Here is a 288,358-nt window from a genome sequence, read left to right as displayed (position 1 = left end):
AGTGTTGTTGTATGCATCTTTTTACTGAATGAGGTAGATCAGAATAGATGATGTAATGATAAAGGCAATGTAGAAGAGATGTGTCATTGTAAGAATAGGATAATATGAGAAAACTATAAAAAATAATGTTGGGTTCTTGATATTTCTTAAATTGAAATCTCAAAATCCCTCTGCCCTAATGGCCAAACACTATTAGCAGTACCTACACAGTGCATTCTCACTCCTTGTCAAATATCAAAGCTTTGTCAGTGGCTCTACAAGCCAACTATGATTCTCTAGGCACCCCGCCAGTGAAGTTTTGAATGCTCGGGGATGGCCTGTCAATTTACGCTTGTTACATGCATTGGGTCTTTTCAAAATAAATTTCCGCTGTTACAGGAAATGTGCATCTTCCTCTCTTTAAGTGCATGCAGTCTCTTTTCAAAATAAAATAAGAACATAGGTTAAAAAAAACTTATTGTTTTTAAGTTTACGTCCTTAGCTTTATGCAACAAAAGTACATGGTTAGGTTTAGAAAAAAACCTCATGGTTTGACTTAACCAGAGCAAATTGGCTTGGTTTCTTTGTAAACATGTGAAGAAGACATGTCCCAAAAAATATGCAAGAAATTGACAAAAAGAGAAAATAAAAACATGAAAATGAGTTAAAAAAACAAAAACAAAGGAAAAAAGAAAAGAAAGTTAGGAACAAACAAACGAACAAGGAAATGATGTGGCGAAAGAGCTTAAAAATGATGATAATTCTGTAATATAATTTTAAATATATAATATTGATAATTAGGAATATAGTTTTCCCATAACTTTTTTTTGAATAATTCTTTAAATAAATAAAAATATTAAGTTTTTTTGCAATTTGTGGAACATTTCTTACCAAGTCGGTCATAGCCATTTTCCCCCATGTTTTTGAAAGAAATTGCACCAATTTGCAAAAGGTGTCTGAAAGCAACACAAGAAAAGTAATGTCGCTCCAGCTTTCAAAGGGTTTAAACAAGTAGGTTTGTTACTAACGTAATTTAGCATCACCGGACATACGGAACATATGTCACTAGCATAGTATGCTACTCATACTAGCATAACACATTGTTATGAAAATACTTCGATTGAATTTTGGTTTTTATACAAGACCTGAACAGTGGTCTTCTGGGTGAAAGTCTGGAGTTTGTTTGACTCACCTACCTTCCCTTCCACCTGCCCTGTGTGGACCTTTTCAGTCTTTATACTACAGTAGTTTTTCAAAAGGTCAAAAAATGCTGCTGCCTGGTGCGTTGTATATTGTCGCTAAAGAGTGCCTTGTTGCGTCTGTGTCTGATGCTGAAGGCCACTGACCAAGCATCAGTATCTGATGAGATAGGAGTAAGACGAGGTTTACCTACAATATGTTCACATTCTAGCATGCATTCCAACAAATACAACTGACACAGTTTGTGGGAAAGAAAACAGATTATGTTTTTGCCACTGGTTGGTCATAGCAACTGCAGAGCTTCTGTGCAACTTCCAATGAGAAGCTGTGTATTAGAGGAAGGACATGGCTGTTCAAACCTTCTTAAGGGCAGAGAGAGGAGTTAGCAGTGACAGGGAATTTGGCATACCAAAGTGAGGACTAAAAATGGAGGGAAATTGCAGTAAAAAATTAATAAATAAAAGCATGCTAAAAGATTAAGTAAATAAAATGTAATGAGTATAACCTTTGATAAATAGTTAAGAGGTAACAAAGACAAAAGTCTCTGATATCAATTGACCGTGGATAGGAGGTTGGCAGACCTCTAACACAGTATTGTGGAAGAGGATGGTGGAAGAATGGAAAGCGACAGAGGTGTAATGTAGAAAGAATAAGAGAGTAACCAAGATCTAGGAAAAGGGAGGAGTGTAGCAGGAGAGACAGAGCAGGCAAGAAAAGGTTAGGACAATTGCCTTGCCTGAACGCTGAGGCTTTTAATCCCGGAACAAAGTCATTAAGGTTCACAGCTACAGAAGAGGCCAATTAAAAGAAGAGGGTAGGCATAAGTCTGGAGAAAGGCATCATTTGCCGCAGGAACCCTGGCCTTTTATCGGACCAGTGGGAGCCCTCCCTTATGAACCAGGGAATCAGAACGCCTGTCAGACATCTCTTGGAGATGTTTTTACTTCAGATAATTCACTTTCACTCAGAAAAAGGCCAGTAGTGAATAGCAGAGGGATGGCTTACATTGGCCCAAACCCAGTGAAAATTCTTAGATTTTTTTTTCACCTCTGACAGAGTTTATGTCCAAAACAAGTCTGTATATTGAAAAATTATTAAAAACTTCACAACTGCTGAAAACGGAATATCAAAAACTGTGTATTTATTAAGTACAATGAAAGAACACTAATGGACTGAACTAAAATACGTATGTTTTTGAATTTCCAAGGTCTGTTTGTTAGTTTAAAACAGTATTACATCACTATTAAACGTATTATTGTCCATGTGACTTCATGAGCAGTCATCTCCCATTATTAGCTGCTACACCCACACCCCATTCCTCTTGTAAATATACTGTGTACTTTTCCTTACGGGCACAGTTACACACTGTATAGAAATCCTCAATTATCCCTCACAAAGCTCCATTTTACTCCAATTAGCTGCTAAATCTGTCTATGTGGTGATTTAATGCAGGGATTGAGTGAGGGGCAAGGGCTTGATCTAGACTTCCTTGTTTACCAAAATAATTGATATTATCACATTCTTGGTGATTAATGGGATTACTAAAGAATATCAGGGATCAGCAGCTTTGCCTGAATGCAAAGTGCAAGAATCATGTTACGTCTTTCCCTGGAGTCGACTAATTACTGTGTTGAGTTAGGCTTGCTGTGCTGCAAAGACTGAAGAGAGGGAGATGGGAAAGCATAAAAGGTGTTAATCTACCAGCAAAGTAAAAATGTCACTCCTGCGCTTCCTTAAAATTTACAGTTTTCAGTGGTATATAAACTTTGGTCATCATGAGAGTTTGCATTTTAGTCACAGCACCAGCGCCTTATGTCAGGCCAAGTAGTGGTCCGTGTAGAGCAAACTTGGCTCATTATAATTTAGGGCAAACTGAGAAACTTGGGTAATTAAAATGTTTAAAGACGTTGGCTGTTGCATGTTCAAGTTGAAAGGCAAAAAAGGGAGGAGTGAAAAGATGGACAGAAAGATGCCGTACTAGCAGAGCTTTGGGAGAAGTGGCATATTCCAGTACTGAATAGCACATTAGCAGGAGGGCTGTGTATTGGCAAGAATCAGGCCATTATGATACATATCATGATACAGGGGTCACAAACTTTTATATATTGCGATACTGTAAGCAAAGCAATATATTGCAGTTCTTTAAAATCTTATTTAAGAGCTAGCTGTGTGGCCTTTATGACTATTTCACAAGCCTGTGTTCTTTGCGTTTACACTCGTCATATGTTCCTTCAGAATGGAGGTTTCAGTGATGTTCGATTACAACACTGAAGGATCTAACAGTCTGGTGCGTAAACACAACACAAAACCCAAAATGCCACCTATCTTTGCATGTAAATTATTAAGTAAAATCCATACAGTGTAGGGCTGCCCCTTGAAAGTCTGAGATTTGAATCGTCATTTGGGGGCCCCCTCAGTCGACTGAAGTTGCTTCAAGTCGAGCAGTTGTTTTTTGTTTGCCAGTCAGTGCGCTGGGCAGTATACTTCTGGGGAAACTTTGGTCCCAGATTTTGCTGTGGAGTGTCATTCTTGAATTTCACACTACTCTTTGGTACAGACAGCCACGAATGTGATGCAGCGGCATGGAGGAGGAGAGGCTTTCGACCATGGGGCTCTGAGATAAGATTATCTTCCTCACAGATACTTGATTTTGTTTCTTTTGTGGGCAGAAAATGCTGTTTCACATTTCCAATTTGTTGTCAGCGCAGTTAGCTTATTTACTATATTACATGAATGTGGCTGTCACACTGAATGTCCCAATGAACCCATTCAAACCTTAAAATTTTGTATGAAAAAAACAAAACAAAAACTGCTGAATCTGATTTGCTTGACATAATCCTAAATTGGTTACAGCCCTAATACAGTATCTTTGAGTTGATACAGCATAATAAAACATAATAGTGTGAAGTCTTGAGCCTGTACTTAATTTTTGAATGAATAAAAACAGCAGATATTAGGGCTGCCCCCTAAATGTAAATGATTCAGATCATCGGTCAAGAAATCTTTGCATTGAATCTCATTTTGTCGGTGCACTTTTTTTGTATTTAGCTGCATCATTGTACACAGAGCAACACAGGACAGCAGCGAAGTGGGCTATATACTTTTACAAACCGAGCCATGTCTTAGGGCCTGTTTATACGGTTCCATATATTTCTGAAAACAGGTATTTATCTTTGCGTTTACACCTATCATTTACACGTAAGTGGCGTTTTTTTCGAATGAAAACTAAGATTTTCAAAAACGGCTTCCAAAGTGAAAGTTTTTAAAAATACCCGTTTCTATGGAGACGTGTAAACAGGATAGACAGAGATTTTGGAAAACAATGACGTTGCAACCCAGTTCGCGCATGCCCATATATGGCGAGCATGCGCATGACATGGGCATGACATATGGCGTATCGCCACCTACTGGCCTGGCATGCTAATTGCAGCAAAAAGCTACCGTTTTGCGTTTTTGTGTAAACAGGGATATCGTTTTCACAACTGATCGTGTAAACCCAGATTTTTTTTATACATGGGATAAACAAAAATCCGTTTTTATTTGTATCAGTATCCGTGTAAACAAGGCCTTAGAATTACCTACCTACAAAATGGAAATAGAGAAGGGTTATGGAAACAGAGAGCAATGCAAAAAAACCAAATAACAGAAGCCACAAGAACACGATAAAGACAATCCTGTTTGCTCATTCTGATTGAATGATTGATAAAAATTGTCAGCTACTCTATTTTTTATACTAATAAACCAATACTTTTTAAAGAGACCTGGATCATTACACATCTCTGCATCTACTGTTAAAAAATCTGATCCAGTTACTTTAGTAATTGTTTGAATGATTGATGAATAATAAAGCAGTCAGCTTCTCCAGTTTTCAGACTGCACACATCCATATCCACATAAACTGTACAATACATACATGCACACACTGTCTTTGAATGAAAGACTGACGGGAGAACAGGTTATAGGAGTTGAATAAATAGATAAAAACTGTGTAAATTGCACCGGGGTTCAGTGGACCACCATGGGAGATGCCGTATGCAGGTGGATGAGATAAGCCAGCTGTCTTTCTCAACTAGCAGAGCCTCCTGAGAAATATTAATAATGAAACAACATGCTGGTTTGTACAGATTCACATATCATGAAAATGGCTTTTTACGTGCGGTTACAGATCTTTTACCTGTCTGCTCGGCTTACAGTAGTGCAGGAGTTTGTGAAAGGCACAGTGGGAGCACTATTTGCCCTTGTGGAGAGCTTTTTAGTTACTGGTGGAAACTGGTGTTTGGTGTATAGAGTGAAGGATGTGTGGGGCTGCACAGATGATCCGTTAGAAGTTCTACCACAGTCAGAGTGGCACTCCAGTGCCCAGCTTGCTGACTTGCAGCACTGAGCCGGCTGGATATTTTCTCTGTGATGAACTGTTTTAGAATCTTTACATTGTTTAGGGTTTGGCGTGGCACCTGTCTGGTCCTTTTCTTGTCACATTGTCAGAATATATTTTTCTTTACCGTATTGCAAGTAAGAGAAAGAGGAAAGGCTGAAATGGCTAAATAATTTATCAGGGGATTTAGAAAGGTAGAGGTGAGAATGTTTTTACTTTACTTCAGAATAAAACAGGTACCACTGTGTCCGTATCATACCAGCCTTCGGAGGGACCTGAGCCATCATCCTGTGCCTGGTTGCCTGTCTGCCATTATTTGCAATGCTGATTGATAGCTCTTTCTCTAACCCCCTCCATCCCACACTGCAACTGTGGTATGCTGCCTTTTTATTTCTGTCCTCTTTTGGTTCCTTTTCCTCTTTTGCTCAGCTTCTATCACTTTCTTTGTGTCCCTCTGTAGACTGTGAGCTGATATCATCCTTTGAAAAGGTAATGATCCCACTGTGTTGAGATTATGTATGTGTGCTGCACAGTGTAATGGCCTGGCTTTTTATTGCCTGCCGCATACTAATCCCACAACTGAAGGAATGAGATGACACCTGCAGGGAGCTGTATGCGAGCTGCAGCCTCACATGAAAGAATGGCCATTAAAAATGATCAAAGAAATTACTGCACTCGGCTGCACAACACTGCTCTCACGCCTGGCTAGGTGTACATCCCTCTGCCCTAACACGCACATGTGCAGGCATGCACACAAATACACATACATATGCGCACATGGACTCGCACTAATTAGTATCTCCTTCTGATGGATATTTTCCAAGTGATCCTCTGTGGAAATGTCCTGTGCATAGTTGCCTTAGGCTCTCTGCAGATGATGCACCCACGCTTGCAGATAGGAAATGGAGGACATGCATGAGCTCAAAATGATAGTCTGTTCTCCATACCCCTACCACAAATTATTCATGGACATATTACCAAAAGTGTTTTCCTACTGAATTTTTATCAGACCTTTTCTTCAGGGGTCTTTTGTTATATTAAGAAATGATTTCAAAGTGTATTCATTGCATTTCATTTTGCATGTTTGCTGTGTTAATGACAAAGGGAGTTTGCTCTTGAGGAATGCAATCATTGGAGGAAAAAATGAAAACACGTTTTTAACAGTTAGCACAGTGGTGAACATTTGCAGCATAATCATGGTTGAGTCAGTTTTCTCTTATCAGGGTTTTTCATATATCTACTATTACACTACAACACTGCATCCAGCAATACTGCACTGCCTGTGAGTCTTCTACTCCCTCCTCCTTTTTAACATCGCTGTTCACTTGCCCCCTGTCCCTGTTTGTGTATGTTCTTTCTCCAATAGTGCATCTGTCTGTCTGTGCCCTCTTCACCAGGTGCAGCACCTTGGCTGCATGTCCTTTCTGGGAGGTGACACAGTGTGAACCAGGCGGCTGTTCTTATCAGTGGGCCCTGTGTGCTGGCTCGTAGATGACATTTTTCTGTAGTCAGTCCACTGCCCCTCATAACAAATTCACTCTTTGTGCTGAGACACACTGATAAATGCAATTTATTTCCCATACAGTCTGGAATAATAACCCTTTCACTTTGTTAAATGTCTGGTCTGAAATGGCATCCACTGCTTAATGTGCTATTAGAATCAACACTTGCAGAAACGATAGGAGGGGCCTCATTTATGGCAAAGGGAGCACAGGAATTGAGAAATAGCCCCTGGAGACATGCAAAAAGAACCAAATTCTCATCGCAACTGTAAATGGTTATTGCAGTATATGTTATATTTTCCCTGCATTGAACACAGGCTTGCCAACATGGAGAGAATGTGGTTATCACAGGGATCCATTTTACTAAGAGATTCCTTTTTTCACTTCTCCTCCTCTCTCCCCCTTAGCCCCTCCCTCCCTCTCCCTCAGCGGTCCATTTTAGAACCATGCGGCTGCATGGTTTGGTGGGTAATTTCACTGCCTTTTCATGTGTCGGAGGGCTAGGAATCCTCCTCCATTAGGTAGTGTCATCTTGTGATGTATGATGTATGCACAGAAAGGCAATCTGATGTTTATTCATGACTTTCAAGGCAATGCCTCAGCTAAGCCCTCTGATTTCCTTTTAAGGAACAAAACTACGTGAGATTGAGACTTCAGTTTAAAGGCACACAGACCATCCTGCAGCAGTTCTTCTACGTTTCTCTTCCTCTCTCTCTCTCTCCCTCTCACACACACACACACTCTTTCCCTCACCCACAGCTCTTTTTTTTATCTCTTTTAAATTCTCCCTCGATATTTTTTCTGTCAGATTTAATTTATTTGACCCTTAGAAAAAAGATCACATGCAGTTATTTCCTTCTGATTTTGCCAGGCCGTCTCCCCATCTTGCCTCTGTACTTAACTAAGGACTTTGATGAAGAGATGAATTTAGATCGTTTTTATAGTAGGCTGGCACGTTAATGAGACACCACCACTGCGAGACTAAAAGGCCCTCTGGTCGCACGTGACACACACACACACACACACACACACACACACACGCACACACACTCAATATCCATAAATATATTGTGTATATGAAACAGAGCTACGGACGTATTGACTTCTGCCTACAGTACTTATGTCCATCACACTTGTTCAGTTCACTTGCTCTATTGATTATGCAAACAATCACATGTTGAAGGAAATCTGCACCTGAAGTCGTCACAACTGCAAACTAACAGCTTGTTTGTAATTTTGACTCTAGATCCACTCTGTTATAAAGTAACCATAATTCAAAAAGCTTGGCCCTATTTGTCTTGTAAATGACTTTTTAATGGTAATAAAGCCACATCTATCCATCATACTAGCACAAGTCCATGCAGGCCTTTGATGGGACTCCTCCTATGAACAAATGGTATCTATTAATATTCTCAATGACCAACCTTCCAACAGCACATGCATCATAGGGTAAGAGGGACCTACTGCTGGAGAAGCCTTTAACATGTACATTTATTGGGGTGGAAATCTCACGGCACCTCATGAGTCGGTTCGATTTGGATTCACAGAGTTACAATAGGATTATGAAACGATTACTGATGCATCTTAATGCATCACATTCTTTTTATTTATATTTTTTTTCTCACTGTGACTACTTGGTGTTTTTAAAACATAGCATATTGTTATGATTCATACTTAAAATGAACGGATTTTTTTACTTCCATCATCTTTTATTAACAGTAGTGCAAGGCAAAGAACCAACAATAGGAGAAAGAAAAGTGTGCCTATATTATCTATAAACAGTTTCTGCAAATGTATGCAGAATCTGTAGGTAACGGGACAAGATTTTGGTATCGGAAATGTTGTGGTTGCTGTTTGTAGTCTGAGTAGTATTGACCAATCGTGTTTGAACAGCAGCTAAAAGGTCCATGTGGAGAGAGAGAATGCTTTAGCCAAAATGCAATCTCAGAGTTAGCTTTATATTTGCTTTTTTTTAAAAAAAAGTTTTCTGCTTTGCTTTCATTTGCAGAAAACTTTTATAGTGATTAGGGATCAGCCCAAAATAGCTCCTCACCCCCACCCCCCAAGAGGCTTTATTGTCGTCAGACCAATAGCCGATGGGGTTTCTGAGATTGGTGTACCTGTAGCAGCGTCCTTGTTGGCCTGGGCTTTTGCCCAGCATGTAAAATTTGGAGCAGATTTGACAAATTTATGCTCAAATTGCAACAACTTTCTGTTTTATGGCGAAACACAATATTCTGCCACCACGCCATGACATCAGTGTGAAATGAAAATGCAAACGCTTGATAACTTAACGTTGCACAGGTTCTTAGATTATACTGGCCGAAGCTGAAGGTGATCAGATAAAATCGCCTCAAAGAACCAACCATACGCCAGCTTTTAAGCCACGGCATGCCGGTTGCATTGTATCCGTCTACAGTTGCTCAAGCTTTCACCATTGATTTAGCCATAAGGAATATAAACACAACACAGTGATGGACATTTTTACGTCTTTTATTTTGGACCATCCAATTAGTTCAACCGTAAGCAACGTAGAGCCTGGTCTAACAAAATTGTTATGTGCAACCATAATGTCGAGCATTGGGTTTTAAATCTCAGATTATTGACTATTTTGCATCGAGAGATAATCTTCAGAGAGAGAATTGCTTTGCATCCAAGAATCAATTTGCGTGTTGTTAGGCTAAAATGCATTTAAGGCTCTAGACCAGGGGAAGGTAACCTGTGGCTCCAGAGCTGCATGCAGCTCTTTGGCCTTTCTCCAGTGGCTCACTGTGGCTTTGACAGAAAATTTTATGGAAATGAATAACCGTTATTTATTAATTTTCATTTATTGTTGTAGGCCTAAAGTGATTCTTACATTATTCAACTGTAAAAATGCGTAGCCTATACACCTATTTTAAAAAAAAAAGTTTTAACATTTCATCAACTAAAATGTGCATTGTATGTATGGCCTGGTGCCTTTTCCTCTAAAAACATCACTAGTGATGGCTGCAGTAGTCTTGAATCCTCCTAGCTAGGCTAGCTGTGGATTCCAAATCCAAATAAGGAAAAGTCTTAGGGAACAATTTAATAGTGTGTGGACACATTTGTTTGGTTTTATCAGCAGCGCTGCAAAGTTGAAGTACTAAATAATCAAAAATAGCCCACTGCACAATAGCCAACATAATAATGAATGCTCATTTAGATCTAATAGTAATGTTGATCGACTAAATTTGACTTAAAAGGCTGTGGTATCTTTTAATAAGAGGCTCAAATATGTTTTGTGGCTTTAGACAGATTTTTTTCTTTTCTTTTTTGAACAAAAATGGCTCTTTTGATAGCAAAGGTAGCCGACCTCTGTTCTAGACTGTAGTGCCACCTGTCAGGGGTGGTGTAGCTGCTGCCTGCATGTTTTTAGTAATTTGATACCAGGTATCGGGACTCTACACACAGAAAAGAAGGGTGTGAAATACAGTACCAGTCAAAAGTTTGGACACACTTTTTCATTCAAGTAAATGGGAAAGTGTGTCCAAACTTTTGACTGGTACTGTATGTAAACCACGGAAACTTTAGTATTTTAACCTTTTTATTTAGCTCTTACGAGCCATGGACAGGTTCTCCTACATCATCCCATGTTTGATGTGAACTGCTAAAGTGCAGTATGATCCCACTATATTTTAGGAGATGCATTGGGGAGCATGGGTGAGGCAAATCACTGCATTTTGTATTTAACATTTGTAATACTGTGCTAATAACCATATGCTCTTGCCTTGAGTGGTGCATATTCTAACCTTATATGATAAATAATGCAAATGTAGCAACCTCTGCAAATGCCAGAGAAAATGAGGTAGAAGGGAGGGAGAGGGCAAGGGAGCCAAGGAGTGGAGAGGGGAGAATGAGAGAGCAGCAGCTAGCATAACTAACTGATTGTTGTGCTGTCAAATTGATTTGCATGAAAAAGGCCGGCCTAATTGCAACACTTAGCTGCAACACACTGATAATACAGAGCAGGATTACAAAAGGACATGGAGGAGCTTTTATTAAGAAGGATTTCCTGGGTGTCTGAGAGATGCACCACCACCTTCTGTTTCTGTAGGGGCCATTCAAAGCAGTTTATCCCTCACCTTGTCCTGTCTGACATGACATATCCATCATGCAGACGCATACACATTGCTGTCTCAGCATCTATTATCATATAAATCATTCCTGTTTTTTTATACTAACTTATCATTTCAACCTAATAAGTTTGGACAAAAAATAAAATGAATCTTTCAAAAGAGGCATTTTCCTGAAAGAAAGGTACACAGACTCTCATTGAAAGGATGAAATGCTTCTTACAAATAGATGCTGGCTTTTGGCATTGAGATATATAAGGTAGTGGAATAAAGAGTACAATCAGTCCACAGGCTGTTTTTCTTAAGGTCTCATTTTACTGCAGATATTCATGTGGAATTAAATCAAAACATGTTAAAATTATTTTCAGATAACACATCAGACCTAGAAGAGTGAATTGAACATTAGATCCTGTTAGCTCAATATGTAAATATTGAGCTAACAGGATGCACAAAAATGACATCAGTTTAGCAATAGGATTTTAATTTCAACAAAAGATTACGATGGCAGCATTGTATTGTATTGTTTTTATTCCAGTGAATAATTTTTTCCTTCCTTTCTTTCCTTATTAACCAAAATGAAAATTTGATTTTGGGGGACATGACATCAACACTGATTTTAAACATAATGCAGAATACAGAGTGCACTTACAATCAGAACAAAGGAAAGCAGGCTTGCCATCACATTGACCTGTTCTGGGGAATATCAAAGTTACCTGGTTTTGAAAGGGTGAGGGTGTGGGAAAGCACAAAGTTGTGGGTGGTGGTTTAGCACAGGGCTTCCTGATGCTGCCAAAGGCATGTTCTTCCCTTACTTCCCTTTATTTCCTTTCTTTAATAATAAATGATGGATGTTTCAAATTACGAAACAGTGCTGGGAAAATCCAATTTAGTCCTGGGCCTTGTAGGGAGGGTACACAGAGAGTTCTGTATCAAAGGCCCTTGTTTTGCTTTAATATTTGCAGTGGGGCCACTATTGAATGATGTAATGCACCATGTGATAATGGGTCTTATGTGTTTTTAAGGAATCATCTAGTTCCTACCAGTAAATGCATCTTGCAAGGAGTTGTTGGTGGTCTTCCTCACCAGACATTGATTTAGACCCTGTTCATAATCAAGTATGTTTTTTGTATCAGATTGTTTATCTTTGTATTTTTACACGTGGATAAAGGCAGGAGCAGTAACTGTATTTGAGTTGCCCATTAAGGCCCTCCTATTACTATAATTTGAACATTGCATTGGGTCTCATGAAAGATCATTTTTGTATCCTTCAAAATATCTCCTTTTTTCTGTGAGGTTTGGCTTCACCCTCTTAATAGCACAAACTCGTCGGAAATTGCTTGTTCTAACTTAGTGAATGTCACTCGTTAATAGGTATTCATGGGAATATTATGAACCATTAAATTAACATTATGATCTATACTTGAGCATGGTTTGGTTACTAGAAAACTCTGTTGGAACTAGGACCTTAAAGTGACATAATACTGTACGTCTGCAGCTCTTGAGAGCAACATATGAGAACAACTTAATGACCATTATTGCAACAGTATTAAAAAGACATATATATATATATATATATATATATATATATATATATATACACAACAGTAGGGTATATGTACTGTGCATACTGCATTTACATGAAACTTTCAAGCATAAAACAGTATGGCTGCTCTTCAGGTACTTTAAGTCATGAGAACACTGTTGGAAGCTGACTGACAACAAGAAAGTACATTTCTACATTCCCTTTCACAGAAGGCACAAGTTTAGGTTTATTTACTTATTGATTTATTGATTCATTTTTACATTTCAGCACCAGGTTTAGGAACAACAAGTGAGCACACACACACAGACACACCGACACAGAAACACACACACACACACACACACACACACACACACACACACACACACACAAATATCAGCATATAACATAACTCACATAACACGTAGGTGGATGTTGTAAACACTGCAAAATGTGACCCAAAAAGACGCTTACAAGTGAGGACACTTGTGAAGTGTTATATAAATCTGTTGCTCTTGTAAATCACTTTTGGAACATCATATGGGATGCTTAGGAAGGCACTGAAAATGAAGTATTATGTTGTTTACAATGAAACAATTTTGTTTGGAACTTTTAGCTTCCACACTACAGTGTACATATTTGTACACATTTTGTTTGCCAGTTTGATAAAGTGCCTCATTGACTGACTAAGCTGTAGCTGCTTGGAAATATGTGGTGCAACTGAAAACCATCTGTTTTCTTTGTTATTTAACCTTAAATTAACCAAGATAGGCTGTTTAATGATTCTGGATTTTTTTTAATTGTGTGTTGAAATGTAGCCTAATTGTTTTGATTCAATGGTTGTGATGATTTTGAAGGTTTAAGATGATTTGATTGATGAGCTTGGTGGTTCCCAGCCCAGTTACCAAAAGAAAATGTTGTAGTTTTATCTTTCTTCAAACCACAGATATGTTAAATGTGTATGTTTAATACGCATCATGTCAGCATTTCTAAAGTGACGTAGTTCTGATTACATGTGTATCATCGGGAGGTGTAGGGTAGGGTGGATGGTGGATGGCGTGAAACCGAGGCAAGACAGCTGCCAAGTTGCAGAACGCTGCAGACCACAGTTCGAAACTAACAAACAACAAAACTGATTGGTTTCAAGATAGACATTAGCCACATTTCCAGCCGTGATTGTGCCACAGAAACTGTGTATTTAAGCCCAAATATGATCTTTGCCCAACCATAAACAAGTGGTTTTCCTGTCTAAACATAACCACACATTAATCACAGCGTTATCGAATCATGCAGTTTTAAATGTTCCCCACATAATAACATATGCGTGATTTGCAGAAACGTATAATGCAAGCATTTATTCTGGTGACTGGGTTGTGCTTCCAACACTATGAAGAATGATGTTCCAATTTTATGCCCTGCTAATTTTAAAGATATAGCTGTGACATATGTATCTCATATTTCTAAATCTAAAATTATGTGGTTGATATTATTCATGGTCAATAGAATGTCCCAGGAATGAGTCCCAAAACTCAGAAATGAGTTAGCATTTCACCACTCACGATTCTCTTGTCTCAAAGTCAATGGGTTTTTGGTTAGATGCCTGAAAGAAGGCCTGTGGTTAACACAAGGTCACGAGACTTTCACATTTCGTTCTACAACATAGAATTTGTGAGTAAATACCCCACTAGTGAATTTTGAAGCTTTTATGTGTCTTAAAAAAGGTGCTTGCTAACAAGCAGCTCGTTAAATCTGCAGAAGGTTATTGTGCCGACTAAGGCTTTACAGCTATTCTGCTGGGATGACGTTAAGACATGCAAGTAAGGTGTAGTTCTTTTTGAAGGGAACCAGGGCGATGCCAACTTCTGTGTCAGCCGACAGAAGAATGTCATCACTGGAGCACTCGTGTAGCAAAAGAGCAGATGTTAGAAATATTTAACGTCGAGTGTAGGTTTTAGTGGGATCTAGTGGTGAGACTGAAATGGCTCCTGTGTGTCAACTGTGTCAGAAAACTACGGTGGCTGACGTGAAAACATGAATGGCTCTATCTTAAGCCAGTGATTGGTTTTGGGCTACTGTAGAATAACATGGCGGACACCGTGGAAGAGAACCTGCTCAGTATGTAGATATAAACAGTTCATTATAAGGTAAAGGAAAAACAACAGTTGTTATTTTCAGGTGATTAAACTAATAAAAACATTATAAATATTATATACATACTCTGCCAATAGATGCACCTAAATCCTACACACTGGACCTTTAAGCTATTCATCTTACCCCTCCATTAGGCGAGACTTATTCTGTTTAATTCAATATATCATGTAAGCATGCATATATATATATCTATATATATATATATATATCTATATCTATATATATATATATATATATGTATATGTATATATGTATATGTATATATATATATATATATATATATATATATATATGTGTGTGTGTGTGTGTGTGTACAGTACAGGCCAAAAGTTTGGACACACCTTCTCATTCAATGCGTTTTCTTTATTTTCATGACTATTTACATTGTAGATTCTCACTGAAGGCATCAAAACTATGAATGAACACATGTGGAGTTATGTACTTAACAAAAAAAGGTGAAATAACTGAAAACATGTTTTATATTCTAATTTCTTCAAAACAGCCACCCTTTGCTCTGATTACTGCTTTGCACACTCTTGGCATTCTCTCCATGAGCTTCAAGAGGTAGTCACCTGAAATGGTTTCCACTTCACAGGTGTGCCTTATCAGGGTTAATTAGTGGAATTTCTTGCTTTATCAATGGGGTTGGGACCATCAGTTGTGTTGTGCAGAAGTCAGGTTAATACACAGCCGACAGCCCTATTGGACAACTGTTAAAATTCATATTATGGCAAGAACCAATCAGCTAACTAAAGAAAAACGAGTGGCCATCATTACTTTAAGAAATGAAGGTCAGTCAGTCCGGAAAATTGCAAAAACTTTAAATGTGTCCCCAAGTGGAGTCGCAAAAACCATCAAGCGCTACAACGAAACTGGCACACATGAGGACCGACCCAGGAAAGGAAGACCAAGAGTCACCTCTGCTTCTGAGGATAAGTTCATCCGAGTCACCAGCCTCAGAAATCGCAAGTTAACAGCAGCTCAGATCAGAGACCAGATGAATGCCACACAGAGTTCTAGCAGCAGACCCATCTCTAGAACAACTGTTAAGAGGAGACTGCGCCAATCAGGCCTTCATGGTCAAATAGCTGCTAGGAAACCACTGCTAAGGAGAGGCAACAAGCAGAAGAGATTTGTTTGGGCCAAGAAACACAAGGAATGGACATTAGACCAGTGGAAATCTGTGCTTTGGTCTGATGAGTCCAAATTTGAGATCTTTGGTTCCAACCGCTGTGTCTTTGTGAGACGCAGAAAAGGTGAACGGATGGATTCCACATGCCTGGTTCCCACTGTGAAGCATGGAGGAGGAGGTGTGATGGTGTGGGGGTGTTTTGCTGGTGACACTGTTGGGGATTTATTCAAAATTGAAGGCACACTGAACCAGCATGGCTACCACAGCATCCTGCAGCGACATGCCATCCCATCCGGTTTGCGTTTAGTTGGACGATCATTTATTTTTCAACAGGACAATGACCCCAAACACACCTCCAGGCTGTGTAAGGGCTATTTGACCAAGAAGGAGAGTGATGGAGTGACCTGGCCTCCACAGTCACCGGACCTGAACCCAATCGAGATGGTTTGGGGTGAGCTGGACTGCAGAGTGAAGGCAAAGGGGCCAACAAGTGCTAAACACCTCTGGGAACTCCTTCAAGACTGTTGGAAAACCATTTCAGGTGACTACCTCTTGAAGCTCATGGAGAGAATGCCAAGAGTGTGCAAAGCAGTAATCAGAGCAAAGGGTGGCTATTTTGAAGAAACTAGAATATAAAACATGTTTTCAGTTATTTCACCTTTTTTTGTTAAGTACATAACTCCACATGTGTTCATTCATAGTTTTGATGCCTTCAGTGAGAATCTACAATGTAAATATTCATGAAAATAAAGAAAACGCATTGAATGAGAAGGTGTGTCCAAACTTTTGGCCTGTACTGTATATGTGTATATGTATATATGAGTGTCACAGTTATATATTCTTCCACAAATGCTTGTTCAAAGTAACCACAATTTTTGGCCTCCAGGGACATCAGTGTTTCCTGTCACTGCTAGACATCAGAGAGCCATTTCTCCCCAACTAGAAGACAGCTAGCTTATTTCAAGAGTGTTTAGATGTATCTGTTTACCCCGTCTTATCTCAGTTCCTTGTCTTTGTCTTCTGGGTGTTTGTCTTGTTAATTTCCCTCATTCTCCCCTCACCACAACTTCAATTACAGTACATCCTGGTACATATGTCTCTGTGGTGTCCCGGTCTACATCACTCTTATGTGCTACCAATTGTAATGCCCTTCTCTACTGCCCTTAACAAAGTGTTTGTGTTCTTCATCAAGTTCAAGTCCACCCTTGTCTTTGCCACGCCAACACTGTATTCTGCCAGTCAGTGACATCAGAGTGGGCGAATCATTGCACAATATGATTTCCATACTGGTGTTAATTTTTACAGCTATTTTATATTTATTCTTAGTTTTAGTCTTAGTCTTGAGATGAGTTGAGATCTTATTAATTGTAGTCACATTTTAGTTTTTTTTTTATCCTTCATAGTTTTAGCTGATGAAAATTCAAAAATGTTTTAGTCTACGAATATCTGTCATTGTAGTCAATTTTTAGTCAATATGTTTCTGTATGTTTTTTTTTTAATCTTTAAACTAATGTGGTTAGACCAATGCATGTATCAGTTTTTTCTACAACTACAAATAATTTCTACATACTTAAAAAGTTGCATTATTCCAGCAGTTTTTGACAGGTTTAAGGGGTGGTCTACGAGCATACGCTTACTGATTGTCAATTGAAAAGGTCACCATCTCTCCATTCATGGTCTAAAAAACTTTGACGAATAACTTATCTGAGACAACTAGGATTTGTACCCAGGTTCATTGTAAACTCTGACTTATCCATCTTAGTGTTAAGAAGCAGAGAAATAACTCATTTAAAGCCTGAATTCTTGTTAATATGCAAAATGTTAGTCTGGAGGTTTAAACTCATTTGTCACAGAGTTTGTGATGTAAGCTAAACTTTCAGCTATCAGAGAATTGAATTCAGACTGTTTACTTAAAGCACAGCTACACTCACAGATAACCGAGCCTCCTACCTGCCTGTCAGACAGCATCAAACCATAACCCCCCTCGAATCCAGACCTGAGTAAAGTCCTGCGGGGCTCAGCTTTCAAGTCAGGAGGCCGCTGGCTGCTTGCTCTGCTGCCGTTCAGTTGCTAGTGAAAGATCACAGTGCTGACTATTTGCTGGAATTTACCAGCCTGATGCTCATGTGGCATTTGAAGATAATTGCAAGCACGAACATTCTCGCCTTTCAGTGTCTGATAGTCCACCTAACATTTTCATAACATCATTTTTTGTCAGCGAAAATGAAATATAGACTAGGTTTTATTGTGAAGATCTACTTTTAGCGTGCCATCGTCTCATTTTCATCATGGTTGATCATGATTGTTCCATGGTTGTTCCAAAAACATTTTGTCATAGTTTTCATCAAAGAAACGAACACTGTTCCACGCCTCACCTTTGTGAATGTTTTAGGGCAACAATTACTTAAGTACATTAAAAACACCAGCCTTATCAATTTTACCCCTTCTTTGTTAGCATTTTTGTTTAACATTTTACTTTTCAATGTAGTTATAGTAAGTAAGTATTAAGTAGTAAGTAAGTATTAAGGGGATACTGTTCTTGTTTTCAACCAGATTTCTATCATTACAATGTGGTAGTATGTGCAAATGAACTATGTTAAACTCCCCTCTACCTTAACAGTGCTCAGATCTCCCTGGTCACTTCCGAGCTCTTGGGGTGTTGCTTGAACTACAGATTGTACTTTAGCATTTACGTATGTCTGCCACCATAGACACAAAGATTATAAAAGTTGATCCACAAAGAGAGTCATGTTTTTCTCTCAGACCAAACTTCAGTCGAATAGTAATGCAGTACTGTAACAAAATCTTGGTTTATATTTAATCAACACTACCTTGTGTATTTCTCACCCTTAAATGCCTTCAGAACCATATTTATTGCATTGTTTGGCTGTAAAATGAGAATTTGTGAACAGGAAGTGGCCACCACACTGTTTCCTGTATTGTAAAAACAGAGGCTGAAAAAACTGGAATCAAACAGTTAAACCAAGCAGTGTTGATAAAATGTGAACCAAGATTCTGTTACTGTGTTGCCTATTTCTCACCCTTAAATGTTTTCAGAAACTTATTTTAGCTTATTGTTGAACTGTAATTCGATATTGTTTGTCACCAGCCGGCGGCCATATTGTTTCCTGTGTTAATATGGGCAAGCTTGCATTACACCACCAGCTGCAGTGTTTATTGGTCTGGTGTAGTGCACTGCAGTCTATTACTTGTAGGGTTTTTACTGTTTTAAACAAAAGCAAATATTGCAGCCATTTTTTTTTTTGTTTTCTCTGGTCATGTAGAACCAATTTGAAAACTATTTGCGCCTTTCTACTGCATAGACAGCCTACTTTAATGAAAAGACCATCTTTACAGCAGTGAAATACCTCTTTAAATTTAGAATTAATGTTTTTTCTTGATACATTCAGCATGCATTAATTCTCCTTACAGTAATTCCCCCTGTCAGTCTTATATCCCTTAATATGTATTATCTAATCCTTAGGCATTGCTAAATGTAGAACTTTTGTTTCTCATTGTACGAGGTCTGTACGAGGTCTTTGCAAGCGGTATGGCTAAATGTTGTTTACATGATCATTGGTGTCATATTCAAAGTGGCATAAAGCTTAATTATACATTACTTGTGCTAAGTGTATTCATAGTCTGCTGCTCTGTAACCCAGTCTGACATAGTTTTATCTTTAACCCATTTTATGTCTTCCATGTGGCTTACCCTATAGTACCATCTCATCTTACCCTAACATTCCAGTTTTACTTCTTCTATCCTGCTCTTAACCTTGCAAATCTTCACTCTCCCTTTACTTCCTTGTTCATATTCCCCCACTTTTTTTTGCTGTTTGATTTTGCGCATCTTCCTGGTGACGAGTGTGATGGAAGGCAAGCAAGAGCATAGCGCTCTAACAGAACCAACATTACCAAAGAGCTTTGGCCATGGGAAGTCTGGCTTTTTTAGTGTCTGCAAAGATTGGCTAATATTCCTGTCCGCCACATTGAGAAATATAAGAAGAAATAGGCATTTCATCTTAATGAACCTTTTTCCTCAGAGTTGATACACAAGAGAAAGGCAAATCTATAAAAAGTTCTAAGAAGTAAAAAGCATAAAAGGCTGTTAGCTCTAAAAGGCACATTTCCTCCTTTTGTTCTGGCCATGATTGAGGTAATTCTCCACATTTGCACTGAAAACACTGCTTAATGTCTTTGGCTTGTGGGAATAAAAATGAAATTGGGCCTCAAGGTCCTTATTACAAGCCTCTCGTGTCAATCATTTTCAAACAAGGCCTTCATCTACAGTATTTCAGTTCCCTCCATCCTCCCTTTGGAACCTTATATAAGACTGGACATATGTAGAGAGAAGGCATTGAAGTTGAAGTCTAACTCTGCTAACCAGCCACAACAGGCAGGAGTCTTTTAAGCAGTCATTTTGTGAAGTTACAGGAGTAGGATGTTTCATTGAGCTGTCACAGCTAGATTAAACATAAGACGATTGTATTTTTCCCAATTTTGGTATTTGGCCTCCCTGCATTGATTTTTCTGTGCATTTCTTCCGTTTAAATGGTATGTTTTGAAAGATTTGGAGCAGACAGCTCCATGCAGTCACTGTTTGCTTTATTTATATCAAGATTCTGTATCAATGAGTTGACTAATGCCTGCAGTACTAAAACAGCTACAGATGCATGTCCTCTCGCCTCACAAATGCTTTTGTTTAAGTTGGCTCCTTCCTTTGAGCAGTTCTCATAACCTTAGCAGGAGGATTTGCCAAAAAGTCTTGAAGAAATGTCTTTTTCTGTCCAATTAAGTCTGTCATTGCCCTTTAGCAGTAAAGTGTGGAGGCAGCAGATTTTTTCCACAGCCAGCTGAGGTCATGTTCATGGTTGCTTGCCTAGCTCTATTCTTATGAGTGCTTCTTGCCTTTTCCTCATCACATTCACAGCCTCAGCTCCTTTTGAGTGGGTGGGACAAGGGAGATTTCAACCAGACAGGTTGTCTCCTGACAGTACTGTAAATTGTGAGTAACATGTAATTTCTAGAGGTTCTCAATGTCACAGGCTCATAGTGTTTCAGGAGGGCTTTAGTATTATTAGATCAGTATGGCATATGGGACAGGGAACATCCCGTTCTAGGTAGTACTGTACTGCTGTCTATCGAACATGCTGAGCCCTGGGAGATCATCTTGGCAGCCATAGTGCATCAGGACGATGCTATCAAAGTAGAGAGAGCCAGGGGAGTAATGGGAGTGAGCCAAGTAAAATCAGCATATTCTTTTACAGACAGATTAATGGAAAGAAGAAAACTGGGGTTTAAGAGGTAGGAACGGTGGAGGGAGGGAGAGGCCACTAATGACAAGGTGATGAAAACTACAGAAGTGGACTCCAAGGAGACGTTAATCCAAACTAAATAAACCTTACCATGTGCATTTAGAGAGACAGTTTTATGACAAAAACAAAGTGCAACATTTGGCTTTGATCATTGTATACACAGAGAGACACAATGTATACAGCGTGGTCAGCCAAACGTGTCAAAATGTTTCACACATGCAGCACATGCAGTCTCATTCATTGTACCTCCTGCTGCCCTTTTTTTAAATGTGTGATTTGAGCTATGTGAATTGTTTTTCCTGTTGTATCTCCAAGCTCTGCACATGCAAACTTGTCCCCTTGGCTTTTGCTTGTAGCAGTACAGTAATGGCAGGCAGACAGTGAACAATGTGAACCTGTTTCTGACCTGTTTTTGAGCTGCACGACTCATTTTAGAGTTGGACTGAATTTCAGATTGGTAGGGCGTCATTTGTCGGGTAGTTTACAGGGGGAGCAATGACCAGTTGTGGTCTGATCAGCTGCTCCCAACGGCCATCTGACATTCATGTGAATTTCTGACATATCAGATATTTGGTTCGGCCATCGTCAGGCTCTTGCTCAATACAAGCAGAGCCACGAGTCGATTCCCCAGGATCAGTGCTTTTTACTCACTCAGTCAATACAGTGTAGCCTATAACCAGCTAGTTTGTTGGTGCTGCTTACTTGCTAACTTCTTTGTGTGTGTGTCAGTGTCAGGGACAGTGTGGAGGAGAGAGGGTATACAAACTTGGACTGACCTGTTATTGCAGAAATAGACTTTGAAGCTCTTTTTCAGATGTGTCTCTACATTTTTGTGAACTGTACCTCTGCTAGCAATCATACTTTAACCCTCCCACTACTTTACATGTACAGTGTAAGCACTCAGGTCAAGGCTTGATGATCGTATTTTACAGTGCGAGCACATAAATCCTGTGCTTTGGCTTTATATCGCAAATGATTTACTCATACAGTGGGAGTTGGAATCAATCAATTTCTAAAACGGTCTCAAATCGTACAGTGTTTGCCCAGCTTAGGTACACACACCAAATTGGATTTATTTAAAGATGCAGGTCCTTCTGTAGATTTATACAGGTACCATTTTGTTTTGCAACAGTATACACTATACGTATATATCCAGATTGGGAATTTCAAAGCTGAGTAGTATTAGTTTTTGCTTTATATCAGATATATGTGTGATTGAAATATGGTAAGAAAAAAAGAGTCATTAATGTTGCAATATGCACACATTTTAATCGACAATGTGTCTTCACTTTAGAGTTTATTTTATAAAAATCATATTAAACATACCTTTTAAAATCTTGTGGGAGCCCTGAGTGGAGTTAACTTTGAGTTTCTCTATCAGAATGCGTCATTGCCTGACTTTACCAAGGCAACGACATCATCTGTGGTCCAGGCTTGAAGTGCCTTTACAGAGCTTAAATGTAGAGTAGCATGCTTTATAAGTTGCTCCTTCTAACGTGTCGTATATCAAAGCTCGCACTAAAACTATTAAAGTGTGTGTGGTGGGTGATGATATAGTCTGCATTACAAAGCTGGGGTGTGAGAGCGGTGGTGTTAACTGTCTCCTGGCGTAATGAGAGAGTGAGCTGTCAGAGACACGCATGTAATGGCTCCCTTGCCAGCCGCCCAGTTCAGGCCCTTTGGGACACAGCACAGACGCACCATTTCTTTCATACTGTCTCATCTCCTGCACTCTCCCTCTCTCTTCCTCTCCCTCTGTCTTGTCTCCCCGCCCTCACTTCCTTTCCCACTCTCCTTCGGTAAACTCTGACCCGGTCAGGGACCATGGCAGGCCTGTCATATGTTTTGTCTCTTTCTATTGCACAGATAGTAAATTGTACACATGCCAACAATCACATTCACACATACAGAATCTCACTGACCATGCAGGACTCAGGAGGGGCATTTAGTGACTGTATCCCATAGGATGGCCTACTCTATTCAGTATACAGTGGGTTTTTCATGGGCAGTCAAGTCTATCCACACTGAAATAGGCAAACAGGCAGCAGCTTCTCAATAGACCAGGCAAAATAGTCACACTCTGATGCTACATCTTTATCTCTCTGACAGCTGTAGTATGCTGTAAGAACTGCTCTGTTAGAGGAGTGAGTTCACACTCTGCTTCCTACTGGACATGTCCTTCACGTACAAGGTCATTTTACTCTCATAGTTTCACTGAAAAAAAAGAAGTATTTGAAGCTTTGACATTAATTTGTGATATTGCTTAAGACATAAAGAGTGTTTAATATTCCCCCAGCTAGTTTGTATGGTGTTCTTGGCTGAAAGGTGTTGCTAATGTGCAATGCCTCAGTCGCACCTTTAGTTTCAAAGACAGGATTTCATAAATTGCACATTCACGCAATGGCCGAGCTTCCTCCTTTTCTTCTTTCCCTCTGCTACCAGCCAGTCTATAAGCATTCATCCCCGGAGGCTCGCCGTTATGACAGTTCTTTCATCAGCCATTACTGCTGGTGTTAATGGCATCCTCATGCTGACTTTAAAGACTGATTATCATATTGTGTAGGTTGATTGACAGTTGACCTTCACACCAGTTTATGAGCAGCCGGCTAGATACAGTGGGTCACCTCGATTGCCTCAGTGACAGCGTATTAATACTAATCTGATAGAATTACCAGGAACCAATTAATCTGCAGACCCCCAGACAAGACAGTGGTTAAAGAGATAGTACTGCCTCACAGCTTGGCCCATATAGTCACTAAATGCCCCCGAGTCCTATGTGCTCAGTGAAATTCTGCATATGTGTATGTTTCAGGCAGAGGCACGAACATATGTGCATGGATTTCACTGCAGGGGTGGTTCATTCTCACCAACCTCATGTCTGTGTGATGAGCCACAGGTGAGGCACCATGGGTGTACTTAAGTGAGGTTGCACTGACCCAGCATGGTATAGAGCTGACTTATTAGTGCAACTGTCTGTCTTCTTGAACTGTCATGTAGCCTGAATGTGCTGTATATGGAGGAGACATATAGAGAATATTTTAAATAATATTTTACTGATTAGCCTGACATAGGCATTACAGTAAATAAGTTAAACGATTTCTCAGAAGATATTGTATGTCTGAAGTAAACTTGTTTTATGCACCTTACTGTATGAAACAAATTTAATATAACCGCTTTAACTCTGACAGACGCAGTAGTTATAGACTTATAGTTATTTGAATTCTAGTGAAGATCCTAAAGTTTCAGACTGTTCTGGGTACTGTAATTGAATATAAAACGATGTTTAAAAACATCTAGAATATTTCTATTTATTATTAAGGACAACCACAAAGATATATTGTGTCTTTGGTTTGTATTTCCCATGTCATTTATCTTTGGTTAAGTAATGGAGACAGAATGTTTATGAGATATTGTACTAACGAGCGGACGTTTCCACAAATAGAAAAAATGTCTGCTATCTGAATATATGCATTGATGATGCTTTGGGTAAAAGTAGCCATGAAATGACATTGATAACGTATGGACCATATCATCCTACTGACATATTTAGCGTTGTCAGTTTTTCTCCCTGTCAGTGGCAGAGCTCGTCGCTGGGGGATTCTGTGTTTCCTTTTTAAATTGACCTCTGTGGATATGATCGATAATTAAACATTTTGACAGGAGGGTGAGGAAATAAAGGCTGTGTTTGTTCAGGGAGAGATAACATTCCCAGACAGTAACCAAAGCGAGGCAGAGCAGCCTGGCAATATTACCTCACGCTGAGCTGCATAATAAAGAGGGCCCGCATGCATATTAATATCAGCACTCTGCATAATGTCTACATCTTATGACAGGCACAGAAATACACAGACACCTCAGCGGTGCTGCTTAACCTTTCCTATGCTTCACCATGGTTATTTGCATCCACATTCCCTCACGCAGGGAGGAATCTCCCCTAACCCTGGTCTCACCCACGTCAGCTCCCATGGCCCTGGCTGCCAGCCTCTTTCCCACACACTCCACCAGTCTTGCACACTAACATTCCTCCTTAGAAACGCATGGTGGAGGTGTGTGATGCCAAACGAGTTCCTCGTTACCTCCCTCCCACTTGGTTGGTAGAAGCTTTTGGAAGAACTACAGCGACATCTGCATGTGCCATGGTTACAAAGCGCCAGGCTCATACCCACCCACTTCACTGGGCTTCCCCTACCAGCCTGCGCCCCGTCTGCACCGCCCCCTCCTCCCTGCACCTGCGGCAGTCATTTCTCAAATTACTAAACATGGCTAATTGTGTGAGGCGTGAAGCTCACTTCATTTGAATATTCTGGCTTGGGGGGGATTTTGCTTTGCATATGGGAAGAATTAAGCAAAGATGTCTGGAAAAGGGAGGATCCGCAATTAGATACACGGGTCTCTGAGGAGTAAAATTTTACCTCGAAATTATTGTTTTCTGTGGTGTGTATGTTGTGCCTCGCCGGGGTATTGTTTTATACGAAAGCTGATTTCATTCAATTAGGAACCGAATATAAAATTTGGCTCCGTTATTTATGTTTGAAACTTTTTGGTTAAAAGTCACAGTAATCTAAATCATATTCAGGCTGTGATTCTTTTGGAAGATTTTTTGATAATGAGGCTTTTTGCAGTCTCCTTTAAAACAGTTTTAGCCATTAAATTAAGTGTATTTAAGAGAACGATCCATTGGAACTCTCAGAGTGCTTTAGTGGGTCACAATGTGTTTCTTCTCACTAACTACATCCTCCTCTATTCTACATGTTTTCTTTTACAACTTCATAATATGTGCAAAATGTTAAATCTTGCAGTATGTCCTGCGTGCGCGTGTGTGTGTGTGTGTGTGTGTGTGTGTGTGTGTGTGTGTGTGTGTGTGTAGGAGGGATTAATTCATTAATAATTAAAATATAATGGGCCTGGTTCTGAAGCGAGAAACAGGTTTGGGTTTCATTTTGGGGTTTATTGTGGGGCATGTTATTGCGATGAATAACTTGAAGCAGTTTGTGTCATCTTGTGTAGGGAGATAATGGGAAAGCGTTAATTGTTATCAGTTATGCCCATCAACTAATTTAGTTTTCAGCCCACTCAGCCTGTAACCAGCCTGACTCACACCTGCTGCCAACAGTCACCTGCATTGGTCTGCCCTCATTTGTATAACATTTTAAACCTCTCACAGAATTAACAGTGAATTCCACATTCAAACAAGTATTCTCGATTTAGCTGGTCACATGCAAATATTTCATGAAGTCCGTAATCGCAATAATAATCTATTTTCTGTTCCATTCACAAATCCACAAACATCCATTAGTTCTACGTGAACAGGCATTCACTGTATGTGAGATGGCTCCTCGCACAGATTGTAAGGTGCTCAATTAGTCCGTGTCGGAGAGGTTGAGCGCACTGACTTTTTTAATTAATGTTGAATTAAACGAATTGGCAGGTTGCCAGAACGCAGGCACACAGCTTTGAAGATTGTCATCGCATAATGAGTCGCTTTTTTTTTTTCTCTTTATATTTTATGCTTTTCTGTTTCCAGTCCCTCGCTCTCTGCTGCCATTTGCCCGTATGCCTTAGCGATTTAATGATATGCAAATGAAATATGCATAAAACCATTCTGCTGTAGGATGATTAAGCACAGAGGACATTAGCCAGTGCCCGCCACAGTGTCTGCTGTCTCCTCTGCATTCCGCTTCGAACAGGCGCCAACAACACCACTCTAATAAAGATCAATGCTGCTAATGCGCTAATCATTTGAATAACACAAATAATATCCAATTTGAGAGAAATTAGATTCCAGGAAGGTGTCTTCTCGCTCCAGTTTTGTAAGATCCAGAACCAGGAAAGGCAGATGTCTTCATATGTGAGAGATGGTGCTCTAGAGAGCAGGCAGAGAGCAAAGAGACCAGGTTTTCCAACAGGGAGCACTTGAACATCACTGGCAATGCAGGAGCTTTTCTCTGCTTGTTTGTGAGTACTGTGGCATTATTTGACTACTGGCATATAACGAAGGAAGAAAAATATCCCCGTTCCTGCTTTCCCTCTCTCTCTCTCACTCACACACACACACACACACACACACACACACACTCACACACACACACACTCTCCACCCCCCATTCCATTCTGCTCTCTCGTGCAAGCCCTTTTTTTTTGTAATCCATTTGTGTAATGAAGACGCTGCACAATTAACATCCCCCATGGAATTAAATGAAAGGGTGGTTATCCAAAGTTCATTAGCTCCGAAAGATTAGAATATCCATGTGTTTCCCCTTGATGAATATGGAAAAAAATTCGGCACCAATTACAAATTAGATTAATCGTTATTCGTATTTGTTGCGATCACGATGATCGCGTTTGAGATGCCCAAAAAGATGCCATCTTTCCAGCGGTCCGTTCTCAGTGGTGGTACAACCAGTTTCAGACATCTTGGCAGTGCCAAGGTTGGGTAGCAAGCGCAAAGATGTTATAATCCCTCCCTTTGGATGACTTCCTTAATTATTCATATTGCACAACCATGCCTCTTGTCCAAAGAAATCCAGGAGAAAAAAAAAAAACCAATAATTGTTGATGCCAGTGGATTAATATCCTCGCGTTGCTAATTACTGTTTTAATTCCGACTGTGCATATTAACAATGAAAACGAACTTAATGAAAGCCTCCGTTGTGTGTCTTTGCAGCGATGCCCATCCTTGGCTCCGTGCCCGATGCCAGCAGACCTCGCGGGAACCACAGAAATGTTCCTCCGGACCCAGAGAGTGCCCCGAACCGTAACTCAAACCAGTTGGTAGGTCTGCGTTGCATCTGTTTATGATAGTTTAGCGCAGGAGGGAAAAGCCTGAAAGGGTGGAGTTTGTTAATTTCTTTTGGATGCTTGGCAAGAAGAGGGCAAAAAAGTCGTGGAGATGTGGGGTGTGGGTGTGGAGGATGTAATGAGTTCCCACGGCCTCACTACCCCCAGTTTGGTTGCAGGCAGGCCAGCACCTCCCCCTCAGTGTCTCTTGAACTCAGGTTGCCTCCTTGTTCCTGTGCCTCCTGTACCCATTCCTCAGAGTTCCTGTTGTGTCCGTGCCACCTCTCTCACTTGGCTCGCATGCAGCTTGATACTACATTGAGCCTATAGGAATTTAAGTCCATATTGATTGCTGTGAATGTAGATGAAGCACACAAATGCCTGCATTACTCTCTGCCATTGCTTGGCTTGCTGCAGATATAGAAATTCGTGGTCTTTTTACGACTTTTCAAAAGTGTTGTGCTCCAAGAAGTTTACCCTGCCACGGAAGAAATCATCTAGAGGAAAACAGGATGTGTGATTAATTTTGATCAGCACAAGTTCAAATAGAGGAAAAAAAAGTTAATTAATTCCTGTCTGTCTGCTGATTATAATTTGTTTTGGCAGTTCATTAGTATGCATCCTCATGTTTGCATTTTTTGTCTCTCTTTTGTGTCTGTGACATTGTAAACAGCTGCTATTGAGCTTCAGGCACAGTCCCTCAGGTCCATTCTTCCCCCTCCTCCTCCAGGCACACAGGCGATTGGCAGATTGGCAGCGTCTGTTGCAGCAGTGCCTATGGTAGACACTCAATGTGGCTGCCATCCAGTGCAATAAGAAATGGCAGTTTACACTGGGGAAAATGTGGGGTAAAGGGGGAAGGGTGTTGGCACAAAAAGAGGCACTCGCTTCACACCCTCTGCTAATAGTTAAACACTTCGCCGCTTTTGTCTTCATCTTGTTTTTTGTTGTTTTATCTCCATTATGGAATCTTTTGTTGATAATTCAAGTCGTCCCTTTGATTGAGTGTGTCACCCTAATTAACAAAGCAAATTTTGCACTAATTAGTCATATCAGGTGCTGAAATGTCTCTGTTTGTTCTTTTCTCTCTTGTTTTTGGCAACTGAAACGTGAAGGGTATCCGATTGTGTCAGTTTGTCTTAATTGTGGTATATATTCCCCGTCCTTCGCCAGTTTTCATGCCAGATGCCATCACATTCCCGCTGGCACACCACTTGAGACCGGCAAGTGCCAAATTATTGCTCCTTGGGCATCCTCCAAACCAATGACTTTTACTCAAGTCCATAAATGGCAACTGTGAGATGGAAATGGCATTTGTCATCGCCCGTATCTTCCAAAGGTACGTCCTTTACTGTTAACGAATGAGTTGGCATGGCGTCTCCTGCCCAGATGGCTGCCTGGCTGCCTGGCACACAGAGCTGTGCCTCAGATGTTTAGAGAGAGAGCAAGAAGGAGCGAGTGGGAGGAGCTTCCTTTTGTGCCACCGCCACACCCCCCGAGTTATTACTAGAACAACAACAGCCCCAAGTTTCTGTTGTTTTTGTTTTACAATTTCAGCCTCCTTCATTAATCCCATGTGATGCCTTCTCCATTTCCCGCTCTTGTGCATGTTGCACCCATCACTGTAGGTTCACTTCCTGTCTCACAGCTTTGCTGTATTTTAGCCTGCTGGATATCCACCCTTGCACCTCCATGTTGGTGCCATGCAGCAACAGCTAATCCATCTGAATGGCAGCTGTCAGAATTCATTCAGGTGTAGGTCACTTCTTGAAGTCGTCGTCAGCAGATGTTTACTGGTCCTTCAAGACGATGCTGGAGTGAGCATGATTGTGCCCTTATCTTCACTGCAACTTCTAATATGAGACAGCTCCCCATCCGCATTAAAAAACAAACAAAAAAAATCAAGATAAAAGAAAAACTCGAAGCGCTGTAACGCTACCAAAATAACGGCAGGACCCTTCTGTCTCCCAGGCTTCATCTAACCACCTACCCTAGAGAGCGAGCAGAAGTCCGCCTTGGTGCTACCACTGAATGGATGGCACTGTGCCAACTTCTCTCTGCCATCAACCGCATTCGCTCCTTGTTTCCCTTATTTGCCCATCCCCTTTCTCTCTCAGTCCCTCTCTTACCCACCCTCCTCCTCTCCCTAGCTTTCCTTCCACATGCCCACTACACCCGCCTTCCATCTCCCTTTTTTTTTCTCTTCCATGGACTTGACATTAATTAACATTTGGGTTAATTGATTCTAAAAGCTGATGATTTTGTCTAACAGTTCTCGTAAGCCGAGCGGCTAACTGTTCTGCGCCCTGCCGTGTAACCTCGGTGCCTGGCATTAGCAGCTTTGCCCTTCCTCTTCATTGGTCCTAGATGGAAAAAGACAGAGCCTCGTCCCACAACCAGCAGCCCTGGTGTAGTGCAACAAAACCAGGGTGAGCTGTGCCTGTATGCACCACAGTACACAGTTAAGAATCTCAAGCTGCTTATCGGACTGTAGATTTAAGATGACGTTTTTGTGGCTGATCCCACCGCACAATGTTGTCCTGGCATTTTTTAAATAATCAAAGTCCTCCTTCAACCACCTTCTATTCTTTTTGTCTTGATATACTTCTCCCATTTTATTCACCCTACCCCTCTTTACGGTCCACACACTCCTCCTCTCCCTCCCTCACTGTCTCTGTTTGTAATTGTCTTTAATTGTACCACGATCACTTTTTAAGCTGCGTTTGTGACCGTCTGCTTTGCTGTTACTGTTTTGGGACATGGATAAAAAAGCAACATGAACGGGTTGTAAACAAATGACCGTCTATTCGACGTTTTTGATAAAGCTCTCTATATATGTGTGGTAATTATCTTTTCTCTTGTCATTAGCGGTTTCGTCATTAGCGGTTTCATCAGCGGCGCATATTTGATTGAATAATTATCTCGGCCACATCTGCTTTTGCTCTTTCGTAGGTTTTTATTCTGGTCGTTTGGTACGGAGCTGATGAGGTTAAAAGCGGGAGACAAAATAGTTTAATTATTTAATAAAATCCCCCTCCCTCTCAAGAGCGCATGCAGACTGCTGTTAATTAGCAATGCTGCGGCTTGCTTTAATAGTCGAGGTAGAATGGACTAATTAAGGAAGGAATTTACAAACGCTCGTAAATACCGTGCGACACACTTCATGCGATTGCTATAGAAATTCTTACATATCCCCTCTCTGTCTTATATCTGTGTATATACTGTACACATTTTATGTTTGACAGTTGCATGGCTGTGTAATTAAAGATGATCTGAACACAAATTCTCCTCTTCGAAGTCTTTCTCAGTCTGGTGTCTCAAGACAACTGTGGCAAAGAGCTTCATTGGGCTCAATCGTGCTGTTCTGTCTTGTTTCACACTCTTTTGTTTTGTTATTTTTTATTAAATAAAAAGCAGCAACTGGGCAATTGAGGCAACAAGAGGAATCCATTATGCAAATTGACCAGTATTTGCATAATGTCTTATGCCAGGAATATGCAAATGAACCGTATAATTTATGAGCGCCTGCGTCTGTCTCATAGTGTTCCCATAACTTACAAAGAGTTTTTTTTTTTTTTTTTTCCTCCTCCTCCTCTCTCCTCCTATCCAAGCTGGCACGACCACACTCACAGACCAGACCCACACCAAACAAGCACACCCACAAAAAAGGGTTGCTGGCTGGGTAGTGTGACTGGGTGGGAAAAACTTGTCTGGCAGACTGATGGGGGATAAGGAGGCAGGCAAGGGGCGGGGACGGTTGGTATGGTGGAAATGTGTAGGGGGGCACATAAATCCCTCTACAAAGGCTCAGTAGCAGATGCTAATTCTCTAAAACAACAGCGAAACTAAATAAAATGAGAGACAAAAAAACAAAGGCGGAAGATTTCGACTGGGTGGAGCGACAGCGATTTCTGACTTCTTTTTGTCTTGTCTTTGTGTGCGTTGGTTCTGCGCTCTTTTCCCATTTCTTTGATGCCCGCTTTTGAGATTTTTTTTTCCTGTCATAGAAGCTGGCAGCTTTTTCCTCTTGTGGAGGATTTCCTCATGAGTCAGTTGGATGAAGGCAGCTGAGTGCTGGGTGGGATGGAGAGGAGAGAGAAACACAGAAGGAGAGAGAGGCTGTATCTCAAGGCATGCATGTGTGGGCTCCAGTCAGTCTCCACCAGTACCCTGGGATGCCACCACTCAGCCCAGCAAAACCCAGCACAGAGCATCTAGGCTGTATCCAGGGAGACTAGGACCAGACACATCCTGATGTGTGCTGTGAATTGCACACCAGTTGTTTGGGCTTCTCATTCCCCAGCAGGATTCTGTTTGCTGCAATTATTCTATTACGATTCGTTTGTGATGATTGGCCTGCTTTGCATAGTTGATGTGAGGCTAATGGCTAAAGAGACAAATCTACATTGTTCCGGAGAAAAAGAGCCACAGGGGACTGCGTTGGAGAAAAGGCTTCCACCACTGCACTCCAATTCATTGAGGACATGAATGATAAAAAAAGAACTTGTTTGTTTTTTCTGAACTCCTCCTCAGGGCCTGTTCTCACAGAAATTCCAACGTCGTGTTGTCATATTTTTGCATCAGATGCCTCTGTGCTGGAAGTCGGAATGCACTATTTCTACGTTTTCTCACACTTGGACACTGCAGAGCTCCTGATGGTAGAAAGGTGTTTGTGCCAAGACCACCCCATTGCACACAAACACAGGGAGTGTGCCCGCCTCCCCCTCAGCCTGAAGGGGCATCTGTTCCCTCCATGTTGGACAGTGATTGTATAGCAGCAGACGTGTGCTGGAGTGTGTATGCGTGCGCAAGGGCATGTGTGCTCATGAGAAGCAGAATGAGACAAAGGAGATTGCATTATGTAAGTCAGCATGATGTGTCTCTGCTTCTTTCTTCAGCACATGCACACAGACACACACACACATGCTTAATTGAGAGGAGTGTGCCAGCTTCTCTGTTGCTGCATCAGGACTTTGGATCGCAGGAAGGAACGAGGACCGTCCCATGGAAATACCGACCATTCTCCAGTGTTGTGTTATTTCACCTTGTGGCTGTCGTTAATTCTCGCACTTGATTGTTGTTGTTGATGTTGCTAATTCCAACTCAGACCTTTCTCAATTGGGATGTCAAGATCATTATCCAATGCTGTGTTTTATGTCGTCAAGGTTCTCAGTTTGCATCTTTTATTAACACGTTTTTCTTTGTGTATAATGACGCAGTGAAATTGCCGAGATTAATTTTTAGTATGCCTGCTATTATGCGAGCAATTATTTTCTGGAATTAGCATTCCACTGGCAGCTTATTATACCGCCAGACCTTTCATTATCTCTAATGAATGACTCATTTAAATATGGAATATTTGGACTTGAATCTCGTATCTGAATATGCATCGTAAATTTCACATTTAGGCTGTGACGACTGCACAAACTGGTTGTCCTGATTTTAAAGTTACATATGTCATCTTATTTCCTTTGGTAAAAATTAGTTAAAACATCACTGTCACTTAAGCACATGTTTATTTTAACCACTAATTTGCATTAAGTGGTTTTATATTTTAGTTGCAATCCTAATAATGATAATGATAATAAATTTGATACATAAGCAATTCAATAAAATGTTAACAGATATAGAAATAAAATGCAACTGGCAAATTAAAAAATAAATCCATGGTTAATGAACATTGTAGGGATTGCTGTGATCCTAGCTAGCATATGGGCCTTAGTGAAGAGGTGAGACAAGGAGTAGGGATACTGACACTTGTAGAAAACAAGTAGGACAAAGAAAGATTACATTACGCTGCTGAACACGTTCACAAAACATCAAATCAAACAAAGAACACAAACTACAAAAGATTAATCAATTAAATACTGAAAACAATAAAGACACTCAACATACGCCTACTTTAAATGTCATGGTAGCTGAGTATTACATTGTATTTCACATGTGTTTGAAGGAAAACCTAAATAGGCCTACCTCTTAAATTCATTAACAGATTTTTTTAAACTCATATTTAATATCCAAGTTCTGTAGAATTTATCCAAGTCTCTCTGGAACAAAGCCTCACCAAAGACTGTAAAAAGAAATTGCCCACTGACAGAAACACACTGATACTGTGTGTCATTGGCCTTTCAAAAATATTAGTTTAAGTTGGCAGTGAAGGAGGAAATAAGCTTTAGATCGGTATATGAATGGTGTGTGTGTGTGTGTGTCCATATGTTTCCTTGCAGTTTGTGTTCTGCATATGTTTTGCTTTTGTTCTATGATCTCATGTACTGTATGCTTGATCAAAGTAGTGGTGACACAGATTTGGCATAAGAGTTGCCCAGGACAGCAAGTTTCCAAAGAAGAAGTAGATGTGACTTCAAATTTATGAAGTTTAAATATCAATATTTTATTTTCCTAACTCAGAAATATGTATTTGGTGTGCCTTTAAAACAGCACTCACAATTTCATCCTTTACTTAAACATAAAACTCATAATATTAGTTATTTTAAATTTCTTATGACAGTGAAACAGGAAGAAGTCATAAAAATACATTTGAGGAATGAATAGTCAGTCAAAGCAGCGCTACACTTGAATGTCAAACAGGTAAATGAGCAATAATCAAACTATTCTCTTCATGTTGCTCTCTGTGACTTCTGTGCACAACACACTAGAAGATACTGAAGAAGCTAATGTTGGCTAATGCTATGGTAGAACTATGTAGGTATCACTGGAACTGTTTTCACACTGTACATTGACCGCTCAGGAGAAACAAACTGCCACAGAGATATCACCTGCATCAAGCTGAGGTACCTTAATGATGTCACATTTAATGATTTGAATGGCATCCATAGCAACCAGTGTCAATATGGCAGTAGAGTGCTTTTGACCCACCTGTACTATTTTATACAATACCTATGGTTTACTGTGGTTCAAAGTGTGTGTATATTTGAGTAATCGAGTATTTGTCAGGCTGTTTTTGATGTTTTATAGTGCTGTAGTTCCACTGCATGGTACGGTGCAGCTCTACTCGACTTGCTCTGTTTTTGTTTTCCAAAGCAGTTGTACCTGGTACCACATACTTTTTTGGTACCATCTCAGTTGAGGTTTCAAGCGACAGCCCAATTGTAAAAGGTGGAGTTAAAACACTGCAGACCACTGATTGGTCAGAGAATTGTCACTTAATCACTTAAGTCAGATTTCAAAAATGGCCTGTCGTGTAATTGGCACAGCGCAAATATTTCTATGTTTGGTTGCTGATCAGTGGTGTCGAAAGCGATATTCATGCTGAAGGATATCACTGCAGTGTCACGCAGAGTCACGTGGCGGTGAGAATCCCAGCTACAGTGCAAGGGTGCTAATGCGAAACCAGAAAAAGGATCTGGTACCAAGAGTGAGTTGAGTCAAGTGCTGAATCAGGCAGTGAAAATGCAGTGTAAGATTCCCATCCAGGCCAACCTGCAAAAATAATTTTGGCCTGATGGGCTGAGCCAAAGAGTAACACTGTACCATACAGCTTTCTGGAAGATGAGCAGGGCCACTGTACGTTTTTATTATCTAATTGGGAGTAGTTTATCTCTACAGCGGGTTTGTTCCTTTGTTTGTTCATCTTGAGGACATTGTAGCTGGGAGCAACAATAGCATCCTTCTTTTTGAGAGGTTTTGATCTTGTATGAAGTGAGAGTGTCCTTGGCTAAAGAAAATGGTTAATTGTGGAATGAATAAAATGAAAAAGATTGTTCCATCCATTCAATGTGTTTTATTATTTTTTTCTCCCCTTTAGATTTCTCTGTCAAAATTAACAATACACCTAATTTAGCAACTTGTGAATGTTTTATTGAGCAATAAAAACACTTTGCAAAGAAGAACAGGGTTATTTATCCAAGTATGAGGGGCTGAGTGTCCTTTTCTAAAACAAACAAAAAAAGGGTGAGAAAGTTCAAAACTTAGTTTGCAGCATCCTCACATTACTTTCCTTACTGAGAACTTGTGTCAGTAGTACTAGATTTAAACCTTAAATCTGTTTGTTTGTTTTTTTCCCCCAGAATGTTAAGAATAAGTAATTAAAATCGAGATGAGCTAAAAGGAAACAGCAGTTTCATCTATTTTTACACTCATTTGTTGTTTAATTATTTCTACCAAAGTTTGCTATTGTGGTCACGAATCACATTTGCTGTCAAATGTTAGTATTAGTATTTCTTTGTTGGGCTCCATTAGCAGGGATAAATACACATTTACAAATAAAAGGCCTTAATTAATAATTTTTGGTGTTATTGCTATAGGAAACATAATTTTAATAGGAGAGAAACACTGTTTGACTTGGTATCATACTTCGACACAACACCTGTATGTGCACAATGCCCTTATTTTTGCCCCCTCACACACTTAGATCACGCAATGAGTCTACATTGTTAAACTAGGATCTTGCAAGCTATGGAAAAATGAGAAAAAGCAAGTGTAAGGACAGATGGCTAAAAAGAATAACAACAATTAGGGAGCGATCACACTGAGATGAAACGCCAGAAATGCGACGCCAGTAAAACCATTGTTTTCCTATGATACGGCGCGTCTGACCGGTGTTTGAGCGTCTTTTTAGACGGGCGTTTTTCCAGCTTCTTTGTAGATGCTTCTTTTTAGACACATGTAGACGCTGAAAAGTTAAAATATTTTCAACTTTTGAGCGTCAGAAGCCAGTAGCTAGCGCACATTGAACAAGCGCTTTCAGCGTTTCAAGCATCTTTGAAGCGTCCGCGTCTCTAGCGTCTCATTTCTGTGTGATCACCCCTTTTCTTGTGGTAATTAAAGCCAGAGCCTGGAAAGGTTTACGAAGCAAACTGCGCTGTATGTGGAAGGTGTTTCAAATGTGGTAAAATGGGGATCAAGGCAGTGGAATCGCACAAGTCTTGAGCACGTCAGGGTCATTTTTATTGTTCATTTTAAACTGACGTCAATGTGTTTACTTTGAAAAAGTATATTTTCACTTTTGGTGTGTATTTCCATCACAAGTTTGGTCTTTCTTAAATTTAAAGTTGTATTATAAAGGTCTTACAACGTCTTAAATAGAACTTGTTTTTACCCTGATAAGGTTATACTGATCATAGGTCAATTTATATAAAACAAGATCAAATCCGTTGCCAAGTTTTTCTGGCTGCACAAGACCATTAGATTGTACATGGCTTCAAGTGGAGTCTGCAAATAGCACACATTAGATGGTAGCTACCTGGATGTAACTCTGATTCTATGAATGCGAAGGTAGCCTCCTAATAGGTTTTGCTATAGGTTTATGTGTGCCCTCTGAAACACTGGCGGATTCGTCACTCAGCTCGATTTTGAGCCCAACAGCTGATGACAGGAGCCATCTGGGCACGCGGTTTCTATTTCATAGGAGCTTCACAACTGGAAATCCCTGGAGTTGAAGGCCGTCAAAGATGTGATGTACTTCTTGTAGCTGGTGTAACTAGTGATACAGTGTGAGTGGCTCTAGCCTAGCAGTTAGCAGAAGTGTGTGGTATGTTGTGACGATGCAGAGGAAGCACAAGAACTCTTTCACAGATGTGTCAGTCATTTTCTTTGTGTTACTGGTGTAATGGCTAGTTCGCCACCGCTGCCTCCCATCAGAAAGCAGAAGGAGCGAGCAGACTGAGAACTTCAACATGACTTGCTCAGAGGGAGATCTAAGCAACACCTGAGGATCGCAAAGGTTTTGCTGAGCGCTGTGTCTGTAATCAAGGTTGCTGAGTTAAAAGGCAGCCAAGCGTTGGGTGTACCATTGTTTTGTAGGGCTACCACCCAACAGGGCCTTCGGGTGCCAAGGCAGAGTGTTGATGGGGAACACCAGTAGCAAAGCCTATTAGCCCATCTTTAATTTATTACTACACTGAATCTTTCAAATCATAAATAGCAGTATGACATTTGATGAACTTCACAACTGTGGGGGTTGTGTTGTTGATCAGACACCATGATAAGCCTAAATATTCATGAGCTAGGTGAAGTTTGGAGCATAGTAACAACATACGTGTGAAATACGATGGTACAAAGTGATTGTGTTTTAAAGGGAAGGCATAAATGTGAGGCAAGGCTGGATTGCTACTCTCACTGAAAGCTCCCTTCACATTCATTGCACCCCTTGACCCATCAGCACACATTAGTAGGTGAGGATTTATATCAGCACAAGGTGTTCCCATAAAAGTGGCAATCTTGTTCCACTAGCATGAAGGTTTTAGCATTCTGGCTAACAGCATCTGAAATCACAGAGACGCAAATGGGTCTGTCCATAAATACAGTCCAATAATGAATAATGGAGCCAGCCTATGTGGAAGCACACCATGTTAAAAAAAGGCTGTGTGCTCCCTATGTGATTTAATTTCTCTTTTCCAATTTGAATAAACACACCATTTTGGTTGCGGTAAGATTTTAGGATCTGATGGGAACTGAAAAGGTATCTGTTTGTATGATGATTGTTTCACAATGCTTTCTGAGTCTGGCCTTTACCAACTTGAACAAAACCTGTAGCAATTTTTCCCCCTAGAATAATTGTGATTAGCATTTTAGCTTTAATTGCACAACTCTAGGAGAAGTTTATACTCATGACCAAGGGACATACTTAAAATGAAAAACAAGGGACCAGAATGGATCTGCCAGATCATCCAGCACTTTTCCCTGGGAAAGGACACTGTTGGAGTGAGAGTACATTACACTGACAGAGCCTCTTTTAATTCCACTCCACAATCCTCTTTACTTTTCCTTCACTGTCAGCTTTGCTAAAGCTTTCAAGACTACATTGGACTGAAACTGAAACGGTGTATATATTAAGATTAGCATGCTGTGCTAAAAAAAGACACAAGGGCATCCCACAATAATAATTTAGACTGCTAAGTGTCTTTTCCTGCAACATGATAATAACTAAGAAAGTATAGGACAGGTTAAGTGATGCAAAGAAAAACTGAGCATGTAAAAGTCTTTATTCTTGCCTGTAGATGCCTCTGAACTCAACATTTTAAATGATATTTTGTTATTGTGTAATTTGTGAATGTATCTGCAGTGCTTGCATAATCATTTTCAGGGCACTTTTCCTTGGTAGGAGGACATCAAAATGTTTTCATAGATTATGGACTCAGCTCTTGCAAACTCCATAGTGTGCCTCCCATCTCAGGAGGCTATAGGTCATTTGTCTGTTCACTTGTTCTGTTGTGACCTCAAACTCAAAAGGGTCATTCCCCTCTCAGAGTCCATCTGTGGTAATGTTACAGAGGTGTACAAAACTTCTCAAACCTACAACAGAACTTTCCCAGGTGATAGACAGTGCTGTTAAATTGTTTAACGAGAAGCTACTGCTTACCATCAGCTAAACTGAGGACCTCCAGTGATTGGTCTGACAACACAGAGCTGCTGTACAAAAGAGAGCAAAGTCTTTGTTCGTCTGAAACAGACGACATGTTCTGTCAGCTGTGGCCAGTGGACTGTTCTTGTCAGTGGAGTGCTGGTAGAGATACCAAGAGACCAGATAAACATCAGGACAGTGGATCTGGACACTGGACAAGTAGCAGAGGGGAGGATGAGGACTATACTGTATTCCATCACAGTCCACATTTCCCATGTCATTGCTGTGAGCTGATGTAGAGACACCTCAGAGCTATATTAGTCTGACTCACTGGATGTAGACTTTGGCTAGACTGGCTATGAGCATGCCATCGGGCCGCTGATTTCAGCCAGCATTGCATGCTACTGTTTCCCACTCCCCTTTGCTTCAGGCTTCTGCTTCTTCTTCAACTGAAGGAGCCTCTTATGGGAAGTGAAACATCTTAAGATTTGCCACATCTTTTAACTCTGGCAGTGACATGTGCCAGTGACATTGACCTCACTAATGTACCAATCCATTCCATCTCACACGAGCTTCTGTGATATCGTCATAATAATGGTCTGCTAGAGCCACATACAGCCAGCAAAACATCTGGAGTTTTAATGGATCCAATGAGCTCCTCCAGAGCCTAAGTATAGTCAGGCTTCAGCTCCAGGGCAGCGATTATCAAATTAACTTGTCTTTTTATCACTAAAAGTCGAATCACACTGTGACATACGACTGTTAACGTTTTTGTGGTGCTTCTTTTTGCAGAGTGATTTTAATGACAATGCTCGCTCACCTCCCTACGTGGAAATGTTCCACCAAAGTCAAGTTGACTCCTGACATTATTTTACAAGAAAACCGTTGCTTCATCCTGGGCTCAGAACTGCCCGAGATGACTGTGATTTGTGTAAAGAAACAAAAACAAGCCAGAGCATTTTTTTTTTTTTTTTTTTGACTTTCACGGAAAGATAATGAGCAGTGTACGACTTATTTTGCAGCCAATCCTAAGCTTTAGGAGAAGTAAACTATGCAATATTTTCAGTATTCAGTGATTCCAGACCTTTCTCTACTGCTGAGACAGCGCTGTGGAGAAAGGTTTGGCTACATGAGCTTTGTGTGCCCTGCAGAATCCTCCTGCCCAGTTGTTATCTGTCAGCTATGAGAATGCTGTGGCAGGACGTATGCTCAGATACAAACTTGACATGAATGCATGGGTATTCACAAAGTGTTTGACAGATGAGTAGTGTAGCCAACCTCAGCTTTGAATCACTGCTTCTTAGCAAGCTGTACACCAAACAGTTCTTCATCTGCCTGAACATGAACCCGCACCTCAGCAAGACCTTGCAGTGTTAACATGAAGGCCAGGCTCTGTGTATCTTCCATTGTCTCATGTCTGTCATTGCACAGCAGATAGATTCACTGTCCTGGCAACATAATTATACTTTCACATTCTTAGTGGCAGTCCTTGCTGTGCAGGTATGCGCATGTTTCTATGTATTTGTGTAAGTCTTCTGCCTCACTGCACTCCACTCCTCTCCTAACAGCAGATGCTTCCAAAGCCCCTTGCCCTCTCATGCCTGATGAACCAGAGACAAGTGCCAGAGGGTAAACATGTCCACTGCCACATGTCTCTTTCCTGAATGGCTGCATTTAGCATGCGCCACATGCCATAGTCAATGGAGGCACACACATCTTTGTACTCATACATGCAGACACATCACTAATGAGTTTTAATCCTGAAATACACACCAGTCCTCTGGAGCCCAGGGCTGTGTTAAGCAGTTATGTTAAGTATTGCATGCAATAAGCACTAACATGGTTGTAAGCAGAATCGTGCATTATTCAGACTGGGTGGATGGGGTAATTAAGAGTCTTGTAGTCACTTCATAATTTATCTGCATTAAAGGCCCAGCAGTTTTGCTGGGATAAACAGAGCTGGCACATGATGTGATGTAAGATGAGACAACATGGCACTTGTGCATAGGATTGCTGTCTTCTCTCATTTACCCTGCAGCTAGTTAGGGTTGAGGTGGAGTAGTAGTAAATAAGAAAGCCATCTTTCTTCATATACTCTGCCAACGTGTCCTCCGCCTCTCACACTAACATCAGTTAATGGTTCAGATAAAACACACATAAAAATGCAAGACTGATCCTTAATCCTGTCTCTGTATTTTATGTAACATCTGCTGCTATATGAAGCTTTATTTACACAAGAACTCAATTATTTATTGTCTGTGCAATTACCACACACTAGACAACAATTATTACATTAATATTTCTTGCTTAATGTGAATTTAGTAGTTTATACAACACAGTGCTGAACTTTAGTTTGCTCTACTCTTTGCTTATTGTTACAGATAAGTGTCTGACAACTAGAAGTAGAATTTCATTTCATTCATTTCCATTATCTAGAATTACACTAGACTGAATTGTTGTATTTAAAGCTTTTTCAGTTTCACTCCCCGTTATTTCCTTGTAAATTTTGATATTAGTATTGAAGGATAAATTATGATTTCTTTTGGCTGTTGACTACTTGGTATGGCCAGTAGTTCACCAGAGCGATGAGATGTTTACTGCTATTTCGCAGTGATTCCAGATACTATGAATAAGCAAATGGACAGGCAAGCACTAGACAGTGGCTACATTTTTCCAAACATGATACTGTAGGTTCACAATGCTCTTCACCAAAAAGTGGTGTTTTTATTGAGTTAGATGAAAATAATCATTAGTGTGTAATTGAGTGACTTGTCCAAGAGTTTGAATCAGATGTCAACACATGATGGCTTGTCTTTTGACAGTGCTGCTCATACATGTTTAATAGTCTTACCACTGCAGCTGAAGGAAAATCTTACAGGCACACAGCTTATTAGTCACATGTCGATAACTGACACTAAGATGTTTTCCAGGACAGAGGCAGCTACAGCTCAAGACTGCTAAGAAGAGAAAAACATGGAGGATAGAGAAGGCACGTGTCCATGTAAGCAACAGAAGTGTAGAATTTTGATATATCCCTGTGATACTTGTGGATTTTTCAGGGCTAATGTTATTGGCTAATTAAGAGATTACTTTAAAGGAATACTTCACCCACAAAATAACCATCTGTTTATCAGTTACTTGCCCTGTGTTACCATGACTTCATGTAGAAAACTTTTTCATGTATCAACGGTGAACGAAGAATCCAAAAATTGCAAACACTCTTGAAGACTTTATGTAAAAGGTGGCTGCATTTAACAACAGCAAAACAAACTCACACAACTTGTGCAGTGTTATCCAAGTCTCATGTATCCAGTTGTATGATCAGTACTTCGTAAACCCAAGCATTTCTGCTAAAACTTTAATATTTAGCGTTTTAAATACTGATATTTTAAGCGAAAATACACGTCTTTGGGAAGGACTGAGCATAAGACTGGATTAAGCATTGTATTATACTGCATGAGTTTGGAAACAGACAGTCATACCAAAGACTATAAAAATGGGACCCATTGCCTCCCTGCTTGGCACTCAGCATCAGGGGTTGGAATTGGGGGGTTAGATCACCACATGATTCCCGAGCGCGACACCGCTGCTGCTCACCACTCCCTCAGGGGATGGGTCAAATGCGGAGAACAAATTTCACACACTCAGGTGTGTGACAATCAGTGGAACTTTACCTTTACCTTTACAGATGTTTTGATATATACTCCACTTTATCAACAATGTTTTGCCGTGTTTGGATTCTTTGTTTACCATTAAGGCATGCGAGAAAAACATTTTTTTTTTCTTCACAAATTCAACTTAACACGGGGTAAATAATTCATAGCAAATGGTCATTTTGTGGGTGGAGTATTCCTTTAATTCGGTCAGTTCTTAAGCATTATGTTTCCATTGTTAACTTGAGTTGTTTATGATCATTTTATATACAGTAGAGCTGAGCCATAAATTGTTTTATATTGTTTATCACAATTATTGTTTTGCAATTGGCATAGTAATAATATATCCCTACAATCAGGAAACACTTAATGTGAAGTACGTTTCCTGAAATCACTGAGACTATTCATTGTGAACAAATTGTGCAAAACACTTGACAATATCATTCCAGCCATTTTTATGTAGCCCCTAATATGTTTTTTAGGTCCTTGGTGTGTTAAATGATCAATAACAAAAACTCAGTTTGTTGCAGACAGGGACCCATGTATGACCCGTGACAAAACTGCAAGGCTTTGGCACGAGGTTGTGAGAAACAGCCTCAATGGTTTAGCTGCTAATTTAATAAACAACAGCACACAATCCAGAACATTAAGATGTGTGTGACCTTTTCTAGCATAATCTGGCAGTCCAAGCTATAGGAAGACTGTTCCTATACCTAACTCCTGCTCTGGCATATCTCAGCTCTCAGAAACACAGGAAGTGATCCCAGAGCTCTTTAAAAGGTCAGGACAGCTCTGCTTTTTCCAGCCGTGACATTTGATTTGCAAAGGTAGAAATGTGAGTGTAGTAGGGATGAGCCAAAGCTTCCTCTACATGCTCCAAAAAAGTAATCTGAATGGAAGAGGTGAAAGGTCGCTTTCCTCAGGCAGCCACCCACTTTGAGTCCTCCTCTTCTTTGCAGTGTGGCCTCCTTTTGTACTTTAGTGGCCTATCAACACAGTTTCAAAATCATTTGCCTCGGACAGCAGACTATTGTAATGAGCTTGACAGCCAGTTGAGGGTTTTCTTACATTGATGCAGATGTCGTACAAACAAATAAGGCATCGAGAGATTTTCATGGTATTTGATATTGAATGCATTTTACTACCGCTCTGGTAATAACTGCATTCTGATCTCACCGTGGACAGAAAGGTACTTTTTGTTGGGTCATTAGCGCCATACATCCAGATTGCCAGTCCTTCCTCCCTTAGCCCTAGGCCCACCTCTTCTGCCTGCAGTCTTGTGTGCAGCGTGCTCTGGTGGCTAAAGGCGCTCGTTAAAGTCCATAACTTATCTCACGTTTGAAGCTAATGGGAAGAATACTGGCTGCAGTGAAAAATAAATTACATTTTTCCCCCCTCTCTCTTCCTGCCCTCCTAACCTGCAGCGTAATATAGCAGAGGTGAGAGTATGCATTACAGATCTTAAGCATTAGAATTTATCTGTGCTGCACGACGCTGACTGATGCATTTGGAAATAATGTACTGGAGCTGGGCATTACAGGAACCCCGTAACTAATGGACAGCTCTCGCCTGTGGCCGGCGATGTATATCATTCAGCTGGACTACCTCATCAACTCCAGCAGTTCTTTGCAGGGCTTCCTAGCCAGACCAGCCACTCAGGGTTTACATTAAAGACTGCTGCAATAAAAGCCCCTCCCCTCCTACTCTGTCCATCTCCCTCTCTCTCAACCCATTTATTTTGTCAGTAAATCCTTCAATTAGACACTCACTCACTCCTTCACTCACCCACACTATTCTTAAAAGAACATTGAATCTCAAAGCAAAATTGATAACCAGTCAGGTGAATTTAGATTATTGTGCCAAGTAATGTTTTTTAATACCAACTTTCAAATTATTTGCTGCAATCTGAAAGGGCTGCCAGCGCTGCCAAACACACTTTATGCAGCTTTGAGCCACTTTAAGCCCATTGTTTTGGTTTTGTAGCTTCCTCATTCACTGTATGATTCTCACAGATCTCACCGGCCTTGCTCTATGAAACAGCAGAAAGCCATTTCCATCAGAGAAGCTCGAAAAGCTGAACAAGCCAAATTGGATGGGCAGCTAATGAGGCAATTAAGACTTTTTTCTTTTTTTTGGGAGGTGGCAGACCAAACCAGACGTTAAACGCCAGTATGTATTGGATATCAGGTGAACACAACTCTGTGTTCTGTGTGATGCTGACGTTTGTGTGTCTGCAAGATGTGTTAATTGGCAGTTGTTAGAGGAACATTATGTACGACAGTTGATAAGCCAACCATACTGTATATTTCAGTAAAAAATGTATTTGGTAAAAAAAACCATTTAATACAGGTTTAAGGCTATGGCTTATAGAAAGAGATGAAATTCATACCATGTATTTCAACTGAGATGATTTAGTTCCTTTCAGTTGAAGTTACTTCCTTGATGAAAATTGCATTATTGTAAAATCCCAACGGTGTTATACTACTGGGGCTGAAATGGACTCAGAATTATGTCACTAAAATCAGATTTGGCTGTTCAATACAATTATTCAACTATTCCCTCCTTATTTTTCTATATAGAGTTTGAGAGTTTCAGCGGGGTTCTGTGGGATGTGCAGGGTGACGGCGTAATATAGACAACAAGTCAAGTTAGCCCTCCGAGCTACTGCGTGGAAATGACGCTACTGACTGATCAAAATAGTGCAACAACGTTTTTTGCCCACACCAGATATCAATAAAAGCCAGAGACTGTATCTTATTAAGTTGCTGTGAGCTGTGAATTCACAACTTCTAAGCAGATGGCAAAAGATAGCCTCTCTTCCTCCGGGCAGCTGCCACAGACTCACCCTGGATCTGGGTCCGCAGCTACCTATACAGGAGAGCAGCACGAAAACGAGGAGCGCTCATTCTGCAGCTAACTCTGGGGACCAAGACTTCCCTAGAAGTATACTACACTCTCACTGACAAAAAAAATTAAAATAAATCATGACTGCTTGAATCTTTGACTTATGATACGATGCGATAACACCAGCACTCAACAGAACACCATGAGCAAAACACAACACAACTCCTAAAGCTTTAAGCAACATTATTTAAAATCTTAGCAACAGATTTTAGGGGGCAGCCTTGTATATTACATTACATTACATCCAATGTAATGAGTAATGCAGGGTGATCTTAACAGTGAGACTTAAGGGCCATACTCACCAACAACAATAACTATAATGATAACATTAAATAAACTGTTTTATACCAAACTGTTCAAATTCAAGTGGGTGGCAGAGTACACGCCACAACTATAATGACGACAACAATAGCAAAGGATATCATAAGGATCACTTTCACAGTGATTTGATGAACAAAAGAAACACTAACGGCCAATCAGAATCCATCCACATTAACAGGGTGTCACAGCTGGAGCATGCAGCATGCAGTTGGCGGCACTGTTAACAGAAATCGTTTATCAGTGTGGACCTCACATCGTTATTGTTATAGTTGTCATTCTTGGTGTGGACAGCCCTTTAGTAACTTTTTAAAAGTTATAAAACACTTAAATTCTTTTGTCTTGTAAGAGGCATTTGTTTCTTAAAATGTTGTTGAAGACTACAATAGTTGGCCAGTTATGCCAAACTCTCAAACACCAATCAGACACTAAAACTTTTGATACTCAGAGTGAACTCTAAATCAGTGCACATCTTGTTGTTCTTGATAGTCCAACTGAACGTGCACCTGTGAGGATACATCATTACCTTAAGGCTTAATGCTTTTTTGCTCCATCTTGTAAATCAGAACCATACTTTGCCAATGTGACCAGTGGGAGTAAAGTGTGTTTACAGGAGCTGTTGACTGCATTACAATAGATTACAGGTTCAGCTCCCTCTTATGACAACTCGTTCCCTGGTTGCAAAATTAGTATCTCTGGAAGTCGTGACAACACTGTTTCTTAACGCATTAGTTCCAAATATATTCAAACAATAGATATTAAAGAATTTAGCATAGTGCAATAGAAAGTATTTTTGTTCTCTGCCTGTCTCTTTCCACAGGCATTACTGCTGCACATTTTTATTTAATGGTGTTTATGTTTTAATAGCGGCACCAGACAGTTGCTGCTTGTCTCCAAAGTAATGTAAAGGAGAAGGGATAGGCCAGATGAATTCCATCCACACAGAGGTCAGAGAGACAGAAAATGAATAGCAATGTGGATCCCCCAGCAGGCAGCAGGGGAGACAGACTAATAAGAGCATAACAGAGGAGGAGAAGGGGGCCCTTGGGAACCAGCATAAAGGTTTTCAGTACATTTTTAAAAGAAAATGGTCTGAAAATATAATGATGCCTGCTTTGAAATGCATCAGTAATCAGGGAAGGAATTTGTTCTAGGATATGAAGTAGGATTGAAATTCCCCAGATGTGTCGAAGAATAGAGTTTGTAGGTAGAGGGTTGGGTTAGTAAGGATGAGAGGGGAGTATATGGAATAAGAAAGTGCGAGTGTGCAAGGAGGAGGCCTTTTCTTGCTTTGTTCTGCTCTTTTACAGGTACGCAGGGCAGGGGATAGAAGAAGAAGCTCTAGTTATTCTGGTTTTATTATGTCTTACAGATTTTTAGAATTTGGAAGTATTTTTTTCTCACTACCAAAACTTTTATAAAACTCCTCATGCAGGGCAAAACTCTGTCAGACCAGTTTATTTCACGACAACATATAATCAGACTCACAAATATTTTTAAATGAAATGAGTCAACCAAAACAGCAGATGCCATCCGCTGTTGTTGGACACAGTGTTTGGTTAGGTATTAAAATTTTGACCCAGAAAACATGAAGAATAGCTTTCAGTGATTCAATAAGCCTAGTGTGTGCCCAGAGTGTAAATGTCCTTGAATTACATGCATAGTGCAAGTGCCTCTCCGACCCCTAAAAGCTTCCCTGTTCATCAGAATTACATATTTAGAAGTTTTTTTTCCATGAAAAAAACCTTCATGCCTTTAGGTATCTTAGATGTAACTCTATGTATTTGCCTCTCTTAACATCATAACCTTTATTTGACTAGAAAGTTGCATTGAGATTTAAACCTCTTTTGCAAATGAGACCTAGCCGAGATAGGGTCAAATAGCAGTATCAAACACAAACAGGAAACAACTTCAAATCACAACAGTGACAATAGGTATGTGAAAATATATTACATAATACAGGGCATTGACAAGGCAGCACTATTTAGACCAGAATGTGTTAGTTAATTGAAGCAGCTGTAGTAAGGCGTGCCCAATTCCTTTATTCTAAGTCTAAAATCATTCAAAAAGATAAGGATCTTGTGTTGGCCTGTAGATCATTCCAGGACCAGGGGCCATAGTAGAACAGACTTGTTTTGCCACCTTCTGTACTGATAAATGTCATTTTTAATTGAAGCAATTTGGGTGACCTGAGATTATGATTGTTTTGTAAAGATAAAAATTCTGGCTTTGGTGGGTTGGAAATTTATCTGAGGCAATCTTCTAGACCAGAATGTACCAGTGTTGTAAATAAACAAAGTGAGGGATGACCATCCTACCATGCTGTACAAGGTACTAGATTTAGTAATATACCTCAGGGCTGAGTGATACAGGAGGTCAAGTGTGGACAAGGTGGACGGTGAGGCAAACCTGTAAATAGTACCACCAAAATCAATCTGAGTCAGAAATAGGCCAACAACCAAGTGTTTTCTTGATTTAGTGGAAAAGCAGGACTTGAGCCTGTACAGAAAGCTTAGTGTGTATTTAAATTTCTTTGCAAGACAGTCAATATAGTGTTTAAAATTGAGACATTTATCCAACCAAATTTGCAAGTATTTAGAATTATCAACAGATAGAATGGAGACACCATCAAGAGTATTGATGGAGAGGGTTGGAACCCTTGTTTGCCCAGGGGGGAAATTCATGATTTTAGCCTTGGTTGAGTTTAACAGTGATTTCAGATCCGTGAGTATGTATTGCAGGGTGTTAAAATTAGTCTGCAGATTTGAAAAGGCTGTCTCTGCAGTGCGGGAACCGAAGTACATAACATTGTCGTCTGCGTACAAATGGTACTTGGAGACCCAAATATTATGAATATTAAGTTAAAAAAAAAAAAAAAAAAGCAAGGTTCCCTAAACCAATCCTTGTGGAACACCATCCTTCACAATGACTGGGTCAGAGTATCGGAATAGTATGCACAGATCTATGAATATGCAATTAGTCCCGCCCCTCTATACCTGCTCACCTCATAGGTCTCTACAATGTTAGAAACGTAATGGTTATGCAGTAGATAACAGTCTTCAGCTTGTCTAAGTCATCAAACAGCTAATAATTCGTTGCTAATGTCCAATGGGACAAGGGATGGAAATTAGCCGCTTGGCTACAATCTCTTACATATTTACATTGTTAATGTTCATTAATATGTTCTGTCCCATTTTTAAAAATAAACAAATAAATAAATAAATAAATAAATAACCTTGTTCACAATGGCGACTTCTGATGAGGTGAAGTAAAAATGAAACTTACTTACTTAACTTGTGCTAATGATGTAGAAAGCCCCACCCTGCAAGTTGACGGCATTAGTTCTTTTGGTTTTTGACATATGAAATCCTGGCTATTTGTATCCATGTTTTTGAGACTGTCATTGGTACACAGCAGTTCCAGGGCAAAAATGCCCAGTCACAGCATTGAGTGGTTGTTTCAGTCATGAAATGCCTTGTAGCATATAAAAAAAAACATTATAAGGACATGTTGAAAAGGTTAAAAGCCTGATTTTCACTGGAGGGGGTCTTCAACAACAACAACAACAACAACAACGACAACAGCAACAACAACAACAACATTTGAAACCAGAAGAGTGACTAACAGAGGAAATAACAACAAGTAGACTGGGACTGGAAAAACTCAACTGCATTTGCAGTACGACTAGCTTTGATCTGGTATGACATGAGAGCAGTGGTTTCCAACTGGTGGGTCGCAGTTCCACTCTGAATGGACACAAGTAACTTGAAAACTTGTCAAGTTGGTAAAAAACACACTTTATTTTTAGGTATGGTGAATTCCCGGCAAAGAGCTTGCACTTTACACTGCCATTTCCAGCTGTACAGTGAGCAACTAACAGACAACTACTTGACAGAGACAGCAAACTAGCAGGAGCACATGGCTAAGGGTAAGTATGATATTGAATGTGTTTAAATGTGTGGACCTTGAACTTGTGACTGAGGAGAAATCTGGATACTGTGACTGGACCAGTTTGGAACCACTGCATTAGAGGGTACAGACTGTTGCTATGCAAACTGCACTAAAAATTAGTGAGAGAATTCAATGTTGATAGAGGCTTTAATCCTGTTCTTAAATTTAATAGTAGGCTCAACACAACAGTAGTGGTGATGTGTCTGAACCATAGCATCTTCCATGTTGTCTGGTGAGCCGAACCTCTTATTAGATGAAATTTAAAAAGTCATTGCCTAACTCTAAGAAGCACAGTGCTTCGTCTTTTCTCTTCTGTTTTTAATCAAAGGTTTATAGAAAACCCAATTAAATGAAACTTTAATAAAGTATGCATTTCTTTATTACCCATCAGAGCAAATTTGATGTTGTGCTGACTTAACAGTATAATGCTGTCAAATCCACGTGTGGATGAAATCTCACTTGTTAAAGTGTAATATAATTATATCACGCCATAATTGGAAAATGGATGGTTTTGTGTAATGAAAGGAGAGTGTGGTAGCCAAGTGCAGTCTTAAGCAAATTTTATGCCCCTGTGGATGCAAGAAAATCAGAAGTCAGCAGTCCTGGTGCTTAATCTTTTGGTGTACATCGTGTGAGCAATACCAGTGGGATTAAACAAAATAATGACTAGTAATGACTGTCTTGGAAAATAGTGCCCTACTCATCATCATCATCGTCACATTAACAAATAAATCTTTCATTTATTGTAACATGTTTTTAAGTTTGTAGATGTAGGCATATCCTGTTATTTGTGTAAGAGGTTTGTTTCTGTCCTAATCATTATGTTCTGGTTTTGAATCAAGTCGACTCATTAGTACCTTTTCAACTACTTAAAAAACACAAATAATTGTGTACATCACCGACAGGCTCTGCTAAATCGGCAGAAAAAAGGCCAACAAGGGTGGACTAGTGCCAACGTTGCAGGACACACTGCAAAAACTCAGAAGACAGACGCTCACCATAGTCCCACATTGACCAACAGCTGACTGTCGGGTTGGTGTGTTAGTGCCCTCAGTAGCAGGAGGTCCAGGATGAGGAGAGTTGCTGACACTCTGAAACAAGCTTTGTTGTACTGTTGTCTTACTGCATTGTTGCTGCAGTCTTGTGGTGTCAGTCCATGCTGGTAGCCAGGTGGTATTGGTCAATGAAGGTTGTCTAAACTATTTTTTGAGTCTCTAGCTTTGTGAGTTGTACTGTAAATTGGCCATATGCTGGACCGTCCTGTGCCTGGTTGTCAGATGGGCAAAGCTGGACAGAGGAGGAGGCTGGATAGAGGGAGGACAGGTCAGTGCCACTGACCTCTACCTACATGGTATGGACACTGTGAGCTCCATCAATCTCTGGACACAGTGTTGGGTTTGTCAGTCTCCCTGTAAAACAGGCCTCTCTCAGGTAACTGTGGACCAGCGCTGCCTCTCTGTAATAGGTCTGTGTGAAAAGGATTTGTTGGGAACTCAAACTGGAGGCCAACAGACAGATAGCTTTTACCTAACAGCCTCCCATTAAAAGGTTGACTGTGCCAGTGCCGGAATAGAAATGCTCCATAGCCAGCCCAATTTCATATAATTGACATTGGCTGATTGTTTACTGAAGTGCACATTTCCAGTGTACGTTCATCATGGCTCCACTAGATGTTTTATTTTATTATTTCCTTTATGTCATTTTACCGTGGGGCTATCATTTATAATTTACCAAACTACATCATCCCATCTGCACTGGCTTGCCTTCAACTGGGCTCATCAGCCCCCCAAAAGTGCCTTTTCCTTTTGGGAATGGTTACCAATAATACATTTCAATTTCAGAGCAGTGAATTATCCCAATTGTAGATTGAGAATTTCTGTCTGCCTGTATTTATTTTTGCAGCACATGTGTTACAGTCCTAGCTCCCTGATGGATGTCCCCACACCCTCGGCCTCTGCTTTGATGTGGATTATCACCGAGCCTCATCGTTGCCCCCCAGCCACCCTGTCAGCACCTTTTGATGTTTCCTGTGTGCACTTCCAGATAGAATTTCTAATAAGGAGTCATTATCATTTTGATTTCTTGCTGAATGAGAAGAGTGACCTCTGGCATTTAGCCTAGACGATCTGGTTGGAGGAACTAACTGAGGTGGTGATGATATGTGCAGCGTTGTAGGTTTGGTGAGTGTGAAGGCAGATTTGTCTGAAAAATCTCACCATGTATATTGTGGAAAAATTTGATCACCTTAAGCCGGTATTAAGTGAGAAGTAACACCCACCAATTCAGCTCAGGCTTATTTATTCTTTTAACATGAAATGATGCTCGAATATTATAGAAAATTTAGTGATTTTCCAGTATGTATGTGATGCTTCACAAGTTCTAGGTATAATCCACCGAGATTCAATACAGAAGCCGCTGTTCAAGCCTGTCTTATTTAATGAGATTTTCAATATAGATATGCCACATAAGTGCACACAGGAGAGATTGCAGAGATAGTTAATGGGGTGTTTCCATCCTTGGAACCGCAATGCTGTATACATTCTTTGAAATCAGCTACGTGTTTATTTGTTTAATCAGTAGAAATATCATTCAAAAGCAGTATTCCTCAGGACCTTTCAAAACAGTGCCTGTACTCCTTCAAACATTGTTGAAGTTGAAGAGGTTAAGTCATACAGTTTATCTGCTTTATTGCTTAGAGGGAGGAAAGAGAAAGGGAATTTTTCGCAGCGAAAGTGCTGGCTAACTTCAACTCCGTGTCTGTAATTGGAGGGCTTATTACAAGGTGCCTGTGTTGAATTATGGCATCACAAAACAGGCCTGTGGGCTTGTCTCTCCTGTGTGGGTTCAGGGGAGCACCTGCACTACTTCAAGATGCTTTTTGCGGGCCTTATTTGGAGAGGGTATTGTAATTTAGTTCAAAAAGCTTATTTTTTTTCTGAAAGAGAATGAGAGATCTTTTAGGACCCCGGGATGACACAGACTCTCCGTGTGCTTCTTCCTTCATTGTAGGTCTGGAAAATCATCTGTGATTAGCATGCTAATGACTGGCACTGAAACCTGTGAAGATCAAGACAATTGAAGTACTTTCTGGGTGCCTGGAGATAACAAATAACCTTTAACAGATGAAATGTTCTGCTTCTATTGAGTAAACTCCTAATTTTCAGAGCAATTTGTGGAAAATTCTGGCAGTAATCTTTTCTTTTATGTTCTGGAGTCACACATCTGCCTCCAGCTCATTGTAGTTAATTATACTGAGGACCCTGTATTCTCATCTCTTTCCTTTTTTTTTTTTTATTTATGGTGCGTTCCTAGTGGATCTGCATATTTTCTCCCCAGCTCTACTTGATGTTGTTGCCTGCTGCTTGAGTTCTGAGTGGTTCATTTAGGAGGCCTGGTGGTGCTGCTTTGTCACAGTGGTGAGAGATCAAAGAGGCTACTTAATGCTGAGGTTTAGGAAGAACTAGAACACCCGGTTCAAGCAGTGTGCTGGGCCTGCTGTGGCTAGCATCAGGTCGGACATAATGAGCATAGTATAATAGCCCCTTTAGAAACACAAAACTCCTCAAATTTGGACATTATACAGTGGAAGCAGGGCTTTACAGGAGCTCTCCTCGGGGAAGCTGGAATAAAGAGAAGCACAGGTATACATACGGCCAGGTCACAGTGCTGCACAAGTCAACAATGAACAAATAAAAAGGGTGGGTGGGAGGCCTTGGCAGAGGGCAGACAGAGACTGGCTTCATAGGGGAAAACAGTGCTATGTGTTCAAAGAGCCTGTTTGAAGATACTGGGAGGGCTGCCCTTAGCTGAAGACATCTGCCCCACAGTTCACAGTGAATGGATCTTAGGAACACACAGCATCGGCTAAGGTGTTTTAGCGAATGTTTCTTATGTGTATTTTATTCCTTCACATGTCCCTTTGTTTCACTTCTCTATCCACTGTCTTGCATTTCTCCACTATTTTTTGAAATGCATCATTTAAACACACACACATACACACCAGACACTAGTAGGTTGTGACCCACTGTGCTACAAACCTAGCCTCAGTAGTTGTTAGAGGAGCCCAGCCATTCTCAGACGATACCCTGCAGTGTGCACACCAGCTCATCTCTCTCCATGCACTGCCCCAGGCCACGGGCTCCAGACAACCCCTGCCTCGTTACACTCCCCTCATCCACCTCACTTTTGCACTCTGTTTCTATTTCTCTCTGTCTTTCTATATTTCCTTTTTTTGCCCCTCTCTACATTGATTCAAATCAATTCATTCTATGAGTGCTCATTCAGGATGTAGCCATTTGTCTTGGCAAGTGGTCTCTCAGAGTAAACATGTCTTTCAACATATGAGCACACAGTAAACAAGATTAAACCAATAAAACGTCATACTGTATAAACCACCTGAGCTAACAATGCATGGAGACATAAACAACACATATATCACAGTACATAATGGACATTTCTTATACCTATTTAGGATTTTATTAATATGCTACAGAGCCACGCTGCATGGTGTCTGTCTGTTTGTACGTAACAAACAATAGATGGCAATCCATGATAGAAACTTACATTGAATAGTTCCTTTAAAAAGAATTTCTTTTCAATGTCTGGGTCACTTGCAGTTTCTTCCTGCTATCCACAGATGTACTGAATGTGTTAAAAGTGTTTAATGTTCATTATTTATTTCTCAAGCTCTTGTCTACAGAAAAATACATTTTCAGTGTCATGGCATCTCTAAAGTTTTCACCGCTACACAGCAGCACAGTCATAAAGTCGGTGAGAAGTTGTGCAAATGTTAAGGATTTGAACCCTGTGTGTGTAGATACTTGTTTGGAAAGTAAAATTACTTTTGACTTGAATAATATTGGAGGAAGTTTAAAGGTTGTTGTGACATTTGAAACTTATTTTTACTCCAGTGTTCTTTAAGGCATTTTAATTATGTATTAATACCATCCATCTGACAAAGGAGAAGCACATTGTAACTTCTGTTCTCCAGAGTATCTGTGATGATCATAAAACCAGGTTTTCAAACCTTCTAAAACTCCAAAGATGTCTCTAAAAAGCATCTCCACCTTTTACCTACGACGGCTTTAGAAGAGGGGAATACTCACGATAGTAGATTAATAAGTGCCTCCTGCCTACTCATTGCAAGATAAGACCATACTTGACAGCCGTCCTTACTTTCCAGAGGGACTCCTGGTATCCGTCCTGCGTCACAATTCTCCCATATTTCTCCCGACTTATGACAAATTTTCCCACCTTCTCTTTGCCTTTTGTTATCACAACCTGTTTCTGACACTGTACAGCCTGTATGAGCCTTACAACTCTAAAAGTCAACAGTTTCCATCCAGATTACAGCTACACCAAATGTTTCCTAGCATGCACGTGACGCAGAAGAGAGCTGTTTGTAGCTCGTCCTCCTCATGGAGTGAGAGATGAGAGAGAAATGGAGAGCACTAAGAGAAAGAAATACTCAAACAAATTTCAGACATCCTGAAAAGAAGAATTTCCGTTCCTTACAGAGAGTTTTAATGGAGAGGGCGTGCATTTTGTAGCCTGTGCCTGTCGAGCACATGGGTCGCGAGGTGCAATGAAATGAATGAATGCAGGCTGATTAATATTAGTTAAGGCCAGAGATTCACGCAAGTTCTCGAAGAGGGGCGAATTATTTTGTTTTCTGTCCTGAAAGAATGTAAAGTAAGAAATACTGTTGCAGTCTACTTATTATTTTGTTATTTTCATTTTTGTAAAGTCATCAGAATGCAGAAAACAAAATCTCCCAAACTCCCAAACACTGGTTTTAAAATCCCCCCTACATCTTTCTACTCAGTCTGTCAATCTGAAGTATTGTCTTTGTTCATTTAATTTTATCTTTTAGTCTATATACTTATTTCAATCGTTGATGTTCTTTGAAAAGTGGTGTTTTATGCAACAAGACAAGTGATATATAGGCTTAACCTACATTAATATAAACAATGCCCTCCAGGCTGGGGGGGCATTGGGATTTTGTTAAATGGAATCGTTGATATGCAATACACCAGCTCTGCGTTTTGGATCAGTTGACTGGTTTACATCTTCCACTTCCTGTGGATTTCATAGTCCTCTTCCTGATCACCTTAAGCCTGATATGACAGCAGTGATATACAGCGGCGCCACTACAGTGAGGACTGCACAGTACTTTGATTGAGAAACTTTGGTGTAGGCAATTGTATTCTTTGGCATCTGCACACATGGTGGCACACATTACAAGGAGATACTTCTAAGAACACACTGCTTTGAGTTTAAAGTTTACTTTTTAAACTTACATCCAGTAACCAACATGCGTTATATAAAATGTAGGACGTCGCAAGTTCTGACTGTTAAATGTTTATTAAGCTACAGTTTCTATGACGTGTCAGAGATGCTTTGAAATCTTTGCGTTGTCTACTTGGACACACGACATTAAATAACTCTGAACATGTGCTTTCATTTTGTTTGTGGAAAACATTCTTGACCTCTGAAAACGATTGTTAGTGGAAAGGAAGATCCCTATTGTGTTTATATACCGCCAAGGTGATTACTGAAGGACATCCTTTAGGCAGCTGAAGTGCATCTGTGTTTGCGTACTGTTTTCAGAAACAAGGACATGTAATGTATTTTGAAATTTTAGTTTTGTTAATTTGGTTTCTACAGCAGTATTTCCTGAGATATGGGGAATAAATACTGTCACTATTTCCTGACTGAAAACTAATTAAAAAGACACATGGAAAATTAAAAAGTAAGCCAACCTGCATATTAAATAAACCACCTCAGTGCTGAAATGAACCAGTATGCATTGTGCACAAGTCCCTCAAATTGTTTACATGATCACTGCTTCCATAGTTGTAGGCGTAAGTCGCACAGTTATGTTATTACTGGCCAGAGATGTAATTGCTTTGGCTCAGTATTGGGGCTTTTTGTAATGGCGCCTGTTAAATGGGTTTCTAATGATGGCACAAGTTAGACTCAATGTGTAAGCCAAGGCCAAGCAGAATAGCAGTCTGTCCCTCTATGACAACCCCCAGCCCTAAGGCTTCACAGAGGACCCACTATCTTTTGACATCTCCACACAAATGGCAGTCGGCCTAAAGACCATGCCATTCAATTACCTCTAATGAACTATAACATTGTGCAGTTTGAATTATCTTCTAATTCTGCATAATTACAGTATAATTTCTGGATGGGCTTGATTGCAATTACATCTGTAACTGAAAGAAGGGCAAGAGTTCAACCCGAGAGGTATGCAGGTCTGCAAATAGAGCAGCTTTCTTTGCCTTTTTTGTTTTAATATGGAAATTGTGCAAAAAATGTGCAAAAATGATGAGACAACTTTTTACTCTCTGCTTATTAAATTTGCAAGGTCAGGCACAATGAACAAGGCTGTAATAGCTGCTGAGATAGTAGATTGCCCAATTAGATGAGGTCCTTCCAGTGATAAACTGCTCTCTCTCTGTGTACTCAAGCACTGTGACCTTGAAATCATTGTAAAGATTAGTTAGAGCTGTCCTGACTAACAGGACTAGCTTTTGCTTTTGCAGGATTTTCCTGGTAGGCCTACAGTCTGAGCAGCATCCTGTCTGGTTGGCAAGAGTTGGGCAACTGCACAAATGCGCTACGATTACAGAAACATCGCTGTCATGTCTTTGTTTATTTGGGAGTTAATGAAAGTGAATGCTTACTGTGAAGGATTCTGTCTCTCCCTGTGTAGACCCGTGCTTCCTCCCACATCCTTCACAGTTTAGCTGTCTTCTTGCCATCCCTTTCTTACTCACTATGGTGGTAATGCATTGAAAAGGAGAACCAAAGTCACACTACATTAGTTTGGTGGTGGCTGTTGCTGCAGAGAGCCATTACTCTTCCCTGACAGTATCAAAGAGAGCAGCAGAGTTGGGCTGCGCCGAGCCTCCCGCTCTCTCTCACCATGCACCACTCGCAGGAAATTGCCTCATACTTCAGCAGGCAGGAGGTGAAACGGCAGCGACACCCATGCATGTGTCACTTTCTGGGCTCATGGCTTGGGTGGGAGTGGGCTTTGGTGTCACACACTAATGCTGCCTGGGGAGCAGTAGAGGAGCACTGCCCAGGGGAGGAGAGGCCAGGCAGTGCTACAGAAGCTGAGCTCTAGTTGAATACAGCAATGACAATTCTTGAGCTGTGGAGGTTGTGTAGATTGGACTGCACTGCACCATTGTGGAGCCAGTGTCATTGTCATGTGGGTGGTAGTGACTGATCTATGCATAGGCTAATAGATTTTCTTACTTCCCTGCTATGTACATGGAATAAATCTTTTCACACAGCCTGCATAGTTTAGCTGTGACAAATGGAAACAAGTGAGATACTCAGCTTTATGAAAAAATATGGTCTATATCAGTGGTTCCCAACTGATGGATCATGGCCCAAAAGTGGGTCACAAGTCCACTCTGAATGGACTGCAAGTGACTTGCAAAGTGTCAAGTTTGTAAAAAAAACTCTTTAATATTTAAGTACAGTAAATTTCTGGGACAGAGCTTTTATTTTGAAGTGCCATTTCCTGCTGTAGAGTGAGTGACTTACGGACAGCTACCTAACACAGACAGCAAACTAGGTCGACGACACGACCAAAACAAAAGTATGATGTTGAATATATTTAACTGTGTGGACCTTGAACTAATGACTGAGGAGAAATCTGGAACCCGTGCTGGACCAGGTGGGAACCACTGGTCTAAAATTATATAATTGCAACTCATCAAATATTTTTAATGACTTTAGTAACAGTTAAGATGAGGAGAAAGATATAGATTGTAATACTGTCAAAAATGCTAATATCTGAAATAAGTATTGAAAAATAAACTGTGTAAGATACATACAGAAGAAGTAGGGGATGAAAGAGAAGTAGAACTGCACGAGTCCTGATGAAATGAGAATCTTGACTGGACTGATTGGCATGTGGAAATTTATGAAAATACCACGCGATGAACAACACATCTATCTGTCTATCCATCTACAGTCAGGTCCATAATTATTTGGACAATGATACAGTTGTCATCATTTTGGCTCTGTACACCACCACAATGGGTTTTTAATGAAACAATGAATACCTGCTTAAAGTGCAGACTCTCAGCTTTCATTTAAGACTTTTTTCAAAAATGTAGTATGAACCATGTAGGAATTACAACCATTTCTTCACACAACCCCCGACTTTAAGGGCTCATATATATTTGGACAAACTAACATAATCATCAATTAAACAGTCAGTTTTAATACTTGGTTGCAAATCCTTTACAGTCAAAGACTGCCTGAAGTGTTGGACACATAGACATCACCAGATGCTGGGTTTCTTCCCTGGTGATGCTCTGCCAGCCCTTTACTGCAGCCGTCTGCACTTCCTGCTTGTGTTTTGGGTGTTTTGCCCTCAGTTTTGGCTTCAGCAAGGGAAACGCATGCTCAATTGGATTCAGGTCAGATGATATGACTTGGCCATTGCAGAACATTCCACTTCTTTGCCTTAAAAATGTCTTTGGTTGCTTTTGCAGTATGCTTCAGGTCATTGTCCATCTGCACTGTGAAGCATCGTCCAATGAGTTTTGAAGCATTTGGTTGAATCTGAGCAGGTAATGGTGCCCCAAACACTTCAGCTTTCATCCTGCTGCTCTTCTCAGCAGTCACATCATCAATAAATACAAGAGAACCAGTTCCACTGGCAGCCATACATGGCCATGACATAACAGTACCTCCACCATGCTTCACTGATGAGGTGGTGTGCTTTGGATCATGAGCAGTTCCTTCCCTTCTTCCTTCTCTTGTCTTCCCATCATTCTGGTAGTTGATCTTTGTTTTATCTGGCCATAGTATGCTGTTCCACAACTGTACAGGCTTTTTAGATGGTTTTTGACAAACTCTAATCTGGCCTTCCATTTTTAAGGCTAACCAATGGTTTGCATCTTGTGATAAACCCTCTGTATTTATTCTAGTGAAGTCTTGTCTTGCTTACAAGAGCAGCAGGATGAAAGCTGAAGTGTTTGGGGCACCATTACCTGCTCAGATTCAACCAAATGCTTCAAAACTCATTGGACGATGCTTCACAGTGCAGATGGACATTGACCTGAAGCATACTGCAAAAGCAACCAAAGACATTTTTAAGGCAAAGAAGTGGAATGTTCTGCAATGGCCAAGTCATATCATCTGACCTGAATCCAACTGAGCATGCGTTTCTCTTGCTGAAGCCAAAACTGAGGGCAAAACACCCAAAACACAAGCAGGAAGTGCAGACGGCTGCAGTAAAGGGCTGGCAGAGCATCACCAGGGAAGAAACCCAGCATCTGATGATGCCTATGTGTCCAACACTTCAGGCAGTCTTTGACTGTAAAGGATTTGCAACCGAGTATTAAAACTGACTGTTTAATTGATGATTATGTTAGTTTGTCCAAATACTTATGAGCCCTTAAAGTTGGAGGACTGTGTGAAGAAATGGTTGTAATTCCTACACGGTTCATACTACATTTTTGAAAAAAGCCTTAAATGAAAGCTGAGAGTCTTCACTTTAAGCAGGTATTCATTGTTTCATTTAAAACCCATTGTGGTGGTGTACAGAGCCAAAATGACGACAACTGTATCATTGTCCAAATAATTATGGACCTGACTGTATATCCCCATCAACCCACAGTAGCACAAATGGTTTTTGGGAGTTGGAGTATATATAGGGTCAACAAAGAGAGCAGTAGAGTTGAGAAGATGGGTTGTTTCATACTAAATGGAAGTTGGCTAACACCTGGTATCAAGTTGAGACAATTTGAATAATTTGTACTGAAGATGGAGTAACAAATAGGATCTTGCCACTGACACGAAACGAAGCAGGACTGTACATATCCATTCAAGTGTGCTACTTGTGCTTATTGACTACACAATAAGAAATCTGATATTGTGTTTTACACCTTGACCTTGGTTGAATGTGAATGGATGTCATTGGTATGACCTGTGTATCTCTCCTCTCTCACTGTTTCCCCTTATGTTGCTTTTATGTGTTGTCTATGTAACATAGTTCATTTTTTAAATGAATCTGATTCTGCTGATTGTGTCACTGTCTCGACCAGGACATCCTGAAAGAAGAGATCTCATTGTGACCTTAAAGTAAAATAAAATAAATCCTACATTATGGGCAGTCAAGTTTAGCCATTGACTCCGGTTTCATCTCACTTTGTTAAAATGACAATCCCGAGTGCAGCCTAGGCTATTTAGTTTACTGAGGTTGTCCCCACAAACATAGCGTGACTGTGTGAGATGAGTACGGCCATAGTCATAAGAATAGAAATAATAATGTCATCATTTTATCAGTGCTTATACTTGTACATTAGTAAATGACCAGTTCCAAACCGACATCCTGGTGTAATGATTGGTAGATGACTCGCTCTAAAGCCTTCTACAGACTGTGAGATTAGCAATCTCATAAGTTTGGTGGAAGCGACACTGTGCAACATGGATCTAATAAACTTGGGTACGACATCAGCTTAGATGTATGCAGACCGTGGGATGCCAGCGCCTACTGAATCGCAGGCTACGACATACAATGCAATAGCTTCCCATACTGAGTCACAAGGATGCCGCATCCGTTATTATTTCTTGAATGGTAAAGCACAACATAGAGGGTTGAGTTGTTTTATGGGCACTATATACGGCAGTGTGTCTCTGTGTGTGTTTGCTAGCTGCTAGGTTTCTCACCTGGCAGCTGCTGTTCCGCCACCGTTTCCTTCCATACTTTGTCCTTTTTTACGCGATCGTGGTACGAGCTGGAGGACACATCATACATGCAAGGCTTCTGTTGCTGCAACACCACAAGGTTTTTCTCTTTGCTGGAATCCCTCACATTTCTTTTAGCACATTTTGCCTCCATGGCGAGCTGCTATCGATCTGTTTGTTTGGGTTTAGTGCCAGTACGAAATTTCATGCTGTATTTCTGCTGCTTGGTTAGTAGACCTAGGTCATAACAGCAGTCACACTAGCTAGCTCAATTGCTAACAGTACTTTCCTCTCCAGATGCTCTCCGCCTTGTATTTATGGCAGGGAAAACCCTGAAAACAGAGCTAACGTATATTTACAGTAACATCAGTGCTTGGTGCACATGCAAAAAAGCTACAGGCCAGGCTTGTGACTGCCTCCCATGTAACCAAGACAGCTTTGTGGCAATTTGATTGATTGAGTGTTAGCAAAGTGGTGGGTTCAGGAAGAGTCCATCAGCCTTGAAATGCATTTGTGCGTGCTGCAGCAGGGACAAATTATGAGCAGTCATTCTAAATATGCAACTCACAAAGCAAATATGGCAGAAGAGTGAGATTGCCCACATGTCTGAATCGAGATCCTGATATTTAATGATTAACTGTGGAGCCCTGAAAGGAGAGCGAATTGTTTTTGTCTGTTGCTACCTGAGAACTTATGGGTAAGACCAACAGTGAGATGAGACATAAAAGAGGTAGAGATGTGCCCTGTATCACTTAAATTTCCATGTCATAATGGTGTTAATTGACTTTACTCTCATACACATCAGTTGTTTTTTAAGAGATGTTGATGAGACATGAAGAGTGTTTTTTTTTTTGCCTTTGTTCCAGTCTGTAAAAGAGAACAAGCTAATGGCAGTTTGTGATAATCTTACCTGAATAGCATTTTCAGAGTTGGTGAAAGAGGATGTTATGAATTCAACAGAAGCACAGTCAGCACTTCCGCTTCTCTGAAGCATGGGTTAATTAGACGTATGCCCATAACGTTATGCTGTTCTTTTGAGCATCTTATGGGGAATATTAGACATTTTATCCAAACCCTGCAAGCTAAGCAACATGCTTCAGTGCGCAGCAGAGTAGTGGACAGGTTTTTGTTTGCAGATAAAATGCATGTACCATACTTGTAGAGATAGGAGGTGAACCTTTTTCAGGCTTGGGTGGGGGGTAAAAATGTGTTGATGCCATTCTGGCTTCTCTCGCATCTTGCCACACCGCACCCATCATTCTGTGCAGATGTCTCGAGAGGACAAATGTTTATTGCTATTATAAAGCAGCCTTTGTTGTGATCGCGTGTGCTCTCTGTCCCCTTCTCCTTGTTTCTGCTCTCCTTTCATTTTGTGCTGGGCTGGGGGGATTGGTGCAGCCCGCCGCCTCTGCGGCTCTGTGATTAGAAAGGGAGGGAGGGAGAGTGCTTCTCAGCAGGACTCTCTGTTTTATATTCATCAAAAGAGCTGCCTTTGATTTGCTCCCTCTTTGACGTGTGACAGCATGGACTGCAGCACCACACTGCTGCTAAGGAAATCGTGCACTTACCACCCCCTCTTCCACACCACCCTAAACCCCCCACCCTTTCTCCCTGCTCTCCTTCCTGCCATCCTCCAGCCATGCCCCCCCAACCCGACGATTACAGCCCGCCACTGTTCCCCCACCACCTCCACCTTCTGTAGTCCAACCCTCAGGCCAATGCACCAGCTTATTAATTTCTCCATTATTATTGATATTGCTGCTCGCCTCAAATCATCAGACTTTTGCCAAGGTCATCCTTGCTGAGAGTATGCCCCGCCTCCTCCTTGCGCCTCCCATCTTGAGAAACAGACAGATAGACAGGCTGAAAAAATGGCAAGCTCACAAGCAGACAGGCTGGCCGACTGTAACAAAGTAACAAAGGGAATAACGACAGATACAATACAAGAGAATGAAAAACCAGAATAGGGCAGGATGATGTGATGCTGATGATGTGACCCTCATAATTAGCACCAATTGCTTTTTTTTTAATGATGGTTGTTGATTGCACCGTAAATGTTAATTGTGTTTTCTTGCCCTGATTGCTGTATTGAAATTTTGTCTTTTGCTGATGAATTGGATGTTTTTGTGTGAATATTTTAAGTCTGGGGTTGTATATGTGTTTGTCACCACATCTGAACATATACAGGAGTTTTTATGATGTAGTGCAACACAACTGAGCTTTGACAATATGCCTCAGTGCCTCCTCTATCTTCTGTTTTCTAGGATAGGTCAGCGTGTGACCTTCAGCTTCTACACTGTTGGAAGAAATCTGTGGTTACCCCTGTGTTGACACAGCAGCCCACCCCATAACCACCCTCAACTATCACATCAGTCAATTTTGCCTAGTCTGTGATAACTCACGCTGCAATCACATACACATTCATACATACACCTTCACCTCACTGTTCAAACACTGTCCCATTTCCACTATGCTGTGCAGAGACACACACGGACATAGATGCAAAGCTATGTTTGAACAGGACTGCTCTGTACCTCAGAGACTGAGCTGGTTATTAACAGCATAAATTATTTAAGAAATTTTCAGCTCTGCAAACACTGGTAGGAAGACACGAGATGCAGGAAAGACAGAATGTGTGTATGTGTTTGATTCATGAGGGACAAACTGAGGCCATTTGCTGGCTGATTGTTTATCCCTGCACTGGTGCACTGGTGCTGCTAACAAGGTTACACATGACCAAGGTTAGCTTCCTGGTAAGGGAACATGTTTGTGCAATAATTTACCTCATTCACGTTTAATCCAGAAGCTCTAGACAAACACGAACACATACAGTTCACCTGACATTACAGTCAAACTCAGCACGTGTTGCACAGTGGCGGCAGATTGCAGAAGCAAATGAAGCAACTTTTTTGATGCCATTCACATTTGAACTGGAATTCAGTAGTGGGTGGAATTTCACTGTTATAAAAAAAATAATATTTGAACTAGCTGTTGCCACAACTGTAGTGAGCCGCCGCAGAGCTTCATTGCTGGCATCCCAGCTTTGATGGGCTTCTTCCACTTGTCTGAAGTTGAACCTACCAGCTCCACGGAGCTCTGTTGCTGGCCTCAGAGCTCCTTCGGAGGTGAGCTGGCAGGTTCAAATTCAGACCTGGCTTCCAGACTTCAGGGCCCTTTGCAGCACATCCGGCTCTTGTCTAAACCCCAGGTTTTCCCCAGATGCACACTCAGGTACAGACATTTGAAAAGATGGATTTTAACGTGGACACCAACCAAATTATGTTGGTAGTCAGTAGTAGTGTATAATTTGGTCACTGCCCTTTAAAGTATGGAGTTCAGTACCCAACCCTATGGCACAGTTTTTACTGTACTTTCTAATTCAAATAGTTCAAGCTTTGTCATCTCCAACAACCATAATAATAGTGTACATAATGATGTACAAAACATACGTACATGCATAGATATACCACTTAAATTTGATGATTTCATTGTTACACGTGTACAGTATATCATAAAAGAAAAGAAAATGTTTTTTTTTTTTCTTTTTCAATAATATAAAAATTCAAGTCACGGTGTCTCTGTCCTCCAGAACAAGACAGGTAACCATCCAGCTGTGAGCCTGAGCTGTGAAGCTGTGATGTTTACATTACCTCATTCGTATATGCCTCCTCTCATGCTTTGACTTTACCGAAAGTGTCTCCTTTGACAAGAAGCCTTCAGTTCATCAGTGTTACTGTAGCTCTTGAAAGCTTTTTGCTTAGTTGACCAATACAGGAATGCCAACCGAAGTGAGAAGGCATCAAAGTAATAGCTAGTCACTGTGCATGAATAATAACGGGGTGTGGAGGTCACAGCACCTTTCGGCGTGTGTGTAGGCATCGGTTTGATTTTGCTGTCAGCTGCGATGGAGTTTGATTGGAGTTTGATGCTGTGCTCTCACTGTGTGATAGCCCTCCTCAGCAGATGACACCAGACTGTTCAAGGTGAACACTCTGCAGCCCTGTCTACATGCATGCATCTTATCACCGTCTCCCTAATGGTCCTTCACTTAGCTCTGAGGCATCTTCTCCGGCACTCAAGCCAACGTCACCCTCTGTCATTTCAAATGTTCACTTGCCCCAGTAAGCAGACACAGACGTTCGGCTCTTTTCTCCTCTGTGCCACTTGACAGAAAGGGACTGCAAAGGAGACAAGAGCAGATGAGAGGAAAAGAAATGAAGAGTGAGAGGGGTGTTAAAGTCGGCAACACTGCACTTTGTGTCAGAAATGGCACATCTAGCCCCCTGTAATCTCTGAAGCCATAGTGTGGTGTGTCAGTGTTAAGTTGATACCAAGCTTTGGGCCTCTGTCTGTGGACTCGCACATCTGCAGCTCCACTGTAGCACCCCATAATCCCACTCAAAAGGACAGCTAAGTGTGTGTGCGCTAAAGATTCACTGTTCTTTTCTCTGAACAAAGTATTCTTGCTGCTTTCCTCTCATTCCCTTGTGTTGCCAGTCTGCTCCTTGGCCCCACAGGACCCCCTAAAGCCTATGGGTGATTCCAGCATTTATCCTTTCCTTCAGAGTGACTCTCGCCAGGAAGGAGCTCATTCTCTTACCTTGGCAGACTGCCTGTTCCCGGAGGCCCGATGTCACACTGAAGACCTGTTAGTAGAGTTGAGTAGAAACCTATACTTTTATTTGACCTTTCTGTGCCTGGCAGACACAATATTAATGAACAGACCAGTGCTTTATACAGTAGCTCTAACCCTGTTTTTAATGGCAAAGATTTGGTCAGTGAAACATTTCCAGTGTTATCTTATGTCTCATTTATATGTTATCCATCTGCAGTAGTGCCAGACTCCAAACACCCTACACAAACCTCCCACAAGATGTCTGTGTTTTTGTTACTGGGTTGACTTTTCTCCACTATCTGACAGATCCACTTATCAGTATAACTACAGCAATGTAAATCATGTCGAGAGGAAGAGGCAGAGGGTGCATTTGTTTGCTATTTTTTTTAAGGGTATACTGTATTCTGTTTTATTTATGATGTTTCTGTATTATAAAGTCAAGTTTGTTGTGCATCACTATCATGTCATCGGTTTATCTTTAGCGCGCTTCTCCATTGTCTGCTCTCCTGCTGCTGAAGTCAAGAGTATTTGATAGGGCTCTTGACACAGCCGAGCCATGGAAACTCACCTCCTTTGTTCTCACAGGAAAGGGTGCCAAATTCAATGGACGGTAGTAAATAGGAAAATGCTTCAAAGTCAGTACTTCTTACTCGATGAAGCAACAGACATATTTGTGCACTTGGCACACAGTAAGATTGTTTGGCTCCTGGATAAGATAGAAAAATAAACATTTAATATTCGTGTTAAAGCTGGAGCATTATCACAAATACTGCACCAACCATACCAGACCTAATCTTATCAGTGACATCTACTCAGAGGAATCTCTTAGTTTAGCAGAACTGAACAAATCACAAAGAGAAAAAATACTGTTTTTTTTTTACATTCAGACACCTGTTCCCACATTACAGTGGCTTTGGCAGAGCCAACCGCAAGCAGTTATTTGCTGGTGGTCAGCATTTTGGCCTATCTGTGTGGATTAACGGTGAGAATGCTGACCTGGGAGCTGGTCAGCCGTGATGCTGTCACACCTGAGTGAGTGGGCTTGACAAGAGCAGCAGATAGACTGTCCAGGGGGCCGGGGCATTAGGGAGGAAGGCTAAACTCAGTTGGAGAAGCATTTGGGCTGATCCCTATATGCAACCACAGTTCCTGTCTGTGTGTTCCATACCAATAACCTCCAACGGAGGTGAAGCTTTTGAAATGAACCGCTGCATAATGGAGATAAACTCAAGTCATGGGTCATAGCGAGAGATAAGAGCCTGTATTTAACCGGGCATTTTTATACATCATCTCTCCGCCTTGGAGCAGTGGATAGCTTGAAATAGGCCGAAGTGTGATTGCATGGGACAGAATATGTTTGCCCATGTGTGACTGCAAGTTAATGTTTTTCTGTGAGTGTGTGCATGATTATGTGTACATTTTGTTTAACAGTGTTTGTGTGAAAAAGAGAGGGAGTGACTAGGAGTTTGCTTGGATGTGAATGGGAGTGGAGAGAATGAGTGTATGGGTGTGGGCCTGTGTGCGTCTGTTCTGGCAGTGAACGTGATTGTGTTTTGATTAGGTCTCAGTGGTGCGCCAAGTTCAGGCCTTGTTGAGATTCTTGCCGCTCTCACATCCCCATCGCTTTCCCAATTTGACAGCTGATGGGATCTCAGATGGAATGTGTGTGTGTGAATTGCCAGCAATATACATAACAACCTAATTTCTCTCCTTCATCCCTCACCCCCTTCCCTCCCTCTCGCTTTCATTCCACTCCTCTACCTCCTCTCTATTTACCTGCAGTCATTGCTCTGTCTCCTTTCTCTCTGTCTCTCCATACACCTCTCATACAGGGTTCAGGAGCAGTGCCAACCTTTGCCTTTTAGGCCGTAGTTTTTCATCCTGATGGCTCCATGCTGTCACAAGTCCCTTGATCCAAAGTAATTCAGGGATAGTAGGTTAGCCAGTGAGCAATGCCAGTAGCACAACATTCTCTCAGTACTGAGTACCTTACTGCTGTAAATGGCAGCTGTGTGTAGTGCTTAACATCAACACAGACTGCTGATCTCCTAAGTACACATAATTGCGCTTTGTGATCGTCAAAACAAAACAAAACAAAACTTTTTTTGTGGCTAGACTCAATAATGGTTCCAAGAGTATTGTTATTTTAGAGGTGTGCTAATGGTACTTGCTTACTGTTAATGTGATTTTTAATATTACATATAGGCTTTGGTGATATCAAGGTATTCTGTATACCAGGGTATTTAGAAATCCTGAAGGTAGGATTCTAGGGCTGCCCCCAACTAAGAATTTTCCAACTCAACCAATAGTCATCATTTAGGGCCATTAGTCGACTAGTCACCTGCATGTTTACGATATTGATTTAATTATTAAATGATATATTTTGGGCGGGGCAACACAATGGTTTGAGTTGAAGGTGTGAGAAAGAATAGTATCAGTAACATTGTTAACACTGTGCTACATTACAGAGAAATACAAAACCGTCCTAATGAACCTTCATTAATATAGGCCTATATTTTATCTACAAGTGCACGTCACACACTGAGCGAGCCGCCTGTTAATGACGCTGTCAGCAAAGCAGTAATGATTGTGCTAAGTTCAGTAGAGCGCACGCGCCCGCGCGTGCAGCCTGTTGCAGTCGCTCCTGCTTGTTTTCTCGGTTTTCTTACTTTTTTGCTTTATTAAGTTTGGTATGTGCTGGCTTTTTGTGATTGTAATTTTGGAACTGCGCCCTCTCAAAACATGCTGATTGAGAGAGTTGTACTCGTTTTCCTCACTCTGGTATTACTTATTTCATTCGGACCCGGCACCATTGCGCAACAACTTCATGGCCGCATTGTTTACTCCAGAGATCAGCTGATCGCGCTGAGGCCGGCCGGCTTGGCGGCCGGAACATCGGAGATACCAGCTGAACTGTGGAGGAAAACACACAGAGGATGCAGGGGAGGAAGTAAACAGTGGCGGAAAAAAGCAGGGTTGAGACAACGGAGGCTTATGGAGAAGAGAAGATATAAGCCGTGTCTCCCCTCTCTCATCATGGGCAACGTGAGGTCACTGGCAAATAAGATGGACGAGCTGACAGCGGTCGCCAAAAGTCAGAAGGAGTACCGGGAATGTAGTCTTATGTGCCTGAGACATGGCTTCACCAGGACATTCCAGACACCAACGTCTCCATCAGCGGCTTTCAGACTGTTCGGGCCGACCGGGACTGCACCGAGAGCGGTAAGCGCAAAGGAGGGGGGCTTGCTGTTCTAGTAAATAACCGCTGGTGCAGTCCTGACCATATTTCCATTAAGGAACGTATCTGTTGCCCGGACATTGAACTGTTCGCTGTTGGACTCAGGCCGTATTACTTGCCCAGGGAGTTTTCACATGCCATTATTGTAACTGTTTACATCCCCCCCTCTGCCAACCCGACGTCGGCATGTGATGTCATTCACTCCGCCATAGCCCGCCTGCAGACTAAACACCCGAGTGCCTTCATAGCTATCTCGGGTGACTTCAACCATGTCACCATGGCAAAAACATTGCCCACATTCACACAGTATGTGAGCTGTCCTACCAGAGAGGAGAGGACACTGGACTTGCTGTATGCAAACGCCAAAGATGCATACAGCTGCTCCCCCCTCCCCCCTCTGGGTAGGTCAGACCACAGCCTGGTGCACCTCAACCCCTGCTATGTACCACTAGTCAAGAGCCAGCCTGCGACCATGAGGACAGTGAGGAGATGGTCGGAGGAGACTTATGAGACACTGCAGGGCTGTTTTGGGGTGACAGACTGGCAGGCACTCTGTGAGCCACATGGGGAGGACATCGATGGGCTCACAGAATGCATCACGGACTACATCAGTTTCTGTGTGGACTCCACTGTCCCAGCCAGGACTGGCCATTGTTATCCAAATAACAAACCGTGGGTAACAAAGGACATCAAAGCCATCCTCAATGCAAAGAAGAGGGCCTTCAGAGCTGGTAACAGGGAGGAGGTGAGAACAATACAGGGGGAGCTGAAGATGAAGATCAGGGAGGCTAAGGAGAGGTACAGGAGGAAGCTGGAGAGGAAACTCCAGCAGAACAACGTGAGAGAGGTCTGGAGTGGAATGAGGACCATCACTGGCTTCAGGACCAACAACCACAGAGGAGTTGAAGGCAGCATGGACAGGGCCAATGAACTGAATCTGTTTTTTAACAGATTTGACACTGCTGGCCCTGCCCATCCCCCCCCTGACTCTTCTGCTGTCTGTCTTGGTCAACCATCTCCCACTCTGCCCTCCTCCCCCACTCCTCCCTCTCACACCTCAACACCCTCCTGCTTGACCCCCCCCCCCCTCCTCCTCCTCCTCCTCACACCTCATCCCCCCGTGGTCAGACTGACTGCTCTCTCCATCATGAGGACTACACCCCTCCCCCACGTGTCATCACCTCCACAATGTGCTTCACTGCTGACCATGTGAGAAGACACCTGATGAGACTCCACTCAAATAAGGCTGCAGGCCCTGATGGTGTCAGCCCCAGGGTGCTCAAAGCCTGTGCCCCCCAGCTATGTGGAGTACTTCAGCATGTCTTCAACATGAGCCTGAGTCTCCAGAGGGTCCCCTTGCTGTGGAAGACATCCTGCCTTGTTCCTGTGCCAAAGACGTCATGTCCCAGTGGCTCCAAGGACTACAGACCCGTGGCATTGACCTCCCACATCATGAAGACCCTGGAGAGACTCGTCTTGGAGCAGCTCCGGCCCATGGTCAAGCCACTTTTGGACCCCCTCCAGTTCGCCTATCAGCCCCGACTTGGAGTTGAGGACGCCATCATCTACCTGCTCAACCGCGTCTACACCCATTTGGATAAGCCGGCGAGCACTGTGAGGGTCATGTTTTTTGACTTCTCTAGTGCATTCAACACCATCCGTCCAGCTCTACTGGGTGACAAGCTGACAGCAATGCAGGTGGATGCCCCCCTGGTGTCCTGGATTGTAGACTACTTGACTGGCAGACTACAGTATGTGCACTTGCAACGCTGTGTGTCAGACAGAGTGGTCAGCAATACCGGGGCCCCGCAGGGGACTGTCCTCTCTCCCTTCCTCTTCACCCTCTACACCACGGACTTCAGCTATTGCACTGAGACCTGCCATCTCCAGAAGTTTTCTGATGACTCTGCTATAGTTGGATGTATCACCAAGGGTGATGAGGATGAGTACAGGGCTGTTGTGGATAACTTTGTCACATGGTGTGAGCAGAACCATCTGCAGCTCAACGTGGCAAAGACAAAGGAACTGGCTGTGGATCTGAGGAGGACCAAGACATCGGTGACCCCTGTTTCCATCCAAGGGGTCAGTGTGGACATTGTAGAGGACTATAAGTACCTGGGGGTACACATTGACAGTAAACTGGACTGGGTTAAGAACACTAACGCTCTCTACAGGAAGGGCCAGAGCCGTCTCTATTTTCTGAGGCGACTGAGGTCCTTCAACATCTGCCGGACTATGCTGAGGATTTTCTATGAGTCTGTGGTGGCCAGTGCTATCCTCTATGCTGTTGTGTGCTGGGGCAGCAGGCTGAGGGTGGCGGACGCCAACAGACTCAACAAATTGATCCGCAAGGCCAGTGACGTTGTGGGAATGGAGTGTGACTCTCTGATGGTGGTGTCAGAGAGGAGGATGCTGTCTAAGCTACGAACTATCTTGGACAATGTCTCACACCCACTCCACCATGTGCTGGTCAGGCACAAGAGTACTTTCAGTGGGAGACTCATACCACCAAGATGTACCACTGAGTGCCACAGGAAATCATTCCTGCCTGTGGCCATCAAACTGTACAACTCCTCCCTCTGAGTGGCCCTGAGACTTTCACGCACTGCAATAACTTAATTTAACTTGTGCAATAACCCCATTCACCCTGACTGTATATATTCTGTTTGTGTAAATTTTGTTTACAATATATATATATATATATATATATATATATATATATATATATATATATATGTATATATATATATATAATTTACGTTTATGTTTGTTAATAATTCCTGTTTATTTAACTATATATTTGTTAATACTATTGTTTAAATTTCTTATATTTTCATGTATCTTTCCTGTCTTGCAAGGAGCACCTGTAACATAAATAATTTCCCCTCGGGGATCAATAAAGTATTTCTGATTCTGATTCTGATTCTGATTCTGAAGTGGCTAATAGGCATGTAGCTACTTACATGTCTCAGATGATATGTCATGTTTGTAGTCGATGAACGATGTTGTTCAAATGTTTGCTCTGATTTTGGTTTCAGCAGACAATCCAAAACTGTGAAATTAAGACTCTAAATTAATGGTTATACATATTCACAGATTGTGTGGAGGAGCATTTTGTGTTGATGGATCTTTCTAGAACTGTTGTGAAATCTTTAGGAAGGAAGATGCCCACTTTATTACACATAATATTTTCCCACAACAATGTCTGATTTAGATTACATGGTATGGGTATCATGCTGCCCACTTTTTGGTCTCATCTATTTATGATTGTTTAGCCATGTGCACTTGGTAACCATATTTGAACTGGCTCATCTTTCTTTGAACATCTGCAATGGGCCTTAATGTGCATGCACACTCCTTTCATGCCTGTTTGATACAAACAGATTTGCTTTGATTTGTCTAGGGGCTATTATTTATTTGTCCAGCAAAAGGACATTTTCTGGTCACTATTTGACTCAGGATGTGTGTTGAGTTTGTATGCAGCATACCAGGGTTTTAAAATTACATGTTCAACTGTGCATCAGTAATAGTTCAGTTTCCATTTGTACATTGTCATTTTTTTAGTACATGGCATTTGTCAAATTGGAAATCTGTGCATTATACGCACCACTAACATCATGAGGAAAGTGAATGCACCTGGAAGGCATATTGTTGTTTTAATGCATGTTTGCATGTCTGTATACCTATACTTATGCGTGAGACCCTGCGGATCCATTAACGTGAATTGCAGGTAATTTTCCCTTACCCTGTAAACATGCTGTGTCACTCACAGTTTTCCTCCATCGCTTTATGGCTTTCTGCAGGCAGCAGGGGTGCAATGGTACACAAAAGTCACGGTTTGATTCCTACTCCGGTTTAGGAGTTTGGTACAAAAAGAAAAAAACCCACATGCATAAGGATACGTTTCTTTTTATTTATTTTGAACAGACAGTAGTGCAAGTGTCAAAGACAGATAGAAATCCTCCTGCTGAGGACTAAGTTAGCATTTTGCCCACTGGCAACTTTGGTAAACTATTTTTATTATGAAAATAAAAAAGTATTCAAACACTTCTGTATTACAGTGGACACTGAACAAACACTTCCTCAAAAGGCAACAGGTCACAACAGGCCATAAAACTGAAAAACAACTTTTACACTATGAAACTGAAACTAACAAAATACAAATTATAAAATATAAAACTCGGGCTAGGAGGAGTGTTATTAGTTTTACCTTGGCAAAATTTAAACATTTAAAGCATTCAAACATTTATCATCTCAGTAATCAGCACATCTGGGTGATGCCATCAAATATCAGCCTGTTCTCATTGTGAACTTGTCAAATACTGCCACTTTGTCAGTATTTTTTGCATCAAACTTCAATGCCAAAAGCCACGTTTTGTGTTTCACTGCTGGGCAGTGTCAGTTTGTAATGTGGCTGGACAGAGCCTTTCCCAGGATACGCCATCGGCTGGCTGGAGGGCACCTGTTGCAGAGGTATGAAATGCATACCCTACAGCGGTAGAGCAACACCAACGCACCGTCCTCATCTTATATACAATTCTCTTGTGCTGTTGTAGCTGACTGGTAACCGGCAGGGGGTCTTCCAGCCCAGACGTTTCATTTGCACCCTCCATAATGTGACTCCCACATTAATCTGCTTGTTGTGCTAACCTCAACATATGTTGCTAACAATATATGGGCTCCAGTTTTACAGGTGAACTTGCAGTTGTGATTTTTGGCTACACATTACGGCCGTAAATATACCCTGTATTGTGCATGCACCAGACTGTGATCCCCATACAGTGATGGTTTTGGAATGGACATTTGGCTACTGTTTACCCACATGTCGCATTTCCATCGCTGCCAGTTGTCGCTGATCGGAGCTGGAGCCGATAATACCCATCATTTGTGCCAGAGGTGCTTGTTGCTTGTAGCCTTTCCCGTTAAACACAACAGCCAGATGATAGTGGGTGTTAGTGGGTTTTTTGTCCAGTGGCAAAGGGGGTTAAAAAAATAATACATTTGTTATTTATAAATTAAAAAACTAAACCTAATGCTCATATAGCAGATACACATGGCAGGCATATCATCTATGAAATATAGCTTCAGGGAAAGAGCTGGAGGACTTGCTGATCCAGTTTTTAGAGGGCTTGATATAAGTCAAGTGACATGTAATACATTTTTAAAGGGCTAGAATGTAGCCTACTGTGTGACTTCCTGTGTTAATGCATGTGCGGATTTGCCCACCATATATTGGGTAAGGCTGTCTGCATATGATAACATGGGATGGCAAGGTCCATCTGTATGAGTTTGTTGATGGGTGTATGAATGTTGTGATGCGTTAGGACAGGGCTGTGGTAATGAGCCTTGGCAGCATCTTGCTTTAGTATTAAATGCACATATCCCTCCCCTTAAAGGCAGTAAAGCATGTTGGCATGCAGTGAAATGTTTACAGTGCTGTGGTTGGCTCCTGCAGCATGTCCAGCCGTGGAGGATATTATAGCAGCTCACAGCTCTAATCGCTCATCCTTGGCCATCAATCAAGGCCTCGCCCCCTCTCCTCCTCCCACCCCCACAGAACTTATGAGGTCCGCATTACAAGGACACTTTTAATGGCCTCCCAGAATGCTTACAATCATCAACCCCAGTTAAATAGTTTTCTCATTATTCTTGTTGTGTGTTAGGTGGAATTCTTTAAACGTGTACGTTCTGGTGTTTTGTGGCTGTCTGTAACCTCAAGGTTGCTGAGAAGTGTGTAAGGTGAGAGATTTTACTGCAGGCTTTTGAGAGTCAAGCTCTTGCAATGGAAGTGCAGCAATAAACATCAGCTCAAAGAAAGATGAGGGATAACAGCAGAATGATTACAGTGTCAGAGAACCAACTGTGTTGGTTTTTTTTTTTTTTACTACCAAAGTTCATCAGTTACTGAGTGATTTCTTGTGTCATCCTGCTTGAAATTCAGGCTTTATATATATTTAAGTATATTTAATATTTAACTCCAGCTTTATGTACAAATAAGTATGTTTAATGTTGATTTGATTTTAAAATATTTCATTATTGGACAGCTGACAGTATAGAGTGATGGCAGCAAGGGTCATGTGGCAATTTGTAGGACATCACAATCTTGGAGTATATTCCTGAACCTACTTGGCCACCAGGATGCCCTCATGTGCTATCACTATTACCCTTTTAATCACCAAAATTAGTGCATATATGCAGGTTTTTGAAACACGGAAAAACCTGCTAAAAAATAGACCATAGCCATGTACACAGCTCTGCAGTGGGCCAGTATGCCTTCCGTTTTTGTTTTTTTTGTTGTTGTTGTTGTTTTTTAATTTACTGGTGTGTCACGTTCAGCATCACAACTGCGCTGGAAAACAGGGTTAGTAACTGTCGAAAACGGCCGGCAACAAAGCAACGCCTCTTGCATTTTTGAAAAGGACACACCTTCTCGGAAATGTGCGCTCCCCCTTTTCTCGTCCGCAAGGAAACAAACACACAGAGAGCTTGAAAATGGATGCCGAGAGATTTAACTCCGTTTTAACAAACGTGTGCTCATCTGTGAAGAAAATATTTTTTTCCAGCGGATGTCTTAGTTACAGCATGATTGAGCTAACTGGAGTAGTTTCATGTCGTATCCGAGAACGGGAGGCTTTTAACAGATGACGTCCTGATGTTAGCTTTGCTGCTAGTGTTAGCTGTCCCTGTCAGCTGCAGCCACTGATGCTTTCTAGACATCGTGATTTCCCAAAACTGAATAAATACCACACATAGCAACACAAAACTACTTTGCTAGCTCAGTCATGTTGTAACTAAGATATCCACTGGAATAGATATTTTTTTCACGGACCGTTTATTGAGTTATTACCTATTACAGACACCGCTAACGGCTAACAGGGCTAACAGCTAACGGTTAGCCCAGCTAAACGTGCACACAGAAATAGTAATGTTTGTTCAATCTTTGTGTTTATAGACTTTACAAACATCGGATTTGTCTAAACAGTGATACAGTGATGTGAAAAATGTGATATATAGGCTATATATATAGCTAAAAGCTCTGCTGGTTTTCTACCCGGAAGTATTTGTAAACAACAAGGCGATTCCCTCTATAGTCCAGCTGGACGGATGAGTCATGACCTTGTAAAAGATTATGTTTCTTTCTTTTAGTTGGTGAGAATGTGTCACCGCAAACGCGACAAACATCCACTAACTTTGACGGCGTTTTCTACGAGCGCGGCCCTGCAGATTTACTATTGCTTACTTTTTTTAATATCTGTTACTAATTCAGTCTCTTTTTCAAACTCTGTGTCGACTAATTTTGAACAATGTTTAAGGGCTGCTGGGACAGAGATGGATGGTATATTGTGATGTCATTGCAACGTGTCAGAAAAGAGGCGATCAAAACAGGCGCAGGTTAATGTTAAATGGGCTTGCACTTGTAAGTAGTGCCTTTCTAGTCCGACCGCTTAAAGCACCTTTATAGTACATGTCACATTCACCCATTCAAACACTGGTGGCAAAAGCTAGCATCAGCGAATTATCGAAGGATATTTTGATATCAAGTCTGGAGGAGCCTGGGATCGAATCGCCAACCTTCCAACCACCTGCTCTGCCTCCTAAACCTCAGTTTGTGACCACTTCAGAGTCATTTGTCCTGAGAATGAATGCTAGCTTTAGCTGCTGGCTAAATCTGACATACCTGATTTCTAATGAACTTCATAATCCAAATACTTGAGGCTCTGATTAAGAAACATTATGCTCATGAGTTAAATATTTATATAATTTGATTGAAAGTTAATGAGGGAGAAATTAGACCACTGAAATTGACATAATACCATCCACTAGAGAGAAGACATATTAATATCACTCTGTAAGGGTTGGAACTACAAAAACAGAGTTGCACATCTTCCCACGTGAGTGATCTTTGGCTTACTACAGACACTATTTACAGAGAGCAAAACAAACCTGCCATTTTTAACTTCAGCCTTAATCAAGTTACTCAACATTAATTAGCGACAGCTGATATGACCTGCTGCCAGCAATGTCATTCTACCTGTGAAAGCGATGATAGCACAAGTTAAAAATCAGAAGCTGCTAAATGAATGTTTTAGACACTGCTTCTTGCCAATAAGAGAGAGGAGAATTAACACATTCATTAGCGAGTCTGTGTATTTTTACAACCTCACAGTCACTCAACAAAACACAGTAGAGCACAGTAAAGAAGGGACTGAAATTTGATCGGGTTTATTTTAGATGATAGTGTTGGATTCTAATATTACATCTCTACTAGCTCCCCATACTGCACTTTTATGCTGTGGAGATCCAATATCTGGTGTGCTGTAGTCTCAACATCTCATCATACAAACCTCACTCCAGTTAATACATTTGATTAAAAAAAATTACACAACACATTAATGTGCAGTGTAGCTTCACATCCCTTCCTAATGTATGCAATGCTGTATACACCGATCAGCCAAAACATTCAAACCACTGCCTGATGAAGTGAATAATATTTGTCATTTTGTTACAATGCAATTTTCTGCTGGGAAACCTTGGGTCCTGGCACTCATGTAGATGCCACCTGATATAGCTGGTCAATACCTTGAGCTTTTTGTCAGTTTTTGTGGTGTGGCATGGTGCATTGTCCTGCTGAGGGGCCACTGTCATTGGGAAGTGCTGTTGCCATGAGGGGGTGTACTTGGCCTGTAATGGTGTTTGGCAGGGTGGAGCATGTCAGGTGGCATCCACATGAGTGCCAGGACCCAAGGTGTCCCAGCAGAACATTGCGTTCTAACGAAATGATCAATGTTAATCACTTAAGCTGTTTGTGGTTTTAATGTTTTGGCTGATCAGAGGGTTAACCCTAACCCCGATGCGACTATTGCACATGTGCACATTGCAATGACGATGCAGCAATGGTATATTGTTCAACCCTACTGTATATCAAAGAACATCAATAAAACGCTCTAAACACAACTACACAAGGTATATAAAATCTTTTTTGTCATGAGGAAGAACAGTATTGATACAGTCAGTGCAATAATCAGAATATTTGAATTGTCAAATGTCTAACAACAGAGGCATCCTTTTAAATTCACTACCTGGAAAGAGAACTACTATGTCACATCTTGGTGTTAACTCTATCTTCCTCAGATACTGGGCAGATTTTTTTTTTCTTGTCTTTCAGGCCAAGTCTTGAAATCTGTCACAGATTTAATTTCCGTTTCCCTACAACATTTCTTTTATCATGCCAGGCAAGACAAGATGCAGGAGATGAAACTAAGCAGAGAAAGAGTAGTTGTTCCTATCAGCACCAGCTATGTGTTTAAGCTCGTGATGAAAAGGAGTCTGGCTTTGTTTATTAGTAAGAAAGAAGTAGGTTGCTATGCTGTTGACTGAGCAACACTAATTAAAATCCCTGTAGAGCTAGGACTTTTCTAGCTGCTGCTAAACTTTGCTTTGCTTTTGAAATGCATTTCTATTTTTAGATGATCCAATTTGTGTCATCCCTGGTAAACCGTGAGTGTGTGTGTGTGTGTGTGTGTGTGTGTGTGTGTGTGTGTGTGTGTCTATACACAAATGTGCAGTGATTGTGCTGTAGATTTTAAGAACTGGTTGCTGCAAAGTGTGGTAAAACATTTGGAGAGTGTGATGTGATTTGTATGTGATTCGTTTGACAACATTATCATATTTGCTTTTTGGCATGCATGGGGATACAGTCATAGTCAACATCCATATAAATTGCTTATAATTATAATTTGTTGTTATATATCATGATGCTTGTGACTGTTTTATTCATTAGTTGTTTTTTTTTACCTCGGGGGCATTGAAGGGAAAAGGCCATGTTTCATGATGTATGCTGCAGTGCTGTCTCCGTGCAGGCAAACAACCACCACACACACATATAACACCTATACTACATGTGCAGATGGGGAAGGCAAGAAATAATCGGTGGTACTGCACAAGACAGGTGTCAGCGTGTCCTCTTCGCTGGCCATAAAAGTTAATTAAAGAAAAGGAATTTTTATTGTGCTCGGTTGCTCAAGCACAGGCACTGGGCTGCTGCTTAATAACAGCCTCTCCTGGAGCCCTCAGAGCAGCCTCTCCTGAAGCTGCTGTCAAGAGAGGTGTACAGCTGAATAATGGCTGACTGCAGATGTGTGTACAGCATGTAGGAGTGTACAGTACCTGGGCCTGGTAATTGTTTGCATGCTTTTTAGAATTCTGGTCTAGATATTCATCCGTATATTTTATCTCCTACAATGTTTGGGGCTAGAGCACCATTAATCCTCCATTAATGAGCCTTCCATATGTGTATATATATAGCATACCTTATTTGACAGTCATTCGTTTTTGTCAGAATTGTGACACAGATGTCGATCTGTCCAGAAAAACATGAATCTGCAATAGGAATCATTTGATGGCTTGCCTCTTACGTTTTAGGACGAGCTGATCTGGATCAGTGTGACCAATTTTGTTTCACAGCAGTGCTCATTTTTGCACATACTGTAAAAGCGTAAACCACCTGAGTAATTCACTCATACACAGATTAAACTATAAAATTCAAAACCAAAAGGAACATTTTCTACATTTAAAAACATTTACGTGGCTTTGTACTAAAACTACGAAAATACAAGTGCATGAATGATCTACATACGTATCCTTACATAACCGAAGACATTAAAACAAAACAAAAACAAATGAGAGAAAAACCTATGTATATAAATGCACTATAATTTTCATTGTTAGTGGTCTGCTGTCTGTCACAGTAATAAAATTGATGCCTGTAACCCAGCATTACTGTTTGTAATTCTATCTAACTGATGTCAGCCTCACTTCTGTGTAAGAGCTGTATAAAGTTACTGCTAATGCAAACAGAACATTTCCCACCACTCCCACCACTGCTAGTTTGCAGTCAAAGTAACCAGTAAGCTGGTGAAACACTTCTATTGCGAAGCAGTCACTGGAAACACAGTGCATTTGTCATTTAGGTTAGTGCTGACAGAAATTGTTCATAAAAAAATGCCTCAACAAAACAAGACAGTAGTCATTGTCTTTTTTTGACAGCAGATCATTTTTAAGATATTGCAGGAAGTAATGGAACAAGGAGGAGCAGCGACAGTGAGCTGTTAGATATAGAGCTACAGGAGACAGGCTGCACACCTCCAACTCCTCAGCAAGCTAACTGACTTAACTGTTACCAGCTGGTGTGTACTGTGCATGAACAGCATGAAATCAGTTTATGTTTGCTCAAGGCATAGTTGAAAAAAATCAAATTATTGACTGGCTTCTTTATTAAAATAATGTGCGTTTGTTTGGCTGCACTGTAAATAGCCACGTCAGTTTTCTTCTATTGTATGTCTGGCAAAGTAGCTGCTCAGGAAGTGATTGCGTCCTCCACAATTCTGCATCATTTAACTGCCCTTGCTGTCACCACCAGTAACCACCGGTGTCACCATCCAGCCAGTGCTGAAATCATAAGAAATATTACTCCAATAGCAATTCCTCTGAATTAGCAGAGGAACTTTTGCCTTGCCATCATAGTCAAGTTTGCTGATTTAAAAAAAAACAAGCACAGCTTGGCTCGCCTATTTTTAATATTCTCCTTCCTTCTTTTTTTTTTTTTAAAGGCTATGCAGGATTGTTGGTTACTTTTTGAAAGTAAAAGCCATCCCCAGATTCACTCGTTTGGCATTTTGCCTCGCTATATTTGCATTTCTTCAGCACTGTGTCTCTTGGGCGCCTGCAGTCAGCAAAGTTCCAGACCTAGCTTGAGTGCTGTGGCAGTATACGCCCTTAAAAGTCCTGGACACAGAAAAAAACAGACGTAGTAGTAGTTTGTTATGTTTCATTACGAGAGGTCTCTAATTGCATAAAAAGTGTCTTCTGCTTATGCAACAGTAATTTAATCCTGCTCTTTATTTATTTAATATTTGTTTACTGTGCTTCTGCCAGCTATTTTTTTTGTCAACTCATTTTGTGTTAGCTGTGTCAACAGGTTCTCTGGAATATTTATTTAACCTTTATTTAACCAGGAAATCCCAGTGAGATTGAAAAACTATCTTTCGCATTTGCGACTAAAAATAGTTTTGTGCGAGCAAAAGAAATCATTCAAGAGCACGCTGTGCGAGTACAGGTTTCAACCAGCAGCAGAAACGAAAGGCGAATCCTGCGGGTTGTGGGTTGAACGGGGGTCACAGACAGGAATACGGCGGAGCACTATGGCCACGCAAGATAACGCGGTTTACCAACGACTGATAAGCCCGGCTCCAGGTCCAATATTTTCCTCTTCCAAAAGAATCTGAACAGCCGAGCCGTGGCGGCACACAGGTATGTGACGTGTCAGAGGAGAAACGAGCCGTTAACATTTCTCTCTTTGTGGCAGGTAACGGCCCACAAACCTCACCGCACTTTAGGGACTGTTCTTTACTTGTCATGGGGGGAGGGTGGCTGGTTCATTTTTATTTTATTTCGATCCCCGCTATGTTAATCACTTATTGATGCTGTTTTTGAAGTATGAATAAGTCAGTAAGTAATTTATTCCATTGAAATATCATTGATGTATTATAGAAAATTGATTTATCTTTTTATAAATGACAAAAGGCACATCTGCCTCATTTTTTGCTGTGGTATCGTGATACTACTCAGAACCGTGATACTTTCACTGGTATCGTACCGTGGGTCCCAATTTTGGTACCGTGACAACACTAGTTGTAGGTGGTAACACCCTGGTCAAACTTCCACACTGTTGGCAGAATATCTACAACACACCCATATCAGGTATGCCACACCCACTGTGCTGGACTCTGTGTGGGACTCTAGTCTTACACAGGCACTAACGGGACATCTCGTTAGAGTTAGCTCCTCTGCAAAACTTAAAGAAAACACTATGCTGGGTAGTTATTGGCTGATTGTGTCAATTTGCCGCCCTCAGACTAGAGGCCTACATGTAGTTCAACTTTAATTACCAGGAAGAACTTGGTAGTAAATGAGGTGGCAGTGGAGGAGATGAGAAAAGGAGGAGGGGTAGGGAGGAATGATGAGATGGAAGGGGAAGACTGAGAGAAGGGGAGTGGTGCAGCAGTAAAGGATGCATTAAGCAATTAAAGTTGGGGAGCAGCAGAATGAAGTGATGCGATGATTTTTCCTGTAATTGTCATAGCTATCACCAATGATTACAAGGGAGCATAAGAGAGGGGAGCAAACAGCAACAGTATGCCGTACATCTGCTTGCTGCTTTGACAGTTTCTCATACATAATCACGGCCAACTGCATACACACAAATACTGTCGATATAACACATGACACGTTCAACGCTGTATTATGACAAGATAATTGTATGTATCCCCTAGGTAATAAGACTAATAAGATCCACCGGAATCAAATTTGCTTTCATAAAGCCAATACTAAGACTGAAATGTATCTACATATTCTCACCATCTGCACACTTATGCTAAAATAATTATGTATGCATCAATATTTGATGAACAACAAAGACGTTAGCGCCCTGCAGTATTTTTGAGCTTGAGCCATGGGATTATGTTAACAGTGTTCACACAACCTCATCTATGATTTATTTATTGCCAGAACCCAAGCCACCACTGTTTTACTCCTCAGAGCTTTGTGTAGCCTGTCTGTGGGAGATAGCCAGTGGAGAGACAGAGACAGAGGCTGGGCTGCAGAATGGAAAGATACGTAGAAAAAGGAAAGAGGGGAAGACGACAGAGAAATGTAACCTTTTGTGGGTGTTCAGTTTGAAGCTGTAACTGCAGTTCTCTCTCCCCCATTCTCTGTTTTTGCTCCTTTCAGTCCCTCCCTTCCTCCTTTACTGCAGGTCTCTCCAGCCCTCATTAATGCTAATTTATGCAGCCTGGCTGGCACAAAACCAGCAGGGAGGGGTCCTCTCCCTTGATTACCAGCAGTGAGAGCGGGGGGTGTGGGAGGCTGGGGCGAGGGTGACCTGGACAGACACCTCATTTAATTTAATACATTGGAGCATGCAGCAGCGGGGGAGTTGAGGCGAGGGAGGGAGATAATCAAGAGGCTGGGCCCTTATAAATGTGCTCTGAGATGACATGGAAGAGATTGGATTTGGAAACGAAGAGCAAAGAAGAGCAAAGCCAAGCGGAACACAATTGATTGATTCCATTCAAGTGATCGTACCCACTGATGAGGAATGAGTTATTTTAATGTTTTCTGAGGGAGGAGGATCTGATGAGGTTTTTTAAAATTCAACATGAGTGTTTTCATTCCCTATTCCTTATTCAGCAAACTCTCCCATTTACAGTCCCAGCTGCAGAAATAAATAGTCACCATAAATCCCAGTTATGCAGCAAAATACTCTGAAAACAGCAAACTCACCACAGTTACAAACATGGCTATCTAGTGTTGTGGATTTACTAAACAGTGTGATGGAGAAAACCACCAAACTTTAGTTACCCTACATAAATAATTAGTATTGGCTACACCCAAAATAATACAATTATGAATGGGAATTCCTCCTTGATAATTAAAAAAAAGCTATAAAGTTGTTTTATATGCAGTACTTTTGGCAGTACAGTCTATCAACAAACATCTTTCCACTTTAATACAGAATTAATCCCTGAAATGCACATGAATACTTTTCTGTGTAATTACTTTTAAACAACTAAATGTTTTGGATAATCAGAAAAAGAGAGACCCGTATACAATATACTGCAATCCAACAGAGGAGCCCTACAACAACTAGGGATGGGTATGAGTACATGAGTACTCATTTGGAAGTCAGTATTTGTTCAACGTATAGCGTTAATACCGCCCAACCTCCTACATGTGAACGTGACTTTCACATATTTTATTACTATTTAAAATTGGTAAAATCATATTCTATTGTAGATGAGTGTGCAGTTTGTTGCTTCACTTAACGCCACCTTGCTCAACTGTCCCTCTCTGTGAGTTTATCACGAGACTGCTGCTGCAGGAGTGTGAGCTCTGTACCTGGGGAGAATAAGTGAGAGTCTACCCACACGTATACACACACCGTGATAGGGCTAACTGTTAGCATCACACAACTAATGTTACCTAATGGTTATTATCAGGTTTAACGTCAGAGTCAAGCCGTTTCAGTGTCAGTGTGAGTTCATTAGGACCATTAAATGGCACAGGGTCAGGTGTTAGCCCCTGCTGCTGTGTTAGCTTGTGGTAATCAGGCAGACAGTGAACTTAAAGGTAGAGGAGCCGTTCTGGGGCTGTATTTACAAAGCTTCCTCCTAGTTGCTGATGAAATCTAAGACAATTTTTAGAATTGTGACAGTTTCTTAGAATTTCCCCTTAAAGTTAAGGCTAAGTCCTTGTAAAGATAGAAGTTATTCACAGAGCATCTTAGACCTTAAAAGAGCTCCTACAGTGAAAAACTGTTAGGAGCAGAGAGGAGGACTTTTAAGAGGCTTAAGAGTTTCTTAAGCACAGGAGAAAATGGTGGAAACACAAAGAGGTTGAACAAGTGTTCTCTATACACTGAATGACAGTAAGTAAATTCCTGCAGATTAGATCATGCAGGAATTATGTCTGTGTTCGATCTCATTAGGGATACGCACACATTTCCCACCCACTGAAATAACACTTCAACGTCAGACACAAAATTATCACAACATTAAGGTATTTGGAAAACTGCAACAGTGCAGCAGTGATGACTTCTATCTGTCTCAACCTTTCAACAGCAGGATGATCACACTGAAAATGACAACACTTTCACTCTCATATCCACTTGGTGTCCACATCTTGTAGGCTCACAACGGGGCATGTCTGTGACAACCAATCACATATGTTAAAAGAATGTGTCATACCTAGCAACGGGGTCGACCACACCTCAAGGTAAAAGTTTCTGTCCCTTCCTTGCTCAGAGTTGCTCTGAGAACTTTCCTAAATCACACTCAAGCTAGGGTTCCCTACTATTTTTTTAAGTCTATGTTAGGAGCAATCTGAGAGTACTCTCAGAATGTTTGTGAATATGGCCCCTGGACTCCAGAGATGGTCCTGCCGTGCTGCATTGAACCTATTAACAGTGTCAAAAAGTTTGCTGAGTTTTCTTATGTTAACTTTAGATTTATGGTTTAAGAGGCTAATTAAAGTCTGGTTCTTAGCTAAGTGAATTTAAAAATGCACTTTTTTCTCCTTGTTGGCCATTTTAAATTCCTATTTTTACATTAGACTTTTTTGCCAGTACTCCATGATAATTGAATGCGAGTACTTGAATATAAAGTTACTTAGAATGCCTATTCCTAACAACAACTACCATACCCAAAATCATGTTAAATTTTTGTTGATTGTGTCATTGAGGTGTTAACTCTGTCTCCTCAATACATGCCATTGTAGACACTGTTAGATAATGATATTCATTGCAGGCTTGTTCTGCTGAATAGCATTACTGAATATTGTTCCATTTTTTGGCCAATCGGTGTAGGATTTCACTGTCAGCGGAAGATTGGAAACTGACATGACAGAACTTAACACTATACAGATGTTCCCTGATCTCTGGCTCTGCCCCGAAACTCTAAGAAGATTATTCTCTTAGAATCCAGGCTCCCAAATTCAGAGCTAATAGCCATGTCAGCCAGTGGCCCCAGTTCAGTACTGCAACTCTTTAAGGTAAGATGATACCTGAACCCTCTCTTCCCTTCTCTTCTGAAGATGAGCAGTCCCATCCTGGGGCTAGTGCACCTCTCAAGACGTTAGCTGAGGGTTGACACACCACCCACCCATCCCTCCATCCATACTGTGACGAATGGCAGGAAATCAGATGGTGGCCCTGACAGGCAGATTATGAGATCCCTCTGTCTACATGACTTAGCCCCGTCTCTGCTTCTTAATCGTTAAATGTGATTAAAGCAAACAAACGAAGCATTATTAGATTAGTCAGAAGGACATGGAGTCTTTGTTGCTGATTATCTTTTCCTTTTTAATGAAATGCTGCTTGAAATTAACATTGCTTTCACTAATTTGATTTAGCATTGCCCCGAGAAATACCAGACAGCTCTCATTTGTCTGCAGACAGTTTGAGATCCTTGTCAGGGGCTTGAGATCAAATGTTGGAGCAAGGCAAACATTTCTGTTCTTCTGCAAAGTTCACAGGAGCTGATTGAGTTACTGGTGCTGCACTGTATGTGCATTACAGATGATTTTTGGTGAGACCAGAGAGAGATGAGTTACAGACAAAGTCTAAGACTCTGGGAATGGATTGGTGTATTGTAAAGGCGCAAAATACGTAGAAACGTAATGAATTCTAAAAGTATGGAGTTTAATTAGTCTCAAAACCTGTGCACATACAAACTACGGGTGTGCATGTAATTTGTGTGCACAGCACAGTATCCGCAAGTGTAAAAGCATCCTTGCATGGGAGCATTTCTGCTTCACGTGCATAGATGCGGTCCTGGGAGCACGGGGCTGTGACATGCGTGAGCTCGACCCTCCCTATGCTCTCTGAACTGCTCACCACTTGCTTGTTTATCAAGTTGACTTTTGAGACTTTGTAGGCAGGGATGAAATAGACAGTGGCTGATGTCTCCGCTCCCTGATTGGTGACTTTGAATATTGACCATGACCTTTGATTGGCTATTTGGTTTGATCACTGACACAGTCAAAACTCTGAGTGCAGAGTAATAGAAAAAATATAGAATAGATAGAATGTGCAGTGATCAATAATGGGTATGACTACACTAGATACACACTACACTAGATGGGGACGACACTAGCTCAGTCCATAGCGACTTGGTCTGGGAACCGGAGGGTCGCCTGTTCGAGTCCCCGTCCGGACCAAAGTATGAAGCGTGGACTGGTGGCTGGAGAGGTGCCAGTTCACCTCCTGGGCACTGCCAAGGTGCCCTTGAGCAAGGCACCGAATCCCCCAACCGCTCGGGGCGCCTCACCAAGGGCAGCCCCCTCACTCTGACATCTCTCCACTTTGTGCATGTATAGGTCCTGTTTGTGCATGTGTGTGTGTTTTGGACCTGTGTGTAATTGACAACATTGAATTTCCCCTCAGGGGGATTAATAAAGTAAATAAACTTAAACTTAAACTTAAAATATATACAGCATTAACAGTAGCTAGTGTAAGTAAGCTAAGATACATACTATGTAGCAGTGGTTCCCAACTGGTCCAGCCACAGCGTCAAGATTTCTCCTTAGTCATCAGTTCAGGGTCCACACAGTTAAATATATTCAGCGTCATAGTTTGCTGTCTCTGTAGCTGTCCGTTAGTCACTCACTCTACAGCAGGAAATGGCACTTTAAAATACAAGCTCTTTGCTTGCAGCTGGAAATTCACTGCACTTAAAAATAAAGTGTGCTTTTTACAAACATGACACGATTGCGAGTCACTTACAGTCCATTCAGAATGGAGCAGCGACCCACCAGTTGGGAACCTCTGCTATAGAACATAGTAAGCAGTGTTTGTTCAAAAAAAAATTACATACATTATGGAGGTCCGATATGAATGAGTATAGCTATGCCGAATCTATGACAGATTATTATAGTGCATGCAGTAAAAGAAATCAACACCTTCAAACAATATTACAATGAAATCTCTGAAAGATGTTAATTTAGTGCTCTCTCACATACCCAGACATTCACACTACAGCTCATCCTTTGCATACTGACCTACAGAGTATTTATATTTAAGGTCCATATTGTCTATATTGTATAACTGATCTATAGTTTACATACCTATTCATAGCTCCAGCTGTTATTCTGTATATAATTTTTACTATCAGCACAACTTGTACTTACACTTTCTGCACTATTTTTACACTAACTTGCACTGCTTACTCAGTTCTACTGTATGTATCATACCACCGTTGATACTGTTTATACTGTTCACAGTGTGTATATCTACCTTGGAAATCCAGAGTTCTCATGAGAGCACAATTTGAATTTGCTCAGGGAGTCACTCCGGCAATCAGTAATGATGCTCAGTAACCATGCTCTTGTAGCCGAGTTGCACCAATCGCATAGGTGTATCTGATACAGGCAGGCCAGAGGCGAGCTAAACGGATGACGACAGCGCTGCGACGACCAAGTCCGGAATCAGTCAGTAAACATTGCAAGATGGCTACGGATGAACACCAGTTGTTTGAAACGGCCTTGGCCGCTACAATGAACGAGTTAGGCTTGGCTTTTTCTCTAACAGAAGAACAGAAGACGGCGCTCAAATCTCTCCTTTGCAGGAAGGACGTTTTTGCTGTTTTGCCAAACGGATACGGCGAGAGTCTAAACTACCAGTTAGCTCCGCTGGTAGCGCTCTGGATACGTCACCCCGTGTATTGTTCTGATTGGTCGTAGTGTTATCCAATTGCATGCAGTGATATTTTCAAATGCATGCTTGGTGCCGCCCCTGGAGTTGGGCCATTTGCATCACTCATAGCCAGACCCTAAATCTTTCTAGATTTGGGTCTGGATTTCCAGCCTAGTATATATCCAGTGTATTCATAACAATTCACAACCACTCAAAGGTCATAATGAACATTCAAAGTGACCAAATCAGGGAGCAAAGACTTCAGCAACTGTCCAGTCCATCCTGCCTCTAAAGCCTCAGAAGTCAGCTTGATGAGCAAGTGAGTGTTGCACAGTGTAGGGAGGATCTTGCTAACGCTCGTCACAGCCCTGTGCTTGTGGGTTCGCGTTTGTGCACACCATGGACTGTATATAGAAGTCGACATCTTGTCTCCATGTACTCGGACTGCAGAAAAAGAAGCCAAAATATCCCAGATACGACCACAGCAGTAGGGACATCCACTGTCTTGAGTTCCCACCTGTTCACTCATCTGACCAGTTGTGAACAGTGCCATTAATTACGAACCCTCTTTATAGCATCAAATAACTAATTAAATCAAACTTATCAGTAAAAAAAAGACTAGAACATTCAGCAGTGATAACGACTACTCAAAGGGAGAAAAAAAAATCCATGTTGGAAAAAAATGTATTTGGCCTGGACTTTGATCTTATGGTCCATGTCCCTGCCATTAACATGAAGGGGGCGGGGTTTATCACCTTAACCTTGTGACCTCTAGATGTTTTGGCTTTACTTGTTGTGAGCTTTTCCATTCTTATTGTATAGTCTATGGTGCACACAGCAGAGATGCTCTCCCGCCAGGATGCTTTTCTGCTTGCTGATACTGCTCTGTGCGGCCATAACACGCACATGTGCCTTGTTTGTATGTGCGCAGGTTTTGGGACTAATTAAACAGCATATAAAAGTCACTGTAATGGTGAAATGAATATTGCATTGGTCACTTCAATGGACACTCAACTATGTTAGTGCTGATAGTGTTTGTTTGAAAGCTGTGCTTGAATTAAAGAGGGTTAGCGTTTGCATGAATAGCATGTGTGTGTGTCTCTGTAATTGGACGCGGGTGCTGCATTGTTGTTGAAAATAATCCTGTCAGCATAATCCTCCTTTGTGAGGTTCATTAATTGCATTTAAAATCGGATGCAATCTAGCTGATTCAGGCCCTGCTTTTGAGCCTTCCTCTGCTTTTTGCTGCACAAAGCCCCTGTCGCTTCAAAGGCTAAAGGGTCGGGTAAAGGAGGTTTTCAGATTTTCATTTAAATGTTCACTGCTTTTTCATCCCTTTAACCCATAATGCTGTGGCGGTGTTGTCTGTACAGTGGCAGAGTGAATTTAACAGCTAGCCATCTTCAGAGTGCACCTGCTACTAGCCACTGCTACTGCTACTGCTACTGGGCAATCTTATTAGTTTACATTAGACCTTAAATCAAAAAACACACTATTTTACATTATATATCAAACACTATTCTAACAGCATAGTCTACTGCAGAGGAACATTTCATGTTTGTTGCATATGTATGCTGCATTTTTACTGCTGCATGTAGTGCTGGGATATTTACAGCCTTACTGCACTGGAGTGACGGTGGTTCGCTCCTACTCATATGTTGATGCATTGTCTGCATGTTTACGATACAGATAATCAGAATCAGTGACACATTTATTTATTTTTTGTTGAATGGACAAGCATCTCTGGTAGAAATGTTTGATTTAGTGGATATCTGTGGTAGTTGTTGTTGAGGATGTAATGTGACACAGTAAGAGAGGTGATTTTTCAAGTTAGCCCTATGAATATCACATGGATACTCACATGCACCTGCACTTCCATGTACAAAATAAGTCACTCCAGCTCCTGCAAATGCACAGCAAAGCTGTAAAATATTTTTCACAATTGTGTTCCCTGTTTTTATTTTTATTTTTTCTGCCAAGGCTTGCTTTTGAACCATGGCCACCAATCAGGTCCTCCATAGAAAACGACCTGGAATTGGGAAGCACTCAAGCAGCCCAGTGTATGAGCGAAACACAGCTTTCTCTCCCAGCCTTGCCTCTGAATTACTTTCCATTTTTATTTTCCTGAATGAAACTTTAGGAAATCCATTTAGGATGGCCTTTGCAGCTTTGGCTGTCAGAGATACAGCCGCTTAAAACCAGAGGTCACCTCTACACTTGTTTAATAGCTACTCAGAGCACCTTAGTGAGTGTGTTTTTGCCCTGACTGGCAATAAATACTCATGGACGGGGCTGGGTTTATCTTTTCTCAGTGTTTTAAAGGGATACCTTCTTTTTAAAGGAATATAACGCACAGAAACACAATCAAACACTCTACCCCTGTGGGCTTGAATAGTGGCTGTAAGGATGACAGGTACTGTCACGGTAGTTTAAATTCACAGCAGTTACAACGGACTTTAACGGTGCAACGTCCATACAAATGTCTCAGACCTCTCCTGCAGCACGATTCGCTTCCCCACTGTCCACCTGTATCTACACGTTTCACACACTCACATTCTTACCAAAGTATAGTTAAATACATAGCTTCTGTTTGTTGTAGCACTGTTAGCTGTTAGCTTTGTCACGTGTAACTAGTTTTGTGTTCGTTGGAGGGACAAACATGAAGTCACTGTGTGGGTGAAACATGGAAGTAGTATTCTTAGGCCACATTTTGTCGTACTATGTTTGGACCATACAGTGTACACATAGATCTATCTGGATTATTAGACAACTGTCCCAGACAATCTCACAGTATTTATAAATGAGGATGGCAAAGTGGTGCAGTGGTTAGCATTGTTGCCTCACAGCGAATGGGTTCCTGGTTCGAACCCTGGGGTGGGGTGGAGGAGCCCCAACGCACAGAGTTTGCATTCTCTCAGCATGCAGCATGAGTTGCATGGATTTCCTCCAGGTACCTTGGCTTCCTCTCACAGTCCAAAGACATGCAGGTTAATTGGTGACTCTAAATCGGCTGTAGGTGAATGTGAGTGTGAATGGTTGTCTGTCTCTGTGTGTCAGCTCTGTGATAGTCTGGCGACCTGTCCAGGGTGTACCCCCCCTCCTGCCCACTGTCAGCTGGGATAGGCTCCAGCATACATGCGACCCCTAACAGGATAAGCAGTTATGGAAAATAAATGAATGAGGATGAATTTATAAATGATTTTTGTGAAATATTCCATTAGGGTACCATTAACATCAGGAGCAGAGACAGATGCTGCTGATTTAAGAAGGAAAGCATTTTTCTTTTTCTTTCTTTCTTTCTTTCTTTCTTTCTTTCTTTCTATCTCTATCTGTTTAGCCCCTTTTACATTGCATCCTCAAAGTGGGAATTTCATGCCGTTATGCCACCTCGCTGTTCTGTATAAAAGGCACAATCTTGGAATTGGGGGAACAAAGTTGTCTTGCCTTTCAGCCAGGATTGGCACTAGTAAAAGCACCAAACCATGTGGCACGGGTGTGACATTTTGACAAAGTGTTACACGTGCGACCTACTGCAAGAGATTTAAAATGTGGCTGATAACAGTTAGCAGCTATCTCAAAGAAGACGAATATCGGTCAAAATTGGGAAAATGGGAATTGAGAAAACAATGAGGTCCAGGAGTTCCCTACCCTACACACAGAGGAGGAGATCAGTAATTGATTGTTATTGCCATGTTAATGCCAATGTTTAGTTTATAAAGTGCTGCCGACATGTTACATGTCACACTAGAGGTCAACACTGTTGTGTCACATGTCATGCCCATCATGCCTCTTCTGCTTCTGTGATGCCGCCATGCTATCTAAAATCACCTATTGGAGGGGCATGATGCTGCTGTTCTGTGTAAAAATGCAAAACCAGCATAAAGAAGGGGCTTCGTAGCGCCTCTATCTAATGATCTCTGTGTAAAAATGAGCTTTTGTTTTTAGCTGTACATGAGAATAGTTGCAGGGAAAGCAATGCTTCAGCTTGGAAAATGTCACAGAAATGTATAAAGATGGGTGGGCAGAATTCCAGAGTTGAGACTTTTGCATAGTTTTGATAGGATAATATTGTGATGTGTTGCCAGGGACATTACAACGATAGGTGCATTAATGAATGCATAATCGTTGGTTTGATTGTGTTTACTGAGGTTTTGACAACAAATGATGCCATATAGTTATTTTTCATCCATGTCAAAGATGTTTTCATTCATTAAGCTATGTAGTGACTAATTGCCTATATGTTTGCACAAGCTCATATTTATTCATGTACTCCATCCTTACATTTTCATGTATTTTACCAGGTGAGATATGCTATGTCATCAAAAGAGGCTATTGTATGTATCTATGTCATATGTGAACAGGATACCAGGTTCTTTGCCTGCATTACACATATGTTGTGTCAGGTATATGTTTTATGGTTTGTCCTGTGATTCGTTTGGCATACGTCACACACACACAATCGTGTGTGATTACTGATATGAGTATTTCTGTGGTGTGTCGTTATATCTTCTCAGCTTCACTTAATTTTGGTCTTTCAAGCATATCTGTCTCTTTCTTGTGATTCTTTTTCTCTCTCCCCTTTTTGTTCTCTGGCTGGTGGCGGCAGGGAACTTGCCATGCATTTCACGTTGAGCTCAGAGTATGTTGCTATGGTGGTTGCTAGGGATTTAGCCTAGAGTGACGTGGAAAGTCCAAATATTAAAGGTGTCCTTCTGATGCAGAGGCAATGGAAGCTGTGAGGAATGAGCAATCGCCTCAGAGAGAGTTTTTTTATGTGCCCTTTCATTATCATGCCTCTTGCTTTTGAAATATCAGAATTGATTTTCAAAACACAAGAAAGGACTGCATATAAACGCACAGGCCACAGCAAAAGGGAAGAACATTGCCTCTGAACACAATGCTTGTTCATTAATTCTCTCATTTTGGCGTGTACGTATGGAGCATTCTCTGCATATTCTTCATAATAAACACTGTAGTTGTATCTGCTAAAATGACTGGTTAACAGAAACTAACCTTTAATGTGACCAAGAGCTGGAGATACTTAGAAACAGCAACTCTTTTTACTTTACCTCCTAGAACAGTCACTCTTTAAATGCAGTGTTTGATGATTTTGAATTAAAATAATGTCCTTGGCATGTGCAGCAGCTAGACAAAATAATGCGAACATCAGACAATATGTAATTATCAAATGCCTGAAAGGGAGATGGGTCCTGTTACATAAATCCTTTATCTCTGCTCTCAAGAAGAAAAACAGGGAGGAATTATTAAAAATATTTTTCACTTTGCTCTCAAACCTCCCTTAAAGGTTAAATGATGTTTTGTGTTTTTTCATTAGATGGATCTTGGAACACTTTTGACCAGCATGTCACATCCACATGCAGTATGCTGTGAAAGAACACATGCTATAGTACACTGTTGTGTATGCAAGTCACATGTGACTCATCTCTGTTTTTGCGCAGTTGGTAAACAGCTCTTTTCTACACATGCTACTGTGAAGGTGTTCTTTCTAAAGAATTTATGTTTTGATGCATTTGGTGACGAAGGTTCACATCAAGTTCATTCTCACACTACTTTATATATTGTATCTTAGACTTATTTTCAACAATACGAGGTACTGACCGTGTGCTGCTGCAGTATGCTTTTTGTTGTTTTGTATACCGGAATTTCATAAGAAAGAAGACAAACTCAACAGAGCAGGTAAACACCCAGATCAGCGTGGTTATGGTTGACTTGCATGTAGTGCATCAAATAGTTTATACAGAGAACAATACAGCAGGATGGGAGAGCCAGCCAATGGCATATTAAATCAAAAAAGAAAGAGCTCTTAGTGTTAAACCATACAGTATATTGATACTGGAGATGTATCCCAATGCCATGCTGTTAAATACAGTACTACGCCCCGTTTTATTAGTACCTGTACTTAAAGGCGCTGTATGTAAGAATGTGGCCAAAACGGTTACTGCACTCAAATTCAAAATACTGCCGCGAGCCGGATGTTGTTAGTAATACATCGTTGCCATAGTCCAGCCGTGACTGTGGCACCAAAACCAGAAGTCTAAACCAAAACATGATCTTTTTGAGACCATCACCATGTAGGTTTTGTGCCAAAACATAACAAAACATAATAACAACAGTTTTGTTGAAACATAAAGAAACATGAATTTTTAAAATATCTGCCACATTTTTATGTACAAATTTATATATATCTTTATTTCAGACTCAGGGTCCATAGTGAGACATACATGGACACAACAGCAAACATATAACATAGAATAAAAAGAATACAGCTAAAGATATAAAAATAGAGATTTACACATTTGGTATCAAAAATAGAGATTTCTATAAAGTTAAAAACAGACAGCTGTACCAGTGTTTCCAGAACAGAGATTGGTACCTGATGGAGCTACATTTGATGTGAGTCAAGCTGTTAATTATATGATTTTCTGAGACATCGAGCCGACGCATAAATCTATACATAAGGTTTCTGAGTACCGAGTTAAAGGTGTTGACATGTGCATTTACAAACAATTCGCTTGCACTCAGCCAGCGATGTCTTTTTAATATAATCCGTAATGCATCGTTATACGCAACCTGTAGTCTTTTCATGCTTGCTTTCTTGTACTTAACCCACAGGTGTGCGGTGTACAGAGGAGTACAGTACGCTTTGAACAGAGATATTTTAACGTCATCTGAACATGAATAAAACCTGCGAGCAAGAGTATTTGCCTGTACATATATTTTGCAGCACTGCCTATGAATATCATCATCATCTGTCATATCTTCTGTAAGGAAATGGCTGAGGTATTTGACCTTTTTACAGGGAGCAATATTATTATTTGACAGTTTAAATGCAGGAAAGGCCATTTTTTGGTCCTCTCTAGTGCGACAGATCATAACATGACTCTTGCTGGCATTATATTTTATGTCGTGTTCAGCACCATACACAGAGCAGACATAAATGTTACATATCTGTAGTTTATAGAAATATACAATGCCGACATGGTCCTGGTGATTGGGTTGCTTAAGAATTTCAGTATTTTAATGAGAGCCATATGCCCCATGAGTTGCAATGATGTGCAACAGCCAAGTGGCAACCTCCCATGATGAAAAATTAAGCTAACACTTAAGTGTCAAAAACTGCAGTTCATTGAATGGCCACTTGAGGCTGGCTCCTAAACAGAGTATGTCACCATAGACACTGATTTTAAAATTCCCAACTTTACAGCAGAAATAAACATGTTAACAGCCTGGCACAAAAAATGGTTTTGGTCTCATTAGCTTATTTCAACAACCATGACAGCTGTGCGGGGGGTACATTTTTATGTAACTCACCTGTTTACCTTTAATGGAAGCCTAAAGGTATGCATATTTAAGGGCGGGCTGCTTGAGTGTCAGGCTGTCCACAAGGTGTCGCTACAGCCTATGAGTCAGATCCACCCCTCGCTCTACCCCAGCTCAAACCCCTCATCAGAATATAGTCACTTCTTGCTCCTCAAAACCAAAATGGTGACACCCAAAATGCCGAACTCGAGGCTTCAAAACAGTCCACAAACCAATAGGTGAAGTCTTGGTAGCTAAAGCTATTATTCTATACAGTCTATGGCTCTGCAGTGCTCTACTCCCACTCCCTGCAGGCTAAGTGGGAGAGTCAAGATCCAAGACTTTTTTCTATGCACACAAAAGGCTTATGTCTTTAAAATTTTGTTCACAAATTTGTTAAAATCTGTTTTAGTAGGCACTTGCACCTTTACTAAGATAATCCATTGGCCTGACTGACAGGTGTGGCATATCAAGATGCCGATTAAACAGCAGCATTATTGCACAGGTGTGCCTGAGGATGGTCACAATAAAAGGCCACTCTAAAATGTGCAATCACACAACACAATGCCACAGATATTGCAAGTTTTAATGGAGCATGCCATTGGCTTGCTGACTGCAAGAATGTTCACCAGAGCTGTTGCCTGTGAACTACATGTTTATTTCACTACCATAAGCCGTCTCCAGTGTCACTTTGTGACTTTGGCAGTATAGCCAAGCGGCCTTACAACCACAGAGCACATTTAACCACACAAGCTCAGGACCTCCACATCCAGCATCTTAACCTGAAGTTCATCTGAAACCAGCCACCAAACTGATTTAACAATGGTGAGGATGCATGCTGGTCATCCTCACCAGGGTCTTGACCTAGCTACAGTTCGTCACAGTGGGCAACTATTCACCTTTGATGGCATCAGGCATTTTAGAGAAGTGTTCTCCTAACAGATTAATCCTGATTTACACTGTACCAGACAGATGGCAGACAGTTTGTATGGCATCCTATTGGCAGGTGGTCTAAGTTGTGAACAAGGTGCCCCACAATGGCAGTGCAGTTATGGTATGGGATGGCATAAGTTAAAGACAACGACCACAGGCATGTTTTTATGGCAGTTTGAATGTGAAGAGATACTTTGATAAGATCCTGAGACCCAGTACCATGCCATTTATCAATCGCCATGACCTCATGTTGTAGCATAAGAATGCATGGCCCCTTGCTGCAAGGACCTGTACTAAGTTCTTGGAGGCTGAAAACATCCCATCTTTTGCATGACCTGCATATTTACAAGACAAGTGACCCATTGACCATATTTTGGATGCTCTGGATCGGCATGAACGATAGCATGTTCCAGTTCCTGCCAATATTCAGCAACTTCACACAGCCATTAAGGAGGAGTGGGCCAACATTCCACAGGACGCAATCAACAACCTGATCAACTCTGCCAAGGAGACGTGATGTTGCACTGCATGCCTCACGTCATGTAAATGGATTATCAAGGCAAAGGTGCAGGTGCCCACTAAAACACAACGTGGCAAATTTGAGAACAAAATTTGAGAGAAATAAGCCTTGTGTGCATAGAGAAAGTCTTGGATCTTTTATTTCAAGTGTTGAGTTTATACTTCAGTGTTCAGTGTAATTACATCATGCCTATGCCCTCAGATGTAAGTTAAAGTGTAATTTATCAAATCATTTCCTGACGTTTAGGTGTTTGCCATGATATCATTTCAGTATCAGTACTGACATATTTAGTATTTAGTATTTAGTATCATAGCAAAGTCATAATTTTGGTATCATTGACATCACTAAAAGCTACGTGTTGGTATTAGCTATTAGCTAGCTAACCTAGCTCAGGTTGGCTTACACTTCCTCAGAAGTTAAACCTCGAATGCAAGACGAAGCCGAAGCAGGTGTATTGCTGCACTAAGCTACAATGTGTTCTTCTGTCCTGTCTTCTGGTATTGGCGCTGTTGGATAAATGCAGCTGAGCCAAATACAAAGATTGATGGAAAAAAAACATACTAACTAATAATAATATTGTCTGTGCACACTTCATATGTTTAGATTCGCTTAAGTCTTGGTAGTCTCGCCACCAGACAATCTGAGATCTCCGCCTTATGATAGTCTGGGGACATTCCTTTCTAAAGTGTGTTTAACACACTGGCGAAAACGGCCGGCAACAAAGCAACGCCTCTTGCATTTTTGAAAAGGACACGCCTTCTCGGAAATGTGCACTCCCCCTTTTCTCGTCCTCAAGGAAACAAACACACAGAGAGCTTGAAAATGGATGCTGAGAGATTTAACTCTGTTTTATCAAACGTGTGCTCATCTGTGAAAAAAATATTTTTTCCAGCGGATGTCTTAGTTACAACATTATTGAGTTAACTGGAGTAGTTTCATGTCATATCCGACAACGGGAGGCTTTTAACAGATGACGTCCTGATGTTAGCTTTGCTGCTAGTGTTAGCTGTCCCTGTCAGCTGCAGCCACTGATGCTTTCTAGACATCATGATTTCCCAAAACTGAATAAATACCACACATAGCAACACAAAACTGCTTTGCTAGCTCAGTCATGTTGTAACTAAGATATCCACTGGAAAAGATATTTTTTTCACGGATCGTTTAATGAGTTATTACCTATTACAGACACCGCTAACGGCTAACAGGGCTAACAGCTAATGGTTAGCCCAGCTAAATGTGCACACAGAAATAGTAAAGTTTGTTCAATCTTTGTGTTTATAGACTTTACAAACATCGGATTAGTCTAAATGGTGATACAGTGATGTGAAAAATGTGATATACAGACTATATATATAGCTAAAAGCTCTGCTGGTTTTCTACCCGGAAGTAGTAAACAACAAGGCGATTCCCTCTAACGTTATAGTCCGGCCAGACGGATGAGTCATGGCCTTGTCAAAGATTATGTTTGTTTCTTTTAGTTGGTGAGAATGTGTCGCCGCAAACGCGACAAACATCCACTAACTTTGATGGCGTTTTCTGCGAGCGCGGCTGAGCCATTTTGTACCACTACACGTGTTTCTAGTGGGACTATGTTTACAAGCACAAGAGTTCAGCGAGCCACTGAAGAACCGCCCTGCAGATTTACTATTGGTTCTGCAATGTAGGGAGTTTTTTAAACTCTGAAATTGTATCCGCCCATCTAAACACAAAATCTGGGAGAAAGTCATCAGTCTTTAGTTAAGCAAAGCGTCTAAAGACTGACTTGTGAGTCTAAAGTCTTGGAAGCAATGGGAAATGGTTAGGACTAGGCTAAATGGAGAAAATCAGATATCACAATACATTTGACCAAATACCTCAATATCGATATTGCAGTGATATTATAGGGTTGACTGTTGTTGCAACCACAAATAATTATACAATGAGATTTTTAATAGCAAGTGGTTAGAGGCAGCTGAAATAGTCTGATCTTCAGAAAATGACATCACTTTACTGCCGCCTTCAAAACCATGAAAAGACAACACTTACAGTATTATGATCCAAAATCTAAGAAGATATCTGTTCTAATTTCACAATATCAAAATAACATTGATATATTGCCCAGCTCTAGTTAGCACTGATGAAAACTGAAAGACCTGACCTTCTAGCAACTCTACAGCAAATTTGTAGGTCTTGCGAAAACATTTACGTTTGGTAGTGTCATCTAACAGTGGCCACATTGCAGCATTATAATATCTGTTGACAATGTGACACTAAATCTATAGCCTGTCTTGACCTTCACTATTTAAATTGCAAACTTAATTTAAACTTGTTGGCTCTTTATGTATGACGTAACTTTTGTCAAGCTCTTCCTTGACATTAATCTCTCTTATTATCCTGCAAATTGGAAACGAAAACCTCATAGTTACGGTCATCAATGCTTTGCCAAGACTGTTTGCTTTCCATAATATATTTGATTGGATGTTTGCATTCTCCAAAGTGCCTTTCTTTCTGTGAGTGACTGCTTGATATGAAGGCTTATTAAGCCTGTGGCAATCAATAGCAGCCTAAATGATAATGTCCAGTGCCCAACTCAAGAGCTCAAGGCCTGAGGAGAAACAGACCTGCCCTGCCCTTCCTCCCACTTTCTTTTGTACTGCCTTTCCATGTCTTGCAGTCCACAGCTGTAGCAGTCATCACACAACCTCAGGCAGGCTAGTTAGCCCTGAGAAAAGAGCCTGAACCCCCGATCAATAACTTTAGTCTTGTCTGCCTAATTGCTCATTGGTCGACATTGGCGCCAGACTATATGTAAGTGCATGTTCCCCCGAGTGATCGACTTCGGCTCTATTTCCACCACTTCCCGCCTAGTGTTGGGCTCACGGTCTGCCCCTCTCTCTTCTCTCTTTTCTCCTGTCCTCGCCTCTGTTCACCCATGTTCCGAGTGGAGAAAACCTGACCTGATCGGCTTCTTCTCAGTTATCTCAGTGGGATGAGACCATCCAGAGACTCCAAAGAGATGCGTTGCTCCCTCACCAGGCCCGTGACTCTCAAGCTGCTCAGGTAAATATCCGGGTTTAATGACGAACAGGAAGATTAGCCAGCTACTCCCGCTCGCAATTTCAATGAGCGCCAGGAAATTAGCCGGTGTCGTTTGGGGTTTTCTGAACGGCTTATTATATGATCTAATGCAGACGCACTTTATGAGCGTGGAGCAGAGTATGGAGAGGGCAGTATTGATTGTGCTCATTGTGAATTATGTGAATAGATAAAAGTGTGAGTGTGCATATATATTAGGCAATTATGCGCTCAGGTGCTAATGTAAAAATTCTGCTGAATAAATATGAAATATGCCTCTATCAGCATCCAACTTGTGTTCCCTCGACACTAGTCATTTGAGATGATAATTGGGATAGCATGTTTGCCTTTTTCTGATGAGACGAGATATTGTGATAGTTCTCCTCAGTCTGGATTTAAATGTGTATTGATCAGTGTGAGGCTCAGGAGCTCAAATCAAAACAGCAGTACAGCCCCCGCACACTTGCATATATTTCTGCCTTTGTTTTTCACATTATGTTTTGGAGAAATCTTACAGTCCTTGGACATTTAACATCAGTTACTGTGTAACATTAGAAGCTCATTTGTGTTTGTTCTCGCTCTCTTTTTCCAGTAGTAGTGTGCTAATGTCATGATTTAAATGAAGTATTGATCAGTTTAGGAGGGGAGAATAGAGAGAGAGGGAGCGATTGTGAGGGAAAGAAAGCAAGACCAGGGTTATCGGTGTGGATCGCATACAGAAAGAGAGTGCTAACGGATGAGACACGTTTTAAGCGATTCCGTGAAATGGATTTCTGCATAATCTGTATTTTTAATTCAGGAACAACCGCCAGCCTCTTTTGTTTGACTTATTCCGAGAAGCAAAAACGGACATGGAGATGACACAGTGCTTTGAAGAGGGCAGGAATGGAAATAACTGTCTTTTTTTTACTCTTGGTTTTTGTTGATTTCATGGAGTATTTGCCAGCCTGTGTACAGATAGTTTAGTAGTGGTTTGTCCTGGTTCCTGTCTGGGTCTCCATCTTGTCTGGTTTTAATTCCTTCGGCAACGACGACACCGCAGCAGCATCTGGCACACTGGGTTAAAGCCTCCATCCAAGTGAACCAGGAGATAGGTCTGTTTGTCTTCCTCTTACTGTCCTCCCTTCCTTTCTCCCAAGCTCCCTCCTCTTCCTCTCTCTCTCTCAGCATCTTTGGCTCTCTCTCTCCCCCTCCATCCCGTCCCCTCTTGTGATTTAGCACTTCGAGGTAGTATTAATTAGTGGCCTGCTTATTATTATTGGCGCACTTACTGTGCAGGCAACTGTTGCCAGTTTTGCAAGAGCGGTGTTTTCCACCATTTACTAAATATCAAAAGTATATCGCTGTGTATTCTGTAGCTGCACTGTTTCAGTATAACCTGTTTTTTCCCTCTATAAAACATTGATATTTAAATTTTATATGATTGGTTATCACATGATGTAACACTGTGTTGTCTTTGAATAGGAAATTTGTCATTTTTAGTTTTTAATTTGGATTCATCCTGTTCTTATAGTTAAAAGATTTTGTAAAGTGATTTATTTGTAAATTTTTTTAACAAGAATTATGAAATCCTGAATGTGCAAGTCTTGATTTTGAAGAAATATACATTTTATTTTGTTCCGTGTTGAATGTCATCATCTACATAGAGTTATTGATCAACTGATATATATTTATTTATTTGAATAAAGACATAATCCTAGCCATCACAATAAGTGTATTGTTTATGATTTCATTGTGCAAACATTTGTTTCAATTTAGTATTGAATTTGGTTTCAAGAAAATTAAGCGTTATCTTCAGCAGTCCTTCTGACACAGAATAAGCAGATGCAGGCAGATTTGAGGCCTGCCACTGACAGGACAGGACAGGACCTCTGGTTGGCTTTATTTCCGAGCTTCTGCTCAGGAGGATGGGGAACCATGGTGCATCTTAGCCTCAGCTACAGACTGAGCAGGTTTGCTGCGCAGAGAGGATAGGCTCTGTGTACTGGATTGATTTTTCTCCTCCTCTCGCTGCCCTGCCTCCTTTTGTGGTTCAATAGCTGGACATCCAGGAGCAAGGATCTCTCAGTCGCTGCGTGAACTGCGGGAGAGCCGTCTAGATCTCCGGAGGAACAGAGTCGCATGCAGCAACACCAAAAGCAGCTTCAGAGGCAGACTCAGCAGGCCCAGGAGCTCCAGAGTCAGGTACAGTGCTCACTGCTAGGCCTGGGGTTTTCCAGCAGGCCTCAGACTCATCATGCTTCATGCGCCCATCCCTATTAATGCATTTCAATCTGAGTAGTATTTTGAGAAGCACATTTAAAATATTTCCATCCCAGCATTGCTTCATATTGATTGAACATGGTTTTGCTGGTGCCATCTGATCTGGAATTATGCAGCTTGTGGCGTCACAGTAAAAATGTATATATGTACATTAAGGACTGAGAGACTGATGATCAAAAATGCAACATTATGGCATTTGTGATGCATGTAAGTGCACAAATGTTGCACAGAAAGAAAAATGTGTACTTCACACATGCATGCAGGGATGTATGTCCACTGAGTCAACAGACAAACATGTTCTGTATGACAAACGGGCACTTAGTCACATTGACAGGCAAGACAAACCCTTGATTCTGATGATTGATGACTCGGGTTTCAGACATATATTCAAGAAAAAATGCTGCTTGCCACCTTCCCAGAGGAAAAAACACTGACCAATCTGAACCACTGACTGTTGATTGATGGTGTCTGTGTCACCTGTTGCTAAGCCTCTGGGCAGACTCTGTTTGTGTTGTTCAATGAGAGCCTGAGGTGTCATCTCACTTGCACTCTCTCAGTATTGTTGACTGGAACATTCTCAATGCTGCCTTAGTCATTGTGTGAATTTATACTTATTTTCTCTGTCTCCTTGCTGCTCCTCCAGATGTCATTACCCGGAAATATCCCCCAACATTTTACTCACTTTTTACCCACTCTGATACTCATTCAAACTCTCCAGGACCTGCCGACTGTAAATTGTTCCTGAACCTAATTAAATCTGTTTCAAATTAAAAAATATCCTGTGGAGTTTTTGCCACTTGTGGCACTGTAGAGCAATATTTTGATTAAAGGCTCCCCCTTATTTTGTAACTTGTGTTTTTATAGGGATGCATGCACCAAATCAGAATGAGAACGATGTGATAAACATTATACAGACTGCAAATATCTGTAAGAGTTAGTAGGAGTAATGTGTTGAATATGTAGGAAATGCAGTCAACATATTTGTTAGGCCTAAAGAGGTGTTACTACGAAGCAGATTCAACACAGCCAAGCTGTCTTTGCCTTAGCTAGTCAGAGACAGGTACCACAAAGATGGTTATCGGCTTGCTCTGTTAACCCAGGCTTTCTTCTTCAGGCTTTGTGCACGTTCCCATTAAAAAAAATAGTCAAATGATGTGTTGAGTGTTTCATTTGACTCTTGAAATTGATCGATCCCATGCCGCCTACTTATACTTTTGAAGAATATTATAAATGGAAGCAAATCAGGACCAAGCATACCAATGTAATTCAGAGGCTTCTTTTAGAGCCAGTGTGGGCAAATGAACCAGAGAACACTATGAACGCATTCAGTAGTTCAGGGAGAGCAAGAACAACTTAGTGAATAAAATAAAGATAGATTCTTACTCAGATGCATCACTGATATACTGTAGGCTCCCCTTGCAAACAAACAATCAAACAAATTTAAAAAACAAACAAACCGCAAAGTGATGTGTAGGCGCTACTTTAATTGCACAGCTTAGTTCTGTGGCATTACTAATGTCATGTTATGGCTCAATAAGTTTGCATGTATAAAGTATTCTCTGAGCTGTTTACTATATAGTGACACTGTTTCCAAAGGAGATGATTGGTGAAAGGAGCTTTTTAGCTGATTTCAAGCCAAAAATCAGAAAATAAACAGATCCCAACGAGGTTAATTTTTGTAACCCTCGAATCGTGCTTTGTGGTACACCTATAATGATACTTTATATAATGTGGTTTGGTGCAAAATGACAAATACAAAAGGTTTGTTTATAATGACAACCAAACTCCAAAGGCTCACCTTTAACTCAGCATCTCCATCAACATCCAGCTCATGTGATTTAAAACTCATTGTTATGAGTGAGGACTGTCTGCTGTACTGCAGCATTAACACCCATGAGATCATTATCTCATGTGACCCTGCATTGGTTAAGTATCAACAGCACAAATGAATATTAAAAATACATCCTCAGAGGACTTGTTGGTTTTGTGCAGTGATTATAAAGTTAGATATCGCAGAGCTGGAACAAAGTTCTTCAGGATATAAATAACTGGTCTGTAATCATGCAAATCATGACCGTTTCTTGGCAAGTTGTGTATCTACTATAGATGCAAACTGTCTGCTCGGTGGCAGGTTGTCTGGAATTTTAGTACTGTAAATCACACAACTGTTGAAGTGCACTTGAAGCCTATGTTCAATCTAATGACATAGAATGACTATGGCTAATAATGTAGCTTCATAGTCCACAGTAGAGGTGCGCCATTTGGCTGGATATTTCCTTTTTTTCTACAATAACCTATTATTAAAATTAAAATGAATTATTGTTCTGAGACTGCCAAAAATTAGTCTTCTAAGAGGCTGTATTGATTTATAAAGAATGAAACTTTTATCCTTTTAGCTTCATTGGTCCTTCACATGCTATTACCGGGCCAAAACAATTTCTGGGTACTAGAAGCTCAGAAATACATGACTAGTATGTCATGATTGTTTTTTCTGATCATCAACTGTTAATACCACTTAATGAATTTCAGCCAACTGCGTCCATTTGATGGGAACATCCCAACCATGTAAAGGTTACTGTCAAAGCAGATGGCATTTCAAACAAATCAGAGAGTTAAGCTGAAACTAAATTGAAATCTGAGGAACAGAGGGACGGTATTAAAGTGTATTAGTAAGGCGAAGAATTGACAGTAAAATTGTTTTCAAACCAGACTGTATTCTATTAAAGACTTGAAACGCTTACTGCTTTCAGTCACTTACAGTGGACAACAGATATGTCAACTTTAAAGACTTGTACTCAAGTTTCGTAAATGTGTGATTTGGATTGTAATGTGCCATGGTGGAGTATAATCTCCATCTTTTTCTCTCTGTCATGTCCTCTTCAGCTGCAGTTAAAGGGCGCCTGGAGGAAGAGAATGAAGCACTAATGAAAAGGAGTATAAGCTGGAGTGGAGAGCTCAGGTCAGCGTGACTACGTTTTGACCAACACACATCCACACACATGTCCAATCTACATTCACAATGGCAGGGCTACACACACTGTATGTACATACTTGGGAAACAAGAAAGCAATCACGTCTAACAGGGGACTCTGATCCAACATAGTGCTTCCACTCTTACATGTCAAGGTCCATAAAAGTAATGTTTCTTCTGACTCTTAAACTTTGTAAATCCACGGGGGTCACTGTACTGATCTGCAGTGTACGTTCTTTTATAGTTATATAGCTCTCCCTTATTACCATACCGATATAGTAATAATCATGGGCTGTACTGTACTTCCATAATGGAAATACAGTATCTGCCCTATAATTAGGGCTGATTATCAGTACTTTATACCCTTAAGGCATTGCCCTTAATAGCCCAGTTCCAAGAAGTATCAAAACTTCTCCAGTCAAACAATCACCACAAGTGTTCAATTCAATGCAGTATGATTGTCCCACTGCCCCAGCAGCTATAATATACAGTCTGTGATATGGTGAAGTTTAATGCAGTGTATTTGTCAGAGCTGGCTATTCAGTGTGCCAAGATGCCACCAAAATGATACAAAATATGGCTATGCTTAACATCTGTGGTGTCTGGTGACATTTTACACAACTTCCATTCACATGATGGTGTCAAATGAAGCAGAAAAACAAGGTATCAAATGATAATCTGTTGGTATCGGTATCACTTCGAGGGCACTGGTATTTGAATTTTTAAAATGATACCCAGCTCTAACTTTAATGCTGTAAAATGTTGAATGCATAATGTACTATAAGCAACCACCTGCAGATCCATGTAGAGTAGCAGCTAGATGACCTGACCTTAGCTCAGGTTATGGTTAACTCACTAGCCACCCTTGCAGCAGTTAGTATGGTGGATCATGTTAGCTGGGGAAGTAATCTGGCAAGCCAGCCAACTGACATATGCACTCACATAGTATTTTGCTAGTGATAACATTGACGAGCAAGCAAGCTAAGTTAGCCGGCTATCTCTAACTAAGCTACGCTGCATTGATCTGGCATTGGTTGCTTCATAGTGTCAGCTGATAAAGTAATTGCAAACGGCATGCTGACTAATTTGCCAGCCAGATCAGCCTCTAGTCTGGAAGAACTAAATGACGTTAATGACTCAAGACAATATTTTGCTTTATTAGCTAGCTAGCAATTTGTCCACGTTAGCAAGCTTGTTAAAGTTAGCCAACGTAAGTTGATCCAAATTACAATGTCACAATATATCTCACGTCAGTGCTTCTGTAACGTTAGGACTTCTTTCCAGCACTGGGGGGCACTGAAATTGTCATACTGGGCAACAAATGAGACAATAATTAGCCAGCTAGCCAGCACATCCCACCAGAGCTCCGAGCTGCTAGGGCACTCTCCTGGCAACTGATCTTTCACTAAGTCCCGCCCCTCAAATACAGACTGGCCAATCATAGTGTAGCATTGGCCAGCTCCGACAAGGGTCGGACAACAGGCTGTGCTCCATGGACTCTCATACAATCCTTTCAGATTTCTGGCTGGTTTAGTGGATCAGGAGCTAAACGTTCTGCTTGGGGCACATCTATTAATGATACTCCTTACCTGGAGAGGTTGGAAGGAGATATATGTTTTTGCCTGTTCCAAAACCAAAATCAAACCCTGAAAAGTGTAGGGTTAGCTCGTAAGCTAGCTAGCTACTGAAGGGATAGCTCACTGAATGCACACACATGCTACTTTTGCTTTTTAATGATTATAACAGTGAATAAAAACCTACCCTGCTCTACAGGGATCAGTGAAGGGAAGCAGGGAAACTTTGCAGATATTCAACCAGCTGTGTGTCATTGCAATGTGTACAAATGAACAGTGTTTGGCTTCCCCCAGAGCTCCCTTCCCATCACCTGGTGGAGGTTCACCGGCTGTGGCAGTGGCCATGGGGGGAAGCCAAACAACTTTAATCTGCACACACTGTGATGACACACAGCTGGTTCAAAATCAGCAAAATGTCCCTTTATTTTCATTGTCTGCTGTCTTGATCGCCAGTGATGTGGTCATTTACTTCTAAACTGTGATCTGTAGCCTATAGTTAGGATTTAGCTTCTACCTTCATCTTTTTAATGTTTGCTGCTGAGTTAGTTTCACATCCTGGATACTTCCTTCAAATGTATTTTGTAGACCCCTCTGTCTGCCTTCTCTGAAATTAATTTTTTGTTTTTCCAAAAATTTCTTCAGGGAGTGCAGTTAGTTACAGTGTGCACTCATGCCAGCTCTGAGAGCTTGACAAACCATCGCAAAGGGGTGGGGCTTAGCGAAAGGTCAATTGATGGCAGCCTTAGACCTTAGCCACCGTAGCAACTCAAGTTCAGCCAGTGCAAGCCTCAGCCCTAGGGTTCCCAGTGGGCTGACGGCTAGCGCAGCGCAGGGCGTAATCTATGGAACTGCAGCAACAGAAGTTTGCTAATCTGGTGGGGACTTCTGGTGGTCAAGAAGGTAGTCCAGGATCAGACCCCTGGCACTCGGGCGCTTGGTCTTGCTCTGGCTGAATTTGAGTTGCTGCAAATGAAGGTCATTTTCCGCCAGGCCACTGCTGCAAAATGTGTATTACGAAAACACAGCATGTGTAGACAGTGTTGTGATGGGTGTTGGTCATTTGTTGACGGTACCAGACTCCATCTCTTAGCCAACTTTAGCTAACATTGCTAATGGAGCTGAAGAGAGGTGAGGCACAGGAATGCACATATTGTCACATCCTTTGGATTTTCTGGGAAGTCTTCTTCTGCGACTCCTTTACTTGGAAATCAGTCCACAGGCTGCTAGAGGCAACAGAAAAAGGCAGGGAAAGGTCACAGTTTTTGAGTTACATTATAACCTGTTCACTCAATGGCAATAAAAAAACAATTTATGCATTTTTAAAGATACATACAGTACCTCTAATAAAAACACTAACAATAATAAGTGTTGTAGATAACTAAAATAAAAGGAAATTTCAGCAAGAGTTACGAAACTAAAATTGAATTTAATTCTAGCTTTGCTTTACTTTTTTGTTATTTGATGCCAGTATACTCTGGACTGTCACACTCAATATTACTAAACCATAAATGGCCAAGGTTTTTTAAAAAGAAAAACTAATCTGTGAAGGCCCCTCAACAACACAGAGGTTCAGCAACCAGGTCTTTCAATCAAGGAAGCCTTTAATAAACAGGTCAGCCAAACAAGCCTGCCTTGGCCAAAAGTTTGCATTAAGACTCTGTGCACCTGCCAGCAATCAAGGTATGGTGAAATTCAGATCTTCACTAACAAAGTAAAATTTCTCTGTAGGTGGATTGCTAATAAAAAATGTTGGGACTGGCCATGGCCTCTGTGCCTGGATAGTTTATTGAAAATATCAGAGAGAATCATTGTGGATTTGAATTTAATTTGTAATTGTTGTGCCTTTCTGCCTGTGGTTCTGAATGTGATTGTAACCTCTGTGAACTTTTGATAGGCATCACTTTGACCCAGACTTTTCACACTTCCTCTAAATAGTTTCAAGTGGGAAAAAAGCAATTAGCAACACACACCCAATATGCACAAAATACGCCACGTGTATTTTGTGGATAGCTTTTGTGGGTTCAGCTGCCTCAGCTATTGCTAATACTTTAGGTGCAGAAAATCAAACATCCAACAGTCCAATCTCTATTGACAAGCAGTAGAATTCAATAAAATGGGCCACTCATAAGCACTCAGTGCTTTTCTTAGACTTCATTTTTTGAACACACTTTTATAGTAAGCCATGTTTACCATGAGTCAGTGTCTTGAGTTTCTGGCCTGCTAGATTTGTCTCAGTCACTTGCGCTTGCTGTCATTATAAAGGAAAGGACTTCGACAACTCTATATCAGTGCCTCTGGTTTTAGAATGAGAAGTTTAACAATCACATGAGTGTAATGTTTGTGCCACATAATGGTGAAGGTTCTCAGTCATCCAGGTCATGGTAATCTTAAATGCTACATCATAGGCAACTGGACTTGCTTGGGTTTCTTGAAGATGTTTCACCTCTCATCTTAGAGACTTCTAAAGTTCTTTGTGCCACATACTTTGGCCATTGACTGTTTGCTCCTGCATGTCTCATTTCTAGTTGTGAATTCCCTCTTGGAAGTTTCTTCCTTGATCTGCTAGCTGGCAAGTCTCAGGACAAAAAGTGATGGATAGTTAGTTAAACATAGGTATGGGTCTTACACAGGAATGTGTAATGCTAAGAATGAGGATGGATAGTTGAACTCATTTCCATGTGTTTCCAGAACTGGAGGTGAACCTTCACTCACTGCTGGTCTCACTCTCAGTATCAGAAGAAGATAAAACTCTAACACCTATCTTTCGGTTTGGAGATGACCATGAATCTGTTGTGTGTTTCATACTGTATTACAGTATGTATTTAAAGGAATAGTTAGCCATTTTGACAAAGGAACTTCCAGAAAGTGGCCACATCTGGCAAAGAAATAGTCCAGCACGTAACCTTTGGTAAAAACCAAATCTGTTGTTTTTACGCTTTGTTTTTTATAAGAATTAAAGAAACATTTTGAATGTTAATTTGTGAGCCTTATGGGTGCTGCTTGGCTGATTTTTTTTATTTTTTTTTTTAAGCTTTGGACAGAGCAAGGCTAGCTGCTTACCCCATTTACAGTATTTATGCTGGGCGAACCGAGCCATCTACAGCTTCATGTTTGACAGTCAGTTATAAGAGTGGTCTCAATAGTCTCATATAAATCTCACCAAAAAAAGCGAATAAGCATATTTCCCAAAATGTCAAATTATTTCTTGAAGCATGTTTGCTTGTCTGTGTTTATCCTTCAGGTGTAGCAGTAATGACAGAAAAACGCTCTTTGCAGAGTGCAGCACGGGGTTGATTGGCTGCAGAGATGCACCCAGGTGGGGCACAAATGTAAAGACCTGCAGGCTCGTCTGGGGCAGAGACCTACCTCGCTTATACAGTGCCAGAAACACACACAGGACACCAGGAGCAGGTGAGAGAACCACCACTTTCTTAAGCATTTAGATTTTTTACTTAAGCAAATTAAAACTCTTAAGCTGACATCCGAAATATTTCTGCACAATGTGCTGTAATTTAACAAGAAATATAGCTTAACTGATTTTTGCCAGTGAGACTTATTTTCGCTGCCATGAATAAGTTAATCAGAGTAATACATTCTATATAGATAACTCAAATGATTACCTGCCTGAAACGTACAATTGTTAGAGTATAGTTTCTGTTTACCAGCCAAATGTTGGCTGCGAAAGTAATGATATGGTTGTTGTAGTTCACAAAACAGAGCTACAATGGATTCATTGGTAAGTTACATAGGGAAAGAAGGGTAAGTCTTACCTTGCACAGCAGCTGGATTCAGGTGATATCACAAGATCAAATAAAAATCCATCCTGTCAGGCCTCCAGTAAGGGACTTGGCATTTCATCTGGGGGTGGTACCTTACGTCCTGTGTCATGCAGAGTGTTGTGTGCCTGATAAGCATTCATGTCAGCTTGCATTGGGTCATCTTGTAATTTTTTGAAGAAGCTAGCAAAACTGTAACCATAGAAGTTGTTTCTTAACCTAATCTTTGCCTTGAGATTAAACGTACAGGAGACCTCACGCCTAACTGTAACTTCAAACAGTGAGGATTTTAAATTCTTTTGTGAGTCTTGATTTACGAAGATACACTTCGATTTCTGCTCCTTGTACTACTAGCAAGGCTGCAAACACAATGAGTCTTCCCTGCAGATTTTCAAATGACTTACCTGACTGCTGATAGGTTCTCAAATTGACCATCATATTTTTACGCTTGAAAATATGTACAACTGAGTAGTGCTTAAATATATTAATATTTAGATGGACTAAATCATCGTCCATGTACATCAGTATGAGACCAAATATACAAATTACAAGAAAACATGAATAATATATTCTGTATGCTTTCATCTCATATTGTGTGTCTGTATTATTCAGTCTAGTTTGCCAAAATTCAAAGCTTTAGAAAACATCAAGCCCAAAATTTGTCCCATCAGTCCATCTTCTTATTTTCATCAAACCAAAATCATTCAGGATTTTTGTTATAATATAAAGCATTAAAGTGCACTCACTGGCAGAGATGGTCATGGAGCTCGCCGAAGTGAACGTGTTTGGAACAATTAGCATCCTGTTAGGAAGTACTGGCAGCTACGGTCACGGTATAGGTGTGCATGACGAGACAAGAAAAGGGGGACTGTTTATTCGAAACAACAATGGCATTTTTTTTTTTTTTTTTTGGAAGTTTAGGGTAGATGCTGCAAGATCATTAGTTATATCTCATCTGGAGAGGTTTTTTTTTCATGCAATGAAGGTTTTTCTCCATGTTTTCACTCTTCTTCTGGCTTTGGCGTCTGTGATAGACAAGACAGACAGATGGTTCAACCAATCACATGCCAAGTATTTCTTAAAAGTGCCTGCCCTTTTCCAAACAGTTAACAATGACAGCTGCTCAGATTTGTTCTGTGTAACAAACCAGCTGGAGCGTCAGGTGAGGGTAAATCTGCAGCATTGTAAACAAGCACCAGCACCGACTTTACTTTCCAAAGTATTGAGAGTTATTACTGCCTGTCTGTCTACATAGTGTATATGTATTGTCTTGCATTAGCACCTCAGGTTTAATGCATTGCCTTTCTCTCTCCGGCACCCATTACTGCAACACTACATTATTCTTATTCACTGGAGGTGTAGGAAATTGTATGCAAGAGAAAAGACGATTTTATGTGTGTGTGTGTTAGCACCGGCAGACGTGTGTATAAGTTTGCAGGCCTATTTATTTTATTCATGCACATGTGCACGTATGTGTGTGTTTGTGTGTGGGCACATGTGGGTTTCTGGTATTTGTCTCCTCAGTCTGTGTGTCACCTTTGTTGACTTTGTCTCTCTCCTTCTGCAACACTGTGCTCTCCGTTTTAATGACGCATATATCCTATCTCCAGTCGCTGCCTAATCCTTGCAGCGCTGGCTCAGGAACAGATTACTGCTTCCAGACACCAGAGGAGAGAAGAGCAGAGCGGGGTGGGGGTTGGAGGGTAGAAAGGTAGAAAGAGATGCCTCAGTGATACAATATACAGAGAGATCGAGGGGGGCCAGCACATGCATGTGAACGTGCACACATACACATGACATCCATTGAGATAATTTTGAATAGAAATACATCCACTGTCTGTTTATGCTTTGTTCTGTTACACCACATACTCATTTCATTTACCTTTTTTAAAATGAAAATGAGCTCTGACATTTTAGATTAGAAATAAATGTATCACACAAACAGTCAGTGCAATGCGCAGTGGAAAGCTTTGTCCCCAAATGCCTAGTGTAAGAAGATAAAAAGTAACACTGTGAAAGCAAGACACTGGACATCTTACTGATTGCTGTGCTTTCTTGCCATTACATGCAGAGTTGTCCAACATGGCTGCCTCAATCAGCAGGTACAGTGCTCCCGTCAGCTCAGACCTCAGCCAACAGAATCAAAATAGTGATTTTACGAGGTAGGGCGTTCTCCATAGCAGATCAATAAAGTCTTGTGTTATTATTGCATTTTGTTCACATTATTATTCCCTTTGTAGGATCACAATGTTTTTTATATTTGCTCAGCCAGTTCCAGGCACCCTCTGGCCTGCTGGGCTTTATTTCTACAAACTGGTAAACATGTTCTGTATTGTCAGCTGCTACTTAGCACTCAGTCATGTGTTTCCTTATACATCCAATTTTGAGGGTTATTCAAGATACAGTACATATTAAAGCTTGGGACATAGTGGAAGTAGAAGGTGTAGGTAAGCTTGCCCCCTTCTAAACATGGTTATCTTGTGGGTAATTAGAGCCTCCAGCAGACCCATAGCTCCAGGTGTAAATAATTGGGAGTGGTATGTGCTGAAGTGGTGTTGTCTGTCCAGCGGCTGCTGTCATCATGCCGGCTGCCTCCCAAGAACATGACTTTTAGGACCAAATGATTGCTAATAAAACATTTGATTGAGAGGAGAAGAGAGTGAGCGCCATAAACAGGCTGGATTCTGCCCTTTAATTTCGCCATCGTCAGAGAATTGGTTTTGCTGTGCTGCAGAGTAGGTCCCACACACAAGCAGTTTAGTTGTCTGCCCAAGGACTGAAATTTAATTTAGCCAGTGTGTTGTGAGTGTGGGTGTGCACGTGTGTGTGTGTGTGTGTGTGTGTGTGTGTGTGTATGCGCATGCGCCTGTCAGTCTGACTGTCTTTGTCTGTGCCTGTGTGTCTGTCTGCATGAGTCAGTTTGGAGTGCCTCTGTGTGCAAAAACTGGCTTTGCATGAACTGCATATGTAAGAGCTTGTGCTGCAGTGTTTGTGTGTTCGTGCTGTATTTTGTGCTTTTTTTTTTTTTTATTCTCCAGTGAATTAAGCATTTTACTCCGCCAGGTTGTTACAGTACCATTTTACACTGTCTGGTTGTACTGAGGCGGTTATTTGCTCCGTGCACTGCTCTGTTGTTTCTGGATTTGAATACTTCTTAGTGTAGTTTTTGCAATTGATGTGTTATCATTGTGCTAACCTGTAAACCTAAGAATGCCCCCAGTAGCTGTTGGCATCATCAGTTTGTTGTAGAAAACATTTTGGCAGTAATTTTTAGTTGAGTGTATGCTGATTGCATGTTTAGAAAGTACATCAGCCGAATTGTTTAACAGTGGATGCGTTGGGATTTCAGTGTGGCTAGTTTGTAGCACTTCTTTGTGTGTATGTACGTGTGTGTTTATGGTGCTGGTTCCTGATGAAAGCCTAGAGCAGACGCATATATCAGAGTTCCAGCACTAATAAAAGGCCAGCAAGCTGTGCTCCTCTCCTTCTGGGAACAGCACTGCTTTTTACTGCTTCTCTGACAGCAAGATAAAGTGCCCTTCCAATTAGAAAAATATTTGGCCACATACCTACCAACAGCAATCCTGGGTTTTTATTTTTCATGCCATTTGATCAGGAATCCTTGCTATTTTTACAGTGTGCTTTCTTATCATCGGGTCCTGGGTATGCACATGTTAATGTGCACCCCGCCACTGCACCATAATGCTGTATAATGAAATAACCGTGGTTTTATTTTGGTGTCTCTTCTCTCATTTTGGTCTTTCTTCCAGATGGGTAGGGCTGTGTTCACTTCTGCTTTGGTTTGGGAGTGAGGCAGTATGTGTTTTAGCATTTTGCATGAGAGGATTCATGCTGCTGTGTGTGTTTGTGTTGATGTCATTCTTGTTGCCCCTGTCATCCGTCTGTGCCTCATACAGAGATGTGTGCATATATACTTAACCGCTGATGCTAGTCCCCATCTCTGTTTAAGAATACTGTAGATGGTTTTTTCCCCCGTTTTTTGTTTTTTTTTTTGTTTTTTTTTTTTCCCAGAGAGTGCATTAAAATTAAATTCTCTCTTGTTGTTGTGAAAAGAGGCACACGTAAAAAATAATTGGCTGTAGGAGAGAACAAAGGGCTGGCTCCTCTCTCCTCCCTGCACACCCCAGCCAGGCATTAATATCAAGCCTGCTGCATTGTTCTGCTGTCTGCAGCCATCCCCCTAGCCAGACACTCAGCTCTGGAGAAGTCACTTTTAATGTCTGATAATCAAGGTGAATTTTCAAAAAGCTGCCATTTTCAAATGATGGTGTATATATTATGTGTAGATGGGAGTTCAGGAGCAGAGGAGCTCCACTTGGTGAGAGAGGGAGCGTCAGCCATGCGAAGTGAAAGAGAGACACCTAACGGCCACAGAGGGAACTGCAGGCTGATTTTTAGCTCTAATCAGAATTCTGTGAAGGACGGAAGCCAGCTGGTGTATCAGTGTCACTGCCGAAATTTGCCTGATAATTTCCTTTGGATTTAAGATATTTGTTTTTTGAGTGTGTCCGTGTAAAAAGCACCTCAGTGTCTGCTACAATGTACACAGTCCAATATTGCAGCATCTGTATGTGTCTCCTGTGGCAGTGGGGTGTCAGGGGAGTGTATTTCTAGAGTACAGACACTGCTTGCTGTTGCCCCTTGCTGAAGGGAGCTCTTGTGCAGCGTTATTGGGGAATCAGGCAGCCAGCAGCAGAGCAGTGGAGCTCCATTTCCCTGCTACAGGGCACAGACTCATCTTCCTCTTGCTCCTCCCATCTCCCCTCATCCCCCTCCACTAGGTATGATTATTTCTCCTCCGCTCCACCGCACCATTATATTCCAGGTCCGCAGTTACCCCTCCCTGCTGTCATTTTTCATGGCATGTTTTTGCCCGTGTGCAGTGCTGCACATTTGCACTGTGCCTGTGCAATATGTTAAGGAGGTGAATATATGCAGTGTGCAGAATGTAATAAGTATATATTTATTTTCTTTGCTGGTGATTTACTGGTTTTTCCGGTGCTTGAGAAAAAAGGCCGGCTCTAGCCATGTATCTTAACAAACATGACTGCTGCGTATGCACTCGCCTCCAAGGCTTTTTACTCACCGGGGAAACAAAATTATACATCTGAGGCAGGCTGGTTGTTTTTCGTGCTATGACTGTTAAAAACCTGCTCTGTATTTTGGGGTATAAGCCTTGCTAACGCCAGCTGGGTAAAGTTTTGGGTGTACGTGGCGTTTGTTACATTTCAGATACAATTTTAGATTCGGTTTTGCAGCAAACGCAATGTTGACAGCTGATCAGGAGATTGGACATGGTGGCTCATTGGGCTTTTGTTTGTACTTAAAATACCCCTGTAATAATTGACAGGAAGGCAGGCATACAGCCATCAACAGCAAAGGTTGTTCACCATCTTCTACCTGCCTCTCCATACTGCCCCCCAGTAGTCCTGCAAAAAACACAGGCATGATATGAGTCTCCAAACGCAAATACACCACACACACACACACACACACACACACAGATATGGCTGAAATTGACATTACAGTCAGAGGGGAAGTAGATCTAACCCTGTGAAACAGTAGGATTTAAATGGAGTCTGTGCTGGGAGCAGCACGGTGTACAAGTCTCCCTCTGTGAAGCTGTCACAGTAGGACACTTGCAGACTTGCATAACCGAAAATAGAAAGAAAAAAAAAACTTAATTCTTAAAGATACACTACCTGATTTTGTTATTGTGCCCACTGCTGCCCATAATTCAGAAGCATTTCTTCCCAGCTCACCAAGGATGAGTTTGAAAAAAAAAAAAAAAAAAAAATCAGCAGTGAGCAGGAAAAAGAAAACAGAAACAGGAAATGTGGAGGCGATATTGACAACTAAAGCAAACTCAGAGAGTCTGCTGCAGAGATGATGTAAAATATGATCCAGTGTGTGTACGAGTGTCATTGATTATTTGAGCTTTAAGTTTTCTTGCTAAAAAAAAGACTCAATGCACTAGTGCAGTACTCTGTGAAATGAAGACACTTGTTAATTTACACCCCACTGTGGATGTGTATTCTTTGAGATGACTGTCTATATTATATTTATGTATCAATATATACTGTCTACTGACAGCGTACAGATATCTTTTATATATTGACTCCCTAATCATGTTGACACTCTAATTTTAAAATATTTACTGTGGTGGTTTTGTTTGTATCCAATATTATAGTGCAGCGTCTATATATAGAGAATCTGTCCCCTGGCTGTGGGTTTCAATGCAGATCATATCATACCATATCTTCTATCAAGAACAACGTCGAGTGAACAGGCAGGCTTATATTGTATTGTCATATCTGTCAGTGTCACAACTGCCAACAAGGAGGCTCAAATTTCTCCTTTTTGTGTTGATTCATAAAAATGTACAAAATTGAATACATCTCAGGGCTTACAGTGCTTGTTCATGCTCCCGTACGATGCACCTGATACCTGGTACGTCGCCTTGATGTAACATTGTTTATAGATAACCCGGTTTTGCCTTCAGTGTGATTGCATAATAACCAAGCATTCAAATGTGTGAGTGCTTTATTTGTTCCCCGGCAGTAGTCGTGGTAGCATTATTTTTCTTCGGCTGGTTGGAGGGCATACTTTCAAAGTGTGGATCACAGCTGTGGTGCAGAATAAAGACGGAGAAAGGAGGAGGAGAGGGCCACAGGCATTCTGATGAAAGGATGTGCGGGGAATCTGGAGTGTGGAGAAAGAGAGGGAGCGTTTTGCCAGTCCAGTGTGGCAGAGCAAGTCTGGCCCCGTGCCAGCCTGGGCACTGTGCCCACGAGGAGGCAGTGTGTGGCCAGCACTGACTGTAGCGCAGAGAGAGAGAGCAGGAGAGACGCACAGACAGCAAGAGAGAGACAGAGAGATACAAATGTGTCTGTGGGGGGTGTCTGAGGCTGACTGGCAGAAGAGCTTTAGTCTGCATTTGCATGTGAAGTGGCCAGGTTGTGATACAGCAGGAGAGAGGAGGGCGGCAGGGGAGAATGAGGAGAGATTTCCTGGGCAGTGTTATGTCACCAGCTCTATTACTGATCACAGGCCTAGTGTATACAAGCAGCGCTGGTAAAACTTGCAGTTAAACTTGTATCCTGTTCTTACCGCAGAGGAGTCGACAGAACAATTGGCACAGTTCATTTAATCAGGCATTTGTTGTTTCTTTTAATCATGCACTTGATTGTTGCTGTTAATTGCTTCATCTATTGTTTCTTTATGCACTGCCTGAGTAAATACTTTCTCCATGGGACGCAAATGTTATCTCTCTGCTTTGTATGCATTTACATATTGTTTGCCTTTCTACATATTATCTCCCCCTCCCTCACCCTCTCTCTCTGTTCTCCTCTTTGTATCCTTAAAATATTCTGCACACCCCTCAGCAGTTCCGCATGGCAGACAGCCCTAATATAATCTGTGCGTCTGAATTCTAATTTATACCGTCAGGATAAAATAAATAGTCTGCAGTTAATTATGGGGAGCCAGCTCCTGGCTTTGCCCCGGTGATTTATGAAGTGCACGTAGGCATTCTGCAACGCATTTTTCTTAATTTATTTTTAATCTGTCTTTCAATTAATTTTACTGCAAACGTCTTAATGATGGCAGAGGGCTGCGTTAATGAGGCCGGTGAGGTGAAATGAACAGGCACTCACCCCTGTGGGGTGGAAGTGAGAGGCTTTGAGGATGGGGTCATGCAAAGGGTCTCATGCAGCCACAGAGGTTCCGTCCCTGCCATGTCTTTACGCTACCCCCAAGATGTTTTTAGCGTACCGCATGTGTCAAAGGAAATGGCTCTACTGAGGAAAATTATCATTTTCACTTCTTTTGGAGCAGTTTGTTTCGTGATGTGCAGCAGAGTTTTTTTGTGCCTTATTTGACTTCCCCCAGTGAAAACAATACAATACAATGTCAGTTGTTCTCAGTGATTGGCATCTTCACACCCACCATCACTTCTACTTAAGCTGGTTCATTCAACTGTTGTAGAGGAAGTGTCACTCTATTCTTGAACTACGCCCATTCATCCAGTGATTTTGACACTGCGTGATTGTCCAATTCGCACATCTTGTAGACTACTCACAAATTCAGCCCATGAATAAAAGTCGTATTCACAGTGGAATTGAATGAGCCGTGTTTTTTTTGTTCTTCTTTGTGACTAATGACTTCATGGTTAAGTAAAAATGTAGTGCAACTTTCATAGCCTGGCTGTTTGCTGACTGACCAACTTGAGGAAGTGGATTTCAGGTGTTGTTACTTGCTTGTCTTTTTGTCTTGAAGCTTGTGTGGATTCACAATCTGCTTGCTCATACAGTCATTGTCCCTGTGTGTCTTGACTCGGGGCTCTCCAGAGGAGGGAGAGAAAGCAGCAGTCTCTGCCTCACAGACAAGAAAATGCCTCATATGATTAGAAGCATTTTATCCATCGTTTCACCCCCTCTCAAATTAGACCAATGTCTCTTCTGTACTTGTTATGCACCATCGTTTTCTGCCAATTAGCATGGAGCGTCTCAACGTTAGAAGGGCCTGGTGTGGGGTAGGCAGGAAAGCGATGTAACCGTGGTGGTCAGCTACCAGACAGCTCACATCAGCCTACCCCATTAGGGACATCCGCACACAGCTCTCTGCATCAGGATGCTCTCATTTACCGCCTCCACATCCAGCCATTTATCTCTCTTTCCCCCGCTCTCACTCTCTTCTCTCTCTCTTTTTAATTTTCCTCTCAAAAACAGATCCCACATTAAGCAGCCAAGCATGGCTGGCTGCAGAGCCTCTCCTGAAAGAGCAAAGGAATGATTTAATTTCTTCTCCTCTCTGTCTCTGTGGCCTCCTCTCCCTGCTCATACACAGATCATTACACACAGAGGCCTCATTTTCATCTCCCTGTGAGGGCACATGCAGGGCTTTAACTAGTCAGCCACGCCATGGCCATTGCTGACGATCAATACCTGTGGTCAGGACGGAGCACGCAGCACTTCCTAAATAGGCCCTGCAGGTCCAACCATAAAACACCTTAGAGGCCATACATGCCACCCCATAAATCGCGCTTTTTTCTTTTTTGGCTTTCATTCCTATGGTGGAGTGAGAGGAGCCAAGCCTGTGTTGGATAGGTTACCCATTGAGTTGGGATAATGATGATTATGAGGTCATGACACTATCCAGAAAATACTGCTGAACTAAAGGTTCAGGGCAAGAGTTCACTCCAAATGAGTCTGGTTGGCATGGGGAAGGGATAGGGACAGGTTTAGAGCTGAGATTTTGTGTTTCTTAGTGTGTCCACTAATTTGTTCATGCAGGGTTCCTGTGGATCTTTAAAGAGTCTTAAAGGCATTGAATTTATTAATCTAAAAGTAAGGTCTTGATTGTTATGTTAATAAGTCAGTCCTAAAAAGTCTTAAAATGCTAAGACATGGGGAGAAGGATTTTACAAATGTTTTTATCTTATGTTGGGTTGTAAAATCTCAAAAATATTTTGAATAATTTACTCAATGTCTGTTGCATTAACATCAAACAGATCAGAATAGCAAAACCAACAACACTCATGTTTTGTTTCCAGCCAGGATGTTCAGAGCAGAGGATCCACCCTCTACTAGCTAGCTGTCGCTGTACCCTGGGCAACATTGGGAAGGTCAGCTTTTATGACAACTGGCTATTTAACCAAGATTTTGCAGCATGGCTGAAACCAATAGAAGGCAATTAATATTTTGCATTTTATGCAAAAGAATTTTTCAAACTTAGTATGATGGGGAATAAGGCCGAGGAATCCCACATGTAGAGTGAGAGACATAATCACCAAGAAAACTATTCAACAGCAGGTTTGAGCAACATTGTCCCTAACCCTAAGTAACTGATGTTGTTTCATCTTTTTGTTTTAAAATGAGCATAGTGTTAATTGAAGCAGGACACTATGTCAAGCTCAACTCACATCCCAGCTACATCAGCTGATCTCAAACAGTCCAATCAACTGATGGAGCAGCTGACTGATGGAAGGAAGTCAGCTGATAGATCACATGATTCCTGTCTATGCAACCAATTGGTGAATCTCATTCAGGGCGCCCTACTTAACCTGCTCTGGCCTGCCTACTGATGCTGCTTCCTCTGCAAGCCACTTTGCAACCCGCCGCCACCCCAGCTCCTCCTTTTCATGCTGTGTCTGACTTATCAATGTCATTTCTGTTTGTCATTGATGCTGCTCTCTCTCTCTCTCTCTGCCTTAAGGCTTTCCATGTAAGTGTGTGGAAGAGCAGGTGATGTGCTCTCTCCACCTTAGGCTTTCCACGTAAGCATGTGGAAGGGCAGAGAGGTGTGCTCTCTCCACCTTAGGCTTTCCACGTAAGCATGTGGAAGGGCAGAGAGGTGTGCTCTCTCCACCTTAGGCTTTCCATGTAAGCATGTGGAAGGGCAGAGAGGTGTGCTCTCTCCACCTTAGGCTTTCCACCTAGGTGTGTGGAAGAGGCTCCCTGTGTAGGCCTGAGGAAAAGCAGAGGGCCCCCAGAGCAGAGCCATATTGCCAAATATAATATTGCAAATAGAAAAAAAAATGTCTTTGATTAAAGTGTTCCTGGCTGAACTTCAATTTTGGTTATTGTATAGTTGTTCTTACATTTCATTTCAAGTGGCACTGGAAAAATCTTAAGTCTAATTTGCCTTAGGCAGTAAGAACCTCCTGTATAGGATCATATATGAGGCATACCCGTTTTTCTAAACTGGTAAAACAAAAAGTTAGGGAGGGAGTGACACACTTAGCGACGTGACAAATGTCTTAAGTGTATGCAGCATGCAGCATTTAAAGTACATGGTATGTATTCTGCTAAGACATCAGGGCCTGCAGAGATGGTTTAATTTAAACAGTAGGCTACTCACAACTGAGAACTGCTAATGAGATTTTACTCAGTTGGAACCTAAATGAAACTGAGATAAGCTCAGAGGAATAGTCAGTTCGAGTTTTTCTGTATGGATAGTTCCCTGTTTGGGTTTGTGGATTGCAGGATTGGAATAGGTGATATATGGACCAGATCAGAGTTTGCCTGGGGGCTGGTAGACACAGACAGAAAAATGGATGTGTTTCTCATCTTGCTTTCGCCTCCAAAGCTCTCAGCTGGCCTGATCCCTACATTAACCAAACAGATAGCCAACAACTTTAATTACCTTTGCATCCAGTCGCTCTCCCCATCCACCACTCCCCACTTCGCCTGTGCAAATGAAAGAAAGAGAGGGATAGAAGGAAGAGAAGCATAATTACTTATTTTACTGGAGTGCGGCAGAATGCCTTTTGCCAAATGACTCTAATTCCAAATGGTTAACAAGATTTTTCTTTTTAATAGAGCCGAATCCATGTGACAGCAAATTGCTTTCCTATTTGGGGCCTTAATGGCTTTTCATACTTTGCACTTCCAATAAGCAGTAAACTCGGAAATTAATATTGCACACTGTGTTATGATGCAAATGGGAGCGAGATAGCAGAGCTGTACCTTCACGCAGAAACCTCTGATTAGATCCATAATTGCTCTGGTGAGATGATTTTTCCCGTTTGTTTGAGCTTATTTATTTATTTGTATAATTTTTGTCCACACGCTTCACTCCAGCGTCATTATCAGTGGCACATCTGCATTTGCTGTATGTTGCGTTTCACTTTTGAATGACTTTTAATCAGTTTTAATGGAAGATAAACATATTCACGACTTCTCAACGTGATAATGGGGGGTGATTTTTGTAGCCCTGCCACTAAGCTTCACTCTTTTACTTTGTATTAAGTGATTCACCAAGAAAAAATAATTTTTTTAAGTACCTCCTCGAGTAGACTTTGTCTTCTCATCGAGACAAATACAAAGACTGAAAGAGTACTTTCTTGCTCATCTCTAGTTTCAGAGTACATTTGTTTGAGTCTGTCGTTGACTGGCTCAGTTGGACCGGCGTGAACCCTTCATGCTGTTGTGTGAGCAGGCACAATCTAAAAAGATATATTTGTGCAAGGTGTTTCTTAATTAACTTTTGATCCAAGTCATTTCATTTCCAATTCCATTTTACACATTCTCAATTATTAATCCTTGTCTGTGCATATGGTATTGTATTCGTAATAAGGGGGATCACAGAGTGGGACGCAGTTCACACAGCACATATAAGTACAGCAGTGCTCTGTTAACAACAGAACAGATCAGAACATGTGCATATTTTTAGAGCTGTCACTGACGAAATAAACTCTTTGTGCAGGTGAGCCGCCTAACTGTCACCTAACGGTTACATATACATGTTTTTTATGTAGTTTACATGAGTGTATTGTCCTGCTTTGTGTCCACTCCTTCTGGATGCCTGTAACGCTGTCAGAAACCTTCTTTTAATGCAGATTTTGTAAATATTCTGTGCGGGCCTCCCTCAGTGCTTTGCTCAGTTCTCCAGGGCTGTCATTAGGAAGAGAGGGGTTGAGAATGCCCTGGGTTTGGCTGTAGCTGCAGCACCAGACGCACAGCCAGCCTGACCCGCAGACAGAAATAGCAAATAAATTCAGCTGGATGGGCCCGCGATTGCTGCCAGCGATTGAGGTTAAGTGTCCTTTGGTGTACAGGGCCTGAGCGTAGCAGCAGTTCAGCCAGATATTGGTCACATGACCACACATACAGTCTGATTCTTTGGCTATATCACCATGGCAACCCTTCATTTCTTCTCAGCACGATCCCATTTCACCTGTCATTCTGGTAATTGGCTCTGAAATGTTCTGCATATCTAGAGAAAAAAGTCATGATGATCATAATAAGACAATATTTATGAACCGAACAGTGACAGGCAAGTGTAGGGAAATGGGGGGAAAAAAACTAAGCTTTCATTAGGCTAGAATATTAATGCAGCAACAGGGCTTTTTAGGGACTAATAAAGCTTGTTCTCCTTGTTTTCACAGGTTCCCGCTCATTGTGTGCATGAGCCACACTGTAGAGTGAGTCTGAGTTTCGATTTGGTTTTAATTGGGTCACCCTCTCCTCTCCTCTCTCCTCTCATGCAGCCTTTCTGTTGAACTCAGCTTAATTAGACCTACAAGATTGTGACACTACCAGAAACATATTATATCTGCTCTGCCTCTATTCCCATTGATGTTCTGTTTTTAGAAGTATTGATAAGACAAGCTATGTAATGACATTTGCTATACTGCTGTAGTCATTAATGGCCCCTTGGCCGGTGTTAGACTGTATGGCAGCACAGAGGAGAAATGGATAAAAGGTTTTATGGAAATAAAAGATGGTTCCTGAAGGTGGAGATAGCCAGGCCTAATGACTGTTGTGCCAGCTGCTCCTCATTACCAAGGTCACTGGCATGAGGACCAGCTGAGATCTGCTAAGTGGTCTATAGCTTTTAAAACGGCCATGAGGCCTTTCCATCAGCACTGCATCCACTGACACCATAACCTCTGTGAAACGCATAACAAACTCATATTTTCTTTTATTATCCTCATTTAAACTGGTTTTCTACCAGGACACAGTGAAGACATGTGTGCAGTCATGCCATATGATGCATGTTTATATTACACAGAATGCATTTTCCTGCTTGGACATGGTTGCCTGAGATACGTCAGAGATCTCCTATTAATTTTATCACAAGTATTTATTTTCTCATGCGCCAGCAGATATGCAACTTTATTTTTCTAATTTATGAGCTCCCTCCAAACCTCATTAGATTTTCAAATATCAACATCACAGTTATTTTACAGTGTTTCGCAGCAATAACAAATCTTCCCAACATTGTGGAGTTTCTGTTTAGAATAAGGACATAAAAACCAAACTATTCAGTCCTGTTTTAGAGAGCAAAAACAAGAAAGCCAAGCACAATGTTGGATTTATATATGTGCTGTGAGGAGGGGTGGGTGGTGTCAGTGGAATTAATTGATTTGCCCATATTTATCAGAAGAGAGTAAGCGCCTAATCCCAGCTTGCATTATTAAAGATAATACCACAGTGGTTTCTGCAAGACCACCACACTGAATCAAAGTCTGACATGGACTCATGATGTATGGATATATTATTCAGAGCATTGCATGGGCCTCCAAACAGTGCAGCTCCTTTATCTGCCCTCCCAGCTTACTGCCTCCTCATACATACACACGCATGCACACAACCACCACTCATCAACCCCTGGAGGGCACCTGTGTTTTCAAAGTAAAGACCACTTAGAGAATAGCCCCAGGCGTCTGAATACTGAAGTGCCCTGTGTTACACATTAGAAGCCTCTGTACAAGCCAGGAACATAAACACTCTCAATAGCCCTTGTCTCCTCCCAAGAATACCCCAAATACCTCGAAACAGGGGGAAAACCGCTTACACAGGCCAGAATATGGAACAGATAGTCCGTGGGGAGTTGACCACATTAAGGACCACTCACTGAGATGTGCAGCTCATCGGACAGTAACCTGGCCAAGAGTAGAAGAAGAAAAGCTGACAATCAGATTAGTCTTTTTAACATTTTGTCTTTGGCAACTGACAATGAAAGTAAATCACTTTCAAGGACACCACATATACCTTGTGTGTTTTACAGGTTAGCGAATGTCTTAGTTTTTTAATATCCAAGCTTCTGATGGGGTGACACAGATGTTCTCAACACTGAGCTGCTTAAATTGAGGTGCACCAAAAGATAAAATGTGTAGGAGGTAAACAGCCACTCCTCCTCCAGAGGCAGACACGGGGTTAATGATCAGACATTTCATTCAATCCCCCAGTCGAGCAAATGAGGTTTGATCAGATGCCAAGAACGGGAGAACAAGCAGCATTCAGAGTCGGCTTCACAATCTGTCATAATGAACACTTTAATATTAAAAGAAAAACAATCCTATTAACAAGCGGAGAAAAGACAAGAGTTTTTCGGGGGAAAGCACGGAAGCTGTAATCTAAATTTTTAATGACCGTTCCTGCATGATGACTTTGTCTATGTATTTTGTCTGTTTGGAAGGGGAAGCGAGTCAGCGCTGTCACACTTAATTCAGGCTACCCTTTTGTGCTCGAGCAGTGGGTAAATAGCTCTGGGAGTCATTTGAATGTCTTAATAGACGTTGTAACTGCTCCATCTCTAAATGTGTTGAAATGGAGGCGTGAGGAATGGCATCATTAAGGTAATGTGTTCAGGAAGCCAATGAGTTGTGCTCTAACCTCTGCTGCTCAGCCTGAGATTCGGTAAGTGCACAATCTTAGGTCACCTTAATCAGAGAGAGGCGGCACTTACAAACACACACAAAGCCTCAATTACATCGGGAAATTGCTCTCAAATGAGTCGTACAACATGTCTAGCTGCTCTGTTTATGTATTCTTGTGAAGATTCTGTGTCTGTTGTGTGACTGCAGTTGTACAGTAGGTTTAGGATGTGTCTGTGCAGTTTTACTGGCCTAATGCAAAGAGAGGGCAGATATATGTCACCTCCAGACAACAGCAGATTGTGCTGTATGTTTAGGGAGGCCAAATGTAAAGCCAGGTAGTTCTTTCAGCTGTGACTAGCAGGAGCCTGAATTGAGAAGAGAGGGATTTTGGCCAGATGCATACTTTTTCTCAGCCCCAGACAGTCCCTCCGAGCACAGTAAAGCCTAAGATTTCGCTCTCCCTTCTCTTTTTTTTTTTTTTTGTCAACCCTGCAGCGTGAGTCAACAGCCATCTTTTCCCGCACGCATTTGTCCTTTAAAGTGTCTTCTCGCTGAGTTTGGAGGCGATCTGTAATGACCAGAGGATCTTGTGTCGTTCGGTGCTCCAATGTGTGTTTTGTTTGGGCTGAGGAGTTTTTAGTGATGAATTTCACCCATCACATACACCACTGTGGTTGACCAATGAGTTTTGTGAAAGCATGGCCTGTGGTGTTTTTCTTTAATAAGTCCAGAGGTGAGGCAAAGCAAGCACACCATCAGTCATCCTGTCAGGATCTTACCCTCTGATTAGCCCAGTATATTGGTGGAGATATTTAACCTGCCACAGTTGCCTACGTCACAGACCAGTCTTATCCTTCATGTAATGATTTATTTTAGCCACCTATAATGTTGTGTTTCAGGGGCGCCTTGGTAACTGGACGGGTAGAGTGTGTACCATAAGGCTCAGTCCTTACCGCAGTGGTCGGGGTTCGAATCTGGCTTTGGCCCTTTCCTTTATCTTCCCTGCCTCCTCTGTGTTTTTAACTGTTAAATAACAAAGCGAAAACACTCCAAAAAAGTTGTATCTCTGCCGTTTTGTCTATTTCTTTAACAAGATACTTCTACTGTGTGACGAGATAACAATTATTCATGTCTTTAAGGTAATATTTTCAGTCTCTATGTATATAAAAACATATTAAAAAATACCAGTTAAGTATTTAATGTGGTTCAAAATGTTTATTGTATGAGAAATTCATCTGTTCATGTACACATATTTGTAGAGCTGTACCTAGCACATTAGGCACCCAAGGCAAGCTTCTTCTGGAAATGTTGTTGTACGGTACATTTTTGAATTTCGGCAGTTTTGGCAACCCCCCCCTCTGGTTGGCACCCTAGGCAGCTGCCTATGTCACCTATAGGAAGATCCGCCATTGCATATTTGTCTTTACAAGAACAATTAACACATTAATGGGATTGCAAATTGATGTAAGGCTTCAGCATAAGCTTTAGCTTTAGCATAATTGTTGTCACAACAACCAATAAACCACCAGCTACAATAAGCAAAATGCACAGGCCTCCCACCCTGAACACTATGTAATGGGATAAGGAGCCACGTGACAATTATTTAGCAAGTGATCAAAGAAATCTAACAACATGTCTAAACATGCAGGATAAATGACTGCATTCACATTTCATCACTTGGAGTAACAGACGCAGGATGTTTCAAACTTGACCAAACCTTCTGCATTTTTAAACAAAGGGACCAAGACTAAAATTCAACAGGAACAGTGTGTCTTGTATGAAAAAAATACTGTAACTAAATCTCCTTTTATATACTTAACAAAGTTAAATAACATCCAGACTGTCTTCTTTGTCCCCTGCCCCCTGACACCTGTGTGATCCAGCACAGCCCATGCAGGGCCAACCTGAACAGTGGCACTCTCGCCTTTGGGCCTTGGTTACACACCTCAGAATGGATCTTTATTTACAACACAGAACTCGGAAACAGCTGGTCAATCCATTTAGCCTAAGGCCACTGATTTGTTCGTATTTACTACAACAGCCAAAGAAAAGCCAGGGTATTTTTTCCTCTCTCCTTCCTATTGATCTGGCGCTTAGAAAATCTGCCCTGCTGTCTAAACACTATTGATCCCTCCCTCTCAACGACAGGCTCTCGCACCAGTGTATAAAGGGACTGGATGAATTGAAATTTCATTTCCGACAACTTGTTCCTGTTATTTTTACCCTTTTTTCAATAGTAGGGAACATGGGAGCTGGCGGGCCACCACTCACGGAGAGTCGATCAGTGTTTGGCTCAGAGGGGAGAGGACGGATAGAGGTGAGACTGTTTAGATTACCCTAAGCAGGTCTTAACACCACTACGCCATAGACAGGTCCTGCTTTGTCACTTAAACCCCAGTGATCATATAAGGGTTTTAGAGCATGTTGGTAGCCAGAGTGGAACTTTTATAGTATCGGAGTGACCATGGACAGTCAGGATCAGGGGTGTCTGTCTCTCAGCTGTATTAGAAGCCAGCCTGGAGTCATGCAGCAAGTATCAGCAGCTCAGTGGATGTGTTGAACATACAGGTGGTTTTGCATCTTGGATCCCATTAATGTAAAGTCAGTGTATACTTAACCTCACCTCAGGCCAGCCTGCATTTGCCCATTACAATGCTCATTTCATTTTATTTTATTTCTCTTGAATTAAGTTTATATTGTTGTTTAATTTAATTAAATTTGATGTTTATTTTTGCAGGGACAGCACACAATTAAAAGGAAATGTACCAGTGCTAGCTAGCAGCTAATTTGCATCTGTTGTCCCTGGGAAAATAGACAAAAAAACAACAATAGGACAGCAAATACACTTCATACAACAGCACAATACATAAAAGTCAATCACTTTTACAAAGCAATCATTGGCGATGACACTTTTTTGCTGACTTTACTCACAGCTTTAAATGCTGCAATGCTTCCTGAGTATTAAATATTTGTGTGTGTAAAATGCCACTTTCTCACTACTTTAACATTGAAACCAGACTGAGCAAAGGCTACAGCACCCAGTCACCCATAGTAGATGTTCTGTTCCTACTGGCCTGCCATGCAGGGATAGGCCAGGCATCCTTTAAGAGGAAAGGGTGCAAGATCATAAATAACTTTAAATATCAGGCATGCATCATGTTGGATAGCAGCCGCATGCTGGAGCTGTTAAAAACTTAATTTGCGCTTACTTGCATTTACTGTACATCAATATTGACTCATCAAACTTACATGACGAGCTGAAAGCAAACGTGAAAATTGTGAAAAGGATGATAAGATTTTCCTGCCTTGAAAAGGTTGCTGCTCAGCAACTGTCTACTCCCAGATGTCTGCATTTCTCCTCAAGCCCTTGAATGTGCGAGCAAGGAAGCTTTCAGAACAGTCCCTGCTTGCAGCTGTATTCTAACATGATGCAGTACAGGAATGTCCACTGTAATAGATTACCTATCTCAAGGAAGTTTTAAGTGTTTGTAAATTGATTTTTGTAACCATGGTTGCATGAACTGGAATCAATGGGTGCCTGGAGCATAAAGAAGGAAATCAATCTAAAATTATTGCACACTTTAGAAAAAGGTCAGTAGTAGTTGTTTAAAGTTAATGTGATGAAACATGGAAAGTCATTGGTGTGGTCCTTTAAATTACCAATACCCACACTCCTTTGCAGCGAGAAAGCTGCTGAAGTTTTTAGGATGTTTTTGAGGTATCTCCCCACTCTAAATCTGCAGTGTGACCAACTCTATCACCAGATAGCTTTGTATAAACTTTATGTTAGTGTACTGATTTTTCATCATTCTCCTGATGGTCAGAAGGGGAAACTAAGCTACAAGATATGTGATTTATAAAACCACATATTTTGGTAGAAATATGTTGACTACTTTTTACAAGGAAAAGCATAAAGGAGAATTCATGATGTAGTAAATAAATAATAATGGCATCTAAAGAATCCAGCTGAACTTTTACAAGGTGATCTAAACAAATTGGTCCAAAATGTCTTTTGAACTCAATTTTTGGCCATTAAAAACTTGAAGGATGAGGTAAATTGCTTCTTGAAAGAAGTAAAGAAGTTTTGTTTTTTTTTTTGTAATGGCAGTCAGTTTTACTTCAATTCAATTTTATTTGTATAGCCCAACATTAAAAATCACGATTTGCCTCAGAAGGTTTTATAACATATGATACATTCTGTCCTTGGACCCTCAGTGTGGATAAGTCTTATTGGAGCAACCTGATAATAAGGAATTGCAATAGTCCATCCTTCAAGTCACAAATGCGTAGGCTAGTTTTTCTGAATCTTTTTGAGACAGGCAGTTGAAAAAAGTTGGCCTTTGAAGTTTGTTTTATATTGGAGTTAAAGGACATATCTTGACCAAAGATTACTCTGAGATTCCTTACAGTGGTGCTGGGGGGCAGGGCAATGCAATTTAGAGGGATGATATCTTTAGATAATGAGTTTTGGAGGTGTTTGGGGCCAAATACAATGGCTTCAGTTTTGTCTGAGTTTAACAGCAGGAAATTACAAGTCATCCAGGTTGTTATGTCCTTAAGACATGCTTGAAGTTTAATTAACTGATTCGATTCTTGTGTCTTGATAGATATAATAGATATATATATAGATATAGATATAACTGGGTAGGTTTATGGAGCAGTTTCTAATAGTGTTGCCCAAGGGAGGCATATATAAGGTAAATAGAATTGGTCCAAGCACAGAACCTTGTGGAACTCCATGACAGGATTCATAGGTATAATTTGAAATAAAATATTTTATTTATTGTATTATATCTTGTACTGTTTAACATAAACATTGGTCCCATGTTTGCCTTGCAAAATTAGTGGATGGTAAAGAAAACTCAACCAGCTCTTACTACAGCTTCTACTTGAGTTATAAACACATCTGGATTAAAACACTGAGTTCAGAGGCGTCTTTAACCTTAAATAGTATTTGTCCACGCTCACAGAGGTTGAGATGGAAATAGCCAGCCTACACATGTAGGATGAGTTTCACAGTGCCCCACATAGAGTAAACCATCCAGTAATGAATTCTGGTCCATCTGGCACACCACTGTGTCCAACTCTTTTACAACCATTACAACAAGATAGAGTGATACATAAAAAGGGAGGTTCTGTTTTAATTAACATCAATATTCATGTAATGGTCATAAAGCCGGCCCACATTCCATTTCAAGCTCTTAATGTTAATGCATATTTTAATACATTATCATTGCCACCATCATAATTCTTATTATGATAACTGTAATTATTAGATTTATGCCAGAATTATGGTTTTGTTCCCTGAGGGCACATATTTTGCAGGGAATCCAATTTTTCCCTGGTGTGTAACGCTCCCAGTCTTTCCCCTCCAAAATACTGAGCAGACACTGATAAAGATAAACACACAAACACCCTAGTGTGTCTGCTGCTGTGCCTGTAAAACACTCAATCTGAATTGCATATCCGCCTTGCCACCGAGCTTGTCATAAGCTGTATTAAGAAAAATGGTCACACGGTTTGACATAAATTGGAAAATGACATTTGGAAAATGGGCGCTGCTGTGGAAATTAGAGATATTAAAATTATAAATCAGTGTCTGGAAGTGCAGGGGGGTGTGGTGGCTTGCCTTTTCTCTTTTTCTGTCTGCCTCCCTTTCTATGTTATCTCTCGCTCTATTTCTCTCTTTTTCTTTCTCTCACGCACTTTGTCTTTTGCGCTTTCTCCGGAGGCAGTTTAGGGTCGGAGCCCAGAAGTCAGTCCAGTAAAAGTGGTTTTAAATGCAGCCACACACAAGTCTGCCCCAAAGGGACGATCCCACCCTCTCATCTGGCAGTAAAAGTGGAGGATATTGTGTATTTGTGTGCGGCGTGCCTGTCTCTCTGTGTCTGCTGCAGCTGTATCTTGTCGGCTTATTGCTCGTCTCTCTTGCCGTAACCTGCTAATGGATCATCTGTGAGGTGTGATATGTATTATGCAAAAGTAAGGTGTGCTGACACCTTCAAAAACAGACAGCTTCAATCCTCTGTGCGCCTCACCTCTGCTCCCTCATTCCTGTCTGTGTGTTGAGCAGGAGGAGGTGAAGAGGCAGAACGAAGAACAGGTTTCTGAGCTACAGGTGCAGAAAGACCAGCCAAAGATGCTGCTGCAGGATGAGAGGCAAGAGCTGCAAAGAAAGGTCAGCGGCCTTCCTATTGACCGAAGGCGCACACGCACACACACACACACACACACACACACACACGTATGAATACACATATATCCACACGACTCTTTTCCTCAGGAAAAGTGAAGGGTTTGCCACTACATATAAGTGCTCATGTGTACCTTTGGCTTCAGTTCATCCTTTCTTTTGATTGAGCTCAAAAAGGAAAGCAAAAAAAGGCTGGCAGTGCTGTGGGCCTTCATGCTTTGACCTGTTGACCTCCTCCTTTTGAGAGAAAATAAAAGTCCCTGCCTTAAGAGGAGCCGAAGCTATGCCACATATGCTACCTTTAAGATGTGGGTCAGCAGCTCTTTTCATTGGCGTTGCAAGAGGAAAACATTCAATCTCTTCCTCGTCCTTGAAGGATGAATGTTACATTCATATATACCCCTTCAGTGTTTAGACAGAGGTCACATTATACAGAGGACCAATAATGTCTTTTTTTTTTTTTTTTTTGATCAAAATTTTATTTCAATTTTCAAATTAGAAAAAAAAACGAGTGAATAATATCAAGGCACAGGGTGTGTACATATACAATACACACAGAAAATAAAATAACTTAAAAATAAATAAAAATGGTCAAAGTATATCTATAAAAAATACTAGTACGGGCAAGGGCATTGGTCGATGACTCACCAACATTCAACACACACAAGGTGCAAGAGAAGAAGAAGGATACACATACATACATACATACACACACACACACATACACCTATACATATATATATATATATATATATACATACATATATATATATATATACACACAATATTCATATATATCCTCATACATATACACGTATATGTACATACATACACATACATTCTATTCTGATGTAATACAACTCAGTAATCCCAGCTACTATTGATAAATTTAAGACAATATGAGATATATATTCTTATACACAAAACTCCTTGTGGTCATTGAAACAGCTTTCTAGGATGTGAAGAAGAGGTCATCCATTTAAGAGCCATCACTTCCTCAGACCTGCTTTACTCTGCCTCCACGACACATCTGCACATGTATTTCACTCTTTCCAGTTTGAAATTAGATTTCACTCGTAGTGGTGATTTATTATTATATGGTGTTGACTTGTAATGCTCATTCATGCCTGCAGTCTGCTCTGCTTACTTTTCTTAACACAGTGGGCCCTTAAACGTCAGGAAAAACCTGGTGTAGTTAATGTTCATTAGGCTCATGGATGCTATACATTATGAAGTTGGACAAATCTATGTGAGTGTGTGTCCCTTAACTGCCACTCCACCACCACCCAGCCGACCGCCACCCTCCACTTTGGTATTTCAGCACTTTAATTTACTTCTACTTTAAATTTCACCTGCACTCTCCGTCCTAATATTAAAGGAGGCATTCTTGAGGAGGTCAAGTGACGAGAAGAGGCACTTTGTTTTGTTAAAGTTTTAGATGCCACTCAGTAGTCAAGAGGAGGGTGTACGTGGGAGGTGTCGGCGTCCCTGGCTGTGCCACTCATGAAAAGAAGAAGAAAAAAACCTTGTCAAGTTAATTTGAAGTGAAATGGTAACAAATGAATTTTTTGAAAAGCCACATTCTCCCACTGATATAACACTGGAATACTAGTGAAAAAATATATTAATGGAAAGTTTGCATCTGTGTCTGTGTGTGTTTGTGATTCATACTAAGAAAGGAGAGATTTAAGGAGTGCTAGCTGAAGGACAAGGTCTCGCCCTCCGGATTTTTTCAAAAGCATAACTTGCACACAGCAACACACACGTGCACACAGACACACACTGATTTCTGTCACCTTGACACTCACAAGAGGCAGTTAAAAAGAAATCTGTTTAATAAGACCTCACGCTTATCAGACTCAAGATCCAGTTTATTGCCAGGTACGTTTTCACATACAAGGAATGCACATGAATATAGAAGTAAAGAAAATACAATTAAGAATATTAAAAAAGTTTCTGAAGTTGGATGGGCAATAAGACTAAAATGACCTTTCCATAATGTGGCGTCTCTAAGCAACCAAATTAAATTCACCTCTGTAGCTGATCCTTTAATACCATGCGGTGGATTAAGGAACTTTTCATGCTGCTGTTTGTAACTTTATTTGTGTGAGGATGGAGGTATAAAAGAGCCTGATTGTCCTTACTGTTTTATCGTGACTGAGAATCAGAAAGGAAGATGCAAAGAAAGAGGACTTCCCATTTCCATGAACAAACGCAAGGAACTGACTTGAATAGAGGCCTCGCCTGTGTCTAAATGTATAGGCCTCTGATAGCCAAGCATAGGCCAGGAGTTGTTAAAGAGGTCTTCAGGCCCGTGCTGGATCGCCATGTGTGAGGTGTGTAACCAGAGGCGAGTGTTGAGCGCTGAGATGATGTGTTTTTACAGCGCAGTCTTGCTGTGCTTTGGGATGGCAATAAACCACGGCCTTCAAAGCACAGCCAAGCGCCACTTACTGCTGAGTGCTTCTCTGGTGGTTGGACGAGATTACTCTCAAAACAAAGTGCAGACAGGTTGATTAATAGAAGGGTCTGCAGAGGTGCGTGCCGCAGTATATTTTCACACCCAGCGAACACTCGTACATTTCATTCGCATGGACTTTTATGGGATGATCCTTTCACTGTGTGAGTTTGTCACTTCATAAAAACGGTCCCCCCTCTTTGAGTGTCTTTTAGTGAAAACTTATCAGAGCTGTTACAGACGTGTTGTTTTAATGTCGAGAGAGCGCACTGTGACTTGAGAGGGCAGCACGGTTCACAGACCATATTTGTCCATAGCAGAATTTGGGGTGTCGAGCCTCTAAAAATCTGCACCATATACTCCAAAAATCTTTGCGCAAACTGATATGAATGCGAATGAGATTCATAAATAATACTCTGTTTGCCATCTGGCTGACCAAAGGGATTATTGACCGATGCCGCACTCCTACTGAGACTGTTTTTGACGAATACTGTGCCATAGCGACTCCCATGCTGACCCGGTCCTCTGTTTGCTTTCAGGTTGCTTAGTCCAGTTTCACAGCTGGGCTGAGAATGATGAACATGAAGAAGGATCTGGGATGCCCAATAGCGAGCTGCAGGAGAAGTAGAGAAGCTGTCTGGCCTTCTGGAGGACGAAAGAAACCTCAGCGTGGTGGTCATAACCGCAGGACCTGGTAAAAGACAGAGACGAAGACTGTGACAAGGACAGACGAAAAGGAGACAGCAGCAACAGGGCGGGACCTTCAATCTGGATAAGATGGCCTAGTCTACAGCAGTAATGACGAGAGGGCTCGGGGTGATTGCAGTCGTGGAGGGGAGGTGGTGGGGGGGAGCTGGTGGCAGCGTGCCGTGCGGTCACCCCCTCATCACATCAGATCACAGGGTTCTAATTAACTTCAGCACCGCATCAGACTGCAATCAGCAGAACCACAGAGGAAATGAGATTTTTTTTTTTTTTTTTCCTCCATGGCGCTCAAAAGCGTGGCGTAAAAATGCATATTAGCCTTGTGTTTTTAATTAACATTTTGTGCTTAGGAAGCATGTTAACAGTATCCCTTAATGAGCTTTGTGGAAAACAAGCCACACAGAGGACAAAGGGCAACTTCCCCCGTGTTTGCTGATGTGCTGTTCTTTATTCTAATACAATGAGATTAGTAATCACTGTTTAACCCCTCATTCAATATTGCCTCCACATAATCCCCACCCCTACCACTGTCTCAGTAGAATCGGACATTAGTTGTGATAGAGTGAGGCCTTTGTTTATTAGGGTGTTGAGTCGTGGAACGGAGATCTGTCTAGATTTGGACTTAGTTTACTGTGGGCATTTGTTCCTGTTGGACTCCTCACCCCTTCATCTACACGACATTATCCACACACCACTGTTGCATGGTCTAGAGTCCATTTGTTAAGTGTTATTTTCTACACACACATGCAGAACTACCTTTGCAGCTTCAAAATTAATGGATTTAACCATATTTTTCTTGCAGAAATGTGAAATATTTGGAACTTGTTAGGAGCTGTGTACATGTTCCTGCAAAGACCTCATTATTCAGGTCCCCATACTTGGTTTTTCTAGTGCTGGAAGGCCAAAACGTGTCTGAGAGCTCTCAAATAACAGTTAGTTGGACCTTGCTGCTGCTGCTGCTGCTGCTGCTGCTGTTGCTATCTGTCTTGATTGATTTCTCGTTGTATGACCCTAGCCTCCACCTGCTCTTATTACCATACCTTGTTATGGCATCTATGCATTTTGTGTATCCCTTGTCTCAGTGATATGTGTCTGCTCTGCGTAGCGCAAAGGGATTTGTTGCAGTCTCCAGTGAGTCCCTGTGCTGCTGTTTAGATTTGCTGGGGAATGCCCTCATGAAAACAAAGCCAACAGAGTATAGAGCCAGTTACGCTGGAAACCGTCACCCTCTGATGTTAGTGTCTCTAACTGAACTGTCAGTCTCTTCGTTGATGTAAAATCTAAACTTTGGGCTGTCCCAGAGAAAACTTTATTGTCAGTAACTAGAAAATTACTATTTTCTCATAGCGTCCAACTGTTCCAATAACTACTCAGTACAAGAATTCAACTTCTGCCTCCTGCAGGACTTAGAAAACATTGTTTCTTTGGGAGCGCTTGGAAGTATTTTTTTCCCTTCTAACGACTTGCTGAAATTTTGGAGATCCTGTCAATGGCTGCCAGCTCCTTGCTGGTTTATTTATTCCCTCTTGCATCCGACTGGTCAGTTATTTGTTTTCCACAGTGTCCTTGTCTGTTATAAATGGGACAGGCCTGTCACTTCCATGCTGAGAGGATGTTTTGAGTTCCTTGAAAGATTTTTATTTATTTAATTTTGTTAGAGCAGAGCAGTGAATAATGCATCTCAACCTGCTACATGTACTGTTTTTATCATTAGCATGCAGCCCGAGTTATCTGTAGAATACTTATGAGTACCGGCGAAATGTTTGTGATGTTATTTATTTATGTTGCTCCTTTCAATTATTCATTTGTTTATTTATTCATGGAAGAACTAACTGAAATTGGAAAATTCATTTTTGCTGAAGGGCACTTGGCCCCACTCTATCCTCTCCCTACACAAAGGGAAAGGAGGGGGTGGCACATCAGGCTTGTTAGTAATTGCTTTATGTGGTGTTCCCTTAGACTCACCAGAGAACATCATTTTAATCCAAGCAGATGGGTCAGCAGACGGAAAAAGACAGACAGGAAGAGAGACAAGTGAGGAAGTTGAGAGGTGGAAAGAGCATCAGAGAGAAAGTAGGGATGAGACTAATTCTGTGGGGGTTTTTTCCTTCCCAAAGCTTGTTCACTCAGGTAACATGCAGTGATAGGTAAGGAAATCAAATTTTCTGAACAGCCAGGCAGGACTCCACAGGTTGGACTGGAGGCTGCAGGTTCAGATAGAGAAGGAACATAATAAGCTGTGGTTGCCTTCGGTTGTATCCGTGCCTTCACGCTCTCCTGGCCTCCCCGTGTTATTGTGTGTTCACTGTGTTTTCTTTAATTATATAGAGTGGGATTTTGTTCAATTTCACACTTGCACAAACATGCAGCAATTATTCCTGATAAGTGATAACGATTCACTGAACTTTAAATGTGTGTGTGTTTGTGTGTGTGGGCAAGCATGCATGCATGTTTGTGTCTGTGGCATCGACTTTCGCCTTGTGTCATAAACTGCTCCTGGACACAGAATTCCAATTAGCATAAAACATAAAGGAAAAACAGATTTGTGTGTCTGTGTGCATCCATAATAATCACTGACCACTTATCACGTCTTCATTTTGGCATTGCTGTGTCCTTGAACCTTCTGTTTGCATGTCTCTGTGTTTGCATGTGTAGCTGGCAGTGCTGAAGCTGGAAGTTTTGATCCTGTGGACGGAGGTGGAGAATCGGAAACCAGAGCAGCAGAGAACAACTCCAGCAGGAAAGGTACAGTGCTCTCTCGCAGGTCTCACGTGTGTATGTAAACTCATATTTAGAAACCACATTCACCCACTCGTAGGTCACCACACCCTATGTCAAAGAGCTGTCTTTCTCACTCCCTGGGCTGTCAGTGAGACGTGTCTCCTAAAAACAATTTGTGAATAAAGTTAGAAGTCATTAGAACAGAATAGTTGCTATTATCAAAGCTGTCTTCATCTCTTTTCACATAGCCAATCTCAGTGTGAGAAAATTGTGCCATTGGCAAGATAACAATCCTACCAAATGAGAAGGGGTTACCAAGATGATCTTGGATGTTCTCCAGTTCTTATTCCTCATTTCTTGTTGATTCCTTTATCTGATCTCATGTTCAATCTTCTTTTACCGCAAAAAAGCTCAAAATGTCACAAAGCCAAAATACGCCAATAATACTTTTTTAACTTTTACTTTTTACGTTTTTTTTTCTTTTCTGTCTCAAGTTGCAAAGTCGCAAATAACATACCACGACCAGACTTGTAATATAAAGTGGTTTTAATAATGTGAGAATTTCAGTGTATGTGTGTGTGGCCTATAGATGCATGGCGACATCTTCATAAGATCTTACCCCTGACATATGAAGAGATGCTTTTCAAAATTCATATGGAGCCTATTTTTAACTGAAGTTCTTACTTGACAAAATGAAAACATTGGATAGACCGCAGGTTGTAGGTGGTTGGAAATGGCAGGCTTCAGCAAAAACCTTTTCCAAAATGGATTCTTAGCATCCTTCACATGTTCTTGAGCCTGGTATTGAAAGTACCCTGTCTTCAAGTTCAAGTTATGCTAGTCAGTGTTGCTCACCAAAATACATCCTGGGTATCAAACATATGACACAATACGATACAATACGATGCAATACGATACGATACGATACGATACGATATACTTTACTGTCCCCATAGGGAAATTTGTCTTGGACAAGTATTGCTGACTTACAGTGACATTCCAGAAGAAATGAAAAGCACACACCCTAAAAAAAACATACCACACATAACAGTATTGCACATCAGTCACGCATGTATTGCAAATAACACCAGCACACAACAGAGCACTATAAGCAAAACACAACACAAAACCACTTTGCATCAAGTGACATTATTTAAAAATTACAAACAATGTTTTTTTTAAAATTAAACATATTTAATCTTTCATCAGAATATCTGGAGAGTGGGTTTTGAAATATTCCAAGCAACTACAAGGAACTTTTATTTTGTGTTGATTATGGCGGCTCCTGTGGACAAAGGCGGTAGTATTTCCTTGGATGAAGACTGCCTTTTCCCATTAGCACCACCGTCGTGTTGTAAAGATCTTGGTCTGGCTGGTGCATGCATTTGTTTTGGAGGCAAGTGAAGGAAAAACACAACTTATTTTTGATAGTGTTTTTTTTTTTTAAAAAAAAACAAAACAGCCATTTGCAGGGTCAGGGTTCAAATAAACCACTGTTGATTGCCTGGTGCCTGTTGGTCAGCACGCTCATATGACAGAGAGCTTTGTGGTGCTTACATTGCTCCACAAATGCAGCTCATGTTATCTCTATTCAACCAGTGTTTGCAAAGGCATTAGCTAGCTTTGTTTTAGCCACTAATGTAAAGTCATATATTGATATAAAATCACATCTGGGGATATATTTCATGAATAAAATGGACATAATACATACTTGTCTAGGGGGGTCAATTCAGGATCAGTTTCAAATCCTGCATTTCTCTCCATCTGTTCCATGACTGACCAAGGTTGACAAGGTGTTTTGCTCGTGCTCTATCACTGTCCCTTTCAGCTTTTCCTTTTCTCTTTGCTGATTTTGCCCCAGTATCAGTCATAATCACAAAATATAACATTAAAAAGAAAATTATTTTAAGCACAGTCTACTCATGCTTCTTCTTAGCTGGCTAATGCACAACATAGGCTCATTCAGTCTGCGTGCTGTAAATTATTTAGTCTGATTTCACGAGGAATCAGACCTAAAGACAGGCATTAAGAATAACTGTTTAGAAATAGCCACTCTGCTTGCTGATGGTCTCGTTTGCTTATGTAGGTCATATAGAGGCATCAGTATTAAATTGAGTCTGTTTCATAACCATTTAAAACTCCTTGTAGCTGCTATAACATCCTGCATTGTTTATATTTATATTTAAGTTGATATGGTGAACCTGTTAGCAAAGAATTCCCTGTTTACACATCCAGCAGACATAGAGCGCCATTAATATTCACGTGGAGTTGTATTTTTTTGCCACGTGATGAAAAAAGTTCCAGTATTCACTCTCCTTTTAGCTGTGGTTTGGTCTTCACAAACTCCCCAGGGGAAATATCTGCCTCTTTAGCTGCTAAATGCTCCACAATATTCACCAGCTACTCGCTAACTTTGTCTGTCTGCTGTTTGGTGCTGAGCAGGGAGTGTAAGGTGGGTTAATAGAGCTTTTTTTTTTTCTAAAAACAGCTGCCTGCTGCGTCAGAAAACAATGCTGCTGAGACGGGTGAGAGTGAACAAAAGAGTAAATTTGTGAGCTGTAAAATAAAAACAAAACTAGTTAAAAGGCACCGACATGTTCTAGAAAGCTAAGAAGAACTGTCAGGGGATAATTCTCTATGAGCTTTTATATGCATGTAGTCATATGATCCACTGCTATACATATATATAGTGGCAGCTTTTGCAGCTTTACAGATTGAAACAACTCACTTCAAGAGAGCAAAAGGTGAACAAGTCTGTAGTCTGGCCAGAACAAAATTTACCACATGCCCTCAGTCTAATGAATTCTGTTAAAGATGCAATAGAAGTGGGCCTCATGAGGGTGGTCAGGCGTGTCACGCTCTCTTCTTCAAGGTGTCAACAAACAGCACACGGCCATGGAATGACAATTTGTATCATTTAATTAGAGCATGCTTCTCTTGGCACAGTTCATTTATTGTAATCTTGTTTATGCACCTTGATTGTTTCACAATATAGTTTTTTTTAATTAGCTCGGATTGATTAAATTGCATTGATTCTGTATTCTTATTAAAATAAACCCCCCGCCGCTCTCCTTCCTTATTTTTCATAATTAATGGTACAGTGTGCTGCTTTGGGGGAGGCAACAGTGACAGTGTTGCACATTTTGTAATCAAAGCAGTGGGTAGAATTATTTATTGTGGTGCCTGTCAAAGAGTAGCACATTGATAGGCATTTTATGAGTTTGCGGAGTTGTTGTGCGGCGATGAATTCAGATATGTGAATGTGCTGCTAACTTAAAGCACCAGAAGATGAGAAATTAAGCTGAGCTCACGTTTTGTTTTGTCCCAGTGTTCAGATCCAGCCCCCAGACGCCACCCATCCACCCAGCACTGACCTTGGCCGTTAGCCATGTGGACATGTATGTAGGCGTGCACACATGCGTGCATACGTGTGCCTGCTAGTACAGAATCTCATTCCAAACCTGGGGCTCGTTTTAATTTTGATTGATGACTCCGTTTATCTTTGGAATAACAATCGTCTGATACCCCCCCACCACGTCGTAGACAACCTCCGTTTCTCCACATCATACCCCCCCCTAATTCCTCTCCCCATCACTCCCCCAGTATGAAAATGATATTAGAAACAAAATGAGATTTGAAATTTTGTGTTTGACAAGCAGCTTGATGAAAGGGTTTCATAGCTGGGCTTGATCCATGGAAATTTTATGCTAATAATACTGCTGGCCAAGCAATCTAGTTGGAAATTAATCAGGGGGCTGGATGGATAGAAGGAAAGGAGAGAGGAGAGGAAGGTAGGTTGCTCCATAAACACCCTTCCCCCTCCTCACCCTCATTCCCTCTCTCCAGCTCTGAATCTCATCAGAAATAGCCATGGGGTGTTGTCTGTGTGATGGGGTAGGGAAAGAAATAGGGAGTTAGAAAATTACACTGCAGCTTAGCACTGATTGATGCAGTAATGTATGCAGTAATGTATGCAGCCATGCAGCGAGCTGCCGTATTATGGATTAGACCTCTCCCCTTCTCAAGCAGTCCCCTTCCACATTAGAAAGGACACACACATGCACATTTAGAAACAGATACGCACACACCTCTTTAGCCATGTCTGTTCTCCTGTTATTATTCTATTTATCCTGTTCAGCCTTTGGTGGTGTCTTTCCTGCATGTATCATTTTCTTTGTTTTTTTGTGTGCGGTTAGGTGTGAATCTAAATAGTGAGTCAACAGACAGCCTCAGTGTTCTTTCCTCCGTGTCGTCACACTTTCTCTCACACACACAAATACACTGTTCGTCTCTCTGTATTTATTCTCTTCCTCTCTAAACCCTGGGAGTCATCATTACACCGAGTCGCTAATGAAGTCATTATCAGATTTCACTCGTTTAAAACAACACAATTAGTACCGAGGCCCTAATGATGTTTGCAAGTTAAATGCAAACGAATCGCTTTTTCCCCCCATTTCTCTGTCTCATTTCCTCTCTCCCGGCTTGCTGCTCAGTTGGAATAAAGAGAGTAAATGAATCACTGGAGTGTTTTGTGGATGTGGGTGTGTTTGTGGGTGCATATTTCTCAACCATGTTACAAGTCTGTGTGATTTATTATTTTTACCCCGAGAGACATCTGTTACACCATTCCTTATTTTTGTAATGCATCATCAGCCAGAGGAAAAACAATATTATCCAGTCTCGGATATTGTACTCTGGAGTCTAATAATCTAATGTACACTGGAGCTGGTGTCATTAAAGTGCCAGTGGAGCTGTAGGGAGATGGTAGGTACACATCTGTCTGTCTCTGAATCCCCACCGGTGCTTGTGCTCCATCCCACCACCTGCCCCAACGCAAATACACACAAACCAGAGCAAAACACAATGTTGCACACTCAGTCCCATAGCTAGTTCTGTTGCTGTTAGAGCAGTTTAGCCAGCAGGAGGCAGAACGGAGAAAGTGACCGGGTGCCGAGCTCCAGGCATCCTAGGACAGTTTGCAGTAAGTCCATGATAACACAGTTCTGCTTAGACTGCTGGGACTGGCTGCAGACTAGGTGGCTGGTACAAAAACACACAGGCCCTGTTTACACCTGATGTTAATATGCGTCTTGTGTGATGAGATCACAAGTGGACAGCTAAGTACAAGTGTGAGTGCACCCATTGCATCCTCAATGTGTCTTGACTTCTGGGGTCTCATTTATAAACATTGCATACACACAAAACAAGGCCTGAAAGACGTTTACGCCACTTCCCACTCAAAAGTTGTGATATATAAAAACAGACTTGATGGGAGAAACTTTGACCCACGCTAACTAACATTTTGGAGATGGGAAATTGCCGACACAAATGGTGAGGTGGAAGCCCGCTTGTACAAATTGTGGAATTTTCTTTTTTGCGCACACCATTTTTGGCTTTTGTTCAGACAGTATATTTTAAGCATGGATCCTATGCATTTTTTTTTTTAGAAATGAGACCCCTAATCGCTCAGACCACATTCTGAGGTGGTCTGGCTCACATATGGCCACATTCTTTAAGCGGTTTGTATGCTAATGTGTCCTGGGCCACACTGAAGGACCGCCTAGTCAGCCAGCGTCCTTGCCCGCTCCCATTAGAAAACTTTCTGTTGCTGCCGTAACACAGTTTAGACGCAGTGCTGAAGGATTGTCTTTGGTACCTCCCAGCTCCCAGTGAACAAACAGTTCTATGTCTGTGTGGTTAGTATGAGCTAAAGGAAGCAGCTCAACAACGCCAAAACAGCTTGACTCTGAGTTAAACCTCTTAATAACCGTTAGCTAGCCCTATCACTGTGTATGTGGGATTGGACGACCAACTGTCCCTGGTGCAGAGCTCACACTCCTGCAGCAAGGCCTCTTTTGCTAGTAAATGAAGTGTCGTAGGCTACGTGTTAATTTGCGTATAGAGTGGAAAAGTGAGATCCAGTCACAAGTGGTCACGCGAGACACGTTTGGAGACACATTCTAATGGCAGGTGTAAACAATCAGACAAACAGACACCTTTTAGTGCTGTCCACTTGTAATCAGATCACCCAAGACACACGTTATTACCAGACACCATCTGCTAATCTGTTTCTGTATTAGACTGCAGGACCTTTTATAGCTTTAACAAAATTATATATCCCGTGTTATAAACTGAATCTGTCTTTTTTTCAATACATCTGCCAATTAGAGTAGACCTCTGTGGACTTCTCACTTGGATAGAAAAGCCATATTCAGGATTTGGAGGCAGGCAAGGGACACAGCAGCCGCTCTCCCTTCCCTTGGAGCTCTACAAGCACCTGGCTGACCTCAGTAAACTGGCCCAGCAGGACAGCACTACACAGACTCCATACAAAGACATAAATGATCACAGGGCATATGTCACTTCCACAGCAGTCATCTCTAAAAGTTTCCTGAAAGTACATGTATGTAAGAAGGCTTTTGCTCTCAAAGCATCAGTGTGAGGAACCACTGATGCGCCTAAATGCCCAGGTGGTGTTTCTGCAAGGTGAAGGGCAACACACAATGCCACCAAGGTTTTTTTAAGACTTCACTCAGATATGTCTCTTTTCTCCATTTGTCCTCCTACTTATCTGTATGCTATGATTTTGTACCTATAATGGTCAATCAATGCCTCCAGTTTCGCTTTCAGCTTTCCCGTTTCACTATTGAGTGAGTGAGAGTAATTGAATGAAACAGTAAATGAAAAAAGAGCCATGTTCTTTTTGTATACATGGAGCACACTTAAAAACTACTTTTTCACAATGAATTTCTGCCTAGTGAAGAACATTTTGACTTTAGGATCCGTGTTGCTGAATGGACGGATGGTTGTGAGGACAGTGAGGTCAGGTTGGGTGTGGTTTGAATGTTGCTATAAAGTAAGGCACATTAGCTGGATGGAGAAGAGTTGAATATCAGTGTTGTAAAAAGGCAGTGTAATGAACTGCAGACAGAGCTGAAAAGCAGCTGTGTGTAAAGAGTGTGATGTGGTCCTTGACTTTTTGCAGGAGGTTATTGTGATGTTCACAACGGTTGTCATCTCTCTTACACTTTTATTCTTATATCACCTTTCCTGCTTATTCAGTCAGGTCACAGTGTCCGCCATTTATAGACAAATAGGTACTCTGGCATGTGATGTGCCTCTTTTACAGACGTTTATCAGAAAGACAACCTCAATAAGTGCTCCTGCTGATTCTCACTGATCGTGGTCATAGCTGCCGTACAGCAGAGAACACAGCAGGAAAATGCTTAACAGTAAAGAGTGCAGAGGCCAGCATGCCTGGCAATAGAGAATCCTTCAGAGGCAAGGAGAGAAACTCAGGAAGGAGATTTGGTGTTATAGAAAGGCCTTGGACTGCATGTTTCACTCAGGGAAAAGGATGAATTGATGTTCTGATAAATCGCACTGCTGTATTGATGTATGTGCTTGTGTTTTAATGTGTATAAGCGAGTTAAGGTGTGTGTGCGCATTCTTGAATATGTACCTGTAAGATTTCCCGTGCATACATATGCATGCATCTATGGGTTTGTCTGCTGTGTAAGTGAGACTCACATGCGAGTCGGTGGTGAGACAAAGAGGAGAGATCATCTCAGAGCACTGATGGACTAAAGTGGAAAGTCATGCTGAGGAGGAGATGTGTGCCTGATAAATAATGGGTGTCGGTGCCCAGTGGAGACCAGTAGTGGAGGAGTGGAGGTGGCTAAAGGTCTGATGGGGGAGCTCACCTCCATCTGTGATTGAAGTGTGGAGGTGCTGCTCCCTACACACTTACTTTCACACTCATTTTCTACTCAACCATAGGTGCAGTAAACAGACACAACAAATCCCCAAGTACTCGGTCCTGCTCTTGCAACCCCGGCTTTTCCTGTAAGAATCCAACGCATGGGAATGTCTGCATTTCGCCCTCTTATGCCAGACCTTGATTAGCAGTACAGACCCTCTTAATCACACAAACATATACATGTCTCACACACAGTCCTCTGGTGGGTTACGCACAGCAGAGGCAGTTAACTGGTTGTGTCTTGTGTGAGTTGCACCCCATGGCCTGTATGTTTTAAATACTTGTTTGTGTTCTTTGCTGTATTAAGTTCAACTATGTTATTATCATCACGAGGTGAACAGAAGCTCCAGTGTGTGTCCTCTTGATCTTAGATATACTCTGTATAAAAGACCCGGGTGTGTTTAGAGAGAGTCAATGTGCTTATGTGTAATCAAGATGTTATTTCTCATTGAAACAGTCTGTAATTTCATAATAATTCCTGTACTTCTACGCTGTTTAAGATTCAATTTTTTTTTTTAGAAATATCACTGAGTAAAAATTATCTTCAAAAAAAGTTATGTATTTATGGGTCAAGAGCCAAATGTGTTTCTATGTAAAACTTAAAGGAGCAGTGTGTATGATTCACAGGATTTAGTGGCATCTAGTGGTGAGGATTGCAGATTACAACGAACTGAAACTCCTCCTGTGTGCCAAGAGTGAGCTCCCAATTAGGATTCTGTCAGTGTTCACTGTTCAGGAGGGGTTTTTTTTTTTTTTTTTGGGAGCAGAATTATCTGCAGAAGTCTCTTTATCTCGCTAACCCAGCACCTGCTAATTTGTGCTCACTTTTTTTCCCGATAACTCGAGATCCAGACATTCAGGAGGTTTTTACCATAAGCCGAATTATCCCCAGAGATTTCTTCCTTTCCAAAACAAATGGAGACGTTAATTTAAGCTAGTAAACACACTGAATAAAGCAGTTTCATGTTATAAATCTGTATTTTTCTGATGCTGTTCGGCTCAAATCTAATGGTCCTGTCTATAGCCAGTGTTTGGTTTGTCTGTTCTGGGCTACTGTAGGAACATGGAGGTGCAACATGGTGGACTCTTTGGCCCAGGACCTGCTCCCTGGGTAGCTTTAAACAGCTCATTATAAGGTAACAAAAACACAACAGTTGTTATTTTCAGGTGATTATACACCAAACAAAACATACTTATTATGTTATGTTCCATTTCTGCCAATAAATCCCCTTTAATCCTAAACACTGGACCGTTAAAATCAGCCTCTACTCTAAATTCTGTTGGTATTGTAAATTAAGTACAGGCAACAAGAAAAAGTTAGAAGATTAGAGAGACTTCTCAAAACAGGACCAAATGTGTTAATTAACTGGCAGAAAACAAATCACATAAAAAACGCTTCAGTTCACAAAGCGAGAAGCCGGTGTCTGAGCAAAGGTTCAACACCCTGAATGAGAGTTCCTAATGAGAGTCAATGATATTTACTGAAGATATAACTCTTTCTACCACTTAGATGAGCAGAGAAAGGGTGTAGAGAACATACAAGGAAATTTTTGTAGAGCGTCCTTCATCCATGCCTCTACTGACTATGAATCCTAGTTCGCAAACAGTCAGGCGTTACAACTGCTACAGTTTGACGCCTGTTATTAAAGACCCTTTCCCTTGGGACAAAAGAACCCTCCTAACATCCACTAACATCTGACTTTTGTCTTTAGTGGGAAAGGTTACAAGCGGCATTCATTCCCGGGACAAATGACTCGGCAGTAGTCTTGGTAGGTATGGAAATATGACACCTGGGTGGACCATAGACTGTATATAAAGATGGACAACACAGCTCCACTCACTTCCACTGTACAAAAACTAAGCCAAAATATTCTAGGTACAGCTGCTGCCATCCTGCACTGGTGGTGTCATTTGGAGTCAAAGTCTGTGCAGTAGCAATCTCTAGGAATCGAGTTCCTGCCTATACACCCGTCTGACTAGTCATGAGCAGCACCATTGATTGTGAGCACGCTGACTGGCACATAAAGCTGTCAATCATGATGTCAAACCCCTTTTTATAGCATCAAAAAACTAATTGAGCAATGTGATAAGTACTACCTAAATGACATAAACCATCTATAGTTAAAAATCTATTTCACGTGTACTTTGATCTTTTAGTTTGGCGCATGTCCCGTCTACTAACATGGCAAGGCAAGGTTTATAAGCTGTACTGCAGCCAGCCACCAGGGGGTGATCTTGATGTTTTGGCTTCACTTTGGAGGAGCTGTTGTGTCATCCATCTTTATTATACAATCTGGAAACGCTAATTTTTGCCCCTTTTACAACATGATGTTACGTTTTGTGCAACTCGTTGTCATCTCAGCCACAAATTCCATCTGTCTCCATCCAAACAGCACTTGAACATGGTTCCAAATTAGTTGGCACTGAGTTTGAAAGAGAGACTGATTAAGTAACAGATTTTGGAAATAAAGTAATCACAGTCACATTTTCACTGGCTTTCATGTTGCTTTCTACTGTTTACTAATCCTTTTTCCTGGTGTGTTTGTGACATTAAATTTGACACACCAAAAAAAAAAAAAAAAAAGCATACTCATCTTCCAGGAATGGGAAAGCAGTCTATCACCTATTTTTAACAGGATTTCCAGCATTTAAAAAACTCGCATTTATGCATTAATTTTGGTGAATATTTCAGTGTTTGTTGTGTTTCATCCAACTTTACCATCTTTGTTGGCACATTGCTGTGTTTTTTGAGACATAACCACTACCCATCAACCAGTGGAACAGTTGGTATTGATGATGCCCATGGTCTTTGTGACAGAGCCCACTTCGTTGGACAAAGCTGACCAAGAGGGTGATGTCAGTGGTGTCAGATGATAGTGATCCCAACAAAACAGGAAAGCTTGTGTATTTAGTTGCAGAAATATTCATCGTAGTGCGGATTCAAGTCTCTATGTAGTATGTGTGCTTTGTGATGATTATGAATGATTCACAGCAGCTTTTACAACAGTATAGAGCCTTTAAATATGAGTAGAACCAGGGACCTAATGTTTCCCAGTGCCCAAGAAAGGAGGTGAGTGCCCATCCCCAGGCAGGCCCTCGGCATGTAAAGTCCATACCCACAGCAGTGACTAATTGTTTGTTATGTCAGTGCTTGTCGTGCCCGTTTGCCTTTAATGGAGTGTAGTGTGGTGATCCATCAGGCTGTCGAGCAAGCCCCATGTCAGTTGAAGTGGCTGTGTGTCAGTGGGGCGAGCGTGCCGTGCAGATGTGATTTACTGCCCTGCTTGTTGCGCTGCGTTGTGCCTCGCCTCTTACCCACGCAATGCAGCCCACTCCTCTCCTCTACTCGTCTCCCCTTTCCTCTCGTCTCTCCGTCAGATTGATTACCAGCGCAACTGGCTCATGACACTCGCCATCTTCTGGCAACCTTTTAGTGCCATTTTATAGATGGTTAGCGCACCTCATTTGGCTATTTATACATCTGTAAGTGGCCATGAAATATAGATTTGTCTTGATGGGTGTCAACATTGGAGCTATGGAAGCAGAGCTCAGTGACACCTCGTTATTTTAATGGTGTGAGATAGAGTGGCCACATGGCAGGAGTAATTTTCAAACATGGCTAAATTATACTGTTTTTATTTTCATTTAATGTTTGCGCTCATATTTTACTCAAAGCTAAACACCTTTTTTCTTGCAGTGTTCGGTTGGTGCTGAGAGATGGAAATATGGAGAGAAGTGACTGAGGATGGAGGGGAACACCCTGCTCTCCTCACACACACCCAAACACACACATATACTCCAAACCACATATTCTGCGTGAATGCCGAGGTGGTTCAGAGTGAGAAGAACCCTTAACAGTAACATGATGTGTGGCCTGTCATCCACACACACACGACGCACATCTTTCACTCCATTCACAGGCAAGGTCTCAGAGGTAATTAGGTGCTGGCACCCACTCAGTGCGATGTGCTGGTTAATTGAATAGTTAACACATCAGAGGCAGGCCTGTGCAGATTGGAGGTGACACCTGTCAGGAAGCTGTTCTCTCCCGACCCAGGACATTTCCTGCTCTGCCTGATACATATGTCATCTTTGTGGAAATACCAAATTAGGGGCAGGCAGCCGAGTGAGTGCAGTGCAGCAGGTGTGGAGATAGCTTGGGGGTGGAGGAAGGCAGACGCTCCTCTGCTCTGTCCTTCAGGAGGATTTGTAAAGCTCCGGGCACCTATCCTTACTTCACCTCGGGCCATTTTCATGGCTATGTGACAGGAAAGTGACAGCACCATGTGTTTGTGTGTGCGTGTGTGTGCTTGCTTCACCAGGCTCTCCCCCAGGCCCCGCAGCAGTGTGCCCAAGGCATCCCAGAGTTGAGTATGCACCGTGCAGAGGTGTGTCAGCTGAGTAGAGGTGTCCAGACTCAACCAGCTCAAAGACGGATGTCAGACAGGCAGACTGGCATTTGCAACAAAAAAAAGGAGTTGATCAAATGATACTTTTTATCTCCACATACGTAAAAGTGTGTAAGGTAACATATGTGTCCTGACTGAGTGTTTGCATTCTTGTCTTTAGGTGTTGCACCTTTAGGAGGCAGGGGATCGGCTGCAGGCTGAGGTCCTGTCAGAGGCCGGTGCAGTCAGCAGGAGATAACAGCTCGAGAGTAGAGGGTTACCACGCTGGAGCGAGACCTGTAGGCTGCTCACAGCCAAACCACTGAAAGGAAGCAGGTACAAGCTGGGAGAGACACTCATGCTACTCATGTTACAGTTAGAATCCATTAGCCTACATGTGAATTGAGCAATTAAACTCACATAGGTACAGCCTCACACACTGTACTCATTATGTTTTCTCACATTCACAGCAGGGCAGAGAAGTGATGGACTACTGTAGTGGGCAGAGATGGATCTGTGGAAAACACAGGAAGCTCTGTAGAGAGGGGCTGTGGAGGCACAGCAGCAAGCAGCTGGAGGTCCACAGCCGGATGGCAGCGCTCCACTGGTACAACACAGAAGGACCCAGCATGGCCTCCCCTCAGCTAAGCTGCAGCACTGTACACAAGAGCACAAGGAAGACTAAGACCACTGCAAAGACTCAGGTATGAAAAAACAGTGCAGCTGGTCTCTACCTGACTGAGAAAGTGTTGTCATACAGTTCTCAGGGCTTTGTGGGAAAATTGCAATAGTTTGAGACAGTGTGTCTGCGGGTCCAGCTCATCACTTGTGTCACACATCACACTTCATCCCTTTGTTCTGCCTCTGCTGTCATTCTTCACTGTCAGATGGGGCAGGAATGTCTTGAATCTCCTGAGAGTCTTTCAGAGAGAAAGTTGCCAGACACTTTTTTTTAACTCCACTGTCAGCTTTTTATCAGTCTCTCTGTTTTGCTCGTGTCTTTAAGAAGAGGCTATTGAAATTACAAAATGAAGAAATAAAAAAGATGCTGAAACAAAGAGAGAATGATTGAAATGGCATAAGTCAGGGAGAGCGAGATAAAGAAGGGGGAGTGACAGTGACAGGCTTTCGTGTCAGGTCAGCTAGCCTCCGGTGCTGGCTTTAATATATTGCGTGAGACAGTCACCTGGGTGTGTGATGTGGCAGCTGCCTCAGCCACTCACCTGCACGGAAATGGCCCATCAATTCACAGCCCAAGGCCTTTTGTGTGATACACACCACTAATCTACACAACATACCCACTCACAAAAACCCACTTCCATTCAACATGGAAACAATTCACCATGCATATCAAAAGAGTCTTAACATATGAATACACATTGAAAAAAGGTCTGCAAAAAAAAGTAAATACAGCGAAAGAAAGTGAAGTCCCAGTCAGACAAAATGCTCCTAACAGTACCTGGCAGGAGACTCTATAAAACTCTGCACACTTGTTAACACTTGCAGCAGCTACTTTTTAAAGTGTCATGCAGGAAAGCAGTGCTGCAGAGACAAATGTGTCTTTAGGTTGTGTGTCTGTGTGAGGGTGCATACACATTTGTTTTTGTATATGTTTCATTTAAGATGCCTGTTTTTTGTGCATATATCAGCCCAGGAACAGTCAGGAGGGAGGACTTTGTTGTCAGCAGGTGGGCATCAGACTGAGCATCTACTGCGGTGATTCCCAAACACGAGTACTTGTTTACTTGTAATTGTTATGTAGCTCAACTAATGTGACAAAACCTAAATAAAAATTTGACTATAGAATAAATAGTATATGCACCTATATACTGAGTCAACTTTAACTTGAATAAATGTTTTGAAATAGAGGGTGTGTGAAAAGTAGTGAGCAAGTGCAAAGATACATCTAAACATTCAGATAGATATAATGTGTAAATGCTGTAAAAAGTAGCTAAAAATAATGAATATACAGTTCAGATAGTTAGCTGTTTAAAGTAATGGGTAAATGACTGAAAGAGTTAGCGAACAGTAATGAATATGCAGTTGAAATAGTTACAGGGTTCCTACAGATCTTTAAAAAGGTATTGAATTCAATCTTTCAATTGTCTTAAAAATACATGGGAAGCAGGCTTTTATGATTTTTTTTATGTTCAGTTGTGAAGTCTCAAAATATTAAAAAACTTTTTTTTTTTTTTTTTTTAAGTAATTCACCACAAGCATCTCGCATGAACGTCACACAGATTGCGAAACCAACCACACTCATATTTTCTTCCCGGCCTGGATACCCAGAACAGATTATCCATTGTGTGGTAGCTAGCTGTCACTGTACCCTTAAGTCACTGAAAACTGGCTATTTAACAGAGATTTTGTGGCATGGCTGAAACCAGCACAATGTAATGCCCGTGAGGCTTTGTGTATTTTATGCAAGTTTTTCACACTCTTCACAGTAGGAATCGGGGCAGTGGATTACCACATACAGAGTGAGAAACAAGCACCAAGAAAACTCGCCAACATACACCATATATTTCCCAAGTTTGTTCTACCTTTGTCTCCACCGTGCATCCACCCCCATCTCCGACACCAGCACCAGGGCCAGCAGCAACAGATCTCTGAGCAACATTCAGGTGTACGCCCACACATGGTTTGGGAGTTATGGAATACAAATAAATATGTACTGTATTATACTGTATGTATTATGTTCTAAAAATACAAAATAAGAGCAACTGTATTCAGTTACCCTTACACTTTGAATTGGTGGTATTCTTAATACAGTTACTGTTTAAAGATAGATTACTTGAAGGGATTACTTTGTTTTATTTGTGTTAACACCGTGTCCTAACTGAATGCAGCGTGAGTAAGCGTCAGTTTGATTGCATTGTTTTCTATTGGAATGTTGTAACTGGTCGTCAGAGATGCAGCACTGCCTTTTTGAGCTGAACTTTTGTTGGACGTGCTGTGTCTATTCATTCCTGTCTCTCACTTTAAAGGGGGGTGCAATGGGTAAAGAACAGCTGATTGATGAAGTTGAAATGAGGAGTTATCTACACAGCATCTCCTCATTTCACTACAAAAACCTATAAGGTGGCAGCAGGCTGGAGGGAGATCAGCAGGGAACTGAGAGTTTTTGGTAAATGACCTTTGCTGTTGGCTATATTGTCCATCATTTCCAGTAAATATTACAATATAGAGTGTGTGTTATCTGTTTAAAAAGTACAAAAGTAGGAAGATAGATTTGTCCATCTTTTAGGTGGTTACATAGTTGAGTGAATAGCTGACAGGTAGCTTATGTGGTTTGTTTACATGACCTGACAGAAGTGAATATTTGATGGATTCAGTGTGGACAGAGAGCAACGCTCGCTTGCCGTTAGGACAGGGTGTAAAATTCATATGAGGCATGCATTTCCCATAAAGAGATTTTTAAAATAGATGGTGCATTGCAGCTGCAACAGTGGCAAAGGAGATGCACATGAAAATATAAGACCCAGACAAATGAGCTCAGCAAGGTGATTTCCAAAAGCAATCCAAAGTATTTAAAATATGCTACTTAGTTTGAGTAATCTAATGGAATACATTACAAATGACATTTTAGGGCATGTATTCAGTAATCTGTAGTGGAATACAAAGTCAAGGGAAAAGAAAAACTAGTCCACGCAATGATTCCCCAGATTCGTAATATGTTGGTTTATGTGTTGTTTTTTTTCTTTGGTTTTGGTTATTGTAAAATTGGTCTTAAATTTCATTATGAATGGCATTAATAAAGTCTAAAAAGCCTTAAATCTAGCTTGCTGTATGCTGTAGTTGTAGGAATCCTGTAGTTAAAAGTAAAAGTAAAAAGTAATGGCTAAATGTTTGAAATAGCTTAACATCCAACTTCTGCCAGTATCAGTACAAGCGCAGACGTGACCAAATTAACCTAAACTTTGACAGTTTACTTGTATGAAGAAAATACTGTAACAATATTGTAAACTATCGACTGAATAATATCCAGTAAATGATAAATTCAAATGAACACATTTGAAAAACCTGACAGGTGTTGTTGATGGAGGCATACTTGAGTTCATCTGATACAGGTGTGGAGGTACGTCTTGAAGAAAAGGTTGAGAACCACTGATCTACAGAGCAGTAACTGCAAAGCTACAGGTGTACTATATTCGCTTTAGTGTTCAGAGATTGAACCTGAAATATTTGCATTTCTCAGAGCCGTTTTGATATGATCGATCATGAGACTGCGTTTAATTTTTATCTTATGTTATCTTATGTTATCCACAGTAACTGTAAAGGCTTTACACCACTGTGCTAACAGACACAACTAGTGGCTAACAGATGCTTTAGCACCGTGACTCTCTGTCTCCTGTATCCTCGCCATCCCACCCATCCCATTCCTCCCATTCCTCCCATTCCTCACTATCCATCTGAGCTGTGTGTGGGCCAGGCGCTCAATAGGCGGATCATTTCAGGTCGGGGCCCTCGTGTGAAATCAGATGTTTAACTGGCCAGCTGAAGTGGGACGGGAGCATCTTAACCAGCACCTTGCCAAAGGTCTCATGTTCACTCAGCCACTGGGGCTGCTGTGAGTACGCCCGCCACCTGCCAATAGGCATTAGGGAGGATTTAGTAATTAAGTGATAGGCTGAGGACTAAATTGGGTGTTTGTGGGCTGGGGAGCCACCCCAAGGTCCCTACAGCCATGCAGATAGGGGATTCTAATTGCCAGGAATATTGATCAGCCTAGCGAGGGGGGTGCACAGGGAATTCACTAGCCATCGATTAGCTGTTACTGCACCTCACTTGTCAATGGAGGAGGGAGGTGAGCATTGGAAAGGCTCCGGGCTTTTCCCACAGTATCCCTCACCACCACCAGCAGCTCCTGACACACATATGCAGTCAGAGTCGGTGACACAGCATGTTGGGATGAAAGCGCTCTCCAAACTTCCCTGTACCTCCTCCTCCATAACTGTGAACCAACTTTATTCTCTCCGAGGCGGTCCAGAGGTGAAACTGGGAGCAGACAAGAGGGCTCACCAGCAGTGTTTTTATGTACTGATAAAGTGTGACCCGCCACCCAGACCCATCTTTCCCTCTACTCTGTGCCCTTTCTTTTTCCATACAGCTTGCCTCCCTGAGTTTGTAAGGGCTCTGACCCGTGGCTGTGGTCCTGGTTTATGTTGGAGGGAGAGAGGGGACTGAGCCTGCCTGCCCTCTGATATTTAATTAGTTGCTTCACCTGGCAGTAAATAGGCCCTGGTCAGCGTACACACACACACACACACACACACACTCACTTCTCTCATTCTAGTTCTATGACTTATGCTCCAGTGACATGTCACTATCACAAAACAGCGTGCCGTACAAAACAACACTGTGCATGCAGAATTACTAAACATCCTCTCATTAAATGTTAAAGCTCTGCCTGGTCAGATTGAATCTGTCACACATGCACACGTTGGCGTCTATTGATTTAGTTGCATGCATGACATACTTACAGAACTTTAATTTCCTGCGACTGGGTTGAATAGAGAAGCAATCAATCAGGAGATGTGTTGGAAAAGGATTATTAATAAGTTGAATATAGCCAGTTGAATTTACACTGAGTGTACTTTAGTTTAATTTTGGTAGTTTTTCAGAAAAATACATTTGTTTTCTACAATGTTCACTTTTGTGGTAGCCCAAATGAATTGTTTCATAGTTTATGACAATGGATTCTGGTTGAGTTTCTGAGGAAGGAGGTTGAGGAGAGTTTGGCTTGCTGCCTGTGGAAAGTCCACAGCCTTAAAAAGTGCTACAACTGGAGCAGAGGTCACCAACCTTCACTATCAAAAGAGCCATCTTTGACTAAAAATTATTTTAAAAAATCTATCTGGAGCCACAAAACATATTAAGCATCATAATGAAGGTAACACAGCTTATTAAATCTAAATTAGCCTGTCAACATGTTTGTGAAGATTCCCTGTCAACTAGGTAAAGAAACTCAAGGAAGTCCAGTTGCCTACAATACAGCATTTAGAGTTAGCCTGTCAACGTTACAAATAGGTCTAAATGGGCATTCATTGATATGTTTTACCACCAGGTGGCACTGCAGTGGGCTATTTATGATTGGTTGGACCTTTCATGTAGCCTCACTCGTGAACAAGACCCCGAGATACTTAAACTCCTTCGCTTGAGGCAGTAACTCTCCCCCAACCCTGAGGGGGCAATCCACCGGTTTCTGGCAGAGAAGCATGACCTCAGATTTGGAGGCGCTGACTCTCATCCCAACCACAGCCCCAGAGCATGCTGGAGGTCACGGTGTGACAAAGCCAACAGGACCACATCATCTGCAAAAAGCAGAAAAGCAGAGATGCTGGGTGGCATCTGGACATCTGACATCTGGAGGGAGCTCGGAGTAGAGCCACTGCTCCTTTGCGTTGAAAGGGGTCAGTTGAGGTGGTTCGGGCATCTGATCAGGATGCTTCCTGGGCGCCTCCTGTTAGAGGTGTTTCAGGCACATCCCACTGGTAGGAGACCCCAGGGCAGACCCAGAACACGCTGGAGGGATTACATATCTCATCAGGCCTAGGAACGCCATGGGGTCCCCCAACAGGAGCTGGAAAGTCTTGCTGGGGAGAGGGACATCTGGGGTGCTTTGCTTGGCCTGCTGCCTGCACGACCCAGTCCCGGATAAGTGGATGAAAATGGATGGATGGATGGAACTTTCACTTTGCAGAGTTGGCGGTTAAAGCCAACAAAGCTCTTCACACACAATTAAATTCTATTTTCTTTCAAAACCTTTCCTGTTTTCGACTTGGAATCCATGCTAGCCAAGCTAGAGAGACTACTGTAGCAACCACTTTTGAGATGGCGAAATGTACAGTTAAAGGCACTGGGCTGAAGACGATTGACAAAGGGAGCCACTGGATAGGGGCAAAAAAGCCACATGTGGCTCCAGAGCCGCAGGTTGCCTTGCCCTGAGCTGGAGGGAGAACGTAAGGAAAGAAGCTAGATGTATTAACCTCAAGGAATACTTTACCCACAAAACAACTGTTTCTATATCAATTAGTCACGCCGTGTTACCTTGAATTTGTCAAGAAAACGTTGTTTTTCTTGCATGCCTCTACAGAAAACAGCAAACATTTTGATTTATTGATTGCTTGGGAACCACGTTGAACAATGGCAAAACTATATCAAAACTTCTTTTTACAAACAATCACACAACTCGTGCAGTGGATGCAGAATGAGTTAGACTGAAATGTTTTTATCCAGTTGTATTACTAAATCCTTACTGTTAAAAACTGAACTGAAAGTGAAACTTATTTATGCTCTCTTCAAGACCAGACTCCAATAATAAGGTTTTTTTCTAACATTTTCAAGTTGTCTTAAAAACATTCAAGGTAACACGGCAAGACTTACTGATTTACAAAAGGTCATTTTGTGGGTAAAGTGTTCCTTTAAAACCAGTCAACAAAGAATAATGTCACTTTGCACAGTAATTACTATTCATGTGATTTAGTGTCAAGTATAATTTTGTTTTTAATTTCCATTTCTAATTAAATCTAACATCTGCATTATATATAAATAAATGGTGTCATCACCTTCGTCATATTGCGTGTCGTTTGTATGAAGAGAAGCTTCCAGTCAGTGAGCAGGAATGTGTTTGGCATCTTGCTTGGAGGACACCTCTGAAGGGGACATGTGGACACAAACCCACAGACAACTAAACATGGATTTCCAATATTTTTATTGTCATCTAGTTGACTCAGTTTAGTTTTTCTGTGCCGTCTAAGTTGGTGTTTTATATTAATGCTGAAGTGAATTGCAGAAGCAGTGAGAAGGTTTGCTGCACAGCAGTCTCTAACCTGAGTCATTTAGAGCCTATTACAAAACATCAATATATTGATTGAAACAAGTGTCTCAGTGTACTGCTCTGTAAACACACGGTTGGTTCAGTTGTGCATGTTTTATCAGCTTGGATCTTATCAGGATTTAAATCTTTTCATCTTCAATTCACTTTATCCTAACACTATTGGCTTTTGAGCCAAAGATGCAGCTTGCTCTGCCCTGATTTGTGCGGCTAATTCTTGACAACATGATGAAAAATAACAACATAAAGTACATAATGTTAATAATAGATTTTTTTATTTGACTTACATGCACCAAAGGTTCTGCGTGCAGAGGTTGGATATGTTTGATTTTCTGCTGGCTCCCAGCCATCCTACGAATGTAAATGCTCACGGTTCTGTGAGCCACTTTGAATGAGAAATTTCTACAAGTGGTGAAGCCTGTGGCCTGTGTGCCAGCTTCAAGAGCAAACTGAAGCCTGCCTCGTGTACCATAAAACAAGTCAGGCAGCAGGAGCAACATGTCAGAGAGAAATTTAATCAGAGGCGGACAGAGAGTAACTTCGGACTAGTTTTGACTCAATTCAGCCAGGTCCAATGCTGTATTAGAAATATTGAACTTTTATCCTCAATCCTGTGTCCAATTTTCTGTTTTACTGGAATTATCAAACTTGATGTCATAAGATGTTTGTGTTGAAGTGCACAGATTGAGTTAGAATGAAATGTGTTAAAATTAATCAGACATTATTTCAGCAGCTTCTTTTGTTTTGGAATTTCATGTTTTAGCTTAACTTTTTATTTCCTCATCATAATTGGCACATGACCTCCATGTTATACGTTGACTGTTAAAGGGATACTTTGCCGATTTTTAACTGGCTTTTTACCATAACGCAAGGCTCCAGACTAACTTTTTTTAGTAGGAGAACTGTAGCTCCTAACTGAAAACTTTAGGAGCACAAGCAAAACATTTAGGGGGCACACCTGAAATTGTCCTGCAACATTATTATTCACACTTTTGTAGCTTCCTGTCTGCGAAAGGCTGCTGGAAGTGGGGGTTCTGTTTCATTTGTAAACCCGTCTCACCAGGTTTTATGTTTTACGCTATTATTATGTTTCATTAGTGCATCATGTTTGAATTGTGCAGTACCGGTTGCTCCTGCGAGTGTTGTTTTTCTAGCATATTCGGGGCCATATCTAGTGCTGATCACACAGTTTATTGTATTATTTGTTTGGTTGTACCTGAGCCATGTAAATTTAACAAGCCATTCCTGTCTAAAGTGTAGATTTGGCTCCCTTTTGTATGGTTTCTTCCAAGTCTATATCCGAGTTTTCCTTAGCAACTTTTCTCTGTGCACGGCTCGGCTCTGACACAGAGGTGAGGAATGTGTATATAGTTAGTTTTGCCAACCTTTGAATATGACGTTGGACACAACCACAGCTAGAAACATTGATGAGTGTAGATGACGTGATCCTCACGTTGGCCTGCACTGACAGACTGCGCCCTTGTTTTTCAACATGGAAAAAAAACACCTGCGAATCTGAGGGTCGCACACGAGAGTAGTTGTAAAAAATACTTGCACTGACTCCAAAAATGGTTGCAAAATATGGATAGTGTGTGTAAATTAACTGTAATACACTTCCCTCCATCTTACTCGGAAATGCACTGGATGAAGTAAAATGCTTCATCAGCAGATTTTTGCTGGCTCTAGGACTGTTAATCAAGCTACAAATTGTACTTCCACATTTTCATATACCCGTTACCACCGACAGATTCTTCTACTGTGTTACCTATTTCTCACCTAAAATGTCTTCACAAACATTTTAGTACACTGTTTTGCTATAGTGCGAGAATTTGTGAACAGGAAGTGGGTGGCATACTGTTTCCTGTATTGTTAAAATGGAGGCTGAAAAAACTCTGATCAAACAGTGAAACTAAGCAGCGCTGATCAAATATAAACCAAGACTCTGTTACTGCGTTGCCTATTTCTCGCCTAAAATGTTTTCAAAAATATATTTTAGTTTACCATTTAACTGTAATTCGAGATGAGTTTGTTACCAGCTGGCGACCATATTTCTCCTCTTTCAAAACGGACAAGCTATTGTTGCATCACCCGTCAGATGCAGCACAGTGCATGCGGGTAGTCGGCACACTTGCAGCCCGTGTTGATGTTGATGTTTTTGCATCTTCATACTTAAGAGACAGCCCAGTTTTATAAAAAGAACATCTTTCCAGCAGTGAAATACTTTCAATGAGGATATTTTGTAAAAAGAGACAAACCCTTGTTTCAAAATTCATTGCACAATAGAAACCATTGTAAACACTGTGTATGGTTTGATACCATCTACACAAATACTGAGCAAGGAACTGGTCAATACCAAATTTGTAACATAATTTAAAAACATTTCAATTCTAGAAATACATTTTATCACAGTATATCTAACCAGGTGATCATATAGATCACCCATGCAGACATTGCTACACATGTAGATATTTGTATTACTAAGGAGAGAGCAATCTAGTCAGTGTTTATCTGTTGATATTTACGACATCCAGCAGCACCAGACTGTAAGGTGAGCATCATGATTTGAATTTACGTTCCCATATGAGCGTCTCAACTGTGTGATTTCCAAGGTCATTTCGTCATCTCTGAAGGGGGACTGTTCCCCCATGCTTGTCTTCTGATTGAAGCCTCGCTACAGCGTTTATACACCACTCAGAGTCACCCTCCAGCCATGCTCACAAATTGAATTAGTTTCAGTCTGAATTTGTGTTTCAAAACTAGTAATTATTTTTTAACCCCAGAGGAAGCCAAGAGAAATGAGTCAGATCTTCACAAGTCATGAAATTTGACGATATATGATTTTACACCAACCAAAGGGACACAAGCCTGAAGCACAGCAATTTACCAAGCATTCATCTGTTAGCAAATTAAATCACACCACATTTGACATCTTTTAGAAAGTTAGATAAATCTGATGAAAAAGTTTCTCTCTCAATTACCATCTGAAATTAATCTCCTTAATCCCAATTTGATCTCTTTCATGCATATAAGGGGTATCTTTCATCTGCCCATCTATGTGCTTTAAATCTCCACCACAGAGTTAAGATGGAACGTGACTGTCAAACTTAGTCCTACGTGAAACTCCGACACCCATGCAGCTCCATGAGATGGGGGAGCTGATTAGGGGAGATGAGGACAAAGGGGCGTAACTGACAGCCGCCCATTATCTCTCTCTGTAGCTGGTGGAAGACTGTAAGCAGTCTCCAGGAATGTGTGATGGAGCTAAAGAGCGCTATCCAGAGGCAGGTGTGGTTCAGCTGCAGCGGTGCAAAGCGGAGCTGGAGTCAAAGAGCCAAAAATACAGCTTATTTCCACTCCATTTCTTTATTGAAATGACTTTTATTTTTCCTTTTCTTTCTTGTTTTATATCAAATGATACAATCTGAAAAGGACAATCACACTACCTGCTTACCACTCTCCTGTAAGAATGCCCATGGTGATGTGCAAGTAGACATTTGTGCTCTGTGCATGTTTAACATACATTGGCTACTGCTACTGTTAGATGAATCTGAAAGAAGTTTGAGCTTCCTTATGTAGCAGTTGTCTTCAGGGGCTTCTGGTGGGTGACAAATTAAAGGAAAACCTGGATAACTTAGTGGAGGGTGCACCATTAAAAGCACCTTAAAGGGATAGTGCACCCAAAACTGAAAATTTAGCCATTATCTACTCACCCATATGACGACGGAGGCCCTGGTGAAGTTTTAGAGTCCTCACATCCCTTGCGGAGATCGGCGGGGGGAGCGGCTAGCACACTTAATGGCAGACGGTGCCCCAGACTAACATCCAAGAACACAAAATTGAATCCACAAAGTATCTCCATACTGCTTATCCGTAGTGATCCAAGTGTGCTGCAGCCGCGACATAAAAAGTTGTTTCAAAAAACGTCATGTGAACTCTGTTTTTAGCCTCACTGTAGCCTGTAGCTCTGACTGCTTCTCTGTGCTCCGCGCTCACGTGTGCGTGCTCAGGGTGATCGGTGATCTCTGAAGAGCAGCAGTCTGATGTCCAGATTCTCAAGTGCAGGCATCGCCAATTCCCAGTCTGAGCAGCAAAGACTTTCCTCATCTGTTGGCATTGCTTTGCACTTGAAACAACTACACCACCAGGTTTCCAGTGCTCGACTCCGCTATTCTGTGGCTGGCTGAGAGTTAGGCTCATGAGCTGCGGCGGCTGCTTCGTCCAGTAGCCTGAGTTCCGTCCGTATACTCGGGCTCAAACAAATACGGCTCAACAAAGAAATGCTGTTCCTCCTCAATTTCAAAGTCTTCAGATGTGTTTGGCTGTCCTTTGCTAAAAGACCGTAGTGCAAATTATCTTTTAGCTACTGTGGTTACTGCTGTCTCCCTGTGCGGTGCACGTGTCATGTGATGTAAACACGGGTGAGCAAAGCTCATGCTTTCGCTGGTCGCGCGCACACGTGAGCGCGGAGCACAGAGAAGCAGTCAGAGCTACAGGCTACAGTGAGGCTAAAAACAGAGTTCATATGACCTTTTTCGAAACAACTTTTTATGTCGGGGCTTCAGGACACTTGGATCACTACAGATGAGCAGTATGGAGATACTTTGTGGATTCAATTTTGTGTTCTTGGATGTTAGTCTGGGGCGGCAGCAGAGAATTTCCACAACAGGCGCCGTCTACCATTAGGTGTGCTAGCCACTGCCCCCGCCGATCTCCGCAAGGGATGTGAGGACTCTAAAACTTCACCAGGGCCTCAATCGACAATCGGTGAGTAGATAATGGCTGAATTTTCATTTTTGGGTGCACTATCCCTTTAAAAAGAGTCACAAACACAAGATGAGGGAAAATTTTTTGTTAAAAATGTATTCTAAAAACGTGTATTATGTTGTTCTTTTCTTTAATTTGTCACTTATCTGTATCAGGGACGTGGTTATCGGCCTTACTCCATGTAGCATGAACAAAAAAATGTGCACTAGACAGCAGAGGTGGGACCAAGGTATTGATTTGCAAGTCACAAGTAAGCCTTGAGTCTTTACACTCAAGTCCCAAGTCAAGACCAAGGTCAAGACAGGCAAGTCGTGAGTCAAGTCCTAGGTCAGATTGACTCAGATTCAGGTTTCTTTATTGTCAATGTACAAACATACAACAAAATTCAGGTGCACTCAAGGACCGGTCTCATATATAAAACTAAGTAATAAATAGTAAAAGAATGAATAAATAAATGCCTCCATTCCACTCACATTCTACACATTTGTACTTGCCCTTCATACGCAAGAGTTCAGTATAGTGATGGCTTTGGGGTTGAGACTGATCTTGTGATGCATGTTTTGATGGACCTGTAGTGTTTTTGGTAGGGCAACAGTTCAAATGATTGATGAGCAGGATGGAATGAGTCTTCTAGGATGTTATGTGTTTTCTGCAGGCACTAGGAGGTGAGGATGTCATCCAGGGCAGGTAGCTGTTAGTGTATGATGTTCTGTGCAGAGTCTGAAGTCAAGTCCCAAGTCCACTTAAGGTTTTGAGGCCTAAGCCTGTAGAGTGGCAAGTCTTCTCTATGTTACGTATGTACTGAAGCCCTGAGAGGCAAATGTGAAAAAAAATTCTTGTGATCCCCTTTGTAACGCTGATCTTAACTGTTTTCTCGCATGTGTCTATGACTAAAAGGGATACTTTGACAATTTTTAACCAGCTGTGGGTCGTAACAGTGTGGGTAGTGTGTGTCAGTAAACTGTGGTAAACTTCCCTCCATCTTACCAACACCCAGATCGCCCTGCTCATCTCTCAGCTCAATTTTCACCGACTTTAGGGCTGTTGCTTAAACTACAGATTGTATTTCCACATTTTTGTATGCGCGGCGCCACGGACAAAAAGAGTATTAAAGCGTATGTGGAGAGAGACTCGTCCCCCTTTATTACTCTCTCTTTTCCTCTCTACAGCACACTATATGTAACTGTGTGTAACTGTATGTAATAATGTAATTGTAATACAACATTGTTTGTAATTAGCTGGCCGCCATATTGTTTCTGTTGTCAAAATGAACCATCTCCCATTCTTCACCCACCAGTGGGAGTGTTAACTAGTCAGGTGCGCCACATGCAGTGCATTCTGGTAGTTGTAGGTTTTCTATCTTCTGACCCAAAGCAAACACCACAGTCCTTCTTCTGTTTTCTCTGGTCATATAGCACCAATTCCAAAAGTAGTGGCATCTTCCTACTGCAGAGACGGCAAAGTTTTATGAAAAGACCATCTTTTCAGCAGTGAAATACTTCTTTAAGAACAGGGGGAAAAAAGAGGTTTTGCCAAAATAATCAGTCTTAGTTCCTTCATTTTTTTCAGGATTATTTTTCCAAGTTACTTTCTTTTCATTTGTGAAAACAGGCGAAGAAAACTTTGGAAAGAGGATTTCTTTTAGTCATATTTAGAACATGGGGTAGTAGGGCACTTCAGCATGTTGTGGCTGAATGTGAATTACAGCAAACACTCAGAAAATTATCCTGACACAAAAAATATTCACCTGGCAACCTTTTTATTTTTTCACCTATTTTCACACATGGAAAAATGATAACTTAGAAAAATGTTCCTGGCCATACTTTTTTTCCCTCCAGCTGGCAAAACTTTTGTCCACCTGTTTCACAGTTTGAGAAAAACTATTTTTCACCTGTTCCTGAATCATAAACACAGGAGAAAAAATAATTTAGCTCATACTTAGAAAAAGGATCACCATTTTTCTTTCCCTCACATGTGTCTCAGGGCTTCCTCAGTCATGTCCCATCTGCAGCAGAGCAGCTTCCCGCTGACAGACAGAAGGCCAACAGGAGAAGACTAAGCACCAAAACAAAGCGATGATCAGACTAAAGGCCACTCGCAGACACTCACATGGTGAGCTGCAGATTCGTAATACGCACTTTTTGTTGCTCAACACTGCTCCCAGCATCTGAGCAGCCAGGACCACAGTTGATACTGATCAGGCCTAGTTACACACCAGCTTTCCCCTCTTTAAGCAGCACTTTAACCAGCCAATGCCCTACAAGCCCCAAGCACCACTATGATGTGAGTGCTCTATAATAGGAAGGAAAAGGCGTCTCATCTCCTTTCTCAACAGTGGGTATTAGTTTAAGATAGCCATAACGAAGAAGGGGCACAATGTTGGCTCCTTCACAGACCATTCTGATCATTAGCGTGGACCACACAGCCTTTTTCTGTCGTAACCTCCAGAGGTCACACTGCTCACTAATTGTACTCTACAGGCAAGATCAGATCCTGTTGTCAAGAAAAGGGGAGACTCGTAGCTTTGCCCTCTCTCTGTATTCCTAAAGCTGATTAGATAATGAGGTCTTTTTCCGGACTCAAGGCCTGGATGTTCACTTGTATTTAATGCTTTCTGATATAACCAGCTGGATAGATTTTTTACATTTTATTTTAGCCACTCACTCAATACTGCAAGCTCATGTGTTAGTATTTTATTCTGCGTATATTTGTTTTGGTGTGAAGTTTCAGGTGCCCACATTGTTTCTTGCTGCTCTTCTGTGCTATTCCTTTTATTGATGTATTGGACTGTTGATGCATGATGGCATACATGTGTCTTTCTCTGTATATGTGTGTGTGTGTGTGCTGACTCCTGAGCCAAGAGCACATCTCTGGCTCATCTCTAAGGCCTGGCGTCAGCCTCCTTAAGTGCTGTCAATGTCACATGGTAACAGCAGCACTGCAGCCTCTTAATTGGTTTAGGAAAAGCATCCTTGTCATTTTGCGGTCAGTAAACTCCGCTAGAGAAAATGAAGTCCAAGCTGCTGCCACCTCCTCAACCCCCACACAGCCAGCCTAACAAAAAAATAATGATTATGTGCCGTGTATATTTGTGCGTTCGCCGTCTGTTTTCACTTTTTGCTTTTAGAAATAATTGCTGTTGGTTGTGTGGCTGCATCAGAGGAAGGGCATTAATGATTCTCACTGGCCACGAGGAAACACTGTGCTGCAGAGGGCGGGAGGAGTGCAACTCATTTTCTAGAACTAAACATATGTGTGCATTTGCGCCTGTGTTTGTGTTTGGTAATTTATTTTTAGTAGTTTCCTCATTTTGTCGTGCAGCACATATTGTATGCAGCCTATAATAATTACCCCGGCAGTGAGTGTGGAAATGTGTGCATCTCTGAATGACTTTAATACGTGTGCGTGTGTGCGAGCAGTGTATGTGCATGGCTGTCCTTTTGCACGGATTAGCTGGTGAATGCTGCGAGAGGATGATCAGACTGGGAGCACACCAGGGTTGCTCAGTGATCACACAGGGATTATGGGGGATGTGGAGCTGTAGTGCATTCCAGGGCCGCCTCCAGTTAGGCTCATCTCCGCCACGCTCCCCTCACACACACCACTTTAATTGCCTTTGCTTCTTTCATTACTTTTATTGCCTCTCCTCTGCATTGCGTGCTCCCTGGGCTTGTGGAAAGGTCATTGTGATGGCGGTGGTGTGCTCACAGCCTCCGTCTCCCTGACTAGCAGGAAATGGCTGTGGGGCTGAAGCTGGGGGAGACAAGTGACACAACAAGGTAGCCACTGACAGGCTGTGCACAGATTTTTATCACAAATTCTATAATTCATTTCTCCACAACAAGTCGCTGAAGTAATGCTACACCAGAATTCTAGTTTTGAACACCACCCAATGTTTCACAAATATAAAGTGGCAGCATCAGTGGCAGAGACATAGATCCTTAGTCTGACTGGCTATATGCAAACTATGATATTGAGCGGAATGCTAAGTAAATGCATAAACATTATTAAAAATGACTTCATCGCCTGACAAAGGGAGGAGCCGGGCAGGCAGTGTTAATGGCATTGGCAATAACTTGGCTTCGGAAGCAGTGGAGAGGTGACGGCCCTTGGATGAGGGACATGTTTCTAACTTATTGCATCCCCTGTGCACAATACTGAGGAAAATAGAGGTCTTAGTGGTGAAGGATCATCAAATGACCTGTGGTTTGAATTGCGGTACAATAAAGTTTGTCGTCCCCTCGTCACTTTAAATTACTTCTCCTAAAATATCCTCAAGATCTGCACTTTCCTAATGAATACATAAAGATACTCCAGCATGTTTTTAGTATATGTACGGTAAACGTAGGTGTAGATTTCAGGAGGTATGCAGGAAACATGCCCCCCTAGGTATGTAGAAAATGTGCATATGTCCCCCCATAAAACATGAAAGTAGCAGAAGACTTTTATTTTGACATTTACGCTATAAATGGTGCATGAAAATTCACCAGAGTGCAGGGAATTAAGGGTTTGATGCTCAACATTGTCCGGTAGAGCAATCCCAAACTCCCCGTTTCATGTGTCCGTCCCCCCCAGTGGTGAAACAAAATGTACACCTTTGACTGTATATGTTCTTTTTTTAAATAATATTTCTGGTATTTAATCATATTCCAAAAACATGACAATTACGCTCATTTATTATTGGTATTATTCTTTTGCGAGTAACCATTGCTCACACCATCTTTCATCATGTTCCCTTTTCCTTCAGGCTTTCACCAGAGCCGAGTGTCCAACTTGCAGTGGCACAAATTGTAGCAGGCATTGCTGGCAGTGTGGGAGGAGGGTGTCATTTTAATAAAGGTAGTGATAGTATCTCTCAGGGATAGCTGTGAGTTTAAGGTAGTCCAGGTCAAACAAAAAAAAAACATACACGGGCTCCATCAGTCTAACACCATAAATGTCCTCTTGCTTCTTAGTGCCCCTTTCTCTGCTGTAAACTCCAAGCTCGAGTCTGTAAAAACAGAAGTACATTAGAGCAGCAGCTGTATGTTGTAGATATGGGATTTTTTTATATATATTTTACTTGCCTCCCACAGCTTCTGTCCTTTACTCCCTGTTTCTCTCTCCCTCCCTCTCCGTCTCAGTCCAAAGTGGAGGTTTTGTGTTCAGACAGTCGGCTCTCGTGTCCACAAGATGCTCTCCACTGTCAACCAGTTGGTCCTGGAACGTAAGTAAGGCCTTAATACACACCACATTACTGCTGAGGTCTCTCTGCACTTGCACAATAATTGGTTTCTATCCCAACAATAGCTAATGCACATTTTATCATATCCCTATATTGCTGCAGGCAAGCAAATGAAAAACTGGCACTGAAAATAAAAGAGCAAAAGCACGAGGATCATCCATCTCTGCCAAGAAAGAGAAAGTGGACAGAGGAGAGTTATATTTATGTGCTTTGCTCTCAAATGCAACAGTGTGTGAAATACAGTGCACTTTTTTTTGTTCTTGTGTATGTGTGTTTACAAGTGGGCACACATGAATTCACCTGCAGGAGGGTGGGGAAGCTCGGCAAATTGAGGTCAGGAGACTTAGAGCTGAGCTTGACGAGAAAAGGATTGAAGAGGAGAAGATCCAGGTACGCACACACAGAGAATACAGTCACTGGGCAAACATCTACGAATATAGTTGTGAATGTCAACTTTTTACATTTGTTTTCATTTTATTTATGTAAGGCCATCACACAACAGAAGCCTTAATGAAGCCTTATGAGTTCTTCAGTATAATGTTAATATTGTGGCATGATTTTTTTATGTTTTAAGTTGAGTTTTCAATTATAAAAGATTTTACTTATAAATAAAACATTGGCTATTACACTTTACAATCTTAACCCAGTTGCACCGCCCCCACTTCAGTCTCTGGTTTTATTAAACATTATCAGCACTTTGTTTCCTGAAGTCATGAAGCTCCCCCAGATATTTCCAAAGACTGCCAGCTTTCCTTTAGTAATATGTGTCAGTTTTTCCATAGCAACACATGTTGATAAATCCTTAATATACTTATTCATAATTGGCATGATTAAAGAAATTTGCAGTTGCTAAACGACATCGATGGTCAGATATTTCCTTAAAAGGCCTATTTCGACTTAAGTGGCTGTATGATGATGGTTTTTTTAATGTGTTTAAAAATAGCCTTTTTTTCTGTACTGAAAGGTAATAACCCTGTATTTTTGTTTGGATATGCTTCATGTGAAATTTCCATAAACCAGCTACCTAGATCAGTGGTTCCCAACTGGTGGGTTGTGGTCCAAAAGTGGGTCATGGGTCCATTCTGAATTGGCCGCAAGTTTGTAAAAAACACACTTTATATTGAAGTACAGTGAATTGTGGCAATGTGCTTTTATTTTGAAGTGCCATTTCCTGCTGTAAATTGAGTGACTTATGGACAGCTACTTACCGGAGACACCAAACTAGCTCAACAATATGGCCAAACACAATCATGCTTGATGTATTACACTGTGTGGACTTTGAACGGATGACTGAGTAGAAATCTGGACCCTGGGGCTGGACCAGTTGGGAACCACTGACCTAGAATATAGCTTCCTCCTTCCACCACTATTAATATAACTGACATTAATTGTTATGGGTCTCTTACATGTGTCCACACAAAATATTTCAGCTAACCCATATGAAACAGATTTATTATTGTAATGAAGAGTATGATAAGTTTATATTCAGCATCTAGGTGTTGACCCAGGTACTCCCCACAAGTGTATAGTCAACTTAACTTGCATTTATAGGTTGAATAGAGGCCATTAAAGGTCCAGTGTGGAGGATTTATGGGGATATATTGGCAGAAATGTAATATAATATTCAGAACTAAGTTTTTATTTGTGTATAATCACCTGAAATTAAAGGCTCTCTATGTCTTCCTAAGCTTGAAAAGTTTTTGTCACATAGAGCAAACATCTCCTCACGATCCGCTAGTTACATGACCTCTGAATATGCTGTGAAAAAGTCTGGTCTCTGTAGGCAGCCCAGGCTCCGCAAATGGCAACAAAAACATTTGGGTCCAGGCTGCACCAACCAGCCAGCGCAAGACCAGTGAAAGCAAGCACACACACATGAACGTGGTGCCCATGTCTCACAGTTTTGGGCAAGCGAGCACACATAAGCGCGGTGCCCAGAGAGCCAGTTAGAGCTACAGGCTACAATGAGGCTAAAAGGCGAACTAGCTCCATTGTGTTTGATAACATTGTTGAACGTAAACTAGTCTCGCTCACCAGACCTTTCTCAAGAAAAGAAAGGTCTGGCTGGGCCGACTCTCACTTTAAGATTGGAGAAAAAAACGTTCAGGCTGCTTGTATTTCTTTCAACCAATCACAGTCGTTCTGGGTGGTGCCACAGCGGGAACTGACCATTGGTCCGACAGCCCATTGGTCCGACATCCCGTTGTTCCGACCATATTCAACCCATTGTTCCGAAGTCCGTTTCGAAATCATCATGATGCCCTGTGGTTAAGGTCTGGTTAGGTTTAGGCACAAAAACCACTTGGTTAGGGTCAGGAAAAGATCATGGTGTGGGTTAAAATGAAAAAGAAAGTGACAAACACATAAGCTGTGAGCCTGCTCCGCCTCAAGCCTTTCCCAGCTGACCCAGAGCCAGTCGCGGTGCACCATCAAGGTAGAAATACGCCCACCGGGAGCCGTTCTTGCAAAAATATTGCCGGGGGGAAACAGGTTTTGGTGTAACACGCCCACAAAAATATCACCTACAGGACGCGAACCACGGCAGAAAAATGGCTACATCCCCACAAGGTCAAACACCGCAAAAGTTAGTAAAGGACGTGTTGAAAACTGCTACACAACCGGAGGTGGTAGGGCGGGACTTCAGTGGGTGGATCGTTCCGCCCAATGAGAGGCTGATCTATGCAGCGAACTTCCGCCCACTCAGACTAAACGTAAACAGAAGTGAAGTGTTTTTGTTGCCATTTGCGGAGCCTGGGCTGCTTACAGAGACCGGACTTTTTCACAGCATATTCAGAGAACATGTAGCTAGCGGATCGTGAGGAGATGTTTGCTGTATGTGACAAAAACTTTTCAAGCATAGGAAGACTTAGAGAGCCTTTAAGAATCGTTGTGTTTTCATTAACCTTAGATGGAGATGTTTATATCTACATACGGAGCTGGTCTTCTTCCACAGAGTCTGCCCTGTTGTTTCTACAGTAGCCCAGAATGGACAAACCAAACACTGGCTCTAGATAGGGCTATTTGCGTTTTCAAGCTAGCCACCGTAGTTCTCCGACACGATTGTCACAAAGAAGTTTTAGTTGGTTGCAGTCTGCAGCCTCAACGCTAGATGCCACTAAATTCTACACACTAGACCTTTAAGAGTAACTGAACACCAGCAGAAGATTTTTATGGTGACATACTTATGCTTGGAGTTATCAACATTCTGCAGTGATGTCAAGGTGGATATTACTCTTGACCACAGCTATCAGTGATGGTGGATGTGGTCAGTGGTGCAACAGACAGACCATAAGAGGTCATTGAAGACGACACCTTCCAGCTTGATGTTAGGTCACCCTTTAATGCAAATGGGGCAGTAGAAACAGAACATTCTGCAGTGAGTTGAGTTTGCGATGTGTTTGTGTTGCAGCACACGGCAGACGTATGAATCAAGGCCCAATTTTTTTTTACTATTATTCACCTTTTTTATTTATTTTTTTTTTTTACTTTTTAAGACAAACGTTGCTTCTTCTAAACACAATAATGTCACATGTTCCTTGTTAGGCCTCTGAGGCCAGTTTAAAATCCCTGTGCAGAATTCTTGCAAGAATTCTTACTATAGAAACAGTAAAGTCTTCCTTATTGTTGGTGTGGTTTACTTCCTCTGTATTCTTTGACCAAGTTTAACAGTGCAACATGGCAGACTCTGACCTGAAACAGTACATGATTTGATGACTTTGGCTCTGACAGCTCTACTCTGTCAAACTATCATAGTTCTGGCAAAGACTCCATTTCTCCTCCAAAGGAGGCTGCAAATCTATACAACCCCCTGTCTGTGACTACATGGTCTGTGCTTCTGCTCAGGCCGACTCCAGAGACAGTGTCAGTGACAAAGCAGTGAGCTTTCAGACAGAGCGTGAGTGTTTCTGGAGTGGCTCATCTGAAACATGGGTCAATACAAACACTCACCAGCACATCACAGACAGTATCACTGAAAAGCAAAGCTGCTGCATAACTCCCAGGATTTTATCGGCTGTCATGTTGATTTTGCTTGTTCTGGGATTAGCATAGGCCTCAGTGTGTTTGTGTGACTAATGGTCTGTGTTTTCCGGCTGTGAAATCAGCAGCCTGAGAGCCCCGAACAGCCTGCACATCAGTGTTTGAAGTCCGCCGCCCCCCCTGGGTTGTGCCTCTGGGTCCTGCTGCTGATGCAGCCCCAGCACATTTTGTCTCTCTATCTCACAGAGCAGAAGCTCTCCTTTACATACAACCATGTTTAGCACTTCTCTCCTCCTGCACCCAGGATGACCCCCACTGTAATCTGCTCAACTCTGGCCGGCCTGTGTCATCCCCACCTGTGTGGCCGCGCTTCAACTGATGGCTAAAGCTTGTTAACACATTTGTGCATTTAGCTGGGAAATGTTGAGGGTGGCAGGAGGAGTGGGTGATCAAAGGACATGGTGCAGCAGAGGAAGAGGTCTCACCTCCCTGGCACAGTTTGAGCATCTAGACTTCGCAAACTTTTCACCCAGCTGACCAAAGGACGCCCTCTCCTCTGGCCAGACAGACAGATAAGTGTCAGTCGCTGTTAGTGCTGCACAAAGAACACTTTTAAGTAAACACGTCAGTCAAGCATCACCATGGAAACTTCTACAGCTTTCTAAATAAAATATGAATTTCATGTGTTGCTTGAGAAAGGGTTATTTGTTGGTGGAGTGGTGTCCCACAGTGTTAGCCATCTAATTTTTCTCAGCCAATATCACCTTGCCTCAAAGTAAGCCAGATTTGTGTTACCTGGCATTTGCCTGCAACACATTCCTATCTGATATCCTCTCAGATTGAAAGCAGGGAAATTGGGGCTGATTGAAGGGATAAGTTTTGGCGGTAGAAGGACAGAGGCAGAGCGGGAGCGAGGGAGGAAAAGATGTGAACCCAATCTGCCATGTGTTGACTGTACTGATTAGGGGCTTGTGCTAAGAAGAGCCTCTCTATCCCCTCATTCCTTCTGTTTACTTTGAGCCTCACCACCTTTCTCAATACAGGCATCACTGCACCTAGAGTGCCCTCCTCACCCTTCTTTTCTCAGCTTCAGCCGTATCACCTGCATCACTGGAGGCACAGGAGCTCCTTTGTATGCCAAATGAGTCCGATTTAAAAGATGACGTCCTAACTAGGGCTAGAAGGGGTTTGGTTGAGCTTGTTAATCCATTAGAGAAAGTGGAGTGAGTAGTGTGATTGCTAACAAGAAGAGATCTGTGACATGTCTGCATATTTGCTGGATTCACCGTGGTCTTACAGCTCTTTGTATGTGTATATTTTTGGAAACCAGCGGAGAGCTGATGCAAACTCAGCCATTAAGGGCTGCATGGTGACTCGAGCAAAGTCCAGCTAATGTTTTGGGACACCGAAAAAGCCTGCAGGCAGCCAGGAGTACAGAGGTGGGCTGAAAGCAAACTAGAGATCTGGGGAATAATAATAAATAGATAAATAAGTGGATGGAATGGCATGAGAGAAGCTAGGGAAATGGCACATCTATTCACATGCAGCACGTTTGTTTATTTATGGCGTCTGAAGGCCCAGTCTGGATGCTGTGTGGGGGCTGGGGGAGCACAAATACAGGCTTTCCCCCTCAGAGCTCGGCTCCCTAGCTTTCATTAAGTGTCATTACCAGTACTTTCGGAAAGCTGGCCGGGCTGAGACCTGACATCCCCTCTACAGATAGTTGGCCATGCATATGGATGGATTTCTGATCCCTCTTATCCACCACTGAGGAGGGGGAATTAGGCCAGCGAGAAGGAGAGCGGGGGGCTTAAAGGGTGTGTCCATATCTGACTTAAATGCCAAAGATGGAGCTATTACTTCAATTGAGGGACAGTCTACATGCTTGGGTTGTTGCTGTGTATATATGTCACTCAGGTCATCAACATTGTGAGTGTTTCACTTAAGATTCTCCTTTTTATGAACGGGTCATGTACACCCATGTCTATACGATCAAATACATTTTATGCTCTTGTGAAGAATTTTCTTTCCTTTTTTCTTTATTTCGGCCACTTTTACAACATCCGCACAATGCCATTTTAAAATGTTGATTTCTAGCAGCATGGTGTTCATTAGCAATTTGCTCTTCCAGTTCACTTACTTTAAAAACGTCCCCTGATTGACGGGGGGCTTGTTCTGTTTATTTGTATATCGGCGAATGAAATATTCATATTGTACGCTTTTCTGAGCAGAAGTTATCTAGATTCAGTGTAAATGGTACTTGGGATTAGATTTTCACAGCAGATTGCTGTTATTAAGGGGAAAAAGCCAACTCCTTTGAGCAGTCATCTTCCTGGGAGGCAATCTATTTCTCTTTCACGCAGCAAGAGTGCTGGACCAGGCTCTTAATGCACTGAAGCAAAAGTGCTTCGGTCCGCAACCTTTCACGCCTTCAGCTCTCCTTTATGTGATTGAATAGTTAATAACTATGAGTCGCCTCTGAAAGCTCTGTGCCATTGGTCCTTCTGAGGCACTTCTCTTCTTTTTGTCTGTTTGGCTGCTGTACCTGCCCATTGCTCTGTCTGCCTGCACGTCTACTTGCCCCAGATGCCAAGTCAACTGATAGCCCACCTCTTCTCCACCAGCCCCTCATACTTTTGTCTTTGTCTCTCGCCTGACTTGCCGCTTGTGTGTCTGGCTGTCTGGCTGTCTTAGTCTGTACATCAGAATTTTGAGGGCTTAGGGATCAGCTTTTTCATCTTTTACTTCCTCTTTCTCTTCCTATGCACATTCGCACAAACAGACACACACACACATACACACACATTCGCTCACACAGCTCATTAGCCCATCCCACGCTCACAGCTCTGGCAGAATGTGACCCTGCCTAATTGTGTACCATGCTCATTTGTTCTCCCTGCATGATGTGACGATTGCTTATTTATTCTCCTCAGGGCTCCCATCTCACATTAAAATGATTGACTCATTTCATTCACTGCACATTTTCAAGCTTTATTTGATAAGCTCATTTCCCTTGGCATTCAAATCCCTCCTTTTCCCATGCTTAAAAGTTATAATGTTACCGAGGCACATTATTATTCATACTCTGGATTGTTTCTTTGGCTAATTATCTGTGTTAGAAAATAATTTTGCACGTGTGATTCTGTTTATTCCGGTGGAATTGAGCAGCACAAAAGGGCAGACATTAACGATGCTGTTGGAATTGCTGAGGAGCCAATTGTGTACACAAAGCTGGCAGACGCGGTCAACAAGAAGCTTAAGAGGGATTGGGACACAGTGGAAGCTCGGCCAGAATAAGCAGAGCAAATTTGCATTCTGTTAGAATTTACATCTGGTTAGAGACCTGTTTTACAAATAAAAAAAAACCCATCAACCTTTTTGTCCAATCATGTAATAAGGGAGTGTTTTGACACAGAAAAGAGCATAACAAGCGATTGCTGATTGGGGATTTGGGCACCATTGTTACAGCAGGATTTTAGCCCTTGTGATTTTGCCAGCTGACAGTCGGTGTTTTCTCCCCCCAGCTACTGTATATCGACCAGGCCTCAGTGACACAGCAGCTGCTGGAAACCTGCTCAGTGCACTGGTAGGTCAGATCACACTGAGACTTGTGATAGTGACAGGCACAAAAATGTGTGATCTGTCTGTGATATTTTTTTAGCCAAAGTTCTTGTAGTGTTGGCTGTTAACAATATTTAATATTAAACTTTGGATTTTTTAATTTAAGGAATGCTTCACCCCTCAAATGACCATCTGTATAGCAGTCACTCACCCTGTGTAGGTTTAATTCATGAAGAAAATGCTGCTTTTCTCACATGATTCCACTGTGAACAAAAAATCCAAAGCGGAGGAAATTATTCATGAATTGAAGTCATAGGGGCACCATTTAATAACAGCAAAAGTATAAAAAAAAATCCTTTTACAAACTCGTTTATCCTGTTGGGGGTCGTGGGGTGCTGGAGCCTAACCCACTTGACATTGGGCGGGAGGCGGGGTACACCCTGGACAGGTCACCAGACTGTAGCAGGACACATAGAGACAGAAAACCATTCACACCTACGGCCAATTTAGAGTCACCAATTATCCTGCATGTCTTTGGACTGTGGGAGGAAGCCGGAGTACCTGGAGAAAACCCACGCTGACATGGGGAGAACATGTAAACTCCACAGGAACTCCCACCCTGAGGTTCGAACCATCCACCCTGGATTCAAACCAGGAAGACGACAATGCTAACCACTGTACCACCGTGCCCCCACAACTTGTGCAATATAACCCAAGTCTCATATCGTCGGTACTTTCAAAACATTTTTGTTTAAACATTAGTATTTGAAACACTTAATAAACATAAACAGTCTCAGATGAGAAGCGTGCCTGCGCTGTTTATGCAGAAGTGTTTTGAACACAGACCTTATATAAAGATGGACAATGTGTCTCTACTTACCCCAACTGTACAAAAATGAAGCTAAAATATCCTGAATACGGCAGCTGCCATTTTGCTCAGGTGAATTCATTTGGAGCCAGAGTCTACGCAGTAGCGATCTCTGCAGTATCAAGTTTCCCACCTATACACCCGTCCAAACAGTTGTGAGCAGCACCACTGAATGCGAGTCCACTGATTGGGTCACACAGTACAGGAGTTGTAAAATCCCTGTTTTATAGCATTAAATAACTAAAACTAAACTTAGCAGAAAAAAACAAAAACTTACATACAGCAGTGTGATAAAAACTACCTTCAAATACAGTAACCCTCTCCATGTCCCCTCCATGAACATGGAGAGGGTGGGCTTTATGACCGATACTGCTGGGTGACCAGGATGTTTCGGCAGTCATGCAAGAAATTTTCTTGAAGTTTTCTACCCAAATGTAACGCAACATGAGGTAAGGGGGTAAGTAAACAATATACAAATGGTCATTTGGTGGGGCGAAGTATTTCTTTAAGGGGAACTCTGGAAATTTACTGCTGCACTTCTATAAAGTTAGAAAACGCAAAAACAAAAGGTCAAAATTGAAGTAGCAGGGGTGTATTGCTCCAACAACACTGGATCCTGCTTTTCCCATTTTGCAACTCAGTCATAATCAGGGCTGTTTTGTCAAACTTTGGGAAGCTGCCTCCAGAGAATTCAAACAGAACCTAACCCTAGGCATCATCTTGTTTGCTTGATATCAAAAATAACGATTAAGTGCATTGTAACGTCCCTTGTTTTCAGCATTCTTAATGCTCTTTGATCAACAATTTATTGCATGTGTTGTCTGAATGAAGTCTCTTGTGCTTTACCTGTGCTCTGACTGCGAGAGGAGTTCTGATTATTAGTCGAGCAGAGAGCCAGCAGACGAGGAGACGAGTCTCTGGTGCCGACCTCCCCAAGCCTGTGTTCCCAGGATCCAGGTGTGCAGAGAAGCACACCTGGATCACAGAAGCAGAGACGCAATGAGAAGCACTTAATATAACCAAGTTTTCATAAATGATTTTACTGTACTATACACTCAAGAACCTGTATGTACTTGATTGTATAGTACAGTTTTTGTTATTTTGTGCCTTTGTTGAGTTTGGAGTCTAATTTGATGATTTAACAGATGTGTTTTTGTTCAAAGTGTTTAGATGGCAAGCTGTGACTCAACTAATTATACTTTCAGAGTGTGTACAGTATAGCTTAAAAAAACAAAAGTTGAATCAGTTGTGATTGAAAAGGCTTCTGCATCTCACATAATTAGAGACTTTATCTATGTAGGTGGAGACCGCTGTTGGAATAATTTATTTTTGTACCCTCATATTTATCTGTTCGAATGCCCTGAATCACATCAGTGTTTTGATTTCATTAGTTTTTAGCACATGCACGTTGAATACACAATGAGCTTAAGGGAATATTAATCTATTTTTTATGATTAAGTTTCTGTACATTGATTTCTACAAAAGAAAAGTGGAGCGCTTGATGTGTGTTGAGTCACATACAGTAACTACTCTTAGAGCCACAGACCCCACAAGCCAATGTAGCCAAAATCTTAATGAATATGGGCAGATAGACAAGAAATTGCAGCCAAATAAAAGAATAATAAAGGCATCTAAACCCTAACAAGTCTGCCTTTGTTCTTTCACTCCACCCACCACAAGTTGGCTGTGTGAAAGCAGGCATTGTTGCAGCTTTGAGGGCAGCTCTGAGAGTTCCATGCCCATCGGCCTTCAATCACATGGGATGTCTGAGTTTGACAGTATAAAGTCTTTCTTCTAGAACAAAATAAGACCCCTAAGCAATAGTGGATGAGCTGTTAGTAACCGTACAGTCCACAGGGAGGTAGACCAAGCATGGTAGTACAGTGTACACAAAGTGTTGGTTAGGGATAAGACAATGGACCAGTAAAAACATTACTGCATGCTGCAACACTCTTAAATTTCTTGCATTTACTGACTGAAGTAAACTGTGTCTGTTTTGTTTGGTAAAATTCCAATTTGACTTTTACAAGCTAGAAACAAAGTTCATGAAAAATGTCTAAAAAACATAATAATTAAGTGCTGATTTATACAAATAATATTGAAGTATTTTCTTGAAGGAGTTGTAGCACATTATGAATATTGGAGTAGCTAATGTCTCTCTTCTTCTTCTCACAGCATCCTGTCTTTCCAAGAGTTCAGTCATGCCCATCCCTTGTTTTGTTTGTCTTTTCAGAAGTGATCAGCGAGGATATACAGCGGTTGAGTCGGCTCTCCCGCCGCAGGGGTCACAGTAGGTAAGTTATTTACTCACTGGCAGCATGTAAGGATTAATTCCAGCCTTACAGGAAGAGGACACCATCGGTTTCTGCCTTGGCCAAATCAATAGGCAACATTCTTTCCAACATAGCAGTCAATACGCCACACTTAAGGTGTCTGAGGAAACTAAAGAACACCAATAATTGTTATTAATGCCTCGGATGTCCCCAAGCATTGCATTTAGAGGCAGTCCCCATCTAAGAGACATTCAGCCATCACATACTGTACATACCCCACAAAGGCCTCCCAGGCTCTAGTAAAGTGTCTGTGAATACTCTGTGAAAATGTTAAAGGTCCAGTGTGTAGGATTTAGGGGCATCTGTTCGCAGTAGTGGAGTATAATATTCATAACTGTGTTTTTATTAGTTTATATTCACATGAAAATAAGAATCATTGTGTTTTTGTTAGCTTAGAATGAGCTGTTTATATCATCATACGGACAGGACCTTGTCCATATTCACTGTTCACTGAGTCCAGTATGTTGTTCTCCAGTAATCCAGAACAGACAAATCAAACAGTGGCTCTAGATAGGGCCATTTGTGTTTTTGTGTCAGCAACCGTAGTTCTTTTACACGCTTGGCACATGGGAAAAGTTTAATCTCTGCAACCTCACCACTACCTGACACTAAATCCTACTAGATCCTACTAGACCTTTAACACAAAGAAGTGGTAATGAATATAATAAAATCAGTGTTGGCATTCGGGGGTTTTTTTTAGTCACACTGTGGTAGGACCAAAGAAAAATTTCATAAACGTATATCATGAAATTGAATATGAGATTCGTGGTGCCCAGAGGATGAGGCCGACTGACCTTGGCGATCCCCTGACTTTTGCTCTAGTGGCACCATGATGTTGGGTGTTACTGAAATGTTTCAACAGCTACTAAATAGATAACCGTGACATTTTGTACAGACGTTCAGAGGATGAATTGTAATAACTTTGGTGACTTAATTTATCCATCCCTTTGGTTTATGACCAAATACCTGCAAACCTAATGATGTTCCCATCAGCCTCAACTGTACTTTGTGTTTAGTGCTAACTTAAATGTTACTGTGCTAACATGCCAAGCTAAGATGATAAATACCTGCTAAATCAGCATGTTAGCATTGTCATTGTTAGCATGCTAATATTAGCCTTTATGTTAAAGCACCACTGTGCCAACCACCACCTTATTGAGTGACTAGCATGACTGTAGATTATTGATATTTAAAAAAGTGTTAATAAATGACAACTGGTATTTAGACTTTGGAGCAGGTTGTTTTGGTTGTGACATGTTATGGGCATTAAACTTGATTTAAAGTGGCGGCACGTGTCTTTGTGTCCTTGACCAACTGAATTTGTTACAGCAGAAAGAAATGTATAATTTTGCTTTGTTGCCTTTGATTTAAAAAAATAAAAATGTATTGTTCATTGACGCAACATAATCTACATCACTGACTTGAATGGATCCCATCAGTGATTATTCAGTTTGAAAAGACAACAACTACCTAATTCTGATCTTTTGTCACAAGTCCTCACAACAGTATTCATTATGTTGCAGAGAAAAAACACACAAACAGACTTCAGTGCACCAATTTGCGCCACCTATTGCACATTGTGGACAAAGCCACTCCATCAGTACAATTAGTTATCTAGTGAAGGACAGACAACAACAAGCACGCATTGCCTTCTGCTTCCATCATAAACCACATGTGGGTTCAGAGCTGGTGAAGGTAAGGGACTACAGAAGATGGTGTGTGTGTGTGTGTGTGTGTGTGTGTGTGTGTGTGTGTGAGAGAGAGGGGGTGGGGGGTGAGGGGGGTGTAACATTCAAAATTCAATCAAGTGAAGGCCATCTCCAGCAGGGTAACAGGGAGTGGAGGAGGGGGGGTATGAGGGAAAACTCAGCTGAAGTTTCCACTGGGCCTGCTGTGCTCCTAATGCAGCCTTGGATGTAATTGGGTCCCAGAAGGCTGTTCATTATCGGGGGTGAGCGAGGCAACAAAACAGAAAGGGGTGGAAAGAGAAAGAAAATGTCTCAGTCTTTGCTCAGCGCCTCCGTCCCGGCACCATTATGGGACAAGAGTTAATTAAAAGAGCAGTTGATGCCTCTGTTTTTCTCATCAATCTCACTTCTGCTCTTATTAAGTTTGTAATGACAGCAGAGCTTGTCCCTGTCTACCACCAGACACACAACAAGGGGGAAGAATGAGAGGAAGGCAAGGGCGGGGCACTTAATGTGAGGGACGGCTCATCTCAACAAATCTCACAGTGGTCAACAACGAACATTCACCTTAATCCCTCCATCAAATCTCAGGCTGGCAATACGCAGTCGGCAGAGGAGAGCTGTACTTTATTTGGGGTGTGGCAGGAGAGCCCATTTAAGAGGCGTGGCTTTGCACCCTAATCCTGTGGTTCCCATCTCCGGCGCCTTGGAGGCCATTTTAATTCCCTCCATCATTACAGGGACCATCCCTGGAAAGCTTTGGTAAAGGTGACTGCTGACACTGTCATTCACAAAGACTATTTCAAAATGTCAGCCCATAGCTGAGATTTGTCTCATTAAAGTTGGTGGAGTCCATTATATCCATCCCCTCCTCCGCCTGCCACACTCAATCAAGATGACTTGGAGAATTGAGGGGGTCGAGGGAATGCTCATAATCATGCTTATTTGCATGAGGGTTACAGTGAGACACACTATCACTGACCAACAAGAAAGGAGCGCCGCAGAGGGATTCAGCCAAGAGAAAAAACACCACTAGTTGTTGCTCACTACATTTGAAGAAATAACAGGCAGGCCAGCGTCTTTTTTTTTTTTTTTTTTGTCTTTTCCCTCCAAATTGATGCCAGCTAGTAAGAGCGGTCTGAGCTAAGAGACATCAAGAAATGTCAACCTAACCGTGATGAAGACGCTTGAACACCATCCAGGCTTTTGTTCAACAGACTCGTGACCTGAAGATTTACATACAGCTTCAATAAAGTCAAACACAAGATCCACCCACATATAGTCTGGCTCTTCATCTAAAGCATACCAATGTCTTTACAGCTGAGAGGTTTCAAAGCCCAGGGATCACTCATGTAGATGTGTGACATCTGTGGGTTGCGAGAGCCTGAGTGAGGGAGGGACGGACCCGGGCTTTTTGTTTCTCTCTGATCAGTTTCACTCGCCTCAGCTTGCAATTGTGAAGCCGGCAGTGAAAACAGCTGGAAATTTCATTAAGACCATTTTACGTTTGTAGCTCACAGGAGTTTTCTGTGTTTGGGTTGCTCCATGTTTATATTTACATATTCTGCTGTGAAGGCAAATGACCCCTCTGACCTCAAGTTAGTTGTAAGAAAAAGTTCAGCAAATGCTCGACTGTTAGGCAGTGTCGGAAAATGAACCAGTTACATGTAACAATGCTACGTATTAAAATTACAAAGTCAATATAACTGTAGTCAGTTACTGAGAAAAAATATATAATTTAATTTACGGCTCACAATGTTGATCATTAGAAAGGGGTTACTTCCAAAATGTAAATGCTTTTGGTTAAAAGTTTATATGTAGACTACAACATTCATTCTGTTGCTCTGCGTCTTTTCATCATGCAGGAACTTCTTCTTTGTATATTTCAGGACGAGACATTACGACAAATTTGAGTGTAACATTTATGCATTCATGTTTTTAGGACTTTTCAGCTCTTTTACCCAGTTTAAAATGTTTCTTAGAAAAGTAATCAGATATAATAAGTTACATTACTTACATTGCTTATTAGTTTTAACAGTGTAACTTATAATCTTCAACCTATTATATGTCAAAAGTAACCTTCCCCACAAGTCTGTTCGTACAGTTTCAGATCTTGTGAAGTCCAGGGTTCCCACGGCCATGGAAAACCTGGAATAGTCATGGAATTTCACAATCCCATTATCCAGGTCTGTAAAAGTCATTGCAATAAAATTAATTGTTCGAGTACTCTTCAACATGTAAGCTAACAAACATAACCACCTATTAGATTGGAAAAGGCTGCTGCTTAGTTTTCATGAAATAATTATCATACCACACAGTTCTGTTCATGTTATACACTGTGAATGTTCATTAAATCGTATTACGGGTCCTTCAGAAGTTTTGGAAAAATTTTGAAATTTTGTCCATGAAAATGTGTGGGATACCTGGAAGTCCTTTCCCAACCAAGTAATGCAGCATCAGCATCGTCTGTCCTAACTTGTACGTGCAAGTTTTGTAGCTGATCAACAAAAAAGTAATTAACCGTTACCATTTTTTATAATCAATCTAGAAAAAAAGATGCCAAACGTTACCTGGTTCCGGCTTGTAAAATGTGAGGATTTGCTGCTTTTCTTTGTCATACATAAGCGACCTTGGCAAAGTATCTTCAGATTTAGGTTGTTGGTCAAACAAAAAATGAAAACAATTTGAAGTAAAGCTGAAATCATTTAATCAGCAGAAAATGAACGAGTAACCATTTTGATAATCTATTAATTGTTTGTCACTCTTCAAGGCAAAATGTCAAACATTATATGGCTTTAGCTTCATGTGAGGATTTTCTGCTTTTTTATTGATTGAAGATCAGTCAACAGCAATTAACTGGCAACTATTTTAATAATCCTTTGTCATTATTTGAGCAAAAATATGAAAAATTTTGTGGTTTCAACTTCTTAATAGTCAGGGTTTGAGTTTGGGGCTGTTGGTCGAACAAAAGAAGATGTTACCTTAGGCTTTTTTTATGAATGACAAACAATTATTCAATACTGAAAATGATCATTAGGTGCAGAGGTTCCCTTGGGCTCTAAGAAATTATAAAAGTTGTTTCTGAAATGTTATGGAAGAAAATATGAATCCAGAAGTCATCAGCAGATTAACTGATAATGAAAATAATCATTTGTTGCACCCCTGAAGTTCTGTTATCTTTTCCGTATCTGACTGTAGAAATGATTGTAGACATATTGTATCTGCACAGCTGAGAACTTCTAAATTAACCTTTCACCTGTTTTGTTTTCACAGAGAGACAATTTATATAGCCTTAACTAATTTGCATCATTTTCACTTATTGAGCTATCATTCATGTCACTGCAACACTAACTTAAAAATGTGCATCTAAATGACATAATTATGTTAGGCACTTGCAGTGCACAGAACACATTAGTGACTACAATATCAAATGAAATCACCTTGGATTAAAAAAATAGCTAACATTTATTTTTTTTTCATTTACAAAAAAGATGTTGAGAGAAAAAAAACCCATTAGCAGCCTTTCTGCTGCCTCAGATCCATGTATGAAAAAAAAAAAGACAACAGAACCACTGTCACTATCCAAACATGGCCCTCGCTAAACGGTTTTGTGACAGATAGACCAGTCTATCTGAAGCTGCACGGTATTCTGATCAGCTGGTAGGGCAGAGGAGGGCGCACATCAACAAAGAGATTTACCCATTTAAAAGACACATTTGCAAACATTTGTTTAGAGGAAAACCACAAAGGAAACCGTGTGCTATTTTGAACACAAGGACCATGAAAATAAAACAGTTGATATGTTTAATCCAGCGTGATAATGTTTTGTATGAAGCAGAGCTGTGGTACATTACATTGTTGGAACAAGGTTAACAGAAAGTAGAAAAAGGTCAATTGCCTACGCCTGCATGAGTGTGTTGTTCTTGTGTGTGTGTGTGTGTGTGTGTGTGTGTGTGTGTGTGTGCGTGCATGTGTGTGTATTGAGGGGGCATTACAATACAACTCTAGAGTCTGAAGACACTCGTGCCACAAGTACAGTTTGAATAGTGCTTCAGTCTGTAGAGGAGCACTTCATGGTGGCACACATGCTGCTCAAGCCATGACAGCACAAGAACCAGTAAATGCAAGAGCTTAAAGACATTGAAATTAGATCACCATTTATCAGTTTCCCTCTGGTAACACACTCGAAATTTAACAGAAGATAGAAAATTAAATGTTTCTAGCTCAGGTAAAATCATTACAGTATAGACATCTGTAAAAACACATCTGTAATGACAACATAGAAATACTGAATATACAAAAAAAACAACAGTCCTTTATTCCTTAAAATGCATCATGGAAACAGCTATCGGCTGGTGAAGGTGGAGGGCGGCATTTTTGATGGACCTGGCTCGTCTTTCAGTCTTGTGCCTTATACAAGTTCTCACTCTAGTGGTCTGTACATGAACTGCAGCTGATTCTGGCCATGCTGTGAGGGACAAATGGCAGCTGCAAATTACACTGCATTTGCTTGTGCTGTTGTGGTCCTGGTCTGGATGATAATGAGTGTAGAGGAGCCAACATGATTGGTTGTTGGGCTTTAACCTGCAGGGGGTGTCCTACAGTCCAAACCGAGCAGGGGTGCGTCTGGGCGTCATGGGGGCCTCTTCTTTTCTTCCTGGTGTGCAGATTTTCAAAGACCTGAATCGGAGAAAAAGTCGGTGGGAAGACAAGTTTTATTTGCTGTGACAACACACTATTCACCCTCATTTTATTGCTCCGCTTAGTCCAATAATAAACACATTAGGTAAGCAGCTGTGGTTAAAAGAAGGGCTGAAGGTGAGGGAAGACTGGCCTGTGCAGCTGAATGTGAACATAAAAGCAGCAGGACTGGAGGAGAGTGAAAAGGCGAGCTGGTGTCTCTGTGAGGAGTGTTGGGACGTAGAGTGCCTGACGCCTCTGACAGCACAATCTATCATCTTTAATTACAGCAGCGTGACACCCTGACACTGCCCACACTTCCCTCATCTTTCTCTCCTCCTCACACACACACACGCACACACACACCTGCTGCAATTACAACCATCAGGCCATAACCCCCTTCTGTCACTAGCCCCTTTAATACAGCCTGTTCAAGGGGTGAATGTTGCAGCGTTATTCCGCCTCGCTGTTCTGTTTAAAACATTTCAACACGGAATGAGGGGTTGCATTGTTGTTCAGCCTTTAAGCCTGCAGCAGGGGTGGTAACAGATCCAAAACGACGACTACTGTGACTTTGACAAAAATCAAGGAACATTTTGACGCACACTATGATGGATTGCACCACTTAAGCAAGTTCCAGAAGTCTGCCAATTGATTTTCAACCCGCACAGAAATGAACAGAAACCTGTGATTTCCTGGAATTGCACAAAAAAAATAGATCCATAAATCTGAACCTGTATCGCCTGCAGTCGAAAATGGTCTGCGACAATGTGAAGTACACATAGGCTTGGGTATTGTTGGTTTTGCTGATGCAATATCCAAGTCTAGACCCAAGATATTTTTATATACTCTATTTTTAAGGAATATAAACTTTTGTTTCTACAAAACATTTTCAAGTCAAACTTCTCAAACACACGCAGGCTGTCTGAACACTGAATAAGTTAAGAATACTACAAATCTAACCAAACGTTCAGTGCCAACTTTCTGTACCTCGATACAAAAAGGCTAACACTAACTAACACTTAATTTCTTTGTCAATTAATCTGCAAATTCTTTTCTCAATTAAACAACCAATTACTTACTATAAAATGTCAGGCAATAGCATATGAAAAAGGCCCATCACACCTTTCAAAACACAAAGTGACATCTTTAAATGCCGTGTTTGATTCCCACCATCTGTCCAAAACACAATTTATTCAATTTACAGTTATGCATCACAAAGAAGAGCAGCAAACCCTCACAACTGAGAAATTGGAACCAAAGAAAGTTTGGCCGTTATCTTCTTCTCTATCTGAAAGCTTTCAACATTATTCGCCCATACACACTGCAGTCATTACCAAAAAAAAGGAAAGAAAAAGAAGTATTTAAAGGAGGTGGGATTGTCTGCACACGGCTCTCAATATGGAGGTGGCTGAGCAGACAGCTAGCAGCTAACAGTGCTAACAACAACAATGCTGACAGAGCTGATGTCAGGGCACGGTCATGCATGCAAAACAAACATTGGCGACTACTTGCCTCCCATTCACTCCCATTCAGTGCGAGCGAAGAGATGAATAAAACATTGACTTTGGTGGCAAACAAATTTTCATCTTTCCGTACAGCTTTGGTGATTTCTGACCGCCAATGTCACAGCCTCAACCAATAGCGAAGAAGTATATGTGAAGGAGACATTGACTGTTGCTATGTCTAACCAGCTGATATTATTTAATATTGACCATGAAAAATACAAACTGCCCCAACATGAGAGATACTGCCTGGCTTGCAGTGAGTCAGGAGACAGGAAGGATATATCATATCTTGCAGTATTTATTCGCAAGCTAGCTAACGTTTGCTAGCAAGCTCGTTTGGGAGGCTCTATGTGTGTAATGTCTAGCACTGCCAACATTCAGTATGAGTATAGCCTCAACAGGGGACAGTCACTAACCTGCATCGTGTGACCGTACCTTAAACTGGGGGAAAACTGGAGGGTGGGCATTATGCTTTCGTGGCGCTGCTGTTCGAAAATCAGTGGTAACCACTGTATGAGTGCAGTGTGGAGCGGTGGCGATAGCTAGTAGTATACACACTCGCAGGGACTCACACATACTAACATGCATGAGCGGCCAGGCCGGCTACCACAACAAATAACAGAGAAGCTCAGATTACAACACATTCTCTGCTCAGGACGTCATTACTCCACTAAATCTTTACATAGCAAATAGTGGTTTGCTGCTATATTAATGCTCTGAATGTCATATACAGCACCTATAAGGTTTGATTCGTAGCACTAAGTGTACATGGTTGTACTTAATAAGCTACAAACTGTGGTATTGCCCTCTCAGTGCTTTATAAGGAACTGAACAGGCCCACACTCCTAGCTCTGACGTGGTTCCAAAAACACTCACTCACACTTCCACTTTTAAACACAAAACAACTGACTGGGCCATTTACTAATTCACACCACTGATCTGTGCCGGTGAGCAGGGAGACAGGTGATAAGCAGCCGGCACATGAAGGCGCACCCGCAGAAATGTTTCATCTTGGTCACACTGAACTCATAGAGGAGACACTTGCGAGGCCTGCTGGAGGACAAAGGCAGCCAAGAGCCCAGGAGAGCCGACGACATTCATTATCACACATCCAGCTTCCTCTGCTTAAATCTAATTCTTAATCCTATACCTCCAGAGTGATTATTTTCAACAGATCTGTTACAGACGTGGTCACGCAAACTCAGACAGATAAACCAACTGATTAATTAACAATAAAAGTTCTTTTTTTAAATCTGTCTTTATAACCTTATTTCTCTCTGTAAAGCTCGCGGATGGGTGTGAAATTAATTTTTTGGTCTAATTTGAAATTGAACGTTCCCCTCCTTTCTCTGCTCTGCTATGGCACAATTTAAATTGCTGCAGTAATGGGGGTCAGCCAGGAGTCAATATTATTTCTTTTTGTCTCGTCTGGAGGGACCAGAGGTGAGAAAAGCTCATCATGAAGAGTGAGGGAGGTGGAGTAGAGAGAGTGGGAGAGGAGGAGAGGGAGGGAGGGGTGAAGATATGGATTGGCAGTGAGGTAGGTAAATTAAATGTTTCTATCTTGACTGTGTATGGAAAATGAGGGCCACGGGGAACTATTGTTAGATGAAGACCCGTGTGTGATGAGGAGGCAGGAGGAGGAGAGATGGTCGCCGACTTACTTAACACTACCAGTGCTGTTCTTCTTCTCCTGCTCCTCTCGACGCGCTCGCAGCTGCTCCTCGGCCATGGACATCTCCTCCTCCATGTTGGTGATCTCCTCCTTGGCCCGACGACGGTTCTCCTGAAGAGCAAAACACACAGATGAGGAAGGTATACAGGAAAATATTAAGTGGAACGGGCTACAACAAATGGACATATGCAACCTGTGACAATCTCTTCTTCATTCAACAGATTACATGCCAAAATGTCTGGGAACCACTGGTCTAAGGGCCCTCACACTCCAAGTCAATGGCCTGCTGTTGGTCATTGTCAGGCTGTTGGTGAGCATCTGTCACCCTAGTTTTGGCGGTGTGTCCTGCACCACTGGCAGAAGCCGGCCCTTGTGGGGTTTTTTTGGCCGATCCAACATGTTGAATTGGCTTTGGAGATGGTGGAGCCCATTGGTGAATGAAATTTCTCTGATCGGCAGTCCAACTTAGTGCACGTGAAGATAAATGGAAATACAGAAAGCCAACAAATGGCTAAAGTCAAGAGGGCGTGAGATTGAATCAAACTTGTTATATTAGACATAGAATCATTTTTTGTAGCCACTGAGCTCTTTAGCAGAAACTGTTCGTAACTGTTATTGTTCGCTAGCGCACAGTAAATATGCTTTATTTTTTCAACATCAGTTTGTGTTGTTAATGTGCTAACTAGCTAACTAGCATCCTCAATCCGTCCTGTAGGTCTCCTGGTTTCCCTTTTTTAATGACGAATACAGACTACAGCCGCTAGCTGCCATGAAAGAGTTATTTCCTCATGCAGATGCTGAACGTATGAGCTAGTCTTCGGGGTGTGTTCAAGTGCAACTTTTTGGCCGGGACACAGGCGACATGTGGCAATCCAACTGCCAGCTTTTGCCGCCACTAGTCCTTTGATGTTGGTTCTGTGTGTCTGGGACATTCCCATCTAAATACTTCTGGTTCTGTGGTGAATGAACCAAGTGTAAATTATGTACCAGCCTTCTTCTGCCTTACCTGTCTGCTTCTTCCTGCATGTTTGATGCTATAAAACATGGGCCCAAGTTCTGCCAGCCATTCTCCATCCACTGCGGTCACACACTGCATGTACTCCTACAAAAAAAGAACAAGTTAAACATTGACAAAACATACTGTCTGTCATTAATTGTTTTCATGAACTCTGCAGCCCACAGACTTTATACCTTGGTGGTCATGACGAGCTCGTGGTAGATGATGTAGTCGGGAGTGTAGCCCATACCAAACAGGGAGCTGGTAGGATGGAGGTGGCATGGCATGCCTGTCCTCACGTTCACATATTCACCAATGCCCTGGGAGCAAACACAGGCATAAATAACAAATTAAAATGTGCAATTCAGAATTTCTGGACAGGAAAATGGGACCCTGTGTGTGTGGTGTGCTGCAGTTAAACTGTATGTGTCGGCCTAAGTGTGTATGTGTGTGTGTTTATGCCTGCATCTATGGGAGCACTTTAAGGTCAGAGCAAATCAGGTCATATGGGCTAATTTGCTTCTCCACCTGGCTCAGACAGCAGGAAAATAAATTTGAAGTATATCCAACACTGCTAGGATTGCTTGGGTTAGCCCGCGACTCATAAGTCAAACGCAGAACCTTGATTATACAGTCATGATTTCAAATTCCCTTTCAGATTTTAGCCCTATATTAATGTGAGGCCAGAAAGGATATTTCACCTCTGTAATTATGCTGCTATAAATCTGCCACAACCAGTTGCCACTAAGCGTAACATATTAACTGAGCAAAACCCAGAGTGGAAGAAGTACCTTGAGCTTTGCAGCCTGGTGGAAGTATGCGGCACAGATGCACTTTCTGATGATGTCCCAGTCTGAACCGCAGGAAATCAGGTTCATCCTCTGTTGCACCATGATGTCCTTTAATTGGGAGCGCACCTCACGCACCTGCACAAAAACAATATGTATTGGAAGTGGAACCAGATAGAAAACACGTCCAACCTGTCGGCTTGCAATCAAATGTTTTAGGGGAAAATATGTGCTGATGTCAGGTGAAAGTATTAAGTATTAAACTAGCCACTACATTTATAATAACTCGGCAGCAACTGAATCATATATTACACATGTTTAAACACCAAATTAAAAGCTAGAAAACAATTTAAACTGAGACTTCCACATGACCATCCTGATGTACTAGAATTCCAGTGAAAACTGGATGACAGGTTTCCATCCAGGGCCAGAGAGTGTTGATAGAGAGAACAGGTAAACCAGTGGGAGACTGACCTTGCGCATGGCCTTGGTGTGGATGAAGTGCTCGTTGCACCAGATGCTGGAGTAATTGTTGTTCTTCCACTGCATGTAAACGTTGAGGTAGGTCAGGTGGTCGCTCTCTGGGACTGAGAACTTCTCCCTGACCTGGTCACTCTCCTCCTCACGACCCTGCAGAGAAACACAGATAAAGTTTTCCATACATCACTGGGAATGTTTCATTGTGTGGTGCCAATTGTTGAAACAAAACTATATTTTAAAATGCATGACTTTTTTTTCTGGGCCATGTAGTTGAAAACAACTATGTTCACCAGCTAGTCTCTAGCTGTCTGCCTGCCTGCCTGCCTGCCTGCCTGCCTGCCTGTCTGTTTTTAGCTTTTTCACTAAAACAGCTTGCAACCGCAAAAAAACAAAATGGTGAGTAAATTAGAACAAGAAATTTGCGTGCTGGAAAACCCCAATAATCATCTGAAAACACTAGAATGGTCCATTGAGCTGAATGGAGCTGCAGATTTAGAGGATAATTGTCTTTGGGTTCATCACTTAAAGCAACCCCGTCCACATACAAGTAGACATGTGACCCACTGTCAGTTTAAAAATATGGATTATAGCCACTTTAACACACCAAAAACCTTCATAGTATGTGCAATGTAGCATGAAGGGGCAACAACTTGTAAAATGGTGAATAAATGAACCATGTAATATGAATGAATGGAACTATGACAATTGCCGGCCTTCTGTCTTTCTAAGCTGGATAAGATGACTGAAAATGAGTATTTCACTAAATTTCCTGTTTACATGCAGCCGTACGTACTCTGATATACATGCCCTAACATGTTGTTTATCATGTCGAAAAGTGGAACTGCTGGAGCCGCTTGTGCCACTTTACTTTTTTTCATCAAATTAGGATTTTTTAAAACATTTTCCACTCGATTGTGCAAACACAGTTTCCCTCTTTCATTCCTTTTACCATCTTTTTGGAAGGTTGGGTTGCGATATTTTCGCATATCCAAAAACCTGTTATTATCCAAGTCCAAGTAGGTGTGTTCTTCTTGGACATGCATCTCTTAGCTTTGCAAACTGCAGGCTTGTTAGTTTGTTTACATCGCAAATCAAGCTGACAGTAAACAGGCAAAACGCTGTGTGTCGCAAACTGTGGTAAAAACTGTAATTGAGACACATATTCTGAATGCGCTGTATATGTGTTCAAAGAATGCCCCTGAGACCAAAAAGTACCGGCATATCCCACATGCCTTAATCAGAAAATGTTTCATTCAGAAAAAGGCCTAATTCATATTATCCAAATTGAATATGCTGTATACATGACCCCCATCAAATTCAAAATACTGTCATATTCAGAATAATAGTGGAATATTAGTGTGTATGTAAATGTAGTCACTGCTGCTTAGTAAGTTGAAACCAGCAAGTGTGTCAGTTATACAGTAACTGTATAAAATGTGACGCACCTTAGGTCTGTAGAAGATGGCCGGCACAGACAGCATGGACACGATGATAAGGATGTCAGCACTGCAGCCCATGTCACAGGACACAATGAGCATCTTGGAGAGGGCGGGGTCGAGGGGAAACTCCACCATCAGACGCCCCGTCGGTGTCAAAGCACCTGCAAGGACAAAAGAGAACACAATTACAAGGTCACTGGTGAAGATTATAAAAGTGCATGAGACGTGAAGAATGTAGGAGGAACAAGCACAAGACGAGTGATAAGCTTCTTTTCCATCAACAGCCTGCTGGCGTGAGGGGGAAGCCGGCATAATGTGACACTTATTTGTCTATCACCATGAGAGACGAGGATGAACTGCTGACAGTTGAGAATACTTGTAGAGAAAAAAAAGGGAGTGAGATCAAAAACTTTGCCAGTGCTGATTTAAATGATTAGACGACAGAGTCTAAGAAGCTTATGAGGAGGAAAAGCAGAGAAGCAGAGCAGCCAGTTTGGGGCAGGTAAGCCTTAATCAGAGATAATCTGCTGTTAACACACCATACAGGGAATCATCAAAAGTCCCCCCTCATCCCCAAATCCCTAAATCCCCTGGAATCTGGCTAAGGATGAGACAGAAATGAGACCCGACCAGTCAAATCAAACACAGGATCAGTTACTAGGCAATTACTCCACTGGCTAAACCTCACAACTACCTCCTCGAGGCCTGTTTGCTGTGTCTGCATCATCACTGCAGCATCCTTTAAACAGCGAGTCTCCTGCCTGTGTTTGTGGTGTCAGCTTCACTATGAAGGAGCTCAAAGCGGCGCTGAGGGGGAAATACGACCCTGAAATACCCACAATTCTCTGTCACAGCTTCATCTTCATTTCAAAAGGAGGATGATTTATGTTGTTTGGTCCTTCTATGTATTAGGCTGGTCTAGGCCTTGTAAGGCCTGCGACTAGGGGCAGGGAAAAGAAAACTGATATAACAAACAGTTATGATACTTTGCAATACATTATTAATACTATTATTAATTCTGTTAAGCAGTGGTACCTAACCTGGGGGTCCTGACCCCCACTATAAGTCACCAGGCCTTCTTGATTAAAGGGTGTAAGACCATTTAAAAAATACATATATATGTATATATATATATATATATATATATATAACGAAGGCCAGTAAGCCATTCCAAAGAGCTAATGGAGTAATAGCCAAGAGTCAGGGAGAAGAAAACACTGAATTTGTCTCCAATAAAAGAAAAGGCTTTTAATTATATTTAACTGTATCAAAAGTTACTCAGGAAAACTCGCCTTTGATGCAATATTCACAGGGAATAAATAATCTGCTCAAAATTCATCCAAATGACTAAGTTTACATAAACATCTGAAACAAGGAGAGCATGCAAACTCCACACACAGGGGTCCGAACCCACCACCCTGGATTTGTACCAGGAACCCTAATGCTGCTAACCACTGCCCCACCGAGCCGTTGTTTATACTTCCACGTTTTTTATTATTATGTGTGGTAATGTATGTGCGGTTTCTATCTTGTGTGTCTATCCGGTGTTTTTGTTTCTTATTTATTGCTACTGCAGCAAAACCAACTGCCCCTCTGTGACAAGTAAAGGTCTTGAACACGTCATGTCCATCACATAGTGCTTGCTTCAAGTATTAATCTATTTTTTGGTTTGTTTAATCATGTTTAATTTAGATCTGCAACAATTAGTCGATTAATCAATAGTCAATACACAAAAAATGTATCTGCAATTATGATGATCAAATAATCTTTCTTTGGCAAAAAAAAGGCACAGCTTTTGTTGTCTTAGCTACTCAAATAGGGCTGCAGCTAATGATTATTCCCATTGTCAATAATCAATAGATTGTTTTCTCGATTAATTGATAAGTGTCAGAAAATGGTGGAAAATGTCGCTCAGTGTTTCCCAAAGATGTCTCATTTTGTCCACAGCTCAAAGATATTCCATTTACTGTCATAGTAAAGAAACAAGTTGCAACCCTAGTTAAGAGGTACACCGAATGATTTTGCCCAACATTTTAGTCTGTCAATTTGCATTTCCTAAAGATAGAGCTTTTAAGTAGATCTTATAATAATATAACCAGTTCAAAATGTATTCAGATGCATACAGAACTAAATGTAGGTCACGGTAACAAATGCTTCTGATGCTGTCTACTTAATAATCCCAAAAGAAAAAGGTGAACTGACCAAAGTGCAGTTAAAACTGAGTTTTCTTTTAACAGAATAGTTTATATTGGATAAAGCACATTTTGACAAAATCTTTTGTTGGGGACATAATTAGCTGTCACCACGGTATAATACTCATAAGCACAAGCCAATTAAAAGTCTATTAACAAGGTCATGGTCATGTATTGCATACAAAACAAAAGTGATCTTACCCCATTATATGATGATTCCTGTTATAATTCCGACCCCTGTTCACTACCCACCTGTGTTGTCCAGAGCTCCCAAGATCCAGAGCTGGTACATGGAGTTGAGCATGTTGTCCTCAGGTGGTGGATCCATGAAGTGGAAGAGGAGCAAATCCTGAACACCCAGAGACTTCAACAGCAGGACTACATTGGCCAGGTTGGTCCTCTGGATCTCTGGTATGGTGGTAGTCAGCATCTCATTCTTATAGGCACTCTGAGTGTAGAGCCTGGACAGGGTGGAAGGTATGGAGACAGACATGGACAAAGACAGACACAGTGAGTGTGAGATTTAAGCCACCAGGAATGATGTTGTATAAAATTAGATTTTTCTAAACAAGAAAAGTGTACAGATATTTATGTTGTTATGTGACACTGATGTGAAATATTTTGTCCTCCAGTATGTGCAGACATGTCAGCTGGATTCTACATAAGCAGTAAGATGTAGATCAGCCGCAAAGTCAAATTTAGGAAGCTGCAATTTACTAAGGGAAACTTTCAAAGCCACCGTGCCTGAGTCCAAAGCGAAGGACCTGCTTAAAGCTCTCACAACAATTACAGCTGTCTGAAGCAGGTGCTTATAATTACTGAATGATTTGAATGTATATGGAGCTTTTGAGCTTGTGAGTGAGTGCCTGCAGTCACAGCTAAAAGGGTCTTTGAGTGGGGAATTCTCCATGCAAGCTGAGTAAACCAGCGTGACTCACTCCCTCTGCTCTCTTCATACACACATCCACAGCTGCTCTAACACCTTGACTGTAGTCAGCGTAAAGATCCTCCAAAACTGATTCTTCATAGATCTGAGTGAGCGCATGTGTAAGAGCAGGATTAAGCCGGAAATATGAGGGGTTTTTATAAGCATCCTCGCTCATTAGCAATGCAAAATATAACGTTACTTAAAGAAATGCATGTGTTCATGAATTCGTTATGCAGAGAGAAGACAACAGCCATTACCTGTAACACTGTCCTGGTCCTGTACGTCCTGCTCTGCCAGAACGCTGGTTGGCATTAGCCTGACTGATGGGATAAACCTGTAGAGCATCCATTCCGATGCGAGGATTGAAAACCTGTTGACAGAAAAAAACAAAGTGAGTGAGACAAAAATGGCGTCAGACTGGTATAAATTTAACTGCAGCGTAATAAAATACATCTATAATGTGACGGAGGCCTTGGAGTACCTTAAGTTTGCAGTATCCTGCATCCACGACAAACATGATTCCATCCACAGTGAGGGAGGTCTCAGCGATGTTTGTAGCCACGATGCATTTCCTCACACCATCTGGAGCCTGGCAGAGGATAAATTCAAGGCAGTCAGCTTTGTTTTCGCACTTGTGTTTATCACAAGGACTCATAGATATTAAGTTGATAAATGCATGAAACATTATGGGCAGTTACAGACACAAACCTTCTGGAAAATCTTGGCCTGAAGGTCAGAGGGCAGCTGGGAGTAGATGGGCAGCACAGCCAGAGGAGGAGCGTTCTCCAGGTCCTCTAACCGCTCCACAATCTGATCTGATGTCACCTGCAAGGACAACAGTGTACCTTACTTCAACTGGGAACAGACAATAGAAAGGGGTTGCAACTAATGATTATTTTCTTTATGGACTCTATACAACATCAAAGAATTGTGGAAAAAAGCTCAAAACAATTTCCCAGAACCCAAAGCCATCTTCGATTTGCTTCTTTTGTCAAACCAAGAGTTCAGAGCTAAAAGACTCTTAACATATTATCATAAATGACAAAGAAAGCAGCACATTTAAGAGGCTGAAACCAGCAAACATTTGACATGTTTGCTTGAAAAAAGCCTGAAACGACTAACCGATTATCAAATAGTTGCCGATTAATTTTCTTTTAAATGACTGATTGATTAATCGACTAAATCGTTGTGGCTTTATTGCACTGTTGTGGCCAGCAACTGACAGGTTACATTCTGTCTTTTTGAGAGCAAAAACTACTTCTTTACCTGTACAGCAACTTTTGTACATGAATCAGATAACAGTGCTTTATGCTGAAATTAATATGCAGCAACTATTTGAGGGATAATAGCAGCCATGACCCTCACCTCAATATCCTCCTGCCCAGGCATAAAGATAAGGATGTCTCCTATCATCCCACTGAGGTGGATCTGCAGGGCCTGCTTCACTGCTGCCTCCACGTAGTCCTCCTGAGGAGTCTGCACAGCACAGAACACAACAAGTCAGTCAAATGCAAAACAAAACCACTGAAGTGACCCTACAACAATGAAAGTGTAATTAAGTTTGACAGAGCAGACAAGAGAAAGCTTTTAGTTATATTCCAAAAGATAGTTCATGCCAGTTTACACAGCTTACTTATTGTCTGTATGGTATTTGAAATTTAAACTGAGAGCTATGTATTGTTGTGAAAATATGAATGAATGTGATACGTCATTTTCCTGTCTGTCTGTCCTTCATATAGACTTTTCTTGAAGCAAAACACATTTTTTCTTATGCTGTCTTGGCCAGGTCTCCCTTGAAAAAGAGATTGTTGATCTCAACGGGACTTACCTGGTTAAATATGGGTTAAATAAAAATAAAATAAATTAAAATTAGCAGTAATTCTTAAAATATGATATAAATTAATGATCTGATCTTGTCAAAAACATCTAGCAGCAATACTGTGATGTATTTAGATGTAGTGCTGTTAAGTGAAAGTAGAATAGAAACAGAAACAGACCTTGCTAAACAAGATGTCTACGGGAAATGTTCTTCCTGGAATGTGGAAAATGGGTACGTTGCCAAAAAATGCAGCAAACTTGTCTGAGTCCATGGTCGCAGAGGTAACGATGAGTTTCAAGTCAGTACGTCGAGATACAACCTGATGGGAAATAGAGGACAAAAAGAGAGACAGTTGAGTAACGTCACAGTGTGTTTACGCTGAAAACAGAAAGGAAACAACAACCTCACTGGGTAATTTATCATTTGGACACACAGCTGTGTGTGTGTCTTGGAAATAACATAAAAAGAAATCGGTCTTTAATGGGTGTTAGGTAGCTGGGTACTGACCTCACGTAGCAGACCAAACAGCACATCAGTATTCAGGGAGCGTTCATGAGCCTCGTCCATGATAACAGCACTGTAGTGGTCCAGGTCTGACTCCCTCAGTGACTCCCTGAGCAGGATACCATCTGTCATGTACTTGATCAATGTTTTCTCGGATGTGCAGTCCTCAAAACGGATTGCGTAGCCCACCTGCAGGCAACAATATCAGTATAATTAACTCAAAATAATATGTATGATTTTTAACGTACTTGCTTACAACAAATACACACAAATATGACATGCATAAGGGTTGCAAAAAAGACAAACAAACCATACCTGATTGAAATAAAAAACATACAACCAAATCTCAATGTCTTCAGTAACATAAGTTTTGACAATGTCTATCTAATATTTAAGCAGCTCCACTGTTTTCCTTTATTGTTGCTCCTCAGTTAAAAACCTCAGGTCAGCAGCGGATGTTTTCCTTTTGACCACTAGATGGCGGTGTTACACAGCATAAAACTTGCAATTGAGGCTGCCCTGAGACTTGATGTGACCTATTAATTACTTTTGAGTACAGGCCATTCAAAACAACTTCATAGCAGAGATTCAAGGACACATGAGCTATCAGGCAGGTTTTTAAGCCCTCTCAATCATCACTTATGACCCACTAGAAGTGAGTGGCAGTGTCCGTCACTGAAACAACTGCACCCATACAGTTAAATCAAGCCACAATCAGAAACTATGGATTACCAGAACCATCTTGGATGCCCTATAAACACACTGCAGCCTGTCTGGAAATATGGACAATTATAAAGCAGCAGCCTACAATGTGAGAAGAGGCAAAAGGCAATAAATAGCAATGCACAAGCTGAAGAGACTCTGCTTTCTGCGCCTGTATTTTCCTATTTTGCTATATTTAGGCTGTTCCTTGGCACAGCACGCATGTGGGCTCGGGACTTTCTAGAAAGGTTGCGACAAGGTGCAAGACTGTAGAGAAAGCTACTAAAATTGTGGACATGATGCCAAAAAAACACAAATATAGTGGGGCAAAAGGCCAAGCAGACAAAGCTGGGTTGGCCATCTTTGTCACTGGCAAATACTGTTTACAGACAATAGCTGACAGTTCCTGCATACTAGTATACCTTTAAACTACTTCCTTAATATTGAAAACAAAGGCAATCTTTCAGGCTCTTCACCAAATTTTCTTTAAATGTTACAGCTATTCTCTTGTTCAAATTTAAATGACCATACTTGCCGTAGTCATACCCACATGCAGTTTTACAATGCGATGAATGAGTCAAAGAGACTTTTTGTGCACATTCACAAACTCGTCTCACTTTCCATTCTTACAAGCAAAGGCACGATCAGTGAAAACCTGCAATTATCGGAGTGCCTCTCTACACTTCTCTCTCCTCCAGGAGATGCCCATTAATAAGTTTAACTGACAGAGGGATAAATGAATGTTTTAATGAATGCAGATGGGAGTAACATGCCAAAACTGTGAGAAAAAATGTTTAATTTGCGTCAAACCTACATTGAAAAAAGCAAGATTGGGCAAATTATCATGGGGAGCTGCCAACAGACACAGTGAACTCCTAAAATCATTTTCTGCATGATCAAATCAATACTCAGGATATCAACACCAAATTAATTCACATTAGATGTTCCCAAGGGTTCTTCAATCAGCGATAACACTGCACACAGACTGCTGGGTGGCAACAGCAGGGCTAAGTATTCCCAAATGCAGTTATTGTTTACTTGATCATCAGACGGCTGTCTCACCTCCTCTCCGAGGTTGGTGCCAATCTCCTCGCTGACTCTCTTGGCCACGCTCATGGCTGCCACTCTTCGGGGCTGAGTACAACCCACCATGCCGTAGCTAGTGTAGCCATCCTCATGCAGGTACTGAGTCAGCTGGGTGGTCTTCCCACTGCCCGTCTCCCCAACAACAATCACAATGCTGTTGTCCCTGTGGATCCAAGTTAACACATATAAATAATAAGTCATTACAGTTTTGACGAAATGTAAAACACTTTTTAGATGGAAACTGAGATTGAAACTGGATTTGAGAAAAGCAATGAGCTTGAGATATCAATACCTTATGATGTTGAGAAGTTGCTGTCTGACAGCAAAAATAGGCAGGTACTGCCTCTGTTCCAGAAGGCTCTTCTTCTTTGCAAACTCGCTGCTGGCCTCACTCTTCTCTTTCATGTGGTCTGCAAATTTCTGCTCTGTTCTGTAAAGCAGAGAGAAAAATCACCCAGACATTAATATGGCAGGTCAGACATTACATTTCTACAAGTTAAGCCGATGAAATATTGAAAAGAAAATGTGACATGTCATTTAAGATCCAAATTTGCACAGACAGTCTGGTCACCTGTAGTCTACTTTGCCATCCTCGCCTACTGTTTTGCCCCCAGAGGTGTCTTCCTCTTCCGTCTTCTTGATGCCCATGATATCTCCCAGTTTTGTGCCTGCCAACTCCCAGTGTTTGTGCTGTGCCTGGGAACACAATTATTCAAGTTATGTCATGTGCTAGATTTAATCAAAACACCCTGGATTGTATTGAATCAACTGGGACCTGGGACCCCCTTCCCTATTTCCTTTCCCCCTACTTCTGGCCCCTTCCTCCAACTGCACCCATCTTCAATCTCTGCCTTCATTGTGATCTCAACTACACATCTGTAAAATTTCATGACTGCATTTTGCAAGGTTGTGAGGCTATCATGTTGAAAAAAATCTGACCACCATCAGACAAACAGACATGTAAACACTTGGCAAAATACTCAAAACAGCTTCTATGGTAGTTCCCGCTACAATAGGTGCCTCCAGGACCACATTTTGCCACAACACACACACACACACACGATGATAAATTAATTTAAAACAGCAACAGCGACAGCATTAGTGTAAGTTAATCCAGCCAACCTTCTTGCGTTCTTTCTGCTCACGATGTTTACGGACAAGCTGGCTGCCTTTACGAGCGATGATGGCCATGTCGGAGGTAGCATCTTTCACAGGGATGACAGGCTCTGGCTGCAGCAGGAAAACAAATACACACATACAAATGTTCAGATCAAAAACAAGGTATCATTCTGACAAAAAAAATGACATCAATGGCACTGAGTAATTACTTAATATTCTGTTAGCGCTATTTGTCATCCTAAACAGTTAACCCAGTGACAAGAGGCCTTTGATCATCAACTGTCTGGGCCTTGCTTACCTGCTTAGTGAAGACTATTCTTCCATCCAGAAAGGGAGGAACCAGGTTGTGAACCAGCAGGTGAACCTTTGCAGCATTGTCCTCCTCAAAGTCTTCATCCACCTCCAACCTCTGCACCACACCACTGGTCAGCATACGGTTGGTCTCCCATCGCTCATTATCCTGAGACAAGAAACACAGCCTGTTACACAAAGATATTCCAACACAGACATAGTATACTACCTGCCTTTACAGTATATGCCTGCACATGCATACAAACAGCGAGGCACTGTGGTTGTACCTCGTTGATCTGTCGCTTCTGGGCTGATATTCTCTTCTGTGTCTGCTTCTGAAGGATCTGCTCTCTCTTCTTTACATACTCCTCAGAGGTGGTAGTGAAAGGGTTGTGGAACTCATCATAACCTTCATCCATCATGTACCAGTCTCTGTCAGCTTGCTGAAAAACAGTGAAACAATTAGAAATGTAAAAACAAACCTTATTATCAGAGCACAGTTAATAGCTTCAGTGAGGCACAGACGAAGGATAACTGTGCCACTCACCTTCTGGTCCTCCTCCCACTGGTCTTTCTCATCCTCGTTATCAAACACAATGCCTCCCACACCTTCTTCTTTCCTACCTGGAGAAGAGGCGGCACAAGAAATGTTAGCGGACAGATAAATCCTGCATGTGAGCACGAAGTGGCTTGTTTTTAAAATGGTACCTTTTCCTTGTGATAAACGAGGTGTAGAACCCAAATGCTTTCTGTCATTGGCCCACTCATTGTACTTGTAAGATGGGGTAGGCAGGGGTGTGTCGTCGGGATAACGGCCTCTGACTGACCTAAGCACACAGCAGACAGGTGTTATGGAAGAAACAAGTAGCACTAGTTTCTCAGCAGCTAAGCATTTCATTTCAAATGTGAAGAGGAGAATGAAAAGTGAGGGTTTATAAAAGCCTCTGACATGTCTAACTAACTACTGAGGAATATATGAAAATTTGTGTCTCACACCTTGGGGCCAGGAGAATAAAAATGTGAGATAAAATAAATGACAGTTGTTTACCTGTCTCTCCTCTCACTCTCGCGGCCGGAGCGATGACTCCGCTCTGAGCGATCTGACTCTCTGTGAGACGGGGCAGGGGACGGAGACTCCCACTGGGAATGCCGTGAGCTGGCGTAACCACTGTCATCCTCTTCCCAGTTGGAGCGTGAGGGTGTGAAAGAATCTATGTAAAGACAAAATAAAGGTCCAATATTAGGCTCATTTTCAGGTTCATATTTGTATTAGTGGTTTTGACTAGAACACGTTCACATCCTTTAATTTTTCTAATGCTGTTTGCCTGATTATACTTGTATTCACCCTCGGTCTGAAACACTCAGTGTTAGTCCCTGTCTCTTTAAGCCCCCCTCCCATAAAAACCCAGTCTGCTCTGGTTGGTCAATGTTGTAACGGCACTATAGCGGCAGTTTCTACCTTTATGTTGTGCAGTTGTGACATAACACCTTGACAGAAGTCCTGACAGCTCATTTAAAGGCACAGTTTCTAAATACGGACTGTGTGCATTGAGCCTTTTTTTACTTTCACTTGGTAAATCTATTTAATATAATATCCTTTGTACGAAGACAATTTTAAATAATACATTTCAATAAAGACATGAATGCAACAAAACAACCTCTGGGCCGATGCTGTGGTGTCAGGGGTTCATCTCTCTTGCTTCCCCGACTGATGCGCTCAGACCATCCATCTCTCTGTGAGCGCTCACTCCTGTCACTGCGCTCAGAACGCTCCGACCGGCTGCTACTGCTGCCACGGCCATGGCTGCTGTCACGCTCATCTGACAGACAGAGACAGGGAAGGTTACTCTCTACAACCCTGACTGATGCAACATTATTTTTTTCAAATACTTGATCCACTTTGTAATTAAAATCTTGAAGATCCTCTCATTTGAGAAGCTATTACCAGCATATGTGTGGAATTTTTACAGGATAAATTATGCTAGACGAAACCCAAAAGTCTACTTGCGTTAGAATACAAGCAAATACTCCATGAGTGAACTTAAGAATCACCTCTTTCACTCCTGCGGTCTCTGCCCTTATCTCTGCTCCTTTCTCTGTCTCTCTCTCTGTTCTTGTCCTCTTTGGAGGAGGCGTAGACTCCATGCTCACGCCTGTCTTTCTCCCTCTGCTGGTGTCTGCGTCGGAACTCTTCACTGACCCCTCCGGGGTTTGAAGGTGTCTCGGAGCCAGTCACACGATACTTCCTGCTGGCAAGACGAAAATAAAACATGACACATCCGTCCCAGTATACATATTTGTGCACTAATAAAGTTAGAAGGACTACAAAAACATTAAAAGAAAGAGGGGTTCATATTACAAGTTCATTTATGTTTTGCAATGACTTACAGTGACAGTCACAGGCTACAAAAACACAAAAAGTGTTTTAAAATTTTCCCAAACATGGACCATTATCCATGATTTTCAATAAAATGTTTTTCTGTGTGAAGCACTGAGACTTACCTCTCCTTCTTAGCACTCCTGTCCTTATCATCGCCTTCTTCATCAGACCCTGAGTCACTTTTATTTTCCTCCCAGTCTTTGTAGGAGGAAACCTTTGACTTCTTTCTACTTCTCTCATCAGCACCAGCATCTGTCTGTTCCTTACTCTCACGTTCCTTCCTCTTCTGGGCTGCCAGCAGATCCAAGCCCAGCAAGGAGGTGCGTGGAGTGGGTGCCCGAAAAACATGAGGCTCTGCAGCAGCGCTCTTCTTCTTTACTATGAGTCCGCCAACTTGAGCCGATGGATCAGTGCCTTCCAGCCTGTGCATGGACACATCGTCGTCCATTATCTGTGGGGATATAATGATTTGTGCAAGGTGAACATGTGTAAAGCTACTGAATTGTTGCTCATGACAACAATCCCCAAGACACTGGATTAATAAACTTGCCTTTTACTGCACAGCTGAAAAAATACTATATATAATGTGAGGAAAAAACCTTTTCAACCTTTCAGAAAATTTGGGATCCATCTATTTACAATCTGCCTTCTTTGGGATGTAACAGACCACAGGGATGCAACTCTTCCTGGACCAACCTTAACTTAAACTTTTATGATGTTTTCGTTATATAGTCTTTCATATTCATATAAATGACAGAAAATGGAGAACTATACAGAGGTGAGGGGACTTCATGAAGTACATCAATATGTCTCTAAGGTTCAGTTTTAGTACATTCCCTTTGTAACTATTTAAGGAATAGTATCCTTATGTTTAATTTTATTTTATTCTTTTGGTTGTTTTTGTAGTGCATTTCTTTTGTTTGTTGGTTTGTTTCTTGTTCTTTGCCTCTTTCCTTATGTTTTTGGATATTTTCCTGTGCTGTGATTTGAGCATCTGTTAATGAAAACAAATCTTTGCAGAAAAAAAAATACTGATAAATGTCGGTAAAATGATCCCAGAGTCAAAGGTGACCTCTTTGAGGTGCTTGCTCTGTCTGACCAACAGTCAAAAACCCACAGATATTCAGGTTATCATCATAGTCACCTAAAAACATAAACAAACATTAACATTTGAGAAATTAGATCCTGTGAAATTTTTAGAAATGTTTGCTTACAAATCCAGACAACTGGCTGATGATCAGAATTGCTGCAGATGAACTTTATGTCAATCAACTGATTTATTAATCAGCTAACTGTGTGACAACGACTTAAATTAGAGAATAGCAGCAAATCCTTCCTGTGGAGAAGCACAAACAAGAAACTCTTCGCTATTTCTCATTAATAAATCACTTCAACAGTTAACATGTAACCAAATTTGTTGCTGTCAAATATTTTTTGTCAATCTGATAAGTAAGTCAGCACTACACTGTGGGGTCTTCAATCACAGCCCTCTGTCTTTATCCAACATAAGAACAAGTATCTATTCAGTTATTCATTATTGTTCAATCTAATTTTGCTTTAAGCTCAAAGAGACAACGTCTGATCATCTTTTAACTTACTCAGAACCATGACATTAGTCAACCTAAGTCCCAACTCATTCACATACAACATCTAGGCCTATACTGTCATCCTTTTGAACAACAGTAGCCCCATTTGTGACCTCAACACTTCGTATGTTACTCCAGTGTCAGACAAAGGCACATAGCAGCTCCTCTGTCTTCTGTTTCACGTCAACTGTCATGTTGTTTTACATTTTAATATTACATACTACAAACGCAGTGGGAAATATTGATGTGTTTCATGAGAGGAAACGTGGTGTTAATCCGGAAAAACATTAAGCCAGTTAACTGTGACTCGTTACAGCATCTTTAAGTAAATCCTTACTTCCCCTTATTTCATAACAGATAGATATAAATGACATAAAACTACGTACCTCAGACGGAGCAGCTAGCAGCAGCCTGTGAGCTATCTGTGAGCTATCAGGTTCAGTCCGGACCAGGCCGGGCGGCAAACTGCGGCAAACTGCCGCCTGTTTCTCTGCGTGTAAAACACAGAAACTGTCACATTAAGTTAAAGATTTGAGTCAAATCATGGACAGGAAAGTAGTCCGGGAAGTGAGGGACCTGTAGCTGTCACTGGAAAATATTTACACAGCAGCTTTCGTAAATACAACGCGTATGTTTACAGACAAGGGAGTAGCCATTGCAATCCCACAATCCCATGCGGTGAAACTTTATTTAAATAGGTTGTGTTGACAGATGCATGAGAAGAACACAGCATTTAGATATTATTAACATTTATAATTTAGATATGTGTTTCCTGTATACTCACACAGAGTGAATAAAGCAGAAAATGGGAAAAATAAATACTAAAGAAACCACATATTAAATTTAAAAAGCTAAAGTGCAGTGAATTATTAAAACCAGAGACTGTAAAATAAGTTAAAATTAAACTAAATTTATTTGTGCAACAGTTGCAATACATAGTGGAAGTACAAATATTCAAACAACTAAAATAACAATAAGGTGAAAAATAGTAAAAAAAAAAAAAAAGAACAATAAAGTAAAAATAACGTGCAAAATACTGTACAACTTCAATTAAAGCCCAGTCCCTTTTACTAGCCTGGTGTGGCTACACAGATTGACAAAGAAATGCCTGTCTCAATTAGATGCCTGGTCAAATTGCAAAGCAGTTAATTTTTTCATTACAAGTTCTTCGGATGTCCAAAACCAGGTTGTTGGCTATCTCAAATGATGTGTCCATTCCTCAGTTACCCTGTATGTTCTTCATATACCTTTAGTCAGTAAGGGTCCTCAGCTCAAAAGAATTAAAAGGGGTTTTTCATAAAAATGAATCCAAGTTGTGAGTATTGTTTTAACATAATAAAGTGGTGTTGTGTCAGTATGCAAGGTGCCGTAATCCTCAGGTGTTGTAACTCACTCATATGATCTGAAGCCTAAACAAGTAATATTCATACTGGTGTAAATAAACACTTTGATTGTATTTCTGGGTGAGTGGCAGTTTTGTGTGAAAGGAATTAAAGGCCTGTCCCATACAGAAGCCTGTTCCAAATATAGGCCTGTTGATTTTAGTGATTTAAGCAAATAATAGCATGGGCTACTAATTGAAGTTGTATGGTGTATAGTCTAAAGTCTAAGAGATGATACAAAGAAAGATTAGACAGAGCAGATCAGAGCTGAAATAAAGGCAGGAGCCAGCTCAGGTCCTCATGTCTCCCCTGTCCACCTCCCGACTTGAGGTAGGTTTTTAATAAGAGAAATAAGTAAAAGTAAAAAATGTTTTCCAAACTGTAAATTCACATCCACAAATCCCTGTTGCTGCAGGCTACCCCCTTTTGGATCATTTTGATAGAGCATAATTAGAAATCATAGCACATGCAATCCTACCCCAATACAGAGTAAATGTTTTTGATACATTTTTTTAAGTGATTCTTTATAGCTGTCAGAAATATTGTCTGTGTGTCGGTGGATTAGTGGATAGAGCAGGCACCCCATGTACAAGGCTGTTGCCGCAGCAGCCTGGGTTTGACTCCAGCCTGTGGCCCTTTGCTGCATGTCACTCCCTCTCTCTCTCTCCCCCTTTCACACTTGACTGTTCTATCAATTAAAGGCAAAATGCCCTGAAAAATATCTTAAGAAAAAGAAATATTGTCTCTAGAAATGACAATGGGAAGAAGACATTCTAAAAATATGAAGGGCTTATACACCAGGAATTAACATTTAGGTATGTACTTGGCAGAGTGAGTGCAGTTTCTACTGAACAGGACAAATAACTGTTGAATTCAAAACACACAATGATGTACAAAGGACACACATGACTTACTATCTCTGTAAAATTATAACCACTCTATCCACATTATCTGTTTACAACAGAGATAAGAAACACCATTGTCAAATATTATTCATACGTTTAAATTGTAGAACTGTATTGGGCAGTATAGCTGCCTCAGAAAACTGAAGAGTTAGTGGTATCTCTGCCTCATGATCAAGCAAAGCACTGTGAGCGGGGTCAGTCAAAAAAAGTTCAGAGTGCTCAGAAGGTTCATCTAATCATGTGACGAAGGTGCTCTTTGGTGGGAACGTTGATATCAAAAAAGGGAAATCCAAGGCACTCTTCTTTAAATGTATAGAAAGCCTTTATTTAAAAAATGGCTGTTTCATATAGAAAAGGTTAAAACATGATGAAAGTGGGTTACAGCCCACGCGTTTCGGCACAAAAGCCTTCTTCAGGGTGTAACCCTGATTTCCAACCCCAATCAGCAACGGCCACCAGCCAAATGCAGGTAAAATCTGCAAGTGGCTGCTAGATTTGCTTCACTCACCAGCCAATAAACACAGGAAATCTGTTTAGTGGCTGGCACATTTTGGAATCCACCAGCCACAGAAGCAGGTGGACAAAAAAATAATTTCCAACCCTGACTATGAGCTGTAAACTGATTTGCAGAAAAATGACAAATGAAAAGGCATAAACAATTCATGATATTTAACATAATGGGTTGTTCAAATCCTTATTCCTGACCACTGCTGTCAGTCACACCAGGGAAGTTATAGTTGAGCAAATTACGTTCAGACTTAAGAATGGTGTATGTATGTATGTATGTATACAGGCACTCCGTTTGGGTGGGGTGGGGACAGGGTTTGAACCTTGTACAACCACTGTAGTGCTTTTACTGCTGTTGCATGAACAGAGAGATTTCTTATCTGGTGGGTTAGTTGCACCAAAAGTTATGCTGCTTACGGAAAATAGTGTATTTTCTTTTAAAATTCCTCCTGAGACAAGTCTCCTCGAAGACTTTGCCAAATACATTCCTGCATGTGCCTTGAGAGGTTGAAATCCAGACTTAAGTACACTACGAACCATGGGCAACCTACATATCTGTTTATCAGTTGCATACATATGCTTCACAGGGCCTCTTATCAGTACAGAAAGAAGCACCCGCTGCATGTTGCTGCCATTTGTAATAATGTCAAATAACATACAGAGAGTATTTTAGCCATATATTATTTAAGATTAAAATGCATCAGTTCAATTAGAATCTTAAAAAAAAAAGTTATTATCATTATTATTATTGTTCTATTTTTACTAACTACAGTTCTCCTGTTTGTGCTTACACTGTGTGACAAACACTGAACTGTTATGCACTGAAGAAACTAAATGTAATTGATTGGGATTAATGTTCTTATGTAATATAATTAAGTCAAGTCAAGTCAACCTTATTTACGTAGTACATTTTAGTTGTGTAAACTCAATTTGCTTAAGACACATCATACATGACAGACATAAAATATCACATAAGATAATTAAGTATTACATACTATAAAAACAAGCAGTATATGATAAAAACAAATGAAATAAGAATGTACTATTATTATCATTATTCTTAAAAGGGGGAATTAATAACAATAATAACACTAATTCCTGATGATGCGAAGATGCGCATTTCTTTCAAGGGTTGTGTGGGAGTTAACAGAATGTAGTTAATATTTAAAATGTATTACACATAATGTAATAGACTAAATTACTGTATTACATCATCAGTTATTACAAGACAACATTTGCCAGCCCTTTTTTTAATAACAGACAAACATATTTTTATTGCTTGCTTTAGTCTGAAGCTGAAAGTGCAACATAATTGCAATGCTTTAAAATATCCCTTAACAAAGTAAAGGTCATAAAATGTTAAACAGGTCCACATTAAATAACATGTCTATGGCAACGACAAACTTATGCGCAATGACAGCGCGCAGTTGACAACCTCAGCACACTTCCTCGTCTCATGATCATCAAGTGGTCGATTGTGATTGGTCGCCAACAGGAAACTCGCCATCTCATTGGTGCGTTGTCGTGTTTGCGCTTCATGCTAAAGTAACACGGATGTCATTGGTCTGTTTCACATGTCTGCTGATGTGCCGGGCTAGGGTGGTTTTTTTCTCTTTCGTAACCCATCATTGTTTAGCATTTGTGTGGTAATACGGTTGTTAATGACGCCTCGCCTCTGTGGTGTCGCTAGGAGCTTTCTATGAGCACAATTGGCCTCATTCTGACGGGGTGGAAACTGCTCTGAGACGTTGCTAGCTGGCGTTACCTCCAGACCTGGATAACAAGCTAACGTTAGCTTGCTGCTCTGTCGATATAGCCAGCGATAGGTTATTTGCATTGACGTTAAAATGGGTGAGGAAATTAACGACAACCTCATTAACACGTGCTGTGAACCCACTGAAAACGCCAATGTTGAGGAAAACGGCGAGACAGTAGAAGGTGGTGTGAAATGTTACACATTAGAGGAGATAAGAGTGCATAATATGAGCAGTGACACATGGCTCATCATCCACGATAAAGTGTATGACATCACAGGTTTCCTTGAAGAGGTAAGAAACACTCTCTGTCAGCTAGTTGCAACTTCTTTAGCACTATTACTGACATATTTAAAGCCTGACCTTTGCGCCTTTGGTTTCCTCTTTGGGCTACGATTACTTCCTGGATTTACAAAACGATTGTTAGCCTTGATAATGTATTGACGTGTCACGTTTGCCAACTGTCTTCGCTCAGGTTGTTAACTAACAGTGGAAATGTCCAACATTTAAAGTGTAAAGTTTACATTTTGAGTAACCTCGGGGTTAAACAAGGTCAAGCCATTTTAGGTTAGTGTTTCTCTTGCGCAAACCAGACTGGCAACATTAATTATACTATACGTTAATGTTTAGCTAACATTAGCTAACAACTAACGCTAGCTAAGTTTGCCTACCATTTAAAAACACTGCTGTTGCTTGTAAGCAGAAATGTATATGTGTACACATATAATATTATCCTTAACAGCAGTATTGTTGGCAATCATGCAGTTACTGTAACAACTTGGGTTAATTGTGGAAAATTACATCCTGTTAATCCTGTTTCTGATAAGAGTCCGACACTTGACACGCTAAAGTTGGCCTATACAATTAGATAGACAAGATAACAATATGCACCACTATAATAAGTGGCAGTAGAAATACCAGTTTGGAGATAGTCATGCCACAGAGTTAAAAAAAAACTCAGTCAAGTTCTGCATCCAAACCTTTAAACTAAGTATATAGATGATGATATATTTATAGATGAAATATTGGCTAACTTTCTAAACGTATCAAAAGCAGTCCTAAGTATTCAATTATGCAAAATATATAATGTGATTGGAGCTTGCAGTGGAGCTAATTTTAAACATTTTAAATACAGTTGAGTAACTAATGAGAATGCATTGTGTTTTAGAAGCTGATCTCATGACTTGTATGTATAATCCCAATCCATAAAGTAACTGGCGGCTTTGGCTGCCTATTGTATTGCAGGAAAAAGTACAAAATTTCCCTCTTAAATGTAGTGGTGGTGTATAAGTATTAAAGGAGAACAATATGTTATTTCCATGGCCTAAAAAGTTCAATCAGTACTTGTGAACATGAGCTACTCTCTCAAAGCCAGAAACCAGAGAAGGAAACTTATGATGTTTATAGGGTGTAAAGTCTTTAGCTGCTCCACAGAAAGAGAATGGGAGCCTGATTTTGTGGACCCAAAGAACATATTATGTTTTTGTCTTTATACCCAAATGAGCTTCATTCTACTGTGGTGTTCTGAAACAGAAAAAGTACACATATAATCCAGGGTGATAGCAAATTGTGCACAGGGCATGCGCTGTTGAACAAGTTCATATAATCTAGGGTGAATACAGGTCCTTAAAATGTCTTAAAATGTCTTAAATTCAATGCTACACAAATAAGGCCTTAAAAGTCACTAAGTAGTCGGTTAGTTAGTTATCCATTTTTAAATGTCTTTTTGTGAAAATGAGTGAAGCCTTTCTATGTAAAAGTTTCACATTTCTAATGTTACAAATCTTTTAAAAACTATAATACTGTCATTTACTGCATACTTTCTTTTACCTGTTGGCAAAATGTAGATTGACATAACTCTAATAACCATATTCCTATGTAACACTTACATCTGCACAAGACCACATATATAAAACTTGCCTGCAGTGCTTAAATAAGTAAAACATAAGTTGTCCAAAAATCTGTTCTAAATTTGGTCATAAGGTGTCTTGAACGGGTCTTAAAAAGCATTAAATGTAACCTGCTACCTGTAGACACCCTGTATTCAGAGCGTTCCCCTGGGTGCTCTCAGTGTCAACGTTAGCATCTTTCCCAGTTCATTGTCTGTGGTGCAGTTCCAGACTTTAAACCCTATGACATCACAAATTTGAATTTTGGACTTGGGAGAGAGTTTTTCATGTTTGCCAATATTTTTGGACTGTCTTAGACCATAGGAATAACTTTGCAAATGGGCGTCGCTCTCCTTTAAGTAGCACACAAATGAAATACTCTCATACAGTTAAATATCTCAAATTTAAAGTACAGTGTTTTAGTAAATGTACTTGGTTAACTTTTCACTACTGAAAGGTCACATTGGTGCATATTGGTGCATGATTTCAAATATGCTGTCATTGCTTTGGGCGAATCAATCATAGAAGTTAATGGTATGATATTCTACTGTGGGGCACGTAAGGACACTGTGTTTACCCATTCTGTGATTTCAGCATCCGGGAGGTGAGGAGGTTTTGCTGGAGCAGGCAGGCGCAGACGCCACTGAGAGCTTTGAGGATGTGGGTCATTCCACAGATGCCAGGGAGATGCTCCAGCAGTACTTCATTGGGGAGCTTGCCATGGTAAGATCAGGCCTACTCTGTTAGGTCTGAATGCTGTGATTCCCTGTTTTGCCCCTAGTAGTTTTTGAGCACCCCCAAAATATCATATTGCTCTATCACTAGTTTTTGATTATTTCTCTAGCTTTCCAGGGGCTGATTTCTGCATTAGCACCTTTCTAAGACGTTTGTCTTTACCAGCACACCACACAAAACATATTCATACCATCATATTCAATCCAGTCAATGCAACCACAAAGGAATGAATTATCAGCCTTACGATTCTTTTACCAGTCTTCATTTTTCTTAAATCTCAATTACTGAATGCAGCAATCATAAAGTGACTACCAACCAGATGAATGGTTGGTGTGTATGTGTGTGTGTGCATACTCCGAAGTCTAGAACTGATATTTTGTAAGCTAATTACCTCATAGTTAGAGTTTGTCAATAGTTACTTGAACTTCATACTAATGCATCTAAATTTTAATTTCTGATCAGCTGTGAACTACCTGAGAATTAACCTAATTTTTATTCTTGCCTGTTGAGTGAGTGTTGTTTTTTATCCGCCATCACATGAAGGCAGTAATACTAATTCATTGTTTTGTCTTTTTTTGTAGCACGACAGACGAAAGGACACAGCAAAGGTATACTCAGTTTTTCATAAAAACTGCTACAGAAAAGTCACTGGAACAGAAATGAACAAAAACAGTTAAGTTTTTGGTTTGTAGCTAAATAATGCAATATTTGGTTTTAATTTGTGTCCTTTTTTCTGCTACAGGATGAACAAGTCACAAACTCAGGAGAGTCCAGGTGAGTTATGACGATGAACACTGAGCGTCAGGCTCATTGTTAACTGGTTTCATTTTAGTTTTCATATTCACCAAGTGCTGCGAGTTAACATTGATCACTGTAGTTTGTAGTGAACAAAGTCCTCTTGCAATATGGACAGCTCACAAGTGAGAAGAAAAACAGAAAGAGAGTGCAAATGATTCTGCTGACCTGTATGAATCTCTGTCAAAAGTGTTTTTTCTGCAAATTGTTTAATGTGATTTTCACAGATTTTTGTGTTACTGATTTGGATGATCTTTAAGATGATCAATACAAACACTGACAAAGTCACAAATTTAAAAAAGAAATGAGCCATGACCATATATAATTCATATTTCTATCAAATGGTTGACTTTCTCATGTATTAAATCCATTTTAATTGCCTCAAAAAAAAAAAACTAATATTAAATTATTTTTCCAGCAGCTCCTGGACCACGTGGTTGATACCTGCGATTGTTGCAGTTGTCGTTGGCGTCATGTATCGCTTCTACATGTGTGAACACAAGTCCTCTTGAGTGCTGGCATCCCGTTTTCATCTCACTCTTTTCATCTGGAGGCCTTGAAATGTTTGACCAAATCCTCCTCACCCTGAACGCACACCATTAGGAGCGTCTGCCTCCTCTGCAGCGAGAGAAGGAGGGGAGCAGTTTGCTAAAGTGTTTTCGTCCTCGTCCGTCTACATAGCGTGCACCAAGCAGACAGTTGGGGCAGAGACTTAATTAAATTGTCTGCCTTCCGTTTCTTTGTATATCCTTGTCACTATGCGTATTGTCATTAATGTTTAACTTAAAACTTTTCATATGCATTTGATCCATTTGGTCTTTGTTTGTTCATTACCCATTTGCCTGCTCAGAGCGAGATCACATTAGCAGCCTGGTATACACGCATCATCATTACACAGATAGACAAAATGGAGACATTGAAGGAGATGTTAGGATGCAGAATGGTGATGGAATCAGGGTTATAGCTAACCGTGACCATTCAACTTTTTACACTGAATTATAACTTCCGATGCATTTTCTTAGTTCGAATAGAGAAATGTTACTGCTGCCTGTCTGTCAGTAAGAACTAGGTTCACTCCTTACTGCGCAGATCTGGTTAAGCATTGTATCATTTCATTCTAAATGCATAATCTTTCCAATTATGTGATTGCGGTGTCAAATCTTCATGTCTGTTCTGTTTTTAAAAATAGTGGTGAGTTATGTTGTATCAGTGAATATTTAAGGTAGAATGTGTTTTTTTCTACAGATCTGTTATGAGGAATTTGTGTAAATGATCAAACTGCCTGATCCATATATTAATATAAAATTATGTAGTATGTAATGGTACAAAAATATTTTATTACCCAGATATAATAGCTGACAGTGAATGATGAGTAAATACCCTTGAAAGATGAGAAGTTTTTATTTGATTGCTCTGTTTGAAAATGCTAATCGTTCCTCACTATGCCATTTGTTATTTAACTGATGCTTTTTCACAGCTTTGTCTGTCGTTATGCATCTTGGTTTTATGTTTTGAGTGAGTGAAACCAGCATCTGTCACTGGAGGGTTTGAATTGTATTCCATGAGGTCTGATGTGTGTTTGTTAGTTGGTAAATTGAGGGACTTGCCCGCAGTCATTAGAGCCGTAGATGGGTGTCTTTCAGGCTACAGTACATGCATATTTAATCAGCTATTTCAGTTACTCACCCTCTCTGAATTCTCTAGGTTGCTGTTCAGATGATGACACTGTTAAATATGTAATATGAGCTTTACACAGCATTTCTGAAATCACTCCTTTTAATGAATATTCTGAAATAGGCTATTTTATTTCCTAGTACTATCGGAACAAGCATTTTACAACTACAATGATTGTAGCAATTTGAAGTCCATTTACCACCTGTCAATCCACCAAAGTTCAAAATTTCTGAGTGTAACTTGCTGCTATTTTTACATGTGACTACTTGCAGATGTCAAAATCTCGTTGGTTGACTTTAAAGAAAAATATCTGCCATCTCTTTGCATTTCAGCTGACATTTCCTGTCATTAAGTCTCTGAATAAAATTAATCTTTCAAATTAAGTGTAAGTGGCTTGTCACTGATACATTGTGTGAACAACAAGATATATAAATGTATGTATATATGGCATGCTATCCCATGTACAAATGCCATGTCCTTGCTGTAGCAGCCACAGGTGTGATTCAATCCTATGGCCCGTTACTTCATGTCATCCCTTCTCTCTCCCTGTTTCATGCCTTATCTTTCCTGTCCAAGAAAGGCATAAAAAAGCCCAAATATTAATTAAAGAACAAAACCTGTAATTTACTCCATGTGTGCCATTTGTCAGACAAATACAGCAAAATATTATTAAAAACAGAGCAAAAAAACTGTTTGTGTACATGACCAGCCTCTTAAAATTATCCCCAGGAAATGAAATTATCACAGTGAAAAGCCCTAAAACAGTAATTTAAGTGAATGACACAATTTAGAAATGCTTTTAAGAATAACAAATTGAACCCTCCAATATTTCCTCCACAAATGTTTGTGTTAGCTATAATTAGAACCCTTAATTTACATCCTTGCCTACAGTAAATTGTGTCATAGGTGCAGAACAAACTGTGAAAAATATGCTTAATACCTATTTACATTGAAAGAACAGAACCAATTTTAGCAAATGCTAACCGAATTTAAGGTGCTTTCTGGTGCAGGGTTTGAAACTAGCAATCTAACTTAGAAAACAAGGATGGGTATGGAGGCCAGAGAGGACAGACGTAAACTAACTTTGGTGGAAATAAGCTTCTGAACTTTGCAGTGGGCTCTTTCAAGACAAAAGTCTGATTTCTATTATTGTTGAGACCAGTCACAAGTTCAGAAATTACAGGGTGATGTTGGGAACAAGGAATAAGCCCCAAAACACAAGTACAGAGTAGCTGGGGCAACAACTTCAAGTGTTGAGCGGTCTGGAGCTCTAATTCAACTAACACCTGTAGTGGCAGTAGCAACACAAGTCCACTCACACACTCATTACTTTGTCATTAGACGAGGCAGCTGCCTATTGTCACAGCCTTGTGTCCTGTGTGGTCACTGCTGTTGCATTAGCACATCATCCTGTTTAAACACTGTCTCAGATGAATATGGTTGTGTATTGTTAAATATCCACCATTGTGTGATTCTCCCTTCCTTTAAATATGTATAACCTCACCAGCATGCCACGACAGCACTGTGCTAATTTGAAAGGAACGCAGATATTAAAAATTTAACAACGGGGTTCAATTTCAAACCTGCTCCTGACTACAGTTGCTCAGATGGGTGTTCATTCATACTTTGACCAAAGGCCATGAGCTCCAGTAACAAATGGCTTTAAAACCCTAACACTCTAATAGTGTTACACATTGTGGCGGCAGGCAACAAATTCATAATAGCACTACGAAAGTTCACTTTTCATGCTTTACAGGGAGGTGAGTGGCACAAAATGACTGAAAAATCTTCACACTCCTCGTGTTTATAAATGTCAACCACTGTGTTTAATGTAAAAACTGTATTCAGATAGCTGATAATGTGGACGTGCACTAATACTCTGATTTGTTGTTTGCCATTTCGTGGTACGATACAAGCACAAAGTGAATAATACTTGAGTTCTGCATATGCCTGCTCCTAACAGCTACTTGTCCTGTGGAGAGGAGCAGGAAGCCGTGATTGAAATTAAAGCCTTCCCATCTGCAACGTCCACAAGAGCCCTCACAGCGCAGAATGCCTGTCACCAGCAAACCGTAGGAAGCACAAATCAACACCCATTGATTCATGCTGGTTTAATCAGGCCAGATATATCAAGATCTGGAGGCCCTCTTTACGTTAATTGACGAATTGTTTAAAAAGAATAATCAGTGAATCTGAAAGAGAGTCCAGTACTACCTTGGGTTTCTTAAATGTGCATCAGCAACCAACAAACAACATGGAGAAACCTAATGAAAAAATACACACTCAGTAGTATAGAATGACAGCAACATGTATTGATGTTTGAAAGGCCTTGTCCATTTTCCCATGCCATACTTAGTATAAACACAAGGTGGCACTATAACCATAAGATGTTATTATATGTCAGCTGTTTCATTTGGCCTTTACCAGAAACAGAGAAAATACATATTAGAATGGCTAATCTGACTTGTGCACCCACTCTAATAAATTCATCGCAGAATTCAGCCGTGTTTATCTCATGGGCGTGGAGCAGCAGCAAACTCAGTAAACACAATGCTGTCACACATGGTGGCAAAGACATTATGCAATGATGAAAAACAACCCAACATTATTACTGTGATAGTGTCATACTGATAAAGACTGTGCACAAAGAGATGGTTTGAAATAATGTCTGGAGACAATATGATGACAAAACTGGGATGTTTTTTGTATAGTTATGGAAAGTAAGGAATGTTTAAATGTATTTTGTCAGATCTCAGCTGAAGATATTCTCTAAGTTTTCAACCTCAAGAGCATTAAAGATATTTTACATCCACGTCTGCCTTGGTGTTGTGGCAACAGTTATGACCAGACAGAAGGATGACCTGTTATGAGAAAGCATATTGTATCTGTGGGAGTATATGGAGCCTTCAGATAGACATCATTCCCCATGACTGGATCGCCTGTCATTTCTATCAGCAGTCATCCTCAAAGAGAGCTGAGGCTGCTAATGCACAACACTCCAGTGTCCTGGGAGACCTGCTCGGCAAAAATCTCGAACAGAGGAAAAACACTTATAGGTGCTGCAGGAATCAACATGATGCTTGACAAGTGGATTGACTTAGTCAAAAAGGTCACCTTCTCGTGGAATACACATACACAGTCTCATTTAATTTACTTGAAACAATGTTATAAAATCAAATTCAACCTTCATTTTCAGGCACGCAGTGATACCGTGGCAGCAGAGATTCGCCTGCATACAGATAACCAACGTCAGTGTCAAATTTTCTGTCTGGAGATGGAATCCCAAAAGGGTTTTGCAGCTTTGACAACTGCCTAAAAGGTTCGCTAAAACACTCACCTCTCACAATAAAACATTCCCAACTTCACTTAGTTTGAAGGACTTAGACCCATGAAAGGAAAAAACTTAACCCACAAAATAAAGTCAGATTTTCTTAGCAGCCAAGTCACATTCCGAAGCCTGGGGCTCTGCATCACGTCGCATCAATATGAGTTAATAAATATACCAGTTTTGGTACAAGTAATGTCAGGTGAACAGCTTTATATACGTGAGCAAATTAGACTTCAGTACTTTCCATGGCCCATGTGGTTACACCTGCCTTATATCAATATTTCATTACTAATTTGCAAACCATTGTCATCACACATATTAAAGCTGGAGTTGTTAACTTCTTAACTTCCTCCTGCTTGTAGATTTTCTAATGGCATTTGCTAGACCTCACCACAGCTAATCAAAAACAACCAATTAGAGCTGCGGAGCCTCTAACACAGCTGTCACTCATGTCAATCACTGTTCAAAACTGTGGTTCAGCTGGGCAGCACTGATGAAATATTCATCAAAATTCTGTAACTGCATTGCCTATTTCTCAACTCGGATATTTACAGAAACATATTTTAGTGTAGTATTTAGCAGTAGAATGAAAAAAGTTTGTTCTGGCCAAGGAGCGGTGCTTGGTTTTCACTTGACTGTTTCCAACATGGCAGCCAGGTCACAAACGTCCTCATTTTACAGCTAAACAGTACATTAAAATATGTTTCTGAAAACATTTGATGAGCGAAATAGGCAATGCAGTGACAGAATCTTGACTCATATTTGATCAGTGCTGCTGAGTTTGGCAGTTCGACCGCAGTTAAAGAGCAGTGATTGATAAGATTGATAGCTGCATCAAAAACTTCTCAGCTCTGATTGGTTGTTTTTGTTTACGTGTAGTGGATTCTTGCAAATGCAATGAGAAGCGCAATGAGGAGACAGAGGAATATCATTTTTTAAATAAAAGTTACCAACTACAGCTTTAAGGAAATACACCAATCAGCCAAAACATTGAAACTACTGACAGGTGACGTGAACAAAACACTGATTTTGGGTTCTGACATTCATGTGAATGTCATCAGACATGCTCCACCCACCTAAACACCAGTGCAGACCAGGTACCCCCCCTTATGGCAGCGGCACTCCTCAGTAGCAGTGGCCCCCCAGCAGGACAGTGCACCCTGCCACACCACAAAGCTCAGGAGTGGCCCGAGGAACATGACAGAGACCTCAAGGCATTGACCTGGCCTTGAAATTCCCCAAATCCCAGTCTGATCAAACACCTGTGAGACGTGCTGTTATCCCACCTCACAACCAACAGGACCCAAAAGATCTGAAGCCAACGTCTTGGTGCCAGACACCAAAGGATACCCCCCAGAGGTCCTGTGTTCATGCCTTGAGGGGTCAGACCCAAGTCCGGTCCAAGGAGGACCCACTGTGGATGGGGGTGCTTCTGGGGTACCAGCACGTCCCTCAAATGTTCGATCAGTTTGGGATCTGGGGTATTTGGAGGCCAGGCCAACACCTTGAGTTCTTTGTCCCATTCGAGTCATTCCTGAGCAGTTTTTGTGGTGTGGCATGGTACATTGTCCTGCTGGGGGGGCACTGCCATCGTCGGGAGCGATTGCCATAAGGGTGTATAATTGGTTTGCAACGGTGTTCGGGTTGGTGGAGGGCATCAGGTAGCATTTACATGAATGCCAGGACCCAAGGTTTCCCAATGGAATATTGCACTGTAATAAGATGATGAATGTTATTCACTTCACCCGCCAGTGGTTTTAATGTTTTGGCTGATCAGTGTGCATCTATCTGTTGTTTCTTTCTAACCTCATTCTTTACAAAACTACCTCTGTGAAACTACTTGTAGCTGCTTCACAAACAAGTTGTTGGCCTCATGTGTTTATATATAGACCTGTTGCTCTGTTGTTGTTCATCAGGCACACAATCAATCAAATTTATGCCCATCCATTATTCAGAAGCCGATGCATTACATTCTCATCCTCAGATTAATTTCAATAATGTTCTCTGACTCCATAACCCTGGCTCAACCTGTTATCTAACGTGGCACTGTAGGTAGTGACTGTAGGTAGTGATTAGCATAATCCAATTCAAATGATTCATCATAAGACAATTTATTAGTAAAACTGAGGAAAGTAAACACAGAGCAAACATGACAAACATGTCAAATGTTGGTGCAAAGCATGGCAAACCCATGTGTCTGTTGCAGTGGTGTTGTGGTAGTTGTTTAGGTGGGTGTACTACTAGGTAGACTGGTAAGTAACTGAGGAGGAAGAGGGTAAACTCTCATATATTCCGATGGCTTTTTGGCTGATAGGTAGGTATACTGTAAATGGACAGAGAAAGAGGTGGGTATACCCTGTATGCCTGCGTATACCCTCCTCTACACTTCTGGTCTGCTGTATAATCATGTAAGTGAACTTTCAGTTGCTCTAATAGTTCATTGGTGGGAAACATTGAGGAAACATTGCAAGCATGAAATGCCAGGAATTGGCTTTTCGATTCCATCTACTGAAAAAACAATTCAACAGCAGCATCTACAAGTGTTGCAGAAGTGTTTGCAGTCCTACTCTACACCTGGCCCCAGATATTTCCACAGCGTACGGAAGGAGTGATGCTCGCTGGAAACAAACCATGATTTGTCTGACACGGCAGAGAAGCTCATACAGTTACATGCTGTCATACCACTCCTGTACTATGAGCATGTTACGCTTTACTGACCCTTTGACAGGTCTGTGTTGTTGTAGTTGTTGTAGTAATGTGAGAGCAGCAGAACAAATGACCGAAAATTACGATACAGACTGATTAGTAAACACTTGTCACTTGAGCGTCTGCATGCACTTATACCTTTGTGAATACTTAATTTGGACTAAGTGAAGACTCAGTGCAAAGGCATAATGCTTTATTTCATAGATCATCCATAAATCAATACATTATCAGACATTATTTGTTCATTTTTTTTAATATAAAATTAGGAATTTAGAAACATAACAAAATGCATACACACAAAGGTGATTAAGTTGGTCATTGTTTTAACAGAATTTAGGTACACACCCTCTAATGCTCAACACACGTCAGTAATTTCTACAAGTATGTGTAAAGTGACGCCATTTGCACAAACCTGAATGATGGTGACACCAAGCAGCAACCCAAAGGCTAAAATAAGCTGCGTAAAATGCTTCTGAATATCTATATATATTGAATATTTTTAAAAACTATACTCTTGATCACTCTTAAATCTAAATCAGCCGTCACTGTGACAGGTAACTCTTCAGACGAAGATGATACGGGACATTGCCAAGTTGAATTCAGAACGTAGTACAAGATAATGGACTTAATATCTCAGAATAAACAACCGCAGCCTCAGAAGTTACCAGAGTTATCTCTTGCTAGCACAAATGTGGTGACCTTTCTACAGTGTAGCTGCATAATTACTTTCCTCCTTGCATACACTCAAATGCTGTGACTTAAAGGTCAACTTCCCCCAGCTGTTATATGCCAAGGTCTTCGATGCACAATTTAAATTGAAGACGAGGTAGTCGGCCTCAATCCTTCAAAGTGCTCGTGGCGATGATCAGATAGTGATGTTAGGTCACAGATGTCTCACATGAATAAAGGTCTAAATATCAGTTTCTTGTGATTAAGTAAACGGCTGACCCCAAATGTTTGAAGGGAAATAAGTTGACCTAAGCAACAAGTCTAAATATGCAATATTATTAAAAGAATGGTTATAGAGCTGTAGGCATTTCTGGGGGACAGATAAGGTTGATGGCTGACTATAAAACAACTAAAAGGTGGTTTAAGAGGCTGTCTCTGACAGGAAATCAAATCTTGGCAAGACTGTGCATAAGTAAAACAAACAAAAAAAAATCCAAATAAGTTATAAAGTGAGGCTGCGTTCCAGCTGAACACTACTTTTACACTGCAAATTGATAAAATAAGAAAAATATAACCAACGTAACTCAAATTATGATGTTTCAAGTGCTTGCCATCGTAGCCTGTCTGAGCAGCAACACGTTCTCATTGCAACCCTTATAACCTATACCTTTCTCTTGATACCTTGTGTAGGGATATGTCAGTAACATGGCCGTAGTTGAGCAGCAAACAGCACAGAGGCCACTGACCATGCCCTTTACCATGCCCGTGGTGCTCTTCAGGTGCAGATGTCCTAAGCCAAAGACAACAGGGTGCAGGTGGACGATACACTGGACGAACGCTCATGGACACTGTTGTTATTATCCATAATTCCTGACACAAATTGTGTCTTTGAAGTGCTGCACCACCCGAGGGTGTTAGCCAGTTTGGGGCAAAGGGTCAGAGCTAGCCTCTGGAGGACGAGGCGGAATTTCCTGCGGAAGCTTCGGTTTATCCAGAAGTAGAAGATGCAGTTGAGGAAGCCATTGGAGGTCGGCAGCCATACCACCACAAACTCAATCCACTCTGGTACGTTGCTACCTGAGACTGCTGTGGGGCAGAAAACACGGGGGATTGAAGTGGAGCAAATACTCACAGCATCAGCTTACACAAGACAGCAGGAAACGCCGTTGACCTTTTTATGAAAGGGTCACAAATCAAACAAACACAGTCTAGCCATGGCTGGTTTATGATCATGTCTATAAATCAATACATGTATTTTAAAAACTGTAGGTCATGCAATACATCAACTGATAATAAAAGGTGAAAAATCACCCTCAGAGATGTGGATCTTTCCCCTGACAGCGACGACAGGAAGCCATCAATTTAGCATTTATAGATAGATATAAAAGTATAAAATTAACTGGTAGATTTGGTGGAGGGGAAGCAACCACTTTACAGCGAGGCTCACTGTCGTTTGGACAGCGGCACACTTTGAAGTTTAAGCTAAGACTGTCAGCTTCATTTTGTGGGGATTTTCATCCATATCAGATGAATTACAGCCCTCTTTGGAAAAGGTCTTCACTTCTAAAAATATGCAGCTATGACTCCACTTTCGGTCTTGATTACTCCGAGACAGCACATGGTTGGGGTAAATGAGAAAAAGTAAAAAAAAAATAAAAAAATAAAAAAAAAGGAGAGAGAGCGAAGACAGAGGAAAAAGGGCCTGAGTCATAAACTGGCCTTGGATTAGTATATTCATGCCCAGAATTACATAAATAACTTTGACGGCTATGTCTCTCAGCACAGGCAAAGCTGGAATGGATGGAGACATTTGTAGATGGGGGAATAGCCATTAAACCTATGTACAAGAGAAAGCTAATTAATCTTGCAGAAGATTCAAATACTAACTTTTGAAGCAGTTGCTACCTCTGAATGCAGAAATTTGACTTAAGCATGAAAAATACTGCAATATCAACATACATGTGGTTGAACATCGGCTGGTTGTCTCTTAGATTCCAAATAAAAGACCCTATCTTACTATATAATGACAAAAACTCTGTCTTTCTGTCTGTCTGTTCCACGTTTTTCTCCACACTGACTTGGTCAATCCATGTGAAATTTGGCACAGTGGTAGAGGGTCATGGGAGGATGCGAATGAAGCAATATTACATCAATTGGCCAAAGGGGGGCGCTATAGCAACCGACTGAAATTGCAAACTTTGAATGGGCATATCTCATGCCGCGTATGTCGTAGAGACATGAAACTTTGCACAGAGATGCCTCTCCTCATGAGGAACACATTTGTCTAAGAACCCATAACTTCCAGTTATATAGATTTTCTGCCATTTTGAATTTTGTGGGAAAAACACTTAAAATCAATCTCTTCCTAGGAAGTTTGACTGACCTGCATGAAACTCGGTGAACATAATCTAGGGACCAATATCTAAAGTTCCCTCTTGGCAAAAGTTGGAAAACTTACTAAAACTGAGCTTCTATAAGGCAATGAATATTGCGGAGGGCGTGGCTCATCACATAAAGGTGTATAACATCTCGGGGGTTTCACCAATCACCACGCAACTTTGTAGGCATTTTGACCACACATAATCTGAGGGGACCCCTCCATTATTGACCCCATCAAACAAAATGGGGGCGATGGAGAGCTAATTTTTTATCTAGGCCTAACCGCCATATCGATTTTTACTAAACTTGGTAGATATGTAGAACAGGACGCCTCAAGGTGACTGGAGAAATTTAACTCTAATTGGCAACTGGGTGGCGCTATAACAACAGAAAAATGTTTAAAAATGGCTAAAATGCGACCGATCGCTGTGGCTCCCCCTGTGGCCGAATGTTGCTGTTTTTTTTTTAATTTTTGGTATGATTAAGTCATGGTATGGTATGCTGTACTCAATGGGTATGGACTAGTAAATACAAATAAGGAGTAAAATGTTTTTTTACTCAAAATGTTCTAAGACTCCTCAAACAAATAAAGTGCAGCAAAAGAAAACAAAAAATAAGGCTGAATCTCTGCTTCTTTATGGGTCTGGCCATATGACTTCATCCACATCTCTCTGTTCAATATTGGTCTCCACTGCTGTCCAAATGTTTAGTGGCCTATTTATAGTACTCAAGCTCTGATTTGTAAATTGACTCATTATCTAAAAGTGTTTTCACATGTATCAGTGTAGAAAGGCAATTGGCAGAAAGGTGCAGCCGTGTAGAGACCGATGTTCACAGTCTAGCGAGAAGTGTGTCATTAAATTACAAAGTGAATGTAAAGCAGAGGATGTGCATTCAGTTTGGCATGCCTGGTATATGCACTGGCTACAAGTGTTATGGTTTATGTGCTTCAGGGATCACTGTTAGTGGAAAAAAACTGTAAAGACATGACTTTCTCTGATGATTCTAGATACATTTGTCTTTTCTTATTGATTAAATTTAATTGTTTGAGTTGAGTGTCTGAAAAGGAGCCAAATAACATGTTCTCACTGTGAACTATGCAGGTCAATTGGAACTTCTACCATAATTCTAGAGAGTTGTAGCATGTAAAAAAAGGCCTAGACATCTATCCATATATACCACCAATATCCACACTGGATAGGCTATAGTATGTTAGAGGCAATTTGTCAACAGGAGTGTCATAAACAGTTTTTCCCCACTGCATGTCTTGTAATTGTTTATTTCCACACATTCATTGCTTACCATTGTAGATCATAGCTGCCATGCAGGGTGTCCAACAGGTGTAGTAAGCTGCCATCACAGGCACAAGCACTCTGGATGCCACATTGTGCCTGTTCCGACGCGCGCAGTCGTACTTGCGCAGTTTGAGTCTCTGTCTCTTTGCAGCGCACCACACTCTCAGGTTTGCATATGTCATAATGATGGAGCAGGGGAAAAATATAAAGCAAGTCAAGCTCAGGGAGTATCCAACATTTGTCGAGTAGGCTGGGTTGCAGACCAGGGACGCGGTCGAAAAATGAACCTCGATAATGCCACCTGGAAATGAGATTGGCGACAGTAGACAGGGAGGGAAGCACCAGGCGAAGGCAATCAGGAGCAGTGTCCTTTTCCTTGTCATCAGAGATGAATACTGCAGCGGGTAAAACACAGCGATGTACCTCTCCAGACTGATCGTGGCCAGTGTATACATGCAGGTGGAGTAGACGGTGGCATTGCAAAAGGCCACGACATGACAAAGAGCATCTGGCCCTTCAGTGTAGTCCTTGAGCAGACTCACCCACAGATTCAAGGGCATGACCAGCAGTCCAAACGCAGAGTCTGCAGCAGTGAGAGAGAGCAGAAAGTACCGAGAGTTTCTTGACCAACCAGCCACGGAGGAAGTAATTACCAGGAGAACTGCAATGTTTCCCAGAGTGATCATCAGGCCCAAAGCGATAATGATGCTTACTTTGACGGAGCGGTGCGTCAGCTCCTGCAGTCTCTGAGGGTCAACACCTGACAGGTTGGAGTCGTCACAAGTTGTGAAGTTAAGAGTTGAATACATGTTTCCTCACAGTGGCATGGTGCGGGCCAAACGCAAGGCACGTAGGCAGAAAAATTAATTTGAAAAAAAGGAAAGAAAATGTTTGAATTAAAGTAAGCAAAAGTGTAAGCAAAGATGTGCGGCTGCATTAGAAAGCAGCGCTGCAGCTGCATGTAGCCTTTTACCTCAGCAATCAGAGGCACACCTGGTGCAATTAGTGCTGCTGCTGCTGTGTACCTCCCAAACACACTGCAACTGTGTCACAGTTTATTTTACTGATGTTCAAATAACGTCTTTATCATTTCAACTAACTTTACAGTCATAATTTTGTAAAATGTACAAATATTTATATAATAGGTCTCTCAGTAGTAGTTTATAGTATAAGATAAAAATTATTGATCAGCAGAGGGGAAATTCAAATATCAGCAGCACAAGACAAAAAGACATTAAATAGAATAAGATAAAAGAGAAAACAAAGTAAAAAATAATAATAGAAAAATAAAATTGCTAGACCAAGATGAATAAAGTGACTAAAAATGTGTCAAAGTGTCAAGTGGCAGATAAAGTGTCAAGTGTGTTCCTATTACCAGGGGTGGCAGAAGTACTCAGGTCTTTTTCTTGAGTAAAAGTAGCAATACTACAGTACAGAAATACTGCGTTCAAAATATTACTCAAGTACAAAAGTATCAGCATTAAAATCTACTTAAAGCACCAAAAGTATTCATTATGCAATTTGTTAATGCAGTTGATAATAATAATTGATGCATTCATGTGTTCATCTCTTTATTGTTTTTAATTAGTCTTAACTACTTTATATGCTGCTGGGTAGTTTAATCTATAATAGTACATCATAAATTGTTTGTTGATTATATTTAGTATTAGTAATCTGAAGCTTCAAAGTAACTAAATATGACAAATAAATGTAAAGTAAGAAGTAGAATATTTACACCTGAGCTGTGGGGGGGGGGGGTGGGGGGGGGGGGGGGGGGGGGGTAGAAGTATAAAGTAGTATAAAATGGAAATACTCAAGTAAAGTACAAGTACTTTTAAAGTTGTAAGTAAGTACAGCACTTTAGTGAATATACTTACCTACATTCCACCATTGGTTTCTACAATATGATACGTTTTGCCTTTGGCTTTATTTTGTATGGGATATTGACACGGTACAATTTTAAGAATTCTACAAAATGTAAATATACAAATAATGATTTGCACAAGAAAGGAAATAAAAGGAAACTGGGGGATACATATGTTTCATACAAAGTGAAGACCTAAAAAAATCATCCCACAGAAGTAAACCAGAGTAGGCATGTCAAATGGTAGATGCAATCTAGCACCAGTCCAAAATGGCAATGGCAACCACAATTGATTCATGCATCACTTAAGTATCAAAAAGTGTCGGCAGGCAGAATCAGGCCAGCTGATATGGCTGAATTCTGGGGCGTCATTCATACCAAGTCTCAGGCAAGTCAAGCAACCGGATACAGCCCAGCTAATTTCATCTAGCATGCTGAGTTTGGGCCGAGGCTGGGCCAGGTCATCTATAATAACGACCCAGTGATGGCAGTGTCGGCAGCAGGAACTGAGTCCTCTGATCTGACCTTTGATTTGTCATTCATACCGAGTCTCAGCTGCCGAGTCACCAGGGGCCAGGTCATTTTGGCTACCTGGGTTCTCTCAGGGAGGATCAGTTTCATGGTTTTTTATAGAGGATAATTTTAGGTATATTTTAATCATCCATTTTCATAACCACTTAAACTCTTGAGGGTCGCGGGGGGGCTGGAGCCTATCCCAGCTGACATTGGGTGAGAGGCAGGGTACAACCTGGACAGGTTGCCAGACTATCACAGGGCTGACACATAGAGACAGACAACCATTCACACTCACATTCACACCTACAGACAATTTAGAGTCACCAGTTAACCTAATCCCCAACCTGCATGTCTTTGGACTGTGGGAGGAAGCCGGAGTACCCGGAGAGAACCCGCGCTGACACAGGGAGAACATGCAAACTCCGCACAGAAGGGTTCCCTCCAGGGATCGAACCAGGAACCCTCTTGCTGTGAGGTGACAGTGCTAACCACCACACCACCATGCTGCTATATTTTAATCAGAGACTGTAAAAATAATGTACATAGCTACTGTGATGTCACCCATTGGTTACCGTTCTGAAGCTTCGAATTTAGCACTTCTTTCGTTGGAGCCAGAAGTGGTCATATTTGGGTGAGAGGCTGGGGCTATGGAGAAATGAGGGACACTATTGGCAGACAGCCAGTCACTCAGAGTGACCCACTCTTAATTATGCATAACTTTGAGCCTTGATAAAATGTAAATGGGTGAGTTATTTAAAAACTCTGTAGAGTTGTCATGAAGGGGGAAATTATACCGAGACCAAAACCATTTTTTGAACCAGTCTGTAAACGTGTTTATTTGTGCTGTAAAGTTGGGCATTTTTTGGACAGACTGGCTTCTGGAGCCAGCCTCAAGTGACCATGCAAAGAACAGCAGTTATTGGCACCTACAGGTTGGCTTCATTTTCTTTTTAGTCCTGCTGCTGCTGCTTGGTCTTAACACAAACTCACATGCCATGAGTACCACCTTTACCATCTTTACTAACTGCGAAGTGCTCCTAGTGCGACCACTCTAACACAGCCATTGTTTTGTGCAGAAGCTAATTTTAAGGTCAGTCCTATTAGATTTCAGCAGCATAAATTAGCCAGATCAATCAACCAATAACTCCCACAGACTACTCATGGCATGTGACAAATGTAGAATCTGAATCGATCCTTTAAGATGGTATTTAATCACACAGTCACATAGTTGGATTCTGTTTCTGTGATAAGCTTTTTCATCCACCAAATCTATACACTGTGGTTTAACTGTTAGCACATTATGCATAGGTTCTGGGCTAATCCACAATGCAGTAATAATATCTAGAAGCTGATCTGTATGCTCTCTATGTTGCTTTATTAATTACAATTAGCAAGACAGTTTCAGCCCTGCAGGACATTCATCAAATCCAGTAGGGTTGTCTTATTAAGTGGAATTAATAAAGGTGAGATGTGAGTGTAAAGTGTGGCCTTGACAGTAAGTACTGATTACAGCTATATGTATCCAATGTTTCTCATGAATAATTCATATGACAGAGACATTGTATTAAAAACACCTTGTAAAACAGAGCTAATTCGATGTTTTACAATTAGAATTACTATTATTCTTTTTAAAGTTTTTGTTTTTTTGCAAGTTGTCCAGTGGAAGCAAATAAAAATGCCACTGCTGTCTGCGTTCACAACCACCTATTCGATCAAGCTCCAAGTTTGCAGGGCAGCCCACCTTGGCAGTTTTCATCACCAACAATAACAACGAGTCAGTCAACAATTCATCACCATTAAGGTCCCACAGAAGATGTATGCTCTGTCACAGCCCGGGAAGCCTGACACCTTACAACTAATCATGGTCCAATTTCCACGATCACACACCATCAGTGTCAGACTCTCCTCCGGCTCCTGTTTTTTGTCTGCAATGCTGAGTGGTAGCTGCCAACTTTTCTCCTTAAAAAATACAAAACAAAAACAAAAACAAATCATGACACAAGGGCAAAAAATGACAGGAAAGATTGTCACTGACCTTTTCCACTCTGGTAGCCATCTGTTTCAGAGGTATTCTTCTGTGTGACAGTCAGTCCATTAAACAGCACGTACACTTCTCAGGCACAGTCACACACTCCCCTGCATTCCCAGGGACACTAATACCACCAATGATTTATTATCCCCCTTAGTAGACAATAAGACAATCTTGCACATCTAAGTGTTTCCCATTAATAAGACAGAGGACATTTTTAACCAAGCTGCAACCTCTGGGGCTGGAAAATGAAGTCAATGCAAAGTGCTAAAAACTGTAGTTCCTTAATACAGCCATTTGAGGTTGGCTCCAAAAGCGGGTCAGTCCCCTTTGAAACCTATATTGAAATGTCTGACTGTAGCAGAAATAAACATGATTACAGCCTGGTACAAAAGCCATTTAGGTCTCCATACATTAATGACAGCTGTATTTGGGGGTGGGTTTTTATATAACTTTCACATTTAAGGTTTGAAGTTACGCATAATTAAAGGTGTGGCCACTTTGAGTGACAGGCTGACAGCAGATAGTGTCCTCAGTCTCTTAGTCAGATCCACCCTCTCATCCAAATATGGTCACTTCTGGCCCAAAAATCCAAGATGGTGATGACCAAAGTGCCAGTATCAAGGCTTCAAAAAAGGAGTCTACCAAGCCCCCAGAAACAGCTCTGGGCTTTGAAGCCAATTTAACATAGTGGTAAAACTGTGGGTGTGTTCCACATCGCATCCTTTTTCTTTTCACCTTTAGTAGGTACTGCAGCTGCCCTTAAAAGTATGTACTCTCCCATGCAGTGTGCACACAATTGGGACATACTACTTAACCCATAACGTTACACCCTGAACTTTGACCCTCGTGCTTTTATATCCGATATCTTGGAGATAAAACAACCTGTAATGCTCTGCTGTCATTACTTTGCAATGTATTCAGTTTAACTTTAAAGCTCTAACTGCACAGATTGTAGAATCTAATATACTAGTCCATACCCATTGGTAGCTTTGTCACCTTCTACCTATGCCAATCCTCAATGCCCATGTGCAGTTTCAAATAGACTGACCACGTCAGTGAGTAGAAAAAACGTGGGACAGACAGAATGACACACTGACAGTTTCTGTGATTATGTACAGCATACCATACCATGACTTAATCATAACAAAACTTAGAAAAAGAAAAAAACATTCGGCCACAGGGGGAGCCACAGCAATCGGTCGCTTTTTAGCCATTTTTAAGCATTTTTCTGTTGTTATAGCGCCACCCAGTTGCCAATTAGAGTTAAATTTTTCCAGTTACCTTGAGGCGTCCTGTTCTACATATCTACCAAGTTTAGTAAAAATCGATATGGCAGTTAGGCCTAGATAAGAAATTAGCTCTCTAGCGCCCCCATTTTCTTTGATGGGGTCAATAATGGAGGGGTCCCCTCAGATTATGTGTGGTCATAATGCCTACAAAGTTGCGTGGTGATTGGTGAAACCCTTGAGATGTTATACATCTTTATGTGATGAGCCACGTCCTCCGCAATATTCATTGCCTTATAGAAGCTCAGTTTTAGTAAGTTTTCCAACTTTTGCCAAGAGGGAACTTTAGATATTGGTCCCTAGATTATGTTCACCGAGTTTCATGCAGATCGGTCAAACTTCCTAGGAAGAGATCGATTTTAAGTGTTTTTCCAAAAATTCAAAATGGCGGAAAATCTTTATACCGGAAGTTATGGGTTCTTGAGGCAAATTTCAGTCGGTTGCTAAAGCGCCCCCGTTGGCCAATTGATGTAATATTGCTTCATTCGCATCCTCCCATTACCCTCTACCACTGTGCCAAATTTCACATGGATTGGATTGATCAAGTCAGTGTGGAGAAAAATGTGGAACACACAGACAGACAGACAGACAGAGTTTTCGTTATTATATAGTGAGATTATATTTATGACAGTGAAATTATATCTGAAGTTCTCTGTCACTGTTATTTTTATAGTTATGTCCTTTTGTTGTCTGTATTATTTATGAACATTTTGTTCACTTAAACAATCAATGTTCCTATTATTACTGTTAGACTGGTCATCAGTTACTTGAATGCACACTCGTCATTCATCGCTTCTGACGGATTTCAACAAATTGTCAAGCTGTCATCTGTTCGAGGCTCAGTCAACGTGATGTATTGCCTGCTGCGCAGAGAATTGTGGGTCAGAATAGACAGAAAAGCAAGCTGGCTTGCATACTGCAAAACTGGACTGGATGTAGTTGGATATCCTGGTATTTTTGGCAAACTGCATTTGACATACTATATTGGCAGGCAGAGTGTGTATTTACAACTTCCAGATCTGTCATGTGATGCCATTGAGCCCCAAAAGACTTTTTTCTATAGATTTGCGTCGTGAAAGAGACGTCTGTAAATCAGTGGATGAATGTTTGTGAGTGTCACAACCACTGCAAAATGACTAGGATTTGATCTTCTTGGTCTAATAATAAACATTTTATCATCTAGAATAATGACATGATTAAATCGTTTTATCTCTGTTCAACTTACAGGAGGGCTTAAAAGGAAGTCAGTTGCTCTGCCCCCAGAAGTCTCTACTGCACTTGCTCTATCGGCCCCATGATGTGGAAGACTCAAATGGTCTAAGCAACTTTCATAGGAATGAACGGGGCCCTGCCTTCAACACTTTATAGATCCATACACTCCACAAACCAGTAGGTGACATCATGGTGCCTACGCCCATTATCTTTATACAGCCAGTGATTTTAAAACTTGATGTTACAATAAATTCATCCTATGACCTTGAAAATACCCTTTGTGGAAATGAATGGGACATTACTTAAGTGTACATCACCAGAATGGACTATCACAGTTTGACATTGTGTAGAAAATATTTAGATGAATATAAAATGTTACATGTGTATTGTAGAATTCAGGCAACGAAATAATTTTAACTCCATGATGACCTCTCCCTGCAAACTCCTAGGTTACAGTATGTAACAGCAGTGTGCCACTTTCCTATAAATAGTATACCGCACACACACAGACAGGCCGACTGTGCATATACTGTACATGCACTGTATATACATATGGCCCTAAGACACACATCTTGTCTTCTCTGCTTCCACGGCCGGATGCCCCAGAGGAGAACTGACAGCTATCTGTGTTTGATATATGTGTTTCTCGCTGTCCTAATGAGCGGATTTCTCTTGGTGATGTCTAACATGGGGCCTGGAGGAGGGGGTGGACTCAGGCTCTTGGGTTAATATTCTCAGTCCCCCTCCCCCCATGCACTTACAATCCTTCATGTTAACTGCACAGTCAATTGCATGCTCCTTACCTGATTCTGTCTCATTTTGAAAGGATGTGGAAGCACCAGGCATGTCACAGATATAGCACAAGATGCGGCATATATTACTAAAGTGCAAAGAGCAAAATGGTAGCCTATTTTTACAGGAGGCCAACACCAGATCCTTTAATTGTCTGCCTAAATTGTTCCAGTTTTGCTCCATTAGCTGTAAAATATTCACTGCTTGTCCCCATGATGCCACAAAATTGTTTTATAACCATTAAAGTGGTTTGTCAGCCAGTGCAACGCCAATGTTTGTTTTTAAAGAGTAACCTAATGCACATTTAGAAAAAATAAAAGAAGGAAATGCACTCTGGGCCATCTTCTTCTCCTCTCAGTTCATTCATAAATTCAGCTGCTTTTAAAGTGTTTCTGTGTGGTTCAAATCATGAGGTGTTTTTATGTGACCGATTGTTTGTCCGTGTGTTTCTATGTTGGTTCTAGATGTGTGGGTGTGCACACACCAGCACTTCTTGCCCAAAGGTTCATGTGTAAATATAGCAGATCCCATGTGAACATGAGTGAGATGGAAAGAGGACAAATTCGTACATGCTTGCAATTGAATATCCTGTGAGTGGGTGCACTCCACCATTGGCCAGCTACTGTACAGCACTTCCTGATGTGGAGGAAGGTAGCCATTGATTTTATCCGTCTGTACATGTATGTGTGTGTGAGAGAGAGAAAGTGTCTGTGTGGGTAGCACCACTCTCTCCCTCTACCAGGAAGGGTCGATGCATGGTGTTTAGGAGAGATAGTATAGCGGGGTGGTTTGATGGGCGATTGTGTGAAAACTTGATGTCTGTCTTGACAGTCTGTCTGCGTGATAACGGCGCTCTGTCAACACAGACAAAACCAACCTGGCATGTCGGTAGCTATTAAAGTGGTGTCTAAGAAACATCGTCTTTGTACCTACACAACAGCGTGCACTCCCTCGGGACTCAAATAAGGAAGAGCATCCAAAGCTGTGTGCAGAGATAAGAATGGAGAAGAAACTGAATGGAGAAAGTACCATAAGTGGACTGCATAACCATAATCATGCATTGCATATGAAATACAGAAGAAATGTAGATGATTCATATTCAAATAATCAATATTCACATGGCCCTGATGCTGTATAATCCTCCCATTCTTTCACAAAATGCTTTAATCTAAAAAAAAAGTGACATTTCTAATGTTTATAATGAGAATGGGGACAGCGTGCGTGAGGTTCCCTTTGTGTTTGGAAGAGGGTGAGCCAGAGGTGAGATGGAAGGAACAAGACAGCTGGAGGAGTTTATTGATCAAGTTCAGTCAATTAAAACAAGCTTATGTGAGGGACTTGCAGAGAAACATGCTGCTTTCCTAAATGCCGTGTGTGGACCGAAAGATAGCAATCTGGTGCTCCACATTCCTAAAAAAAAAACAAAAAACTGGGTAATTTAAGCAGCACATATTGACCCTGTTACACAATGTTTGTATGTCATGGTGCCTCTGCTTCTCTCCCTCGTACAGAAATACCTACACCGAGGCTAGAATTTCAGCCTTGCATAACAGCTATTCACCTCTCATTTAAAAGGCGTGGGTATTGAAAATCATTGAAGATCTTTTTGCTTTTAGTGTTTTCAGAGATCTTCTATTGAATTTAATTAATGTACCTCTCTGTAGTCGACCTTATGCAACAGGGGTGTCATTCTCTAGTGTATCTTTGACAAAGTGTTGTCTGACATTGAAAAAGTGACCCTGAAGAGAGTGCAAATCCTGCTTCTTTGGTACTTCTGTGCATTGATCATCATAGCATTATACTAGCCTTAAACTAAATGGATGAATGAATAGAGGTGTGTGAATGTGAGTCACAGGGTCTCTTCATTAAACATTCCACAAATATAATACTGTGATTTTCGTGCTCTGTGTGAGGCAGTGTGTTTTAATTCTTCAAACTTTCTCCAAGGCAAAATTGTAAGCTGTTAAACTGCAGAAAAGCTGGACCCATTGATCTGACCTTTGATGTTTTGCCGGTAGCTGCAACTTGCACACAAGCACACAATCCTTTGGTAGCCTTGCTGGTCAGCAGCACAGCAGCTTTATTTCGAAGCTCCCCCACTGACCTGAAATGAATGCAATCTGTCATGTCCAGATTTCAAGGTATTTCAAGTGCGTCATACTGTAACTCTTTAAGTTCTCTGGAGTCTCATGGCCAGTGTGTCCAGCATAACAGATAGTAGAAGAGACATGGCAAAACATTTGAATCATTTTCACATTTAACTTAATTTAGGATCAAAATCTGAACTTTCTGTCTGCATCTTATCTGAACCGCCTTTTGCAATTTATTGGCTTAAACAATATAAGACAACAAATTAGATGCAGAATAAACACCATTTCAAGATTGTGCACTGACTTCATTTCTGCAGCAAATAAACAACTCGGTACTGAGTTCAACAAAAGAATTGTGTTCATGAACTGTGGCTTATTGAATTTGTTGTCTTTGTTTGAATTTAACATTTTAAAGGTGCTCTTGGTCAGATCTAAAATAAGATCTAGCAGCAGCTGCAGGGTTCTAGTCTACAACTACAACAACGTCTCCCTCAAAACTTTTTTTCTTTTAGCAATTTTGTGTGAAAATAACATATTATTTCCTATGATAATAGGCCCGTTTCCACCGCAGGAACTTCGGGGTAATTTTACGGGGCCGGGGCCGTTGGTGCGTGTCTCCACCGCAGGAACCACCCCCGAAGGACAGAGTTCCGCAACTTTTACAGGGGCTAAACAAGTCCCTGCCTCAGAGTAGGTACTCAGAACGGACCCGAAAGACTCCTGGCTGGGGCTTGGGGATTACTTGGTGCTGATTGGATATACTTAAGGAGGGATGTGACGACAACAGAAAGCAACAAAATAGCCAGCATTTTCAAAACTCAGCAGACGAGGGTTAGCTCGTTCATATAGCTTCCGCCGCCATGTAAAAAAACCTCACTAAATGGCCCGTGAAAAAAATATTTTTTCCAGCGGATATCTTAGTTACAACATGATTGAGCTAGCAAAGCAGTTTTATGTTGATATGTGTGGTATTTATTCAGTTTTGGGAAATCACGATGTCTAGAAAGCATCAGTGGCTGCAGCTGACAGGGACAGCTATCAGCAGCAGCAAAGCTAACATCAGGACGTGATCTGTTAAAAGCCTCCCGTTGTCGGATACGACATGAAACTACTCCAGTTAGCTCAATCATGTTGTAACTAAGACATCCGCTGGAAAAAATATTTTTTTCACGGGCCATTTAGTGAGTTATTACAGACACCGCTATCAGCTAACGGCGTCCGTACGTCGCCCCGGTCAAAATGGTTGCGCAACGATTACGTCATATCCAGAGCCGATAACTTTACAGGAACCTTCCTCCGACTCCGCTCTCAGTGGAGACACGGCGGTTGAGAGGGCCGAGCGAGAGGACGTTCCTGTAGTAGTTCCTGCCCCCCAAATAGTACCAGGAACTTCTTCAGTGGAAACGGGCCTAATAACTCTTAATCATCAGTTGATATGGACTTGTGAGCAATACAAAACACAGTGGAATTACAAAATTACATCCACAAACAGCAGCTTACCTTTACAGGTAAAAGCAAGCACTGGTATAGATCAGTGAAGAATATGCAGAGTATGTTATCATAGGTGGGGGACATGAATTATATGATCTGACTCGAGTCAAGTCACGAATTTGAGGACTTGAGACTTGCTTGACTTGCACTAATAAAAGACTTAACTTAGCGTTGACTTAATATCCATGACTTGACTTAGACTTGAGACGGATGACTCAAAATGTGTAGATTTTGTTTTATTAAAAATATTGGGATGATTTATGGTGCAATGTGTACAAACCTGGCAAACTACTAGGACACGGCAGACCAGCACCGCACGAGGCAGCTATCGTGAAGGGGACTTGTCCAGAAATAATAAACTTTAGATTTAAGGATTATGTTTCAATGATGGTAGCAGTATGCAAGGTCTGCAGCTCAAAAATCAGTGACATCACCACAGCAACTTCCGACTTAATCCTTCATTAATTTTTTAACTTTCCATTATTGCTTATCATGTTAGGGGCCGTGGGGGCCTGGAGCCTATCCCAGCTAACAATGGGCAACAGGTGGGGTACACCGTGGACAGATCGCCAGGCTATCACAGGCCTCATGCACACATTCACACTGACTTAATCCATCATTACATGACCCACAAAGTAGCCTACATGAATATGTCTTTTTAGCTAACTCATTAGCTTATTGGCTGGGCAAACTGTAGACTGTATAAAAAGATGGACAAATAACAGCTCCCAAAAAGTGAAGCCAAAATATCTTGTTCGCTCCCTGATGACTGGCTGCAGTATAGGTCATAAAACCCTAAGGTTAAGACTTGCGACATGCATATGACCTGCACATGTGTGACTTAGTCTCACCTCTGGTTTTTAGTCCTTAGTATGTGTGAAATCTACTGAGCCCAGTGTTGTTTAGTCACTGAAATGAAAAGATTTGTACACTTGGTGCCCAGGAATAACTTAAGATGACTTTTCTCTCTGTGCTAGTGGAGATCACCATTGCTCTACAGTCTCATACTCTAGACTACTGGCTCTAAAACCCGACTCTGCCTGGCTCACTCCATTTCTGCGGAAATTGTGATAAAAAATTACTGTTGTGTAGCTGCAATGATAAGACTTTGTCTGTCTTCAAATATTAATAAAAAGATTTTCAAATATTGTGCCTGTATTTTCACATACAGTACGTCTTCAGCCATCTCTTCACAATTTATTTAAGCATAAAGTACAACTTATATTTCATAATGTTTGACAGTGAGATGATACATTTCATTTTAAAGGGTGAATAAGCCAAACATGCTCAATCATAAATGGAGTGCATTTTTCTTAAAAAAAAAAAAAAAAAAACTGAAAGGGAAAAAGCAGGAGAAAGTGTTTACCTTCCTCCAATTGGCTCTGAATATTCCTTGCATGAGACACCACTGAGACCACTGCCATCATTTCAGGCAGGAGAGGGGAGAAAAATATTGTTTGCAGCAGTATTCTAGCACTAATGGGAAAGGAGTGCTCCAAACATACTACAGATAGGAAAGGAACATGCCTATCTCTTTTTTAGGATATGATTTATTTGTAGAACAATAATACACACAACAGTACATAAACCCTCACATGTATGACTGAATAAATGATATGAGAATGACATATATGTAAACACAAAAGATACAAGACACAGTCACATACAAGACAACATGCCTGTCTTTAGAAGTAGTACCCTGTTGAATGATCAGTCACAGCTCACTTCATGAAACAAATGACAGCACTGGCGAGCTAAAGTGAAAGTCTCCTTTGTGATTGCCCTTTCTGCACAGCTGGTGAATTTCTCTTTTCACCACTTGGTTCCCGTTGATTGTGCAGAGAAATGTTTATTATTTGACGTCATCCATGTGTGCGTCAAACCTTTGATGTGGAGTAACATGCAGTGAATGACAATGAGCCACAGAGTGGCTGGGAGGGCTACCTGTTACAGTTATGGCAATAGTTCTCCTCTGCAGCTGTACTCACCTTAAAAATTGCAGAGTTTATTAATAGCCCAATGAGCTTTTTGTGGTGAAAAAAATGAAATTAAAAAGACATAGTCCTCTCTGGACAACAGGGTTTGCAATAAGATCTGTAGCTGGGAAAACATATCACAAACAAGACTAAATTCTTTACACACTAAATGGTGAGTTCTAATGTCAGCATGCTATGCTCACAATAAAAAAGCTAACATACTGATTCAATCCAAAGTTTATTTCTGACTCACAAGATGGTTAATAGCAATAAAATAGAAAAAAAGTAAAACTACAACAAATGATGTTTAGCAGGTGTAATACTTACCATGTTCACTATCTTAGCTCAGTCGGGGTCACTTTAGTCAAAAAAACTTTATTTCAATTTGCAGTATTATATTTGGCAGTATGGCTTGGTTCAGGGGCCCCTCTGCCTGTCCACAGGCCTACGCAGAAAGCCTCTTCTACTGTACGTGCCTACATGGAAAGAAAGCGCACCTCTCTGCCCTTCCATGCGCCTACACAGAAAGCATTTAGGCAGAGAGAGAGCACACCTATCTGCCCTTCCATACGCCTACATTGAAGCCTTAAGGCAGAGAGAGCACATCCCTCTGCCCTTCCATGCACATACATGGAAAGCCTATGGCAGGGAGAGCAGCAGCAAAGACCCCCAGGAACAGAACAGAGCAGCATCAGTGACAAACAGAAATGACAATGATAAGTCAGACACAGCCAGAAAAGGAGGAGCTGGGGTGGCGGCGGGTTGCAAAGTGGCTTGCAGTTGAAGCAACAACAATAGGCAGGCCAGAGCAGTTTAAATAGTGTACCTTGAATGAGATTCGCCAGTTGGTTGCATAGACAAGAATCATGTGATCTATCAGCTGACTCCCTTCCATCAGTCAGCTGCTTTATCAGTTGATTGGGCTGATTGAGATCAGCTGATGTAGCTGGGATGTGAGCTTGACATCTTGCCCTGTCCGAAATACCACTATGCTCAATTTTTGCATGTTAGCATTGCTAATTAGGAACGATTGCAAAGTACAGCTGAGGCTAATGGGGATGTCATTAGTTTTGTAGGTATTCATGAATAACAATAGTTTGGGCAGCTGTGGCTCAGAAGGTAGAGCAGGTTGTCAACTAATCAAAAGATCAGCTGTTTGATCCCCGGCTCCTCCACTCTGCATGCTGAAGTATCCTTGAGCAAGATATTCAACCCCAAATTGCTCCTGATGGCTGCTCCATTGGTGTGTGAGTGTGTTAAAAAACTGAGTAGCAGGTGGCACCTTGTTTGGTAGCCTTGGCTGCCAGTGCATGAATGTGTGTGTGGATGGGTGAATGTGACTCATTGTATAAAACGTGGTTTGAATGGTTGTATAACCAGAAAGCTGCTATACAAGTGCAGGTCCATTTACCATGTACCAAATGTATTGTACAAATTAAAACTTTAACCACAGGGAGGCGCTAGATGAAAGGTCCTTCGGGTTCATTCCAAAGGGGGACTTGAATATCTGTGCAAAATTTCACTCCAATAGTTGTTGAGATATTTCAATCTGGGCCAAAGTGTTGGACTGTCCATTGACACTGCCATCTGTAGAGCCATGCCTCTACCGTGAATAAATTAACAGTTGATAGAAACCCAAACGGCATTTTTTTCCCCCCCAAGGATGGCAAAGACATGACCTGCCCAACTCTCCCTCAAGCTGGCTAGTACTCTTTGCCTTCGCTGGTTGGATTGGTAAGATTAAGAGTCTGGTTTTGGTTAGGGTTAGAATGTCAGGATAGGCCCATCAGAGGCAGAGTAAGGCAAAGTAGGGGAGGTCATGCCTTCATCTTCCTAGGAAAACACACACAGACACACACATAGGCAGCTCTGCACATAAACTATGTTTACGTGACAAATACAGAATGATTTATCTAACGTTTTGACACATAAAAAGATCAAAAGCAGAGTCAGTGTAATGCACACAGCGTCAACTTTTATCTCCAGCCTTGGGAGTGCTGTCAGGCTTAATACTCAGCATGTATTAAATCTGGCAGTTAGGTAAAATTACTTTATTTACCATGCTAACAGAAAATCTGATTGTAGCTGCCAGAGATGAAATCTTGCCGCAGAAAACAAAAACACATTTAAATGACTTCTGAATGAACAGAAGAATTCTCATCTACGGCCTGAGTCTTCAGCACCAGACTGTGATAAGAGCCATCTAAAGGATGTGTCTGCAGGCTCGGAACAAAAAATGTTTTTTGCTTTATTACCTAATAGTATGCTCCCAGTTGTTGTCAAGACCAAATAATGATGCTGTCAGACACCACAGCTTTTATTGCACATAACATAGCATCTAAAATATTTTTCCAGGTGGTGCCATCTGAGTTGTCTGCAGCGCTGGTAATATAGAAATGGTGTCATTGTTTTCTACACCTAGAGTATTTTGCACATTTGCATTAAATTAAAGTTTAAAGAGAGCTGTAAAACATCAGAATGAGTCAACACTAGACAATTAGGACTTTCTTATTCTAATTTAAATTCCTGTGTGTGTGACATAATAACCAGAGGCACAATAGATGCAGTTAATTTTATGTAGTGTCCATAACTTTACAAATAAATAAGTTTTCTAGTTAGCAAGCTGATCTACTCAAGTCAGCAAGGTTATTTCAAGTTGAGAGAGAGGTCATGTGGGTCTCTGTGAATCGATGGTGCTGAATGCTGAAACACACATTCCGGTTCACAACACACATCTTTATTCATCTGATCAGGTGGAGAGAAAAGGAGCACGACTATCCACCCAGACAGAGTAACCTGGAGGAAAATAAGAGTCCTGTTGTGATAAACCCAGCAGAGATGAATGCTGTTCGTGCCAACGCTGAAAACTGACCTGGAATCCAAGAAGTACCGTCAGACAAGGAGCACGTATAAACCAAGACACTGCTGTAGTGACCTCATCTCTCTCCACAGTCACTCCACCAACAGAGCCATTGGCAGGGCCACACTGCTTGAAGAGTGTGCTCATATGGCAGGATGGACGATCCGGGACCCATCTCGCCAAAGCAATTTGTGAGCAATGCTTACATGCAGAGCGTAAATGGTGGCAATGACACATTTCACAGATTATTGCTCACAATATGTAGATAAGTCCGCATGTCCTCTTACATGCGTATGCATGGGATGGAAATATGGCAAGTGAAATGTGTCAAATGTAGACACGATGATCATGTTGGTGAAACTGGCCCCTGTTGATTTGTGAAACTCCATCAGAGAAGTCAGTGGGTGAGCCTCCACTTTAATAGGGACATTATTATGGCCAGAGGCATTGTATTTTCAGGTTGCCATCCATCTCTCTGTCCCATTACCATGTACGCAATATCTAAAGAACACCTCAAGGGAATGTCTTGAAATTAGCACAAACATCCGCTCGGACTCAGTGATTAGATTTTGGTGGTCAAAAGTCAAAGACCACTCTGACCTCACACATGTTTTTTGCCAATTACTCAAGAACTGATACACAAATTATGACAAAATTTCACACAAATATCTAAAATGATAAAGTGATGCGGGTCATTTCATATCTTAAAGGTCAAAGGTCAGCTGCAGTGTGACAACATTTTTCTGGCTATTATTCAATGAAAGTCAAGCACTGAAATGTTGGCTGCTGTTTTTCTTCATTTCTTCACTTTTTTTTGATTATTATTGTTTGCACTATGAACACCCTTCTTTTTGTGCATGTATGTTCTAAATAAACTGACATTTTTTTGCATTGATCTCAGCCTGTGAACCTTTTTTGTGGCTGTCCAGCCCCGTTGCATTGGTGTGCAGGTACCTCCTCTGCTGTCCTTTCCTGGCTGGTATTCAACACTATGACTCAGGAACAGGCTGTACTAAGGCACAATGGAGCTTTGAGCTGAGGAGTAATGTCACTCTCCTAAAATGCTAATATGCTGATATGAAGCAGGTATAATTTTTACCATGTTAACCATCTGAGTTCAGTGAGTTAGCATACTAATAATTGTTAATTAGCAGTTTTACATGTGTTCAATCATTAACCAAAGTATTAGATATATTGAAATTTGGACCAGATGATGGTGCTAGTTGAATTGTAACCACAGTGATAATGAATCAGTTTGAGGGGAGACATGAATATCTGGACCACATTTCATGGACACACATCCAATGATGGTTGAGGCGTTTCACTTAAAAACCACAAATGTGAACCCCAAGATGGTGCTTGAGGATTCATTCACTTGGTAACATGAAAGGCTGTACAAAATTTTATGTCAATGTGTCAAGATGTTGAGATTTTTCACAGGATAAGTGAAAAAGTTGACTTCAGAGGCTTCAGCGTCTGCAACAAAATGCTGCAGATGATCTACCAGTCCATGGCGGCCAGCGTTATCTTTTCAGCTGTGGTGTGCTGGGGCCGGAGTGTGATGGCAAGAAACACTAACAAGCTCAACAAGCTAAATTAGAAAACCAGCTCAGTGATTGGAGGAGGAGTTGAGCTGGACTCTCTGGAGGTGGTGACGGAGAAGCGGATTCTGTCCAAATTGGTGAGCATTCTGCACAATGCCTCACACCCCTTCCACAACATGTTGTCTGCGGCCAAAGGCTTATATCCCTGAGGTGTTTCTCTGAGCGACAGGACCCAGGAGATCTTTCCTGCAAGTGGCCATTAAACTGCATAACACGTCCCGCTTTAACTTCTAACTTATAATTACATTGATTCTGCTGATGTTAGTGCATACTTTTATACTCTTATGTTTGTTCTGGTATTTGACATTTGGTTTTGCATGTTTGTACTGGGTGGTTTGTTTGTGTACTGCTGCTGTGATGCAAAGTTCCCCCTGGGGATGAACAAATTCATCCATCCATCCATTCTCTGGAGACCATGATTTCATGGAAATTCATCAGACACTTGTCAAGATATTTTAGTCCCGACCAAATTGGAGGACTGGCTAAATGGTCGACAGAAAGACATTGCCATCCCAAGAGCCATGCCCCTAGTGTGGCTAATAAAAAACACTAAATGCTTAGGTTTTTTTTAACCATCCCAGCTTGCACAGGATGTCAATATGATGTCACATAAGGACTCTTACATTAGACAGATGTAAAGTTTTGATTGGAATGAAAAGATATCTTAAAGAGATAATCGTAGAAGGAGATGACGTTGGCATGAGATGTTTGGAAGGTGTTGGACTTAAGTTACTTTACAACACAACTTCAAATCAACAAAATATTAATGTCATATGAAGCTCTAGCAAAATTTTAGTCAGGAAGACAATACTTTTCATGCACAGGCTTTAAGTTTCTTTCTCACTCTGCCATACACTCCTTGCACGCATGCTCACTCACTATCTCGGGTGTCATTCTCCGTGTAGGTCAATTGGGTCAACCAATAGCACAGCGACACACCTTCTCTGTCAGCCTATCATCTTACAGCTCCTCATTTCTTTTTCGTAATTCTCTCTTGCTGCAGTGGTGTGCGCCCTCCATCTCCCCATCACCACCTAGTACTTACAGATTCATCAGCCTCATACGCCTCAGCAGTCAGCAGCCTCAGAGTCATCAGCCACCAGCAGTGTCTGGACTCCATGGAGGGATTTATCTTGCTGTTGCTCAGATGTCCTTCGATCACAAAATATCTCCCTCTGGTGTCCAAGCACCAAAGACCGCTGTTAAATCATCTGTTAATCTGTACATTCATATTCTGTATTAAACATTATCTTTACTTCATTCCTCCATCTCTCCTGATTGAACTGTCGTCAGTATTCTATGTCAAATTGACGCTGGCATTAGACGTCGTCCTGACATTAAATTTTGGTCACCCGACATCACAACCTAAATTCAACCAAATATCAACGTCTAATGACATTGGTGGCTAATGACACTGGTGGACCCATTTGACACATGGAAGATGTTTCTTTCAGAAAGACATTTCTGTCAGAAATCTATTAATTTTAACCCACACCAAAATTTTTCCCTAAACGTAACCAAAAAGTCATTTTCTGACAGAAAACCGTAAGGGTAAACTTTTCCTCACAGCCCCTGTTATACAATGTATTTGTTCTGATTTGTTCACACTCAAAAACTCAGCACATAAACGAGACAACAGTCATTCCATTGGCTACTCACTGCAGCCATTCAGGCCACATTTAAGTTATTAAAAGATCTGTTGTTGAGCTCTATTCATATTCCTATCCATTTTACAACAGACATCCCACAAACTGTCATTGTTGAATGATAGAGAACCACACTCATGGAGTACATACATCCCTCTCTATTCTTCTCCCCCTCCCCCTCAATCTACATCCCCTCCTGTTCTGGATTTACTGCTGTTTATCTTAGAAGGAGCAGGTGCTTGCAGAAGAATCCCTCCGGATTTCATCTTTATATGAAGCTTGTTTACCATTCACATATCGGTGCCCTGCTCACTATCAGTGTGTAGCTGCTGCCTTAGCAGAGAAATAGGGAAAGATGGATTTCTGGTATTCAAACATTACAAAACGCAGCATATTCGATCACTGGATAAAAGCGAGACTGACACTGGCCCATTGTTATGTGGCTGACAGTTTCATATACATTATGGAGTTGTCAGCCCATTATTTGGAGGTAGCTTGTCAGTATGATGCAGTTTTTACCAAATCTACCTTGTTGCTTGATAAATGAGACCAGGCTTATTGTGTTTGCTTGCCTTTCTCTCTCTTGCCACCATTTTTTCAAAACCACTATCTTTCACTTTCAGGTTGCACAACACACAGGATGTGTGTGTCTGACCTGTGGAGAGAACAGACTGTCCTGTGTTTGCTGGGACCCTGGTGAGAAATAAAACATGGGAGGTCCCTTTATTCCATCCAGAAGAACAACTGTTAGAGAAATGACTTCACTTTGTGTAGAGACTGTATGAAATTATATAATGTGTTTTGTAAACCTTAGAGGTTGCAATAGGCTGTTTTAAAAAGTATACTGTCATTTTAATGGAATATTTCTCCCAGGCTGGTTGAAATGTCCTGGTGTACACCACAATATCCTTAAGAAAATGACATGACAATATTGTAGTGCAGTCTCTAGAGAATCTTTTTACAAAATAAAGTGTGTACGTGGACTTCTTAAATTATTTATCCTTTTAATTTTCTCAAAGCTATTCAGGCAAACATTTGCTCAGGGACAAAATCCTTGTGTTTATTCATTTGAATATCTGCAACAGTTTGTCAGTACAAAGCTCCACTTCATGGGGAGCTGGTTTTGATTTCTTTTCAGATTATTTATTTTATGTTGTACAGTAAAAGCACACTCACATGTAGACTTTGCCAAACATTTCTGTCATATTTATCCTTTGAATCCACATCCAAGACATGTGTATCATGTGTATGTAACATATCTGGGGATTGCAGAAATGAACAATGCCAACATTTCATTCAGGATACATCTGGACATTTCTTCGGTGTGCTTGTGGTGACCAAACCAGGGTATTTTTTTAGTAGTTGGGACATTTTCAGTCGTCTTTGTTAGGAACAAACCAGATATTTTAAGCCCAAACATGATGTTTTACTAACTGCAACCAAGTGGTTTTTGTGCCTAAACCTAACTATACATTAACCACAGCATTGAGGCATTGTTGCATAACATCAGAAAGAGCGTTGTGCGATTGGGTTGTAATTTGTCCATCAGAGAAATAAATAACTCACTGGATAAATTATCAACATGCAAGCAATTCAGAGAAAAGTCAAAAATGTGGGCAGATCAAGAGTGTAACTGCTGTGATGGGCAGACTATGAACAAACTGACAAGGCAGCAGCACAAAAACCTGTTCTGTATGTTTTGAAGTTAGGCGTCCAGCAGACAGATGACTTAAACTGGCATCTCAACAGACAGGTCATATGCACCAATTCAAATACAATTACACCTGAATCATCTGAAATGTTGACCATCTGTATATTGAAAATAAAGCAGTGTACTAGTTTGCAAATGCGTATTGAACCTAAAACCCTGAAGTATCAGCACTAGGAATTCTTGGGTACTGAAAGCAAAAATGTAGATTACATTAAGGGTCAAATCACAGTTTGAAAATAACTTTAAATGCCACAACAATGGATGTATTTTTAAAATATACATTACCCTTTCTTTTCTATTTTGTGTCTTCTGTCAGCCATATCCAGCTGTAGTATCTTTACAATGCACTGGCAATGTACAGGTTTCATATAGGCTAATTTTCCACAAATGAGTCCATTTATGAATCATTAACGCAGCAATACTGTGGCAGCCATGGTGATAATGAATATGGATGTTGGCAGCGTCACTTCTGTCAAATGGAGGCTTCAGTATGGGCACGCTGGCACGGAGCGAGAAATGTGTTTTTTGGCTGCTGCCGCTTCCCATGTGTCACAGACTTGACAACTCTCTTTCATCCACTCCATTTACTGTCATTTCCACTTGTGCTTGCCAAAAAGAATATGAGATTAAACAAAAATAAATAAATAAAGAAAGAAAATGTTTATGTTAGTTAACATTCATGTGCTGATTAGTTTGAGAGAAGAGAAGAGCTAGTATACAAATATAAGAGGAATGTGATCGTGACGTAAAGCTCACAATGATTCTTCTTAATTCTTCAGTACACTGATAATGTGCACTGAATGGAGCAGACTACAGACCAGCTATACACACATCATTACAGAAACATATAGAATGACAACAGGAGAAACTAAGGCATTAGACTAATTAAGAATACACAGACCATAACACCTTTAAAACTATGTTAGTATTTTTTGGATGGGACTGTGTGTGGAACAGAAATAAGTGATTTAATGGCTGAAATCCATTAAGTGTGCCAGTTCCAGAGCCCCAATAATAACCCTGTTATCTCACTGGTATAGCTTGCTCGTACTGCTAAAATGGAAAGGAACAGGTGAACACCTTCTTTTTTTTTTGCTTTGACAAGTCAAAATATCTGTAAAGCAAAAGGGCTGTTTTTGAATCAGTGTGAGATTTACTTCCCGATGAAGCTGAACTACAACTGCAATCTCTTAAAAGCTTATTAGAGAGCAACGCTTTCTTTTTCAGGAACACCCTGACACTCAAATCCATGGCATACGGTAATTAGGATGGCCCCAGTGCACGCTATCATGACAGGCCTTGGGTTCAGATTTGCTTCTAAACTAGCTGCTGTAGATCACATCATCTCGTCACATGATCAAATACAGACTTGACATTAGATAATATCAACACATATATTACCCACTAATCATTATTGCAAATCTGTATGTATTTTTATGTATTACTTTATTTATAGATTTTATAGTTAATGTATTTTGTCATAGATTGCTACTGTCTATGACAAAAAAGAAACCTTTTCAAGGGCACATAAAGCAGATGGCACATTCTCACTCTGACCTTGTCACACGTCGACGTTTGGTCATGGACTTCCCACGTCGACGTGTGATATGCAAGGTACCCTGGGTGTGTTGGTTCCTGATGTTCTGAGATGCCGTGTCAGCTACAGCCTGTTACATGCTTTGTGTATTTTCATAGTACACTTCAGTTTTCACAGGAAATGTACAGTTTGCATACAGTCTCTTTCAAAATAAAGGTACTACATCAGTACAACACTGCGAATTGACGTTTTTTTTCCTTTAACAACAAACGCACGTGGTTAGGTTTAACCAGCACACACACATGTGGTTTGGTTTGGAAAAAAACAGGGTTTGGCTTTACATTCATGTGGGGAGTGACCAGCAGGAGGTGAAGTTGTTGGACTCATCCACCATCCCTCCTTCCTGTCCTACTTGACTTACACTCCCTTAACTTAAGTTGTTGTCCTCATGTGTTTCCCCTTGACCATTGCTGGGCACCATTAAACAGTAACAGCGACCGGGCGTGTATCATACCGACATGAAAGGACGTCGTTTTTCATCTGTGTCTGATGCTGAAATTCACTGACAAGGCAAAGGTTATCGACGACTTTGAAATGAGGTGGGGTTGGTTATAACATTCACAGCTGAAAACTCTCCAGTATGACCACAGTGGGATCTTGGTCGAGGAGAAAGATTTATGCTGCCGGTTCCAGGATCAAACCAACAAGTTTAGAGAAGCTCACTTCTCTAAACTTTAGACAACAACTGCCTCAGCTACTACAGATTTTATATGGCTGAATTTACATGCAAAGATAGATCGCAGCAACGCAGTGAGATGAGCCGACTGCCGCAGCTGCTGGAGAGGGTGTTTGCTATTGTCCATTATAGCTTCCAGTTTGTCCAATGTGCCCCTCTCCACCACAGTTCTAAGTGGGTCCAGTCTCTTGCAGAGCACTGAGCCAGCTCTTTTAACCAGCCTGTCCTTGGTGGTTTTGTCTGTCAAGCTGCCTCCCCAACGCACTGCAGCATAGAAGAGTGCACTGGCCACCACTGTGTGATAGAACATGGTCAACATCTCCACACACACATCAAAGGACCTCAGTGTCCGCAGGAAGAACAGGCGGCTCTGCCCCCTCCTAGAGGGCGTCAGTGTTAGAGGACCAGTCCAGTTTATCATCTGGGAGGACCCCAAGATATTTGTAGGTGTGCACCAGCTGAATGTCCTCCCCCTGTATGTAGGCTTGTTGATGGGGTGACCTCTTTCTTCTGAAATCCATCACAGTCTCCTTGGTTTTGGCTGTGTTCACTTACTGCACCAGTCCCTGAAGGCATCCACAAGGTCCCTCTACTCCTGCTCCTGACTGCTCCCGACTGCTCCCTGCTCCCGATACAAGCCACAATAGCTGTATCTGCAGCCCAGTGTGGGACGTTCACAGCCAAGCACTGCACAAACCTGGACCTGTTACTGGGGAAAGGAGTCAGAGTACAGATCTTTCATCTTCTGCGGCTCCATCACTGCCTGCAGCAGCTGAGTTTGGTCAAGTTGATTTCTTTATTGTGAAATTCAGTTGAGTTACTTTAATTATAACCAATAATGTGTGATATTTCTGAGCAACAAGCACAATGGGAATGTGACTATGGGCATGCACGTCTGTTTTTGCCTGCAGGTACACAAATTGTCACACCAGCCCCATGCTCACCCATTACCGTAGCTCCTGATGGAGAGACATCCACCTCGACATTCTGTTCAGCGAGAGCACAGCCTGCACCCACTGACCCTGCTGATTAGTCAGCTCTGTCAGATCAGGTGATTATTGTCAGGAGAGGTCCCTGTAAGTACAATGAGGGCTTTACATTTCCTAAAAGAGAGGATGGAAGAAGTTGCCACCAGCACATCTTTCATAGGAAAATAAATGGGGATAAAATAAAGAGAAGCTTCTCTGAGGAAAAGACAGCAGCTTTTTCTGCTTTTGTTGCAGGATCTTTTCCCAGAAAATGTACAAACTGAGCTGGAAGAACTGTACTGCTTTAATAAAAGCACATTGAGGACAGTCCAGAACTTGGTACACACATGTCGTCATGGAAGATATTAAATAGATTTTTTTTCATTTGTGTGTAATATTTGTAATTAACACATTATTGGTTGATTTGATTTTTTTATTTGTAAAACTGCAACACTTGTATTTGTTGTCTTTTTATGCCATACTTTGGAGTGCTGGTTATTTTTACAGTTACAAGAAGAAGGAGGCATGGATAATAAAAGTAGTAGCGGTGGGCACCCTGAGCAGATTTTCCCCAGGTCTTCAAAAACACTAATGAGCCCAGGACATGCTTGGTCAGAGTCCAACCCCTCTGACACTAACTATAAATAAGCAGGAATGAAAAATAAATATGTCTCGGTAGCGAGAACTGTCTCCTCACAGCAAGAATGACCTGGGTTTGAGTGCTTGTGCCAACCAAATCTTTCTGTGTTAAGTCTTCATACTATTTGTGTGTTTGCATGGATGTTTAGCCAGCCCAAAAAATGCATATTAGGTATTAGTCATGGCAGAGGTGACAGCAGAGGTCATCACAGCACAGTCTATTTAAAAAAAAATCATAATTACACATTTATCTGTAAAAATCAATTTCTAGATTTTGCTCTCACATTTTGTTTCATTTGCAAAGCCTGGTGAAATTATTCTTGAATATTTCTGCAAATGCAAATTAGCACTTCTTAACTACGGTTATAAAACTGTCAGTTGAATTAAGTACTTTAGTTATGCAGAATACCAAGAGTTAAAAGCTGTTTCAAACAGTGTGCTCCCTTTGAAAAATCGCCTTTCATTATTCAGTTTAATTCTCCACACAAATTAGGCAGAAGAAACTCTGGCCTGCAGATCCTGTCTGCAGTGGATGGTGTTGAGTGCTCACTAATTTAAACTGAACTCAGAAAATTGTGGCTTATTACCCAACTGTTGGGCAAAAAGTTTTATATGAAGTTGGAAAACCACCTTCAGAAAGTCTCCAACAGCCGTCGCTTTCATGCATCTTGAGGGGCTGTATCATGAATAGGAAAGTGATTATTAGATTGATATAGAGTTTAGCTTTATCTGTCGGCTCGTCTTCATATCATGTAGGGTTTTCTGTTTTTTTTTTTTTTTTCTCTTTTCTTCCCGAGTTGGGTCGGACTCATTTGGGTCAGACGGTAATCTGACTGCCCAGAGATGCCACTTCAAATTAGACTATGTAAGCAGAAACACACACTGAGCTTAATCATTTCTTTGGTCGTGTATTTCTCAGATTTGTCACTGCATCGCCTGTCCTTCTACTCATCTCTCCAACTCTAACTAGAAAAGAAACAAGAGTAGTGTGAACATGGCCGTTATTTGCTTTTAGAAAGAAAATGTGTGAACGATTTCGCCCTCCAGCTTTTATTATGCTTTCCACGGCTGAAAGATTGGTAGTTTACTTCTAAGAAAATGTGTGTATGCTCGCTATTTGAAGTTGTTTTAAAAAAAGGATTGCTTGTAGAAGGACCAGGGAGAGATAACTTGTTTGTAGGTGTATATTTGGAGGCTTGGATGCTGCTTTGAGCAAAACAACCTCTTGAGAGACAATTTTAATCAATTTCGGTGCAACAATATCACAACCATCAAATCAAATTATATGCCCCCACTTACACCAGTTGCGTAAGTGTCAGAGCAAATATTTAGCTCGCATAACAGATTGTTTCAGTTTTCAGTAACGAATAGATATTCAATTTTCACGTTCACAGGAAAGATGTCTTTAAGAGAGAGTGCTGGAAACATCAGGAGCAGTTGTGCTTTCCACCGTATTTGCAATTAATCATGATGTTGTGATCAGTGCGGCAACTTCAACATATTGACACGAGAAACATTTCACACCCAACACAATCTCAAGAGGCGTGTGTGCTCCTACTGGCTCAAAAGAAGCACTAATGAGTCAAAGCCCACTGATGTCAAGTAAACTGATTAGACTAACAAGACCTTGTCAGCCTTCTAAATTACTGATCACTGGAGCATGTGAAAAAATAAATCAGATTCTAATATCATGAAACGAAGCGCTGAGATTAATGTTAGTGAAACAATGGGCAACCTAAAAAAAATAGACAAAAAAAAAATCAAAATAATGAACGACTTTGAGAGTGAATGTGGAAGGAGACTTGAGTGGGAATTATGAGACAGGGATGTGAGAGATGGAGCTGTCTGCCACTGACCAATGACTGCATGATGATGCAGGAACCCTAATTATCAGACAACTCATTTAGTCTGACAGAATGATTCACAGCCACTGGAAATGTGCTGTATCCATGGTGAAACTCAATAACACACACACTCACACACACACACACACACACACTCACACTCACACACACACACACACACACTCACAGCTCTAAGCCTACTATATAAAAAGTATAGTATAAGCAAACTTTCTTTCACTTCCGTTGTCTTGTTGTCTTCCTTTCACTCACTAAACTAAAGAGTCAATCAAAGAGTCTTTCACTGGATATCCATAACTTTGATTGTTTTTAACTGTGCAACTAATTAAAACTTTTAATTCTTGTATAGTTATTTCAAACTTCAACATACCATCGTCAAGACAAGAAGTTGCTCTGTTAGGTTTAGAAAATTACTCAAATTTGCAAGGGACCTTTGTTGCATGTTATCCCCATCCCCTTCATTCCCCACCATCTCTATTGTTGGTTATTTAATTAAGGTATAAAATACCCAAAGAGATAACTGACAAAACTTTTAGTCTGACTCAGGACACGATGGAGGGATTATATATCTCATCTGGCCTGGGAACACCTTGGGGTCCCCCAGGAGGAGCTGGAAAGCATTGCTGGGGAGAGGGATGTCTGGGGTGCTTTGCTTAGCCTGCTGCCCCTGCAACCTCGCCCCGGATAAGCGGATGAAAATGGATGGATGGATGGATGGATGGATGGATGGATGGATGGATGGATGGATGGATGGGTGGATGGATGGATGGATGGATAGATGGATGGATAGATGGATGGATGGATGGATATTACTCCTACTGTGTGAGCTCCTGTAAACTTTTTCCTTCACACTAACACAATCTTTCAGTCTTCACGTGAAATAACAGTCAATTTTGAAACAACACATGGCTTGTGGGGAATATCATTCAACCTAACTTGCAAATTAAATTTTTGGCAAGAGATCTCATAATAGAAATAGCAGCCCAGTTGCCTGAAGAAAATGTTGGCATGGTGCATTTCTGCAAACCACGAATACATTACATTTGCACATTTCATAAGTATCATTCCAACGTTTCTAAAGTGGCGTAATATCTAAGATGACACTGTTATCATGAGCTGGAGGGGATAGTGGATGGTGTGACATTTAGGTGAGACACCTGACGAGCTGCAGATCAATGTTCAAAACCAATTAACTGGTTGATTTTTTAGCAAATCATGGATCTGTTTTCAGCTGCTGTTTTGGCACCTTGCATGGGTGTTTTGTAGCAATCTGTTGCTGATTTTCCATCTGGGATAGAGCCATGAAAAGCAGTTGTCTTTTTTTACAGAGACATCACTGTGTTTCCACTAAGGACTGTGCCCTCAAAACCAGGTATTAATCAAAAATGTGATTTTTTTTCTAACCATAGCCAAGTGTTTTCTGTGCCTAAACCTAACCACACATTAACCATAGTTGTTTCAACATATATGTCATCAGGCCGACACTAAAGGAGTGTGAAATCCAGGATGACAAGGACAAAGCTGACTGCTTTAACCGTTTCTGTTTATTCACTTTTTAAAAATCTAACTTCAGTTCTAATTTTATTATTGTTCAGTCAGGAACACTTAAGTCAAAGAAAACTTTATTTCCATTTGCAGTATTATATTTGGTGGTATGGCTCTGTACTGAGGTCTCTCTGCCTTTCCTAGGCCTACGCAGAAAGCCTCTTCCACGCACCACTGCAGAAAGCCTAAGGCAGAGAGAGCACACCTCTCTGCCCTTCGACGTGCAAATGAGGAAAGCCTGAGGCAGAGAGCAAACCTCCCTGCCCTTCCATGTGCCTACATGGAAGGGCAGGGAGAGCAGCAGCAAAGACCTGCCCAAGAAAAGAACAGAGCAGCATCAGTGACAAACAGATATGACATTGATAAGTCAGACACAACATGAAAAGGAGGAGCTAGGGTGGAGGCAGGTTGCACAGCGGCTTGCAGAGGAAGCAGCAACAGTAGACAGGCTAAAGCAGTTTAAATAGGGCGCCCTGAATGAGATTTGTTGATTGGTTACATAGATAGGAATCATGTGATCTATCAGCTGACTCCCTTCCATCAATCAGCTGCTCCATCAGTAAATTGGCTGTTTGAGATCAGCTGATGTAGATGGGATGTGAGCTGAGCTTGACAGCGTGTCCTGCCTGAACACTATGCTGAATTTTTGTGTGAAGGGAGACTGGCAATTTCAATGTGCAGTGTAAACGGCTGAGTTTTAGCTGTACCTATGACAATAAACTTCTTGACTCTTGAATCTTGAATATCCGCTACATAATAAGGTGAGAATGTAACATATCTGTGGTTTGGAGAATCGTACAATGCCAACATTGTTTCGGGCAAATGGAACATAAATGGATGGTTTGTTTGATATGTATGAGCACTGTTTGAATTTTCAAACTTTTTTCAAAACATAAAGAAGTCAGGTGCATTGATGACTCCGTTTCACTTGCTTTAACTGTTGTATTTGCATGAAAGAAAAAACATTCACTTGGACATTACAAACGCTCTGTAGCTGTAGGTCTTGCAGAATTCAGATCCGTTAAGGAGGCTGTACTTTTTGTTTATTAAAAAACAAACATAGAAATTAATGTTGTGAAAAGCGTGAAAGAGATCATCAATTCATACCAGTGTTTTTCAGCCCATGGCAACTCCATTATGCTAATTTTCAAAACATGGTTGTTGCACCGGCAGTGATAAATAGCAAATGCCTATCACTGTATTTTCCTCATTTCTCTATCATGGCGTTTAGGACTTCACAAGATTAAACTTTTACTCTGTTGTTCTTTTACATTTATGTGTGGACACATGATCAAAGGCATTCATCAGAGCTTTCTGCTGGTTAAATCGAACTACATTTTAAACAACACTTATTTTATAATATTTGGGGCAGATTTTGTATCGAAGCTGCAAAGCAAACATGCTTTACTAAGTCTATTCTTATTCATTTTGTTCCTCTAAAAACATTTATATTTCAGCATTGGTTAACAGATCAACTTGTATCACTGTCTATTCAATGTATGCAATAAAAAAAGTTTATTTTCATGGTGAAATGTAAACATCTACAAAGAGAGATTTTTAAAGGGTGTGTCCTAAGGTGCTTTAATGTAAATAGGACCATCAACCAGTTTAAACTGATAGTATCATAGTTTTCCCCCTTAATAAACAGTATACTTTTATTTTTCTAGCATCTTAATCAAAATATATTCCACGTCTCTGTGTCCTGACACAAGATGAGAATCTGGCATAATTTTGATGCCATCCCTTCAGACAAAATCTGTGGCAGTGATAAAGTGTCAGTCAAACATTTTAAAATGTCAGGCACATCGATACGAGGCACGGCGTAGGTGGAGGTCTGTTTGTGCCAGAGGGAGTGTAGACAGAACTTCAGGGATGAATTTTTCAACTGCTGGAGACACATCACACTGCCGCCTTGGCCCGAATATCTGAAGAACAAGCAAGCGAAAAAGGAGAGAAGAGGCTATGATACGTAAATGTTATTACCATCCCTCACCTTTTCTTCTGAAACTGCTTCAGCTGTTATCTAATATAAATGCCAAATAAACTGCCGGCATTTTTATGTACATCGTTCAAGAGTTTGACTCAGAATAAATGGAAAACAAGGATTTTGTGTGTTTTTCAATTTATTCTAACAGAAAACACACAGTAAGCTTGTTCTAGCCTTGTGTTTACAGTACACCATGTAATTCATACAGAATTAAACCAATGGAAACAAATCAAACAAATAATAACAACAGGAATATTAATAACTAGCTGATCAGGGTCAATCAAGCACCACCGGACATTCCCTTAAAATAGTTTATATCGCTGTATTAGTTAGAAACTGACAAACAAAATACTATATATTGATTGTTTCGGCCTCCCAAGAGCAAAACTGCCTTTTACTTTGTTTTTTCAAATTTGGGATTTAAATCTTCTCATTCATGTGTTGATGTAGGGTGTCCCTCTCGACCCTTATCTTCTGTATGCGACATTCAGAGCATTACAATGATTCAAAGTCGAGGGCGGGATTGTCTCCACACGGTTCTCAACATGGAGGTGGCTGAGCGGGCTAGCAGCTAATGTGGCTAACTCAATTAACACACTAACAACAGCAACAGTGCTGACACAGCGATGTCTCATTTCCAGGATGTCAAAATACGCAGCTTGGGGGCAGTGTCCCTGTTTAGCATCTGTGTAAGATTCACTTACTCCAGTGTAAACTCATCTGCATCATTATTAGATGGTCAAAGCAATGGATGTTGTTCAAAGAGCTTGAATGTCTGATCAGGATGGGCGAGAGGAAAGTTGGGTCCAACAAACACTGGATTTTGATTCAGGAGAACGGTATTCAAGACCGTCCTCAAGACCATTCTGTAGCAACATCTGTGATTATTTATAACCAAATAGTTTTGTTGCCTAAACCCCTTCTTACCACCACCCCCCCTCTGTGTCGAGATACAACACAGCGTCATATTAGCAGTGGCAAAATATGATGCATAGAGATGAGATTGTGATGGCTGACAAACGGTGTTAACCAGGGTGGAAACTGGAGGGTGGCTGTGCAACAATGCTATCCCAATATCAGCAGAAACCTCCATATGAGTCAACACATTCTTACTCTGACCACATCACATACTGCCGCTTGGTCATAGACTTTTCATGCCTACATAAGATGTGCAAGGTAGCCTGGGTGCATCTGTTGTTGACGTTCTGGGATGCCATGTCAACTTCAGCGTCACATGCACTGTGTCTTTTCAAAATACACTTCAGTTTTCACATAAAAGTTGTATACAGTCTCTTTCAGAAGAAACGTACTGCGCAAGTACAACACTGTGAATTGATGTTTTTTTCCTTCAGCAACAAAAGCATGTGGTTACGTTTAGTCAACACACATGTGGTTGGGTTTCAGCAAAAGTAGCAGGGTTTGGCTTTACATTCATACAAGAAGCTAACACCTGCCTCCAAGGTGAAATTTGGTTATTGCTGATCCCATCTACCAAATCTCCCACCCACCCTACTTGGACTTTTTGTCTCTTTAACTTTTGTTGTTGTCCTGCTGCATTTCCCCCTGAAGCCGTCAGGCACCAACACACAGTGATGGTGCTTCTGTTTGCTTTCAAAATACGAAACTTTAATTTCCTTGACAAAGAGCCTCATTCCTCTCTTTGCTTTGTGAAACTGCAAACCTTTAGTTGCTCTCTTTTTATACAGTCTTCAGCACCTCTACTTTTTAAAACTCTTTCCTGGTTTTTTTTCTCGTGTTTTCATCATCAGCGAGCTCTCCCCACAATGTATAGCTGGTGCAAGGCTCTGTCAGCTCTGTGATGTCTTCCTTCACCTCTTTCAAACATGTCTCAGCATCATCGTGGTCTCTCAGGCCTGTCTTCTCCTGGAGTATATATTCTATGTCTGCCAGACGATGTGTAAGTGCCTCCACCACCCTCAAGGGATATGGCCGTCTGTCTCTCTCCTGCCTTGTCCGGGGTCTCTTTCTGGTGCTCCATCTGTTTGTGGAGAGACTGTATTTCTTCCTCCTGTCCCCCTAGCTCGGTGACAAACTCTTTCGTCTTCTTTTTCCTCACAGGTGCTGTGGCTCGCAGTGCTTTGCAGTTTTAGCCTTTCACTCCTCTTTTTTTATAGAGCCATCTTTTCCTTGAGCTTCCTGGCCAACTTGAAGGTACCCCAGCACCTACTGGCCTTGTCCTTCGTGTCGTCCATTTTTGACTGGGTGATTCAGTCTGTAATTTGAGGTTGCCGTCTGCAGTGGTGTGTGTCTGATGAAAGCTCTGTCTGCTTTCAGAGAGGCTGTAGTGTACACAACATGAAAGAAACTGAGTTCCAAGGCTTTTTTGTCAATGTTTAGGTTCTACACTCACCTTTTCTCAAGTCTTACTGTATAGTTTGTTTCACCCTCCCTCACCTATAAACCTGTACCCCACTGAATCATTTCACGCATGACCTGTAACCCAAATATAAACAAGCCCAGTTAAAAAAAACAGGACCTAATCGTCTACACATTCAAACCTCTCTGTTCTGTTGTCTGTAATAAAAAGACTCACAGCCTCGCCTCCTCTGTCGAGCTGATGATGTTAAACCCACAGTGGTGGAGTGTAAGGTGTGGCTTTTGGGAAAAGTTAAAGGCAACTAGAAACTAAAATATTTATTAGACAACAATATTAGGTTGTTCTTTAAAGGATTGCCATCCCTATTTACAGTCCCCCCAGGATGTTGTGATATTGCAGTCGTAACAGTTAACACAAATTCAGCCAATCCCAGTGGATTCTGCGCAACCTTGCAATTCACCCTTCGCTAAGGCCCGCCCCCCTTAGTTACTGTTGCTAAGTCGACAAACTCGGTTTCGGAGCTAGACTGGCATGGTGCTCCCACTGTGTACTGCACTCCCTGGAGAAATACTCTCAAATTTTTGTAAAGTGATTTCAGACAGAAGCAGGCAGAAGGGTCTACAATATGCAATTGAAGGATATCTTCAGGATGTCAGACCGAACCAGCAACAAAGTCAAGGTAACAAAATAAAGATTGAAGCTAAAGCCTACAGATCACAGAGTAAAAGTGAACCACCACATCACTGCTGATCGCCACAGAAGACAATGAATATAAAGGGAAACTTTGCTGATATTGAACCAGCTGTGTGGCATCATAGTGTGAACAGATGAACAGTGTTTGGCTTCGCCCCCGTGCCGCAGCGCCTGGACCTCCGCCGCCAGACAAGCAGGGATCTCCAGGGGAAGTCAAACAACATTCATCTGCACACACTGCGATGACACACAGCTGGTTGAATATCAGCAAAGTTTTACTGGTTCCTGTACAGCAGGGTCAGTCTTTTTTTTCACTCTTATAATCATTACAAAGCAAAAGCAGCATGTGTATACATTCAGTAGGCTATATCTTCCGTAGCTAGCTAGCTAACCCTACACTTTCCAGGGTTTGATTTTGGTTTTGAAACAGGGAAGAAACGTAAATCTCCTTCCAACCTCTCCAAGTAACGAGTATCATTAATACACGACGTGCCCCAGGCACAACATTTAGCTCCAAATCCACAAAACCAGCCTGAAAATGAAGGAAAGCTGAAACAACTGCATTAGAGTCAAAGTAGCACAGCTGTGCTGTTGTTGGACCCTGGTCTGAGCCGGCCCAATGCTATGTTATGATTGGCCAGTCTGCGTCTGGGGGCAGGACTTAGCGAAGGGTCAATTCTGTCCAATCACCACAACTTTACAGCAAAATCTGATTATCTAAATCACATTTCATTATAGTACTGCACGTAGCGTATTGATTCACCAAGCCAGTCCTTGTCCCTCTTGTCTTTGGAGTGTGAGCTCTGTGCTTGGGACAGAGTCACACGCAGTTACAATGATAGGGCTAACTGTTAGCATCACACAGCTACCTAAATGGTTATTAACAGGTTTAACGACAGAGTTGAGCCATTTCCGTGTCAGTGTGAGCTTGTTGGGACCATTTAACAGCTTGGTGTTGGATGTTAGCTGCTGCTGCTGTGTTAGCTTGTGCTAACCGAACAGAGCAGGGGTAGAGTTGGTCATAGGGATTGTCCTTCAGCGGTTGATTATAGGCGATCAGCTGTCAGCTCCCACCATCACAAATAGATACTAATTTTGTGGGAAATACTGAATGTAATTGTTGATTCTGAATCCAAGACAGCATCATAACTATATTTTCAATTTTTATTTGCGCTCGCAATTTCACTGCAAAGAACGCCTTTAAAAATCCCAACATTTATCCCAATTTTTTTTAGAAAAGCTGTCTTGAAATCATTCCAGTCTGCAACAATCCCAAAAACACAGCTGGTGAAATTCTGCTGTTGAAAGTTCTGGTATTTTGAGTTATTATTATTAGTGAATGGAGCTGTCTTGGGGAAATGTTCAGATTCATTTAAGCTCTTTGTATTTATTTTACTTGAAAAAAGGTGCATGAATGGTACTATACAAAATGATAGCGATTGCTATAGCTTTGCAACTTTGATGAAGAAATCTGCAAGCACAGATAAATAACTAATCATTTATGGAGAATCAAGTCTAGCACCAACACTGGTGCAGTAAGATTAAAATACTTGGCCAAACTAGTGGGAACATATGCACAGAGATTAAATCCATATGAATCCTATCATCTAATTTATTGCCAAACAAACATATTTTCAGAGTGCTCCTTTGAGATTTACAGTGTCTAATCTGCATGTATCCTCCAATCATATTAACTAGGGATGTTATGGCACTAAGTCTTCTAACAGTAAGATCCTCTGATGGGTTTTTAATAACTATACTACAGTAATGCAAAACAGAAATCATACTCATTACTGTATGAATGTGTGAACACTGGAAGTGTTTCTCTCCATTGGCATATCCATATGAGTTCAAATTTTTTTCACTTGCAAGGCTCTTTGATGGCAGCATGGTAAACCTCACTGCAAGTCGCCGAAGATCAAAGGTATTCATTTCAAGGTACCGCTGCTTCACTTACAGAAATGGCATTCGGAAGGATTTAGCCATCTGTATTTCTAAAAGTTTGACTTTGTAGATGATTGAGAGGAAGGATACAGTGTAACACATGATTGAAAGGAGTGGAAGTATGAAGATTTTGAAATATCCCCCAGCAAAGCACTATGAATGTCATGGTTGTGTGGGGCTGTTGTGACTAAATGATTTTTTGACCAAATATATACCATATGTGGTCTCTCAGAGTTTGTCGCCATTGTAATTCATAACAAACACACAGCTCCCGGTGCTCTTAAGTGCCTCATAATAAGCAATGCACACACACATAATGCAACATCAACCACAGTACACGTACTGGTCTCAAGAAAACTTTCCACTGGGAAGTCTTATTATTCACAGCAGGTTGCTGAGTGTTTATACTGGTGATCTTTCTGACCGAGGGTCAAGCGTGTCCCAGCTGGCTTCTGCTTTGTCGCTGTGACTCCTCCCTGACCTCAAACAACCTGCCTGTCAAATGATAAAAAATAAATACATCACAACATAGTTAGATAGTCTGCTGCATACCCAGTGGAAGAAAACAAAGATGACATTTAATGTTTAAGAGGTGCAACGTGTGTCTATTTGTTATCTCAGTGTAACATCTTAAAACCAGAGGTATTTAGTTACAGTTTCCAACATGAATTCCACTTCTTCAGACCAGTCAGCATAAATTGAATTGAATGGAATCCGAATCCTCCCAAGCGGCGGAGCAGCAAGGGGCCGAGGGGAGACGGAGGTCAGGGGAGGATTGGTGGTGTAGCTGCAGGGCTTGCCAACCTATGCCTATGGAGGTGGAATCATTTTGGGATTCGGTGCTACCACCGTTGGGGAGATATATCATCAGGAGGAAAGCCGCCGCAGAGAGTGCATCACAAGGAGAGAAAACTTTTCAGCAATCACTAATCCTGGCGTAATTGAAACTTTTTTCATGTTCCTTAGATAAACTGGGAAAAAAAGCCCCAGGCCTGCAGGAGCTGAGGGACAGCTTTCAGTCGAGTGAGTAATATTGTCCATGTCGTCTCTTTGTTTGCTTTTACCGAGTGACCTAGCATACCTGTCCCAGAGCCAGCTGCAACTGTTGCTCACCGGTGTCCCTCCGCACAGGACGTACTGACCCCCGATAAGTGCAATGCTAACCGCTGAGACCCAGCCACTGGACGTACAGACGCAAAAAAAGATATCGATCATGTTGTCTCAATATGAAAATGATAGAGAAAGGGCATAACTCCCAAATCGTCAGAGTATTCTTTTAAACCTGGAAATGAATGAACATCTTACCACTCATGATTCCCTCGTCTCAAAGTGAATGGGTCTTTGCTTAGATGCCTGAAATAAGATCTGTTGTTAACACAAGATGAAGAGACTTTCATTTTTTGTTCTATGACATAAAATGCGTGGGTACCACTGATGAAGTTTGAAGCTTTTATGGATCTCTAAAAAGGCGGTTGCCAAGAAGTGGTTAAACGAGACCACACAAAGCCCTCACCTCAACCAAAACCTTACAGCCATGCTGTGGAGCTGACATTAACACATGCTACTGTGGTGTAGTTCCTACGTTAGCATTTTACTTATGGAGATTGCATTTAGGCTTCAAAACTCGTATCATAAAAAGTATCATAAAAGTTTGTTTGTTACAAAGCTTATGGCAACGATCCAAAATCCCATGGAAAAAAATCCCACTGTTTTTTTGAGCAGGGAACCAGGGTAGGGCTGCACGATTCTGGAAAAAATGAGAATCACGATTTTTTGGCTTATAATTGAGATCACGATTCTCTCCCGATTTTTTTCAGCATAAAGATATATTGTGCTTATTTCCTAATACAAAAGGAAAAGTAACAAAAATTATAAATAAATAATAAAAAAAAATATCATTAAATAACAAAGCCTATGATTGTGCCTGATACAAGAGACACAAGGCACATAAACTCTGGTCAGCAGAGAGGGAACACTCCTGTTTTAGCTTTAGTCTCTTGTCTTCTCTTACAGCTTTTGAACAATTTTAACAATAATATCAATGTTGAGCAACATTTTTCTGAGGTAGGTATTCCAGGCCTGGAATTAAGTCAAAATTAAACGTTTCAACAACATGCATTTGACAGGAGTATTCACCTAACATAGCCTACATATCTTTAATTATATAATTATTTATATGTCTCTATGTATATTTTTACATAAATCCTCAATATTTTATTTGTCTTTAGAAAAAATTCTCTTCCTTCATTTAATTTGACAATGTTTATCATATTGTATTATTCGCTACAGGATCTTGTATGTTCTTTAATGTGTTCAATTTATTAAAAGAAAACAAAACAAAAAAAAAAACGTTTTGGTGAACCCTGCAGCAAAGTGAACCCTCTTCCAGAGAGGATCTTTGCCTCCCAGTTTGTTCCTGGCGGCAGAGCAGAGTGATCCGTCTTTTTTCTAAGAGGATATTTGTCCCATGAGAGCAGGCAGCTGTTCTCCGTGTCCGCAGTGTAAACATCTTTCGCTGGCGATTTGACAGTCACTAGAAGCACATTATGACCCTTTGTAAAAGTTTTTGTGTGGTACCTGTGTTGTACATGAGCTAACGTTAGCGGCTAAGGACTGAGAAGCTGTCCAGTATGTATGTGTGTGTGTGTGTGTGTGTGTGTGTGTGTGTGTGTGTGTGTGTGAAGAGTGTCAGTACATTAACTTGCCGTAGCCTTGCTGTTTGTCATGTTAACATTATCATCGGCAGCCCTGAATAGCTTCTAAAGCTTTAGCATAGTTAGTTAACACTTTTTTTATCGGCCCATGTGTTTACTGCTACAGAAAATTAATAAATCTTTGGTTTATTTGCACAACGTCGCCTTTCTGCCGTCTTTTATCATGCTTGCTAACGCTAAGTTAACTTTACCAGCAGATCTGTATGAGGCACAAACTGAGGCTACAGTTAGCAGTGTGTTTCAACTGTCTCGCTGCTTTCCAAACTGCCGGCTGGCTGTCGCTCTGCATCACGTGGTATAACGCTGCGTCATTGGGAGTGCTTGTTTTCATGCAGATGATGTCCCGACTCCCGGCACGGGCGGGGCATGCAGAATCGCCGTCATTGAAAAATTAGATTGCATATGCATATGAATCAAGATCACGATTTTATTACAATTAATCGTGCAGCCCTAAACCAGGGAGGTCCTTAACTCTTATGTCAGCCTACAGAAAAATGTCATCCCTGGAGCACCCAAGGCTATTCAATAAAGGCTGGGACACACTCTGTGACCCCATGGGAGCTTTGTGACATATTTGCAATGTAACTGGAGCTGTATTGTTGGAGGGTTATGGCAGACAGTGCTAGAAATGAAGGGAGGATGTCTGCTCAGGTGCTCTTTCAGTATACTCATCCTTGGAGAACATTTTTTGGGGACACTTAAATGGCATTGAAACTACAAAGGAACATTCATATATATAGACCACATTCATTAATTTATTTTATAAAGACCTTTTCAATAATAGCAGACTTGAAATTATTTCTAATATATTTATTTTTGATTTGATTAAAATATATATATATATATATATGTATACAGATAGTGGGAGAAACCGGAGCACCCGGAGAAAACCCACAGGGAGAACGTGCAAACTCCACACAGAAAAAGGTCCACAACCTTCCTTCTCACAGCAAGAAGGTCCACAGCAGTGCTCACCACTGCTCCACTGTGCCTTTCTAAACTTGTGGAGTAAAGGCCCGAACATACTCGAGCGTAACGTATGCGGAACGGACTCCGCGAGGAATGTCCGCAGTCATTCAGGCTTTCATAGTCGAGCGCACTTCCGTGGAGTCCGTTCCGCATACGTTCTGCCCGAGTATGTTCAGGCCTTAATTCTTTACACGTTTACAAATGGAAAAACGCTCTTCCCAACACTTAGCCGAAACATTTGAAGGTCCTCTGAAACAGATTCTTCCTCTTCTTTTTCTTTTTGAGACCGTCCGCATCAACAGGTGTAACAGCAGCTACAGCTCTGTCATTTAAAGACACAGAGGCTGCAGCTCCATCAGTTGTGTCGTCAGCAGCAGCTGAAGCTCCGTCATCGTTGGTGTTAGTGACAGTTGGGACACAATCAGTGTCCGCACTGTCATTATTGGTTGCAGCAGCTGACACTTCCTTCCTTGTGTCAGCTGCTGCAGCAGTGTCTCTGTCTCCATCACGAAGGTCAGTGGTCATTGAGGATCCTGTTGAATTATTATAACCGGTAATCTCAGCCCGGACCTTCCCTCTATTGAAGAATTTTTGGGTCCTCTGAAAAAGATTCTTCTTCTTCTTCTTCTTCTTCTTCTTGGGACCATCCCTATCAACAGGTGTAACTGCAGCTGCAGCTCCATCATTTAAAGAAATGGAGGCTGCAGCTCCATCAGTTGTGTCGTCAGCAGCAGCTGAAGCTCCGTCATCGTTGGTGTTAGTGACAGTTGGGACACAATCAGTGTCCGCACTGTCATTATTGGTTGCAGCAGCTGACACTTCCTTCCTAGTGTCAGCTGCTGCAGCAGTGTCTCTGTCTCCATCACGAAGGTCAATGGTCATTGAGGATCCTGTTGAATTATTATAACCGGTAATCTCTGCCCGGACCTTCCCTCTATGGAAGAATTTTTGGGTCCTCTGAAAAAGATTCTTCTTCTCCTTCTTCTTGGGACCATCCCTATCAACAGGTGCAGTGGCAGCTGTAGCTCCATCAGTTAAGCCAGCTGCAGCTGAGAGTCCATCATCCAAGGCTTCCATGGGGCAAACAGACATTAAATGATGGGCAGCACATCTATAACGTCTATAGGAGCTGGTGTCCTTTGTTTGGTCTAGGTGAGTCATTGTCACAAAACTGTGTTTTAGGGCTTCCCTGGCTGTGATTCTCTGTGTAGCATCCCAATGGAGACAAGATTTTAGGAGCCCTAAAAACTGCATCCTATCTTCATACTCAGGTTCATCCCTTGTCTGAAAGAAGTTTTGTACTGCCCACTCTAAACTTGGTGACCCGGCCCAGTGTGATATACAAACTTCAAGCTTGATACCCTTTCCCTTCTGATATTCCTGTGGGTTCTTAAATCTCCATGTCCACCCTGATGGACTGCTGCAGTCGCGCACCATGATGAGATACTTCCAGGTGTACTTGCCAGCCCTCAGCAGGCTGGTCTCTGGTGGACCCAGCAGACGCATCATTTCTCTCAGCGAATAATATGAGCAATTTATAGGAAAGATAGGCCTGCCAAAGTAAAGGAATGCCAGGGTGCATCCTAATCCCCACATATCAACAGCCTCAGACAAAGGGAGGCCCAACATCACCTCTGGAGCCCTGAATCCATATAACTGCATCACAGTACCAACCTGCACTTGGTTCACTGGCCCAGCCATACCAAAGTCAACCAGTTTCACCCTGAAGGGCTGATCCTTGTGATTGACAAGCATGATATTGTCAGGTTTCACATCTGTGTGAAAAATGCCAATATCTGCCAAGGCTTTCAATGCTACAAGCACCTGGTGGGCCACAGGGCGAATTTCATTAACACACAAGCTGCGCTCACGAACCATATTGAAAAGGCTCTTGTCCAGCATCTCAAAGGCCAGACACAAGATGTTGTTGACCTTAAAACTTTCAATGAATCTCACAAAGTTATTTTTGTCAGGGTCAAGAGCTCTGATTGTTTCAATTGCTTTCAATTCTTTTTCACTGTCGCCTTTTTTGATGATCTTTACCGCCACTATGTCATCGGTGCTTAAATCAATACACCTGGCAACCTTGCCAAAGGCTCCCTCTCCAATAAAATCCCATACCAGGTAGCTGGTGGAGTTGCTGGAGAGTTCATCGCGCTTCTTCACAGGAAATGTGTCAGTCTCATTATCTGAGTTCGAAACTGAACTGTTTGCAAAAGTCATTTTTGCAGTCAAATGTGTCTAAATACTCTCCAAACACAGATGTAGTTCAATTTCCTCAGGGTCCTACCTACTACGATTAGGTTTCCTAACACTTGGCTGTCACCTCTGACACACCCACCAAATGAGACAAAACGCACACCATGTCACGCCTCACATTGTTGGTGTACACTAGTGGGTAAACATGCAAAGTTGGTTTGGATGTTGTATGATGTCACAAAGGGTGGAACACTTTCACGACGTTCCATTCCAATGACGTCACTGTCACGTAGTCCATCCATCAATGAATCCTGCTTTTTTTCAAATTCTAGCTTCTCTTACTCTCTCTCTCATATTGAGTCAGCCAGTTAAATTTTGCTCACGAGAACAAACTAGATAATTAACGATAATCACACATTAAACAATAGGCTACAAGCAGATAAAAGCCGTTTTGATGTTTCCTCCCAAAGCCCAGTTCAGACCGAAGATTGGAGAGGAGACGAAATTTAAAACTGTTACAGGAAAAAGTCGCCAGTGTCTGGTTTAAGAGCTGGTCACGTCAGATACAAACTGTCAGCTGGTTTGTTGATACAACTGTGACAGAATGGCTCATTTCAGCCTCTTAATTGTGTGGCAGGATAGGTTTTGTACTTTCACTTTCTGCCCTGCCCACTGAGTGCCACCGGCTGGAGGCAATTATTCAATTGCACGTTGATTGCGGACCGCACCGTGCCTTGCTATATGTAGGCAGACTTCCCCTTTCCTTGGGTTGAATCCTCCTACTCTGCACTGGAGCCGGTGTCCGCGGCAGTGGTGTGGTTTGGCGTGGTTTGGTGTGGCTGTTCTGACGCCATTTGGATCGTGTCTCCTCTGTAGTGTTTAGGTGGGCTCTTTGTGATAGTTTTGCTGCAGCGTGTTTGATGTGTGACTGGTGTTTCATCTAAGTCCACTCTCCTCGTAGCGGAGCTGGCCTGTCTGCCGGCCGGAGTGTGTGACGCGGCCTGTGCGCTGCTTGTGCGCTGCCTGTGCATAACGAGCCCACGGTCACAGCTGCTGTGCTGAGTGAGTGAACATAGCGTTCCCCTCCCTTCACCTGGGAGACTTTACCTCAATGTACCAGTCCGTGTTGGTGCAGAAAGAGTGTACACAACCCAGATATTATTTTTTCTGCCAGTCGTTTCTAAGCATAAACCCCCAAGTAGTAATGTAATGTAACAAAGTCATAATACTTCATTACAATACTTTTTTACTATTTTTTGGACTATCTGTACTAATTTTTATATTTTTGTCAACTATCACATTTACTCTACTACATTTCCTCAATAAAACGTATACTTTTACTCCAGTTTTACTGTAGTATCTTTGCATGTCTGTCCTGAGCGTTTTTGGTACTTTATACAAAATAAAATTGGAAGGTTTAGTGAATCAGTGGTGCTAGCTTGCAAGTTAGATAATAGGTTAATCACATAAGAGCAAGTGCAAACAAGTGCTCTCAAAGCCACAGTTAAGTTTCTATTTCCAGTCAAGCACTATGGAAGTGAATCGTGACCAGTATTTAAATTAAAATGCATTTGCAGAAATAGTTATTCATTTTAAGAATGTGACTGCATTATTTGACTCATAAATAAAATTAATAATCAATCAACCTATTTGCATTTTCTTCAAGACTGCTCATTTTATGCCATAATAAAAAAAAAAATCAAAGAGGACATTGCTATTTCGTTTTCGTGGTCTGCCCCACAAAATAGTGCCCATAATTCAAAAACGATTTGGCAATCTGAGCGGCACAGGAGAGTGACTTCAGTAGCCACTCTTCTTCAGCTCCGTCTGACCGTGCTACCCATCTAATACAATAGGGGGCGGTGTGCACATTTGATATATGGACGCATCACAGATCATGGTGCTCCCTGAGATTGTACAAACACTGTTAGAATTAGCTGCCCAGGTGGATTCTAATATTATATCTGAGTCTGATGCCTGTGACCGAGTTGAGCAGGGGCCTATTGCACAAAACTAGGATAAGGGATTAAGCCGATATCTTGGTTATCCTGGCTCAACTTATCTATGATCTGGTTGCACAAAAGCGGGATAGTGGAAAGTGGGATATGTTATGACATAAATTACCAGGGAGATTTATTCTGTGGAGCTAGCCTGCTCCAGACCAGGCTAAATTCCAGGATCTATTTAATCTCATCCCTTATCTCAGTCAGCAGTCACCACAAACGGAAACCAATAGTTACTCCACTGCCCACTGCACATTGTTATCACATTCAACCAGACCCACTGTTATTATTTAACCATTTGTGATCATTAATTGCAATCATTTTAGATAAATGATGATTTTAGATGATTTTGCAATCATTAGATAATTTACAGTTTCCCATAGACTATATATAAAATACACATCCCATAATACACATCAAAGAGTAACATGATGTTCCTTTATTAAATAAGGATAAATCAAAGCAAGTAAACCATCAGCTCCTTTCAAAACTTAAGTCACACAGTGACTCTACAAGATAGAAAGCACAGATTTAATTTAACACATATTGGTCCCCACTGTCTGGATTGTCCCAGTCCATGTGTGATGGGGGCCCTCTCCTTCCTCAGGCAGGCCACATTGTGGAGGACAGCACAGGCCACAGTGATGTCACATGCCCTCAAAGGGCTGACCCTTAAGTGGTTAAGACAGTGAAAGCGTGCCTTCAGGAGGCCAAAGGTCATTTTGATCCTGGCCCTCGTCCTGGCATGGGCATGATTATAGGCCTGCTGTGCTTCCTGAGGGTCTGTGTATGGTGTGAGGAGAAAAGGCTGGCAGGCATACCCCCTGTCCCCCAGCAACACACCAGAGAATTCACCTGTCAATACAAAATCTCATCATCACAGCCTCATAAATAGAGTGACATTCTTGACACAGCCATGGTGTGTGTTGGTGTTCGTGGCTCCAACAGTGTGACAGTGCTGCCAGAAACTGCAAGGCAAACCAAAGTCAGATAGTCCAAATGGATTCAATGTGAATGTGGTTATGTCCCATGTAGAGATGGAAGAATGTACCTTGTATGAAGCGGGTGGCATCTTGGGAGGGACATATGTTTGTGTCTGTCCCCCCAGGGATCCTCTCCAACACAGGCCCGCCTTTGTTTTGTGCCAAGGCTATGTCCTCTGCTGGGGTGAGGTCAGCTGATGGTGACCCACCACCCGTGCCTTGCTTGTGTTTTTGTTTTTGTTTTTTGACTGCTAAAACAGTACAGACAATGTGTGAGCAGGCACCTTCTGGTACAATGTACACTTGTGCATTGTTAAGTATTAGTCAGGGCACTTACCATTCTGCAGGATGTTCTTGTATTTAATCTTGACTTGCTGCCATGTCCGTTTTGGCCCAGTCATGTTTAATCTATACACACACACAGAAATATATATATATATATATATATATATATATATATATATATTCTTATGATCAATCAGCATACACACGCATGCACGCACACACACACACACACACACACACACACACACTTGCATACATATAATGAAACAGCAGAGGAGCATGGAGAATGAGGAGCAAACATAAGATAAGATAAGATAAGATAAGAGGAACTTTATTTATCCCAAAGGGAAATTCAATTAAGTCAGTGAGCTCATCTATTTATCCCAGTTATACAGTCTGATGGAGTTACATTTACACAATTTCAACCGATTCATAATCAGAGTACAACTGCGTTTTCGGGGATGTTAATTAACTATTTGGATTGTAATTGTGATGGTTTCAGCGGAGCAGTGAGTGTGTATTTGTGCACTACTTACGCATTCATGCGGTCTGCAATACTTTGCCACGCTTTCTCTTGTTGTTTTATAACTGCGGCAGTGTTACCTTTCTTTTTGATTTGATCCTTTACCTCTTCGTAAGCCTCCATGAGGATTTCTGCCTCCGACGGGGAAAAGTGCGCCGCTCTTGTTGCCATGGTGAATTGGTGAATCTGTGATCGATGGCAGGGTCTATTTGAGGAAGCCGCGTGCACGCACTGATCCAGGATTGGTTTCACTTGGCTTGATGAATCCGTGTCTGCTCATCCTGGCTTGGTCTTTGTGCAACCAATTAAGCCTGGACGCTCTTCTTTTGGATTCATTGAACCCAGCTCAGTCATTTATCCTGGACGTCTGAATCCTACTTTTGTGCAACGGGCCCCAGGTCATAGAGAGCTTGGCTGCATACTCTGCCGTCACAGATTCAGACGTTAATGAGATTGCCTTAGCTAACCTCTCTTCAGTCCTGGAACGACTGGATACTGTGGAGCCTCAAAGGGGACGAGGACGACCAGCCACGCCGAACAGCTCTGCTATTTCCTTCACTTTGAAACCATTTAATAAATAGTTTTCATCAACATCCCTTTCTATCTCGAAATGTTGATGGCTGGTTGTCCTCGTCCCCTTTGAGGCTCCACAGCATCCAGTCGTTCCAGGACTGAAGAGAGGTTAGCTGAGGCAACCTCATTAACGTCTGAATCTGTGACGGCAGAGTATGCAGCCAAGCTCTCTATGACCTGCTCAACTCGCATTTCTGTGAAAAAGCATTTCTGCAAATGCATTTTAATTTTCAAATTTTACATGTCAAATTGAACTTTGGTATCTATTTGCTGGGGCATATTTTGAAAATTAAATCTCAAATGTCTTTTTCTTTTTCTTTTTAATTAAGTAAAAGAATGAGCAGTCTTGAAGAAGAAAATGCAAATGCAAATAGGTTGATTGATTATTAATTTTATTTATGAGTCAAATAACGCAGCCACATTCTTAAAATGAAAAAGTATTTCTGCAAATGCATTTTAATTTAAATATTGGTCACGATTCACTTCCATTAAGCACAGACTCAGTCCCTTAGGAGGTGCACTCAGCTTTGATGCCAATTTTCATAGTGGCCAGACAGTGGTACTGCTATTTTCAGGGTCTGTCACTAGATACCCTGTGGCCCAAAAAGACTTCCCCAATTGGCTTACATGGCGAAAGAGTTGTCTGTACATCAGCGGATACATTTTTTTGAACAACACAACCCCCGCGAAATCGACTAGTTTCACCATCAGGATTTGATTATTTTGTTTCAATAACATTTGGAAAGTCTAGAAGAGCTGCAAGATAAAATCATTCATTCACTCAAGTTAGCAGAGTGCTAAACCTGAAGTTAGCCACTTTGCCGTATGTCTCTATTGTGCTTTCTCTATGGGCTCTATGGCACAGTGCGGAAGTAGTGCCGATAATTCCTGGCCCAGGTAATTGAATATGTCGCATTTTATCCATTTTGCCTTCATGCGCCACTGAGTAATTCTCATAGCAGTGAGCAGGGCCCCACATTCAGTACTGTATCCACTTCTCCTAATACATCCATGCCCAGACTGCCTGTCAGATTAGATACATGGTAGTGACTATTCCACTCAACAATGAGACCGACTTCATGATGAAAGCAGAGAATGGCGTCCTACAGCAGCAAAAATGATTCAAGGTAACTGCGTGGTGACTGCTTCGTTGCAGTGGGTCAGCCCTAGATAGTCAAAGGTTTTCCTTAAATCCTTTAAATTGTGAAGAATACTTCATTTTTCTTCAAGTGTAATGTACGCTTAATTTTCAAGGTGGTGTACATGTTAAGAAGAAATAAACTTGCATTGCACATACTTGCATTTTACTTGCAATATTTAATTACATTTAAAATAATAAAAATACTTTTGATACTTAAGTACAGTAAATATCAGATACTTTAAGACTTTTACTCAAGTATAATTCTAATAGGTGGTTTTAACTTTTACTCGAGTAAGGCTTTCAGGTACCTCATCTACTACTTCCCCCAGGTTTTTTGACTTACATTGAACTTTTACTTTGCGCAGAACAGTCGCCCTTTCAACCCTACTACACCAACCAATTTGCAGAAACATGAAACCTGCTTGAGATAATCTATCACTGTAAAGAATGTGTCTCTTTCAGTCTTTTGTTATATCACCAGTGAGTAGTAATGCAGTCACGTGTGGTGTCCAAAAGCATAGCAGTCGTGCACATCCAATAAAAGATAACAATAACACATGAGAAAATGTCTGCGTGTTTTAAGCATGTAACTTGTAAATGTGCTAATAAATTGCACTTAAAGGGGAACTAATGTTTTTTTCAACCTGGGCCCTATTTCCGATCTACTTTTGTCTAAATGAGTGACAGGATGTTCAATAGCTTATTTGACATTTCTCCAGTACGAAGCTAGGGCTGACCTGTCTGCAGCCCGTGAACGCGCGCTATATTAAGTAATAGGGCACTCAGACAGCATCAAACAACGTCAAAATACTAATAGTGCATAATGGAAAGGAGAGATGAATGTTTGTGTTTACCTTTAGCTGGATTCGGACATGTTCCTCTGCCTGATGCAATTTTAGTATATGTGCTACCGAAGTAACGCTGCTCCCTCTCTCCTCGTCCGCTCTTCAGTTTCAATGAGCTCTGCATCCGTGTACGTCCGTGTACTCCGTGTTCAAATAAATACGGGCGGTCATCAAATTCAAATGGCTCATCCAGATCCACTTGGTCAAAATTGGGTAAAAAGTCGGACATGTTTGTTGTCAAACACACAACACAAGTCAAAACACTCAGGCTGCGGTCGGAAAGTCCCTCCTATTGTCTATTCCTAATCACTATTCCTTGACCTCGGTGGGAAACGTCATGAAGTCAAGGAAGGATGAGTAGGAGAATTCATAAGGACTTAGGAAAAGAGAACCGTGGAGCTGAGAAAATCCGACCGCACTTACGCTGGGCTACGTCATCATGCGATGGCGGATGTCAGTGACGAAGGTCGACCGTGGTGAAACTACAGTTTGAATTGAATTAAAAATGATAGATAGGCAGTCACAAAACTGAAACGCTGAAAATGGTTCATGAATCATTGTGATTATTTATGACAAATATTCAAGTGTATGCAAGAGAGGCAAATATGTTAGGTTTACAAATCTTCTACTGTACATATCATTCTTAAGTTGCAAACATGTTGAATTAAAAACATCATAAATAAAAACGTTTCATATCCCTTTTTCTTGAAACACAAACTTCTGTGTTAATATGCCAATCAATCATCATCTGTCATTTGCTTAGGGTAGGGTAGGGCAGGGTAGAGATGTGGGAGGCTTTATTCTAAAGTTTTTGGGTGAAATTCATTTGCGTAATAGTCTAAAAAGGGCTTCCTCCCGCTGAAGAGGTGGCATGAGATGGGCAAAGCTTCATGTAACGGTGGTTACATGGTGATCTCCGTGACTTTTCAGTCATGTTGAGAGCCAGTTGTTCTTTTTCTTTTCCTTTCGTCACTTCTTTCTTCCTCTACTCCTACTTCTTCGGGTTTATTCGTTTGTCTCCGTGAACGGTCGGTCGCTTTAAATATTGCTCCCGCAAAGTATTGTGGGATTAAATTATCTCCTTTCCTATCGCTTAGGAAGGTCCGATGTATCTATGTTAAAGGAGATCTGAAGGGAAGCACTGAACCTCCTTTCCTTAGTGTTTAGAGAATTCGAACAGCTCTTATCATGGCGGCCACTAAAATACTTCCAGGTCATTTCACTCAGCTAGGAATCTTCCTAAGCAAAAAAGACTTTCTGACCATGGCCTCAGATAGTGAAAGTCTGGCTCTGAAATCTCACGTCTGGCGAGATTTGAGTTGTTGTAGGAAGTTACCGCTGGAGTGACCTTACAAACGCGAGGAGTTACTCTGTTTGAAGTAGTCATGGCTGAATTTTTACCCAATATTGACCAACTGGATCTGGATGAGCCATTTGAATTTGATGACCACCCGTATTTATTTGAACACGGAGTACACGGATGTACACCGATGCAGAGCTCATTGAAATTGAAGAGCGGACGAGGAGAGAGGGAGCAGTGTTACTTCGGTAGCACATATACTAAAATTGCATCAGGCAGAGGAACATGTCCGAATCCAGCTAAAGGTAAACACAAACGTTCATCTCTCCTTTCCGTTATGTTGTCAGATAATTATACTAACAATCTGAGCCTATCTGTGTGGAAAAAATGCACTTTTAGTGGATGTATTTTGACGCTGTCCCAGTGCCCTATTATTTAATATAGCGCGCGCTCAAGGGCTGCAGGCAGGTCAGCCCTAGCTTCGTACTGGAGAAATGTCAAATACTGAACATCCTGTCACTCATTTAGACAAAAGTAGATCAGAAAATAGGGCCCAGGTTGAAAAAAACATTAGTTCCCCTTTGAGGGAGCTACAGTATGCAGATTTTTTCATGCTTTAAAATGAAGCACAAAACATCCTGGGTTTTCCTTTTGATGCATTAGCATAATCAACATGTTGTACTTGGTTTGGAGATTTAACTTAGTGTAAGCATTTTATTGTCTAAATAAAACATAAAATCAACAAATGCATTCAAGAGGTTAAGAATCAGCACACAATGTGGAGTTACTAATCAAAACACAAATGTTCAAGGCACATTTTAATTAGGTTTTTTAATGATGTGACATTGCCCTTTTGCCAAGCGATGTTGGTCTCACAACAAAAAGATTTTGTCTGTCAAAGGTATGCTTTGATTAGACATTTTTGCATAAGGTTTTTATAGTGGTACCACAATACCTGTTATATAATCATTTTAATAAACTATTATGTTGTTCTCGTGTGAATTGGAAACATGACTCTATTGAACTCTTTAATTTCCTGGCTTCAGCTCAGAAAATTGAATAATACAGCGAGCATTCTTTCAGAGCGACCACCAATGTCTCACGTAATGGAGCTGTTTTATGCCAGGTGCATGCCGCATACACCACCTGGCAGCATCTTGTTTTTTTTCTGCAAGGAGTGAACTGTGGAGGTCATTAACCGCTCAGACTCCTGAGGTCTGCTCTGAGTTCAGGTGAATGACAAAAGCCTGGAGCAACCGCAGCTCAATGTCACCAGTTTACAGACTTGTTACTGTCACCAAGCTGTTTGAGCAGGGTGTTTAAGATGTCTGATGCACTTCACTGACTGAGGCTGATTGTTAAATATTTCGTCAGTGTAGCCGATGTTCAAACACCGTGCAGTTATTATCAGTCATGGCCTATTTTCATCACAGTTTTTGAGTTGGACTTCAGCTGTTTACTCAGACTCAGTGTGCATGTGTCCTGGCAAATAGCTCACTACAAACAACTAGAACAAATATGTGAAGTTGTATCAGATGGTCTGTTTGGACAACACATGTGGCTTTACACCCTCACACTTGCAAAGAACTGCCCGTCTGTCCGCTAAAAGTGACACCTAATCTGCCAAGCAGTCAGTGAAGCTGGGGGAATGGTGATAGCAGAGACAGACAGGAAAAAGGCATATTGAGCTAGCTCCACATCTGATCTTCACCACACAGTGGACTTGTAGAGAATCAATGGCATTGATCACGGCATTGTTGTACAGACTGGAAAGTATAAGAAGAATCAAAAACTGGACCAACTACACTGCTTGGCTTCCCCCAAAACACAGCTTATTTAGCTCTTTAAAAGTTGCAGTCTAAAAGATGGATAGACAGACTGAGTGTGGAGGAGGAAGTGGCACATCCCTGTTAATTAAATGCTCTATAAATTAAATGGAGCACTTGCTCGCAAATTCTGTTGGTGGCTTTTACCATGGGAAGAAAGCCGTCATGGTTCCTTAAGTTTGTGAAAAATTTAGCTGAGTTTATCACATTCTCTTTTACAATCTCACTTTTATTCCCACCTTTGAGCATTTTGCATCTGATGAACAATTACTGTAAAGAAACGTCTCTTTGATGTTGTGCATGTTTTGCCCTCGAACCCTTTTTCTTAGGGATGATGTTTCACAACATCCACACAAAGTACCAGACTCCATACGAGGGAAATGAGAGCTCAGGAAATTAAAATTAATTAACAGCGGGGATATGGGGGGAAGTCAGAGGCTTGGAAAGGTAGTTGTCATTCATCCGTGCAGTCGGTCAGGGAGTAAGTACTAAAGCACAGAGGCTTAATCCAGGAAGTGAAAAACTGCAGAAATCTCACACCTACTCTCTCAGCAATCCAGTGCTCTGTCTGGTTCACTGTTTCTTCTTCAAGTCCAAGCTTACTGAGATAAGAAGGAATCTCTCGCAACTGCTGCTGATCAATTGTCCAGAGTAAGCAGAATTGTAATCTATAAATTGTCCTCAATGAAACGCAGCCCAGCGGCAGTGACTGAAGGCACGAGAGTGGTACAGGCAGCTGATAACGTGGCGTTGCAAGCACAACACACAAGGGAAGTCATAGTTTGTTATCTGGGTCCGACCTGGAGGAGCTGCAGGAAGATACTGGGGAAGTCGACATCTGGGCTTCTCTCTGGTTGCCGTCTTGCTGGATTACATTAACTAATGTAAAAAAAAAAAAAGGTGAGACTGTCCATCAGCCATTATAGAAAGTGCGCCAAGTGACAAAGACCTGGGTCAAGTTTGGATGAAGCCAGAAACTATGGTGCTGTGTTTTGTTCTCAATGTCAGGTTTAAGTTCAAAGGAGGACCCAAATGCAAGACTCCAGTCAGGCAGATTAAATGATCGAAAAGCAAGCTTCAATGTAAGCTGGTTCCAGAAAACAGAAACTGACAGGTAACAAAAACTGAAGGAACAAGCTGAGACAAAATCCAAGAGCAAGCAAAAATACAAAAAAAAAAAATAAACTAGGTACAAACTGGGATGGCACGAGGAACACAAAGGTCACAAGCAGAAAATGTAGCACACTGGGAATGAGACTGAAATGATAACACTGAAAGAGGGAGAGCACACAGACTAAATACACAGGGAACTAATGGAACACAGGTGAAGTGGAAATCAGGCAGGAAAACACACAAAGACAGTAAGTTAAAAAAAAAAAAAAAACACACAACATGAGGAGATTGACTTTCAGAATAAAACAGAAAACAAAAGCCCAGAATCATGACATTGAACTACACCAACAAAGCTAACACATTCTCACTCCGATCTTGTCACCTATCAACGTGTGGTCATGGACTTTCCACGTCCAGATACAACGTGAAAGGTACCCTTTGTGCGTTGGTTTTTGACGTTCTGGGACGCGGTGTTAAGTTATGCCTGTTACATGCATTTTCACCTTTGAAAATACACTTCTGTTTTAACAGGAAATTTACATTTAAAGACAGTCTCCTTCAAAATAAATGCACTACGTCTTGGTAAAACATTGCAAATTTACATTCTGTTTTACTTTCAACAACTAACGCACGTGGTTGAGTGTAAGGAAAAAACAACAGGGTTTGGCTTTAGAATCTTATGGGACGTGAACAGCACTCTGAAAGTCAGTGTTTGTTGGACCCATCCACCACCCGTCCTACCTGCCCTACTCTGACTTTTGTTGCCTTAACTTTTGTTCGTGTCTCACCACGTTAAACTATAATGGTGACAGGTTGCTTATTATGCCGATGATAAATGCTGGGTTTTCATCAGTGTCTGATACTGACACAGTCATTGCCCAAGTGCCAGAGTTTGAAGACCGAGCTGACGAAGCCATTTGAATTTGCTACCACTCTGACTGTCTCCTCTGACTGATTTCTTCTCCATGGCAAAGATGGCCGAGGTTTGTAGTACTCACAGATATCCACCAAGCTGAAATGATGGATAAAACATGATTTCTCTGAAACAAAACTGAAATAAATAAAACTAGTGGAAACATAAATCTACGTGTATGGTGGTTGGCACATTTGGAACAACTGAAGTGGAGAAAGAAAGCTGAGTATACAATGTGCTGATGATTGGTGGGTAATCTCTGAGGGATACTGATGAAAACACACAGCGAAGAGCAGCACCAATATAAATTTCTGCCAGCTGTTGAAAAACAGATTTGAAGGGATTTAACTCACCTGCCAACAGCACTAGTCAGCCAACTCTATTTGACCATTTGTCTCTGTCTTTCAACTCTTCTAAACTGTGTTGTGTGTGCATCTGTGTTTGTGTGTGTATGTGTGTGTGTAATAGAACACAATATTGTGTTTTATCACGTCTCAGTGTTTGTGCAGTCAAAGCAGTGGCAAGAACGGCACATTAACATAATATAGCATCCAGACCACCGTGGGCAAAGTGAAATTGAGTCTTGTTTGTTGACGCAAAGCATATTCTGGCCTCTAGATTAATCTATAATTAAAATGGGACTCGGACCCCTTCGCTCCCATCAGGACGCTTTGTGCTTTCAAAACACTGAGACAGTAACATCCTAACTGTGGCAATGAGTGCTAATGTGGGATGGCACAGGGGACAATGTCATTAAATCACAACAGACAGTCAGTCCCAGATGAAGTTCTGACTTTTTCTGCACTCACACGCAGGCAAACGTTTAATGGACCAACAGAACCATTATCAAGCTCCTAATGGACTATAAACTGTTTCTGTGCATCACCCGCTCCTCCCCAGATAAAGCAAGACTGCTGGCATTATAAATCTGTATTAGTGTTGCTGAAGAGAGGGTTAACTTTCAGCTGAAGAAGTGGCCCAGTTTAATTAAAGACTTGCTGCCGGGATTAATCAAACAAACATCATCATCATCTCCATACAGTTTTCCAGCCTAGTTTACATTATCACAGTGAGATCAATGGAGGTATAAAAGCAAAACACAGTTCCCTTATCTCCTCATATAACACAGCACATCTTTTCCAGGTTCCTTCTGTATCATAAAGTTGCACGAGTAAATGATGAGAGAAAAATCTATTTAGCTATTTCCTGCACCCAGCTGGTCTCCTTCAAAAAATCGAAAGGACACGAGCCACACAGCACACGATGCATGCTGGGAGATATTGCCTCTATAGTTTCAGTCAATGATGCCGCATGATACCGTCTGCAGACGCACACGTCAGATCCCACTACAGCGGTAACACAACCCCATTCACACACTGGAGATGTTCAGCGATTTAGAGGAGAAATCAGCTTTGAAGCAGGTACTGGTAGACAAGCAGGTAGGGAGACAGACAGAGCACCTTTATGTACAACTGGGCTAATTGGGCAAAGTGGGAACAGGTGAGGAGGCGGGCGGGGACAGTGAGGTGACTAGGACTGGAGGGAAAGGGTTTATTGCAGGGCAGGAAGGAGTAGCTGGAGGCAGAGCGGTTATCCCAATACTTGATTTCGCACCCATGTTTCCCTCACTTGAATCTCATCCTCGCGTCTTAGCTCCATCTTCGTAAGACAGGGGAGAGGTGCCACTATGAGATGTGAGGAGAGAAGAACCGACGAAATATGTCTTCAGAGAAATGAAGCGTCGTTTTCTCTGAAGCAGCATCAGGCAGCTGATTACAGATTGATTAGCTATCAGTAGGCTTTACAGGCTTTAATAACAGCTACGGAAACTTTTAATGGAGTTTGTGTCTGCACGCAAATATGCACACACACACACACACACATATATATATCTATATATATATGTACAATCAGGGTGGTGTGTCAGTTGGTAAAAGACTTCCGTGAAACCTGCACTTGTGCATCTTGGTTTCCCTTCTCCTCTGAAAGCCTCCTTGCATTTTACGGCTTGAGATGTCCTTCAGGATTGTGGGTTTCAATCAATTTCCGGGTCAAGTGATCGAAGATAGAGGATAGAGGAGTCAAGGAGGGATATTGGGATGAATCCAGAGTCAGGAGGCTTGTTCGAAATAAAGTATGCCTTACCTGGAAAATCAGGTGGTAGCAGCAGGAGGCGTTGACAAAAAGCCGCGGTCAAGTTGAACAGTTTCCAGCAGCCTTCTGTCTGTTCAGGAAGTCACAGAAACACTTACATCCTATTAGAAATATTATCAGGCCCATACATCAGTTTGTTCTCAGTCTGAAATTGTTTTAATTAAGACAGAGTAGTCTATTAAAAAGCTTTACGAATACTTCAAACTCTAACACCATCATTAAGTTTCCTGACGACACATCTATGGTGGGCAGCATCTGCTCACAGATAACAACGAAAAGACCTACCTGGACCTGACCCCCTGGTGACAGGACAACAAACTTCTCCTGAACATCAGTAAAACTAAGGAGATGAACGTAGGCTTTGGGAAGAGGCCCGCCAAGGAACTGCGCTCTCCTGTGAGTCCTTGGTAGGGAGTGTAGATAGCTTCAAATACCTTGGTGTCCACATCGCTGAGGACCTGACCTGCACTCTGCATCCTGACACAGCAGTGAGAAAAGCAAGGCAGAGATTGTTTTACCTCAGGCATTTATGAAATTCTGGGTATCCCCTAAAATACAGATGCATTTCTACTCCTGCGCCATTGGGAGAATGCTGATGCTTGGTATGAGAACAGCACCGAACAGGACTATGTGTCCCTGCAAAGACTGTTTTAGGGCCTTTAAAGCTCATCCACTGCAGTTTATTTTCATCAAGATGTTCTCATAATTTTGCCAAATGTTCTTCAATAATATTTTGTCACAGCAATATCTGTTAGCATCCCCTGTGATAGAGTGAGGAACTGTGATTAATAGAGACACAATCATGAGGTCTGCTCCACAGAAAACTGATGACAGATGTATTTATGGTCTTTGTCAGTTCTGATAGATGGCAGCTCTGTCATGGGTTTGCAGTTAGAGGCAGATACCGTCAGTGGCCATTAAAAGCAAATGTCTTGTTTTGAAGTTCCCCTCACACATCGCTCAGGGACATTAAGGGAAAGATGTTAGCAATGCATTACTCCCACAGTGGATGTGCTTGGTGTGGACAGACTGCTCTTTCTCTGTCTTGTGGACAGCACAGAATAAATATTACTAGCTGTCTGGTTGGGAGCATCTGTCTCACAAATATTTTTGCTTTAGTTTTCCTGATTGTTGTTTGTAGAAGGTGGCTGTCCACTGTTAATCAGACAACAGAAAAACACAGACAAGGGGGTCTTATATTGAAATACATGCATGTTAATCCATATTCATGTAAACTCATTACACTCTCTGTCTTTCTCTGTCTGCAGCCTCCAGTCTTCTTCCTCTCATGACATGATTACCTACTTTGTAGGGGGCCACATGAAACTCACTCTGTGCCAAATATTTGTAAAAGCCTGACTACAGAGAACACAGCATATGGCGTTTTGTCTAATTTAGTAACTACAGCTATAAATAATAATCCCTGTACAGGCCAGCTCACAGTATTTATCTGGGAACATGAATGGACATGAACTATAGCATCAGAAGGATACTTTCCTGATATTCAACCAGCTTTATATTGTAACAATGTGGGTAGTGTGTGTAAATGGGCTGTGATAAAATTCCCTCCATCTTACCAGTGCCCAGATCTCCCTGCTTATCCAGATCATTCTCATTCCGAAGTCTTCAAATACTGCTGCTGTGTCAGTGATTTCGGAGTTAAGTGGGATTTATATTTCTGTGTTGAATCAACACTGTACCTACGGCGTAGGCTCTGCATCAATGAAAAACCTATGCCGTAGTCTGATGTGCACCTCCCCAGAAATGTAACTACATGTCGTGGCGACACAGACCTCCTGGCTATTTTTGTGAGCTAAAAACCATTTCTGTCTGTGGGACCAAAGCTTTTATTTACTTTTATTTCACAGATAAGAAATAATAAATTGTGAAGACAATAAAGCCTCCAGAAAATAACATTTGTGTCTTGTGTGTGATTCATCCTGGCTTCATAAGGGTAGAGGAAATCTCTGTTGGTAGCTAAGCTAATTTATACAATGTAAAATGCTAAAGGCTTGTGCTAAAAACATGAGCATGTTGTATTTGTGGGGAAAATGTGTCCAGCAAAAGACAAGTGTTTGTCTGTGAATGCTGCCAGTTATAAAGAAGCCGATTCGTGTACTTGTGTTTGAAATTGTCTCTATTAAGTGATGTTTAATGTGTGTTTAATGTGTGTTTTGAATCAAGTAAACTTTACAGCACTTCACAAAAGCCCCACCGCAGACTAGTGTTTTGGATGTATAACTGCAGAGTGACACAGACACACCACCACACAACTATAAATGCTCACAAAAGTATGGTATGATGGTGCGTCAGTTTGTAACATGGATGGTAATGACGTAATATAAGGAGCTGGAAAGTCCCCATAGGGCGGTGTAGGGAGTGGTTGTGGATGAGCCCATCAAACCCCAGAATTTCAGCTCAGCGTTCGCTTCCTGTATTAGTGTAGAGCCAAGCCGTGATGTTTTTTTTTCTAAACCTAACAACCTGTTTTGTTTGCCTAAACCTAATCACGTGCGTTTGTTAACGTCCGGGCATTGGTTTATCTCCCAACGTCATTCAGGATATTTTTGCTGGCTCCAGGGCTGTTTTTTGATCTACAGATTATACTTTATGCATTTTCATATGTGGCCAATATAAAATGAAACATTTTCATAGAAAGCATTTGTTTACGGTCTTTTATTAGGGACCTTTTTTACTAATTGCAGAATTGTAATTTTCACCCATATCTTTGTTTGCATCTAAAATATTCCGACCCCAGGCTGACTGCAGACACTTTAGTGAAACAAATAAATCATCCCAATGCTCTATCATAGTGCACCATCTATGGAGCCTGTCGGCAAGTGCCAACCAGATTTCACTGCACGCGTTGTACCCCTATGATGTGACATGATATGACACCGTGACATCTCCTCTTTTTAACTACTTGATTACTGACCACCAACAGGGCTAACCACTATTGTGTTTTTTTGTATAAACAGCCAGGCTGCATTATGTTTCCCACCAGCAGGAGCGTTTATTAGTCTAGTGTAGCGCAGTGCATTTTGGTAGTTGTAGTTTTTGTACATCTGGAGCAAAAGCCCATGCCACAGCCCTTTTCTTGAGTATTCTCTGATCATTTGTGTCTTTCTTCTGCACTTTTCTAGACAGCCCAGTTTTATAAAAAGACCATCTTTCCAGCAGTGAAATACTTATTTGAATATATGTATTACATGATGCATGGTTTTATCAGTTGCATTACAGGATACTTATTTCACTTGTATAGTGTAAGATATTATTATTATTATTATTATTATTATTATTATTATTGTCTATAATATCACTTTTTCATTTCTTATTTCATTCTTAATAACTTCACCTGTCTCTGTGCTGCTGTAACATGTGAATTTCCAACACCACCACCCCCGCAATCAATAAAGTCATAAGATGTTATTTGTCCAGTATCATGGCGTTGCTCTACGCTTTATTAAACGCAATGTTATGTGCCTCTGTTGTAAAATCTCAAACATGACTCCAGCAGATTTCCTGAGTACAAAAAGTGACAAAGGACCAAAGGTTGATTATACCTACACAAAAGCTGCCAGTAAATGTGAATGCAGTCATAATGTTAATCATAAAAGGTCAGCAGCAATTAGGAACCTCTGCCCATATTCATCATGTTCCATTACATTTTCACTGTCATGACCGAGATCAAGCCCCATCTTTAATCAGCTTTTCCTCTTTACATGCTCGGATGGAAACCAGGCAGAGACCTCTTTTTTTTCTCGACTTTATGACATTACAGTTGTCTGTGGTTTTAGCTCCTCAGGTTGAAGATGATTTATAAACAGTAATCTCAACTTTCAGTGAAGCCAAGTCAGTGATCGAATCATAAAATTAACATTCACTTTATAGATTGTCATCACCGAACCAGTGGTGAATGAACAGTTTAGGTCACATAATGAAACTGTGTAATAAATCAGTTCCGGAAGGACAAAAATGCAGAGCAGCAGGCAGGTTGAAGTTTTAACTAAAAGCAATTTTTAATAAAGCTGATGGAAAACACCCAGAACAGACAGGACACGAAGTCCAAATGACAGGTTAAAAATCCAAACAGAGCACAAGACACCAGGCAGGAAACAGAACAGGGAACGACGCCAACAACATGGAGATAATCACGGGAATGAATGCAGATGGAGCAAAGGGAAGCACACAGGTATATATACACAGAAAACCAATCACAAGAACATATACAGCTGGAGCAGGAGGACATGGGCAAAAGGAGGGAAATGGGGATTGGCTAACAACAAGGGTGTGGAGGGGAACACTAGGGTGGAGCAAACAAAACAGAACAGGTGTGAAGGGATGACTCTCGGAACAGGGAAGGACTAACGAGACAGGTGTGACAGAAAACAGGTGGGAAATCACACAAAGACAGGAAGTATAACCAGACACGACACATGAGGAGAGAATCTACAAAATAAAACAGGAAACAGATTAAACATGAAGGAACTCAAAACTCAAAAACAAAGCCCATAGGATAACAGAATATAAACAAAAAACCCAGGATCATGACACTTAGACACCTGGCGTACTTAAATGTGCAAATGATTTTGTATGTCATTCTGTCTCCTGTCTTTCCTGTCACTGTGTTTACAGAATAAAACAAACCCAGATAAAAAAGACTCAGCTATGTGTTGATGTGTCGACCTGAACATGTCAAAACGGTTTGACAAACTCAAATGTCTCATCCGGTGGGGAACCTGGGGCCACCTCCCCTCCAGGCCTGAATGAGGAAAATTTCTGCTCCCTTTTCCTGTGATTTTATCTCCTGTTTATGTCTGTCTTAGACTTTCTGAGCCACAGAAGCAACCCCCGCCAATGGGGTTACGATCTGTCGTTGGCTTTCTCGTCATGTATGTAATTTGATAGTTATCGGTTTTAAATAAAAGGCTCACACACACACAGTAACAAGGACAATTTTTCAGTCGAAACATATTGATTTCCAGCAAGGTTGGTAATAAAGGCCACTTAACTATTTATGGCTTTGAATTATTATCTGTATACGCTCATGTGTAACCGTCCTCAAGGGCATCTCATCTCTGCGCTGATACAACGCTCATTCTAAGCAAGGGTGTAGGTTTTGTGTCAACATTAGACAGGACACATATAACAAATACTTCACTTCACAAACGCCCATGTTCTAGATCTTGAATGTTTTTTTAAGTTGTGAAAGGAAATTTCTTGATTTCCATCTCAAACTGTCAGGTGTTAATAGAAACAATAGAAAGCATCAGTATCTGTTACCCTGTAGTCTGTGCTTTGCTTTTGTAGATTTGGCAGTGGATCCATGCGGTCAGAGTACTGGACAAAATTAAGTCCATTTATCTCCTACAGACATAGTAAGCCACTGGAGGCTGTAAATTGGCGCCTCTCTTTGTTGGCTTATTCAAAAACAGACTGAATGAGTTTCAACACAGGTTTTATTTCATCTGTTAATTTCTCTTGCGGCTATAAATTTAACAACAGCAGAAAAAAAGAGCACCCACCCTTGTTTCTTTCTGTGTCATTGTTAGAACACTAAAGATACAGAACACAATCACACAAATGTGATGTCACCAATTAACTGGCCGGAAGAGAGGGGGAGAAACATCAATGCATTTCAGGCTCAATTCGTTTTAAAAGCATCAGTTCATTGAGGTGTCTTAAGGTACTGATCGGATCAATTGACTGATTTACTGAAAGAGACCGATGACTGGGTTGTAATCACAGCTTCCTGAGACATCTCTAATTCTCCTGCATCCCTGTCTCCTAGAAATTATGTTACTAAACGGCTTTCTTAATTACATCGTTGTGGCAACTTTATCGCTGCCTGGGTTATGTTCAGAGGCCACTTTTCCTTACAAAACATTGCATTCATGTACCACGTAGGATTCAGAAGGAAATGGTTGTGGAGGATGGTGAGTGTACAAAGTCCAGGACCTTGGCACCAGAACCTCCAGTTTATGTCCAGAGTCTTGTCTTCGGTTTTGGCAACAAAAGCACTTTGGTTAAGGTTAGGGCAAGATCGTAATTAAGATTACATCTTTATAATGAAAAATAAAGCAGTAGGAAAAAATGCTGTCGCTCCTACAAGTAGATACACAGGGCAGTTGAGGCTCAGAGAGGGATCATCCGCCAATCCGGAGATCGATGGTTCAATCCCAAGCTCCTCCAGTCCACATGCCGAAGTATCCTCGGGCAAGATACTGAATTCCAAATTGCTCCCAATGGCTGTTCCATCGGTGTGTGTGTGTGTGTGTGTGTGTGTGTGTGTGTGTGAATGGTTACTGAAGAGCAGGTCACACCTTATACAGTAGCCTCGGCCACAAATGTATGAATGGGCAAATGTGACATGTAGTGTAGAAGCACTTTGAGTGGTCAAAAGACTCGAAAAGCCATATACAAATGCAAAGTGCAAGTGAATACTGTCCCCAAATGGCGCTTGATTTGGGTGTGTCAACTACAAGGGGAGCTTTTGTGGTCATACACACAACTAAAATATATTTTTTAAAATATATGTGCTTGTGCACCAACTGGGATCTATCTCTTATGTGCCTGGATACTGTATTGCAGGATTGCCTATTCCCCGAAAAAACAATATTTTGCTGATATGTTCAGTATCAACATTTTATATTAATTAGCAACATTTCCTCATTTTGTTAATAGAAAAGGTTATTTTCTTTGCATCACATTTCTCTCATGGCGTATTTGCCTTTTCAAATTAGTTTTATAGAGAGGATGCCGGGCTATGTAATAAACTGGATTTATGGTTAATAAAATAAAACACTTGCCTCAGATCAGCAGACTGCCACATATGAATGAAAGAGATTACATTTAGGATTATAAATAAGCTGTGTCTCATTAAAGACATCACAAAATATGGGTAACTAACTAGGAGTTTAGCAGTCCACCTCATATGCCGATGCAAAGGCTCAGGATCTTAAATGACACTGCTAATCTATAGAATCGACTCCTGAGGCCAGGAGGATATCAGCATATCAACACAACATCAGGGCACATCACCAGTGGCTTTCAATCAATACAGAAGCTTCACAAATCCAATTTAAACACATCTCTGTGTTGTTGTGGGATTCCTCTCATGAGTATGATGAGCTTTCACTCATGTAGATACAACTTGGGATCAACAAAAGTAGAAGATTTTGCATTGCGATGTGACAAAACAGCCCATCAGGAGAAGAAGGGGCTCAATAGGCGTGTCCCAACATGAAATTTTAGATTTGTTCAGACTGACAGATAAACCCATCTAAATATCAAGCCTCTAAATTTCCCATTCCATCTTATGTTCAGTGTCACACAGATTTTAATAATATCAAATGATTAATCTTTTCTTATTGTTTGTGGCAGATTGATGCTGAATCACAGATGCACACTGTACTTTATCTTTAGCTAAAAGTCCCATAATAGCATTTTGTTCATAACAGATGTCATTTTCTGATATGACAGCGCACAGTTATGACCTTTATATTCTGGAGATGACTCACAACATTACTGTTATACTTGACGCAGACGTACAAATTTGTTCCTCCTTTAAAAAAAAAAAAGAACATTTCACCATCTGTCTCTAAAGACAGACTTTGACTGGACTGCGAGGGAAAAATCTACAGCACAGATATTATATTACTCACCCCGTTTGGGACTTCTTCTGCTTAGAATAAAAATGATCTCTACATCGTACTCTGTTAAATATCATCATTTTTCCAACTGATGTGATGTGATATTGCCTTCTTATTACTTGCATTGTCTGCTTCATTTACCAAACCAGTTTCAGATTACCATTGATAAAGTAACTGCTTTTTTTTTACTCTTTTACAACAAATTTGTCCCTGTGTGACCCCCAAATGTCAGTGGAAAATTGTGATTCTGGTAATTTTCTATTTTATTCATTAGACCTGACACAGGTGACATTTTATGCAGGTGAAAGATTTACTAATATCCAGTGTAGCAGGAAATGTCTGAACACGAGGTCACCCTGTCTGCCACTTATCAGTGGGGAAGAGACAAATTAATAACCAATAAGGCCGGGGAGATAGGAGATATAACCGATGGCATTAAGGCCATTTCTTTCAAATCTGTAGTTTGATTGGAGGTTGCACACAAATTTGCAGTACTTGAGTGAAATTTGTGCGTGACAGTTTATTCAGTGAGCTCTCATCATGAACCAAGATGTTGAACTGCACCATCAAGTCACTGCTGCATTTAATGAATCACAATCGCTGTGAAAATGTGCACACATGTATAATCCTCCT

At 41.2% G+C, this 288,358-nt stretch overlaps 3 protein-coding genes and 1 long non-coding RNA gene across 7 annotated transcripts; 2 read left to right on the top strand and 2 right to left on the bottom strand.

Annotated features, from left to right (window-relative positions):
- The first annotated feature begins 105,965 nt into the window (after window positions 1-105,965).
- LOC117259730 (uncharacterized) lies at window positions 105,966-180,640 on the top strand. The gene is made up of 9 exons (XR_004501872.2): window positions 105,966-106,045; window positions 110,873-111,042; window positions 132,608-132,712; window positions 135,725-138,635; window positions 150,693-151,094; window positions 151,229-151,462; window positions 168,483-168,973; window positions 176,086-176,147; window positions 179,224-180,640. It is a non-coding gene; the product is annotated as an uncharacterized LOC117259730 (long non-coding RNA).
- Window positions 180,641-184,798: 4,158 nt separating this feature from the next.
- Window positions 184,799-205,850, bottom strand: dhx38 (DEAH (Asp-Glu-Ala-His) box polypeptide 38). 3 transcript variants are annotated; one of them, XM_033625666.2, is made up of 27 exons: window positions 205,572-205,850; window positions 203,722-204,050; window positions 203,272-203,468; window positions 202,878-203,039; window positions 202,268-202,430; window positions 201,928-202,046; window positions 201,767-201,843; window positions 201,507-201,662; window positions 201,227-201,388; window positions 200,932-201,039; window positions 200,381-200,505; window positions 200,102-200,239; window positions 199,786-199,972; window positions 198,025-198,210; window positions 197,696-197,836; window positions 197,064-197,174; window positions 196,407-196,523; window positions 196,180-196,287; window positions 195,956-196,068; window positions 195,023-195,231; window positions 192,585-192,739; window positions 191,134-191,289; window positions 190,663-190,797; window positions 190,066-190,191; window positions 189,881-189,976; window positions 188,864-188,985; window positions 184,799-185,691 (listed from the first exon to the last, which is right to left on the bottom strand). In XM_033625666.2, the coding sequence occupies exons 2-27, from the start codon at window positions 204,045-204,047 to the stop codon at window positions 185,610-185,612; spliced, it is 3,777 nt and encodes a 1,258-aa protein (XP_033481557.2). In that variant the 5' UTR covers window positions 204,048-204,050; window positions 205,572-205,850; the 3' UTR covers window positions 184,799-185,609. The 3 variants fall into 3 exon arrangements, with proteins under 3 accessions (XP_033481557.2, XP_033481566.2, XP_078031782.1); XM_033625675.2 differs by having other exon boundaries at window positions 203,272-203,465; XM_078175656.1 differs by having other exon boundaries at window positions 203,272-203,478; window positions 203,723-204,050.
- A 3,682-nt stretch (window positions 205,851-209,532) lies between these two features.
- cyb5b (cytochrome b5 type B) lies at window positions 209,533-215,205 on the top strand. Of its 2 annotated transcripts, none has more exons than XM_033632911.2 (5): window positions 209,533-210,027; window positions 212,217-212,345; window positions 212,939-212,965; window positions 213,100-213,131; window positions 213,571-215,205. In XM_033632911.2, the coding sequence occupies exons 1-5, from the start codon at window positions 209,827-209,829 to the stop codon at window positions 213,662-213,664; spliced, it is 483 nt and encodes a 160-aa protein (XP_033488802.1). In that variant the 5' UTR covers window positions 209,533-209,826; the 3' UTR covers window positions 213,665-215,205. The 2 variants fall into 2 exon arrangements, with proteins under 2 accessions (XP_033488802.1, XP_033488805.1); XM_033632914.2 differs by having other exon boundaries at window positions 209,535-210,027; window positions 213,574-215,205.
- Window positions 215,206-221,037: 5,832 nt separating this feature from the next.
- Window positions 221,038-226,242, bottom strand: LOC117252678 (adenosine receptor A2b). Its single transcript, XM_033619754.2, has 2 exons — window positions 225,211-226,242; window positions 221,038-222,615 (listed from the first exon to the last, which is right to left on the bottom strand). Exons 1-2 carry the CDS (start codon window positions 226,010-226,012, stop codon window positions 222,320-222,322), a joined length of 1,098 nt encoding a protein of 365 aa, XP_033475645.1. The 5' UTR covers window positions 226,013-226,242; the 3' UTR covers window positions 221,038-222,319.
- Window positions 226,243-288,358: the final 62,116 nt, after the last annotated feature.

The sequence above is a fragment of the Epinephelus lanceolatus genome, chromosome 2, assembly GCF_041903045.1.
Source record: "Epinephelus lanceolatus isolate andai-2023 chromosome 2, ASM4190304v1, whole genome shotgun sequence".
Lineage (NCBI taxonomy): Eukaryota > Metazoa > Chordata > Actinopteri > Perciformes > Serranidae > Epinephelus > Epinephelus lanceolatus.
Note: the sequence above shows the minus strand (reverse complement) of the source record. Positions and strands in the feature narration are given on the sequence as shown.

Bases quoted from the DNA above. Each gene is read 5' to 3' on its own strand.
- dhx38 (XM_078175656.1), bottom strand. From the start codon at position 204,047: ATGGACGACGATGTGTCCATGCACAGGCTGGAAGGCACTGATCCATCG. The intron at 201,389-201,506 runs GTACAACCACAG...TTCTTGTCTCAG, and splicing joins AGAAGCGACAGATCAACGAG to GATAATGAGCGATGGGAGAC. The intron at 198,211-199,785 runs GTGAGACAGCCG...TGTTGCCTGCAG, and splicing joins GCACCAACCTCGGAGAGGAG to GTGGGCTACGCAATCCGTTT.
- cyb5b (XM_033632911.2), top strand. From the start codon at position 209,827: ATGGGTGAGGAAATTAACGACAACCTCATTAACACGTGCTGTGAACCC. The intron at 210,028-212,216 runs GTAAGAAACACT...CTGTGATTTCAG, and splicing joins TCACAGGTTTCCTTGAAGAG to CATCCGGGAGGTGAGGAGGT. The intron at 212,346-212,938 runs GTAAGATCAGGC...CTTTTTTTGTAG, and splicing joins TCATTGGGGAGCTTGCCATG to CACGACAGACGAAAGGACAC.
- LOC117252678 (XM_033619754.2), bottom strand. From the start codon at position 226,012: ATGTATTCAACTCTTAACTTCACAACTTGTGACGACTCCAACCTGTCA. The intron at 222,616-225,210 runs GTAAGCAATGAA...TCTGCCCCACAG, and splicing joins GGCAGCTATGATCTACAATG to CAGTCTCAGGTAGCAACGTA.